The following is a 288,358-nucleotide window of genomic DNA, read 5'->3' as shown; positions in this document are numbered from 1 at the left end:
ACATAAACCCTCATCTGGACCCCGAATCATATGCCAAGTGTGTGGTGCATGTGTGGAGTCGACTGGGTGTGGTGAATCAAGTGCATCATCCTTGTCCAAAAGGTGCAAAACAAGCAATCAATGAATGGCATTAGGGATCCATGAAATACTCTCTGCTATGGTGGAGAGCCATGGCTCTCAACGCTCACGCTAGGAACCCGTATAGGGAGACTAAGCCCCAAATAGAGAGCCACCTGCAATCCTGCATAAGATCCAATGCATCCCCTTGCCCTCCAATACAACAAATCATTAGAATAATCAAGTAAAAAAGCTTACAAATCATGGAATCAATGGGGCACTTCATGGTGGCATGCCCTTCCATAGCGGGCTTTGGCATGTACAAGTGTCTCCATGCTCAATAAGGGGGTTAACCAAGGATTATATTAGGTGGTTTCATCCTTTAAAGGGGGTGGCATGTCCATGGTACATCCTTCAAGTGGTAGGTGGAAAATGATAAAGTAATGGAACAGAGTGGGGATCAGGGGAATCATCCAGACCACATGTTATGGTACAAGAGTAGCTACAATAATGGAAGCCCACAGCTAGGTATATGAGTGTAGGAGGGAGAAAATAGTGGTACATGAGTTACCTCGCCCTTTATTTGTCCACCCTTCTTCATATGCCTTTTGCCTTTGATTGATTTTTCTTCATAACTGCTCGAGGCTCGAGGGGATGAGAGCATGATGTGTAGTATATAGAAGTGGATACCCCCTTAAGGTGGGGTGGCTCATCGCCCACTAGGGGTTGGGGCAATCATGGGTTCCTTAATGATGTAGGGGGCTCATCTAGGGCCCAGACGAACCAATGTGATGGCCATGGACAAAGGATAGAGCTCATGTTTGGCTTTGTTCCACGTGCTAAATTTGTATGCCTAGCCATCTTTTGCATTTTGTGGTACAATTCCTATTGAGAGTGGCCAAATTATGCTTTTTCTTTTCTTCTTAACTCCATCAACCTTCAGAGCATCATTCCAGAGCCGACCTAAGGTGTGGAGAAGACCAGGGGGTGGCTAACCCTATGTGGACCCAATGGACACATGTGGACCTGCATGGGAAAAGAGATGAATGGGGCTAAAATGAGTGGAAGGGGGGAATGTATGTGGTGTCAGGGAGTGGGTCCACACAAACAAAGTAGGGATTTCCCAATTAGTGCCAACCCTGAAGCTAGGGGCCAATAAAGGATATTCCACAGGACCAGGACACAACACTAACCACAAAATTGGGCATTGAAGACAAGAGAACAAACCTAGCCCACTCTATTCGTTAAATCCCCCCACCAATCCATGCCTAAATTGGCCATGACAAGGAAAATTACTCAACTATACCAATGGAAAGTCATACCTTCGGGGTTGGGAGGCCCACCTTTAAACATACAATCATAACAAGTGGGCAAGGGATCACATGGATGGCTCAGGTTGCGGAGATAATGGCACATCGAGCTATCTGGTGGCTGCAAGGGGTTGATGGTTGCCAACTGAGGACCATCTAAGAGAAAAATAAATTCTCCTATATATACTACCTATAGGTGGTGGGTAACATCTGACTCCAACTGGGACATAAGCTCTTGGGAAAGTGCGCAAAGCTACTCGAATGGGAGGTCATGAGAACACCAGCAATCTCTTGGAACCTCATCCTTGTTACTTGCACATATCAAAGACCAAGTACATGGGGCAACAAGTTTTTGTGGTGTCTTATGATCACCCATGGTTAGGATTGGGCCATAAAGATCAAAAATAATGTAAAAATGCAATTTTAATCTAAATTCAACTAATCTAGTGGGCTCAGGGGTATGTAGCTACGCTATCGGGATCTTGGGGAAGGTATAAGAAAACAAGGCCTTAATCAGTGTCATCATCGGTGTCATAAATGGGGCCTACAATTTCCAATAAACCTTCTTCATGTTAGGGAAAACCACGATCCTCCCTTTCAATGGTGTTAGTAGGGATCTCATTATGAGTAATTTCCTAGAGAAAAGAAGAATCAATTTCAACCTCATTTTCCGTGTCAGTATCGTAAATAGAGTCACTATTAAAATAATGGTTTCCCATATCCCATTTTCCCTCACTAATGCACAAGAAATCAGAGATGTCATCTTCATAGGGAGCTACAATATTCATATCCTCAAGCACTCTTTCTTGAATGAAAGTCTCCACTTCATTGTGTTCATCTCACGAGCTTTAATAGGGCTTTCACTCATGCCATGCACATTCTCAATCCTTAAATTTGCATTCTGAAGGTCCTCATCACTATCTTCTTTAGATTGATTCCACTCTTCCATATATTCCTCACTTTCATGATGATCCTTCACACTTGAATTTTCTTTAAGGTCACCTTGATCATCTAATTGATTAGATTGTGCGAGGCTTTGTGATTGATTATAATATTTTTCATTGATTAAGCCAGTCAGACTATTAAAAGCACAAGTTAATATAACAAAGTCAAAGAGACGACTAGGATCCTCCTCATATGCACACATCATTATGTAGAGTTGTTTTTACTAGTGTTGCAAAAATCGTGATAACAATAAAAAATCGCGAGTTTTTGAAAATGCTGATATTATCGCCCGATTACTACGAATTTTTTTTCCTCAAAAAATCGCGAAATTATCGCGCTAACTTCAAATTATCACGATAAGTTCATAATAATCATTATTCGATCTGATATTATCGTGGGGGTGGCGAACAACGGGTTTTATAAAGCAAAAAATGATTTATTTATTTTTTTCATTTTGAACAGATAGCAACAGCGACGTGGATTGGGAGCTGAAGAGGAGAAAACCCTAGTGGATTGAGACTTGAGGAGGAGAGGAACCTTGGAAGGCGTCTACTAGGGCAGAGGAGGAGGAAACTTGGAGATTTTAGCATCCCAAGCAAGAGAACTTCATATTTGGATCAAATTCTCCGGCAAACCGTGGTTTCTAGGTATGGGCAACAAATTTGGCCATTTTGTTTTGGTTTTTTTCTTGTTTTTGCTTGGGTTTCTATAACCCATTGTTTATCAAAGATTTTTGAGTGGATTTGATGGTGTTTTTTTTTTCATTTTTGTTGTACAGAGTGGAGAGAATTCATTTTGGATTGAGTTGAGGTTTTTTTGTTTGTTAAATTGTCAAAAATTCAATGTGTTGTGTCATGTATGTAATTTTTTATTTTTTTTGTGACTTGCAATTCTTTTTGTGCCATAGGTTCAACTTCAAAGTTCAAACTTCATCTTACATTAAAACTCAAGAGTTCAACCAAGTTACAAACATGCCAAAGAAATTGGACCCTCTGTGGGAATTTGGTGAACCCGGATGGAGGGTTTGATAGATTGAACTTGACTTGCAAATTGTGTGGGCATCATATGTCAAGGGGGGTTATAGATAGAAATATCACCTTGCACAAATCCTTGGATTTGATGTCGGGCCTTACATAAATACAAATGCGGAAATCATCCGAAGAGCCATGAGATCATTGGAAGAATTAGAGCAAGAAAGAGTGGCCAAAGCATAAATGAAGAAGCAACTAGCAGAGTGGGTGTTAGGCTCAGGTGAATATGGAAGTGGCAAAGGTTCGACTTCAGCATCAATATCTACAACAAACCTGGTCGCTGCCTCATCATTTTTTGTTCCCAGAACCATGTTTGGTTCACAAACATCTATCACTTCAATGCTTAAAAAAATGAGAAAGAACAAGATGACAAGTTGTTGGGCAAATTTTTCTTTTGGAGTGATATTCCTTTCATCATTGCAAGGAATAATCCATTTTTCCAGCCTGTTGTTGATGTTATTGCAACTATTGGCCCAGGTACAAAATCTCTTCTTATGTTGACTTTAGAGACTGGATTCTTCAAGATGAAAAGGTTAACTGCACCAAAATATTGGAAGAGTTTAAAGCATCATGGGCACAAACTGGATGCACTGTGATGTCAGATGGTTGGACCAACTAAAAGGGGAGAGCCCTTATAAGCTTCTTGGTTAATTGTCCCAAGGGAACAATGTTTATGAAATCTGTTGATGCATCTTCACATATCAAAGATGCAAAAACTTTATGTGATTTGATGGATGTGTTTATTTTGGAGGTGCGTGCAGATGTTGTCCAAGTCATAACGGACAATGTTGCAAATCATGTTGCCACTGGCAGGATGCTTATGGAGAGGCATCCTACTTTATTTTGGACACTTTGTGTTGCACATTGTATTGATTTGATGTTGGAGGACATAGGAAAAATTCCTTTGTCAAAGATATTGTTGAGTCATCAAAAAGCATTACAAAATTTATATATAATCATGCATCTGTGCTTAGCTTGATGACAAAATTCACCAAGAACAAGGAGTTGGTGCACCCCTCCATTACACGGTTTGCCACCAATTTCATATCTCTTCAATCCCTCTTGAATTCTACATGGGATGTGAAGAGAATGTTTCTTTCAGAGGACTGACGTGCTTTGACAATTAGCTGCAAACCAGAGAGAGAGGCCATACGCAGATTAGTTTCATATCAGGAAGACTTCTGGGATGGAGTTCAAGAGATGTGCACCGTTATTGAACCTTTAGTAAAGGTTCTTCGATTAGTTGATGGTGAGAAGCCCGCAATGGGTTATTTGTATGAGGCCATGTACAGGGCCAAAGAATCCATTCGGGCCTACTATGATGATAAGGCGAAGGAGGGGTTTCAGAAACAATTCCTCCTATGGGAAGTGATTGATGAACGATGGAATAACACACTCCATCGTCCATTCATGCTGTAGGGATCTACCTAAATCCCACATTTTCTTACCCATGTGGGTTCGTATTTGATGCTAAGATCACGGATGGATTCTTAATCTGTGTTAAGAGGATGGTGTGATCTCCAACAGAACGTGCAGAAATCTCCAAAGAAATAGAAATATACAGGATGGCAGGTGGCACATTTGGCTTTGAAATGGTTGTGATTGACAAGATGACTAAAATGCCAGGTATTTTTTAGTTTGTTTCAAATTTCATTCTCTTCAAGTTCATAACTTTATACTTTGCTTCAACTTTCAAATTTCATTTTTTTCTTATGTTTATTTTATTTGTAATTTTGTTGTAGATGCATGGTGGAGAATCTATGGTGGCAAAGTACCCCATCTGCAAAAGTTTGCCATTCGAATCCTCAGCCAAACATGTAGCTCCTTAGGATGCGAGTGCAACTGGAGAGTATTTGAAAAAATACACAACGAGAAGCGCAACAAGTTAAACTTGAAACTTAAAATATTGCAAATTTTCAATTAATTTTTTGAATTCATTAAACAATATTTTTTTTATAATTATTATTTTATGATCTTTGTACAAGTTGGAGTCCCAGCGACTTAATGATATGGTCTACGTCCATTACAATCTTCGATTGTGGGTGAAACAACTTATGAGGATACATGATATTGAGGCCATCTCATTAGATGGGATTGGCACCACTGTTGCATGGAGGGTTGAGGCTGAGAGGCCTCTCGTGGAGTCTGCCAATGATTGGTTAGAGCAGGAGGTAGTGGAAGGCGTAGAGGGGGAGAAGGAGGTGGAGGAGGAGTAACGGGAGGAGGAGGTGATACCACCTTCCCAGGTTACTCCTGCCACCAGTAGAGGACGTGGTTTACCTCCTCTAGCTCCTACTTCAAGTTCTAGAGCACAGAAGAGTCCACTACCATCTCCATCGACATCTACATTTAGAGGGAAAGGAAAAGCTATTGCATTTTCTCGCAAAAGGGGCAAGGAAATCAGTGGTATTAGACTTTAGTTATTTGGTTCATTTCATTGTATATGACATTATGACTCATGATATGAGATACATTATTATATTTTTTGTTGATATTTTGAGGTTGAGTTGGGACTCAGGGTCAGGATTTACTATTCAGGACGTGATTCACTGTTATGTGTGATGTAGCACTAGAAATGATATTACACATCTTATATATTAGTTCTTTTATCATATTTATGTGTCAATGTATTTATTTTATGTTATAGATGCCTTAGATATTAAAAAAATTGAAAAAAAATGAATATTTTTGTATTTGCAGATTTTTTTCCGATTTTTTCCCTTGCCGATATTATTCCGATAACGATTTTCGCAACATTGGTTTCTATGTTGACCCGTGAAACCTAAGCATGAATTCCTTATCCATGTTTTCCAATAAATCTTCATAAAACTCAACATATTTGTCCACATTCTTTTGTAGTTCTTAAAGATCTTGATCATTGAGTTTTGCAAATGGAGTGCCAAGGGTAATTTCTCTTTGACCATCGTCCAATTTTTATGATTTTAAGAAAGAGATAAACTATATGCAAAATTGTTTCATGGGCATGAAAGCAAAAAATGATAAAATTATAAAGGACATGGAAGTTGGTCGAATATCTCTTCAGAATAGATTATTGGCCAAAGAAGAAAAGCAGGTATCATGTGTCATAAATACAGATGGAATACATATCATCAAGAACATATTAAAAATAATGGGAGTTAATCATTCTAATCAGATGTCCATTATTTAGAATCAAATAAAAGTTATGCAATCTAATCATGTCACTCTGCAAGAAAGATTCGTGAAAACTGAACTCAATCAAGCGAAGTTAATAGTAAGACATGCCAGAGGAAATGGGTTCATTACATAAAACGCTGGAAGAGAGGAAATCACAGGTCTCGTCTTGTTGTGAATATCCTGAGAAAGAGGCTAACTCCATTAATGAAGATTTAACTAAGAATGACATGATCGAAGAAGAAATAAAAAAAGGGTCAAGTTAGAACTCATGATACTTGTGCGACTGATCCATCATCGTTAATAGAGCATATGCAAAATGAACAAAGACATGTGTAGTGTCCTATCTAGGGTGCTAGATTAGGCTATATTTATTATCGACCAGGATAAGTAAACTTCGAGGCATGCGTTTACAATCTATAGACATAAAGGATTCCTAACTAAGTGTTCGTGATGGTAGGTTACAGAACTTCTTTACGAAAGGTTGAGGTATGCTCCCTATCACCTAGACACTCAGGTCACTCAATTCATCTACCTATTCTAAAAAACACTGTGTATTGCTTAAACCAAGATTTCAATCCCCTTACGAGGATGTTGTGCATAAAACCCTTGTTTAGTGAACACTCAGTATTCAATGCTTATCATTCATGAAAGATTGAGACATACTGAAATCATAAGCACACTTAAAATTTAAATACATGGGAAACAGGGTTCATGAAGATGCTCTAAAAAGACAACGAAAGATCAGATCCCTTACAGGATACAGTTCAACGATCTCAGCGATGAATCCTTCAAGCCACCATCATAAACATCACTCATATGAATTGCTAATTAAATCAACGAAAGCATAAACCAAACTCTAATCACTGTGCATATAGAAGTTGCTAATAAAATAAAATGACAGTATACCCGTTCCACGCAGGGCCCGTCCGCGTTTCAAAAGTATACTGGACTGCGCTCAAGCAACTATAGAATCAACGCAATAACAAAATCGTGATTGCAACTGAGTTCTGGTATTAAGTTCAAAAGCTCTGTTTTTCAAAACGATACACAGATAACAACTAACCAACTACACATAACTGTGTTTACATATGTCTTTAAAAAAACTAACACCGTTTACATTTTGGAACGAATGTACATTCGTTATGCGGCTGTTGCCGCTTTTGTTATGGAATAGTTTTTTTAAGTTGTTTCCATTCTGAACCGATTTCAAAAAGGAACAAAACTAAATCGGTTTGGAACCCTATGCTGTTGCTGCTTTTGTCGCCAACACGCTGTGCTTTGACCATCATTGACCGCGCATTCAGGAGTGTTGGTTCTGCTGTAGGATAGGTGTTCGTCCATGCTTGTACATTCTATTTTTCGTCCCTACCCTTTGCTTTAGCTTACCTGTCATGCCATATGTCAAACAATAAACCATTTACAGGATGTTGTAACTTCCTGTAGTCTTTTATCAAAAATCCCTAATTCTTTAACATAAAACTCATAAATCAATTCTAATGCATTTAACAACTATAATACTGTTAACTAATCAATTTCAAGGGGATCGAAGAGATTTATGAAGGAGAAAGGTAGGCAAACGATGTGTTTCAGGAGGAAAAATGAGGTCATGGAATGGTACCAACATCTCTCCTCGGCTTAATGAATTAGCATGTCCTCATGCTAACCCTGATGTGCTTCCTCTGAACTCTGTCCCTGCCTGTACCTCTGCTGCCTTCAACAATGTATCAACATTCTTCTTCACTTGGGCATCTTTCTGACCATGGAGCTCATGCTTTAAACTTTTGTACTTTTCCTTGAGGACCTTCTTTTGGTTGTACCATTTAGTGGCCCACTTACAAATATCTGTTTGTTCAGCTTCAAGTTCATTGATTCATTCCCTTAACTTCTCATTTTTCTGTTGAGTTTCTTTACTCTGTGCTCTTAGCAATTCATTTTCTTTCTTGATGACTTTTTCCAGCATATTGGCCTCCATTAGTTCTTCCTTTAACTTCTCAATTTGTTTCTCCAGTTTCCTCTGTTTCTGAATGGCAGGTTGTGAATCTTTTTCTTGCCTGTTGTTGCTTTCAACCTCCATCTCAGCTCCTGGTCCAGGTTGTGAGTGAGCACTACTCTCAATATCTATTGGTATAGGTACATTTGATTCGGGTTGGTCTTCTTGTAGCTGGGCCTTTGATGTTCTCCTGGTTCTTCTTGAATAGGTGGTAAAATTTTTATCTTGCTCTACTTTCTGAGCATCCTCTTTTCTCATTTTCCTCGTCCTTACACTGCTAACAGGTGGAGGCACCTTGCTTGCTTTGTGTATAGGAATCTCTTCATCGATATCATTCATAAATCCTGAGTTCTCCTGTGGTTCTTCCTTGTCCTCTTCATCTTTAATTTGGTTAGCAGCCAAGAATTACTTCCACGTTTTTCCTCTTCTTTGTAACTCATACTCAATAAGAATTTTAACTAGCCCAAAGTGATATAAACTCTTGTCTTCATTACCTTTCTGCTTTTGGATGGTCTTCGACATTTTGGTTAGGCTTTGCAAGAGAATGTATGGCAGACTGATAACACACTGCCCTTTCAAATGTAACAGTAGTTTGATATGGTACAAGTAAACAATACTGTAGCGGCCTTCACAAGTTACAAATGTTTGGATGATATAGACCATCTCGTCCCAGGGATGCACCAGCCAACTCCTTGGGACGCCTTTCTTCCAATTGACGGATGAAACCCTTGATCTGGACATAAATTGAGTCCATGACTTCTCTTTAAATTGCTTTGTCTTGAAGTACTTCTCCCCTTTTGGGCTGATCCCTAGGGACTGAGCTATGGTGTCTTCCAAAACCCTGAATGAAAAATTACCTATCAGAGCTTTCTCTCCGTTGAATGTAAAAGTGAATTGTTTGGTGACCTCCTCATTACTTCCACGAAACTTCTCTAAAAAGGGCAGCCACTGTATTTCTTTGAGAATTGAAATGCAATCTTCGTGATACTGGGAACTGTCGAATATGCTTGGCTCGACCCTATTGGTCATTTTGGCAGAGAGTTTTGCTCTAACTCTTCTTTGTTTATGTTTTGCAAATTCAACAAAGAAGTTTTGATTTGTTACCTTTTGTCTTCCGCCCCAATACTGCTGACCTGGTGGCGCCCTCGGCTCTTTAACACTAGCTCCTTTAGTAACCCAAGCGATGCTCGATTGACTATCTTGTAATTATGGTGGAGGTTGAACCCAATTGACTACATTTTCCTTTCGTGGCGCTTGCTACTTTCAGTCCTTACTGTTGAAGTCACATGAGTCTAATGCTAACATAGAATAACTGAGAATGATAATGAAATAACCGGCTTAACTCAATTCATAAAATATTCATCTTTTGAAACAGAGGAATGGTTGTACTGGTCGTATGGATACCACCATAGAAGAAGCATATATGAAGTACTGGGATATGATTTCAGGTAGTCGTTTGCATCATTTGACTTCGTCGGGTGGTTAAGTCATAATTCGGTCGTTTCAAACACAATGAATAAGCCCGCATAACATTTGGTTTTTAAACAATTCACCACGTGTCCTGCTTCTGTTGGTACCCGGCCAAATAGATATGTTGGAATGGCTGTAGGGTCTAATTGGTGTAACAAAGGTTGAAAAGTTGATATGAGAGGGGATTAACGAAATCATATAAGTATGAGATACGCTGGAGTATTAGGAGATGATAGGAATTAACAATAGGATAAGGGGTGATAGGTATGGGAGTGTCTCTGACATTGATCATAACAGTCATAGTTATTAAATTTAACATTAAAAATTAATCTAAGAATTTAAATGTTAAGAACAAGGAATACATTACACTTTTGTTAGTTGTTCAAGCGTTGCATTGGCATGCTAGGTAGGACTAGTATCTTTTGACTACTCTTTGTTGTTCATGACAGGTCCCCCTGGAATAGATTCGAATGCAACAGGTCCCCCTGAGATCTGGAAAATGTTCATGCAGCTTCTTTAGAATCCGGAAAAGAACTATATGTATACAGGCTCCTTGATCTTTGGTATTTGATGAAGTCTTGGTGACCAGCAACCTGTGGATCCTTATTGAAACTTGATGAAGCTTTGTTGAAGTAATCTTGAAGTAACAATCTCTTAACAAGTCCCTTTTATGTGTCTTGAACAGGTCCCATTACTGTTGGTGTTGGTAACATGGTCTTCTGGATAGAACATATCCCCCTGCATAATGTTTTTAACCAGGTCCCTCTAAGATAAAACAAGGACAAAACAACTTCTTTATTGAAATCTGGAGTGCTAAAACAAACTCTTTGGAAATTTACAGTGAGGAGATGAGATAAGAAATCTTTGAGAATTTACAATGAGGAGATAAGAAAACAAAATGTTCATGCTTCTCCCCCCACTAAAGTTTTGACTTGTCCTCAAGTCATTATTCAGTTGATGAATCAAACAGGAAACAAAAGAAAAGGAATTCTTACCCGCCAACGAATTGGTTTTCAAGTAAGAATTCTGGGTTAGAGTGTGCTAGAGTCTAGTTTTCACATCTAACCCATTTTTATTATTAATTTTTTTTGTTTTTTTGTGTTTTTTTTTTTTTTTTTTTCTTCTTTTGAATTTCTAAATTGAAATGAAATGAACTAAGGCAGAGATACTGCAGCTGAAGGCTGCAATATCTCAACCTCTCTCTGTTGAGATACAGTTTGAAGAAAATTTTGCTTGCTGATGGGCCTATTATATAGTTTCAAGCGATGACCATTGACAGTAAAGGAGTGTCCTTCTCCATCAATAGTGGTGAGCTTGACTGATCCATTGTCATAGACTTAAATGATTTCGTATGGGCCCATCCAATGTGTAGTAAACTTGGCTTTATGATCTCTGAATTTAGAGTCAAAGAGTAAAGCCCAGTCTCCTTCCTTGAACTGTTTCTTCTTGATATGTGCATCATGCCACTGCTTCCTTTGTTTTTGCATGAGGATTGTTGTTTGCTCTGCTTGCTGCCTCATTTCATCCAGCTGGTTCAACTGCTGAATTCTTTCTTGTTGTGCTTGGTTCAAATCAATTTGCAAATCTGCAGCCATTTTAAAAATACGTATTTGAAATTCAATAGGAAGCATTACCTCTTTGCCATACACCAACTGGTATGGTGTAAATCCTGTAGTATTCTTCCACGTAATTCTATAAGCCCAGAGTGCATCTTTGAGCTTCTCTTCCTAATTCTTTCTGTTCATTGCCACAATTTTAGTGATAATCCCTTCCAAAGTTTTGTTTGTGGACTCCACCTGGCCATTGGCCTGTGGATGGTAAGGTGTACTTCTTCTATGCTTGATTTTGTATTTTTCTGTGATGTCCTTCACTAACTTTGAAGTAAATTGAGTACCTTGATCAGTCACTATCTCCCTTGGTACCCCATACCTTACAAAAATCTCTTCAAAAAGGAAGTTTACCACTGTTTGTTCGGTGGCTCTAACTAGTGCTTTTGCTTCAGCCCATTTTGTTACGTAATCAATACATACTAAGATGTACTTCTTACCATTGGAGGTTTGGTTAATGGGTCCTATAAAGTCTAGAGCCCATTTTTCAAATGGCTCTAGGTGTACTTGGGGTTGAAGTGGCATCTCATCTGTAGCTGTTGGCCTGCCCATTCTTTGGCAGCTATCACAACTCTTCACATACTTCTTGGAATCCTTAAAAATGGATGGCCAGTAGTATCCAAGACTAAGAATTTTGTATGCTGTTCGCTTAGCTGCAAAATGCCCACCACACGGTTCATCATGGCAAGATCTTAAAATATCAATTATCTCATCATTTCTTACACATCGTTTAATAATCATATCATAACCAGTGCAAAATAAATCGCCATTAATCCATGAGTATCGAGCACTTTGTTTGACTAGTCTCTTCTTTTCCTTTGGAGTAAAGTATGGAGGTGTCCTCCCTATAGACAAATAATTGGCCAAGTCAGCATACCAAGGATTCACTATGGAAATTGCAAATAAATTTTCATCTGGAAAAGAATCTTCAACCGGAACAGTCTCACCTGGATTTTGCAGTCTAGAAAGAAAATCTGCCATTTGATTCTCTTTACCTGGTCTATCTAACACTGTGATGTTAAATTCCTGTAACAATAATAACCATCTGGTAACTCTGCCACTAGTTATTGGTTTATTCATTAAATGTCTAATGGCAGAATGGTCAGTATGTACAAAGACTTCATAACCAGTTATATAATGTCGGAATTTATTCACAACATATATGATGGCGAGTGTTTCCTTTTCTGTGACTGTGTAGTTTAATTCTGCAGGTGTTAGATTTTTGCTAATGAAATAAATGGATAATTACAAGATTCCTCTTTTTGGCCTAATGAGGCACCTACCGCAGTGTCAGATGCATCTGTAAAGATATGAAATGGTAGGCTCCAGTTAGGCCCTCTTAAGATTGGTGCGGTCGATAACTTCTTTTTGAGTGTTTCGAATGCTTGCTGGCAATTCTCATTCCAGTTGAAAAGTACGTCTTTTGTTAGAAGCTTAAACAAAGGTAAAGCTATTTTACTAAAATGTTCAATAAACCTTCTGTAATAGCTTGCATACCCAAGGAAACTTCTTACCTCTCTTTGATTCTTTGGAATTGGCAAATCAACAATGATCTGGATTTTTGCTGGATCAACTTTAATGCCTTGAAAAGAAATATAGTGGCCTAATACTATCCCCTCGTTTAACATCATAAAGCACTTTTCATTGCTCAGGGATAGATTAGCTTTGACACATCTTTTCAAAACTCTTTCAAGGTTCTCTAATGCATGTTCAAATGAATTGCCGTACCCTAAAAAATCATCCATGTAAACTTCAACACAATCATGAACTAAATCAGCGAAAATAGCTAATACAGCTCTCTGAAATGTAGCTGGAGCATTGCAAAGTCCAAATGGCAAAACATTATAAGCATAAGTGCCCCAAGGACAAGTGAATGTGGTTTTGTCCTGGTCTTCTGAGGCTATCCTGATCTGGTTGTAGCCACTGAAACCATCAAGAAAAGAGAATGATGATTTCCCAGCTAATGTGTCTAACACTTGGTCAATAAATGGTAGTGGGAAATAATCTTTGAGCGTTTCTTTGTTCAATTGTCTGTAATCAACACAAATTCGCCACTTACCATTTTTCTTGGGCACTATTACCGATGGGGATACCCACTGACTGTCAGAAATAGGATATATAAAATTAACTCTCAACAGTTTTTGCAATTCTTCTCTGACAATATCCTGGAGCATGGGGTTCATTCTTCTCTGCGGTTGCCTCACTGGTTTGATAGTACTATCAGTATAAATATGGTGAGTGCATGTGTCGGGGTGAATCCCATGCATATCGGTGTAGTCCCAAGCAAATGCTTTCTGGTATTTTCTCAATAGTTGAATCAATTTCTCTTGCTGAGATGAGTCTAGGTGATTGCCAATGTCCAGAGTTTTCCCTGGACTAATCTCTATGATCTGACTTTGTGTGTTTGTGATGGATTGAACGAGAAAAATATCATGAAATGTTGTTTGCAAAGATTGAATGGTGCATGTTTCTTGAAAATTTTGGGCTAAAAGCACATCTGTAGCATGATATTGGTCGTTTCTCAAATTTTCGAAGATATCAGGTTGAGAAAGGAACAATTCTACCAAATCATTATTATTTTGTTCTTGAAAATCATAGATTTGGTCGACGCTAAAAACATATTGTACTTCTTCTTTATCATTGTATTTATCATCAAGCCATAAATTGTGTGCTACCGCTGGTGATTGTGCCGATGGATAAAGAGTGAGTTGTTTTCTTTCAGTTCCTCGTGAAATGATCATGTTGCCCGAACGACATCCTATGAATGCATCAACAGTCGCTAACCATGGTCTACCAAGGATGATAGGGTGCCCTTCTAAATTGGATTTGGGTTGAAGAACTAAGAAGTCCACTGGATACTCCCAAGAGTCTAGTGAAACAATTATGTCCTCCAAAATCCCTTCAGGAATCACTTTAGACCTATCAGCGAGTTCTAGAACAATCGTTGTGTGTTGCAAATTTATGAGCTAGAGTGTTCTCATGGTTTCAAGAGTCATGACATTTATTGCGGCCCCAAGATCTATTAAAGTGTTTGGAATATGTATGTTGTTAATGATTGTAGTAACTCTGGGGATACCAGGATCAACATACTTTTCCATTGAGATGGTATTTGTCATAAGGCCAGCTAAATGTCCTATAACATGAATGGTTTGTGGATCAATCCTTTTCCTAGTGGGCTTTTTAAGGCACATTTCTTTGATTGCTTTAGTATATATGGGAATGTCTTTTATGGCTTGCAATAGCAGAATTTTTATATAGACATTCTTGAGCTCATCTAAAACATCAAACTGTGGTATAGACATTGGAAGTTTCATTTGGACCAATCGGTCTGGAAAAGGTGGATGCAATGGTTGCATTTGTTTATCTTTGGTGTCATCGTTTAGTTTTCTTTGATTTGTCATTTCGTTTTCATTTTCTGTGTTTTCTTCTTATTTATCAGTTGTTGGAGAATCTTTATGGAGTACCTTACCAGACCTCAAGTTGATATTTTGCAAGGGTAGTGTGGGATATGAGGTTCCCTCTTCTACATTGTAGGCTGGCCTCTCTGTTCTGTTATTTGGATTTGGGACAGTTTGAGCAGGTATTTGAGTAGGTCTGGGAGGTTGTGAGTTAGATGGAAATTGCAATTGTGGTGGATTTATTGGTGGAGGAACAGGCAGTGCTTGTTGAGTAGGTTGAGGTTGAGGTTGGTAAACAACTTGCTGCTGAGGGTACTGCTGATATGATTGAGGGTGTGACAAGTATGGCTGATGATATTGTTGATATGGCTGCGAATATGGTTGGTATGATTGAGCATATGTATGATATGATTGAGAGTATTGTTGAGATGGTCTCCATTGTTGCTGTGGGTGATTTTGGTGCTGCCATGGCATGGGTACATTCCAAGAATTCTGAGCATACATTTGATCATTTACAGGAAATTGCAAATTCTGATTTGGAAACATACCTTGAGGTGCTGGTCTTGGCTGCCATGGTCTCTTTGTGCCCATATAATATACATTTTCCATCTCTGCATTAGCTGCCATATTACAGTTCTGCAAAACCTTAACTTTAGAACAATTAAATATATCATGATTTTCAGTGCAGAAGGCACAAACTTGGATGTTTTCTAATGGGCAGTCTTTTAAGGCATGTTTCTTCCGGCATTTTGGGCAGAATATAGCCATTATCTGATCTGCATCTTCTTGTTTCTTCTTAGCTTTTAGAGTGTCAATTTGGTTTCCTAAGGTGCTTAACAGATCTGTTTTAAATTCTTCTAACAGATTCCCTATTTCAGCCCTTGTGACACTTGCTGAAGCAGATTTTGTGGCTTTGGATGACAATGTTCTTTTTCCAATTTTAGCTTTGCTCCTTGAATACTTTTCGCATAATTCAGCGATTTCTTCAAAAGGTAAGGTAGAAATGTCACCTTTGCCCATCAAATTAAGATCTTCCATGTATTCCTCTCGGATGCCTTTCAAGAATATTGTGCGAATCAAATCAAGAGGCATAGTCCGGTGTTTGGATTTTTGTAAGTTTTGGACAAACCGTTCTAAGTATTCCTCTAAGGTTTCATCCTCTTGTTGGTTCATTCTAAAGATATCATCTTTAGAATCTTTCGATCTACAATAAGGTTGATATTTTTTTAGAAATATTCTTCTCATGCCATCCCAATCAATTATCGCATGTTCACCAAGCCCCATGAACCATCTTAAGGCTGATGCCTTTAATGTTGCTAGGAAGAGTCTAACCCAATGGGCATCATCTGTGTAGCCATATGTTCGACATACAATGTCAAACTCGAACAAGAATGAGTCTGGGTCTTCTGAAGCCATGCCATAAAAGTTTGGTAGCACAGATGGAGGTATGTTTTTCATTTTTATCTCATCATCTTCTTGTGGTTCTTGAATAGGAAACATAAAGGTTGACTCTTCTTCATCTCTTCATCCTTGATTTGGTACTGATCCATCTCCTTCCTCAGCCATTTTAATAGGCTCCTCTGTGTCAGTGTCACTTGTTTCAAAGAGAAGATTAAAGAAAGATTGTTCGGTCACTGTGCTACTTTCTCCTTGTTTAGAGGATCTAGGAAAGTGTTTCTTTTGCGATTTGTGTGCTAATAAAGTTTGCCTCTCGATGAGAGTAAGTCTTTGCCCTGACTTTTGTTTATCCTCTAATGCTTGTATGGTGACTTCCTCAGCTGGTGTTGTATTTCCTAAAGAGTCTGCTCCTGATGATAGGTTAGTTTTTGGATGGGGAGTTTTTATGAATCTACCTTGATTATCTCTAGATCTAGGCATAAGTGAACATGATTTCTAAATCTATGTTTTTGCTCGTTTTTGTTTATAAAATTTTTCAAATCCTTTAACTACGCCTCCCCAGCAACGGTGCCAAAATGTAGTGTTCTATCTAGGGTGCTAGATTAGGCTATATTTATTATCGACCAGGATAAGTAAACTTCGAGGCATGTGTCTACAATCTATAGACATAAAGGATTCCTAACTAAGTGTTCGTGATGGTAAGTTACAAAACTTCTTTACGGAAGGTTGAGGTATGCTCCCTATCACTTGGACACTCAATTCATCTACCTATTCTAAAAAACACTATGTATTACTTAAACCAAGATTTCAATCCCCTTACGAGTGTTAGGATATTCCGACACATAGGAAATAGTTAAGTTCAACTTGGTCTAGTATAGAGTTAGGTAAAGTGTGTTTCTTTACCGTTGTACATTTTGTAACTTACAATCCGACGGTCACGATATGTAGTGATCCGATGGTTCACTCTCACCTCGGTATTACCGACACTTGATCCGTGGCTTGACACCCGATTGGTCCATGAGTTCTATTTAAAGCGCATGGAGGGTCATTGTTCGGGTAATCCGTGCATGAGAGAAGCTTATGTAAATTTTCATTCTTTGATTAATAAATTGCCTGTAGTACCCACGTTGGGACAGGCCGTGGACTGTTTCCCTCTTTGAGGGTTTTAACCACGTCAAAAATACTGGTGTATTGATCTGTGATCTGGTTGTGAGCGGTGTCCTTTTGGTATTCTTTCTGAGGAACTTACCCTGTAAATTCCTACATGGAATCAGAGCTATTTGAGGGCCCCGTCCGTTGGTGATCCAAATCTGAAGCCGGTAGAACTGCATGCGGCTGTCGTTTCCTAGATCTGCTGTTTCTGACTGCTTTCGGGCCGAGAGGACTATTCTGTTGCGTTCGGAGCATCTGTTCCAGTGAGGAACCCCTTTCGTTTCACGCGAAAAGGTTTCCGGTAGCCCTAGCTGCGTCATTTTTCAGATCGGGAGGTATACAGTGTTTTTGCAGTTTACTGTTATTTTCTCTCTGCTTATTTCAGTTTCGGTTTATTTAGCCCTTTTTTTTAAACCGGATCTATACCTTTCATTTCTGCGTATGCTCTTTGCCTTGCGACTCTGTGCGATCTGGGCAAATCAGAAACAGAAAGGAAGGATTTTTCTCATGCGTATGCTCTTTTCCCTGCACCTTAGTGTGATCTCGGAAAATCAGAAACATTGAAAAAAATATTTAGTTTTTCGGCTAAAGCTAACTTTGAGATTTTTTTTAAATATCTAGTTTTTTTTGGCTAAAGCTAACTTCGAGCCGCAAGGTTCGTTTTTCTTTGCATATTCGTGTTGGGTTTTGTGTTTTGTGTTTTGTAGGGAAAAAGAGCTTTCTCAAGGCAAGCACGCAAACCAAGGCCCCCCCCTCTCTCTCTCTCTCTCAAATTTTTTGTATAGATCAATTGGTTCAAAGCTATTTTAAGAGAGTAGAGGTCTTGGGTTCAAGTCTCCATTTTGTGGGGGCGGATTTTTTCATTCCCGCACTTTCGCGCACTTTGCCGGCAACTTCAACAAATTTTTTTCAAAAAGCCATAACTTCTTCATCCGGAAGCCTTTTTCAGAGCCGTTTTTTTTAAAACATCCTAATTTTTCGAGATCTATCCATTGGAACACTTACTTTCAGCATCTTCAGCCTCAATTTTTTTAAAAAAAATGGAAAGTCCATGCCAAGTGATTCTTGACAGCATTAACTACTTCCAATGGGTAGCCTACATGGAAGATTTACTTAGAAGTACAGGTCTCTTCAGAATAGCCACAGACCAAGAGAAGAAACCAAAAGATGAAGACAAGGCTGCAAAATGGGAAAATAGACAAGATCAAGCACGTGGTTTGATAGGGATGTCTATTTCTCCTGATCTTAGATTCCATATTGCGGAACTTGAGACTCCTCATGAAGCATTGGAAAAACTCGCTAAAGTTTTTGGGATTAAAAATGAAATTAGAGCCCATCAACTTGAAAATGAGTTGCTTACTTTGGATCCTAATAATTTTTCTTGCATTGAAGATTTCTTGTCCAAATTCAAGACCCTTAGATATCTCTTGGAAGGTGTTAAAGTTAAGAAAGAAGATGGTAACCTTATTTATTCTATCCTTACTAAGTTGGGACCAGTCTACTCTGTATTTGTTTCCACTTTCCATTCTACAAGGGAAGCTTTCATTTGTCAAGGAAAAGACTACAAGGCCCCTTCCTTTGACTCCTTTTGTGATTCCTTAATAAGAGAACAAGAAAAACTCTTACACCTTGGTCTTCTTAATCTTGGAAACTCTTCCAAGAAAACGTTAGCCGCCCAGCAGCAACCAAATTCAAAGAATCCTAAGAAGTCATATCCTAAAAAGAATGGTCCTAAACCAAACAAGGGTCCTAAGCAAACTCAGCCTCAAAATGAAAGATCATTTCAGCAAAATGATAAGACCAATAAAAACAAATGGAAGAAGACTGATAGACATTGTAACTTTTGTAATCGAGATGGCCACTTAGAATCTAAATGCTTTAAGAAGATGGAAGCCTTGGAAGCCGCAATGAAGAAACATAACATCCATGTGGAGCATACTTCAACTTCAACTTCTGGAATGGCACTTTCTGCATGTCGTTGTCAATCATCTCAGTGTGGTTATGCATTAAATGTATCTTCTTCTTCTCCTTCTCATGAGTGGCTCATTGATTCTGGAGCCTCTTATCACATGGCCAAAAACCAAGCCATGTTTTCTTCTTTAAATGATTGTAACACCAAAAATATATATGTTGGTGATGATAGATCTCTTAATGTTGTAGGGACTGGAACTGTTCATCTAGACAATGGTCAGTTTAATGATGTATTATGTGTTCCAACCTTATCCTGCAACCTTCTATCTGTATATCAGATAACTCATTCAGGTGAAGGTAAAATTGTTGAATTTTCACCTCATGATGTTGTAATCAAGGATCTAAGAGATCCTAAACAGATTCTAGCTACTGGTATTGTTGATGATTCCACAAGGTTGTATAAGTTTCACAACTTTGGGTCATCAAATCTTCCCTCAGTACTTGTTGCTCATAATGATGAAGTGAGCAAACTTTGGCATGAGCGATTTGGTCACTTAAACTATCGCTCCCTTCAGCATCTATGTAAAGAAAATATGGTGACAGGTCTTCCTATGGTATCTTGCAGAGATGGTGTTTGTTCCGGATGTGTACTCGGAAAACATCATCGGGACAGTTTTGACAAACGTGCCTCTTGGCACGCCTCAGCCCCTTTACAGCTTGTGCACAGTGATTTATGTGGTCCACTTCCTGTTGCTTCATTCTCTGGCTGCAAGTATTTCTTAACTTTCATTGATGATTTCTCCAGACGCACTTGGGTATACTTCTTAAAACTCAAGAGCGAAGTATTTAACACATTTTTGGCCTTCAAAGCCTTTGTTGAAAAACAATCTGGACATCAAATTCTTAAAGCTAAGAACTGATAATGGTGGAGAATATGTTAAAAACACATTCATCAACTTTTGCACCGAAAATGGAATTCAAATGCAACATACTGTTCCATACACTCCACAACAAAATGGTGTAGCTGAAAGGAAAAATCGCACCTTAAAGGAAATGGCTAATTGTATGCTGCAATCTAAAGGACTCAGTCTTAGTTTTTGGGCCGAAGCAATTAATTGTGCAAATTATATAATCAATCGCACTCCTACTAAGGTTCTAAAGAATATCACTCCAGAAGAAGCTTGGAGTTCCATTAAACCAGATGTAAGTCACTTTCGTGTTTTTGGAAGTGAAGCATGGGCCCATATTCCAGATGAAAAACATAAAGCTTTAGAACCTAAGAGTGAGAAATGTACTTTTGTTGGATATTCTGAAGATGTAAAAGGTTATAGACTTATTCCATTTAAGTCCAAAAATGTTATCATTAGAAGAGATGTAAAATTTGATGAAAATAAATCGGCCTGCGAGCCTAGTCCGGTAGATGTGCCACCTCTTCCTATCTCTTCTACTTTTGAAAACATTTCTTCTTCAGATGATGAAAGTGAGGATGATAATCCTCCCCCACCTTCTCAGGATCCTCAACTTCCAAGATGGGTCCGTGCTACTCGGGATGCAGCAGGTGATCTTGCCGGTGATCCTACAGATCAGCGACGTACACGTTCTCAGTTTGAAAGAGCCTCTTCTTTACTGGCTCAAGCTCCAGTAAATCATGATCCTGACACTTTTGCAGAAGCTTCAGGCCATCCACATTGGGAAGCAACTATGAATGAAGAATATCATTCATTGATGACAAATGATACATGGGATCTTGTTCCTCTACCAAAGGGACGCAAACTTGTTAGATGTAAATGGGTTTACAGAACCAAGTATGGACCAGATGGGAAAGTTGATAAACATAAAGCTCGTCTTGTTGCTAAGGGTTTTTCACAGGTTGAAGGCATTGACTACACTGAAACCTTCTCCCCTGTTGCCAAAATGAACTCTATCCGCCTTGTTCTTTCCCTTGCTGCCTCTTTAAAATGGGAAGTCCATCAGATGGATGTTAAATCTGCCTTCTTGCATGGGGACTTGCATGAAGAAATCTATATGGAACAACCCATTGGCTTCATCCAAACAGACTCCAGCCTTATTTGTCGACTTAAGAAATCCCTTTATGGTCTCAAGCAAGCTCCTCGGGCTTGGTATGCCAAAATGGATAGCTTTCTTTTAGAATCTGGCTTTTCTAGGTGTCATTCTGACAATACTGTCTACACCAAGAAAGTGGACAACTCTCTTATCATCCTTGTTCTTTATGTTGATGATCTTATCCTTACTGGTAGTGATCCCAACCTTATCAACCATGTGAAGTCCAGCCTTAAAAAGAAATTTGAAATGACAGACTTAGAACACTTACACTATTTTCTCGGTCTTCAAGTCTTGCAATCCAAGGAGGGTATTTCCCTTTCCCAGTCCAAGTATGCTTGTGATATTCTTCGTCATTTTCACATGGAAGACTGTAAGCCAGCCCCTTCTCCCTTTCAGTCTGGAGTCAAACTTTCAGTCTCTTGTACTTCTCCTGAAGTTGATGCTACATTATACCGTCAACTTGTAGGAAAACTCTTGTATTTAACCCATACTCGTCCTGACATTTCCTTTGCTGTTGGCCTTGTTGCTCGGTTCATGCAAAACCCCCGTGAAAGTCATTGGAAAGCAGCTAAAAGAATACTTCGTTATGTTCGAGGTACAGTTCAGTTTGGGATTCATTACAGTGCCAAAGCAGCTCCTCTATTAGTTGGTTTCACTGATTCTGATTGGGCTGGTGACCCTGATGATCGGAAGTCTACTGCCGGTTATGTCTTCACTCTTGGTTCAGGACCTATTACATGGGCTTGTAAGAAACAGGCTGCCATTTCTCTTTCGTCAGCAGAAGCAGAGTATCGTGGTGCCGTGGAAGCTAGTAAGGAAGCCTTGTGGCTTCGTCAGATCCTATCAGAGTTTGGCTTTGAGCAGCAGCATCCAACCACACTTTGGTGTGATAATCAAAGTGCCATTCAGCTATGCAAAGATCCAGTCCAGCATCAGCGCAGTAAGCACATTGAACTACACATGCACTTCATCAGAAAGCTCATTCATGACCATGTTCTTGAAGTGCAATATTGTTCAACAGATGATCAGGTTGCAGACATCTTCACAAAGGCTCTCACAGAGGCAAAGTTCACTAAACTTCGATATATGCTTGGAGTTCAGGAAGTTGTCACTAAGGGGGGATATGCTCTAGTGCCTCCTTCCTTCTCCTATTGTGTCATATTTGTAAATCCTTCAATCCTATCCCAAGTTTTTCTTAAGGGGGGATGTTAGGATATTCCGACACATAGGAAATAGTTAAGTTCAACTTGGTCTAATATAGAGTTAGGTAAAGTGTGTTTCTTTACCGTTGTACATTTTGTAAATTACAATCCGACGGTCACGATATGTAGTGATCCGACGGTTCACTCTCACCTCGGTATTACCGACACTTGATCCGTGGCTTGACACCCGATTGGTCCATGAGTTCTATTTAAAGCGCATGGAGGGTCATTGTTCAGGTAATCCGTGCATGAGAGAAGCTTATGTAAATTTTCATTCTTTGATTAATAAATTGCCTGTAGTACCCACGTTGGGACAGGCCGTGGACTGTTTCCCTCTTTGAGGGTTTTAACCACGTCAAAAATACTGGTGTATTGATCTGTGATCTGGTTGTGAGCGGTGTCCTTTTGGTATTCTTTCTGAGGAACTTACCCTGTAAATTCCTACAACGAGGATGCTGTGCATAAAACCCCTGTTCAGTGAACACTTAGTATTCAATGTTTATCATTCATGAAAGATTGAGACATACTGAAATCATAAGCACACTTAAAATTTAAATACATGGGAAACAGGGTTCATGAAGATGCTCTAAAAAGACAACGAAAGATCAGATCCCTTACAGGATATAGTTCAACGATCTCAGCAATGAATCCTTCAAGCCACCATCATAAACATCACTCATATGAATTGCTAATTAAATCAACGAAAGCATAAACCAAACTCTAATCACTGTGCATACAGAAGTTGCTAATAAAATAAAATGACAGTATACCCGTTCCACGTAGGGCCCGTCCGCGTTTCAAAATTATACTGGACTGCGCTCAAGCAACTATAGAATCAACGCAATAACAAAATCGTGACTGCAACTGAGTTCTGGTATTAAGTTCAAAAGCTCTGTTTTTCAAAACGATACACAGATAACAACTAACCAACTACACATAACTGTGTTTACATATGTCTTTTAAAAAACTAACACCGTTTACATTTTGGAACGAATGTACATTCGTTATGCGGTTGTTGCCACTTTTGTTATGGAATAGTTTTTTTTAAGTTGTTTCCATTCTGAACCGATTTCAAAAAGGAACAAAACTAAATCGGTTTAGAACCCTATGTTGTTGCTGCTTTTGTTGCCAACATGTTGTGCTTTGACTATCATTGACCGCGCATTCAGGAGTGTTGGTTCTGTTGTAGGATAGGTGTTCGTCCATGCTTGTACATTCTATTTTTCGTCCCTACCCTTTGCTTTAGCTTACCTGTCATGCCATATGTCAAACAATAAACCATTTACAGGATGTTGTAACTTCCTGTAGTCTTTTATCAAAAATCCCTAATTCTTTAACATAAAACTCATAAATCAATTCTAATGCATTTAACAACTATAATACTGTTAACTAATCAATTTCAAGGGGATCTAAGAGATTTATGAAGGAAAAAGGTAGGCAAACGATGTGTTTCAGGAGGAAAAAAGAGGTCACGGAATGGTACCAACAACATGTCATGCATATCTTACATACTTCATCTGAGAACTTTGAAGCAAAATGTGCCACATCATCAGTGATACAGCCTGCCACAAAGAAAAAGCGCAAGAGAAAGAGAACGAGAAAGTGATTTGATGCATCAGATGGTCGCAAACAGCTTGACCTTTCGGATAGGGAAAAGTCCTACCGTATGCAGAGTTGGCCATGGCACATCTGAGAAACAACCGACAGATTTGCCTGAAGGCAGGTAAATGCTCAGTATGCATTATATTGAACGCATCTAATGCCATGGGGTATCTTTGTATTGTCTTTCTAAACTTATGCCCTGTTATTTCAGTGTTTCATTTTGTAGTTAGATTTGTGTTTTTCATGTTATTAGACTAGTTAATAAATGAAGAGCTTATATATTTCCTGTGCTTAACGGTATATGATGATTTCTTGGATGGACACTACTTATGTTATATTGTGTGTTGCATGAATGCAGATTCTGGATTCTCACAATCCTCTGTTGTAGCAACGTGTCCCTAAGTAGAGCCAGATGTTGACCACTACGTGTCAACGACCCATAACAGTACACCCCCTTTTTTTGCAAAAGGGGCAGTGCCTGATCGATGTGTTCCTGCCATCCAACTATCATCATCAGCCTGATCATCATGTTATATTGTATACGCTTTCTACATGTGTAAATTGTAAATAATCTCAGCAAATCCCAGTCGTGTATGTAATTGCCTAGGTAAACCTTTTTTTCTGGTGACGATCTACATTCTAAGAGGTTTTCTATCTCACCGATCCATTCTCGGATGGTCGACAGAATTTTCCTTCAGCCTTACCCCAAAGCCGAAGTGGATTTTGTCACTGGGATCTTAGGGGAGTCCTAGTGTTCTAGATTGAGTCTAAGTAAAAGTGATTTGGAAATAATCCTAACTATTTGGTTAGGTTATTTTATTACAAATTGCTTGGTCTGCTGGATTATATTTGTGTCGCAGAATTGGGTAGTATGTGAGGGTCTTTTGCAAATGGGTTTCCCCCTTGAAATATAAAAAATGTAAAAATTATGATGTAAAGTGTCTTAAGGGTTAAAAAAATAATTTATCCCTTCATAGGTTAACTAATTAAATTTTCTAGTCAAAACTAATTAAAATCTTAAGCCAAAAATTTAATTAATTATAGGTCCTAGGTAAATTTAAATTTTCCAAAGGGAAAATTCGTGGGTCTTTTAAAAATTAAATTTTAAGAGGTCCAGGGACTAAAGTAAATTGATTATTTTGCTAAATTTTAAGCCTTTGATCCTTGGGATTAAGTCAAAGTCAAAATTTTGAGGAAATTAATACAAAAATTTAATTTTTAAATTAATTAAAATGCATTTAATTGAAAATTTCGAATTTCTTCAACAATTTAAAATTTCGACAGATGAAATTAAAATAAATTTTAATCATCATCAACAGTCGAGATTATTTTGACAAGGATCACTCGAACTAGCCGTTGGAAAATTTACTTTTAAATAGGAGGTTAATTGTCAGTTGAGATCATCCGATCTCTGGATCGTGTACTAATTTCTCAAGCTCCCTTGTATACTTTTTTGAATTAATGCAAAAGTCTTTGGGGTTTCAACGTGTTGTAGTGTTCCTCTTCATGAATTTATGGTAACATTGTTTTAATTTTTGCTTAATATTATGTGAAAATTATCAATCCATAGCTCTCTTAGAATAATCTGAATACATATATCTTATTCAGTTTGTTGGATCTCAGGTAATATTTTTAATTTTGATTGAAGTAGTAGGTATCTCTATTTCATAATTTTATTGTTCTATTTCTCTACTTGATTTGATGGTTGATCTAGTGTTTGTAAAAGATCTCTCAGGTTCTCATTGAACGTTTGGGGATAGTTCTTGGTTGGACAAGGAAACTCTCAACATATATTTTCTAAAAAGCCTACTTCATATAAGTCTCAAGATTTATCTAACGATAATCTTTTTTCTGCATGGTAATTTTGGGCTAGTACCTCTCTAAAATTTCAAAATCTTTTAAATATTTTGTGGAATTTTGATAAATCTGGTTATTAAGAGCCTTAGATTATCAGATCTGGGAGCGGAGTTGGACTTATACTCCTCACAGATCTGATAGATCTGTAAATTAATTTTATAGATCCATAAATTATTTGTATAGATCTGTTATTTACTTGTGTAGTTCTGAAATTTTGTAACATAATTTTGAATTTTAACACTTGGGTTTTGGGATTTTCTCTATTTTTGTACATATTAGGTATTGGGTTTTTTTCTTTTTTCTTGTGCGAAAATAGATCTAAGAAATCAGCCAAGAAAATCTTCAGATCTGAGCTAAATCTAGACCTTATAGGGCAAAATCTGAGCTCAAAGATTGTTTGTAGGAATAGATCTGAGAAATCAGACAAGTAAATCTTCAGATCTGAGCTAGATCTAGACCATGGAGGGCAAGATTTGGGCTCAAAGATTGTTTGCAGGAATAGATTTGAAAAATCAACTAAGTAAATCTTCAGATCTTGGATTTTTCAAACAAATCTGGGGGTTTTGAGACGAATCTAGGCCCTGGAGGGCAATATCTTATCCCAAATATTTTTACAAGGCCAACCATTGAACATTTTACAATAAATCTTAAGATCTTAAGCAAAATATTTTTTTTCAAAACAAGGGTTTCAAGTTTTGGGGCTCATAATCCCAGATCTGCTTTCTCCTAACCCAACGTTAGTTCTATTGGGCCTAATGCTAGCTCTCATTGGCCCTAGATTCCCTTACTCCATTTCTGATTTGAATATTTGATTTTCTGAAGCTAATCATTGGTGGGTTTTTGCAGAAAATGATCCGGATTTAAACAGGAACGCAATAGATTACAGAGATAACCATAAATACAGAGATGCGATAACCATAAATACAGAGATGCAGCGGAAATAATACTTCATTTCATTACTGTAAAATACTGAAATATGCTTACAAACAGAAATGGAAAGAAGCCAGCTAGGGCGATGGTAGCTTATCTCTGAGAAAAGATGTGGCGGCTACATGCCTTTGAACTGTTCCGAACTGTATTACAATGAGGCTCAAAGGCCTATTTATTGTTGAGAAACAATGGAAAACCCTTCACATCCCGAAACCTAACCCTAGAAGATGAAACGCCAAATTGTGGGCCCCGTTTGGGTAAATTGGTACATCAATTTCCTGGGGTCGTAACTTTGGCATACGATCTCCGTTTGACGCGTACGATAGCTCGTTAGAAAGATCTATCCGAGTACTACCACTTTGGGAGGCAACATTGGTCCATGTACCATGTTGCCCCAGAATCCCAAAAAAACGTCGTTTAGGGCCTCAAAACGGCTCCGGAAGTTCAGGACCCGAAAAAATGCTAAAAATAGTAAACTGTGCTACAATTTAGGAAACTAAAAAGACTGAAAGAGACAGTTGTGGAGGTCCAAATGGGATAGGTGGGTGGCCACCAACATCCACCTGGATCATTCCTCCCCCCTTAGGAAGCAATGGTCCCCATTGCGTTGAGTTCCTCCATCTGCTGAACTTTTCCTGCAATCTCTGATGTGTCCAGTGATGGTGGGAAGCATGGTCGACGATGGTCCACATTGAACATTTGGTGCAGGCGAAGGAATGGAGGAATGATGTGCTCCAAAGCATTGTTCCCCATAGCCTTGGTACTGATGTAAGGACCATGTCGGAGTGATCCGAGCTTCTGATGGGTTCTGGTAAGGCGTTCTTTCTGTCGATGCAACCAGACTTTGTTGCCCACCTGAAACTTGTGTGGTACCCATGTGGGTGAGGAGAAGTTGTTCCTGTGTTTTGTCATGACCGTATCCCTTTGCTGCTGCTGCTGCATGGAGGAACCCTTTACAGGGGTCATGGATGTAGCAACAATCTTCCCCTTATTTTGGGAGTGAACCAGACAGATGAATTTCCTGGTCTGTGATATGAGCTTGCTGCCTTTTTTGGTAGTGATCAAAGATGTGGCGGTAGGTGGGGCTACCTCCGGTATCCTGTATAATGAATCATTCAAAGAAATAATGACAGCACGAGGCCTTGACTCATACACAGCATGTCGCCTCCACAAGTATGGTTGGCCTAATAATACATCGCAAACATCCAGAGGTGTAACATCACACAATACCTCGTCTGTGAAGGGTTTGATGCTGTAGGGAAGGCGGCACTGCTGGCGAACTTTCAGATCTCGTCCTTCGTGAAGCCACCCGATACTGTACGGCTGTGGATGTGGTGTAGTCGGTAGGCCCAACCGCTTCACGACCTCTGCTGAAACGAGGTTCTTTTGGCTGCCACTGTCGACAATGAATTGTAGCGGCGAACCCTTCACCCACATCTGTGAGTGGAAAAGACGCTCCCCTTCCTCTGGATCTGCAAGTTCATTCTTCTGGATCTTGGCAGTGGCAACAGTGGCGCTGGGATCCGCATCAATGATCTGCTTCCCTTTGCCATTCCCCTTGTCGGGTTCTGGCTCAGGGTCGGAACATGCATCTGATTCGGAAGCCTTCAACTCAGCCACCAGCGACTGCTTGGTCCGACACTCACTTGTGTTATGAGTGGGACTCTTGTGGAACTCACACCACTTTCCTGTGTCCTTCTTCGGCTTCGTGGTGTTGTTCTTTTCTTGTGGCTTCGACGGGTTGTCTTGGGTCACCCCGCCCTGGCTTTGTCCTTTGGGCTTCGGATTTGCAGATCCAAAGTCTCGCTTCTTCTGTTTGAACTTTTGCTCGATTTTGACAGCGTATCGGTATGCTGTGCCGAGTGAGGAGATGTTCACGAACCCCATCTCTTCCTGGATGTATCTGTGTAGGCAGCCGCGGTATTTGAGTACCAGATGCAGCTCAGAATCTTTGATACCCAACTGTGTGCGAAGGGTATGAAAAATGTTTGTGAACTCTGGCACATCTTGGTCTCGTCCCTGCCGCAGTGTGGTCCATTTGATGTATTTGTCCTCATAGCTTTCGACAGGGTAGTACTGCTCCTTGATGGCATCCCGAAAGTCATTCCAAGTGGGTGCGGCTGAAAATAGTGAGCCTGTACTTCCATCCTTCTGCTCGCAGTAGGTTTCCCACCAGTCCTTGACGTGGGGGGCTGCTTTGAGAAGAGCGAAAACAATCTTTTACCGACTCGAAAATTCATGAACAGAAAAATAACCCTCTAGCAGATTTAACCATTTATCTACGGCATCTGCGTCTATCTGACCCTCGAATATGGGGATTTCAAAATTAACTTGTACCTTAAAGGGTGTGGCGTTTCCAGAGTAGCTGCTGGAAGCCGATGCGTTGCTTCTGGGTAGCCGCTGAAGGATCTGGGCAAAGCTGTCCATCATCGCGTTCCGTTGTCGCTCGAGGGCTTCTTCGAGCAAGATTTTGACGGGATCTCCTGCCCCCTCGTCTTTCTTCTCGTCCGCCATGGGAGGCCGTCGGGATTTGCGAGGCTGGTCTTGCAAAGGTTCAACCAGTTCAAGCCCTAACTCCTTATATCCCAACCTTGTTGGGGACATGCAAAGAAAAACAGAGAAAAAGCAGACCGCTCTGATACCACTGATTCGGATTTAAACAGGAACGCAATAGATTACAGAGATAACCATAAATACAGAGATGCGATAACCATAAATACAGAGATGCAGCGGAAATAATACTTCATTTCATTACTGTAAAATACTGAAATATGCTTACAAACAGAAATGGAAAGAAGCCAGCTAGGGCGATGGTAGCTTATCTCTGAGAAGAGATGTGGCGGCTATATGCCTCTGAACTGTTCCGAACTGTATTACAATGAGGCTCGAAGGCCTATTTATTGTTGAGAAACAATGGAAAACCCTTCACATCCCAAAACCTAACCCTAGAAGATGAAACGCCAAATTGTGGGCCCCGTTTGGGTAAATTGGTACATCAATTTCCTGGGGTCGTAACTTTGGCATACGATCTCCGTTTGACGCGTACGATAGCTCATTAGAAAGATCTATCCGAGTACTACCACTTTGGGAAGCAACATTGGTCCATGGACCATGTTGCCCCAGAATCCCAAAAAAACGTCGTTTAGGGCCTCAAAACGGCTCCGGAAGTTCAGGACCCGAAAAACTGCTAAAAATAGTAAACTGTGCTACAATTTAGGAAACTAAAAAGACTGAAAGAGACAGTTGTGGGGGTCCAAATGGGATAGGTGGGTGGCCACCAACATCCACCTGGATCAGAAAATTTGGTAAAAATTTGTGTTTCAGATGTTGAATTTTTTTTGGCAACTTGGGCAAGTGATCTTCAAGGCTTAGGGCCTAAGCGTTTGATCTCTAAACCATTTTTTCCTCACTGTTTGCTACAACAATCATATACCTTTCTAATAGTGGTGAAAAACACATCTAAGTGGTTTGAAATTAACTAAAAATTTGCTAAATACATTAATAAGTCATTTATGTTTGATGTGTATCACGAATTTGGCCTAGATCTACATTTTGGGTCACTGTTATCTCTGAATAATTCTGTTTCTGAAGTCTGAAATATAACAGTGGAAAATTTTCATGTGGGTTAGCCTAAAATCAATTCCTAAGTTGTCTAATACATTAAGGAATTAATTTCTTGAGTTGGACATTTATCATTAGGCTTATTTCATGTTTTAATCGCTGCCTGTAATAAGTATACTAGATCTGATATAATTCCGGAAATCACATCACAACAGGTTGAAAATTTTTGATAATTCATGTGGGCAAGTTTGGAAAAATTTCAGTAAATTTTTTGCATAAGGATATCATTGATAGCTTACTGTTTTCATTGTCATATTGTTGTTGTCAAAGTTTTTCTTATTGTTGTCCTAAAAATTAATTTCCGAAAATTAAGTACTCTGTCATGGAATTGCGATAAAATGCATATCCTTTGTTTCATAAATTAAATACTTTTTTGAGCATCTGTTGACATTGATATCGAATTGCAAAGTTGTTTTTGTTCTCTTTGAGCTAAATTGTATCAAGAAGATTTGAAATAAGCTGGTATTTTAACTATAGTATCTTCAAGAGTTTATTTTCTAAGTCTTCATCTAAAAAAAGGCAAGCATTTCATTTGAGTAATTGAGGGCTTTTGCGGCATAAGTGTTTTCCCATTCTCGAGTCTAACTTCATCTCATCTTCCGGTGCATTTGCATCTAAGTTAACTTTGAATAGATAAAAATTTACTTCCAAGCATAAGATTGGTCGATAGACAGATAGATCTCCATCCGTCTTTTCTTGAGAAGCCTGTTTTAATAGTACTTAAAACGGTGACCTTGCAGTCGTCAAAGCCACAGTTCTCTGCAGCACCGGAGGAACCGGGTATGTTAGAATTTCAGGAGAGGTATCCTTAATCACACCTTAGTGTGCTTCTCCTGATCTTCTCTCTGCCAATTATTATGAAATCAGGCTCAACACAGAAAGGATTGAAGGGTTCACATTTAAATAAGCATTTAACTAAAATTAACCAAGATTCTTGCAACTCACATTAGTTTTAGGATCCGCATTTCATATAAAATAGTCATTCATCTAAGCAACAGTTGATAATCGATTATTTGGTCTTAATTTCCCTAGCAAGATCATTCACTCCATAAGGCACTGGTATCAATCGTTAAAATCTAATCAAATCCTAGAAGTCTTGCTAATACTTGATCGCTTCACCGTGTCTCCCGAACTGGTTGGTTCCCAACTAGTTCTTCTTCATTCCACTTTTCCATAGGGTCAACCCCCCTCAGCCTGTTGTAGGGAGACAACTTAAACGAAGAAATTGTGGATCAGGGTGACAGCCCCCGATCTAAGTCGTTGTCGCGGTGCCTAAACATTCTGTGCGACAACAAGATCAAAATGGAGTCACTTGGGTGAATTAAAATGCCTTGATAGATGCTTGTTTTACCCTACAAGCATTAACTTTGAAGTTCAATGAAGAACTAGGGCTTTGTTCTTCCAATGAAGTCGCCAATAATGATATGTCAATATGTCATATGGGGAACAAAACACACGTCTCGTGTCCCCAACAATGACACCAAAATGTTACCTCTCAAACTAGCAGGGGTCCTAGGAGGGGATACTAGAGAAAATATTAGGTCAAGGGGCAACAATGAAGCGCCAACCCAATGTCATCTCAACTAAGACTCCTTGCTCTTTGCAGACCTTCGCCGATGGGAGGAGACCTAATATAAGAGGAATCACAATGATGAATGGATCAATGATTAGATAAGGAGTGATTCCTAAAGCCTATTCACAAGAGAGGCTCAATTAAATAGCTTGTTTGAGAAGAAAGGTGATGGGCTCTCTAAGAAGGGCTATAAGAATACCTTAGCCTCGAGTTAGAGGATATGCCTAGACAAGGGGATTCCTAGACTTAAGGATCCTTATGGAGAGATGGATTTTATGTAGTCCTTGTGGAATTTGAGTTATAAAGTTGTGGGACCACAAAGAACCTAGGAGGACCCAAACTAGGTCAAGGGTATGGAGTTGATCGACCAAAGAGGGGCTTGACTTAATTAGGGAAGATAATAGGATCAAAGAACTATTTTTTTTTTTAATTTGAATGCAATGATCCAAGTGAGGACACTAACCCAAAATCAGCCTAAGGAGAGAAATGATCCTCTAGCTAGGGCTGCGGTATCTCGGGATTCCACCATCGGATTATGCTCAAATTTGGGTCCCTTGAGAAGGCTCCAATGCAGTTGTGGAACAATTTTCAAGGTGTTTGGATGGCTACAAAATATTTTGTGTGATGCTCTAGGAGACCTTCTGGGTTAGGCCTAGAATTGAGAAAAGTGAATAAAAGAGAAAGGAATTTGACCACCAAAGGGATACGAGGATGTAATATTCCTAATTAGCCATGGCTAATTGGAATATTCGATTTTGCTAAATTTTGCGTTCTATAGTTATTTATAAATAAAAAGGTGAGAAAAGGGGACATAGCTCACTTTTAGAATAAAAGTCACTTCCTAGTAGCACAACGTTGTGACTTAAAGGGGGTCCAAAGGGGCACACAGAGATGGAGCTCATGCAGACACTTGGAGGGACTGCGCAGGAGGGAAGAAACACGTGGCAAGAGAGGAATTACGTTGGAGGAGGTAGGCCTTGGGATCGAGAGAGGCAAAGACTATAAAGGAGAGAGAAACCTCCTCATTTTGGTGATTCGATTATGTGCATTTGAGCTAGTCACTTCGATTTAAAGCACACTAGCTGTTTAGCTTGTCTGCAGCACTGTTTAATGCATCGAATGTCTCCGTTTGGAGATCTCACCCTTAGCCCCAGGGGACTTCGAGTGCCTGCTCGGGCAAGGTATTCCATCAGTATTTTTGCAGTGGTCTCATCAGCATTTTCGCAGGAGGATTGAGCATCTTGGATGACTGCACAGTCATGAGAGGGATGACGCAGTTCTTTTTGGCAGGAGTTTCGGATTGGGGTTTTGCAGGAGGATTTGTGTTGGGCGATTGAGCAGGGGACCAGCCCTTGCATATTGGAGGATTTTTGGCAGGATTTCAGGCAAAGTTCTTGGAGGGTTTCTTCAGTGACAACGCAGAGCAGTGAGGGATTGCGCAGATCCCCAAGGGGGTGATTTTAGGGGGTTGGCCATTTCAGAAAAGCTTTCTAGGTTTTTCTGAGTTTCTTGAGTAGAGTCTGATTCCAGAGTTTCAGCCTTTTCTGAGGAGGGAACATCCCCAAATCCCCATTTGATTTCTAGTAGCAGCAGCATTACTACAGATCTCCAGTAGCTTGGACGCAGTTCAGAGAGGAGCCATTTCTTTGCTATTCTGAGTATATTTCTCCACTTGCCTTGAGCAAGTCGAGGTGTCGTCTTTCTGATCACCTCTGTACTCATTCCTTTACTCAGTATAATAAAATGGTTTAGCACTTCTCGCTGCATTTCTTGTGTATTTGTTTATATTTCATATATACATTATTGTTGCTACACTACTGTTATTATATCTCTGTGATTTTCTCGGCCACTATACCACTTGTGCGTTTTTCTGGATGAAATTTTGCTGGGATTTGAGGAATATTCCTGGATAGGGATAATTCAATGGTATTGGAGCATAGATCTAGCTCAGCCTGTGGAGCTAGCAGTCTATGACACCGAGGGAGAAACCCTACCTCTGTTACAGAGGGGAAATACAGAGACAGTGAGCGTAGGTTGGAGAACACCTACGGAGAGGGAGACTGTGTTCGGGTAGAGGACACAGAACAGGAGGAACCTGTGGTGGACGCAGAGCAGAAGGATCAGATGGCAAACGAGGACATGAAGAGATTTGTGGATATGCTCCTTAAATCGGTGCAGGATCTGTCGAGACAAATTGAGGTGATGGGGCAGAGATCACGGTAGTAGAGGCTAGACAGCATGAGAGCCCACAGGTTTTCCAGGTTGGTGAGGGATCGGGTGCATCCCACCATTTGCCAGAGCAGCGTGATACTATGCAACAGGTGGCCTTGCATGCCCCTACACGCTCTACCATGCCCACTTTCTTAGGAGCAGACACGAGGGTCGTAGCCCAGCAGGAGGCAGAGCCTGGTCAAATGGGCGATTATTTTGTAGACTTTGTTCAACTCCAGCGGGATAGTAAACCCCGCGAACATCAAAGAGGATACCGACATTACCATGATGGTGACACCCACCGTGCAGCTAGTAGATTTCACTTGCCTACGTTTGATGGTTCATCAAATAGTTTGGCAAAGTCTTGGGTGGAGAAGCTGGACATTTACTTCTAGCTTAACCAGATGTTAGAGGCAGAGGCCATCAAAGTGGCGACGTTACATTTGGATGGTGAGGCCCAGGATTGGTGGTTTCATGGGATGGTTACACTCGGACACTCCACAGTGACGACATATGCCGAGTTCACTAGGAGATTGATAGAGAGATTTGACCGGAGGGATCCAGAGTAGCATTTTGTTGAGCTGATGAGGCTCAAACAGACCGGGAGCCCAGAGACCTACATTGCAAATTTCTTGAGGGTTTCAGTGATGGTGCCAGATCTATCCACAGCACGGAGGATCTATATGTACGTTGAGGGGTTCGTAGAGCCACTTCGGGGTTTAGTTCGATCCACTAAACCAGCCACACTCCAGGATGCTATTAGCACGACCTGGGACTTACAGGATGTCTTACCCAAGACCCGGACACCTTACCCCTAGAGACAGGCTTTCCAGCCTAAGGGAAGGATGTGAGGATTCCGCCTCCAAAGGGGAATCCAGGACGAGCATAGATTGACGATGATGCCAGGAGGGAGCTGAAGAAGAAGCGGTTGTGCTTTACCTGTCAGGAGCCGTGGGCATCGGGACATAGATGTGTTGCTGGCAAAGCACATTTTATTGAGGTCTTCTTCGAGAGCAGTGGGGCAAAGGATGAGGAGGATGAGGTGGAGGCAGGAGATAGTCATGTCGTACAGGGTCCTTTGCCACCTCCACCGCCAGCAGCAGGTGGTGCAGCTTTTTCACCTACCAGAGGGGCCCTTGCAGAATTGCGAGGAGTTCCCAAGTACTTGACGCTATGTGTACGCAGTACGTGGCCAGCGAGTATCAGTTTTGGTTCACAGTGGGGCAACCCACAACTTCATCGATGCACAGATGGTTGAGTGGAGAGGCATACAGACAGAGAGCTTCGATGGGTTTTCAGTTTTGGTCCCAGGAGATCAGACCATGATGTGTGCTCGTTATGTTCCAGAGTTATTAGTGACGATGGGCACCTACACACTGACGGACCACTTTTTCGTGGTCGATATTCCTGACACCAATGTGATACTGGGTGTTCAGTGGCTTATCACTCTAAGGAAGGTCACGACAGATTGGAAGACCCCAGAGATGGAGTGGGATGATGAGAAGACATGGAGGCATGAGAAGATATGGGGACAGCACACATATCCGCCCCAGACTATTTCGGCTCATCGGATGGAGGCAGTCTGCTGGAAGGGAGACATAGAGTGGGCAGTGGAGCTGCGTGCATCAGAGGCAGGGACTACAAGGCAGACTATACATCCAGAGATGCAGTCCATCCTTGATCAGTATGCCATGGTGTTTGGGGAGATTCCGCCAGGGCAGCCATCGGACCGGGGGTTCGAGCACACCATTGAGCTTGAGCAGGGTATACAAGCAGTGATCATTACCCCCTATAGGCATCCCAAGGCCTATCAGGATGAGATTGAGCGGGCTATTCACGAGTTGCTGGCACTTGGGCACATTCGGCCGAGCACGAGTCCTTTTGCTTCTTTCGTGGTATTGGTGAAGAAGAAGGATGGCACATTGAGAATGTGCATTGACTACAGGGCCTTGAACAAGAAGACACTGAAGAATAGGTACCCCATACCCAGGATCAACAAGTTGATGGATGAGTTGAGAGGAGCGCGGTTCTTCTCAAAGATTGATTTGAGATCTGGGTACCATCAGATTCGCATGAGGGAGCAGGACATTCCCAAGACCGCCTTCTGGTGTCACTATGGGCACTTTGAGTTTTTAGTGATGCCCTTCAGGCTAACCAACGCCCCGGCTACATTCTAGTCCTGTATGAATCACATCTTCCACAGTCACTTGAGGAATTTTGTGTTGGTATTCTTTGACGATATCCTCATTTACAGCAGGACTTGGGAGGAACATCTCCGGTACATTGAGACAGTGTTGCGCATCTTGCAGTAGCAACAGTTCTATGCCAAGTTCTCCAAGTGTGAGTTTGGGTTGACGGAGATGTTGTACCTAGGACACATCATAGGGGTGCACGGAGTGAGAGTCCACGAGGAGAAGATCAGGGCCATCAGAGAATGGCCGGAGCCGAGGAACGTGACAGAACTTCGAGGATTCATTGGCATTTGCACCTACTACCAGAAGTTCATCAAGAGTTTCTCACAACTTGCTGCAACCCTGACGGATTTGACGAGGAAGGGGGCATTCAGTTGGACAGATACAACACAACAAGCCTTTGATAGGCTCAAGGAGGTTATGAGCAGCTGCCCGGTGCTTGCATTGCCAGATTTTACATAGCCATTTGTTTTGGAGTGTGATGCGTCGGGAGAGGGGATCGGCGCAGTATTGATGCAGGGAGGTCACCCTATAGCTTTTGAGAGCCGAAAGCTCCTTCCGCACGAGAGGTTGTATTCTATATACGACAAGGAGATGCTGGCCATCATGCATGCATTGGTAAAGTTCCGGTAGTATTTGGTAGGTAACAAGTTCAAGGTGAGGACTGATCACAACAGCCTCAGGTTCTTTTTGGAGCAAAAGCAGCTATAGGAGAGGCAGCAGAAGTGGATCAGTAAGATCCAAGCATATGACTTTGACATTGAGTATGTCAAGGGTAAGAAGAACGTGGTAGCATATGCCCTTTCACATGGACCAGCCACGTTGTCTCTTATAAGCTTGGATACAGACTGGAGGGCTCGACTTTTAGTAGAGTACTCCAAGGACAGGTTTGCATGTGAGGTCCTGGATGGGCAGATGATAGGTACAGGGTGGTCGATGAGATCATCTACTACAAGGACTGGATCTTCTTCACTGAGGGGTCTCAGCTCAAGAAGAAGATACTACAGGCATCACATGATTCACCATTGGCAGGACATCAGGGGTTTACCAAAACCTACATGGCCATCAGAGAGAGGTTCTCATGGAAGGGCCTCAAGGAAGACGTACTCCAACATATCCGGGAGTGCGACGTTTGCCAGAGAAACAAAGGGGAGATGAGCCATCCCGCACGATTGTTGCAGCCTCTTCCCATTCTAGAGGGGAAGTGGGAAAGTATTTCAATGGACTTCATCACAGGGTTGCCCACGGTACAGAGCAAGGATTGTATCTTTGTTGTCGTTGATCGACTGACAAAGTACGCACATTTTTTTGCCATATCCGCACATTACACAGCAGCACAGGTGGTCGAGCTGTTCTTCAGAGAGGTCTTCAGGCTACATGATCTTCCTAAGACTATCATCTGTGACAGGGACAGCCGTTTCATGGGCGGGTTTTGGCAGGAGCTCTTCCGATCAGTGTTTTTAAAACCGGAACCGGTGACCGAACCGGTCCACCTAATGAACCGGTTTACCGACCGGAACCGGTCTAACCGGGACTGGTTTGGTCTAAACGAACCGGTTTTAGAAAAATACATTAAATAATTATTTTTTAATGAAAAAAACTATTTTTAAGATTTAAAACCATGATTCCAAGCTAATAGAGACAAAATATGCAAAGATTGCTCATTGATATACCATGTAAAGCCTTAAAGGTGAATATATCAAAATGGCACCGAGTGCAATACATATCATCGACAAAATACATAAGCAATGAGGCTCTAAATGGCCACTAGAGTGCAAAAATAAAGCCTACAAACTATGGGGCCAGTGGCCTACTACAAGACTTCAGTCTAGACTCTACATATATGATAATAGTAATACTATAATAGTGATCAACATTATCACTTGAAGTTGAAACTTCTCATGAGTCTCAGTCATCATGATCAAATTCAGTTGGTTGAGTCTCGACTCCCAAACTGTGTAGCCACAAACTTCTCTATTGGTTCAGTGACTTGAGTCTCAAACTTCTGAAGGTATTCTGCCCTAATATGCCCTATTATTTCATTTGGTGCTCCACATGGCTTTACATGGCCTCCTATCCCAGCCAAGTGTTGCTTGAACCTGTTAATACCCCCTCCTTGAATGGATTTTTGGCAATATTTGCAGATCATTTTGTCATCAATCATATCACAATGAGCCCATGCAGTATCTTCGGCTTTTGGAGGCATGATGACTCCCTGGATGGTAGATCATAGAAGTGAGAAGTTTATAACACAAAAAAAAAATTCATGGACAGCAGACTCAAATGAGGAATTATCAAGTGCAAATCCTTACCTGGAAATGCAAACTAGCTCCCTTAGCCTCCTCTTGAAGATGGCAACTCCACTGACAGCTACACACTTTCTCCAAAATAGCTCCAACTCCAACTCCAAGATGACTACTTCAGCATAAACTCCACACTCTCCAAGCTCACAAACAAACTCACAAACACTCACAAACACTCCAAATCAGTTGTGTGAGACAAATGAGAGTGAGAGGGGTCTCTTATAGCTTGGAGAGGGCCTTTTTGGAGGGAAAATACCTTTCCCTCCCCCCCAAAACCCCTAAACCACAAACTGCCTGCGCTTTTTCATAAGTTATGGTGGGCTTGCCATAAACCGGCCGGTTTGCTACAAACCGGCCGGTTCCGTCCTAAACCGGCCGGTTTTGACCGGTTAGGGCTAATTTTCGGTCACAAGGCAGAGTTAACCGGGTTTTTAGGCCGGTTCCGACCGGCAGGCCAGCTAACCGGCCGGTTGGACCGGTAACCGGTTTTTGTGAGCGGTTTTAAAAACTATGCTTTCGGTTGGTGGGGACGAAGTTGACACCGAGTGCTAGTTATCACCCGCAGACGGACGGGCAAACAAATATAGTTAACAAGTGGCTGGAGGGCTACTTAACTATGTTAGTGGGCAGCAGCGAGCTTGGCTGAAGTGGTTGCATCTGGGAGAGCACTGCTACAACACTACACATCACATGTCCATTGGTATGTCACCATTCTATGCCTTATATGGGTATCATCCTTTATCTTTTGCTGACGTGATGTTTGGTGATAGCAAGGCTCCTAGAGCCAAGATTTGGATCCAAGAGAGTCAGGATATCCTCCGAGCTCTCAAGGATAACATGGCTACAGCGCAGAACCAGCAAAAGCTGTATGCCGACAGGGGTCGGGTGGAGAGACAGTTTGAGGTAGGGGACATGGTCTACCTATGATTACAGCCATACCGACAATCGTCACTGAAGTAGAAGGGGGCTGAGAAGCTCAAGCCCCGCTTTTATGGGCCATACAGGGTGATACGCAGGATTGGACAAGTTGCATATGAGTTGGAGCTGCCCCAAGGCAGCAAGATTCATAACGTTTTTCATGTATCATGCCTGAAGAAGGCATTGGGGCAGCAGGTGACAGTGACAGATGAGCTACCACCCATGGATGATGAGGGGCATTTGGTGTTGCAGCCAGAGGCTATTATTGATACCACGGAGAGGCAGCTATGGAGCAAGACAGTCCGGGAATTCTTATTGAGGTGGAAGAATTTGTCGGATGAGGATGCCACTTGGGAGAGTGAGAAAATCTTGCAGCATACATCACTTCAGTTGCTTGAGGACAAGCAACATTTTGTCAGGGGAGACTATAATATTCCTAATTAGCCATGGCTAATTGGAATATTTGATTTTGCTCAATTTTGCCTTCTATAGTTATTTATAAATAAAAAGGCGAGAAAAGGGGACATAACTCACTTTTAGAATAAAAGTCACTTCCTAGTAGCACAACGTTGTGACTTAAAGGGGAGCCAAGGGGGGCCAAAGGGGAAGCCCATGCAGACACTTGGAGGGGTTTCTTGAGTAGAGTCTGATTCCAGAGTTTCAGCGTTTTTTGAGGAGGGGAACAGCCCCAAATCCTCATTTGATTTCTAGTAGTAGCAGCAACACTGCAGATCTCCAGCAGCTTGGACGTAGTTCAGAGAGGAGCCATTTCTTTGCTATTTTGAGTATATTTCTCCACTTGCCTTGAGCAAGTCGAGGTGTCGTCTTTTTGATCACCTCTGTACTCATTCCTTTACTCAGTATAGTAAAATGGCTTAGCACTTCTCATTGCATTTCTTATGTATTTGTTTATATTTCATATATACATTATTGTTGCTGCACTACTGTTATTATATCTCTGTGATTTTCTCAGCCACTATACCACTTGTGCATTTTTCTGGATGAGATTTTGCTGGGATTTGAGGAATATTCCTGGATAGGGATAATACAGAGGATTAGTGCCTTATTGCTTGGGCTTAATGGAGTCAAGATACACATAGATTGAGAATTTTGTGTGCTAAGGAGCCCTAATTGATCTTTGCTAACCTCTCCAAGAGCAGCGACTAGGTCAATAGGGATTTATAATTCAAATTTGTCAAAGAGATGAAGTTTCCAAGTTTTTTCAACCTAAGAGATGTCTCTAGGAACATTCACCAACTGTCTTCAAGTACAATAGATGCATTAAATCACCTTATTCAAGGTTCCGAGAAGAATTTCGCATTTACTTCAACTCATACAAGAATAATGACAATCATAACATGCAGTAAACTAGTAAAATAACAAGAATAGAATCAAAATTCGACGTACATGAGAGAGAGAGTATATCCATTCATCAACTTTGCATTAGAAAGAAGCTTCAAAGACAATAGCGAAAATCCAAACATCATAGTGCATAAAGAAAGCTCCAAAAGTTCACCCAACAAAAATTCTAAAATTTTCTCAAGGGATACTAAGCCAATCCAAGTGATGATGATCAAATGAATCATCTCACTTCTATTTATACAAACACTAAGGCGTTCAATTTGCCTAATTTGGCCTAATTTAGCTCTAATTAATAAAATAATGTGCAATATTAGCATCCCTTGGTGACAAGCCGACCAAGATAGCTCAATAACACAATAATAAGCCTCGCAAGAGGGTCAAATGATCAATAAAGTGGGTCGTTGGGCCTTTCAAGAGGCCTAGTGAAGTTCAGAGTGTGTCGTGATGTGAGAATGGACCTCAAAAATAGTGAACAAGGGATTGGCCCCTTTTTATCTTATCCAAGCAAATCCATGTGGTGCCCCCAAGTGGGTGTGGAGGGCACAAGGACATCCTCATGGGTCTCCAAGTGGATCGAAAGTGCCTGTAAACCCTCCATAAGGGCTTGGATAATGACATAAGCCCTCATCTGGACCTCGGATCATATGCCAAGTGTGTGGTGCATGTATGGAGTCGGCTGGGTATGGTGAATCATCCTTGTTCAAAACGTGGAACACGAGAAATCAATGACTGGTACTAGGGATCCATGAAGTACTCTCTGCTATGGTGGAGGCCCATGGCTCTCAACACTCACCCTACGAGTGTCAATGTGGCCCTCTAGAGGGCTAGGACTCCATATAGGGAGACCAAGCACCAAATAGAGACCCACCTGCAATCCTGCATAAGATCTAATGTGTCCCCTTACCCTCCAATACAACAAATCATTAGAATAATCAAGTAAAAGAGCTTACAAGTCATGGAATCAACCGAGCACTTCATGGTGGCATGCCCTTCCATAGTGGGATTTGGCATGTACAAGTGTCTCCAAGCTCAATAAGGGGGTTAACCAAGGACCTTATTAAGTGGCTTAATCCTTTAAAGGGGGTGACATGTCCATGGTACATCCCTCAAGTGGTAGGTGATGAAGTTTCTAAGTTTACTTAATTAGAAACCCTCCATGCACTTTATCTGATTTATTCCTACCTACTTGTTATTTTCCTTAACAAGTTATTTACAATGTAAATACTGAAAATAAACAGTAGTGCATGCTCAACATATTACAGATCAACAACTAAAGGAAACAGAAACAATCACACCATATGACACCATTATTTTTGGACTAATGTCCCTGGAAAAACCCAATGTGGTAAAACCAGTGCAACTATCTAAGTGTTTTCTTCTTAAGCAAAATCAGAGTACAATCTAGGTGTCGAAACTAGCCTACCCAACAAAGAATTTCCTTGGTAGTAATACCTCTCAGTTTCTGACAAATCTCCTGGTTGAAACCCCGGATAAACCTTCCAACAGCTACTCAGCACAAATCTGCCCCAAAAACCCCAACGCCAGCCTCTCTCTAGACTACATCAGCCCCTCTCTGCCTAGCGTTAGCCCTGCGTCAACCCTCTAGCCCTCTACGTCAGCAACGCTTGCCTCTCTAAGGCACTATGTGGCCCTACATGAGCCCTGGATGGCTCTGCGTCACTCTCCCCGGCTACTGCGCTGCTCCCTCGGCACTATCTGTGCCTCTCTGTCTCTCTGTACTCAAATGCCCCTCAGCTGCATCTCTCGATCACTAATTCTATCTCTCTTAGCAAACCCCGATCTAGAGAATAGAATGACTAATCACTCTAGTGTATTCTCCAAGTGACCCTCAAGCCTCCTCTTATACTTTTCCATCTGACGTATCAACGGCCGAGATTAAGTCCCTAATCAACGGCTAAGATTATATCTTGCTTGATCCATGTCTTTTGAACCATCCTAACTCAGTTTCATATTAATACACATTAATATTTTATTTTCCATAAGTTTAGACTTAGGGACTCCATTAAAAATATTAATTATTTTAATATCTCCTGAATTGTTTAGAATCTGCCCAAACCTTTTCTGGCTATTGGAGTTCTCATGTGCCCCAACCTCTCCACCAAATTTCGTGGCTAAAGCACATCTGATGCTACCCCAAATCAACACTCCCTCTTAGCGAGGATTGTGCTCTAGCAATACTCCTCATTGAGTATTACTCTGATCATCCAGCATTGGTACCTATGTTGATGCTAGGACTACTACCCACCATCCTCTGCACTGTTGTATCATGTACTGCTGCCCATGGTTCTGCCACTGCCACTGTTGCATCTGTACGATAGCTCCCTCTGCATCTGTGTTTCTGCTGGTCCTTTCTCCCAGCATTGTATCCGCACTACACCTCCTCCCATCATGTTGCATCGTGCTACCCACTGTTGCACTGCAACTCAGTTATTGAGAAGTAATTAACTGATCTCCCAACCTGACCTACCTATTGGGCTAGAGACACCCACTGATGTTGAAGCTCCCTCTACCGCTGACAAGTGCTCCCTCTCTGACCTCTACGCTGCTGCAACAACTCCCTGCATCTCGCACTATTGCAAACCTCTTTGTGCCATCCTGCATTGGTGCAACACTCTCATGCCTCTCGCACTGTTGTAGCCTGCTAACCTCGCGTTGTCTCAGGACTGTTGTACTATAGCTCTCTTTGTCACTCCATCCACATCCATCTCTACCCACACAGCCAATCCCGCTACTCCTCTTTGGGGCTCCTGTAGCAAGGTCTAATCCAAGATGTTGGATACCTCGAGGATCCTTCCACTCATCGCCTGTAGTCCACCTGACTACAGCTCGATGTCTCCCAACTTCCGCTCAAATGGTGTGTGTGAACTCATGGCACAGTCATCCCTTCTATGCCCATGCTGGCGCTGCCTTAGTCTTGGAAGACTCTTCCTTACTCTTCTTCCTTGGACACTGGGTCGCATAATGACCCAACTCCCCATAGTGGAAGCACTTAATTTTGGAGAGATCTTTCTTCTTCTGCTTCCCCTACTTTCCCTCAAATGCTAAGGCCACATCTTCCTCCTCCTACTTGACTTTGATCCCCTTGCTGCTACTACCTGTCTTCAACTTCCTTCTGATCTCTTCTTGGCGAAGAGCTGCTCACATCTTGTCCCAAGGTGGGAGAGTCCCTCTGCCCAGTATACTCTGGACAAATACCTCCTAGTCTTCTGAGACAACATTCAGGGTTGTCTTCACCATCAGCTCCTAAACCGGTGTCGCCTCTATAGAAATCAACTGATCTCGGATCTCATTCAGTGCTCAGAGGAAGGTGTCAATCAATTCTCCCTTCTTCATCTTATACGACCTCAACTAATTCTCAAGCATCATTCTTCTCTGCACAGAAGTATGCTGGTACAACTTCTTAAGAGCCTCCCACATCTCAAATTTCATTTCCTTCTCGGCTATGTGTGGTATTACATGATCCTTGACCCCGTCAAGGATAATTCTCTTGGCCCTCGCCATCGCCTCCTCGTACTTGTCATTATTATTGGGGTCGACTGGGATAGCTATTACCTTCAAGGCGAAGTTCTCGACACGATTCCTGTCAAGTACGGATAAGATTCTGGCCTTCCAGACTACAAAGTTCGACGCTCCGTCCAGTTTATCCTGGTCTCTTACTCTGTGTAGTGCCATGATGCTCCTCTACTTCCCTCTTGGAAGTTCTACATTCGACTCCTCTAAGTCTCCACTTCTCGTCTGGAAATTCTCTTATGGACTCCCTCTGAGTCCTGATTTCCCTCCTGGAAATCCTTATGCCGCTGTCGAGATGCCCCCTACTCTAATCGTCTTGTGCAACTGCACCACTAATCTGGGTTCTTCAGTTAGAAACCCTTGGTAGCAACTCCTCTGGCTTTGCTCTGTCAGGTACTATTCTAACTACAATAACTCACCAGCTCCACTTTGCAATATTCCCGTAGCCTTCTAAACCCCAGCAACCTGAAGGTGAGAGCTCCTAGGTTCTGCGCAATCCCAACGCCAGCAACCCGGCCTCCTCAACGAACTGTGTTAGCCCTCCCAGCTACTGTGTGGCTCTACGTGAGGCTTCTTTTGCCTTCCTTAGCCTCTGCGCTGCCTCTTCCCAGCTCACCCTTGATGACACAGACACCGCGTCACCCTTCCTTGTTGTTGCTCTAATAGAAACAACTTCTATCCCCTCGAGACAACTGTTTTCTGTTGTTATTGCTTCGCTCGACTGATGTCCTTTAGTCCTCCTGTGATCTGCAATCACGCTCTGATACCATGTTGAAGTTTCTAAGTTTACTTAGTTAGAAGCCCTCCATGCACTTTATCTAATTTATTCCTACCTACTTGTTATTTTACTTAACAAGTTATTTACAATGTAAATACTGAAAATAAACATTAGTGCATGCTCAACATATTACAAATCGGCAACTAAAGGAAACAGAAACAAGCACATCATATGACACCATTATTTTTGGACTAACGTCCCCGGAAAACCCAATGTGGAAAAACCGGTGTAGCTATTTGAGGTTTTTCTTATTAAGTAATATCATAGTACAATCTGGGTGTCGGAACTGGCCTACCCAACAGAGAATTTCCTTGGCAGTAATACCTCAGTTTCTGACAAATCTCCTGGCTGAAACCGCGAATAAACCTTTCGACAGCTACTCAGCACAAATTTGCCCCATAAACCCCAGCGTCAGCCCCTCTCTGCCTAGCGTTGGCCCTGCGTCACCCCAAATGGGTTTGTGTCAGCCTTAGGAGGCCCTACATCAGCCCTCTGGCCCTCCGCGTCAGCAACGCTAGCCTCTCTGATGATCTGCACAGCTCCCAACTGTCTCTGCATGGCCCTGCGTGAGCCCTGGCTAGCTTTGCGTCACTCTCCCCGGCTACTGCGCTGCTCTCTCGACACTATCTCTGCCTCTTTGTCTCTATGTACTCAAATGCCCCTTAGTTGCATCTCTCGATCACTAATTCTATCTCTCTTAGCAAACCCCACTCTAGAGAATAGAATGACTGATCACTCTGGTGTATTCTCCAAGTGACCCTCAAGCCTCTTATACTCTTCCTGTTGACATATCAACGGCCGAGATTAAGTCCCTAATCAATGACTAAGATATCTGGCTTGATCCATGTCTTTTGGACCATTCTAACACAGTTTCATATTAATACACATTAATATTTTATTTTCCATGAGTTTAGACTTACGGATTTCATTAAAAATATTAATTATTTTAATATCTCATGAACTATTTAGAATCTGCCCAAACCCTTTTTGGGTATTGGAGATCTCATGTGCCCCAACCTCTCCACCAAATTTCGTGGCTAGAGCACATCCGATGCTACCCCAAATCAACAGTAGGTGGAGAATGATAAAATAATGGAATGGAGTGGAGATCAGGGGATTCATCCAGACCACATGTTATGGTACATGGGTAGCTATAGTAAAGGAAGCCCACACCTAGGTATTTGAGTGTAGGAAGGAGCAAATCGTGGTACATGAGTTACCCCAGCCTTTATTTTTCCACCCTTCTTCATATGCCTTTTGCCTTTGATTGATTTTTTTCATAATTGCTCGGGGCTCTAGGGGATGAGAGCATGATGTGTAGTATATAACAGTGGATACCCACTTAAGGTGGGGCAGCTCATCGCCCACCAGAGGTTGGGGCAATCATGGGTTCCTTAATGATGGAGGGGGCTCACCTAGGGCCCATAGGAACCAAGGTGATGGCCATGGATAAGGGGTAGAGCTCATGTTTGGCTTTTTCCCACATGCTAAATTTGTATGTCCCAGCCATTTTTTGCATTTTATGGTACATTTCCTATTGAGAGTGGCCAAAATATGCTTTTTCTTTTTCTTTTTAGTTGCATCAACCTCTGGGGAATCGTTCCAGGCCCAACCCAAGGTGTGGAGAAGAGCGGGAGGCTAACCCATATGTGGACCCAATGGACACATGTGTACTCGGATGGGAAAAAGTGGGGCTAAAATGAGTGGAAGGGGGGAATGTATGTGGTGTCGGGGAGCGGGATCACGCAACCAAAGTCGGGATTTCCCTAGTGCCAACCCTGAAGCTAGGGGCTAGTAAAGGAGACCCCACGAGATTAGGATACAAAGCTAACCATGGAATCGGGCATTGGAGACAAGAGTACAGACCTAGCCCACTCTTTCTGCCAAATCCCCCCACCAATCCATGCCTAAAGTGCCCATGACAAATAAGGAAAATTACTCAACTATACCAATGGAAAGTCATACCTTCAGGGTTGGGAGGCCCACCTTCAAACATACGATCATAACAAGTGGGCGAAGGACCACATGGCTGGCTCAGGTGGCAGAGATAATGGCATATCGAGCTATCTAGTGGCTGCAAGGGGTTGCTAGCTGCAAGCTGAGGACCATCTAAGAGAAAAAAAAATTCTCTATATATACTACCCATAGGTGGTGGGTAACATGCACCACTCATAAATTATTGTTTTTCCATAATAGTTTTCATTCAGCCCGCAAACACCACACAAGCATGTTGTACCGCCCCACATGTGCCATACAGAATGCTAAAACGTGATGTACAGACGCTGAAATATGGGGTATGGGTCTGGAATGTGTTTCAAAAAAGTGAAACATGTTTCAGCCTGGATGAAACATGTTTCAGGTTTTACATACCGAAACGCAGCTGATACCATGGGGGTATCCCATGTTTCCTGCAACTCAGCCTCCAAATGATCAGGGTTATCTGGGTCACTTTCATCAAATTGACAGAAGAAAGATTAGCATTGTAGAATACCATATGATGGAGCATTATTTGAAGATAAAGCATATCCTCGACTGATACAAGGAGTTCATGGTACAAAAAAATATAAAGCACATACAGCCAATTGGATTTGGATCTATACATTTTTCTTCCATTTATATTATGCACAAATGAAATTAATAATAGGAAAGAAGATCATCTTCACATGCACTGCATTTTCAGTGCACTCTGGAGATTTAATTACATGAAAGAAAAGGTTATGCTGACATGATAAAATCATATACTTCAAATAAACAATTTATTAGGCATCATCGTCATCACTACTTACTACATCCCACCAAAAGCTGACTGAAAAGCTTATACTAAGAGACTTCACATAATGCCACCATTTAGGCGGTATATACAACATCTCTCCTTCATCTAAGATACAATCCATGAAAGAGAGTTGTTCTGCTCTTGGAAACTTTGCACTGTCCAGATTGTCCAGATCCACCTACATAATTGTCAAAAACCCATTATTAAGATTTGGATAAATGAAGTTCATCACCACTGCAAGACACATTACTACACTCAGGACAAAAATAAATTCCAAAATTCAAACATATTCATGGATGCCAAAAGTAATGATGAGATTATGAAAGCCATGTATCTACAGGGTGTTACAAAAATATAACAAAAAAGCACACAGCTGAAAGCATCCCCCTTTATCATATACTGGTTAGTCCTTCATAAAGGCTATGATAACCAGAAACAGACCAAACTAACAATATAAAGTAACTGAATTTGTCTCAATCTTCAAACAAAATTGTGCAGACTAAATTGTCTTATTATTTGTCTGTTTTGAGGTGTTGCTGATTTTCAATTGTGTTGAATTGTGTTTTATTTTAGCTGGGCATACCTCAATACCTAGAAGAAATGTGATTCCCTAAAACTATACTCTCATTCATGAGCATGCAGTACTTGTCAATTCTTTAGGATAGGTTTATTTCCTGGCATCCTTTTAGCACATTTTCCAGATTTATTAGGGCTTCCTAGAACGTGTTTCCATAGGCAGTGAAGTCATCCATGTGGATTATTATGCTGTCATGAATTAGGTCTGCAAATACACTTAAGACAGAACATTACATCTGATAAACCATGTGTTCATATATCTGAAAGAATGACAGAAATCAAAGAATTGTATTTAATAATATAATTCCTCTCCTATAGGTTTCAACATGCTTCATCAGCTTATTCAATCGCATGGCATAACTTATAAGTACATCCTTTTGTACAATGCATCAACCTTTAATTGCATTTTCACAAAAAATAATTACTGAAATGGAGGAAATAAAACAAGCATCTAAATCATTCATTTATATGCGAGCCCCTGTTCAATTATCTTATAAAAATTTACCAAATTGCCACGTATTTAAAACATATTTATCAATGTGGAAAAAGTCGAAGTCGGGATTAATTCGGCAAGGGTCAAAAAGTTGAAAAACTCGTTAAAGTCTGGAGTTTTTTGAAAAAGACAGCAAAATTAAAAAAACAAAAATATTCATTTTATTTTTTTATTTTTTTTAACATCTAGAGTACCCACAACATCAAATAAATGCATTTCCACATAAACATGTAAAGAAAGTTAATATATAATATGTATATGAAGCCTAATGCTACATCACATCAAAATAGTGAATCAACTCCTGAATCTTGAGTCCTGTCTGAGTCTCAACTTTCAAGAGTCAAAATATCAACAAAAAATATAATAAATGTATATCATGAGTCATCTAAAAGTCATAAAGTAATCAGTCACTAAGATCCTCTTCCCCTTTTACAGGAATAGGGAATGGCTTTACCTTTTCCTCTAGAGGAAGAAGGCCCAGACCCTAGAAATACAAATGAAGTCATCCTCTAGAAGCCGATGGAAGAGGTGGCCTCTATCCTATGTTGTTGCTGCCCATCCTAGATGGTGTCACCTCCTCCTCATCATCCTCAGCCAACTCCACCTCCTGACCCTGATGTTGCTCCTCCTCCTCTACCTCTGGCTCTCCCTCCCCTGCAATTGCTACATCCTCTAGATCCACACCTAACCAATCCGGGATCGAGTCCATGATCGACCTCTCAGCGTCGACCCTCCATGCAGCGGTGGTATCAATATTGTCCAATGAGATGGCTTCCACATTAGTAGGTGTTTGAAGTTGTCTCACCCACAATCGAAGATTGTAGTAGAGGTAGACCATGTCATTGAGGCGTTGGGTCTCCAATCTGTATTAGGCTCATAGATTGTAATCTATGTTGCAGGAAACGTGGTGTAGAGGTCCGTTTCCCTATGGAAATGGGTACGAAACGCGGAAACGCGTTTGGTACGGCCGTGAAATGCGTTTCCGGCCGTACTGCCACGTTTCCCGAAACGGAAATGTGGCCAGTACGACCGGAAACGCGTTTCAGGGCCGTACGACCCATGTTTCCTCATTAACTTGTGTTTTTTTAAATTTTTTAATTTACTTTTAGGGTATGTTAGTGACTTCTTGTTGCTTCTAGATGCGTGTCTAAAGTTATAAAAGTGAATTTTTGCCCTAGTGTTGATATGCAGTTCATCAGAAAGTTTGAGGGATATGCAGTTCATGGTAATGTTAAATTCTTAAAGTAAAAGTGATATTCTCCTTTATTTTTCATTTTCATCCTTTTACTTAAATTTTTAACATTACCATGAAATGACTCAGGATGTTTGAGAGTGGTTTCGCCCTCATTGGATTTCATATGGAGAAAGTAGAATTTTAGATCTCACTCAAAATCTAGCAGACTTATTTGTTTTTCAGGATTTCAGGATTGGAGGGATTGCAATGTTTCCATTGGATTTTATCATGTACTAGGGTATGGAACTTGTATTTAATCAAGAGAACCAAGCCCTCTATGCAAGGGAAACTCCCAATAATCAAGATCATGTAGGGTACTAGGGTATGAAACGTGTATTTAATCAAGAGCACTAAGGTCGTTCAATTATGTAGGAGGAGACTTCCAATACAACAGTGGTCCTTCTAAAGAATGGGATGTGGATGCAGAAAATCCTGATTTGGATCTCTCTCTTGCAGCCTTATAGTCTTTATTGTACTTGCAGCCGCATATATTAATATAAATAAAGGTTGATTTTGAGATTTGGATATATAATAAAGGTTGTTTTTGGATATTCTGATATTTTTATTTTCATTATGTGATCATTCATGAGTAAATGTGATGTAAATTAAATCTTAATGTTTAAGTGTAATAAATTATAATGTATCATTTATGCTTTATGATTGCACATATATATATATTTAAATATTTTCAATATATATATATATATATATATATCGCGTTTCCCCGTTTCCAAAATTTGGGGAGGTCGCGTTTCGTATCGCTTCCCGTTTCGGAAACTCGTACCCGTTTCCCCGTTTCCTGCAACTTAGATTGTAATTTAGTACTTAAAAAATTTAAATATTAAAAATAATCAAATGAATTCAAAAAATTTAATTTGAAATTTTTTTACCCGTTGCGCTTTTTGCTGTGTATTTTGTCAAATACACTCCAGTTGCGCTCACACCCAGAGAAGCTGCATGTTTGGCTGAGCACTCGAATGGCAAGCTTTTGGAGATGGGGTACTCTGGCACCATAGCTTGTCCACCAAGCATCTACAAGTTAAAAGAAAAATGAGAAACATAAAAAAACATTGAAATTCTAAACTTGAAAGTTTGAAACAAATTGAAGCTTACTTGGCATTTTGGTCGTCCTATTCTTAATAGCCATGGTAAAACCAAATATGCCACCTCCCATCCTATAGACCTCCATTTCTTTAGAAATATCTTCATGTTCTTGCTCACATGACACCATCCTCTCGACACAAGTGAAGAATCCATTCATCACCTTGGCATCAAATCTGAAACCACAGGCGTAAGCAAATGCGGGGTTGAGGTAGATACCCGTAGCATGAATGGGGCGATGGAGGGTATTGTTCCATCACTCATCAATCACTCTCCATATGACCTATTGTTTCTCTAAGCCCTTGTCTCCCTTATCTTCATAATAAGCACGAATAGCTTCTTTGGCCCTATCCATGGCCTCATACAAGTAGCCCATTGCGGGCTTGTCCCCATCAACCAACCGAAAAACCCTTACCAAATGTTTTGAAATGGCACACACCTCCTCTACTCTTGCCCAAAAGCTCTGATCATATGAAACTAGTCTGCATGTGTCCTCTCCCTCTGGTTTGCGGCTAATAGATAAAGCACGCCAATCCGCTGAAAGAAACATGCTCTTCACATCCCACATACAATTCAATAGAGACTGAAGAGATATGAAAGTAGTGGCAAATCGTGTAATGGAAAGACGCACCAACTCTTTGTTTTTGGTGTATTTTCTCATCAAGCTAAGTACAGATGCATGATTATATATAAATTTTGTTATGCTCCTGGATGATTCAACAATATCCTTCACAATAGGAATCTTACCTATATCCTCCAACATCAAGTCAATGCAATGAGCAGCACAAGGTGTCCAAAACAAGTTAGGATACCTCTCCATAAGCAACTTGCCAGCTGCAACATAATTTGCAGCGTTGTCCATTATGACTTGGACAACATTGCTTGGGCCTACTTCCTGAATGAAGAGGTCCAACAACTCACATAATGTACGTGCATCTTTAATGTGTGCAGATGCATCAACAGATTTCATAAACATTGTCCCCTTGGGACAACTAACCAAGAAGTTAAAAAGGGTCCTACCCTTCTGGTCAGTCCAACCATCTGACATGACTATGCATCCAGTTTGTTCCCATGATGCCCTAAACTCCTCCAATCTAGAATTGCAATCAGTGTTTTCATCTTGAAGAAGAGGCCCTTTCAACTCTGCAAAGGTGGGGACTTTGTACCTCGGGCCAACGACAACAACAACATCAAACATAGGCTGGTAGAATGGGTTTGTCTTGACAATGTTGAAAGGAACATCACTCCATAGAAGACACTTATTGACCAACCTATCAGCTTCTACCTTTTCCTTTTTTTTAATTGATAATTTGATACCAGGTTGTGCACCCGCTGTGGTTCTAGGAACAAAAAAAGATGAGATAGATGAGAGGTTGGGACATATGGGTGAGGAAGGTGATGTTGAAGAAGCACTGCCACTCTCAATTCCCCCCACCCTTGAGGCCCCTGGAATTTTAGTGCTGCCCAGTGTCTTTTCCCTCCTATTTATCCATCAATGATTGAATGGCCTGTCGGATGATTTCTGGAGTTGTATTTGGGCAAAGGTCAACATTTTGCCCTGGAATTTGCCCCAAATGGAATTTTAATCTGTTGATACCCCCTGACATATGCTTGCCACACAACTTGCAAGTCAAATACATTCTATTGATCCCCCCAAATTCGTGTATAGTATTAAGTTCACCATATTCCCACATAGCGTCCAAAGCCTTGGCATTTTGTTTTAAACTTTGAACATGAATTTAAACCTGGGCACAAAAAAAATTGAAACAAATTAAAAATTTCCCATCACATAAGAAGCAAACACAAATGCAATAGTTGATTTTAGATTTTAAATGCCTCTTCTCAGTCACTTGAAAACACTCAGATTCAGTAAACAAGGGTTTGAATTTTTGTCATTTTATTCTTGAAAGTTGAAGTTTTGCTTCAATCTAGATTCTAAACAATGTTTCCCTTTCAAAATTCTAGGCAAAAATAAGATATAAACAAACTAATAGAATTTTAGAGAAGTATAGAAAGATTTAAGAAATCATTTGTGTAAAAAAAACTAAGAGAGAAATTAAAATACATACCTGGCAGCAGCAATTCGGCACTTTGAATCTCCCACGTTGAGCAGTGGACAAATCTCCAAATCCCCACCACAAAACTCACAAATATTCTCCTCTAGGGCAATGGCAAACAGCTATGAATCTCCACAGCACCAAATGGGAGAAAAAACAGAGGAAAATGATATCATTTTCGGCCTTTTTGGCCTCTTTATATGCGGTCTGGGAGGGCGGCCGACTTTTTGGGTCAACTCCCAATTAAATCGGGCATATAACGATTAAATCACGATTTTTTTGTTTCTGAAAAAGTCTGCAAAAAATCGGAGGAATAAATCGTTTTGTTGAAAAAATTGCAATTTTAGGATTAAATCGCGATTTTTTGCAGACTTTTTCCATATATAAATATTTATTAGCAACGTCCATATATTTTTAAGTTTTAATAGACATAAGTTGTAAGCCTAGACAATCAGAAATTCAACAAAGGCTGCTGATCCCCCATCCAGACAAGCATATTCACTAGATAGCCGTTTCATAATTCAATCTGACACAAGGGCACCAGCAACCTCCTGTTTCCTAGCAAGTCTATGGACCAAATGGAAAAGATAAGTACTGTCTAAAATTGATCATGCCCACAACTGTTCAATACATTCACATGATGTCCACATGTGGCCAAACAGCACCAACGGAAAATATGATATAAATAACTGCAACAAAGAGCATTTAAATAATATGTCTAACCTAAAACAATCAGAAGAAATGCAAACTCATTTCATGTTATAGACAAACAGTGAGTTACCTACATATTAATTAGAGAGGTAACATACGGGTTGGAGAACCCTGCATGTAGGTAATCACAGACACTATCATGTACACAGTAATATCCAAAGAAAGATACTTCATAAAAAGAACAGCCAATACATCATCAGCACTTAGTAAGATAATGCAAAAACTGCCAAGGAAACTATTCTAAGAATGGGCATGCTCTGGAGGTAGCAGTACAAGAAATTTAAACCAATTATATAATGAGATGTTATTGGTGCCAACTAACCAATTAATCGTCAATTAAAACCTCAGATACGCTTGGCATGATATTATGGCATTAACAGAGTACTGGAATACTCTTATAGCACTATTACCAGGAAATGTCAAGAATCTCTCCTGGTCCATGTGGGATTCTCACCCTCAATAATTGTCACTAGTTTTTGTCTTTCCTGTCAAATTCCTCTTTAAATGAACTGTATTTTCACTTTGAGAGATTGTGTATCTAAAATGCAGTTTTTATCAATGTCCTTGCCTTATCATACCGTCTATAAGAGTGCCACCCATATCCACACACATTTCATGGTTCCACCCATGTCCCTGGCCCACAGGCTACAAGAGCTAAGGCATTCTAGCTCAGTTTGTGGTCCTACCTTTTTGCCTTCAGCCAGTTCACTGACTATATTTTAGTGGTACCAATGTCAATCCATTATCGCTCTGGTTCAGTTTAATTTCAAATTTTCAATGCATACTACTCCTTTCTTTGACTTCTAAACCACAAATTTCTGCCTAGGTTGTTCCACAACACACACACACTACAATAAAATTATAAATCCTCTCCAAAAAATAAAAATAAAAATTCCTTAAATTTAAACACCAGACACCATTTCACACTCTCTATGACTATCATAACTGCTCAATACAAATTAAAACACACACTAACATATAACATTAAACAGCCTGCTTCCTTCATTGGTTATATGATTATAAATAGCTCTTGTTTAGCACAAATTAGAGTAGGTAGGTAGGATTGTGTGCCTTGCATTCTTGATTTTGCATCCTTCTTTGATATCCGCATACTAATTTTCTGGCATAGCTAGATAGATTTCAGATATGTTATTTTAGCTAATAGTTTTATTATTATTCTTATATCGCAAGGGTGATGATCAGCACCCTACTTAGTTGCTATGAACAAGTTACTTTGAGTTTACAGGTAATGAGTCTGCAAGCACCAAGGATTGTTGGAATTCTCATGCACTCTACGGTGAGCACATGTCCCCTCGTTGGAGCCAGATGTTACCCACCAAAGTGGGTAACTCCTAGGGGAAATTTCTTTCTCCAATTTGATCAGCTTGCCAGCTAGCATCCCTATAATGATCCATAGATACCTATACCTCAAAACCCTCCACATATGCTTGGATCAGTGTTGTTCTTCCATCTAGCATACTGCTTGAAGGAATTTGGATCATCTATTATAAGGTACACTCACCATTTATGTAATCATGTGCTTTCATTTAATGTTAAGGGAATTATAATATTAATCACGAGATGAGATGGATGATCGACCACACTTGATTGTATCATAGTTCCCACTTGCTGGTAGACATGCATGATTTCATTTTTGGCAGCACCAATGCAAGCCCAAAAGAATCCCAAGTCAAAATCCTTGTAGGCTATATGGAGGCCATGTACTTTGCTGTCCTAGGCCTTATTGATTATGTATTTTGTTGTTGATATGTATTGCACTTAGTGCCACTTTGATATATTCACCCTTACATGGTATATAGATGAACAAACTTTACATATTTTGTCTCTAATGTTTTGGAATCATGGGTTGAAATCTTAAAAATAAATTTTTCATTAAAAATTAATTATTTTATGCATTTTTCAAATCCAGTTCATTGAATCTGGTTCAATCCAATTCGAAGCCTGGTTAGACAGGTGGCTGGCTCAAAGCCTGTTTCCGGTTCTTAAAATTATGGTTCAGCCCCGTTGACCTACTTTTGTGGTCATTCATTGGACATTATCTTGTCTTATCTACCACATTGGGAATCCCTCACGCTAATATCCAAGACAAAGTTCTCACTAGTAGGCACTTGTTCAAGTTTATCATATAAATAAATGTACAATCATTATAAAATTTAAACAAAATAAACAAAATCTGAATGTAAGAGAATAGAGGTGGGCTGCCTTAATTTATGTCTAAATACACCCACAACAGACACAAGAATAACATTAGAAGCAAGTTTAATGTCCTGCAAATGCAAATGGAAGAAGCAAGTATATAAAATGAACCACATAATTTTTACTTGTGAGTTATCGCATATTAATTAAGATTGTGTCTCTAGATATATTTTCAGATACAGAAATTTTGAGGAAAAGATGATGAAAAGCATGACAATGCGTAAATGACATTTTCCACAATAGCATCACTTCAAACCAGTGAAGTTTGCATGACAAGTTCAAGCACTTATTTTCATCCAGTGAAGTCATCATATTCTAAGAATTTAATATTACCTTGCTAGAATTGCTCAGCATCGGTTCACTGTATGGGTACAACTCTTCTGACACTGATGCTGGATATAACCTTACATACTTTTTGCCAACAACCTACAAAATAATATTGGTAAAATTACAACTTCAAAACTTATAATACTAGTTCCCACATCAACGAGAATACCCAATCATTGAAATCAACAGTTATATGAACCAAGGTTGTTAGACACAATCATGAATGCTCAGATAACATATTATGATTTATCACTATGATAGTTGCCTTGAAATACAAAATGCTATACATATCACTGCAAAACGAAAAAACTCCATGCTACTGTATATAGAAACATACAAAATGGTAAATCTGGTTTTCCATATGTTACCGGATCCTTCAGGCCCAGCGGCTGGATCCGCGGATCCCCGGATCAGAGACGGATCCGGATCCGGATCCACGAAGATCCGCCCCGCCCAACATTTGTCTGTCTATAATATGGTTTGACGTCAGCACATATTTCCAAATTATATCTCAGCGCAGAATCTAGAAAGAAAATATCAGTGGATGAATAACCCGATATTGGAAAAATCAGCCGTGCGGGAGTTCATTAATCTGTGCGGGAGTTCATTAATCTGTGTGTAATATGGTTTGACGTCAGCACATATTTTCAAATTATATCTCAACGCAGAATTCCAGAAAGAAAATGTCAGCTGATGAATAACGCTATATTGGAAAAATCAGCCGTGGGAATAATTAACAAGGGAGTTCATTAATTTCAAGATTATAAACCTGCGGTTAACCATTGTATAAACTTTATTTCAAGATTATAAGATACGGATGTTGGGATATTCTAATTAAATTATATGTTTATTTTAGAAGTTTGATGAAGTAAGTTCTATAAAGTAACTTCATTTAATTTAAATATAATAACTATTAAATTATAGGTTTATTTTAAAAGTTTCATAAAGTAAGTTTATTTAATTTAAATATAATAACTAGTAATTAATGTTTCAATATTATGATACATTAATTTTAATATATTAAATTAATAATTATTTTTTCCATATGAAATTAATAATTATTTTAAAAATATTATATAGAAGTTTTATATTTAAAATTTTAAACAGAAATTATAATTTTTTTATTTTATACAAATTTAATTAATATTTATAAATAATATATTAATTCTGATACTATTTATCTAATATATCTAATATTTATTTTTATAGGTACTCTATATAAAAATTATATATTTAAAAATTAATATATGTTTTTATTTTATTTTTATATAAATTTAATTTTTAAAAATTATAAAATATTTTATATTGTTTGTACTTGCCGTATCCGGATCCTGGCTTTTCAAAAAACTAGCGGATCCGTATCCGAATCCGGATCCGGATCCGAACTCCGTATCCGAATCCTGGTAACTTAGATAGTCCCCCATCTGACCTATTCAATGCATACTTTTCTTTATAGTGACAGTCTTTCTGTTGGAAATGATAAATGCTAGTATACTGAAGACAGGCCAGTGGATGTTTCCAATGGATGGAATCTGTGCCTTCCCAGCCGAATGATGCCCAGAGGGATGATTGATAATCATATTGGAAAATTATGATATAGTTTCCAATGAAAACTAATTGCAAATGGAGTACAAATCAGAATTGGCAATATGAATGCATTTGAATTTTGGCTAGTAAAGATTATGGGAATATGTGGTTGCATTGTTGAGAAATTTAACTTGGTTTCATTAATATTTTAAAAAATAAAAATGTTTCTCTTCTTTGTGTTAGTCTCGTTGACTTAGTGTTGAGGGGCACTACGACATGTTTGGCTTCACTAGCTTTTTGAGTATGTTGATCAGTTATGATTCATGTTGGTTAGAATAGGTTTATTTTCAAAAGTATGGTTCATTGCTTTATGTAAAAACAAGAAAACAATATTAGTTCTAGGTTTGAGGTAGTCCTTTAACTTTAGATTTGTTTTCTGAGAAGGTGGTTTTTAATTTGAGTCGAAATAAGTGTCATCAAACACAAGTCGCTAGAATTGATCTTTCATGAGGATCCATCTACATGTCTATGGTTGGTTCATGAGGAAAAGTGCACTCTCTTGATGTATATGGTCAAAGTTTACTTGGGAACAAGGTCAACCTTGGTGATCTATGTTGAGTCTTGAGGTCCAAAGGTTGTCTTAAATTGTGGGAGACTTAACCAAATTTAGGGTCCTTAGGGTCACATCCTTAGGACCATATACTGTCCCAAGTCACACCTATGATGTTCATAGATGATGTCACATCTATGTTCAAGGAACATCATCACTGACAAGTGTCATCATTACTGTCATGTATCATAAGAGCAAGGTCACTGTCATCATAAGAGCATGGTCACTATCATCATATATCTCGCTGCCATGTCTAGGTCATTGTCATATCAAAATCACTGCCATGCACATATAGGTCACTATCATGCTTCAAGGTCACTGATACAAGAACTAGTATCTCTTCCATGTATTATTTCCAATCATCATAAAGATTACTACTATGTCTAATTGTCACAAGAGTAAGGTTATCGCTGTCATCAAGACATATCACTGAATGTCACTCTACTATTAGAGGTCACCGTCATAATGTATCATGAACATTGTTATTGTCATCATGTATGGTCGCTGTCATTATGTATCATGAACATTGTTACTGTCACTAGAATCTCGCATTATCACAGAGATTGTAAACCCTTCGTATCACAGAGATCAAGACATTCACATTACAAGGTTCTTCTATTGTTTTTCCTTGATCATTTTGCCTAGGATAGAATCTTAAATCACTGACGCTACCGAACCAAGAATCACAACGAAGCTACTTTGCACAATGGAATATGAACAACAATAAATCTACTAGTTCACAAAATATACACAGCCTTTTACAAATTTTACAACCCAACTTCGTTATACTAATAAAATTGAATAATACAACAGTCTAAGGCTCCCGTACCAGGGATAATGGCCCTCATACATGTGAAAATTCCTTAAACCCGGGAATACCTACTGCAACACTGATGATATTTCTTCTACTAGTTAGATTTACATGAACAAGTTATTTACAGTTTCCTACGACAAACATCGAAATACATACGCTGCAGCCTACACCATTTAAATAATTTTCCAAAACAAGAAACTGAACAATAGAGAAAGATACACACAAATGACGAAGTTGTTTTTGGAAAAACGTCCCCGAAAAAACCCAATGTGGGAGAACTGGTGTAGCAACTCTAAGTGTTTTATTATTATGCAGTAGTAAGACCTGAATACATCTTTGGAGGTCCTTCCAACAATCCAGTTACAGAGAATAATCCTGACAAAGAGATTTGTGAGATTACCTCACACTATCACTGGGAATCCTAGTTGATCCAGCCCCACAAAGATTGCCCCTGGCTTCTCTAGCTGCCTCTGCGCAGTGTCTGTGTCAGCCCAACGTCAAGCTCACTAGGGACAATGTCAATCCTCTGGTTGGTCGACTTGCTACCCAGGTATTTCGATTTCTGCCTCCCGGTTTCACACGACAAATCCCAGCTTCTGAAACTCGAATTCCCTCTGCAAATTTCGGACTCCCTCTTGGCTTTTGCGCTACCTTTGTGTGCCTCTACGTCAGCCCCTCTAGCACAGCATTGCCACTGTTGGATCTCCCTCTACCTTCTCTACTGAGTATTCTCCGACCAAGAAAGATCCCCTCACTGCAAAATCTCACTTCGAATTTCTCTTTCAGCAGTTGCTCAGCTTCAGAAATTCGATCTTCTCAACTCTGTGTGTGTGTGTGTTCCAATTTCCAAATGACCCTCAAGCCTCCTTAAATAATCTTCTCGTTGACATTCAACGGCCTAGATTAGAAGCTAATCAATGGCTAAGATAATTTCCGCTTGATCCTCGTCTTCTTCTAGAAGTTACACCCACAGTTAGATTAATACCCATTAATTATTTTAATTTCCTAAGTTTAGACTTAGGGACCCATTAAAAATAGTTAATTATTTTAATAAACCTGTCTCTTGCTGGAATTTCCCAAAATGCTTTCTGGGTTCTTTGGAATACATGTGCCCAAGCCTCCCTGCAAAATTTGAGACTTAGAGCACATCTGATGCTACCAGAAATCAACACTCCCTCTTAGCGAGGAATGTGCTCTAGCAATGCCTCCCACTGAAGCATCACCCTGACTTCATGACATCGTCCTCTACATTGTTGATGTCTGACATGTTGTCCACCAGCTACTGAGAAAATGTTGCATATGTACTGTTGCTGACCCTGCCACTATCAACACTGCATCCGTACTACAACTCCCTCTGAATTTTTGCATCCGTGTTCTTGTTGGCACTGCCACTGGCAACTGCCCTTGCACTACAAATTATTGTTGATACTGCATCAACAACGAAAAATCATCCCAAATTACTGAACAAGCGTTCTGCATAGATGCATCTCGATGCTGAAGATCTGACTCCTGCTAGTCCCACACTGTCCCTTTAAAGCCACAATGTTGTTGCTTCTACTACACTATGCCTCCCTGCATTGCTGCTACTCTGCACTACGCTGCTCAGACTTAGCGTTCTAGCCACTGCATTTGTCGCTCCAACACTCCTTTGCACCATCTAACACTTCGTCCATCCTGCTACTCCTGATCTGGGCTCCCGTAGCAAGGAATTGATCCAAGAGACGGGCTCCTCAAGGATCATGCCCATCTGTAGCTCTTTCGAACTACAGTTCCAAATCAGCCCACCTCCCTCTTGGAGGTATCTCAATTGTCATGGAAAACTCATCCTCCTCGATCTTCGCGGGTGCAGCCTTCAGATCGTGCTTCTCATCTTTTTCCTTCTTCTTGAGAGGACACTTTGTTGCGTAGTGACCCATCTCACCACACCTGAAGCATTTTATCTTTGAGACTTCCTTCTTTCGCCTTCACTGACCCTTGGATGCAAGGGCTACATTCTCATCCTCCTCCTTGGGCTTCGACCCACTACAGCTGCTTCCGTCAAGTTTACACTTGACCAAGTCTCTCCTCAGCTCCTCTTGCTTGAGAACTGCCCACATCTTATTCCAATTCAATAAAGTTGCCCTGCCCAAGATACTCTGGACAAAGACTTTGCCACTCATCTGAGACAAAACTGAGGACCAGTCTAACCAACTCAGAATCTTGAGGTGTAGACCCCACAGCTAATAACTCATCTCGAGTCTCCTGAAGCTTCGTGAGGAACATATCTACGTGTTCCCCCTTCTGCATCTATGCAGATCTCAATTTCTGCTCTAAGTATATTTTCCACTGCTTGGAAGATCCCTGATACAATGTAGACAACACATCCCACATCTCCTTAGTAGTCCCTCTCCTAGCGATGTCACAAACTACATGATCCTTTACTCCGTCGAAGATCATTCTCTTTACCTTCGCCATTTCTACTCTGTACTTCTTTAGCGGATCTTGATTTGCAAGCACAACCACCACACTGTCGACATATGTCTTGAGAGCATGCTCATTTAGAAGGAATGAAATTCTAGCTTCCAGATGATGTAGTTGGATGCTCTGTCCAATCTATTATAATTTCTCAGACCACTGGTTTCCATCTCTGCCACGAAAATTGTCGAACTGCTCCTCTTTGCTTCTTACTATTGCTACTCAGCCAATAAGAAAACGAACTTCTTGGCGGGAAGTTCACTGAGGAAAAATTCCCTTACTGTGCTTCTCTTCTCTTATGACGTCTTTCTGCCCAGCAAAATGGCCTGCAGAAAAACTGCGTCCCACTAGCTCTTCCTCACGCTGAGGCTCAGCGTTGCTCCCTCTGCCACGGAAAAATTTCGAACTAGAAGTCCTTCCTCTCTGTCGACTCACTCACAGATAGACTGCCTCGAAATTCAGCCCTCCAGCTAGGACTACGCAAACCCCTCTGGGGATTCGAACTGCTGCCTCCTATAGCTTTTTTGAACTCCTTTTCTGGTTAGCGTTGGGTTCTCTGGCACTGTTCTTCTTGCTTCACATGCACTGCTCTGATACCATGTGAAAATTCCTTAAACCCGAGAATTCCTATTGTAGCACTGATGATATTTCTTCTACTTGTTAGATTTACATGAACAAGTTATTTGCAGTTTCCTACGACAAACATCGAAATATATACATTGCAGCCTGCACCATTTAAATAATTTGCCGAAACAAGAAACTGAACAATAGAGAAAGATACACACAAATGACACAGTTGTTTTTGGAAAAACATCCCTGAAAAAACCCAATGCAAGAAAACCGGTGCAACAGCTCTGAGGGTTTTATTATTATGCAATAGTAAAACTTGAATACATCTCTGGAAGCCCTCTTGACAATCCAGTTACAGAGAATAATCCTGACAGAGAGATTTGCGAGATTACCTCACACTATCACTGAAATCCTAGCTGATCCAACCCCAGAAAGATTGCCCCCAGCTTCTCTGGCTGCCTCTGCGCAGTGTCTGTGTCAGCCCAGTGTCAAGCTCACTTGGGGCAGTGTCAATCCTCTCGCTGGTTGATTTGCTACCAAGGTGATTTGATTTCTGCCTCCCGGTCTCACACCGTGGATCCCGACTTCTGAAACTCGAATTCCCTCTGCAAATTTTGAACTCCCTCTTGGCTTCTGCATTGCCTCTGCGTGGCTCTGCATCAGCCCCTCTGGCACAATGTTGCCACTGCTAGATCTCCCTCTGCCTTCTCCGGTGAGTATTCTCCGATCAGGAAAGATTTCCCTTCGTATACTATCACTACCCCTCACTGCAAAAGCTCACTTCGAATTTCTCTTCTGATAGCTACCCTGCTTCAGAAATTCGATCTTTTGAACACTCTCTGTGTGTGTTCCAAATGACCGTCAAGCCTCTCCTAAAATAATCTTCACGTTGACACTCAACGACCTAGATTAGAAGCTAATCAATGGTTAAGATCATTTATGCTTGATCCTCGTCTTCTTCTAGAAGTTACACCCACAATTAGATTAATACCCATTAATTATTTTAATTTCCTAAGTTTAGACCTAGGGACCCATTAAAATAATTAATTATTTTAATAAAACTGTCTCTGGGTGGAATTTCACAAAAATCTTTCTGAGTTCTTTGGAATACATGTGCCCAGGCCTCCATGCAAAATTTGAGACTTAGAGCACATCTGATGCTACCAAGAATCAACAATACATCCACTAGCACAAGATATACCACAACTAGGGCTTTCTGTCAATCCATCAACAACCAATCTACCCTCAACAAGATACTCTAACCATCTGGTTGATGTAGCATGCAATCATAGCTCCTCTCGGTCATACCCTATACCTGGTCGGTCCTTCGACTCTCGATCTGTAGCATTGCTTCTATCAACGATCCGAGTCCATCTAGCCACTGAACCTCGACTATCCAACATGCTCACTAGTTGTGCGTTTGTCCATCAAGGGAACAACACATCGAGACTCCTATCGAGTTGTTCACAACTGCGTTTGTGAACAACCCTCAACTGCCCATTGCTGCTACTCAGCTACTCGAGGACTTCAGCCCACGATAGTCTTCCTACGCTGCTCCAATGAAGACTAACATAGGGCACAAAAGGATGCTACCTATCACCTTCAAATGTCCCTTCTCCAATAATGAACACAGGCTGCATAAAAATGCTCCTATGGCTAATTAGACCAATGAGCTCCACCAACTGCCTCTCCTAGGCTTACACTTGGTCCACTCTCATGTTGCCCTCCAATAGACCACAAGAGACCAATCCTTGCTATAGCATCTGCTCCTAGTGAGGGCATCCAACACCTATGAAGCCCGTCCTCTTGGCTGCCAACAGACTTCTCTTAGGACACACATTCACCAGCAAATCACATCAACTCAAGACTACAACCATGTTAGAAAATCAGAACAACAAAAAGATTTTCTTAAATAGATAATTACTTGTGATTCTTTTATCTTTTAGTTCGTCAAGCAATTACCAAAATAATAGCACAAAGATCACAGATACAAGATATAGGCGGACTGTTGAGAAATCCAAAGAGTGGCATTATACAATTTCTCTTATTATGATATTATCTTGTGATGTTTTTCATTATTATTATTTGTTCTTTCGAGTTATCTTTTCTTATTATCAAGACTAATGCCAAGCAACAAATAGAAGAGAACACAAGATGTAGGCACGCTGCCAGGGCAAAACCCCAATCTAGGGGGAAACCCAGTGAAAATTCTTCCTTCAGTAGATTCAAGATGAGACGACCAAGACCCTTACAACTTAGACTCGAGACTACCTCCATCCATCAAGTCAACCTTGTCACACTTCAGTTCTATTGCTCCTGTAGCAGTCATTCTTCTTCACATTTTGATCCTTGCAATGGCACCGAACTTGTATCTTGAGATAGCAATGAACTCTGAACCATCCTTGTGTGATAGCACCGAATTTACTTACTGAAAGTTGTCCACTATGATAACATCGAAGTTCATCCATTAGCATCAAAAACTTTATCACTGTGATAGCACAAGCATTGTGATTTCATTACTGTAATAACACAGAGATACTAGAGGACCGAGACTTTCTCACTGTGACAACGCCGATACATTCACTGTGGTAGCACTAAGATAGATCCACCATAATATCACTGAAATGCATACACTGTATTAGCACCGAAACTGTAGTAGCATATGCCTTCTGTGGTAGCTTCGAACTGCAATCCGTATCATTATTCTGAGGCTGACTTTAATTGCACCGAAACTTGATATCATCTGAACTATCTTCTATGTAATAGCACCAGAAACATCTCTCTGAAATCCATAATTGTCGCTGAGATCCACGAGTTCATCTCTCTGATTTCAGTCGAAGGTTTCACTCCTATTTATAGTAGTTTCCCTCTTGTAATGAGCCGATATGATTCCTTGAAGAGATGTGTCTTGTAGGCCGACTTGATGATGAATTATTTGGAGGCCGACTTGAAGGAGACTTGATGGATGGAGGAGCCTTTAAACAAAATTGGCTTTGACAATAACTTAAAGCCTACAATGGAGGCTTGACCTAAGACAATGACCCAAGCATGAAACTCATGCTTTAACAAGTCAATTCAATAATAATAAAAGTCTTTTTGCTTTCTTTTGACAAATATATTACATGTTGAATTCAAGTACAATTATGAAGACCGAACTTAGTTACATTCTTCAACACTCCCTCTTAACTAGGGAGGTATTCATATTTACATATAATCAAAGAGGTACATGGAAGATCTCAAAACACATCATCTATGAAGAAGTTTAGGCACCGCAATGCCATGGACTAGATTCCTGACCAGGGAAATCTATCCAAGGTCTCTCAACAATTTAGGCACTGCAATGCCACGGACTAGACTCCTAACCGAGGAAATCTATCCGGGTGGAACGAAGATGGACTCAAAGCTTTCAGCCTCTCTAAGTACCATCAGGGTTACTTGCTAACCATCAACCCAGGGATCTAAGTGTGTCTCTGAGGTCAGAGCTCTATGACCAACGCCATCCTCCCAACTTTAGGACCTGGACATCAACACAAAGTGTCGACCAAATGTCCTCCGAGCAATGCTTCACTCACAAAGCCTCAACATTCCTTGATCCAGCGAATCAAGGACAACAAATCTCTCCTGATCAATCTGATTGGTAACCAGCATGCTATCAAAACCTTCGAGAGATTTACCTATACAAACACAACCCCAACCAATAATATACTTTTACATGTACATAATCAAATACAAACTTCCAGGGTCTTGATGTTGCTTTTCAACACAATTGGGATATCAACCGAATCTTTGACAGAAGATTCCTCAATCATACACTTTCCTTCACATGTGGCAACATATCTTCCAAATGCATTCTCCAATCAAAACTATGTTATGCCCTTCCTCTCAACCAGGAAGCTTTCCTCTATCCAAGCTCCCTCTTAATCTAAGGGAGATCTATTTTATCTGGGCTCCCTCGTAACCCAAGGAGATCAGCGTCTTCTTTTAGACATCGGAGAATCTTTCGCGACTTCCATTTTTCTCATCAGAGTTATCATTACCATTCACATCATACTTATCACATCAACTTTTCTTTCGATCATCTTCACCATCTTGAAGATTGTGTACCTGCACAACTTAGATAGCAAGTACAACCAAAACTATAGAAGCATGAAGTTAGCCATATCAAAATCTTATAATAACGGAAGCATTAGACTTTACAAACATAATCAGCAAGAGACTATAATACTTCAACTTCTTGCCCAGGTTTTGTTACAAACCCTAAATCACATTCACAACTCATCAAGATATCAAACTCATTATGTCTAGGGTTTCAATATTCTTTCAATGACATGACACGATCTTTCATATAGCAAACCCTAGAAACAAATCAGATTAATGCATCTAACAATTTTCAAATTTCATATGTTAGACTTCCTACTAGGATTTCATGTAAACCCTAGATTTTATACATGAGCTCTAACAATCAAAACCAATCACAACTTAATCAACATCATGACTAGCATTTACTAGGCTTTGATGTAAACCCTAGATTTTCATCTACAAATTCTCAACAATCACTATATAGATTCATAGATTCCAGATTGTCATATCACACATACTAGAGAATTTTAACTACTACTAGGGTTTTGATGCAAAACCCTAGATTTACCAACAACATCATCCTAGAACATTATACTTTGACTATGGCTTGTTTCCAAACCCTACGACTCATGACTATTAACACTTAAGTCAACACATATATCTAGGAATTCATCAGCGTATTATAAGCACATCATATGTCAGGCAATATTAATACATTAGACATATACCTGACCTAGACCAAGCTAGGGTTTCAACCAAATGGACACATACCTAGGGTTTCATTCATAGGATCTTATTATAAGGACATAACAAGGGTTCTACTCATAGGCCCAACCAAACCCTAAGGATCTAGGGTTTCATAACATAGCAAAGCAAACCCTACTATACCAAAACTTCAAAGGTTCGGGATTTCAAACAACACCATTTCAACCCTAACAGGTTAGGGTGTTCATGATCATACCAAAACCCCAAACTTGACATCATTAATATAACAAACATAATAGCAATTTCTTTAGACTCCATCAATAACCCTAAGTAGATTAGGGTTTCATTCATTGTCAACATATCCTTAGGTTAGGGTTTTCTAGAGAACCTATCTAGGGTTCTATAAGAATAATCAAGGATATAGGGAGGGTAGATTCATCAAAAGATGAATCATCCTAAACAAGAATCTTTATGATTCATGACAGCTAAACATAACGATGTTAGTAATGTAATGCAAATTTCAAAATAAGATGAACGTACCTTTTATATTAAGAGAATTTTATAAGATGTATAGTCTAAGACATACCTGAAGATGTTCAAAACTTCAAACCTTGTAAGGATTCCTTGAAGTGTTCTCCTTGTATTCAGTTGTGATCTTTTATACCTGTAATACATACTCTCAAGCAAAACATGTGATACCAAGAACATGATTTAATTCTTCAAGTTAAATCTCCTACATAACCATGGAGGATGGAGTCCTATGAAAATTTATTCCTTCTTTCAATCAAGGACTTTTGCTTGAAATCCTAGATTACTTGAAAATCCTAGAGGAAGAGGATTAAGATTCTAATATGATATTTTAGTATGTTATCTAGGGAGTACAATCATTATCCTAGACTAGCTATAAATAAGGATTATATGAACCAGAAGAAACTTATGAATATACGTACCTTGTGTTTACATACCTTTGATTTTAATAGTCCATTAGACTTGTAGTAGTGACAATACTTAATTGATTTCTTTTTCCATACGATAGACTTCGGATAGTCTTCAAATGAATGCTTTTGTTTTATCAAATCCTACTTTCGCTGCCTGTGATCAAACTATATTCCTCCTTCAAAAGTATACCGAAACTTTTTCACTTAAATCAACCAACCTCTTCTCTGCATTTTCCAGCATAGTTACCTCTCTAATATACTGTAACTTCACTGAACTCATTCTCTGAGATTGATCCAAACTACAATAATGTATCACTGTGACAACCGAGATTTGTTCTTGAGAATTCATTACTGAACTTGATCTGAATAGCTCACTGTAGTATACCGAGATCCTGAAAGCCTTAACTATAATTTGAGCAAGGTTGCATCTTTTCTAGACTGTGGGTACACCAATTTTCCTTCTCTGAATTTAATCCGAACTTGATCACCTGTAGAGTACCGAGGTTTTATCACTTAATTCCACTGAAGTTTTCTCTGCAAAGTACAGCGAAGTCACATCTTTATTGTATTGTGACTACTCCGAGACTTGACTGACCCAATTTCTGAAATGAACCGAACTATATTATTGTGATATATACCGAACTATAATTTGTACTTGCTTCTGAGGTTATACAAATTCATCTCTCTTAAATTTCTGCGACTTAAGTATCTGACCTGTGGAGCGAGGTATACGGTATACCCTCCTTCTTAAGGCTGACTTGATCTTCAATACACACATAACCTTTCTCTGAGAATACTTCAAAGACTGTATAAGTGGTCTTCAAGCTGCCTTTGACCATGACCATAACTCTGATACCATATTGAGAAATCCAAAGAGTGGCAGTTATACGATTTCTCTTATTATGACATTATCTTGTGATGTTTTTCATTATTATTATTTGTTCTTTCGAGTCATCATTTCTTATTATCAAGACTAATGCCAAGCAAAAAATAAAGAGAACACAAGTTGTAAGCACACTGCCAGGGCAAAACTCCAATCTAGGGGAAAACCCAGTCAAAATTCTTCCTTCTGTAGATTCAAGATAAGACGACCAAGACCCTTCCAACTTAGACTCGAGACTAACTCCATCCATCAAGTCAACCTTGTCACACTTTAGTTCTATTGCTCCTGTAGCAATCATTCTTCTTCACATTTTGATCCTTGCAATGGCACCAAACTCGTATCTTGAGATAGCAATGAACTCTGAACCATCCTTGTGTGATAGCACCGAATTTACTTACTGAAAGTTGTCCACTATGATAACATCGAAGTTCATCCATTAGCATCAAAAACTTTATCACTGTGATAGAACAAGCATTGTGACTTCATTATTGTAATAGCACAGAGATACTAGAGGACCGAGACTTGCTCACTGTGATAGCACAAGCATTGTGACTTCATTACTGTAATAGCACAGAGATACTAGAGGACCGAGACTTGCTCACTGTGATAACACCAAGACATTCACTGTGGTAGCATTAAGATAGATCCATTATAATATCACCAAAATGCATACACTGTATTAGCACTGAAACTGTAGTAGGATATGCCTTCAATGGTAGCTCCGAACACAATCCATATCATTATTCTGAGGCGGACTTTAATTGCACCAAAACCTGATATCATTCAAACTGTCTTCTTTGTAATAGCACCGAAAACATCTCTCTGAAATCCGCAATTTTCTCTAAGATCCACGAGTTCATCTCTCTGATTTTTGTTCAAGCATTGCACTCCTATTTATAGTAGTTTCCCTCTTGTAATGAGCCGACATGATACCTTAAAGAGATGTGTCTTGTTGGCTGACTTGATAATGAATTATTTTGAGGCCGACTTGAAGGAGACTTGATGGATGGAGGAGTCTTTAAACAAAATCGACTTTGACAATAACCTAAAGCCTACAAAGGAGGCTTGACCTAAGATAATTGACCCAAGCATGAAACCCATGCTTTAACAAGTCAATTCAATAATAATAAAATTCCTTTTGCTTTCTTTGACAAATATATTACATTTTGACTTCAAATACAATTATGAAGACCGAACCTAGTTACATTCTTCAACATGGGCAACCAAGGCAAAACCCCTATCTAGGGGAAACCCAGTGAACAACTCTTCCTTAATAACTTCTTGAGATAATCCAAGACTCTTGACCTAGACCCAAACTTCCTCCACACCAAGTCATCCCTTTCTTCCTTCTTGCAGATGATAACCCTTCAATAGCAGTTTCGACCTAGCAGCAACAACTTGCAGAAACAACGTCGACCTAGCAAATGACAACAGCAACAACGACAACAACTTCGACTTGACAAGAGAGACTTTGATCTCCTAGAGGAATCCACATGAGAGAGAGAGAGAGAGAGCCCAAAATTTTAATTTTCTCTTTTTCTTCCTCTTTCTCCAACTTCGCACTCCTTTAGCCCTCCATTGCTTCGCACTTTTCCAACTCTTTCTTCTAGATATCGAACTTGTATGTGACAAAGTGAATGCTCCAAATGAAATCGAACTACTCCAATATAAAGGCTTCTAGTGAGGTCGAACTGTGAAAATTCGAGAATCCACCTGAATCACTACTACAACAAATTGATATTACTTCTCCTACTTGTTAATCGATGCAAGTTATTTACTGTGTTCTGCCGTAAATATCGAAGTAAACACAACTGCAGCATTCACAACTTTAAATAATATGCGGAAAAAAGAATCTGAGCAAGAAAGAAATAACACACACAAGTGACACCGTTGTTTTTGGACCAATGTCCCCAAACAAACCCAATGTGTGAAAACTGGTGCAGCAGCTGAGGGTTTGTATTATTAAGCAGTAATTTTTTAATACAATCTTTGGATGCCTTACTGGCTATCCAATATAGAGAATCTAACTGGCAGAGATATGAGCGAGAGATACCTCACACTATCACTGGAGATTCAATACTGAACCAGACTCTGGATGGCAAGCCCCACACTACTTATGTGCTACTGTTGATTTGGGGTAGCATCAGATGTGCTCTAGCCAAGAAAATTAGTGGAGAGGCTAAGGAACATGAGATCTCCAATACCCAGAAAGGGTTTGGGCAGATTCTAAACAGTTGGCAGATATTAAAATAATTAATATTTTTAATGGAGTCCCTAAGTCTAAACTTAGTGAAATTAAAATATTAATGTGAATTAATATAAAATTGTGTTATAATGGTCCAAAAGTCATGGATCAAGCCAGATCTAATCTTAGCCATTGATTAGGGACTTAAACTCGGTCGTTGATTTGTCAGCGAGAAAAGTATAAGAGGAGGCTTGAGGGTCACTTGGAGAACACACCAAGAGATCAAGATTTCGACTTTTTGGCGCTGGGTTTGCTGAGAAAGTTGAGAGAGTGATCAGAGTTGCAGCTGAGGGGCAGTGAATACAGAAGCAGAGAGGCAGAGATAACACCAGGAGGATCAGCACAGTAGCCGGAGAAAGGGACGCAGAAGCAGCCAAGGGTTCACGCAGAGCCAGCCAGGGCTCATGCCGAGGCAGCCAGGAGCTACGCAGTGCCTTAGAGGGCCAGCGTGGGTGAAGCAGAGGGTCAGAGGACTAACACAGTGCCTCCATGGGCTAACGCAGGCCAAGCCAGAGTGACGTTGGGCTAACACTAGGCCATAGAGAGGCTGATGCAGTCCCTAGAGGCTGACGTGGGGTTTCGGGGGGCAGATTGGAGTTGTAGGAGTGCTTATCCAGGGTTTCAGCCAAAATATCTGCTTCCGAGAAGAGAGGTGCTACTACCGAGATTTTTCTCTGTTGGGTGAGACGAATTTGGCACCCAGATTGTATTCTGAAACTACTTAATAAATCAAACCCTCAAATAGATGTACCGGTTTTCCCGCATTGGGTTTTTTCGAGGATATTAGTCCAAAAACAATGGTGTCACTTGTGTGCTTGTTTCTATTTCCTTCAGTTGATGATCTGTAATGTGTTGAGCATGCATTTGTATTTATTTCCAGTATTTACATGGTAAATAACTTGTTAATTAACATAACAAGTAGGTAGGAATAAATTAGTAAAGTGCATGAAGGGTTTCTAACGTGTCAGACTTAGAAATTCCAACATGGTATCAAAGCGTGGTTGCAGATCACAAGAACACTGAGGACATCAGCCAAGCAGAGCAGCAGCAGCAGAAAACAGTTGTCCCGAGTGACAGAAGTTGTTCCTAGCAAAGTAACAACAAGGAAGGGGTGACACAGTGCCTATGTCATCAAGATTGAGCTAGGAAGAAGCAGCGCAGAGGCTGAGGGAGGCAAAGACATGCTCACGCAGAGCCACGCAAAGGCCAGGAGGGCTGACACAGTTGGCTGAGGAAGCTGGTTTGCCGGTGCTGGGATTACGCAGAGCCTAGGAGCTCTAACCTTCAGTTTGCTGGGGTTTAAGAAGTTGTGGGTAAGTTGCAGAGTGGAGCTGGTGGGGTACTGTAGTCAGAACAGTACCTAACAGGGCAAGGCCAAGGAGGAGGGAGTTGCTACCAAGGATTTCTAGCCGAGAAATCCCGATCAATGGTGCAGCTGCACTAGCAATCGGAGTGGGGACATCTTGACATTGGCAGAAGGGTTTCCAGGAGGGAAATCGAGGCTCAGAGAAAGTCACACCGAGAACTTCCAGGAGGGAAGTACAGGAGCAGCAAGATGGCAATGAACGGGGTAAGAGACCAGGACAGACTGGACGGAGCCTCAAAGTTCGTAGTCTGGAAGGCCATAATCCTATCTGTTCTAGACAGGAATCGTGTCAAGCACTTCGCCTTGAGGACAATAGATATCCCAGTTGATGAGGTCAAGGATCATGTAGTACCACATATTGCCGAAAAGGAAACAACAAATGAGATGTGGAAGGCCCTAAAGAAATTGTACCAACATACTTCTGTGTAGAGAAGGATGTTACTAGAAAATTAGTTGCGATCATACCAGATGCAGAAGGGAGAACAGATTGACCCCTTCCTCGGTCGATTGAAGGAGATCCGAGATCAGCTGACTTCCATAGGGGCCACGTCGGATCAAGAATTGATGATGAGAATGGCCCTGAAGGCAGTCTCAGAAGACTGGAAGGTGTTTGTCCAAAGCATACTGGGCAGGGCGACCCTTCCAAATTGGGAGGAAATGTGGGCTGCTCTTCGCCAAGAGGAGATAAGAAGGCTGAGCAAGGCGGGAAGCAGTGGCAAGGGGATCAGAATCAAGAAGAGGAGGAGGTGGATGTTGCCCTAGCATCTGAGAGAAAGCAGGAGAAACGGAAGAAGAAGGACCTCTCCAAGGTCAAATGCTTCCACTGTGGGGAGCTAGGTCATTATGCGACCCAATGTCCAAGGAAGAAGAGCAAAGGAGAGGCCTCCAAGACCAAGGCAGCCAGCAAGGGCAGAGAAGTAAGTGGAGACAAACGATGATTGTGCCATGAGTGCTCATGTGCCACTTCAGAAGAAGTGGGGAGACATCGACCTATAGTCAGGAGGACTACAGGCGGTGAGGGGCAGGATCGTTGAGGTACCCAACCTCTTGGATTATATCTTGCTACGGGATCCGCGAAGAGGAGTAGCAAGACTGGCGGATGTCAGTAGACACGGATGTGGATGGAGCGACAGAAGGAGCTACATTGCAAGATTCCCAGGACAGCGCGAGCCTAGTAGGTTGCAACAGTGCGAGAGGCATGGGGGTGTTGCACCAGTGCAGGATGGCACACAGAGGTGTGCAACGTGCGAGTTGCATGGAGTTGTTGCAGCAGCGCAGAGGTCAGAGAGGGAGCAATTGTCAGTGACAGAGAGAGCTTCAACATCAGGAGTGTTTCTAACCTGACAAAGATGTCAGAGTTGGAAGATCAGTTACTTACTTCTCAGTAACTGAGTTGCAGTGTAGCAGTTAGCAGTGGTAGTGCTATGGGCAACATGATGCAGCATGATGAGGGGTTGCAGTGCAGATGCAGCAGTGGCCGTGGCAAGGCCATGGCAGCAGCACGGATGCAGAGGGAGTTGCAGTACGGATGCAGCAGTGGCAGTGGCAGGGCCATGGGTAGCAGTACAGGATGCAACAATGCAGAGGATGTTGGGTAGTAGGCCTAGCATCAGCATAGGGACCAATGCCAGATGATCAAAGTGATGCTCAGTGAGGACTATTACTAGAGCACAGTCCTCGCTAAGAGTGAGGGTTGATTTGGGGTATCATTAGATGTGCTCTAGCCACGAAAATTAGTGGAGAGGCTAAGGCACATGAGATCTCCAATACACAGAAAGGGTTTGGGCAGATTCTAAACAGTTTGGGAGATATTAAAATAATTAATATTTTTAATGGAGTCCCTTAGTCTAAACTTAGGGAAATTAAAATATTAATATGAATTAATATAAAACTATGTTAGAATGGTCCAAAAGTCATGGATCAAGCCAGATCTAATCTTAGCCGTTGATTAGGGACTTAATCTCGGTCATTGATTTGTCAATGAGAAAAGTATAAGAGAAGGCTTGAGGGTCACTTGGAGAACACACCAAGAGATCAAGATTTCAACTTTCTTAAGCTGGGTTTGCTGAGAAAGTTGAGAGAGTGATCAGAGTTGCAACTGAGGGGCAGTGAATACAGAAGCAGAGAGGCAAAGATAGCACCGGGAGGATCAGCGCAGTAGTCGGACAGAGGGACGCAAAAGCAACCAAGGGTTCATGCAGAGCCAGCCAGGGCTCGTGCAGAGGCAGCCAGGAGCTGCGCAGTGCCTTAGAGGGCCAGCGTGGGTGACGCAGAGGGCCAAAGGATTGACGCAGTGACTCCAGAGGCAGAAGCAGGCCAAGCCAGAGTGACACTAGGCTAACGCTGGGCCAGAGAGAGGCGGACGCAGTCCCTAGAGGCTAACGCTAGGGTTACATGGGGCAGATTGGAGCTATGGAGTTGCCTGACTGTTTATCTGGGGTTTCAGCCAGAATATCTGCTTTTGAGGAGAGAGATGCTACTACTAAGATTTTTCTTTGTTGGGTGAGCCGGATTTGGCACCCAAATTGTATTCTAAAACTACTTAATAAATCAAACCCTCAAATAGCTACACTAATTTTCCCGCATTGGGTTTTTCTGGGGACATTAGTCCAAAAACAACAGTGTCACTTGTGTGCTTGTTTCTATTTCCTTCAGTGGATGATTTGTAATGTGTTGAGCATGCATTTGTATTTATTTCCAGTATTTACATGGTAAATAACTTGTTAATTAACATAACAAGTAGGTAGTAATTAATCAGTAAAGTGCATGAAGGGTTTCTAACGTGTCAGACTTAGAAATTCCAACAGCTACCTCTATGTCACCCTACGCAGCTCAGTGTCACATCTACTAGGCTCTGCATCAGCCTACGCAGCTCAGTGTCACATCTACTAGGCTCTCCATCACCTTTCTTGCTGATCGATTTGCCTCTGGAACTTCGACTTTCTGCCTTTCCGGTCTCACACCCGGCTCATGGCTCTAGAACTTGACCCTCCAACAAAATTTGAATCTCCTCTCAAGCTCTGCGATGCCTCAGCGTGGTTCTACATTGCCCAGCGTGGCTTTGCGCTGCCTCTTCTAGATCTTTCTCTGCCTCCTCTGCAATCTATCCAAGGTCCTCCAACAATTTAGGCACGGCAATGCTATGGACTAGATTCCTGACCAAGGCAATCTATCTAGGTGGGACTAAGATGGAAAAAACTTTCAGCCTCTCTAGGTACCATCAGGCTTACTTACTAACCATCAACCCATGGATCTAGGTGTGTATCCGAGATCAGAGCTCCATGACCAACGCCACACTTCAGGAACTAGACATCAACACAAAGTGCAAAATGTCGGCTAGATGTCCTCCCAAGTAATGTATCTCACACACAAAGCCTCAACACTCCCAATTATCGGTAACAAATCCTCCCCAATCAAACAAATCGACAACATTAAGCATGTAAAAACATGCTATCAAACTTCCGAGATATTTAACTATACAAACACAACCCCAATCAGTAACAAACTTTCAAATGTACATAAATACAAACCTTCGGGGTCTTTGAGACATCTAGATGTTGCTTTTCAACTTTTCACAGTAGGACTTAAAGCTTTCCCAATGAATCTTGACAGAAGATTCCTCACCCATACAACTTCCTCTCCTACTTTTCATGCAGCGAAATATTCTACAAATAGATCCAACTCTACTTATCTCAGTAGCCCTTCAAAATACATTCTCCAATTTCAAGGTGTCCATCATGACTATGATATGACCTCCCTCTCAATTAGGGAGATTCCTTTCATCCAAGCTTCCCTCTTAACTTAGGGGGCTCAACTTATTTTCTACGACATCAGAGAATATTTTATGGCTTCCATCCTTCTTATCGAAGTTATCATGACCATCATTATTCACATCATGCTTATCACATCAACTTTACTTTACGAACATCTCCACCATCTTGAAGATTATGCACCTGCATAGCTTAAATAGCAAGTGCAACCAAATCTATAGAAGCATGAAGTTAACCATATCAAAATCATGGAAGCATTCAACTTGAGACATCAAATACTCATACTTGGTTATACACGCACTTCAATTTATTGCTAGGGTTTTCGTCATAAAACCTAGACTACTATCATCAAGACTTTGAGCATTTCATAACATCCTTCATTATATTTAGGGTTTCAATGTTTCTTCCAGAGGTATTGTTAGTTTTTGTAGCACCAAATATGTTCTACCCACGAAATTTGGTGGAGAGGCTAGAATACATGTATTCTCCAAAACCCAAAAATCGTTGCTGGAAATTCCACCTAGAGATGACATAATTAGAATAATCAATTAGTTTTTAATATTTCCTAAGTCTAAACTTAGGAAATATGATTAATTAAAGGATATTAATTAATTCATGGTGAGAATAATCTTGACAAAGACTTGGATTGAGTTCTAGTTAATCTTATCCATCAATTAAGTTTTAATCATGGTCGTTAATGTCTCAACGAGAGATTATAAGAAGAAACTTGATGGGGTTTGGAGAACACAGACCATCAACTCGATTTCACAGGTTGATTGATTTCATGAGTAGCAGCGTTGAGTTGTCGAGAGAGAGCTAGTGAGCTTGAAGCAATGAGAGGGGCAGGGATAGTAAGGCCAGAGAAAGTTTTTCTAGCTTCGGTGAATGCACTGCAGAGAGGCAGTGAGTTCCACAGAGAAGCAACGTAGAGCCACGCATAGCCAACACAGTGCTTCAAAGGGGATTCTGTATTTTGTTGGGGAGAAGCAGTGATAAAGTGCCAGGAGTCAAAGAGAGAGTCTGGAGGGCAGGAGGATCCATCTTCTACACGACAATTGATCAAATAGCGAGAGGGAAGTCGTTCTGAGTTGTGGGATGCAGTACTGTGTAGGCTGACGTAGTGACTGCGTAGAGGCAACAAAGAGTAGCTCAACTTGAGCCAAGGTCAGTGTTAGATCACCAGTGGGAGTGAGATTTTTCTCACTAGATTTATTATCAGTCATTTCTCTGTATAGATTGCTAGATTTGAGTATCCATAGTCTTGTAATCAGATTTACTATTGCATAATATTAAAACCCTCAATTGCTGCACCAGTGTTCCCAAGTTGGGTTTTTTTGGGGACATTGGTCCAAACATAACTGTGTCATTTTATGTGTGTGTGCTAGTATTTCTTCCAGTGTTTATTTCTTCCGCGGTTTATTTGTGTAGGTTGCAGTGTGATTGATTCACTATTTGTTGTAGTAAACAGTAAATAAATTGTTAAGAATTAATTTAACAATGAGGAGAATTATTTCCAGTTGTTGCAATAGGAATCGGTTTTCCGATTTTTCACATGGTATCAGAGCACAGAGGATCAACCAGAGAGCTCAGTAGTGAAGGAAGAGGGAATTTCGCGGTTCATTGAGGAGCAGTAGTTCGAAACCCTAGAGGCAGCGTAGTCACCTTGGCCAAGAGGTCGAATTCTTGAGGAGAAATCGATTTTTCCGAGAGAGGGACAGAAAAATTCGATCTCTCCAGATCGAGGGTTTGCAGAGGCAGAGGGAGCAGCCAATATTTTTTCGCAGACTAGATCTCTAGCTGGATGCAGCAGTTTGCTGGTGCAAAATAATGTCAGAAGGAAGAAAGAGCACACACTGAGGGAATTCTTTCGTAAGGGAACTTCTAGTTCAAAATTTCGATTTTCACTACAGAGTAGAAGTAGTTGTGAGCAGATTTTCCCACTCCAATAGGAAGTGCGTAGACCCATTCAACAGCTGCGCAGAGGAGAAAAGGAGTTCAAATTTTTGCAGAGATGGCATCAGCAAGGCTAAGAGATCAAGATTGGTTGGACGGAGCCTCCAACTACGTGATCTGGAAGGCAAGAATTTCCTTTCTTCTAAATGAATACGATCTCAAAGTCTACATCGATAGCTTGGTAATTATACCCACAGATGCAGATCAGATGAAGACCTACAAGAAGGAAATGGTGAAAGAAAAGAGGTTGATTCTCGATGGGGTTCGAGATCACGTGGTGTCTCACATAGCAGGCAAAGCTACTGCCCGGAAGATGTGGGAAGCTCTCGCTATGCTATACCAGGGATCTTCCGAGCAGCGGAAGATGTATCTTGAGGAGAAGTTGAGATGTACAAGGATGCAGAAAGGGGAGCGCATAGAACCCTTCCTCACTAGGATTCAGGATGTCCAAGACCAACTGTCTGCAGTAGGGTTAGTTCCACAACCTACAGAACTGGTGCAATTAGCTCTAAACAGCATTTCCGAAGACTGGCAGGCCTTCATCCAAAGTATTCTGGGCAGAGACAAGTTGCCAGATTGGGATCGAATGTGGGTTGATCTGCAACAGGAGGAGATCTATGAAAAGCACCATTAGTGGCAACAGCGGGACGAAGCAAGTGAAAGAAGAGAGAATGTGGCCATCGCATCAAAGGGGCAGCAGTCGCAGCGCACGAGGAAGAAGGACCTCTCAAAGGACAAATGCTTCAAATGTGGTGAGCTTGTCCACTACAGCACCCAATGTCCTCTTAGGAAGAAGGGCAAGGAGGAGAAGCAAGACCAGGCGGCAGCGCATGCAGAGATCGACAAGTTGTCCTCTAGATTGGAGGAAGAGTTTGCCATGATCACCAATATACCTCCAGGATTGAGGTGGGGTGATTTGGTTTTGTAGCCCCAGAGAGCTACAGGATGGGCAGGATTCTTAAGGAGGTCCACTTCTTGAATTAGAACCTTGCCACGAGAGCCCACAATATTGCAGTAGCAGGATGAATCAGTGGCAGATGGTTCAGTGTGATGCCAGAGTGACAGATGTAGTGGCTAGTAGCAGTCAGTACTGGGCAGCGCAATGCAAAGTTGGCAGCAGTGCAGTTGACATAGAGCAGAGCAGCAACAACGCAGAGGCTTCAATGACAGTGCAGAGATTAGCAGCAGTCAGAGACTCGAAAGACAAATGCATCATATTGATCACAGTTGATTCAATATTTTGGATGCTTTTCCGTTGCAATGGTTGCAGTTGCAGCAACAACAAATGAAGAGGGAGTCGCAGTGTTGGCAGCAGTTTAGTAGGGCCAGCAGTAGCATAGATGCATCATATATCAGAGTTGCACAGTAGCAAATTGGAAGCAGCAGCCAGACATCAGCAACATGACAGGAGGTGGTGCAAAGACAAGGTGTTGCTTTAGTGGGTTGCAGCACTAAAACACATTCCTTGCTAAGAGGGAGTGTTAGTTTTTGTAGCATCAAATGTGTTCTAGCCACAAAATTTGGTGGAGAGGCTAGAATACATGTATTCTCCAAAACCCATAAATCGTTTCTAGAAATTCCACCTAGAGATGACTTAATTAAAATAATTAATCAGTTTTTAATATTTCACAAGTCTAAACTTAGGAAATATGATTAATTAAAAGTATTAATTAAGTCATGGTGAGAATCTTCTAAAAAAGACTTGGAACGAGTTCTAGTTAATCTTAGCCATCGATCAAGTTTTAATCATGGTCGTTAATGTCTCAACAAGAGATTATAAGAAGAAACTCGATGGGGCTTGGAGAACACACACCAGCAGTTCGATTTCATTAGCAGATCGATTTCCTGAGCAAAAACGCTGAGTTGTCGAAGAGAGAGCTAGTGAGCTCAAAGCAGTGAGAAAGGGGCAGGGGTACTAAGACCGGAGGAAATTTTTCTAGCTCTGGTGAGTGCACTGCAGAGAGGCAATGAGTTCCACAAAGAAGCAGCGCAGAGCCATGCAGAGGCATCGTAGTGCTTCAGAGAGGATTATGTATTTTGCTGGGGAGAAGCAGTAATTCAGTTCCAGAAGCCGAAGAGGGAGTCTAGAGGCCAGGAGGATCCATCTTCCAAACAGCAGTTGATCGGATAGCAAGAGGGAAGCAGTTCCGAGTTGTAGGGCATAGTATTGTGTAGGCCAACGCAGTGATTGCGCAGAGGCAGCAAAGAGCACCCCAACTTGAGCCAAGGTCAGTGTTGGATCGCCAGTGGGAGTGAGGTTTTTCTCACTAGATTTGTTGTCAGTCATTTCTCTGTATGGATTGCTAGATTTGAGCATCCATAGTCTTGAACTCAAATTTACCACTACATAATATTAAAACCCTTAGTTGTTGCACCGATTTTCCCAAGTTGGGGTTTTTCGGGGACATTGGTCCAAAAATAATTGTCATTTTACGTGTGTGTGCTAGTATTTCTTCCAGTGTTTATTTCTTCCGTAGTTTATTTACGTAGGTTGCAGTGTGATTGATTCAGTGTTTGTTGTAGTAAACAGTAAATAAATTGTTGAGAATTAATTTAACAATTAGGAGAATTATTTCAAGTTGTTGCAATAGGAATCGAGTTTTTGATTTTTCATAGGTATGACATACCCTACTACATCATATTGCAAACCCTAGAATCAATTCAAACAAATATATATCTACAATGTATCTAACAACTTTGGAATTCATATGTTAGACTTCCTACTAGGATTTAGTGTGAAAACCTAGATTTCATACATGAGCTTTTAACAATCAAAACCAATCATAGCTCAATTCAAAGTAACAACATGACTTGCTTCCACTAGGGTTTGTTATAAACCTTAGATTTTACTAATTCTCAATAACCACAATACAAATTCAGATTTTATCAACTTTTCATAAATCTCGAATTATGACATTGTCATCATATATTAGAGATTTTAACTTTTACTAAGGTTTAATTACAAAACCCTAGAATTCACAAATATTATCATCCTAGAGAATCAAACTTTGCCTAGGGCTTAGTTCCAAACCCTAGGACACATGACCATCAACAATTAGGTTAACTCATACATCTAGGATTCCATCATCATGCACAAGCATATCATAACATGTGTTAGTCAAAACTATTGACACAAACATCGATATATTAAAGTTAGACATCAAAAACTTGATCAGACTAGGGTTTCAATCGGACAAACACATATATACCAAGGATTTCATTTCTAGGACATTATAAGGGTCTTGCTTATACACCCTACCAAACCCTAGTAATCTAGGGTTTCAAAACAAAACATAGCAATCCCTAAATTACCAATACTTCAAAGGTTCGAGATTTCAGACATTACCATTCAACCCTAAAAAGTTAGGATTTCCATACTTATACAAAAACCCCAAACATGATATCATCAAAGCATCGGACATTTTCTTTTGACTTCAACAATAACCCTAAGTAGGTTAGGGTTTCACACATTTTCATCGACATATAATTAAGTTAGCGTTTTTCACAAAGAACCTTTCTAGGGTTCCACAAGAGTAATCAAAGATATGAGGACGGTAGATTTATCTAATGATGAATCACCCAATCAAGAATCTTTAAGATTCAAGAAAGCTAGACACAATGAAGTTAGTAAAAGTTTATCAAGAATGAATATGAAGTTAGCAAAAACTTGTAGTTCAAAACATACCTCTTGTTTCTTAACAAACCTTGTAATTCCAATGCTTTGTCTTGTGAGGCATTCTTCATTGAGTCTTCAGCAAGTTTTTCCTAAGCAAGGAAAATATGAGTAGAAATGTGATTAGTATTTAATGCAAATGAAACTAGATAAATAAGGAAAACTAAAAATGAAAAAGGTAATAAGATACTTATCTTTGAAAGTTGGTGAAGGCTCCTTCCAAGCTTGAGGAATACCTATAACCTTAAGAAAAAATAAAAATATTTTTCCAAAATATGTTAAACCTACAAATACTAAAAATCAAAATGAAATATCTAAAGCTTAGATCAAAGGACTTAGTAGTGTAAGCCCTATATATCCAGTTCTTCGAGCTTAGTCTTCTTTGGAGATCTTTCTTCAGCGACATTGGCTTGGTCTTCATTTCTTTTCTTGTTCTTCGGATTGTCAAGACAGTGACTTCTATAGTGACCCATTTTGTGGCATTGGTAGCATATCAACCTTCCTTCTTGGCCCTCTTGACTTCTTGGAGTTTCCTTTCTTGTGAGAAGCGGAGTATGCATTTGAAACCTTTTCTTCTTCGTGGTTAGATACTAATGAGATTCCCATCTCTTCTTGGGTGCAAGCATTCCATAATTGCTCGAAGGTAGGAGCTTCTTTCCAACTGTTGAGACCTCATTAGGGGAATTTTGAGGTCCAAAATGGGCCTCCTAAGGAAATTATAAAATATTAGTGGAAATAATAAAATAAGATTAGATAACATCATCAAATTTTAGAGGGAAAAAGAAAAAAACTATTTTTTCAACTTATCTCCCTATGGGTTTACTCAAATTTCGAGCAAAAACACTCGTTGGATGCTAAATTTGATTCCTCATCCAAGGAGTGCCAATGTTGCATACTTTCTATGGACCCTACTACACGAAAAATGAGGAATACATGAAAAACGCGATTGGAATCATGCTTTTTCACCTATTTTTCATTTTCTATTTAGCAGGGTCCATCAAAAATATGCAACATGGGCACTACTTGGATGAGGAATTAAATTTAGCATCCAACAAGTACTCCCGCTTGAAATTTGAGTAAAATCTTAGGGAGATAAGTTGAAAATACGAGTTGAAAAAGTAGTTTTATTATTTTATTATTTTATTATTTTTTAATCTTTTTACTTTTTTACTCCAAAAATGGTGATTCATCCCCCATGGTTGACATCATCATCTTGAATCCTATTGGCTTTTATAAAGTTTATTTTCATTGTACATTTTTCTTAAGAGGCCCATTTTAGACATCAAAATTCTCCTAATGGAAGCAAAAGAACTCCAAGTAGGTGGTAATCCCAATAGTGCAGTGATTAATAGCTCTTTTTCTGGTACAATTTCATCTATGGCTTGAAGTTCATCTCTAATTCTAGATATCCTTACAAAGAAGGAAGCCACAGTATCATCCTTTGTCATTTTTGTAGTCCTTAACTCATTCTTCAAGCTTGCTACTTTATCGATGTTCTTGATAGTGAATAATTTTGACAAAGCTTCATACATTTCTTGAGCATGGTCTATATTGGAAATGTATGGGACAAGATTGTCCTTTATGCTTTCTACAATCAGTGTCATAGCCAATGTTTCTGACTCTCTATACTTCACTTTGTCTGCATCACTGAATTATTCGGTAGGTTTCTAAACCTTTCCTTTGACCAAATCCAAGGCCTTGTTCTTTTCAAGAATGAGGTCAATTATCTTCTTCCGTGACCTGTAGTTTAATGCTCCTTCCAATTTGTTCTCACTCTTTATTGTGTTAGACATTTTCCTTGAAGATAGTGAGCTTCTTCTCTTACAAGAGCTCTTTATATGATCCCTTGATCAATCCTTTAGGCTCCTAGTACATTCTCAAAATTGCCTTTTTCCTCCTTTCACCTTGGATCTAAAACCATGTTAAAAATCTGTAATGTCCCTACCTAAATTATTTTGGAACAGGATTAATTTCTACATTTTGAAGCCAATTTTGGAGGTGACGGGGCCCATTTCATTTTTGTTATAAGACTTAGGAGTTAGAAGTAAGTTAATTCGGGATTTTGTTAGTAGCATGTGGGGCAACCCACACAAGGAAATACGCACTCCCTAAGCCAATGGTTTGGAATGCATGAGAGGGAAAACCAAACGCTTAGTGAGGGACCTACGAAGGAGGGAAAAAGGCTCCACAAAATCTATAAAAAGGAGGCAACACTCTCCATTTGACATCTTTGGCATATCGAATTTCTTAGTTGCTCGAGCTACTTAGCCGGGTCACTTGTTGTTTAGCACGAGTTTTCAGAGCGGAGAACTCACCCTTTCTTCAAGGGACTTCGAATGCCACCCTAGAGAGGTTCATCCATAATCTTTCGGAGGTGATTTTTAGTGTGATTTCCAACATTTGCATTTAGAGTTTTTCCGGTGGTGCATATTTCTGGAGGACGTAGTGGGGAAATCAAGTTGAGGTCCTTTGCATTCTTCAGAGGTGCTATTTTCAAGAGAAATTCCTGGAGAGAAGATTTGATGATTTGTTGCTTAGTTGGGTGAGTTTTTGGGCTGAAGATGATAGATTTCTTCAGTGAGGATTTCACAGTTCCTGGGGCCAACGCAGAGGGCAGAGATTGGGCACACATGGGTGGTGGAGACTCAACCATTGGTGTTGTTCCTTGCCGGGAGAAATAAGGGAAATATTGGTGGAGGTGATTGCTACTTTTCCAGAGTGTTTGGGGAGGATTTTGCCAGAGTATTGACAGTCAGTGTGTTTCAGCAGTTCTAGAGGGCGTAAGGCTTTTTGGGGGTCGATTTTGGAAGGTCAAAATCTGGCCAAACCATTTCTGGGTTTTTGTGGGTATTCTAAGAGAAGTCTGTGGTTAAAGTTTCAAAAAAATTCGGGCAATATTTGGGCCTGAAATCCTAATTCTTATAACAGGGCGAATTGTTAGTTAACTAGGGAATTTGCACCAATTTGTGGGTTCGACTTTGGCTTGGAGATAGGCCAAACCCTTTCTAGGTTTCTCTGGGTTTTTGGTGGAGAGCTCAAAATTATTTTGGCATAATTTTCTGAGCACTTTTGGAGGCTCAAACAGGGGTTTCTTCCAAACAACAATTGCAGAATTTCTAAGGTCAGCGCAGAACATTGAGGAGAAGTCTTTCCTTTGCATCTGGGCAACACTTTTCTCACCTGGGATTGTCTAGCTTGCTTTGGCAAGCTAGGTGCACACATTCCATGCATTATACTCTCCTTTGATAATAAAATGACTCAGTTCGGTGCAGTTCTGGTGCAATTTTATGGGTGTTTAATTGTTGTCTGAATTTTTCTGTGTCGTATGTGTATTTGCTTGTTTAGCACTGTTATTTATTTTTTGGAACATTACAGTTGTATCAGAGCCATAATATTGGCTCAGCCTATGGGAAACCCTTCGTTCTATGACAAGACCAAAATAAAAGCAAAGAAGTCATGGGATCCAAAGAAAGGTTAGAATCAAACAACATGGCAGTAACCTTGAATGAGGTGATTAAGATGCAACAAATGATGATTGATGTGGAGGAGAGGTTTATTCATTCCGCAATTAGGAATCCGGACATGATTGCAACTAATGTGGAGTTATTGGGAGCAAACTAGAGGGCATACCAATCATTGGGTCATGGCATTCAGGCGTCCCTCTCTTTTTGGGAGTTCTGTGAACTAAGAGGCATGCACAAACCAATGGAGATTCAGTGGAATTTTGTTGGGATGATGAGGAGGATTACGAAAGAAGATGAGAGAGTAGTTCAAGGAGCCATGGTTGGCAAGACGACAGTTGAGCATACACCTATTAATGAGATGCCATCCGTTGTTGAGGTATCCCAGGTTGTGACCGAGTTCTCAGGTGATAGTAGCGCACCACAGGTTGATGAGGTGCCAAGAGACATCCCCATTGTTGATGAGGAGCCAATAAGCACAGGGGCATCCAGATCTATGACAGAGTTGCCGAATGACAGTCACCTACAATTGACTGGTGAGCATGTCTTGCATGTTGGGTTGTCTATGGAGGAGCAGTTGGAGGCTCATGTCGAGCCCATGATGGAGGAGGATGTGCAGCCATCCTTTGGGTTAGTCATTGATGAGGGACAACATAGAGACCACACGTTGGGATTTCAGCACAATTCGCTTCAGAGGCTCAATGACTGGACCTACAGCGTTATCAGCCCATCACTATGCATTGGATTGAGAGAGGAGGACTTGTCTAGGCCTACCAGACGGGATGACCAGGTTAGCAGCACTGTTGGGTCATCTTTGCCCATTGGAGAGAAAGAGGCAGCATTACCTAGTCAGATCTCATGCGTTGACCTACGTAGCGGGATGAGACGATCAAAGTTGCACAAGGTGAAGCGTCCGCATGTTGGGGTTGTTCTATGTGCAAGTGTTCGTGCATTCGATCCCTCTCTTGGGGTTGGATGGCAGGAGATTCTGAGTTGGTACTCTATGTAGTGGGCTATGGAGATGGTGGTGGACCTGGGTGTATCTCAGTGGAAGCTTCCAAGCACTGGGGATACCGGTAGCGTAGACTAGCATTGGGTTCCAGGTGGGACTACCTATCATTTCCCAAGTATGTTCGTTGGCTACAACCTGGATGGTACAATTGACCTAGCAGTTGAGCGTGCACATTCGCTAGGGGAGTCTCAGTTAGCACCAATGGCCAACTAGTTTATGGATAGACTCCTTTGTTTGTCTTGGTATGGCGTCTATACACGGGATCACGGGGTGATCAACATACTTTGGCAGGAGCTTGTCAAAGGAGGTCGCATGGCAAGCCACCAAATGGTACCTTGTATGGATCTGGGGACTCTTCACTTTTGTGTGGGGCATAGAGGACGCAGAGGAGCAACGCGATGGTAGTATCACTGCTGACACATAGGGAGATTCAATTCTCAGATCCCTCAAGGAGGATTTAGAGGGGAGATCCCTTCATCAAAGAGCATGGAGATGCAACGGTGGAGGTGATGATACAGGTCGGGTGTGGGCCAATGCATATGGGCACAACTTTAGGCCATCACATCCAAGGATGGCTAGGAGCATCTAGAGTGGAGCAGTGGTTTGCAGTTGGGCATGGAGACGCATGGGGGTGTGTCGTAGTATGTTGGACTACGTTGTGGAGTGGGAGTGCCTCACATCACATTGAGTACATGTAGGGAGTGACAAGTATAGTGACACAGTTGGGACACAAGATGGTATAGCCATAGTCGGGAGTATCCAGTGGTGTACCGGGACAGGTTGCGGCGTATAGTGGCATGTCGAGGAGTGCGGCGATACTGGGTGGTATGCAGTGGCAAATGATGCAATGCAATGGGCGCTTGGACCATTGCCTCCCAAGAGACTTATGGACAGGAGCACTACATGTACCATTGGATGCAGCCCATCTAGGATCGATGAGGACACTATTGAGCATCTGGGGAAACCATGTTTACTGGAGACAGGGCTTCGAGGGGGTTATCAACAGATCCGAGACAGAGAGGGGGTCGTCTGTAGGATTACTCTTGTGCATTCGAGCGGACTCTTAATCATACCCATCCTCCTTCAATTTTGTTTACAGTTTCAAAGTGTTTGTTTGTTTCCCCTTGACACTCTCCATTCAAGCAACAGGGCCTGGAAGGCTCATCCTAGGCAATTGGATCAGATACCTCCTGTCATGAGCCGGGAGGAGACTCTCCAGTTGAGACACTTGGTAGGTGCACGAGTTGACAAATACAGGCTTAGGGATGGTGTGGTTGATTGTCGAGGTAGCATATGTTCCACCCCTAGGCTCACATTTGGGGAGGCGACCGATAGGGAGTTGCGTGTTGCTTTTTCAGCTGGATAGCTCAAGCCATTGGGGGAGCATGAGGTGCAGGGGATGGTAGTCCTTGTCGGCAGGATGATGCTGAGTCTTCCAACAGGACCCGAGCACATCATCAACAGCTGGAATAACAGATCTTACTGTGTGATTTGGCAAGCGCAAAGCAGTTGGTTATTTGTGACACAGGTTCTTGATGCTCAGTGTCTACCTATTGGATACCTACAAGAGAAAGAGACCGGGCACATAGGGGTCCCAATAGCTAGCCGCATGACACAGCAGCAAGAAGAGAGGATTTGGGGTTGTGAACCTCCAGTATGGTTATGGGATCCAGGGATCCAGTGGATTGGTGGGATACTCCACTCCTTAGTGGGCCTAGTCAGAATAACAGGCAAACTAGATCATTCACAAGCAGACACATGGGTAGTCACCAAAGCCCTCACTATAGGGCGAGGCAGATTGTTGCTCGGGATTGGGGCCATCCATGGGGTGATAGGTGCTGACACTATTGACGTGCTTTGGCAGGTTGGGCCTAACCTCAATCATTGCATAGATTGTGACCAAGAGTTATGCGAGAGGAGGTTATGGTACGAGCATGCTAGACAATTAGTGATGATCAAGGTGTCGCGGGGTCTACAGGATAGTTTCTTGCTACGTTGGGCATGGGGCCCTAGCATCACAGTACTTAGTGGTTCAACTACCCATAGGGGTGAGTTGGTCTCTATAGGAGAGGGTCATCCAGATTTTCCACCATTTTCATGATTCGCTGATGCATGGGAGACTTCATCAACATGGCAGGATGGCCAGCAAATGGATTTCAAGAGGAGATCATGCAAGAGAGGCTTCATTCGTATGGGGATTGAGTTGTATCTTCAAGGGCCCACAATTAGAGTGCATTGGGTAGACTATTCGGTAGAGCAGCTTCATGAGGATTTGGACGAAGTTTTACATCATCAGGATGCTCTACTTATTGGCAGTAAACAGGGGGGTTTTAACGCCCCTATCTGCCAGGATAGTGAGTGGAGCAAGGGGTGCTTCATGTTGATCAAGTTGGCTTGGGATCCTGGTATCGAGGGACTCCTTCACTATAGGATAGTACAACGATCAAGGATGATCCAATGGCATATTTAGGACCCTGGTGAAGTTTGCAGAGACAGTGGAGATCGACAATCGGAGAGGGCACTTGTTCAGGCACTGCTTGAGGACAAGCAATTTTTGGTGCATTGGAGGAGCTTGCCAGATGAGGATGCTACTTGGGAGGGCAAGCACATACTTGAGCATCCAGCACTGAAGTTGCTTGGGGACAAGCAACATTTGGAAGGGGAGGAATGTAATGTCCCTTCCTAAATTATTTTCGAATAGGATTAATTTCTACATTTTGGGGCCAATTTTGGAGGTGACAGGGCCCATTTCATTTTTATTATAAGATTAGGAGTTAGAAGTAAGTTACTTTGGGATTTTGTTAGTAGCATGTGGGGCCACCCACGCAAGGAAATGAGAGGTAAAATCAAAGGCTTAGTGAGGGACCCATGAAGGAAGGAAAAAGGTTCCACAAAATCTGTAAAAAGATGGCAACACTCTTCATTTGACATCTTTGGCATATCGAATTTCTTCTTAGTTGCCAAAGCTGCTTAGCCAGGTCACTTGCTGTTTAGCACGAGTTTTCCAAGCGAAGAACTCACCCTTTCTTTGGGGGACTTCGAGTGCCACCCTAGAGAGGTTCTTCCATAATCTCTCGGAAGTGATTTTCAGTGTGATTTCCAGCGTTTGCATTTAGAGTTTTTCAAGTGATGCGTATTTCTGGAGGACGTAGTGGGGAAATCAAGTTCAGGTCCTTTGCATTCTTCAGAGGTGCTATTGTCGGGAGAAATTCCAAGAGAAAAGCTTTCGTGATTTGCTGCTCACTTGGGTGAGTTTTTGGGTTGAACGTGATAGTTTTCTTCAGTGAGGATTTCGTTGTTCTTGGGGCCAATGCAGAGGGCCTAGATTGGGCACATGTGGATGGTGGAGACTCAACCATTGGAGTTGTTCCTTGCCGGGAGAAATAAGGGAAGTATTGGTGGAGGCAACTGCTACCTTTCCAGAGTGTTTGGGGAGGATTTTGCTGCAGTATTAACAATCAGTGTGTTTCAGCAATTTTGGAGGGCGTAGGGCTTTTTGGGGGTCAATTTTGGAAGTTCAAAATCCGGCCAAACCATTTCTGGGTTTTTGTGCATTTTCTGAGAGGAGTCCGTGGTTAAAATTTCAAAAAATTTCGAGCGATATTCAAGCTTGAAATCCTAATTCTTATAACAAGGTGAATTGTCAGTTAGCTGAAAATTTTGCACCAGTTTGTGGGTTCGACTTTGGCTTAGAGATAGGCCAAACCCTTTCTGGGTCTTTGGTGGAGAGCTCAAGATTAATTTAACAATATTTTCTTAGCACTTTTGGAGGCTCAAATAGGGGTTTTTCTTCTAACCAACAGTTACAAAATTTCTAGGGCCAACGCAGAACATTGAGGAGAAGTCTTTCCTTTGCATCCGGGCAGCATTTTTCTCGCCTGGAATTGTCTAGCTTGCTTTGGCAAGCTAGGTGCACACATTCCATGCATTGTACTCTCCTTTGATAATAAAATGGCTCAGTTTGGGGCAATTCTAGTGTAATTTTATGGGTGTTTAATTGTTGTCTAAATTTTTCTGTGTCGTATGTGTATTTTGCTTGATTAGCACTGTTATTTCCTTTTTGGAACATTACAAAATCGAAAAGGTAGAAAGATTTTGTTATAAAGATAATTACTTGTGATTTGTTTATCTTTATGTTTTTCTTTTATCTTCTAGTTCCTCAAACAATTACCAAAACAATAACACAAGGACAACAAATGTAAGCGGATAGCTAGGGCAAAACCCCTATCTAGGGGAAAACCCAATCAACAATTCTTCCTTCAATAGTTTCTCTAGATAATCCAAGACTCTTTGACCTAGACAAAAACTTCCTCCACACCAAGTCAACCCTCAATCCCTCTTGTAGATGATGACCCTTCAAAAGCAACTTCGACCTAGCAGCATCAACATGCAATAGTAGCTTCGACCCAGTAGCAGCAACTGCAGCGACTTCAACTATACTAGGAAAACTTCGATCTCCCTTGATACACCTCAAAAGTGAGTGAGAGTTGTCCCAAAATTTCGATCTCCCTTGATACACCTCAAAAGTGAGTGAGCGTTGTCCCAAAATTTCGATATTGGAGTCTTCTATCTTCCTCCAAAAAATCGCACTCCTTTTAAGCTCTCCTTCTAGCCCTTTTCCATCTTTCCCAGCTTCCGCTTCAGATATCGAACTGTGTAAGAGAGTGAGACGCTCCAAATGAATTCAATTTGCCTTGTATATATAGCCTTCCAGTGAGGTTGAATTACCCTTCTTGAGGTCGGCTTGATCTTCTTGAGGCCGACTTGGTGTGGAGGTGACGTAATTCATTTTAACTAAAAAAAAAAATTTTACATGATTCGAAAGCCCAAGAAGGTCTCTTTTAATGCACAATGACTCTAATGACTTAGAATAAATCCTAGAAGTCCTCAATGGGGACTTTGACCTAAAACATGATGACCCAACCATGAAACCCATGTTTTAATAAGTCATAATAATAATAATAAAAACATTTTCTTCATTCTTTTGACTTGTACATTTCATTGTGACTCAAATACATTTATGAAGACCGAACCTAGTTATAAATTTCAACATTGTGGGCACACATTGATATGGATCGGTTTTGTTCTTAATGAATTTCTTGTGATAGATCGCAACTTGACTCAAAGCGTTGTGGCTCAAATCATTATGGCTCAATCTATTTACAATGGTTCACATACTTCTTTCTACCTCACTTCTGTGACTACTATCCTCTAGATCGCAACTTGGCTCAAAGCATTATGGCTCAGATCATTATGGCTCAATCTATTTACAATAGTTCGCATACTTCTTTTTGGCTCACTACTGTGACTACTATCCTCCACACATCGATATGATATTACGATGGCATCGAAATTGTTTATGGCTTACAGACTCGACTCCACTACAAATGCATCATACATGATGATGAGAAGTCTATCTTGTGAGAAGCACAAGTATGAGTATCTGCAACATTATCTTCATTTAACATACTTAAACGAAGGACATACCAATGAAACCGACCTACCAATAAAGTTTGACTAAGCAATAAGAATTGCTATGATTAGCAACAGTGACTTCTAAAGCTCACCCTATTCAAAAAAGACAGATCTATGTCAAAAGAAGATCTTTGCAAGAAAGGTCGACTGACTCACATACCTTGTTCTGTGGTTAAAATACTACAATAACTCGTGTCTCGACGTATGGCTTGCTCATATTTTTGGATTTGAAGAAATGATGGAGATATACTTAACCGTAATGACAGTGATTGTTAATGCATAATGTTGACCTAAGTAACTTGACACGTGGATTCGGGATTCGTCAGACACGGGGCTTCGAGTGTTAGATTCGGATACGGTGACCCCCCGGAACAGGACACATTCGGATACATTAAATATTATTTTATTAAATATATATATATATAATAATAATTAGATATTTCTTACTAAATTCTCATTAATGATACAAATTCATTGATTTCAAACATAGATCTTCGTCTAGATGTAAGTTTTACTGTTTACAAAGTAGGTAATATTATAACATGCATAGTACATACAAAATTCAAATACATGTCACATAAATGATAAATCAATGAATCGTAAATTCATAAATCATAAATCATAATACATATTCAATTCATCAATGATCCAATAGGAGAAAGACAAGATAGTAAGAAAAAGATACTGACAGTTGTAGTTTTCTCATCAAGTCATCAAAATCAAAATGTGTTACATAGGTAGTGTAATGCCAATGGAAAATAGAAATAGAAAATACAAAACAACTACAAGTATACAAGCCTCAAGGCAGTAGGTAGCTCATGACACATGAGTCATCAATCCTCATAGTCATCATCAAAATCAGCATCATTGTCCTCATCATCATGGTCACCACTGCTCTCCTCTACTGCATCCTCCATCCATGTACCAAAAATTGCCTCTGCATCTGTTGGTGTGGAGGATGACCCCTCTACAGTATCACCATCATCAAATCTAACAGGCTCTGGCACTAGATCATTGAGATCCATGTTGGCCAATGCCAACTCAACACTATTGTCCAGACCCATATCATCAAGAAAGACATCCCACATCTTTGTCTTTCCCTTCAACCACTCTTCCCTCTACCTGCAAATAAGACAAAAGTTGGTGTGCACATACACCACTGTCTCTGCCTTGGACTGCTCAAGCCTGCTCTTCTTAACACTATACAAATTCCCATATGTGCTCCAATTCCTCTTGCAACAAGAGAATGAAGTCACCTGAGAGAGGAGCCTCATGGCTAACTGTGGTAGAGGAGGGCTTGTTGCCCCATGATTTGCCCACCAAGAATAGGGCTTCTTAGCCCCCTGTCTCTAATCACATCATATCCTGCAAATCGATCAGTGCCAATGGAAAACTCTGCAAAGGCATCCTCTACCTCATCAAGCAATGCTTTATCCTGAAAAACCGGCTTGAATGCTTCTTTCCTCCCCTGTGAAATTTCACCATCCATGTGAGGAGGGAATTTGCAGGAAGGTCCACCATTCAACCGCTCATGGTTGTAGTATTTTGGGTTCAATGAGTGAGCCAAACAATGTAAAGGTGTGCAATTCTTGTCCCATATGCTGACAAGAATATCCTATATAGTACCACATAAGGCCTCTGGTGATGTCTCATACTCGGGGCACTCACTCTATAAAATAAGGCTCCTCACAGACTCAATCATGGAATCCCATCCCTCATAAACCTCTCCTAGGATGGCTTGGTCTATATCTGCAAATCAAAGCAAAGAAATGATTTGAATAACTAGATCTACCCTCTCCCATCAAGCATCATCTAGCACTGTTAACTTCACTATTTTAGAGGCTACTTGATCTGTCTTTCTCAAAAAATACAAAAACTCTGAAATAACCATGGCACCAAGAGCGGTCTTGACCACCCTCAACCTCTTCAACATGATGAATGAAGAGACAAACCGTGTATCTGCAATATTCAACAATTAGATTGTTGTACTCCTTGTAGATAGTGAGGGCATTTGTATGGTTTTGTACAAAGTTATGGATATGTCGTGCATCCTCAATAATGTTACCAATTCAAAGCACATCAAAAGCAATGGATTTCAGTGCTAAGTTCAATGAATGGACAAATGCAAGGTGTCCAAAACACTTGTGGATATTTAGCTTCCACAATCATGCCAGCAGCCTTGCAAACAAGTGCATTATCTGTAATGATTTGCACACAAGAATCAACACCGACATCTTCAATAACTTTAATAAACAACTCACCCATATATTGTGCATCCTTGTATTCTCAAGTGTATCCACTGCTTTCAAGAAAACTGGACCATTCAAGGAAGACACTGTTATGAATATAATTCATAACAAAATAAATAAATATAAATAATGTAAATATTAAATAATCAAATATCGATTAGGTTAAATAGTCATTAAGTTAAGTGAAAAGGCATGTCTAAAAGACATGCCTAGTCATGAAAGGACACGTGCTTAAGTATATATAGGCGAGTCCTCATTGTAAACATTCATCACTTATACATCTTTATATATAATAAATTACTATTATTAAATACATGTTGCGTATTTTTACATTCAAGTCTCCAAGCTATCAGTTTTCTTGCTTCAGTATCAGTGTTTATGCTTTAGTGGTATCAGAGCCATGGCGCACAATATAATCATGCGGGTCTTTGATCGTTGCTCGTCAAACAATGTGCCATTACGTTCACGTCCTGGATGCGTTGAGCAGTTTAGTAAAATTCAAGAAGCATTTCAACGTTTAGAAAAATCATTTGCAGAAGTTAAAGCATGTCAAAAGGAAATGAAAATCATTGATTCTGATAATGGTGGTGAAGAGGAAAATGAAAGGAATGGAGATTTAAGAAGTGGAGGAAATGAATTTAAGGACATAAATAGAGTTGTTGATGATGAAGATGCAAAGACTACTCATTCTAATGGTGAAAAGGAAGTGAAAATGGCTAATTCTGATAATGGAGATGAGTAAGATTTAGATAGCACAAATAGTTACAGTGGAAGTGTTGTGGAAAGGGACTTGCCAAAGCTTCGGTTTTCGCTATTACCTTCCAAAATATCCCAATATCCAAAAAATAGCAGACCTCTCCCCTTTCTCAAAATCTCTCCTATCATATTGTCCTTACCTCGGACTATCTGTGTTAGCAGCTCTAGCACTAGCATTAAAACAGAGCCAGATTCAGCGGAAGCAGAGTCGCATAATTCTCCAAATAATCAGACCAAGTGGAAACCCATTACAAAGAGGAAGGTGGCAATGTGTGTTAGTTATGTTGGGAATAATTACAGAGGTCTGCAAATTCAGCGGGACTCTGCTTCTACAATCGCAATTGAGGATGAACTGGAAAATGCTATTCTCAAAGCAGGAGGGATGCTTGAGAGTAACTATGGAAATCTACATAAAGTCAGATCGAAGAGGAGCAGACGAACTGACAAAGGGGTACATTCTCTGGCTACAGTAATAACAATGAAAATGGAGATCCTTAATGGTGCTTGGGAGGAAGATCCGGATGGTATAGCACTTGCAGATGTTATCAACGGGAATCTTCCATACAAAATAAGGATTTTCAGCATTCTTTCGGTGAATAAGAGATTCGATGCAAGAAATGAATGTAATAGTAAAAAATATGTGTATCTTCTTCCAGCTAAAGTTGTAGGCATTGAAAATTCGAGCAGTCCTAAAGAAATACAAAGTCATGTCAGAGAATTCATAGATACATTACAATTGTTTAAGGGGAGGCATCCTTTTCACAATTACACTATCCGTACTGAGTATAGAAAGCATTCACCCAAGAGTCTTATTAACATATCCAGACCAAATTATTTAGTTCAGAAAGGATCCAGCCTGAAATCAAAGTCTAGTTCAGAAATTGAAGCGCAACATTTAATAGAGCTTCAGGAAAGAGAATGTAGAAGATCTACAAGGCCGTCTCAATACCTCTTTCTCGTGTCTTCTACCCATTCACCCTCCCCGCTTATCACTGTATCTAATGTCAAGGGTTCAAATTCAACAACGTTCTCACCCATAGATCTACATGTGTTTCTATCTGCAGCAACAACTTGGAGCAGTCGGATTTTATGTGGGTACTGTTTAGTTCTTGGCGAAGTGACCTTATCTCCAACGCCAGTTCTGATTCTCTTATGCTTCCGCCACGACATGTCACCGATTTTACGCTACCTCCATTTTCAAACTGTGTGTCTAGTCAAAATGGTCATCCGATGGTTTTATGCTGCCTCCATTAGACCATCATCTTCTCCGCGGTAAATCGATACACTCAAACAACATGAAAGTGGGGAATGAGGCATCTACGTGGGGAGGAACCTTCTGCGGTCGACTGAGCACGCACAAGGTCCAGCCACCAGTGCCATCTACAGGTCTCAGGAGATGACTGGGCAGGTATCCATTGTCGGTTTCTATCTATGTGGGGTAAGTCAGCATACAAAACAGTTGGACGTTTGCGAGTTAACATCCACCTCCGTGGAAGACCAAGCCACTGTGCGTCCTGCAGAAGCCTGACGTCATTCCCGTAGAACAGGCTGAAGTGTCTTCTGAGGTCAGAGCCTGTCAGCAACCGTGGCGTGTTATTGAAGCTCAACGGTCATGATCGATTAAAGGAGTCGTCATTTGAGCTTGGCAATTAAGTTTAAATTAATTAAAACTATATAACTTGGCATTACGTTAATCTAATTAAAATTATATAATATATATTGTATAGTTATAAACTTATATATAATATAACTCATAATTATATATATTATGTAATCATAATTTAATTAATCAATATATTTTAATTAATTAAATTATTTTTAAAAAATAGTATTATTTAAAAAAAATATTATTATTAAAAAAATAAAATAAAATTAGAGTTTAAAAAAATAATCGATAACCCTGGACTCAAATCAAAGTTACTAGCGAATCATAGAAGATGAGCTACCAATGACGCAGTCAAATGAAGAAAGTATTAGCAGTCAATTGAAAAGAAGACATTCGTGGCAGATAAGAGATCAAGTCCTTTCATCAACAAGCTTTGAGGACAAAGCTTCTGAAGGAAGGGGCTATGTTATGAATATAATTCATAACAAAATAAATAAATATAAATAATGTAAATATTAAATAATCAAATACCGATTAGGTTAAATAGTCATTAAGTTAAGTGAAAAGGCATGTCTAAAAGACATGCCTAGTCACGAAAGGACACATGCTTAGGTAGATATAGGCGGTCCTCATTGTAAACATTCATCACTTATACATTTTTATATATAATAAGTTATTATTATTAAATACCTCTTGTGTATTTTTACATTCAAGTCTCCAAACTATTAGTTTTCTTGCTTCAGTATTAGTTTTTATGCTTCAGACACCATGAAGTTGATGAGTGGGTGCCGTGTTGGATCTATCCATCCATCAGAAACAATGCTAACCCCAGATGTTGGCCATGATGCTTTAATAGGCTCAAGCATTTTTTGCACCTCCTTTTTTGCCTTCATCAACAACGTGGTTTTAACCTCCTCTGAACCAGGAGGCACATACCATGATGGAGCCCCTTGAGTTAGAGCTCAGCACATCTCAATAAATAGAGATGAGCATGCACGATTAAAGGATATGAAGTTTTGATAGAAAAAAATGGCAATGGTGAAATCAAGCTCTTCCTGTTTCTCCTTTTGAAAAATTTTGTCCATTGGACCAAGTGAAATTGTCTTTCTTTTTGCTGCTTGTCCCCCAATAGAACTCTCAAATGGGAATTTGTTGCTTCCTTTCCTCAAAAATGGAAGGGGGTCATCATTGTTTCTATTTTTTATTTTTTTTGCAGCCACATTTGCCATACCAACATTGAATTCTCTTTCCATTTCTTTCCTCTTGTGTAAAGGAACTTTTGTACAAGCTCCAACTCCACAACCTGGTAAAGCCAACAAATGGCCTTTCACACGGAAATATGTGCTTGTGAAAGTACTGTGGCAAAAGTTGCATCTCCAATTCACATTGCCTCCTCCCTTCACCTTGCTGCTTGGCCCATCCTCTCTTGTGACATATTTCCACAAGGGATATTTCTCAATGTTACCTTTAGGAGGAAGTCTTCCCTCAACATTACTTGCAATAGAGGGAATACTTGCAGCAGACTCTGATGAAATTGGGGGAGGAGGGGCATCTCCAATGGGGACATTCTTCCCCTTCCTTTGCCCCTTACCTGCTGCCCTTGATTGAGCCATGAATATTGTAAAAAAAATAAACAAGACATGCACAAATTTATAAAAGAAATGCATATGCAAACTGCTGTAATACAAATGCAAAAAAATAGAGAGGAAATGCACTTACCTGTTGCTTGAATCTCCTTGAAAACGCTCCACACCCTTTGCTCCTTGCTCCAAACTCCTCACAGCAAACCCACAGCCCACCTATTGCAAAAAGAGGAGAGTGAAAATGATGCAAAGAAGAGGGATTTTCGCCCTTTTCCGGATTCATGTCCGGAAATCGAGACACGATCCGAATTCGATCGTGTCCCGATTTCCGAACACGAATTGGCACGAATCGTGTCCGATTCACCGGATTTGGGACACGTCGGCCTGTTAGAATGAATCTGGTTTCAAAGATAGTGACTTTGTTGACAACAACATTACTAGCAGTAAAATAGTGATGTATACAACAATAAGAAAGGAACCATGATGATATGACTGTAACCTATGCAACTTTAACTTGAAGATTGTGATAGCACCCTTATTGCAGAAAAAGGCAATATGGAGAACAGGTATGGCAAAGTAACAGAGAATACCTACACTAAGAAGTTGTCCCTTCAAAAGAAGTTGTTACACGTACAGGACAGAATGCTCTATGCCTCTTTGTTGTAGCTTCGGGTAATCAAGAAAGACAAAGGTATGTAGTCCCTGTTTATGAGGTATGTATGTCTAGATTATAAAGGGTCTGCAAAATTACTAGAAAGGGTAATGACATATGCATTAGGGTTTTACAAGCATACTTTGTATGAGAATAATCTAAGGTTTGAAGATCTTATATTTTTTTTTAGGATTCGTAAACCCTGTTACCCACCACCAGTGGGTGACCTTTATAGGAGAATTTTTCTACTAGATTTGTCTTTAGCCAGCATCCAGCAGCCACCATATAGCTCGATGTGCCACCATTGTCCACCACTTGAGCTAGCCATTATGTGCCCTCACCCATCTGTTATGATCGTATGTTTGAAGTTAGGCCTTCCATCCCTGAAGGTATGGTTTTTCATTATGTAATTGGGTGTTTATGCTTGCCTTTCTTGTACACATTTTGACATCGATTAGTGGGGGGATTCGACAGAAAGAATGGGCATGGACTATTCTCTTGTTCCCTAGTCCCAATTTGGTGGTTAATCTTGTATCCTAATTCCATGGGATCTCCTCTATTGGCTACTAGCTTTATGAGTGGCACTACAAGGGATCCAATATCACTTGTGCTAGAGTGATTGGAATCAGCAATGGGAGACTTTACAAGTTTATGTTTCAGCCTATCGGAGCATTAGTGACCAACAACATTGAGTTGTGCAAGATATGGCACAAGGGGATGGCACACTTGCACCATGGAGCATTTAGGATGTTGAGAGAGACGGTTACAGGTTTACTTGAGTTTAGCACTGAGCATCATGATGTGTGTAGGGGTTGTCCTTTAAGTATGTACACCACACCTTTCCCAAGCAATGATAACAGGGTACTAGGTATTTTGAATTTGATACACTCTGATACCAGGTATTCTGAATTTGATACACTCTGATGTGTGTGGTCCTATGTCTCATGTATAATTGAGAGGTTTTGAGTATTATGTTACTTTCTTTGAAGACTACTCCAGGAAGACCTCGATTTTTGTATGAAGACCAAGGATCAGGTCTTCAAGAGGTTCCAAGAGTTTAAGGCTCTTGTGGAGAACCAAGCAGGGAAGAAAATTGAGGTCTTGAGGACAACAAATCGGGGTGAGTATACCTCCAATGATATGAAGGAGTTCTGTAGGAGAGCGGGCATCAAGAGGGTGTACATAGTGCCTTATAACCCTTAGCAGTAGTGCCTTATAACACCTAGCAGAATGGGGTGGCGAAGAGGAAGAAAAGGTCCATAGTGGGTGCAACGAGAGCTACGTTGCATGTTCAGAGGCTACCTTTATCCTTATGTGTCGTGGCTTGTAACACTGCAGTGTATCTACAAAATAGGAATTTGCATCAAGTATTGGGGAGTGAGACTCCTGAGGAGGCTTTTTCTGGGAAGAATCCTGAGATTGGGCACTTGAGGATTTTTGGGTGCCTTGCATATTGACATGTCCCCAAAGAGAAGAGGACAAAGCTAGAACCCACCACAGAGAAGGGTATTCTTATGGGTTACAACAAGACCATTAAGGTATATCGAATATATATTCTTGCCAAGAGGAAAGTTGTCCTGAGGCAAGATATGATGTTTGAGGAGGAGGAGAAGGCCTTGAGATCTCGAGAGGATGATCGAGTAGAGCAACAGGCTTATCAACATGGGGCCACACCACAGGTTTCAGGATATTTAGGAGGTACACCAAGGTTAGGAGGATCACCAACTTTTGGGGTGACAAGTTCACAGGGTATAGGATCACTAGGCACACGATCTCAAGGTACAAGTTCAACACAGACCACAGGGGCATCCTCATCAGGAGGAGAGGCTCTAGAGGAGGAGATTCCCACAACAGTTGAGGAGGCTACTTCAAGGAAGAGGAAGCTAAGATGGCTTCGTGAGAACTAGAAGGAAGCACAGGAGTCAGTAGAGAGACCCAAGTGGTCAATTAGGGAAAGCATACCACCAGAGAGTTTGGGTGGCTATGTGACAGATGTTGTGGAGACTGAACTAGCTAGCTACAAGAAGGTTGCGAGTCAGTAGATCTGGAGGTATGCTATGGTGGAGGATTTTGCCTCCATCATGAATGTTGAAAATTTGATGTTCTATGTTGAAACAATAACTTATAAATAGAACTTTCAGCTGCAATGTCAATTCAGCAATTGTACACAATAAGAAAAATAGAACACAGCGAAGTACACAATGAGACACAAAGAATTTAGGTCCAATGACTAGGGAAAAACCCACAAGGGGAAAACCTAACCAGATTCTTCTTCTATTAGAAATCAATTGTTCAGCAGAGAAACACAATACAATGAGATCAATAGAAAGAAAAAGTTCACCGAAATTTGAACTAGTTGTAGCAAGAAGATTTATGATAGTAGCAGTTGATGCAAATACTGAATCACTTTGGATCATCAAGTTCTGCTCTTACTCTCCAAGTCTCTCTCTCTCAATCCTTCTCTAGACTCTCCAACTCTCTCTTTCACAAGTTTGAATTCTCCTTTCACAATGCACAAGTGAGTAAGGGAGAATATGAGAGACACATATATATAGGACAAGCAAGGAGTTCGAGTCATGAAGGAGGAGTAACTCGCATGCCTTGAGGCAGAGTTACATATGCCATTTAGTGAGGTACCCATGCCTTTGTAACTTATGCCAATAAGGAGGTACGCTTGCCTTTGTAACTTATACCAAAAAGAGCAGTATGCATGCCTTGAAGGAGAGAGTGTAACATATGCATTGAAGAGTGCATAAGAAGAATCTTTTATGACGAGTCTTTAATGCATGTAAGAGGAGTGTTATGATGAGTCTTTAATATGTGTAAGAGAGTGTACAAGGAGTGCAACGAATCCATTAAGAGAGAGGGGTACAAGTGCCATCAAGGAGACAGAGAGGTGTGAAGTGGCATGATTGAGTGCCAAGTAGGAAAGATGACATGTAATTCCCTTTTAATAATAATATCGTAGTATCATAATAATAATAATAATATTAACAATATTAATGAGAATATTGATGATTGAGCAATTAAGATTGATTAAGGACAAGCTATTTTCCATCATATATACTTGATTACCAATGGAAGCATGGTGATTTTCTATTTCTGGAAAGTTGTGCTTGAAATGATAGACATGACTTTCTATTTTTAGAAAGTCACTCTAGAATAGTCAGAAGTGAGATTTTATTCAAGGAAATTCATCCCTCCACTGCCAATTTTCAACACTCCCTCTCAGTTAAGGAGGAATTTCTTTCTGAAACAAGGATCTTTGCTTTGGAACAATGATGTTACAATCTAATGAAGAAGAATCATCATAGGGGAGATTCATTCATCAGCCTATATTCACTTGGGGAGATTACCATGTTAAATTTTCTGATTCTTCTATGCTATATCAGTGACTTTAGCCCAATATATTTTTTCATTAACAATGCATCCAATTAGTAGCAGTATGATCAATCATAAATGTAATTGAAGAAAGAACAATATATGCAGTGACAAAGAAGACAACAGCACAACCATAAGAGACAGTAGATTGGTCCAAGACCAGGGAAAAACCCCACTAGGGGGAAACCCTTTCAAATCTTCTTCTTTAGTAGATCATCATAAAAAGATTTCAACAGAGAGTACAATGAGCCCAATACATGTAATTGCAGCAGATAATAACAAATCAGATAGAAATCTAGATCTACCAGATCACTGAAGTTAAATGAAGCCAAGATGTTAAACCCTAGATCGGAACTGGATTACCCTCATCAACACTATTTGCGAGCGACTGAAACTCTCGGGTCACTCTCTTGGATACTGTATGTGAGCAATTATCACTACAAAGTCACTCTCAGGAGGCCTTCATGCGTGTGACTGTGGCATAATACAGCTGAAACCCAGAGTTGCTCCCTTACTATAGCTGTGTGAGCGACTGAGATGTCCCGGTCGCTCCCAGGACTACTCTGTGCGAGCCACTGGGGACCAGAACCTTCCAATCTGCCTCTGAACCCAAAGTCGCTCTCACTAAACTATCTCCGAGTGACCAGAGAGCCAGAGTCGCTCCCTTGCCTATGCCTGCGACCAGGGATGAAAATGTCCTGATCTGTGCCAGCGACCGAGATCCAGAAAACCCAAACTCAAAGCAAACCTTTCGCCTGTAATTTCGGACCCTGTGCGAACTCCTTCCAACGTACCTGTGCGAGCCAAGACAAAATAGAAGAATAGAAAGATGATGATGTGATCAAATGAACTTGAGCTCGCTTCCTTTTATAGGCTTTCCTGAGGGTTAACTTTGGGTTAAGATTGACCCAAGCAGTTACCCATGTGGTTAGGGCCGACCCGTTCCATAATGTATGTATGAATAAACTATTCAAAACTTAACTTCCATTTGACCAAATTAGGTGATCTTTAGGTCGATTTTGGTCCTCTTGAAAAGAGGATTTTAATGCAAGCATCAACTTGGTCATAGAGTTGTCCAATGTGGAATTTGACACTAGTTGCAAAAATTAACACTCCCTCTCAACTAGGAAGAATTCCACCTTTCAATATCTATTAGTTGATCAACCTGTCAAGATTGTCTCTGCTCAACTCTATCTGCTGAAACTTTCTCAGATCTAGAAGAAGAATCGGGGAGCAATAGCTTCCACCCTTATCTAGCAATAGGATAACTCATCATACAGGGGAGTGAACCCTCAACCCTGGAATTTCATCAGGAACTTACCCTCAACTCAGAATCATATCAAGTTATCTCAACCCATCCTATTGACTATTGATCTTCCCATCGATGACCCTGAATAGTCATGTGGTAGAACACATGCATCATAATTGCCTGGGGTTGTACACCCCAAAGTACACTCTACTCGTTGGCCAGAGGAGGAGCAGTACTCCCAACAAGCTCGGCTTGTGGGTATGATGCCAACTGGGGTATACTCTACAAAGACCAAGATAGGGTGAGCTACAACTCCAACCCTATGGGTAATAGATAGGGATAACACCCTATTGTCTAGAGTTCCCTCAACCCCAAGAGCCCTCCATCTCAATTCCTCACCCTAGAAGCTCAAACAAGGTAGGAAGAGTTGGCTCAGTGTTCTCGACCAGCACCGCCCCTCATCCGACAGGGATACATCCATCAATCCAAGCTGCTCTCTGAAGACCAAGAACTTTCTCTTTGGTAATGCCTTTGTGAGAATATCTGCAATCTTTTCATTTGTCGATATGTGATGGAGCTGACAGCTCCTCTCTGTACCATGTCTCGAACGAAGTGATATCGAATTTGTCATTGAACACAGGATTCTCTACCAAATGGACCACTCTTGTTGTCGCAGTATATCACTGCAGTATCTAGGACCTATTCAAAAATCTCTCCAAAGAGCTTTCTCAACCAAACTGCTTCATAGCTAGGCATGCTAGCGGCAATGTATTATGCTTCGACAGTGCTTAATGCTACAGACTTTTGTTTCCTTCTCATCCAGGATATCATGGCAGATCCAAGACTAAAACAACATCCAGAAGTACTTTTCCTGTCGAGAACATTTTCGACCCAATCAACATTAGTATATCCATGAAGTTTAACATTTCCTGCAAAATATCTCAGACCAAGTGTGATCGACCCATGCAAGTATCTCAATATGTGTTTGGCAGCTATCCAATGTGAGTGGTGGGGCTCGGTCATGAATTGACTCAATGTGTTTACTGCATAGCATATGTCTGGACGGGTGTTTACCAGAAACATTAGAGCCCCAATCAATTGTCTATATTGGGATGGATTTTCTAAGTCTGGTCCTGCAGCATCTCCACATAACTTCTTGAAGTTCATTTCCATCGGTGTAACCATGGATTTACATTCAGTCATTCCAAATCTTTCCAGTAACTTTACAACGTATTTTCCTTGTGAAAGGAAAATCTCACCAGGCTTTTTCCACACCTCAAGACCCAAAAAGTAGTGCATGAGACCAAGGTCTTTCATCTCAAATTCAGATGCTAGCTTCCTCTTACATTCGATCATCAGAGGCTCACTACCTGTCAAGAATAGATCGTCAACATATAAAACTAAAATCAATGGCATACCTTGAACTATCTTGAAGTAGAGGTTGGAATCGGCATTGCTTCTTGTGAATCCTAGCTTCACTAAGTAATTGTCAATACGTGCATACCAAGCTCGGGGAGCTTGCTTCAAACCATACAATGTCTTCTTCAACCTGCAAACATGAGTTCTTTGATCTTCCACTTCGAATCCCTGTGGTTGTTCAACATATACTTCTTCTTGTAACATGCCATGAAGAAATGCAATTTTTACATCCATCTGATGAAGAGTCCATCCCTAACTTGAAGCAAGGGCAACTATAGAACGGATGGTTGTATATCGAGCCACGGGAGCAAATATGTCATCATAATCTTCTCCCTCTTTCTGAGAGAAGCCTCGAGCTACGAACCTTGCTTTATATTTCTCAATGTTGCCATCAATTCCATGTTTGATTTTGAATAGCCATTTTGAAGTCACAACAGATTTCCCTTTCGGCCTAGGTACAACATCCCATACATCATTTTTCATAATTGATTCATATTCTTTAGCCATAGCATCCTTCCAAACTTGTTATTTTACAGCTTCTTTGAATGAGGACGGTTCAGCTTGAATCATAGTACTCATAGCAGCAACACAATCTTATTTGGGAGCGGGAGCGGGAGCGGGAGCGGGAGCGACCATTTTCAGAAGCTCCCGGTTTGGGAGCGAATCCGGGAGCGATTTTTTAAAAATATATATATTTTTTATATTTTTTAATTTTTGATACATATATGTCAACAAAAACATGTAGAATGATGAAATAGACATAAAAAACATAAAAAAACATAAATTGATCATTGAACCATATCACATCAATCATCTAGAAATTATAATTGTCATCAACCATGTCCACAAGTTAGTAAAATACATATTACAACTGCAACATATTGAGTCTTATAAATCATGATTCATCAAATTCAATATTAAAGTTTCAACTTCAAGCTTTCAGAATTGAAAATTCAATAACATTTATCATCATTGATCACCAAAGTTGTACTTGTAAGCTAAGTTTAACCATTACAAGAAGTAATATCGAAGATATTTCTAAGTCCTAACTTCTAACTGTTAACATGATATGAAATGTTAAAAATTTATAAAATGAAACATGAATAATGAGATGAAATGAAACAACTTTAGTCTTTCACAAAGCATCATATTCATAATTCACAATCATTACCAATGAGTTATAATTGCCAAGGCCCAACTTCAAACTTCAAATTTTCATTGTCACAGTGATATAATGTTTACAAAAAATATCATAATGATATGAAAGAGTCAAGAGTCAAGAGTCAAGGACTCAAAACTCAACAGTTATGAAAACTAAAGTCTAATAGAAACTAAAAAAGACAAGTAAACTGTAAATCTACATGTGGCCCTTGCCACGAGAGTCTCCAGGAGTATAAGCAGGTCGTGCTGGTCTTCTAGGAGTCTCTCGCACACACCGACGACCAGAACTAGAACCTCCACGCGAGGGTGTAGATGGAGGTGGCGACAGCAAAGGAACAAGACTCGGACCTCGAGCACTGCTACTGGATGGTGGAGGTGGAGGTGGAGGTGGCATGGCTGCTGCTTCATTTTCATCCCTTACAAGTTCCTCTTCTAGTTCTTCAATATGTACAATGCCATCCTCCAAATTGTCATCCTCTGGGTGATTGTCCCAAATTTTATATGTGGGATCCTCATTAGCCCGATCACAGTAATGACTCAACAACCTCAAGATGTAGTGCACATAAACCAAGCTTTCTGCTCGGTTTTCGTTGAGTCAGTTTCTTTTCACATTATGTATATAACTGTAGGTGCTCCAACACCTCTTTGCAGAAGAAGAATTTACAACCTGTGAAAGAACTTTTTTTGCCAATTTTGGCAAAAGTCCGTGGCCGCCATATGTTTCCCACCATGTGAGAGAATCAAATTTACCTTTGTCGTCCATTGCATGGAAGTTACCATACAAACCAGTGCCACTGAAGTATCTGCCTATTTCAAGGCGCACAGCTGCACATTCCTCCCTGTCAGGCACCAACTTTTCTAATGCTTCCAGATATCCTTTAGTTACCTCTTGATCTAAATGGGGTTTGGTCCTAACCCCACCCCCTGCTGCAGGTTGGCCCAACCAAGATGTAGAGTAGTATTTTGGCGTAAGGATATACGCCAAGCAATGTAGTGGAAGGTTAAGCCTATTCCACCGTTCACACACACAATCATGAATCAGTTTGTACAAGTTGGGATCTCTATTATGAACAATGTCTTTTATTTCCCCCAACATGGTATCCATTTGCTCATACACCTCGCCAATCACTGGTTTGTCTATATCTGCAAACCGAATCATGTGATAAATTGGCTTGGTGAAATCCAATACCTGCCTCACAGTTGTCCAAAACTGCCCATCAAGAGCGGCCTCCTCCACCATTTCAAAACCTGCCATGTCAGCTACATTTGTAGCCCTTTCCTTTAACACTTGCCAATGTGGACTTGATACCATGCAAGCTAATGCCTCTCTTACCTTCAAAAGGGGCCTGAAGGTTACCAAATCTAGTCCTCGCAATCTTCAACAACTCCAATCTCGAGTGACTGCGGAAAAGGCCATGGGTATTGCTATGATTTGTAATAAATTTTATCATTTGTTTTCCTTTCTTGTACAAATTACCAATCCATTGGTATTGTTCATTTTTGTTTTTGACAATATCATGCAACAGAAGGTTCAATGTGTGAACCAAACATCCAGACCAAAATATGTTTGGGTATTTATCCTCAATAATTGCTCCTGCTGCCTTACAATTAGGAGCATTATCAGTTATGACTTGGATGACATTGTATGGGCCAATACGCTCAATTGTTTCAAGTAATGCTTCTGCAATGTTGATGGCGGTCTTGAACTTGTCTGAGTAATCATGTGCAGCTAGAAAGATGGGACCACTAACAGACATAGCAAGAACACTTATCAATGGCTTGCCTTTTACATTTGTCCATCCATCAGATACAATGGACACCCCATTGTCAGTCCAAGAACTTGTCATTTTATTCAAAGAATGTGATATTTTTGCTTTTTCATGATCAAGGCCAACAGTTCTTGCCTCGTCATACCCAGGGCTCTTGTATCCTTTAGGGGCATCATTTATGGCAGAAACCATTTCGTGCCAATAAGGTGAGCGTAGAACATTGAATGGTATCCCACATGCATAGAGGAACCTGTAAACTTTTGAATCCACATCATTCCTACACCCCTCATCAAGGAAATCTGATATGGTTCTACGCCTTAAAGATGATGACCCTGTGCCTCCATGTCCATATCCACTGCCTTGGGAGGATGTTGAAGGAGTTCTTTGTGATTGTGAGCTTGGTTCAAAGAAACCCCTTGATCTTTTTGTTCTGTATTGGGCTTCCTCCTCTTCCTTTATGTATTTGGCTCTATCTGTTGTTGACACCGCTGCACAAGTTTTGATTCCTATTTGTTTCTCTCCATCCCATGGCCTTTTCCCGCAGAGGTGTCTTCTAGCACGGGTGTATGAACCTGTGTAATCAGTGTTGCAATGGGGGCAATGAAATTTAGTGGTTCCACCCCCTCTCCTTGTTTCAGCCCTGTGAACATATTTCCACAATGGAGTTTGGTCTTGTTTAGTTTTTTGAGGGTCATGTTCACCCTCCTCCACCTCCTCCTCACTGGGGTTTTCACCCATTTGACTTTCTCCGGCTTCTTCATCCCCCTCCTCAGTTTGGGGCCCCCTCCGTTTCCTACTCTCCAGCACCATAATAACCATAAAAGGGACCAGGAAGAGGAAAATGTCAATAAATATCGCCAGGTCCATGGTGTTTGATGTTTGTAGGGTTTTGATTCTTGAATCTGCAAATTAATTTAATTTATTGGGATTAATTAATTTAATTTATTAATTTAATTTAAATACATGATTTTTAAACAGTTAAACTCAAACAACTAAATTAAATCAACTAAATTAACTACCTAACCAGCTAAACTAACTAGATTACTAAGTTACTTACCTCTGCAGGCTTGCTCCTCGCTCCTTGGCACTTGCTCCTTGCTCCTCAGCACTTGCTCTTCGCTCCAATGCTCTTGCTCCAGCTCCAAACCTTGCTCAATGAAGTTATAATGAATGTTTTTTGGCCCATTGGGCTTATAAAACAAGAAAAAAATTCTAAATTTTCTTATTTTTTCGGGTCCGGCAGATTTTTTTTCTGCCGAACCGCTCCCGGCCCGGCTCGAATCGCTCCCGGAGCGATTTTTAATGTCCGGGAGCGATCAGGGAGCGATCGCTCCCCGATCGCTCCCAGGCATTAAAAATCGCTCCGGGAGCGATCACTCCCTGTGTCGCTCCCTAACAGACCAAGGAGCGCAAATTTTTTTAAGGGAGCGCGCTCCCGAAAATCGCTCTCGTCCGGGAGCGATTTTGGGAGCGCGCTCCCGAGCCACTCCCGCCCGGAGCGCGCTTCGGGAGCGGGTTCGAAAGGGGGGGGGGGGGCGCTCCCCCGCAACATGGCAGCAACATATCCCTGATACCTGCATGGTTGTTTCCTTTCTCTGAATGATCTACGAATGGGGACATTTCTTTCAGTATCCTATAAAGTATCTCGGAGCCAAAGTGGTCTCTTCTTAGAGGGAGGATCACTTGGAGGAAGATCTAACGGATCCATAAGCTCTATGGGATCATCAATCATATCAAACTCAGGCATAGATGGACCATCCAGAATATCCTAGTCATCATTCTCTTCCTTGGGAGCAGGAGGTGGAGGAAGATATCTTGCTTTTCCAAGAGCTGCATCTTCATCAAATGTTATGTCCCTACTAATCTTGACCTTCCTCTGACTAGGAATATAAATTCTATATGCTTTAGAATTTTCACAATCCTTTCCTTCTTGATTCTGTCTTTCTTGCAAAATGTTATGAATTCTTTTGACATGTATTCGCCTCCATTGTATGAATTGAAGACTTCGATTCTCTTTCCTGGTTGATTTCGATCAAGGCTTTGAATTTCTTCAATGTTTCGAAGGCTTCATCCTTGTGCTTAAGAGAGTATATCCGTGTCTTTCTTGACAAGCCGTCAATAAAGGTGATGCAGTAGAGACGACCACCAACTGAATGTATAGGCATCAGACCACATGTATCAGAATGAATGAGATGGAGGATGTCATTTGTCTTGTTCTTACTAGAAGGAAATGGTCCCCTTGTTCTCTTTCCACTTGCACAACTTGGACAAACTCCATCATGATGAGCTTGAACATCAGGAATACCAGAGACCAATTTCTTCAATTTTGGAAGAGCATCATAGTGAAGATGAGCCAGTCTGCGGTGCCATAATTCACTCAAATGATTGGTATTATGAACCAATGCTAGAAGAGGTCTTCCAGTGATTCTATAGAGTCCTTCAAATCTTGATCCTAATGTGAATGCATCTTTCATAGGTGAATCAGCAGGCCAAGTCAAGACTTTACCTTTGATGAAGGCAACCTTCATCCCTTTATCTTCCAATGTGGATATAGATACCAGATTCTTCATTAAACCTGGTACATACATAACATCATGCAACATAATTGATTCTCTAGAATTCAACTGAAATTTGACAAACCCAAAGCCTTTCACGGGATGAGTGGAGTTGTCTCCAAGAATGACCTTTAGCTTAGTCTCCCTCTCTACCAGATTAGAGAGGACTTCCTTGTAACCAAAGAAATGATGAGTGGCCCCACTATCAACCAACCAACTATCCCACGAATTTGGTGGAGAAGAACTAGTAAGAGCAGAAATAAGAATGTATTCAAATTTATTTACAACATTACTTTCATACCTGGGAGCCTTTGACTTCTTTTGAGAAGGACGATGTTCTTCATGGTCACTTGAGGAGTCCCTTCTTCTTCTTTCAAATCTTCTATCATAGTTCTTCCTTTGATAGTCTTTTCTTCTTTTGTCATTATAGTTGCTTCTAGTGTTGTAGTGATGTCTTTTATTCTTTTCGGGATAGTCACGAGCAAAATGACCTTTCTTATGACAATAGAAGCATTCAACCTGAGATAATGATTTGTCATTTCTTCCTTTTGAGTTTTGAGAAGGAGGCTTCCGTGATGGACCTCCTTTTGTCTTCTTCTTTCTGTCATGAGTGATATATGAAGCGGGCTCTCCCTCTTCATGCTTTTGAATCCTTCCTCTTGCTATCATCCTAGATTCTTCTTGTGTGAGCTTCCCAACAATTTCATCAAATGTCGGAAGGACATTGTTGTTGTTGATTGTAGTAATGAAGGTTTCCCAAATGGGAGGGAGACCTCTAAGAGTCACAACTACTAGCTCCCTGTCCGGCACATTTTCTCCAACTCTCTGCAATTGATCTCTAAGGCGGGAGATTTGAATAATGTAGGATTGAACGGTTTCTCCTTTGTTCATCTTAGTTTCCTTGAGTTGATCTTTCAAGGTGATGATCTCATTCAAATTGTTAATTTCATACATGTCGGCTATCTTGTCATACATATCTTTAGACTTTCTTAAATGTTGATTTGGGGTAGCACTGAATGTGCTCTAGGCCTCAAATTTTGCAGGGAGGCTTGGGCACATGCATTCCAAAGAACCCAGAAACCATTTTGGGAAATTCCACCCAGAGACGATTATATTAAAATAATTAATACTTGTGATGGGGTTCATAAGTCTAAACTTAGGAAAACTAAAATATTAATGGGTGTTAATCTAATTGTGGGTGGATCTTCTAGAAAAAGACGGAGATCAAATCATAACGATTTGAGCCTTTGATTAGGAGTTAATCTAGGCCGTTGGTTGTCCAACAGGAAGATATAAGAAGGGGCTTGAGGGTCATTTGGAAAATACACCAAGAGAGATCAAGAAATCGATTTTCTGAAGTGAGAAGTTCTCAGGAGGACATCCAATTGAGGATATTTCTTGCAACAAAGGGGCAGGGATAGCTTCTGAAGAGAGAGTGATTTTCTCAGCCAGAGAATCATTAGCAGAGAGAGGCAGATAGTAATCCAGTAGTGGCAACGCTGAGCCAAAGGGGCTGACGCAGAGCCACACAGAGGCAGCACAGAAGCGAGTGAGGAGTCTGAAATTTGCAGAGGGAATTCGAGTTTCAGAAGCCGGGAGCTGGGGTGTGAGACCGGGAGGAAGAAATTGTTAATCTAGGTTGTCACTGATGTCAATATAACAGTGTTTGTGATGTTGCCTGTTGATGCCCATTGATCACAATGCTGATAGTGATGAAAGTTTGATATATCATGATATGATAAGATGGAGGAGCCAAATGGATTGAATATATATATATATAAAGATAATAGAAGCAGTAGACCCAAGAAGGAAAGCCATTGAAAGTCAAGAACAAGAGCAGTCAAAGAAGAGCTATCGGAAGAGTTATCGGAGGTCAAAGGAAGATAAGCCACAGGAGCAACAGCTATCGGAAGAGCGGAAGAGTGAAGAGAAGTCACAGGAGCAAGAACCCAAGAATAAAACCATGTAATAACACCACATCAAAGAATTTATATCGGAGGAACTTTATCAGCGGTTCCATTATATTAAGTTATGTAACATTGCTCAAAACCCTCGATTGCGATATGCATTGCGGACCCGATCGCTCAAATACAACACACCTCAATACAATATCACATCCGTTGCATCACAAGTATTGAAGCCTTGTTACACTGAAATCCCCGATTGTGATATAAGTTGCGGACCCGATGGTCCTATTACAACACGCCCTAAAGAAATATCACATCCGCCATACCGCAAGTTTTTAAAGCCTTGTCACGTTGAAATCTCCGATTACGATTTGAGTTGCGAACCTGATTGCTCCATTATAACACGCCCTATTGTAATATCGCATCCGCTGTATCAGAACCTTCGCATTGCAAGTCTTAAAGGAATGTCACACTAAAACTGCGATTGCGATAATAATATGCGGACCCGACAACTCCATTAGAATACACCTTTATGTAGTATCGCGTTCGGGTATCAGAAGTTACGCAAATCATAAAGGGTTGTCACCATCGGACCGCCGATTGCGATAAGACTTGTGGACCCGACAGACCGCCGATTGCGATGGAGCTATGGACCCGACGGATCTATTGACGACTGTTTAATATTATATCGCGTCCGCTTCATCGACAGTATGAATATCGGCTATGTTACATCGGTAATGTTAAAGGTTGCGATTGCGGGACCTCCGAAAGTTGCGATTGCGATTGATGACGTGGATGTGGGACCTCATTGGGTATGGTCTCTCCTATGAAATTTTCCGTAAATAAAACAAGTTTATGAGTAATTGGATGGATATCCATAAGTCAGCCTCTCCTTCCAAATGAACGTGTCTTTTGGGTATTGGGGAAACCCGTATAAATACAAATTATAATACCTCACCTTAAGCATCGATCTCGGCATCGGGCACACAGAAGAATCGACAGTTCACAACTCGTGAACTTGAAGAAACAGAGAGAGCCGAAGGTCGAAGACGGAAGTCGAAAGTCCAGCGAAAGAAGAAGAAAGTTGAAGGTCTAGCGGAAGAAGACTGGGTTATTCATTAAAAGGATCGGACCTATGATGAATTTGTTAAAGCACAACCCACGATCTGTTACAAGGACTGCATAGACAGGATTGTTTCTAATTGAACGCACAACGTGAAGCCGTGACATTCACACCTCTAAAGTACTCCTGAAGCAGTTACCACGACAGTTAGAACAGAGGGTTGAAACAGAGAATTGTTTGCGTACAGAACTTAGTACAATTCATTGTAGACACATTGAAGTTGTGTGAAGACTATTGTAGATCATGATGGCTATTTGAAATCATCATGAGGTAACTTTGCAGACTCTGTTTGGGCAATATGAAGAATTGTGAAGACTCCTTCATATGAAGACAGGTTTTCATTGATGTAGCGGTGAAGTTGTAGATTAACAAAACACAGTGATGAAGATTTTGAGAGCAATGTAATACAATCAAAACATTTCTTGACAAAGCAAAACTATAGGGTCGAAGCCCTTGGGGTTGGTGCCTCAGAATTGGAAGGATTGGTGTCCTTGGAGTTGGTGCTCCTAAATCCAAGGTTGATGCCTTGACAAGATAGGGTTGGAGCCCTTGGGGTTGGTGCCTTGACAAGATAGGGTTGGAGCCCTTGGGGTTGGTGCCTCAGAATTGGAAGGATTGGTGTCCTTGGAGTTGGTGCTCCTAAATCCAAGGTTGGTGCCTTCACAAGATAGGGTCAGAGCCCTTGGGGTTGGTGCCTCAGAATTGGAAGGATTGGTGTCCTTGGAGTTGGTGCTCCTAAACCCAAAGTTGGTGCCTTCACAAGACAGGGTTGGTACCCTAGAGGTTGGAGCCTCACAAAAAGTCCAAGTTGATTCTTGGCAACAGGTTGGAGCCTGGGAGTTTGAAGATCGGTGTCTTCATCTAGGGTTGGAGCCCTATATACATTGTACTTTATTCATTGTAAAGATTATATTAATAAAAGAATTTATTCCTATTGTTCATTTTGTGTTCTAAATATAAGTGATCTAACTGGTAAAAATAACAATTCAAAAGGAATACTAATTCACCCCACCTCAGTATTTCCAACAATTGATATCAGAGCCAGTACCTTCACTTAAAGCCTAATAGCTTGAAGGTTGATCATTAGAACACAAATGGTGAAGCCAAGGAAGAAAGTCTCCAATCCTCCTAAATATGTGTCTCCCTCAACCATCGAAATTGAAGTCAATCAATTTGTGACGACTCCATTGTTCAATGGGAACTTTGATATATGGGAGGCAAGAATGAGGAATTTCTTAAAGACTCAAGGCATTGAAGTATGGGAATCAGTAATTACTGATAACATGATGAATGGAGAATCCAAGGAGTACAATGCAAAAGCGATGAAGGCAATCTTGAATGGGCTACCAAATTCTATAAAGGCCAATTTCGAAAAATGTTCGTCAGCAAAGGGTATATGGGACAAACTTCATGACGTTCACTCAAAAGGAGCATTGACCATGACCACTAGTCAAGAAGATGATGGAAATCAAGAAGGAAATCCAGAACCCATCAAGGAAGCTGAAAATAAGAGTGACGACACCAAGGCTAAAGAAGACCTAGAAGATGAAGAGAATGAAGAAGATTTTGAAGAAGATCTCCTCACTAAACTTATGACTGCCATAGAAGAGATTAACAATTTGAAAAACGAAAATGAGAAACTTAAGAAGAAAGCGCAAGTTGGTGACCAGGACAAGACAAGGAAGGAAGTTGACCTTGTCAAACTTCAAGTACAAGAAAGAGATGAGGAGCTTGCCAAGATTAAGGAAGAATTTCATCAAAACAAAAGAAAGCATCATGAAGAAGTCATATCCATGACAAATCAATTGGATAAGGCAAAGAAACGAGAAGATACATTGTTAAACCACCTTGAACAAAGGCACAAAAGCTTGAACAAACTTGAAGCAGAGATTGGTCAATGCAAGGAAGAGGTCTCCTTCCTTAGATCTCAACCAGAAGAAGCAAGGAAACAAGCATAAGGAGCTAAGAAGGTGATGGAAGCTTTGACATTCATAGAAGGACAAGTTGATGAAGCAAAAAAGGAGAGAAACACCATGATATGCCAACTAGAAGAAAAGGATGATGACATAACCAAGTTAAGATCAGAAATCACTTCTCTTAAGGCCCAATCGTGTGAAGCAACCAAGATGATGGAAGAAATGAAGAAGCAACTAGTTATGAAAGATGAAGATTGTGAAAAGTTGAAAGGAGAAATTGTTTTTCTTAAAAAGGAAGTTGACTTGCTAAATAAGAACTTGAAAAGCTCTCAAACCTTAGATGACATCCTAAGACATCATAGGTCTCCCCTTGATAAATCAAGCCTTGGCTCTGCAAGTGAATCCTAAAACAAGAAGGAAAATGCTTCACACAACAAGGATGTGAGGAAGCTAGAAAGAAATGTTGATGCTCTCAGTTCCAGCAAAGGCAAAGATAAGAGTCAAGGCAACAATGAAGGAAATCCTATTCCAAGAAGAAATGCAGATGATGTCAAGGACGCAAGAAGCAATGCTTATAATCAAAGGATCTCAAGGCAAAAAGACTTCAGAAGTACATCAAGGAAACCTTCTTCTCCTAGGTACCAAAGTATATTTCTTGGTTATTGTTATTCTTGTACAAATTTTGGACACATGGCAAAAGATTGTAGGGCATACCACAAAGATATATACTATGGTCCCCGACAATCTCCGAGAAGCAATTCTGTAGGAAGAAATCATGAATTCTTATTCATGAACAACATAGAATGCTTCAAGTGTCATAACATTGGTCATATGGCACGTGATTGTAACTTAACTTGGGTTCCTACACAAGCTAGAACCATGCCAGAAAAGAAAGTTACACAAGTATGGAGAAGAAAGCAAATACAATCTGAAAATCTCCTGAACTCTCCAGCCAACAACACATGTTGTTGACTTGATGAAGATATTCTTGATATTTCGAGTGTTTGATGATGGGATTCTGCCAAAAAGAGACCATGCATACAGTTAGGGGGAGCTTGTGATTGTTGATCATTATTACAGAAGCTATTCGTGAAAGGGTCCTTATGAAATCCTTGATGAGCTATATTAACAATCACTCTTTGATAAATCATTTCTCAGGAACACTCCTTTGAAAGAACATGATCTCTTATCTATCCAATGGACTGTTGTTAAAAATATTTTCCACTCGATTTCTAAACAGAAATTGGAGCAGCAGAAGCCCATCTAATGCTAATAAGTGAATAACTATTTTGTTGTTATTACGGAAGTTGAATTTAATTTCGACTCAAGGATTTGATATGAAAATAGGTAAATTATGGACACAAATAGAGGCAACCTTCAAACAAACAGATACATCTGAGAATGAAGCTTGAAGCAAGAGCAATTGGCAGCATCTGACAAAACTGAAGCATTGCAAAAAGTTGTCAACCAATAAAAAGAATTCAAAAGACAGTCACAGACCGGATGTCAAATCTGCTAGTAGATATAACTTGCAGAAACTTTACTAGAACACAAAGAAAAATGGCCCATCAAAAGTACTATAGAAAGAAGATGTTGCACAGTCGAATATAAGCTCAGTTTAATGTTGGTCACTTTGGAAAATAACAGTGGGTCACAATCTCTCACCATTTCATCCGAATGCAATATTGTTAAAATATTGAATTGTGGTGACTTAAGGAGAAGCACAGAAATATAGAGGAACTTGGATTTCAAGAAAGATAGCAAGAAAGACAATTTTAGTGGCTTTTTTTTTCTCGTTTCAGACTATGAAGACCTCTTAAATATGACTATGGAAGACAATAGAATACAGACAGCAATCCTTCTATCTTGAGCAATAAGAAGAGCACCATGACAGGGGGAGTAGTTTAATAAAAGGAGCAGTTCGACAAGGGGAGTAGTTTGATAAAAGGAGCAGTTCAACAGAGGGAGTCCTTGTGCGCTCCTTTGCCATTGTCAAAGGGGGAGAGAAGAAGAATATTGCCATCAATGACAAAGAGGGAGATTGTTAATCTAGGTTGCCATTGATGTCAATATAGCAATGTTTGTGATGGCGAATTCTTTAATACATGATGTTGCCTATTGATGCCCACTGATCACAATGCTCATAGTGATGAAAGTTTGATATATCATGATATGATAAGATGGAGGAGCCAAGTGGATTGAATATATATATAGACATAATAGAAGTAGTAGACCCAAGAAGGAAAGCCATTGAAAGTCAAGAACAAGAGCAGTCAAAGAAGAGCTATCGGAAGAGTTCTTCGGAAGAGTTATCGGAGGTCACAGGAAGATAAGCCACAGGAGAAACAGCGACCGGAAGAGCAGAAGAGTGAAGAGAAGTCACAGGAGCAAGAACCCAAGAATAAAACCATGTAATAACACCACATCAGAGAATTTATATCGGAGGAACTTTATCGGTGGTTCCATTATATTAAGTTATGTAACATTGCTCAAAACCCCTGATTGCGATATGCATTGCGGACCCGATCGCTCAAATACAACACACCTCAATACAATATCGCATCTATTGCGTCGCAAGTATTGAAGCCTTGTTACACTAAAATCCCCGATTGCGATATAAGTTGCAGACCCGATGGTCCTATTACAACACGCCCTAAAGAAATATTGCATCCGCCATACTGCAAGTTTTTAAAGCCTTGTCACGTTGAAATCTCCGATTATGATTTGAGTTGCGGACTCGATTGCTCCATTATAACACGCCCTATTGTAATATCGCATCCGCTGTATCAAAACCTTCGCATTGCAAATCTTAAAGGAATGTCACACTAAAACTGCGATTGCAATAATAATATGCGGACCCGACAACTCCATTAGAATACACCTTTACGTAGTATTGCATTCAGGTATCGGAAGTTACGCAAATCATAAAGGGTTATCACCATCGGACTGCCAATTGCGATAAGACTTGTGGACCTGACAATCTACCAATTGCGATGGAGCTATGGACCCGACGGATCTATTGACGACTGTTTAATATTATATCACATCCGCTTCATCAACAGTACGAATATCGGCTCTGTTACATCGGTAATGTTAAAGGTTGCGATTGCGGGACCTTCGAAAGTTGCGATTGCAATTGATGACTTGGATGTGGGACCTCATTGGGTACGGTCTCTCCTATGAAATTTTATGTAAATAAAACAAGTTTATTAGTAATTGGATGGATATCCATAAGTCGGCCTCTCCTTCCAAATGAACATGTCTTTTGGGTGTTGGGGAAACCCGTACAAATACAAATTATAATACCTCACCTTAAGCATCGATCTCGACATCAGGCACACAGAAGAATCGACAGTTCACAACTCGTAAACTTGAAGAAACAGATAGAGCCGAAGGTCGAAGACGGAAGTCGAAAGTCCAGCAGAAGAAGAAGAAAGCCGAAGGTCTAGCAGAAGAAGACTGGGTTATTTATTAAAAGGATCGAACCTATGATGAATCTGTTAAAGCACAACCCATGATCTGTTACAAGGACTGCATAGACAAGATTGTTTCAAATTGAACGCACAACGTGAAGCCGTGACGTTCACACCTCTGAAGTACTCCTGAAGCAATTACCACGACAGTTAGAACAGAGCGTTGAAACAGAGAATTGTTTGCGTACAGAGCTTAGTACAGTTCATTGTAGACACACTGAAGTTGTGTGAAGACTATTGTAGATCATGATGGCTATTTGAAATCATCATGAGGTAACTTTGCATACTCTGTTTGGGCAATATAAAGAATTGTGAAGACTCCTTCATATGAAGATAAGTTGTCATTGATGTAGCAGTGAAGCTGTAGATTCATAGAACGTAGTGAGGAAGATTTTGAGAGCAGTGTAATACAATCAAAACATTTCTTGACAAAGCAAAACTATAGGGTCAGAGCTCTTGGGCTTGGTGCCTTGACAAGATAGGGTTGGTGCCTCAGAATTGGAAGGATTGGTGTCCTTGGAGTTGTTGCTCCTAAATCCAAGGTTGGTGCCTTGACAAGATAAGGTCGGAGCCCTTGGAGTTGGTGCCTCAGAACTGGAAGGATTGGTGTCCTTGGAGTTGGTGCTCCTAAACCCAAGGTTCGTGCCTTGACAAGATAGGGTTGGTGCCCTAGAGGTTGGACCTCACAAAAAGTCCAAGTTGGTGCTTGGCAACAGGATGGAGCCTGGGAGTTTGAAGATCGATGTCTTCATCTAGGGTTGGAGCCCTATATACATTGTACTTAATTCATTGTAAAGATTATATTAATAAAAGCATTTATTCTTATTGTTCATTTTGTGTTCTAAATATAGGTGATCTAACTGGTAAAAGTAATAATTCAAAAGGAATATTGATTCACCCCCCCCTCAGTATTTCCAACAATTGATATCAGAGCCAATACCTTCACTCAAAGCCTAATAGCTTGAAGGTTGATCATTAGAACACAAATGGCGAAGCCAAGGAAGAAAGTCTCCAATCCTCCTAAAGATGTGTCTCCCTCAACCACCAAAATTGAAGTCAATCAATTTGTGACGGCTCCATTGTTCAATGGGAACTTTGATATATGGGAGGCAAGAATAAGGAATTTCTTAAAGACTCAAGACATTGAAGTACGGGAATCAGTAATTACTGATAACATGATGAATGGAGAATCCAAGGAGTACAATGCAAAAGCGATGAAGGCAATCTTCAATGGGCCACCAAATTCTATAAAGGCCAATTTTGAAAAATGTTCGTCAACAAAGGGTATAATGGACAAACTTCATGACGTTCAATCAAAAGGAGCGTTGACCATGACCACTCGGGAGAATGACCAAGGAGGGGAGTAGCGGTAAGGGAGTTCAAATCAAGAAGGAGGAGGAGGAGGATGCAGCTCTCGCATCAACAAGACAGCAGCGGGTTCAAAAGAGGAAGAAGAAAGACATCTCCAAGGTCAAGTGCTTCAACTGTGAGGAGCTGGGACATTATGCATCTCAGTGCCACAGGAAGAAAGGCAAGGGAGAAGCTTTTGACTCAAAGGCTACTCCAACAAAGGCAGAGAAGGATGTTGAGACTGATGACGATTGTGCCATGAGTGCTCATGCACCTCTGGAGAAGAGGTGGGGAGACATAGAGTTGTAGTCAAGAGGACTACAAAAAGAGAGGGCAGGATTCTTGAGGTGCCCAAAATCTTGAATCACATCTGGCTACAGGAGCTCTTAAAGACAGTAGCATGATGACAGGTGTGAGCAAGATGTGATGGAGCAACAAGGCAGTGCTAGAGTGCAGAAGTTTGTAGCAACACAGTGGAGGATGCAGTAGTGCGAGAAGCACATAAGAGGTTGCAGCAGCACAGTGGCAGCAGAGGAAGCACAAGATAGCAATAGAGGAAGCACAGGATGGCAACAGAGGTAGCTTCAGCATCACGAGGCTTCCAGAGTGACCAGGATGTCAGTGTTTGGGTGAAGTCAGTTACTTACCTCTCGGTAACTAAGTTGCAGTGCAATAGTTAGTAGTGGTAGTGTTATGGGCAGCATGAGGCAGCATGTTGAGAGGGAGCTGCAGTACAGATGTAGCAATGGCAATGGCAATGTCATGGGCAACAGTAAAAGAAGCAGCAGTGCAGCGGATGTGCGGCAGCAGACCTAGCATCAGCACAGAGGACCGATGTCGTGGATCAGTGTGATACTTTTGTTCGGAAGTATTGTTAGAGCACATTCCTCGCTAAGAGGGAGTGTTGATTTTGGGTAGCATCGAATGTGCTCTAGCCATGAAATTTGATGGAGAGGCTAAGGCACATGAGATTTTCAAGACCCAAAAATCGTTTGGAAAAATTCCACCCGGATGAATAGATATTAAAATAATTAATATTTTTAATGGGTCCCTAAGTCTAAACTTAGGAAAATAAAAATATTAATGTGTATTAATATAAAATGGGTGAGAAAGTTCTAAGAGACGAGGATCAAGCCAGTTCTAATCTTAGTCGTTGATTAGGGACTTAATCTCAGTCGTTGAATCGTCAACAGGAAAGGTATAAGAGGAGGCTTGAGGATCAGTTGGAGACACACCAAGAGAGATCAAGAATTCGATTTTCTGGGGCTGGGTTTGCTGAGGAAATCGAGTTAGTGATCAGTTGCAGCAAGGGCAGTTCAGCAAGGGATTTTCATCCGAGGCTGAAGAATACATAGCAGAGAGGTAGTGCAGTGCAAGGGAGACAGCGCAGGCCCTAGAAGGGCTGACGCAAAGGCAGCGGGAGCTGACACAGAGGACGCAGAAGCCGTAGAGGCTGATGTTGGGCTTCATAGGCAGCGCTGGGGAGATTCTGTGGGGCAGACTGAGAGCAGATCAGCCAGGAGAGGATGACGCAGCTCCTGAAGGGTGATGCAGTTCCAGAGCAGTGCTTGGAGCAGCTTTCGTTGTTCAGCACAAGGAACAGTCAGAGTCACTGTGGGGTTGATCATCCAGTTGTTGATTTGTCGTAATATTTGTCTTTGGATAGAGGTACTATTGTCGAGGACATTCTCTGTTGGGTGAGCCAATTCTAGCACCCTAGTTGTATTCACGAAATCTGCTTAATAATAAAACCCTCATATATGTTGTACCAGTTTTCCCGAATTGGGTTTTTCCGGGGACGATTGTCCAAAAATAACGGTGTCCCTTGCATTATTGTTTCTGTTTACTTCAGTGCGTGATTTGTATATCTGTGAAGGTTGCATTTGTGTTTACTTTGATGTTTATGCAATTAAATAACTTGTTAAAGTAAAGAACAAGTAGGAGATAGTAAACCAGAAATTGCAGTAGGGGTTTATGATGTGTTAGATTCAAGAATTTTCACAGGTTGTAGTAGGATTCCAAAGATTATTAGATCTAGGAATTTTCACATTAAATTCCCAACATATGAAAGCAAATGATCTTGTAAACCATCAGCTAGGAATTTCTTTGTTTTGGACTCACCTTTCTTGTACTTGTTCTTAAGAGAAGCGGAAGCATTTTCTGGAGGCTTGGGCATCCTTCCTTGAATGTATTCTAGCACATCATTTTTGTCAACTACGATTTCCAATCTGACTTTCCATGCAACAAAGTTTGATGCATCACCCAGCTTTTCATCCTCCCTGAAGTTAGAAGATGACATCTTGACCTTGACCCGGTAATCTACTATTTGAAAGAGAGCACTTCAATGCTTGTCTTCTTTTGGGCTTGTCCTTCATCTCAGCTCTAAAACCATGTTAAATTTTCTGACTGTTCTATGTTGTATCAATTACTTTAGCCCAATATATCTTTTCATTAACAATGCATCCGATTATTAGCAATATGATCAATCATAAATGTAACTAAAGAAGGAACAATATATGCAGCGACAAAGAAGACAACAACACAGCCATAATAGATAGCAGATTGGTCCAAGACCAGAGAAAAACCACACTAGGGGGAAACCCTTTCAAATCTTTTTCTTTAGTAGATTGTCATAAAAAGATTTCAGCATAGAGTACAATGAGCCCAATACATGTAATTGCAGTGGATAATAACAAATTAGATCTACATATCTGTGTAACAGCAGATAGAAATCCCGATCTGCAAGATCACTGAAGTTAACTGAAGCCAAGATGTCAAACTCTAGATCGGAACTAGGTAGCCCTCATCAACATTGTCTGCGAGCGACTGAAACTCCTGGGTCGCTCTCTCGAATACTGTATGCACGTGACTGTGACTGCAGAGTCCTTCTCAGGAGGCCTTCACGTGTGTGACTATGGCATAATACAGTTGAAACCTAGAGTCGTTCCCTTACTATAGCTGTGCGAGGGACCAAGATGTCCCGGTCGCTCCCAGGACTACTTGGTGTGAGCGACCGAGGACCGGAACGTTCCAATCTGCCTCTGAACCCAGAGTCGCTCTCACTAAACTATCTTCGAGCAACCAGAGAGCTAGAGTCACTCCCTTGCCTATTTTGTGCCTGCGACCAAGGACGAAAATGTCCTGATTTGTGCCAGCGATCGAAATCCAGAAAACCCAAACTCAGAGCGAACCTTTCGCCTGTAATTTCGGACATTGTGCGAACTCCTTCCGACGTACCTGTGCGAGCCAAGACAAAATAGAAGAATAGAAAGATGATGATGTGATCAAATGAACTTGGGGTCGCTTCCTTTATAGACTTTCCTGAGGGTTAACTTGGGGTTAAGATTGGCCCATGTAGTTAGGGCCGACCCATTCCATAATGTATGTATGAATAAAGTAATTCAAAACTTAACTTCCGTTTAACCAAATTAGGTGATCTTTAGGTCGATTTTTGTCCTCTCGAAAAGAGGATTTTAATGCAAGCATCAATTTGGTCATCTGAATTGTCCAATGTGGAATTTGACCTAGTTGCAAAAATTAACATACCACTTGCCAACACATGACAAGGATCTCACACAACCAAGTCTAATCTCTGCTTCGGGGGATTACCACTTGTCAAGGATCATGCACAACCAAGTCTCTGCTTAGGGGGATTACTACTTAATAAGGATCACGCGCAACCAAGTCTCATTTTTGCTTGGGTGGATTACCACTTGTCAAAGATCACGCACCACCAAATCTCTGCTTCAGGGATTACCACTTGACAAGGATCACGCAAAACCAAGTCCCATCTTTGTCATCCATGACCGCCCCCTCCAAGAAGGGTCACATCCATCAGTCCAAGTTGCTCTCTGAAAACCAAGAACTTCTGTTTCAGCAAAGGCTTGGTAAGTATGTCAACTATTTGATGATTAGTCGCAATATGATGGAATATCACTGCTCCTCTCTGCACCATATCCTGGATATAGTGATACTTGATCTCAATGTGCTTGGACTTGTCATGGAACACGAGATTTTTAGCAAGTCGAATCCCACTCTTATTGTCACAGTAAATTACTGTCGTATCCAATACATGCTCAAACAACTCTCCAAAGAGCTTCCTTAGCCATATTGCCTCACAGCTAGCCATGCTAGTAGCAATGTATTCGACTTCTGTTGTGCTAAGGGCTACAGACTTTTGTTTTTTGCTCATCCAAGATATCATGGAAAATCCTAGGTTGAAGCAACACTCAAATGTGTTGTTTCTATCAGTAGAGTTACCATCCCAATTAGCATCAGAGTACCCGCGTCGTCTTACATCTCTAGCAATATATCTCAATCCAAGATTGATGGTCCCATGCAGGTATCTCAACACATGCTTTGCAGCAATACAGTGTGCATGTGATGGCTTAATCATATATTGGCTTAAAGTATTGACCGTAAAACATATCTTTGGTCTAGTTTTCACTAAGAACATCAGTGCCTCAATCAGTTGTCGATACTTAGAAGGATTAGCCAAATCAGGGCCTGCAGCTTCACCACATAGCTTCTTAAAATTCATCTCCATTGGAGTATTCATGGACTTACATTCTGTCATGCCAAATCTTTCTAGTATTTTGAAAACATATGTTCGTTGAGAAAGGAAAATCTCACCAGATCTTTGCCATACTTCTAGACCCAGAAAGTAGTGCATCAAATGATCTCTCATTTCAAAGAGGTTCACCACCGGTCAAAAATAAATCATCAACAAATAATACCAATATCAAAGGCATACCTTGGATTGTTTTGAAGTAAATATTTGGATCAACATTGCTTCTAGTAAAACCAAGTTTCATCAATAAGCTATCAATGCGAGCATACCAAGCTCTTGGAGCTTGCTTCAAACCATAGAGGGCTTTCTTTGTTGAGAAATCTAGGGCATCAATAGATAGGTGATTTCTCTACTATGATAATTGCTTGTGAGTGTCTTTTTTCTTCTTGATTATGATCTTCTCTTTCTTATGTTATTATTGTATTCTTTTCATCAAGACAATTACCAATTCATGAACAATAAAGAGACAAGAGACACAGTATATAGGCTGTCAGCCAGGGCCAAAACCTCTCACTCTTTGAGAGGAAAACCCAAACAAATTCTTCTTATAGAACCTTCAATTGACAAATACCAAGACCATGACAAAGACCCTTGACACTAGAGCCCTTCCAAGACCAAGTCACAAGCCTCCTCTTCACCCTTAGATCAACGCTGCTCTTCTTCTTCCTCTTCTTGGCTTCCTTTAGAATTTCGGCCTCTTCTTGTAGGTCTGCAACTCTTTGCTTCATAACAGAAATCCTAGATCAGCTCTTGTATCCTTAAATAGCCTCCTTTTGGAGGGAGACTCCTTTCTCTTCTACTCGGCTTCCTTCAGCAAAGTCTTCACCCAATCTAGATCACTTTTATATGGCTGCAATCTTCGACCTCCCTTTGCCAACTTTGGATCTGCAATCTTTGCATGTGTGAAGGTAGACTAGCTCAAAAAACAGTCCCACAATAATGACACTATCTTCGCTATCCTTTCTTCTTCCTTTGCTGATGTTAAGGCTCCTTCTTAGGGTGATTTTCGCACTTGGTTATCTCAAATTTTCTTGACCGAATTGATGTCCTCCAAATGAGGTCGAGCACTGCTATATATAGTGGTTTTTCCATCACTATTAGGACAACATGATCACTGGAATAGGTCGACTTCATCTTTCTAGAATGAGCTTTGCCATTGTAGGTCGACTTGTGTGAGGACTAGTGACAAACTCTTTGGAGGGTGAATTACAAAAACAAATTTGACTTTTACAATGTGTAACATGCCTTGAATAAATGACAATGACTCATTAGACTTTTATGACTAGATGACAAAATCCCTAAGGGCTCACAATGGGAGCCTTAACTAAAACTAAAAACTCTTGCTCATGAAACCCATGATGCAAGCATTACAATAATTTTATTTTTCCTCTTTACATCTTTTACATAAAATCACAATTACATGTTATTATGAAGACCGAACCTAGTTACACTTTTCAACATTCTTCAATCTACATACATGAGTTTTCTAGTCATGTACTTCAAAACCTTATGGTTACTCCACAAATACTTCTTCCTTGAGGAAACCATGCAGAAAAGAAGTCTTCACATCCATTTGGTGAAGAGTCCATCCCTAGCTAGCAGCTAGAGACACAATAGATCGGATGGTGGTGTATTAGACAACAAGTGCAAAAATCTCATCATTGTCTATTCCGTCTTTTTAAAAGAAACCTCTAGCCACAGATCTAGCTTTATATTTTTCAATACAGCCAATAGCATTATGCTTAATTTTATATAGACATTTAGAACACACAACAGACTTACCTTGGGGTCTTGGAACTACATCCCATACATCATTATGAATGATGGACTCATATTCTTCAGTCATTGCATCTTTCCATACTTGATCTTTCACAACTTCTTCAAAAGTGCATGGTTCAACTTGAATATTGTTTCTCATCGCTACAACATATCCCTGGAACCGGCATGGTTTCTTGCTTTTTTTGAAGGTTTCTCTCGGGGCAGCATGTTTATCAGCATCTTGAAGAATGTCACAGAGCCATAATGTGTTAAAATTATGCAACTGCGGTCAAATTCCACTTTGGACAGCTCATATGATGAATATAATAATTGCAATAGATTCCTCTTTTCGAGAGGACCAAAACTGACCTAAAGATCACCTCATTTGGACAAGCAAAAGTTAGTTTTTGAATTTATTTTATCCACATATATATTGGATCAGGTCGGCCTCAACATCAAGTGGACCCTCATGGAAGCCTATAAATAGAAGAGACCTCAAGCTCATTTGGACACATTGATCAAGCCATCTTCTCTTCTCTTCTATTGTCTTGGTTCGCACAAGTCTAATGGAAGAAGTTCGCACAAGGGTCTGAAACTACAGGGTTGAAGCTCGCACGGATTTAGGGTTTCTGTTTCTTGGTTCACACACACATAACTGAGTATTTTCAACCCCAGACGCACACACAGAGTGGTCAAGGGTACGTCTGGGAAGTCTTAGACGCTCACAAATAAACCTAAAGGGAGTGTCTAGGGTTTCTGAAGCAGAACAGGTAGTTTGGTCAAACACACGCATAGAGTGGTCAAGGGTGTGACTAGGCAGCCTCAGACGCTCGTGCAGTAGCCTGAAGGGTGCGTCTGGGGGTTTGAGGTAGATCCAAGTGTATTTGTCCCAAGTCGCACACATACAGTTCACCAGGGAGCGTCCAGGACTGCATAGTCGCTCACACAACTCCTCCTCCGTGCGACCAGGACTAAAGATGAAATTTCAATATTTCGAAGACTCCGCTCAATGACAACAGTGTTCAGCAATTGACTATAGATGTGACAGTACATCACAGTCTCAAAATCAAGGTTTTGAGTATCAGCATGATTAGGTTCATTTCATGCATGTCATAGTTGTTTTATTGGTTAGTTGCATAAACGAAGTCATGGATCATTGTACTCTCTTTTGTTGAATCATTTGATGACAATCTAAGAAGAATTTGCAAGGGTTTTCCCCGTAGTGGGTTTTGCCCTGGTCTCAGACCAATCATGGTGTCTCTATGTGTGCATGCTTTTCTTCTATTGTTCCTTTATGTTTCGTTGTATTGATGATAATGATGTTGTTCTTTCTACATAGTTGCATATGTTGATGAATAATGATGTAAATCTTAATAATGTTATGATGTAAAGGGTGAACTTAATGTGTTAATGAAGAAATGCAATTATCAAAGCAAAGAACAATATATCCCTAAGAAAAATTAACATATTGGTCTTTTTCAGAATCACGGTCACTATCATCATCTTCATCAGATGAGATATTATTTTCTCTTGAATATAGACTTTCCTTTGTTTCTTTTCTAATATTTATTTTCTTTCTTATAACTTTCTTCTTCATCACTATCTAAGCCTTTTGCAAAAGGACGTTTAAAAGGATAATTACCAATTCTACCACATTCAAAACATAAATGAAAAATAAAAATAATAATAAAAAAATAAAAATCTAAAACATTAACAAACTAATCAGATAATAGCCGACTAAATTTCTTATATTATTCTTTTCATAACCCATATATATACTTTGAAATACAGCTCCTAGATACATCATTAATATCTTAGAATATCTATTGACGCATCCCTTAATGATGGACTCACTTGGTAGTCTGAAACATTGGGTTCATAAAACTCTATAACAGGTCATTCCTCCTCTATCAAAAATTCTTAAGGAAGTTAGCCTTTTATTTCCAGTTCCTCTTTTCAACTTTCTCACAAAGTTGGTTTCTTCTTCATCATTTGAATCATCACTACAACTAGAGCTTGTTTTTTAATTTTGCTTGTCATCCCTTGTCTTCTTGGAGAAATTGAAAGCTTCTTCCGTTTTAGATGGATTTTCCTACTACGTCCTTATTTCATATGCTATAAGAATTTCATGTAGCTCATCCATGCTCAACGTACCTAGATCTTGTCTTCCTTCTAAAGCTAATATTTTAGAATCAAATGTCATTAGGAGAGATCTTAGTATCTTTTGAACGATGACTATATCTACAATCTTCTCTCCTACTCCTCTCATAGTATTCACGATCTCATCAACATGGAGAAAGTAAATTGCAATGTCTTCATCTTCAAGTGTTCAAACTGTCATCTATAAGTTTGAAGCTTGGCCCCTTTGACCATTTCATCTCCATACACATTCTTGAGCTTGTCCCTAATTTGCTTTGTTGATTCACAATGCATAACCTTGAAAAAATTTGAACCTGCAAACCCTCCTAAAATGGCATACATAGCCTTTGAATTACTTTCATATAGTCTTCTTCCAACTAGATTTGTTGGAGTAGAGGCCAGTACCTTGTATTCATTTAGAACAACTTTCCAAACATCAACTCCTTGTGCTTGTAAGAACAATCTCATCCTTATGCTCCAAAAGGCATAATTTTGTCCATCAAACAATCGCAGACCATTTTTGGTGTATTCTGCTTGCTTGTCCATGAGTCTTACTAAGATCTTCCTTCCAGTGGTTAAAACTATTTTTGAAGGAACCCGCTTTGATACCAATTGTTGGAATATTCAAGAATACTAAGAGGGGGGATGAATAAGAATTAACAATTTTCAACTTTAAAAACTTGTAAATGTATCCACGGATATAAAGTAAAGCACATAAATATACAAAGCACAAAGATTTTTATGTGGAAGCCCAAAATGGAAAAAACCACCTAATTCTTTTCTCAATATATATAAACAATACATTCAAATTTACCATCACCAACTGAAAGGAAGCACCAACTCCTTGGTTTATCAACACCAACTAAAAGGAAGCACCAACTCCCTGGTTTATTAGCACCAACTAAAAGGAAACACCAACTCCCTTATTTATTAGCATCAACTCCCGGGTTTATCAGCACCAACTGAAAAGAAGCACCAACTCTTTGATTTATCAGGACTAAAGCTTGTACAAGAGTTAATATTAGTCAAAGAAAGTTTGCCCTCCTAACAATTTCTCCTTTCTCCTTCACACAAGCACTTGGTTTCCCAAACACGGCCTTCGTAGCAGCAGAAGTTCCCTCAATAAATGATCCTTGAACTCGGCCTCCACAAGCCCCAAACAAGACTAAAACCTTCAAAAAGTGTGTCAAACATCCTTCCAAAATAAGCCAAAAGCCCTTCAAAAATGTGTCCAAAATTCTTCCCCACAAAGTCTCTCCAAATCAGTTCCTCTGCACTTTTGGTTCATGAAATATGAACCTTATAATTCCTTCTTTTCTTTGCTTGTTTGAACAGATCCGAATGTGCTTGAGTGAATGATTTGATATGCTCCTTCTCGCACCTATTTATAGTGCATTCCAAATCTAGAATGGGCTAACTTGTCCATTGGCTAGGCCAATTTGTCCACTAGCTAGACTAGCTTGTGCAATTGGTGAAATGTATAGTGAATATTCAAAAAACCATTTCTCCTCAACCGTGAGTAGTTAGAGGGAGTGCCATATACCGTTGGAAAGGTATCGAAATAAGTTTTCCAACCATGTCTGTTATGCTTCCCTTTGAGCTAGGTAAATGAAGTGAAAATTCATTCAAAGAGAGGGTATCCAAATGGGACATCAAAAATATAAAAATCATTTCTCCTCAACTGTGAGAAGTTAGAGGGTGTTCCATGTACCACTGGAAAGGTCTTGGAATAAGCTTTCCAACCATATATGTTATGCTTCCATACGAGCTAGGTAAATGGAGTAAAAATGCACTCACAGACAGGGTATCCAAAATGGGGCATCAAAAATCCAAAAACAATATTTTAGAAATGTGATGTTTGAATATATAACTTTCTCTTTCATTTGCACAGCCTTTAACATCAATGACAACTTTTTTCAACATTCTCAGCCCTCCACAGGCACTCTCGTGTTGGAAAATGTAACTATGTTCGCCGTTTGGTCTTCAATAATTACTTGAGTCACCATGTAATGTACTTGTCAAAAGAATAAAGAAAATAATTTTTATTATTATTATTGTGACTTATTAAAGCATGGGTTTCATGCTTGGGGCACTATGTTTTAGGTCAAAGTCCCCATTGAGGACTTCTAGGATTTATTCTAAGTCTATAGAATTATTATACATTTAAAGAGACCCTTCTTGGGCTTTTGAATCATGTAAAAAGGTTTAGTATTGAGTCAAATATGAATTATCGAACCTCCACACCATGTCGGCCTAAGAGAAGATCAAGTCGGCCTAAGGACTCATTTGACCCCACAAGAAACCTGTAAAAGGAAGCACATCGAATTCATTTGGGGCATCACTTCTCATCAAGTTTGAATTCGCTTTACTGGGCATAAGTGCGAAAATCTCTTGTTGGTAGGTAGAAGTGCGAAGTTCTCTTGTTGTTGGGAAAATTTGTTGCGAGAAAGCCGAAGTGAATGTGAGTTTGGGTGAGTCTAAGGAGAGAAGGAAAATCGAAATTTTGGTGTTGGTCTCTCTCTGTTTCCTGCACTCGATTGGCAGATTGAAGTCTCCCACGTTGGACTGTTGTCAAACGTTGTTAGTCGCTACAAGTTGTTGCATAGTCAAAGTTGTTGAGAAGAGGTCAAACTTATGGAGGTTAACATGGTGTGGAGGGAAGGTCTGGTCTTGCTCTAGGGTGAAGAGTCTCAAAGAATACTATTGAAAGGAAGAATTACTTTGACTGGGTTTTCCCCTCGAGGGGGGTTTTTCCTTAGCATGTGCCTACATCTTGTGTCTATTGTTTCATGTGTCGCTGCTTTTGGTAATTTCTTGATGAACAAAAGAAAGAAGATATAAAGAATCGTAATAATAAGAAACATCACAAGTAATTATCAAGAACAAGAAAATCTTTACTGCCTTTCTGATTTTCTAACATGGAATCAGAGCTTTGGTGAAGAAAGAAGAAAAAGGCAGATACATTCATAGGCACTATCTCAGGGAAAGAGTCTATTTTATTCAAGGAAGATGTCTAACTCAATCAAGGGTGAAAACAAACTTGAAGGAGCATCCAACTTCAGATCCTGGAAGAAGATAATTGACCTAATCCTCGAGAAGAACAAGGTACTGGATTGAGTAAGAGGAAATGTAAAGAAACCTACAGAAGATGCCAATGATGCCGACAAAGTGAAATTCAGGGATTTAGAATTGGTGGCTCTGACTAATGGTAGAAGGGATAAAAGACAATCTTGTCCCATTCATAGCTAACATCAATCATGCTCAGGAGATGTATGAAGCCTTGTCGAAGTTGTTCGCTATTAAGAACATTGGTCAAGTAGCAAGTTTGAAGAATGAGCTGAGGAATACGAAAATGACTAAAGAAGATACTGTGGCAGCCTTCTTTGTGAAGATAGCTAGACTCTGGAATGATCTTTTGGCCATCGATGACATTGTTCAGAACAAAGAATTGGTGATCACTGCTCTATTAGGATTGCCACCCTCTTGGGGTGCTTGCTTCAGGTCTTAACAGTTGGAAGGTAGCTCCCACCTTTGAAGAATTATGGACCGCATGTAGTCAAGAAGAATTAAGGATCTCAATGGTTGCCAATCCTAAAGGAATATCAAATGCTTATGGTGCTCATCATAAAGGGAAGAGATCGAAGGGACCAATGTGGAAAAAGTCCCGAAAAAATCGCGATTTATTCCTAAAATCACAATTTTTTGGGCAAAAGGATTATATCGGGCGACTTTTTGGCGATTTTTTCGTAAACGAAAAAATCGCAATTTTATCGAAATAATCCCGATTTAATCACGAGTCGATGGAAAAAATCGGCATCCATTTTTTATGCGTGGATAAAATGCCGCAAAGGGTGATTTCGGTTTATTTTTTGCTGTGCGTTTTCACTGTTTTGGCTGCTGTGGAGAATTGACTCATCGAGGGTTACGTTCCAAGTCCAACATCCGTTTGCAACTGCCATTGCATGTAGAGGAGCCGGCAAGGTATGTCATAGTTAAACAGTTAATGTTTCAGACTTTCAGTCAAGGACCAAACCCTTAACTCGCTGACAGAAAAACCTGTGTAGCAAAAGTTTTATATCACTATTTTGTCACCGAATTTTCTCTACTACAGCTTTAGCAAGATGTTGTAATACTTCTCTTGATGACAGCGTTTTCACATCACCAATCGTGGCTTCTATACATCATTTAACTGTGGAATAGATACCTTCATTTGGCCTCCTTCTTTCTGCTGTAGCAATGAGACCTTCTACCCAGAGATCTGACCTTCATATAGTCCGAGACTATATAGAGACATATTCGAACTTTCTGTGGGGATAAACCAACATATTTGAGCTTCCTGTGGAGATAAACCAACATATTCAAGCTTCCTTTGGAGATAAATCTTCGTTGTCTCATCTCTCTTGCCCAGATTGTATGCTATAATATAACTTTTAACTACAACAAGTTCACCACAGCAACAACAAAGGCTCCTGACTATGAAATAGCAGTGAATGAAACATTAGATGTATGCCTTCATGCAAAGTTGTAATCCAATTACAATTAAGATAGATATCTGAACCTGATGATCTGCCAAATCTTATCTACATGTGGATATAGGACTTACTACTCATAATTTTACTTCTTAATAAAGTTTTAACATTGAACTTATATGTTACATACAAAAGGATTTTACTTTCTGAATCAGTTGCATTATAAATCTTTAATCATCACCTCCAATCCAGGAAACAAAGTTGTTTTAACAAGGCATATTTAACGTTATGATAACCAATTAATTTTTAATTCAAAAGCAAATTTTCTTTGATGATTATGGCAAATCAACAAAAGTTTATTCAATAAGTTCTGCCATCCATCTTAAGATACCCGAAGGAAGACTTCATTTATTTCATCCACATATTTTAAAGGTAAATAACCAAGTAACCTGTCCCTGTTAAATCCATTGTTTTCTTCAAAAAAAATCTCTTCTTCTTACAGTGACATTTTGTTTTGTCATTAAATTGAAAATTCAATACTGTATATAAAATCAAAATGAACCAGATTCACTTCCTTAATTCCTGCTAACAGCTACAGAGTCTGAGCTTCTTTCTTGGCCTACTGTCAATAGTTTAGAGTAAGTTCCTGCTACAAATCTATAGGGAACAAAGTCCTGCAAAAACCCTACTGTGCTCTATGTCAAATATAGCCAAATAGGATCAGCATACATACATTGTTTGAGTGATCTATTTCAAACTTTCAGGACATCATTTAGGACTATTTTGATGGATCATTGCTACTATTTTGATAGACCATTGCTAATTTAATTTGTTTCCATTTTTTTTGTGCCCAAGTTTAAACTTTAAATTCAAGCTCAAAGTTTAAAACAAAATGCCAAGGATTTTGGACACTATGTGGGAGTTTGGTGACCCTGATACTACACCCGAAACTGGGAGGTCAATAGAATGTATTTGACTTGCAAGTTGTGTGGCAAGCATATGTCAGGAGACATCAACAGATTAAAATTCCATTTGGGGCAAATTCCGGGGCAAAATGTTGACCTTTGCACAAATACAACTCCAGAAATCATCCGACTGGCCATTCAATCATTGATGGATAAAGAGGACAGAAAAGACACCAGGGCAGCTCTAAAAAACCAACTTATAGGGGGCTCAAGAGTGGGGGGAATTGAGAGTGGCAGTGCTTCTACAGCAGCATCACCTTCCTCACCCATGGGTACTCATCCTTCTATCTCATCTTTTTTTGTTCCTAGAACAACAACTGGTTCACAACCTGGGATCAAATCATCAATGAAAAAAAAGGAGAAGGCAGAAGCTAACAGGTTGGTCAGTAAGTGTCTTCTATGGAGTGATGTTCTTTTCAACATTGCCAAGACAAACCCATTCTACCAGCCTATGTTTGATGTCGTTGCTGTCGTTGGCCCGGGGTACAAAGCCCCCACCTTTGCAGAATTGAGAGGGCCTCTTCTTCAAGATGAAAAGACTGATTGCACTGCTAGATTGACAGAGTTTAGGGCATCATGGGAACACATTGGATGCACAGTCATGTCAGATGGTTGGACTGACCAGAAGGGGAGGACCCTTAACTTCTTGGTTAGTTGTCCCAAGGGGACAATGTTTATGAAATTTGTTGATGCATCTGCACACATTAAAGATGCACGTACATTATGTGAGTTGTTGGACATCTTCATTCAGGAAGTAGGCCCAAGCAATGTTGTCCAAGTCATGACGGACAACGCTGCAAATTATGTTGCAGCTGGCAAGATGCTTATGGAGAGGTATCCTAACTTGTTTTGGACACCTTGTGCTGCTCATTGCATTGACTTGGTGTTGGAGGATATAGGTAAGATTCCTACTGTGAGGGATATTGTTGAATCATCCAAGAGAATAACAAAATTTATATATAATCATGCATCTGTGCTTAGTTTGATGAGAAGATTCACCAACAACAAAGAGTTGGTGCAGCCTGCCATTACACAATTTGCCACTACTTTCATACCTCTTCAATCTCTGTTGAATTCTATGTGGGATGTGAAGAGCATGTTTCTCTCAGCGGATTGGCATTCTTTATCTATTAGCCGCAAACCGGAGGGAGAGGGCATATGCAGACTAGTTTCATATGATCAGAGCTTTTGGGCAGGAGTAGAGGAGGTGTGTGCCATTTCAGAACCTTTGGTAAGGGTTCTTCGGTTGGTTGATGGAGACAAGCCCGCAATGGGCTACTTGTATGAGGCCATGGATAGGGCCAAAGAAGCCATTCGTGCTTATTATGCAGATAAGGGAGACGAGGGGTTAGAGAAACAACAGGTCATATGGAGAGTGATTGATCAGCGATGGAACAATACCCTCCATCGCCCCATTCATGTTGCAGGTGTCTACCTCAACCCTGCATTTTCTTACGCTTGTGGTTTCAGATTTGACGCCAAGGTGATGGATGGATTCTTCACTTGTGTCGAGAGGATGGTGTCATCTGAGCAAGAACGTGAGGAGATTTCTAAAGAAATGGAGGTCTATAGGATGGGCGATGGCACATTTGGTTTTACCATGGCTATTAAGAATAGGACGACCAAAATGCCAGGTAAGCTTCAGTTTGTTTCAAACTTTCAAGTTTAAAATTTCAATGGTTTTTTTTATGTTTCTCATTTTTCTTTTAACTTGTAGACGCTTGGTGGACAAGCTATGGTGCCAGAGTACCCCATCTCCAAAAGCTTGCCATTCGAGTGCTCAGCCAAACATGCAGTTCCTCTGGGTGTTGAGCACAATTGGAGTGTATTTGACAAAATACACTCCAAAAAGCACAACACGTAAAAAGATTTCAAATTAAATTTTTTGAATTCATTTGATTAATTTTAATATTTAAATTTTCTAAGTACTAATTTACAATCTATGACCCTAATACAGATTGGAGTCCCAACGCCTCAATGACATGGTCTATGTCTACTACAATCTTCGATTGTGGGTGAGACAGCTTCAGAAACCTACTGATGTGGAAGCCATCTCATTGGACAATATTGATACCACCTCTTCATGGAGAGTTGAGACTGAGAGGCTGATCATGGACTCGATCCCGGATTGGTTAGGTGTGGATCTAGAGGATGTAGCAGTTGCAGAGGAGGGAGAGCCAGAGATAGAGGAGGAGGAGCAACATCAGGGTCAGGAGGCAGTAGCAGAGCTGGATGAGGATGCTGAGGAGGAGGTGACACCATCTAGGATGGGCAGCAGCAGCAGCATAGCACAGAGGCCACCTCTTCCATCGGCTTCTAGAGGATAATTGAGTCCATTTGATTTTGTATCCCCAGGGGTAGGGTCTTCTTCCTCTAGAGGAAAAGGCAAAGCCATTCCCTATTCCCATAAAAGGGGAAGAGGATCTCAGTGACTGATTACTTGATGACTTTTAGATGACTCATGATATACATTTATTATATCTTTTGTTGATATTTTGACTCTTGAGAGTTGAGACTCAGACAGGACTCAAAATTCAGGAGTTGATTCACTGTTTTGATATGTGATGTAGCACTATACTTCATATACATATTATATATTAGCTTTCTTTACATGTTTATGTGGAAATGCATTTATTTGATGTTGTGGATACTCTAGATGTTAAAAAGAAATATAAAAAAATGAATAATTTTGTGTTTTTTTTAATTTTGCTGACTTTTTGTCGACTTTTTCAAAAAACTCCTAACTTTGCCTAGTTTTTCAACTTTTGGACCCTTGCCGAATTAATCTCGACTTCGACTTTTTCCATATTGGAAGGAACCAAGGAAGAAAGTTGACATGTCTAAGATAGAGTGCTATCAATGTCATCAGAAGGATCACTACAAAAGTGACAGTTTGGAGAATCCAAAGAATAAGAATAGAGGAAGAGATCAAGCCAACTTTGCTGAAGAAGGAGACTCAAAGAAAGTCAAGCTCGAAGAACCCGACATTAGGGACTTACACTATTAAGTCCTTTGCTTGCAACTTTACATATCGTGTTTTATATGTTTTAGAATTCATAGGGTTTTAACATATTTTGGAAAAGACATTTTTGTATTGTTTTTAAGTTTGTAGGTTTCACTCAAGCTTTGGAGGGAGCCCCCAACAACTGCTAAGATAAGTATCTCGTGTCTTTTCAGTTTTGGGTTCATGTCCTCATTTAGTTTTGATTATATTAAATACTAATCACTTTTCTCCCTCTGTTGTCTTGGTTAGGGAAAACATCTGCAAGGAGAAGGATCTCTCAAGACAAGGTTAGTCAAGAAACAAAGGTATGCTTTGAATACATTGATTGAAAGGATTATTCATTTTATGATCTATTACTAACTTTGTTATGACTAGTTGTATTGAATCTTAGTGATTCTTGTTTGGGTGATTCATCTCTTGATAAATCTACCCACCCCACTCATATTCTTGATTGACTATGTAGAACCCTAGACAGGTTCTGGAAAACCCTAACCGAAGGGTATGCTAATGTGAATGTTTGAAATCCTAAGCTGCTTAGGGTGATTGTGAAATGCTAGTTGAAGTTTTATTGATGATGTCTTGTTTGGGATTTTGGTGTGATCTGGAAATCCTAACTTGTTAGGATTGAATGATGAGGTCTAAAATCCCGAACCTTTGAAGTTTTGGTAATGTTGGGTTTGCTATGTTTCTACATTGGAACCCTAGCTCATTAGGGTTTGGTGGAATGTGTGATTCTACATTGGAACCCTAACTCATTGGGGTTTGGTGGAATGTGTGAGCAAGACCCTTATATTGTCTTAGAAATGATTTCCTTGGTATGTGTGTTTGTCTGTTCAAACCCTAGTGTAATCAAAATGGTTGTGTCTAACTTTCATTGATATTTGTGAAGTTGGGTTTGACTAACACATGATATGAAATGTATTTGCATTATGATGACATCTAAGCATATATAGATATGTCCTCTTGATTGAAATCCTAGGTTGGTCTACGTCAAGATGTATTGATATTGTTGGACATATGATATGATTATGAATGACTATGATCTCCTAGATATGTGTGTTGACCTAGTCATTGAAGGTCATAAGTCTTAGGATTTAATGGAAGCCCTTGTCTAAAATTCTAGGATGATGATATCTGGAAATTTAGGGTGTTGTAGCTAAACCCTAGTGAAGTTAAAATTGTCTAGTACGTGTGATATAACAATCTGAAATCTATTAGATGATTGTTGAAAATGAAAATCTAGGATTTTGCAATTAAATCCTAATAGTGAAATTGTCTAGTGTGTAATGTAACAATCTGAGATCCATGTGTTTAATGATTGTTGAGATTGTGGAATTCTAAGGTCTTGGAGTTAAACCTTAGTCAAAGTAAAATCTCTTAAATATGATGATTTGAGATCTGTGTAAGATTATTGAATTTGTAAAACTGGAAGTTTAGGGTTTTTGGAGTTAAACCTTAGTCAAAATAGAAATCTCTAATATATGATGACTATATGATAATTTGAGATTTGTGAAGAGATTGTTGAAATTTGAATTTTTGAGTTTGATGACTGCTTGGAAATCTAGGGTTTGCAACTAACCCTAGTGGTAGCTGGTCATATTAATGACTGATTGATGGTTGATTGAAAAATCTAGGGGATAGAACTAACCCTAGTGGAAGCTAGTCAAGTTAAGGACTAAGCTATGATTGGCTTTGATTGATTTGTTTGCATGAAATATAGGATTTTTATAAATCCCTAGTGAGAAGTCTAACATATGTATTTTGAAAGGTTGTTAGATGCTTTGTAGATCTATTTTTGCGTGAATTGTTTCTAGGATTGCTATATGTTGTAGTAAGGTATGTCATACCTTTGGAAGATACATTGAAGCCCTAGATGGAATGAATATTGTTTTGAAGTAGTCTAGGGTGTGTGACAAAAGTCCCTAGCAAGATGTTGAAGAGTATATAACCCTTGTTTGTAATTAATTTTGGGTATCTAATATGCATAAAATTGAAATGCTTCTGTGATATTGATATGGCTAATATCATGCTTCTGTAGATTTGGTTGTACTTGCTATTGAAGTTGTGCAGGTACACAATCTTCAACTTAGTGAAGATGCTTATTGATGTGATAAGCATGATGGGGATGATGATAACTCTAATAAAATGGTTGGAAGCCACGAAAGATTCTCTGATGTCGAAAAGAAGAAGTTGATCTGTCAAAGGAAGCATGAATAGAAGAGATCTCCCTAAAGATTAAGAGGGAGTCTGGATAAAGAGGTGCTTCCTGGTTGAGAGGGAGGGCATAGCTTGGTATTAATTGAAGAATGAATTTCAGAGGATATGTTGTTGCATGAGAAGTAGGAAGGAAAACATATGATTGAGGAATCTTTTGTCAAAGATTCGGTTGATAGTCCTACTATGGAAAGTTGAAAAGCAACATCAAGTTGTCTATAAGACCCCGGAGGTTTGTATTTGATCATGTACATGTGAAAGTATATTATTGATTGGGGTTGTGATTGTAGTATGTACAAGTGAATCTCATGAAGAATTTGATAGCATGTTGGTTACCAATCAGATTGATTGGGAGATATTGGTCATTCTTGATCTGCTGGATCAAGGGGTGTTGAGGCTTTGTGAGTGAAGCATTGCCTCAAAGGACATCTGGCTGGTACATTGTGTTGATGCCTAGAAGTTGGAAAAGTGGTGTTGATCATTGAGCTTTGTTTTGGATACACACCTGAATTTTTGGGTTGATGGTTAGCAAGTAAGCTTGAGGGTACCTAAAGGGGCTGAAAGCTTGAGTCCATATTAGTCCCACCTGGATAGAATGCCTTGGTCAGGAATCTAGTCCATGGCATTGCAGTGCCTAAACGGTTGAGTGATTGGTTGGATAGATTGCCCTGGTCAGGAATCTAGTCCATGGCATTGCGGTGCCTAAAGTTCTTCATAGTTCATATAGTTTGAGATCCTCCATTGTACATTATGAATACCTCCCTAGTTAAGAGGGAGTGTTGGAAAATGTAACTATGTTCGGTCTTCAATAATGTACTTGAGTCATCATGTAATGTACTTGTCAAAAGAATAAAGAAAAGAATTTTTATTATTACTATTGTGACTTATTAAAGCATGGGTTTCATGCTTGGGTCACCATGTTTTAGGTCAAAGTCCCCATTAAGGACTTCTAGGATTTATTTTGAGTCTATAGAATTATTGTACATTTAAAGAGACCCTTCTTGGGCTTTTGAATCATGTAAAAAGGTTTAGTATTGAGTCAAATATGAATTATGGAACCTCCACACCATATCGGCCTAAGAGAAGATCAAGTCGACCTAAGGACCAATTCGACCACACAAGAAGCCTATAAAAGGAAGCACATCGAATTCATTTGGAGCATCACTTCTCATCAAGTTCGAATTCTCCTTACTGGGCAGAAGTGCGAAAATCTCTTGTTGCTAGGCAGAAGTGCGAAGTTCTCTTGTTGCTGGAAAAGTCTATTGTTGTGAAGCCGAAGTGAATGTGAGTTTGGGTGAGTCTAAGGAGAGAAGGAAAATCAAAATTTTGGTGGTGGTCTCTCTCTGTTTCGTGCTCTGGATTGGGAGATCGAAGTCTTCCAAGTTGGACTATTGTCGAAAGTTGTAAGATGTTGCAAGTTGCTATATAGTCTAATTTGCTGAGAAGAGGTCAAACTTCTGGAGGCTGACTTGATGTGGAGGGAAGGTCTGGTCTTGGTCTAGGGTGAAGAGTCTCAAAGAATACTATTGAAAGGAAGAATTACTTTGACTGGGTTTTCCCCTCGAAGGGGGTTTTGCCCTGGCATGTGCCTACATCTTGTGTCTATTGTTTTATGTGTTGCTGCTTTTGGTAATTGCTTGATGAACAAAAGGAAGAAGATATAAAGAATCGTAATAATAAGAAACATCATAAGTAATTATCAAGAACAAGAAAATCTTTACTACCTTTCTAATTTTCTAACATCTCAACCCTCTCCAGACCCTACTACCAAACCACAAGAACGAATCACTCACCCTTATACTTTGCCAAAGGGTGCAGTACCATGGGTTATCTGAATACAATGGGTCAATACCATAGGTCATCATAATACAATGGGTCTATGTGTATAGAGGCCTTATCACTTAGCCCACTTGCCCCAGATGTGAGAATACTATTGATGCTACCCAAAACATCAATACTCCCTCTTAACAAGGGATGTATTCTCACAATACCAACTAGAAGTAGTTCAGGCATCAAACTTGGAACATATTTCCACCCTTGACCTGCTACCATAGCTACTCCATATGACACAGAAGCAATTCCTATTGTATGATAGGGACCCTTCTTAGAAGACATCTTGCTCCTAGAAGCCTCTTGCTCTTGAGCATCCTGTATGGCCATATTGTACCATGACAATCTTGGACGACTACTCACTCCCATTTGCATGGCCATCTCATACCATGACTTCTTGAACCTGAAGGTTGTCTTCCTCTGAGTTGTTGACTCCCTTTGAGGACTGACTCCCTCATGAACTTGCTCACTCCCTCTGGCTCTAGATGGCAAGCCTTCTCAACCCTCACAGTCTCTTCTTGACCTTCACTCCAATTTTCTCACTTTGATCTCTGATGGCTATCTCAACCCTCTCACCATCTCGATCCTGCCTTCTCGGTCTCCTATCATAGGAACAGATTTGCCCCTTACTCGCCCCTTCCAAGCTTAGATGTCTTTAGAAGACCTTCACACCTATATCATAATGAACCTCTCATTATCTTGTGCTAATCTCCTCTTAAGATCCTAGCACATCTAATGAATGAATTTCTCATCCATTTCTCTCTGTCTATGCACCAAGCTGCAACTATCCACAACTCCTCGTGTGAATGATCTACTCCATGTCTCACTAGCCCTATTGATCTTGGCCTTCACGACACATACAAGCAATCTTCCATATTTAGCCAACTCTCTTGGCATGGTTTTTCAAAACATTGTTGCTACCTACAACAGTGCTTATAACTCCCTCTCAGCATCGTCACCTATTCAAATCTCAAATCCAACTGCCCTTCTCAGAGACCATGCTCTGATACCATGTAAGATTTTTGGGCACTGTTACCCACCATTTGTGGGTAATATCCCTAGGAGAAAAAAAAATTGCAAGATGGTCCTCAGTCGGCAGCGAGCAGCCCCTTGCAACCATCAGCTAGCTCATTGTGCCATTTCTCTGCCACCTAAGCCATCCATGTGGTCCCTCGCCCATCTGCCATGATCGTATGTTTGAAGGTGGGCCTCCCAAATCTAAAGGTATGCCTTGTCATTTTGAAATTGAGTGTTGTAGTTTGCTTATCATGGATACTTCTAGGCATGGATTAATGGGGGGATTCGGCAAAAAGAATGGGCTAGGTCTGTGCTTCTGTCCCATAGACCCCTTTTAGGAATTAACCTTGGATTCTAGTCCCGTGGGATCTCTTTTACTGCCCATTTGGTTTCAGGGATGGTATTTTACAGGGAAAACCTTGATTTTGGTTGTGTGGTCCCACTCCCTTATCCGCTTATATTACCCTGTTTCCACTCATTATTACCCTATTCATCATTTTTCCCACCTAGGTACACATTCCTCCATTGGGTCCACATAGGGTTAGCTTGCCTCTTCCCCTTGCCCACACCTTAGGTCATGGCCTGGAATGAAGCCCGGAGGTTGATGCAGCTGAAAAGAAAGTTAAAAGCATATATGGCCACATTCAACAGGAAAAGTACCACAAAATGCAAAAGATGGTCGGGACAAAAACATTTAGCACATGGGAAAAAGCCAACACATGAGCTCTACCCCATCATCATGGCCATCACCCTAGTTCCTACAAGTTCTATGAACCTTCTTCATCATATAGGAACCCATCATTTGTCCCAACCCCTAGTGGGCGATGAACCGCCCCACCTTAAAGGGGAAAATTCACTGCTATATCTTATAAATTATGCTCTTACCCCTTGAGCCTCGAACAGTTAATCAAAGAAAATCATAAAAAGGCAAAAGGCATATAAAGAAGGGTCGAAAAATCAAGGTCGGGGTACCTCATGTACCATGATTGCTTCCTCCTACACATTATAAACCCTAGTGTGGGCTTCCCTCTTATTAACTACCCTTGTACCCCAGCATGTGACCCAAGGCTTCCCCTTCTCATCCCCTACTTCATTCACCTATCTATCACATGCCACCACCTTTTGACAGATGTACCTTGACTATATTATCCCCTTTAGAGGTAAAAACCACCTAATAGGGTGTTTGGTTAACCCATTTGGAGTTTAGGAGACATTGGCACATCCTGAAGCCCATTATGGAAGGGCAAGCCATTATGAAGTCCCCACCTGTGGTCCATGATTAGGTAAACTCATTTACTTGATTTCTCTAATAACTTGTTGTACTAGAAGGCTAGGGGACGCATTGGATCTTATGCAGGATTGCAAATGGTTTCCACTTGGGGTTCGGTCTCCCTATATGGGGTCCTAAGCCTCCAGAAGGCTACATTGGCACATGCAGGGTGAGCGTTGAGAGCCATGGGCCTCCACAGCAACAGATTGCACTCCATGGATCGCCACAGCCATTCAAAGATTGCTCATGGTTCACTTATTGGACGAGGAGGATACACTTGATCCATCATGCCCGGCTGAACGCAGATCTACACCACACTTGGCAAATGATCCAGGACTTTCATGATGATGTGGCATCGCCTACACCATCATCCTAGCCCCTGAGAGCGACCTACAGGCATCTTCGATTTGTTTGGAGACCCATGAGGACACTTGTGTGCCCCTAGATGTCATATGGGGCACCACGGGTTATTACAAGGGGTCACCCCCTTGTCCGCTGCTTTTGAGGGTCATTCTCTTCATTGTGGCACCCATGGACCTCATTAGGCCTCTTAGAGGGCCCTAAGACATGCATAGATTATTATTTGACCTCTTGAGAGGTTTATCTTTTCATTCATGAGCTATTTTTGTGGGCTTGTCACCAAAAGTTGTATTATTAACACATTATTTTATTTTTGGGGCTTATGTAGGCCAAGGAGGCTAATTCGAACTCCTTAGATGCATATAAATACAAGTGAGGTGAGATCATTTGTCATCATCACTTTGGATTGGATCTCTCTCTTCTTTAGAGAACTTCACACTTTTTCCTAAAGGATGAATTGGAGCATTTATGAATGAATTTTGATGTATGGTTATTGCTCTATCTTCTCTTAGAAATTCTCTACTGTCATTTGTAAATGGTTGGATATACTCTATTGCCTCTAAGTACGAAATTTTGATGTTATTCTTGTTATTTTTGTCATATATGCTAGATTCGGATTTTCGTTGTTTTAAATTATTGCTTAATATTTTGGGGTTGTCTCTATTATAGCGTTTCTCTCCATGTATTGGCAATTTAGTATGAGTGAAATCTCCTAGGGGTAAATCTGACCTTGATAAACCATTCCTCTTGTACATTTGAAGTATAAAAGCTACAAGATTGCTTTCACTTGACCTAGAGGGGTTTGTGAAGTAATTTTGAAGCCTCCATGACTAGGAACCAAGAAATCTTACACATAAATCAACATAGACTCCATTCTCCCAAGGATTAAGGCACTGATCTACCAAGGGTGGTCACCAAAACACTTATTCTTTCACCTTCTCCCAAGTCTAGCCACATTGGGGTGCCTAGGGCATCAATTTCCCGACAAGTTAGCCACTGAAAAAGTTCGATCTCCTAGGGTCTCTTGCGCTAACCTTTCCTCTATCCCTCCTCCAAATTTGAAGACATTCTGATGGTGGCGTTGGGAGAAAATCCAAGCCCTAGCTCCAGGACCAAAACTTGCCCTGCCATCCCCAAGGCTAGCACTTCCCAGGGTCAACGCAACATCATTGAGTGAAATGTTTTCTTTGATCCTTCCCACCTTGTCTAGGGTAAGAATATCATTGATTGTTTCACACCTTCCTCATACCCTAGACCAGATCCACTTGGCATCGTGTGGTCCTGCTCCTTCAAAGGACCATTCTTCAAGAACCATCTGGGATACCAATTCTAACAAGGATTTAGGGTGTGGAACTCCTTCCAAAGCCTATTCCCATACATCTAACCCCAAAATCATCTTCCTTTCCCTAGAAGCACATGGTACCTTGCTTAGAAAGCAAGCAAGCTCCATCCTTCGAAACCTTCTCGGAAAGGATTTGGGTCACTCATATCCATTGACTTATCATTCATTAGTGACTCCATACATATTGAGTCTCCTCCCATCGGTGAAAGTCTGTAAATAGAAGGGGACCTTAGCTGAGGTGACAGTGGGCTAAGACACCAGTTGTTGCCCTTGGCCTCGCATTTGCCCTTTAGGGATTCCCCTTAGGTCCCCTACTAGTTTGAGCAGTAACAGGAACTAGACTCAATGCACACACACACACTAGATCTGGTAACAGTCTCAAATTAACTTTAACCAAGCTAATTAACTGAAACACACTAGTGTGCCTAACCAGAAACAATTTTTGCACAACGAAACTTATAAAACCAAGAATCAGATCATGCACAGTAACATATTATACACAATTTTTGCCCAGTCAATAATTTTTCATTAAATTCTTCTCATAACCTACTTGGGCTCCTTTACTAGGATAAGGGCCATCAAGGAAATTACATATACAGCAATTACTTTGGATATGATCAAGTAAATCAAGCCCTAGATCTGTCCTTGATCCAGTTGATTTGGATCTCCTTTGATGCTTTGTGTTCTTTCCTTAAACACGGCACAACTAAGTATCTCACTCACAACAAACCTGCAATATTATTCATGCAGATCTTCTTTGTTGCTCCATGCTCTTTCCTCGAACCTGGCACAACTAAGTATCTCGCTCATCGCAAACCTGCAATATTACTCATGCAAATCTCCTGCTTACTTGAGAGAATCTCTCTCTCAATGTTTTGTGTTCTTACATGTCTTTATGCCCTTCTCAGCCTTCCATAGGCCCTCTCGCCAAGCAACAAGAATGAATCCCTCACCATTGTGCTTTTACTTTTCCAAAGGATGCAATACCATGGGTCATTGTAATGTTCCTTTTTCTAGTGTTCCTTATGACATGGCTAGGATGGACTTTCACAGTTGGGGGCAGACAGGTCACAAGTGCAGGTTGGTGTCATCAACGGGCCCAAGGGCTTTTGGGGGGGTTTCAAGGAGTTTCTATGACGTTCGATGGCATTCATTTGGTATATTCCATCATCCGCACAGTTTGCCTTTCGTTCTGGTGCATTCCGACAACTTTCAAAAAATGGAGTTATTAGTGGGCCTGACTCAATTAATTATGCTTAAGGTAGTATTCCAGGAGGAATACTTGACAAAACACCATAGTGTAATAGCTCATTGGAACCGGAACGAGAAGATCTACAGGATGGGATGGTTAGATGTGAGTTGCAGTGACCTGAGGAGACATGGTGGCCAATTTACCATTTTCCTGCATAAAAAAGAATATTTTAATTGAAATAAAAGAGGGAAAAGTGCTCCATGATTAAAATAATAACAAAATAGGAGTCCAACAGATCTATAAAGGAGGAGGAGGCCATTGGAGGACATCTTGGATTTGATATTTCTTCTTGTATGAGTGGTTGATAACCCGGTTCTCTACTTCATTGGTAGCCCCAGGACGGAAACCCTCGGGTATGTTGTGGAGTGTTGGACGAAAACCCAACTCTCTTTGAGGAGACTTCATCGAGGAGTTTCATAGAGCTTCAGGGGCATTGGAGTGAGCATCATTCAAGTCCTCAAGTGGTGCTTCATTGTCTTTCAATTGATTTAGTGGCAGCTGTTGTGGAGTTTGAGAGATCAGGATCGTCATATCACCAGAATATTTGGAGGTTCACTTAGCTATCATCTTTCTCTTTGGTCTCAAATATTTCTAATTGTACTCTGCATGCCATATTATAATAAATAAAGTTGGGTCATTTCTTCTGCTGCATTTTCTGATGTTATTTGAGTTTTTGGGTTCACTTTTGCAAATTGTCAATGTATTTGTCATGCTTGAATACTTTCTGGGTTGCTATTTGCTGGTGCATTTTGGTACAATTTCATGGTTTTTTGGTGAAAATGTCGGCATAAAATTTATAAAGAGAATTCTCAGAAAAATACCACAAAATTCTCGAAAGGGACAATACAGTCATCACAATAGCATGGGTTACCAGAATATAATGGGTCTATGGGTGCAAAGTCGTATCACTTGACCCACTTGCCCCACACATGAGAATATTATCAATGCTACCCAAAACATCAACATCTATTCCTTTTAGTAGGGCAGAAACCCTAGTCCTACAACAAGACCCATAATAAACATTATCATCTCAAATGCCAAGTTCTTCTCTAGGATTTACATGCATGGCATAAACCCTAGCATCACAAGAGAAAACCCTAGCACCACATAAGAGCTATCTCTCCATGAGCGTCCAAGATATTTCTCTCTCATTGTCTTCTCCTGGGATTTCCTCATGAACTTGCCATCCAACTCCCATGGTTTTCTCATGAACCCTAGCATCATGCTCCCTGAAAGACTTCTCTAAGAAAATACAAAGAATAGAGTTCAATGAATGATAATAAACACAAGATCTCTCTCCTCCCTTATATATACAACAAATGAGAGAGGTCATCATAAAATAAGGACATGTGTCCAAAGAAAAAATCAACAAAGCAACCCCACATGGAGCATGTTGATGTTTTTCACTTGGACAAGAACTTCCACACAGGTTTCATGTCAAATGTGTGTAAAGTCATCTGAAGTCCTTTTATCTTTGAAATTCACCTTATTAAAGTGTTGTAGCAGCTATAACCACCCTCCAAAATTTTGGCTCGCATGCAAATTTCGAAGCCTACCTTGGATCCTCTGATCGATCGTTCCTAAGTCACTTATTGGTACGATGATGATCTCAAGCCCCCTCCTTGATCTTAAGATTTGTTCACGTTCTCATCTTTATACAGTATGTGTTATCTTTGGGCATAGGGATTATTGTTTGTCATGCAAAGGGGATGTTGTTCTGCTTTAAGGGGAATCTTCATGCGTATGGATTTTTCTCATCACATAGACATGTTTCACATTCACTTCACGAACTATTGTAGCGAAGGTTGTTGCATCAAGCATAACATGTTTTATAAGTTCTGAATGATCTACGTTTTATAACTAAGTGTTCGTGTGTGATCATAGTCAAGTTCTATCACTGTTTACATCGGTTTCACTGATCTCACACTTAGCCAGTTTCTCGAGCAACCTAGCCTCACCTAGCTTTCCAGAACTCCAAACTTTGTTTTTGCAACCCTCAAGCTTTTTCCCTTCCCTATTGGAACTGCACAATGTGTAGAGACCCCAACCTCCCTTGGCACCCAAAACTGCGTAGTGGTTTCCTCCAGTGTCCTTTCCCAGCCAGAACCCACTATCATCAAAAATTACGCAATGTTGTCGTTAAGTTGCTCAGTCTGTCTTACAACCTGAAACAACGCAGATGTGTCCTCCCGAGACCAATCCGGTAGCAGTGTCTTGCATCTCAAAACCGCGCAGACGTGTCCTCCCGGGACCAATCCGGTAGCAGTGTTTTGCATCTAAAAACTGCGCAGTGTTGTCCTAGCTGCCTTGCACTCGGAAACTGCGCAACATTGCCTCTCAATTGCCCAAGCTACATTGCACTCAGAAACTGCGCAAAGGTGTCCTCCCAGGACCCATCCTACAATAGTGTCTTGCATCTCAAAACAACACAGTGTTTTCATAGCTGCCTTGCACACGGAAATTGCGCAAAGCAGGCAGCTAGCCTTGCTCTGGAAAACTACGCAGGGCAGGCCAGTAGCCTTGCTCCCAGAAATTGCGCATAGCAAGCAGCCCAGCCTTGCTCTAGAAAAATGCACAGATCATCCCGGCAACAGTCACTATCTGCTGAAATTGTGCAGATCTATCTCTCAGTGATTACAGGAAAAGATGGCATGATAGATCACTCTAAAGGAGTTGAGGAGAAGGAACAAGAAACCATGTTATGATAAAAGATCAGGACCTCATGCAAACTCCATGAGATGTATGATCATCTCAAGGGTAAGTATGGTAAGTAAAGAATATCTTTTGAAGTACATCTCTCAGTGTAGCTTTAAGGACTGCTTGTCATTGTCATATCATTATGTCTTCAATAGCATGCATGTTTGCAAGCATAAAGTCATTTCATGTGTTTCCTCTACATGTCTTGCTTCCTTTTCACTTGTTTGACCAACTGTCTTCTTTGGCATGTTGATTGCTATGTCATGCTTGTGACCTAGTTCTAGTAATGTCGAAGGTTTGTCTTTGTTTGTTTGGGTTATCTTAGGTATACGAACACCCGTCGCACTCACACACAAAGTTGTAAGCACTAGCGTACAAGTGTCATCATGGTTGTTTGAAGATTTATCTCAAGTGTCGCACTTGTCGCTCTTAACCGTTGAGTCAATCTCACTGAGCACATGTTTGTCTTGTTGGTTTGAGGTGTCTTGTCATCGAATCGTGCTAAGTGTGTGATCACAATGTCATGTATGCACAAGTACACTTGCTTCCCTCTTTTCCTGCTTTCCCTGCTTTCTTGCTTTCCCTCAGATGCTAGGGCCACATCCTCTTCAGTCATTTCATTTGTTTCCTCTACATGTCTTGCTTCCTTTTCGTTTGTTTGACCAACTATCTTCTTTGGCATGTTGATTGTTGTGTCATGCTTGTGACCCAGCTCTGGTAATGTCGAAGGTTTGTCTTTGTGTGTTTGGATTATCATAGCTATACGAACACCCATTGCACTCACACACAACGTTGTAATCACTGTCATACAAGTGTCATCATGGTTATTCGAAGATTTGTCTCAAGTGTCGCACTTGTCACTCTTAACCATTGAGTCAGCCTCACTAAGCACATGTTTGTCTTGTCGGTTTGAGGTGTCTTATCGTCGAGTCATGCTAAGTGTGTGATCACAATGTCATGTATGCACAAGTACACTTGCTTTCATACTTAGTCATTTTTCCTGAAAATTTGTCAACCGGACAACCTTCCTTCAACCGGACCCCGATCTCAGTGACCTTGCACTGCTCCCCAGAACTGCGCAAATCTTGAGGTTGTCCTCCGGGCAACCTACACTGCGCAATTCTAGAAATGAGACAGTTGACTGTCTCCCACAACTGCGTAGAAGTTGTCCCAGAACCCAATTCAATCTGTGCTTCCCACAGCATCACTCATCCAACCTTCTTCTAGTCAATCGGAAAAAAACTGACTTGAGTTGTGACCCAGGGCTACACTGATCTCCAAAACTGTGCAGAACTTGTCCAGCTTCCCTGCGTTGCACTGCCTGCAGAAACTCTGCAGATATGTGGGACAGGGCTCTGTTGCCTGTCACTGCACTGTCCCAAGAAATTGCGCAGATCTGACAGGCAAGCCCCCCTGCTGGCCTGCTCTGCTCTCCCTCAGAAAATTGCGCAGTTTTGACTATCACCTGCCCTACTGCCCCGCTCTGCATTCAGCCCAGAAACTACGCATTTATGTCCGGGAGCCCCTGCTTCCTGTCATGGACTGTCCCCCAGAATTACGCAGTTTTGACCAACAACTCCTGTAGCCTGATCATGTCCTCTGGAAAACTGCACAGATTTTCCTCCCAGTGCCTCCTGCTGCCCGCTCCGTCTTCCGCAAAGAAAATGCACAGATCCCAGCTAGATAACCTGCCCAATACTCCCCTTGAAAATTGCGCAAATTGGCCCAGCAGTTCCTCGACACCCTGCCTGGTCTTCCTCCTAGAAACTACGCAATTCTGTCTCCCAGCTAGGTTTTACCCCACGACTATCACTGTTGTCCCGGATTGCGCAAATCTGCCTCCCAGTGACATCTGCGCATTTTTTCCCGATAGTGCTCTGGAGCCTCGCATCCCAGCCTAAGTTGTGCTCTGCGTAGTTTCAGTGCCTTGTCCCTCTCCTGATCACCTGCACCAAAACGGAAAGCAATGGATCATGTTAGACTAGGATATTTCTGGAATTGATGTCGTCTTGTCACGAGTGATTGCACAAACAGGTACATCGATAGAAAATGGTGCGACGACGAACGGGATGAAGAAGGAGCGCATGCTAGAAGACTTGCTCGCAGTTGAACGAACACATGAAGCACATCGAGCAACAAGCGACGATGACACATACACATACACCATCAAGAGAACGCCAAGACCATCGAAGAGGCTGCACACTTTGTCATGCAGAGGTGAAGATATGATACACCAAGAGCACACTCATCACTCAACAGCATAGCAGCTCGACACAGACACCATAGTCAGCCAGTACATGTCAACAGTGTCATGTCGAGTTGTCATGAGTTGTCTCGGCCACATCATCACTATGGACCATACTTGTTGTAATCATGTAATGTAAAGTGGAAGTCCAAGAGACCCACATATGAAGTTGAAGAGTCATGTAAAGTTGAAAAGTCATAGGAAGTCAAACAGTCATGAGGGAAGTCGAAGAGTCACAAGGGTCAGCTTCACCCTTGGCTACATATATCCCCTCATTGTACATGCAAAGGACTTTTCACCTTGGCTCCTCCCACATAGCCTTGCGAGTCTATAGTCTATTCTTTAAGGAGCGAGGAATGGCTCTAATGTCCCACTACTAGGACTAGTGATGTATGGTGTACAGATGTGTCTTAGAACTTTTGCTTAATTCAGAAGCCTGTCTCAGGCAAGCACGTTTTCACACATGTTTTGTATCCATTTGTAAGACTATTCGTTCAACATTTGTAATGCATGTTTGCTTAACCTGTGGTCCTGTACTAAGATAGTTGAACTACTTCGGTTATTTTAGTACTTACATTGTTGAAGATGTGTTGTATTGTTTATCATTGTTGTCCCATCCGTATGGACTACTCCGTCGGACATTAGACAGAGCATCTTTGTGTTTTCTTGGTTTTAACAACCGTTAAACCCGTGTGGACTACTCTGCTAGATGGTGTACGCGTTTTCCCTTGAACTTTGGTTTTCGCGACTGCCGCATCCGCTGTGGAGTATTCCGCAGGATGTTGGGCAGACCCTTATTGTTGTTCGCATGTGTTTCTTCTTGGGTTGGGACTATTCCCTCTCATCAAGAGGCTCAATTCACTTCCCCCTTTTGATAGTAAGAGAACCCGGACACAGAGTTACATTACGCACTCACCAGGCACACTCACCTCGTGTTCTTGATGTTACAAGCATAACATTCTCATGTGTTGAACAGCAAAGCTAAAGCAAATCTCTAAGATAATGGCAACCGGGTCATCGTACCATATGGGACTCCTACACCAAACGGTTTGAGGTCTAGTTGGGACTTCATACCGGGGAGATCCCCTGAATGTTGGCGGGTCCAACACCGTCAACATAAAGTTAATTTTATTAAAGTGAAGAGCCTTTAATTTTAAGTTATGAAAAGTCTAATAAAGTGTAATTTAATTACACTAGCAATTTAGATAAATCTCCATTGTTGATCTCTAGTGAGATTAGGAGCTGATCTCAATTGTTGGTCTTAATGGGAGATTAGTGTTTTGAAGACTTAGACATCAACTTAAAATTATAAAGGTGGCGCAAGATAGAAGGAAAAGGGGCGTGGTAACTCAGTTGCACAAAGAGACAAAGGAGTTCACTCAGTGTACAAACGAAAAAGAAGAAGGAAACACAAGAGAAAAGGGAAATTGACTTCAACTAGATTTGTGGAAGTTGTGTGATTTCAAGGAAGGAGGAGGTTGTACAATCTGGGAGTAGAAGGAGAAGGTCAATCTAGCAAACAGCCAATCGATCTCAACTGATTTTTAGAGTGAAGGTTGAGTTTATCTCAACATCATACAGGGAAGTATAGCTACCAAGAATTTGTTGTAGATTTTCCTTTTCAATAGAAAAAGTTTCCTCAATTGAAAAGCCCTTATAAGTTTTGAGAAAGTAAATGAATAACTGATTTGAAGGGAAGTAAAATTGTTTCTGTACTTGGAAATTTATTTTCCAGCCATTGTGTGATCAATGATCTAAATTTTTCAATTTAAAATTAAAATTCAACAAGTTTTTGTGCTTGAGATCATAAAGAAGTTTTTCACCTAGGGTCTGAAGATATTTTTTGACAGAGCACTCTAGTGTACAAGGATGTTCATGGATTAAACTAGGGTTTATCCAACCCCCAAGGTGAAATACCTTCCAAACATCATTCTCTTGAGGTTCAATGCCCCTCCAAGATGGTATGATTTTGAACAAACTGCTAGTTCAACACTCACCCATTGGTGATTTCCTATCCAAGTGTCCTCACGCAAGGCACTCCTCCTCTAACTAGGTACCACATGTCCTCTCATGTGCCCAATGTTACTCTCATGTATGCTAATGTGTTCATTAAACTCCAATATATGTTAGGTTCCATCACAAACCTTAATGAAGCATGCTCTTCAACCTAAGCATCCTTGATTCAAGTGTCCAACCTCCACGGTATATATCAAATGGTCCCAAGCTCTACAAGCTAAGTGACCTCCTCCAAGTGCCCAACACTCCTCCTCCTAGGTAGGTACCTCTCCTAATTAAGCAACTGACTTCCTCATTTTGTGCACCCAATGGGTTCATCAACATGCACACCAGGGGAACAACTAACAACTTCCAAGAGAAGGGTGCCATCCTAGCACTCTAACCAAGGTCAAGCATCTACCCAAAAAGAGCCATCCCTATATCAATGAAACATTTCCAAGGGTTTATGAGAAATAATGTTCTCCCGGCAAGGTTAAAACACTCTTGGCATAAGCCCAAAAGCTAACATGGTGCTTTGGTATTAATTTAACCATACCCATGTGCCTAGTTTAGGCTTTTTTTGTGATGGAAATAGCCTTTTATATCACATGGTCTCAGGCTCCACAAGTTAAGTGCCCTCAACGAAGTGCCCAACACTACTATTTAGGTACCTCTTCTAATTGAGCAACTAACTCCCTCCTTTTGTGCATGCAATGGATTAGTCATCATGCCAACCAGGGTAACAATCTCCAAGAGAAGGGTGCCATGCTAGCACTCTAACCATGTTAAATTGTGCAACTAGGGCCAAATTTCACTTCGGACAACTCATTTGATGGAGATAATTATTGCATTGAATTCATCTTTTCGACATGACCAAAATTGACCTAAGGTTCACTGAAATCAGAGAAGGAGAAATATGTTTTTGAAGTGAAGCCCACACATGTGCAAGTGGTCAAGGTTGGCTTCGTGTCAAGTTGGACAAATTGACCCTCATCCACCGCATATAAATAGAAGAGACCTTCGTCCTCATTTGGCACATTCATCACACAACATATTCTTCTCTCTCCTTCATTGATTGGGTTGTACAGATTTTAGTGCAGCCTTTCTTCTTCACATGTGCGAGTTTTTGGAGGATAGTTTGACTGGGCGTTGACTTTCTGTTTCAACCAAACTTTGACCAGCATTGACAGAGGGATTTTATGGGTTGTTTGACTGCATTTTGACCAGGGATAGGTCTGTCCAAGCAGGCCGCATTATCTGGCCAAAAAACCGAGGAAAAAGGAGTTGTTTGACCAGGGTTCACCGCAGAGCTGCAAGATTATTTTGATCGCAGGTTGACTACATGATTTGACTAGGTTTGACCATTGATTTGTTCACTGTTGTTGATGTTGTTTGACCAGCAAGGAAGGTCGAGTTTGGTTGCCCTTGACCGAGCTCAAGAATAGATGGTTTGACTGTTGACTAATGATTGTTTAGGGTTGTTTGACTGCTATTGACTGAGAGAATAATTGCAGATTTTGATTGGGTTATTGAATCATCTATTTGACAAGTCAATTTTGACTTTGACTTTGTATTATTGTACTCTCTTTCTCTGCTGAACATTTGATGTTTATAATAAGAAGAATTGATCAAGGGTTTTTCCTTGGCATTAGCCAAATATTGGTGTTCTCTTGTCTTGGCTTGTCTTCTGCATCTTATTGTTTATGTTCTATCTACAGTTACTGTCAATGTGAATGAATAATGTGATTGCTATTAGAAATTATGTGGAAATTATCACTGGGCTAATAAAAGGACATTGAAATAATTGTTGCAAGCATAGAACATACCATTGTTATCCAAAATTAACATGGTATCAAAGCCCAGGTGAGGACAAGCCCAAGCAAGAGAGAAAAGCAATCATTAAGATATTTGTTGGACAAACAGTATTGAACTATGTGCTAGGAAAAGTGGTGAAGCCTCCTTCAAATGCACTTGCTACTGCGAAAACAAAGTAGAGAAAAGGTGAGGTCAAAGCTAAGAAAATTATAATTAACTCCATTCAAAAGCATTTGGTTGCCTATATTTCTGATTTGAGAACTTCTAAGGAAATGTATGATAAGTTGGTTGGGATGTTCAAAGTGAACAATGCCAATCTAATCGTCTTTCTCAAAAACAAGTTGAAGGATATCGAGATGAATAAAGGGGAGTCTATCCTACTTACGAGAATAACTCAAATCAAGAATGACTTGCTATCTATTGGAGAAGTTATTTATGACAAGGAGCTCACTCTCATTGCTCTTGAAGGTCTTCCAAGACCATGGGATGCATTTGTCACCACCATTCTCAACAATGACAAGATACCTCGTTTCAATGAGTTATTGGCTAGATGCACTTCAGATAAGACAAGGGTGATGGAGAGAGATAAATCCAAAAATGGAAATGAACCCACTGCTTTCTCTGCCCATGCAAAGAAGAAGAATGATGTTGGTCCACGGAGACACGGTCAAGGATCTAAGAAGGGATTCAAAGGAAGAGGCAAAGGAAGATGCTACAATTGCAACAGGTTCAGCCACTATGCTAGAGTGCCCTCGCAAGAAGAATCATCCACGGGATGATAATAATAACAACAACAATTACAAAAGCAATGGCAATCAAAGGAACAATAGGTATAACAAAAAATGAAAGAGGAATGCAACAGCTACTCAAGATGGAAATGGTCGACTTCCCAAAAGTACATGAAATGCCAGGTATGATGAAAGTAATGTTGTAGAAAAGCAAGATGGGTTCTATCTTATTTATGCTCTATCTACTACCTCTCCTCCGGATACTTTGGATCATTGGTTAATTGATAGTGGAGCCTCAAGGCATTTCATTGGATACAAGGAGGCCCTCTCAAATTTAGTTAAGAAGAAAACTAATCTAAAGATTATACTTGGAGATAATGCCACCTACCCTGTGAAATGGAAAGGAACTATCACTCTTCACTTGAATCATGGTCAAACCATACATCTACAAAAAGTATTGTATGTCCCCGATTTGAAGAAGAAACTGGTGTCTATTTCTGCGATGGAAGACAAAGGCTTGAAGGTAGCATTCATTGATGGAAAGGTATGTATTTGGCATAGAAACCCTAAAGATGCATTTACTCTTGGATTTAGGGTTGATGGTCTCTATCAAGTTGGTGGAAGTCCTTTGGGAGCTTTAGCAAGTGATACTTCTCTTCAATGTGAGTTATGGCACCAGAGGTTTGCCCACTTACATTACAAAGCCTTACCTGGGGTAAGGAAGATGGTCACAGGGATGCCTGAGTTTCACATGAACCGTGAAGGAGTTTGTCAAGGATGTGCAGCTGGGAAACATACAAAGCAACCATTCCCTTCTAGTGAAAGTATAACAACTGATATTTTTCAATTGGTCCATTCTAACCTGTCTGGTGCCCTGCTCGTAACCTCATTGGGAGGATACACATATTATGCACCTTTTTTGGATGACTTCTCACGCAAAACATGGATCTATTTCTTGAAGAGGAAGGATTAAGTGTTCAAATGGTTCTGTTGTTTCAAAGCATTGGTGGCGAATCAAACAGGGAAGAAGATCAAGATGTTGAGGACTGACAATGGAACAGAATAATAAATATGAATCAAATAGATCCAATGACTTTTGCAGAGAGGTTGGCATTAAGAGGGAGACAATTGTTCCATACACTCCTAAGCAAAATGGTGTTGTTGAAAGGAAGAACCGAACAATCATGGAAGCCACCCGTGCCATGATCTATGATCAAAGTCTACCGAAATTCTTGTGGGGAGACACTGTCAACACTGTTATATATGTTCAAAATAGGAGCCCGCATCAAGCTTTGGATTTCAAGACACCCGACGAAGTCTTCACTGGTAAAAAACCTGATGTTTCTCTGTTAAAATTGGAAACTAGGGCCAAACTCCATGTGGGTCATCTTATTTAGGGCAGCTGATATTTTTCTTGGATCCCTCTCATCGAGAGGTGTAGGATTAATCTAAAGATCATCTGATTTCGATAAGTATACATGGAGTTAAGAATTTATTTGTGTTATAAGACAATTTGTCAAGGTCGGCCAGCAACTAAATAACACCCACATGTGCTCAACGTTTTAGTATAAAAGGAGATGACTTGAGAGTCATTTCACACACACTTCTCTCTTGATTTCTCTCCACTTGTCTTGAGTTTCAGTGTGAAAGAAATCTAGGAGGAAGAAGCCCTAGATGTTCCTAAAGATGCCCTAGACGTCCTAAAGAAGCCCTAGACACTGTCCTAAAGATGCCCTAGACACTGTCCTAAAGAAGCCCTAGACACAGTCCTAAGGAAGCCCTAGACGTTGTCCTAAAGAAGCCCTAGACACAGTCCTAAGGAAGCCCTAGACGCAATCCTAAGGAAGCCCTAGCCGCAATCTTAAGGATGCCCTAGCCACAGTCCATTGTGCAACACAATACATCAGAAAGGAGCTCGTTGAGGAGGATAACTTCCGAGTTAGGCCGCAGCAAAGAAAGGAAATTCCAGTGTGGATTTCAGGACTATCTTAAGGGCAAACAGGGGTCCGAAAGTGTTGGAAGGGAGCTATGATATTCATTGGGATAGCAGCAATAGGATGGTGCTTCTAACACATTGGAACAGCGACAATAAGATTGGGACAGCAAACACATTGTAAACAGCAGGCACAATTGGGACAGCAGCAAGGTACAGCAAGGCTACAGTGGGATAGCAGTGCTAGGAATGTGACAGCAAGGTGACACATGAAGTTTGAATGCATGATAGTGCAGCAAGATACATGGGACAGCAAGGTCACTTAGTGGAGAAAGCAATAGGACAGCAAGCAATGACATGGTACAGCGAGGCTACAATGGGACAGCAACAAGCATGGTGCTGCAAACTCATTAGGACAGCAGCAAGGTACAGCATGCCAAATAGGACAGCTAGGCAAGTGTGCTTAGTACAGCATGGTGCTACTATGGCACATGGGACAACTGTGGTAGCATGGTGCTGCTATGGCACATGGCACAGCAATGGTAGCATGGTGCAGCAATGGTACATGGGACAGTAATGCAGCATAAGGTGTAGCAGTATGATGTATGCAGCATGGTCATGAGGTCCAGCGTAGTGATGATGGGTGCCACATAGTGCAGCACAGTGAGGTGCAACATGATGACGAGATGCAACACAATGATAGGTGAAGGAGTCACCTTGGAGAATCAGTTGAAGCAGCATGTCTTCAACTGAGTTCAGCCATCTCATGTATCATCTTCTTAGAGATGATCTATGCTCTTATTTAGATAAGTCAAAGTGTTGGCTTTTGATGTAAAGAACATATAAGAAGAATTGATCAAGGGTTTCCCCACATTGGGGTTTGTCCCTAGCTAGCGCCACATCTTGTGTCCTCTTGTCTTGGCTTCTCTTTTGTAATCTATGTTTATGTTCTATCTTCAATTTACTTTAATGTTGATGTGATACTGATTACTAATCTGGAAAAGATATTGAGCTAACTGTGAAAATTGAAATAAATTGCTCTAAGCATAGAACATACCTAAAATAAACATTCTCATTTTAGAATCTTTGGTTGTCCTGTATATTTTCATGTGCCTAAAGAGAAAAGGAATAAATTGGAAGCTTCTAGGAAGAAAGTTATATTCGTTGGATATAGTGAAAATTCAAAGGCATATATAATTTATGTACCTGGTCAAAGAAATGTGGAAGTAAGAAGAAATGTTACCTTTGATGAAGACATTGCCCCCAGGAAAGCCAAAGATCTCCCCATTTCAAAGAAGGATGATAATGTTGCTACCAAATCATAAGAAGATCCTCTAATGGATGAGCCTATGCCCGATGTTGATGGCCCAATGGATCCTATTGACCCAACTCCTGGTGATCCCTCTACCTCAAGGAAAAGACCACTATCGCTCAAAGATACTCTCGAAGATGCTAAAAAACATACTGCTCCAAGAGGGACATTTCGCGAAAGTAAGAAGATTAATAGGTATCAAGGGTACTTGGCTACCATGAGTACTATTGTTCAAGCTGAACCTTGCATGTTCAAAGAAGTTGTAAAGCACCAAGTATGGAAAGATGTGATGAGTGAGGAATATGAATCAATTATGAAGAATAATGTTTGGGACATGGTGCCTAGACCCAAGGAAAAGTTTGTGGTCACCTCAAAATGGCTTTACAAAATTAAATATGGAGCTGATGGAAGTGCTAAAAAATATAAGGCCAGGTTCGTAGTTTGTGGCTTCTCTCAAAAGGAAGGAGTGGACTATGATGAAATATTTGCATCGGCTGCTCAATATACCACTATCCGATCTATTATTGCTCTCTCTATCAGTCAATGATGGAGCCTACATCAAATGGATGTCAAGACTTCTTTCTTGCATGGCCCACTTAAGGAGGAAGTCTACTTGGAACAACCTCAAGGGTTTGAAGTACAAGATAGGACACATGTTTACTGGTTGAAGAAAGCCCTCTATGGGTTGAAGCAAGCCCCTAGGGCTTGGTAGGAAAGGATTGATAGCTATCTTATGAAGTTGGGATTTACTAAAAGCTATCTTGATCCAAACCTATACTTCGAGGTTGAAAATGACATGCCTCTTATTTTGGTCCTTTATGTTGATGATCTCTTTCTAACTAGTGCAGACCCTCTCATTTATCAACGAAAGAGGGATGAAGGATCTAGGATTGATGTATTACTTCCTAGCCCTAGAGGTTTGGGAAAAGCCAGGTGAGATTTTCCTTTCTCAAGGAAAATACATTGTGAAGTTGTTAAAAAGATGTGGGATGGTGGAATGCAAGGTTGTGACTACTCCGATGGAACTAAACTTCAAGAAGCTATGTGGAAGTGTTGTTGAGCCCAAATTGGCAAATCCTTCGGAATATAGACAACTTCTGGGGGCCCTAATGTTCTTAGTAAACTCTCGACCGGACATATGCTTCGTTGTAAACAATTTGAGTCAATATATGGTTGAGCCCCATCACATACATTGGGTTGCGACAAAGACTCTCTTAAGATATCTTTGTGCCACTATCAACAAAGGACTGAGATACATTGTTGGGAATTTGAGGCTACATGGATATTCTGATGCTAATTGGGCTAGAAGTGTGGTGGATAGAAAGAGCACATCAAGATGTTGCTTCTCTTTGGGATCCGCTTCAATTTCTTGGATGAGCAAGAAGCAGAAATCGGTTGCTCTAAGCATCGCCAAGGCCAAATATATTGCAGCTAGTATGGCCTATTATGAAGTTGTTTGGTTGAGAAAGCTCTTTACTCAATTATTTGAGCATGTGTTGGATAACACCATTATCTATTGCGACAATCAGAGTGGGATTCGCCTCTCAGAGAATCTCGTGTTCCACAGCCGCTCCAAGCATATTGATATCAGGTACCACTTTATCCAGGATATAGTACAACGGGGAGCAATAAGGCTCCAACACATCAAGATGGAGGAATAGGTTGCGGACATCCTTACAAAGCTCTTGGGGAAATTCAAGTTCTTAGCCTTCTGAGAGAGACTTGGAGTCATGGAAGGACCCTCCCATGAGGATCCTACTTGAGTTAGACATTGAGATTTGGGAGCTCCTAGGGTACTTCTTGGTGCTACGTGCAACCATAGGGTGAGTGGTTCACCTTCCCCTATAGGTACGTTGTGTACAGGGTGAGTGCTTCACCTTCCCCTGCAAGTATATATATAGTGGCGGATCACACATAAGGTGAGTGGTTCACATTCCCCAATGATGATTGACATGTGTGTAGGGTGAGTGGTTTGCCTTCTCCTATGACATATGAGCAAGATGAGTGGTTCACCTTCTCCTACGAATGCCCCAACATACATCCTACCCATGTAGTCTGGGACTCTTGGGAAGTACCTCTCATCTGGCCAATGAGTTGGGAAAAGAGGATAGGTACCATAGCACTACAGATGAACGCATCGTGTTCTATTGTACTCCCTATGAATAGGATGCATAATGTTCAACAACTTGATCGCTCAAGATCAAGTCAGATTGGGGTTCGACCCCTAGTTATGTGGACTGACTTTTGTCAGTGGAGAGTGGCAAGGTCTTGTGACACACTCTTGATTGATTCTTCTTCTTATCTATATCAATCTTCAGCAGAGATGAGGCGAGATGCAGAGATAGTACATGATGACAGGATGGCATGATGATTGATGGTCAAATATTGGCAGGTGGAATTCTCCCTTGTTGAGAGGGAGTGTTAAATTGTGCAACTAGGGCCAAATTCTACTTTGGACAGCTCATTTGATGGAGATAGTTATTGCATTGAATTTCTCTTTTCGAGACGACAAAAATTGACCTAAGGTTCACTGAAATCGGACAAGGTCGGCAATTGGTCAAGGTCGGCTTGGGGTCAAGTTGGGCAAATTGACCCTCCTCCAACGCATATAAATAGAAGAGACCTTCATCTTCATTTGGCACATTTATCACACAATATATTCTTTTCTCCCCTTCATTGATTGATTGCAAGGCAGCCTTTCTGCTTCAAATGTGTGAGTTTTTGGAGGACAATTTGTCTGGGCATTGACTTTCTATTTCAGCCAGACTTTGACCAGCGTTGACCAAGGGATTTTAAGGGCTGTTTGACTGCATTTTGACCAGGGATAGGTCTGTCCAAGCAGTGCGCATTATCTGGCACAGAAACCAAGGAAAAAGGAGCTGTTTGACCAGGTTTGACCGCAGAGTTGCAGGACTGTTTTGACCGCAGGTTGACTACATGAATTGACTGGGTTTGACTGCTGATTTGTTGACTGTAATTGCTGCTGTTTTACCAGCAAGGAAGGCCGAGTTTGACTGCCTTTGACTGAGCTCAAGAAGAGGTGCTTTGACCGTTGACTGCTGACTGTTTAGGGCTGTTTGACTTGACTGAGAGAAGGATTGCAGATTTTGATTGGGCTATTGAATCATCTATTTGGCAAAATCAATTTTGACTTTGACTTTGTATTATTCATTATTGTACTCTCTCTCTCTCTGCTGAACATTTGATATTCATAATAAGAAGAATTGATCAAGGGTTTTCCCCATCTCGGGGATTTTCCCTAGCATTAGCCAAATATTCGTGTTCTCTTGTCTTGGCTTGTCTTCCGCATTTTATTGTTTATGTTCTATCTACAGTTACTGTCAATGTGAATGGTTAATGTGATTGTTAATGGAAATTAATAGAAAATTATCATTGGGCTAATAAAAGGACATTGAAGTAATTGTTGCAAGCATAGAACATACCACTGTTTTCTAAAATTAACAAACCAAGATCAAGCATCCAGCCACACTGAACCATCCATATATTGATGAAGCATTGCGAAGAGGCTAGGAAACATAATGTTCTCCCAGCAAGATGCAAACACTTTTTGCATAAGCCCAAAAGCTCAATTTTCGGAAATGTTCCCAGTTTTTTCAGGACTCTTTTTCTTTCTTACTGCTCCTAGTTTGCAGCATTCCATCATAACTAATACTGCTTCACCCTACCTGCCATGACGCAGGATGCATATCCTTCCCTCTCAAGCTAATTTTGGATTTGCATGTCTGCAACTAGGAACCACTCAAAACTTGTTTGGCCTCACGGGATTGGGTACAATCGATATTTCAGGTGTCCTTTAAGGCATGCTAATCCCAAGATGATTTTAGTGTTGCATCTTCTTTTTCAGTGACATGGTATTACTCTGTTCTGTTCATGTTGATGTTCTGTGAAAGAATACATCAGCATACTTAATTTCATCCACCCCTCTTGTAGGGCATTTTTTGATTGACCATCTTTCCACCAGAATTGTTAAGAATTTCAACTGTAACAAATTGCTTCAAATCAAGAAAACCTAATGTCTCTCACTACTCAATCATGGTATCTCATTCAACGAGGGATTCACTTTACTTAAACACTATAAAAACATCCCCATCTTCTCAAGAACAGCCACCTTTATTCATTGCCATGTTCACACAAATTTTGCAGTTACTGTGGAATAGAACCAATTGCAGACAATGTATGAAGAAAAGCAAAAATAAAGAATCCTTATCTTGAATCCTGAGCACAAAATATGAGATGTAGATTAAAGAATCAACAATATGAACTGTTTAAACTTTGAGTGTTACCTTTTCCGAACCAGACAGTCAGGCTGGTTCTACAGAAATTCCAGGGAGAATCAGTGGTTCTAACCAAAAATGGCCAGTTCCATATGGAACCAACCTTTTTTAGTCTGAACCAGCCGGTTCTTTACAAGGTTGTATAGCTAAGTCACCACCGATTAAATTCAAAGTTCTCCCTGAAAGAATACAATGCTTGGAATCTGAAGTAATTTTCTGTCATTTTCTATTCAATCATACAACAGATATTCAAGAGGCTACGTTACATTTAAGCAAAGAATGAACAACACATGGAATTCACAGGTCTCCATAACTTTTTCCTTAAAGTGTAATGCCAATTTTATACCAACGCCCTACCTTTATAGTTAACAGTAGGATTAAGTCTAGGAATCTTGAGAAATTTAGAGGGAGAAATCCATTTGTCGGTTAGCACATTTTTGGCTAGAGGGTGACATTGATCCTCAACTGTCCATTCTGGGGACAGATTTTGTTTACAACTATGTATACATGTGCTATCTTCGTTTATATGCACCCTTGCTATATACATGAGAGAACGTTGCATATTTGTGTCTAATTGTTTGGATACACATGGATGTGTGTGTAATGTGTATGCATTACTTGGTAGAGCGGTTTCAGTTTCCAGTTTTTTACCAGTTCTGATCTAGTTCCAATTTTGGGGTCCAACTGGTTCAGTCACCAATCTGGTTCTGATAACATCGGAACTTGAGGATATTTAAGAGATCAGACACCCATAAAACAAGCAAAAGATCAAATTTAAACATTAAAAGAAACCCTGTGCATAAGATTATCTGTAACCATATTATGCTTGTCAAAAATAACTAGAGGCTATTTTTTAGCAGTTTCTGCTGCAAACAGAAAACTTTCAATTTTTTCACTTAAACATCACTATGTTACCATACTGATACACCAATGCGCAGACAAGCTTTAGTGTGCAATATGTATGTCAGTATGCATCAATCCATAGGCTACACAAGCTAAGCTAAGTTTCAAAGAAAACAATCCATGAATGCATGTCTACATATCAGTTTAAAGAATGATAGATGTAGGCATTCAGAATAAGCTTTGAATTTACATCCTTTCCAAATGCAATTATCAGGTAGATATGCACACAACTTCGAAGTGAAGATAAACCACTCAGAAGTACGAATGTTTGAATTTGTCAATAAGGAAGCAACAAAATAAGCTTTCCATATAAACTTTCCCAGGTTGCAAGCATCCAACTTAATTACCATTGAAAAACAAATAATAAATTACTTTTAATGGTTAAAAAGACTTTCAATACTTACCTGAGCTAGAAGATTATGAGGTGGATCCTGGTGCAGAGGTGTCACCGTTCCAGCTGGACCAAACCATGCATTAACTGCACGCAGTTTGCCATTACTCGCAGTACAGTAGTCAGGCACAAGGATATCGCCATGTAGTTGTGATATCTAACAGCAGGGAGATGACAAATAAACATATCCTCAAATTTGCATACTATGTATGACTTGTATCCTGAAATCACGTTTGAAACTGGCTTGTCTATTTTAAAATTTTGATTGAATTATACATGATATTCAAAGAAGGAAATTCTGACATTTAGTGCAATAGATGTAACCTGATCAAACAAAGGATGTTGTGCAAGATAAGTGAGTCCTTTAGGCATCTGCTCTTTAGATTGAATCCTTTCAAGAAGTTCTGAAATTGTTATCAGTTCTTGCTTCCATTCAGCATCCAGGTAGTGTTGTCCAACCTGGACAAACATAGAGATTAGATTGTGTGAAACAATGTATATGAAATGCTAAATATATGGTATGTTGGACACACACGTACATAAAGCAGTTTATGAAGCTTCCCCTTACAGAGAAAATAGAGAAAAAAAAAATGATGAGCAAAAAAATGTAATGTTCCTTCCTAGAATCATTTCCCTAAAGACTAAAGTTAATTTCACAATTTTGCATTTTTTACTATTATGGGGGCCAAAGAAATTTTGCAGATAAAACTTAAGAGATGGGGACCGAAATGATTTTGTTAGTGGAAAGTGGGGGCCACACATACGTGTAATACGCACCCCTTGAAGAGGGAAGTCAAAGTTGCCAAGAAAAGAGGTCAAAATGGTGGAGGAGGGACCCACATGAGAAGGCAAGTCAAAATTATAAATAGAAGGGGCATAGCAGCTATTGGGGTCTTTTGTCAACTTAACTATTGTCTTGTTGCTCAAGCTGTTTAGCTGGGTCACAGGTGTTGCTTAGCACAAAGCTTTCCAAGGGGAGAGCTCACCCTTCTTCTGGTGGACCTTGAGTGCCACCCTAGGGACGTAAATTTGTTGTTGCATAATGATATAGAGCTGTAGTTGGGAGGATTGCAGATGGGCAGGATCCTTGAGGGGCCCACCTCTTGGATCAACACCTTGCTACGGGAGCCCATGATTGGTAGTAGCGGGATGGTGGAGTTTCAGTTGGTGCCCTGGAGTGTTGATTCAACAGATGCAGTGGCTAGGAGAGCCAGAGATTGAGCAACGCAGAGCAGAGACGCAATAGTGCAAGGAGGCATAGTGCAGAGCTTCAACAACGCAATGGCTTCAGAGGAAGCAAGGGACAAGCAACAATCAGGATGTCAGCATCGAGGAGTACCCACTAGATACTTGTCCAGTTTTGGGTGTTTTCAGTTGCTTCTCTCAGCATTTGAGTTGCAGTACGGATGCAGTGTTAGCAGTGGCAGTGCTATCAACATAGCAGATGGAATATTTGAGAGGGAGCTGCAGTACAAATGTAGCATTGGCAGTGGCAGTGTCAAAGGCAACAATACAGTGGTAGCAACAACGTAATGGTTGATGGATAGCATGTCAAACATCAGCAGCATAGAGACGATGCTCCAGAGTCAGAGCAATATGCAGAGAGGCAGTGTATTGCTAGAGCGCATTCCTCACTAAGAGGGAGTGTTGATTTGGGGTAGCATCGGATGTGCTCTAAGCCTCAAATTTTGTAGGGAGGCTTGGGCACAGGTATTCCAAAGAACCCATAAAGCATTTTGGTAAATTCCACCCAGAAGTGATTTTATTAAAATAATTAATATTTTTAATGGGGTTCCTAAGTCTAAACTTAGGAAAATTAAAATATTAATGGGTATTAATCTAATCAGGGGTGAAACCTCTAGAAAAAAGCCAAGGATCAAGTCAAAACGATCTGAGCCTTTGATTATGTTTTAAGTTAGGCCGTTGGTTGTCCAACAGGAAGATATAATAAGGGACTTGACAGTCATTTGGAAAACACAGAGAGATAAAGAGAAATCGATTTTCTGAAGTGAGAAGTTCTCAGTAGGAAAAATCAATTGAAGGAATCTCTTGTAGTTGAGGGGCAAGGATAGCATCTTTCGGAGAGAATGATTCTCAGCTGGAGATACATCAGCAGAGAGAGGCAGTAAGTGATCCAAAGGCCTTCATGCAGGGCCATAAGGGCCATGCAGAAGTGACGCGGAGGTGGAGAGAGAGTCGAAAATCAGAGTAGAGGGTTAGTTTCAGCAGCCAAAAGCCGGGGTGTGAGACCGACAGGCTCAGAGAAGTGACTATGGGCTTCTGATCAAATTCCCAGCTGGGTTACGCAGTCCCAGAAAGGGTTGACGCTGAGACATCGTAGAGGCAGTGCAGAGCTAGCGCAATGCTTGCCAAGGGCATCTCATCTAGTAGCCAGAACGGCCGGGACCTTTCTCAGTGATTGTGTGAGGTAAACTCACAAAGCTTCTGCTAGTATTTCTCTCTGTAACTGAATAACCCTATGAGGTATTCAATGATGTATTCAGATTTTGCTACTGCATAATAATAAAACCCTCAAAGCTGCTGCACTGGTTTTCCCACATTAGGTTTTTCTGGGGACTATTTGTCCAAAAATAACTATGTCCTATCTGTTGCATTGTTCCTTCTTGCTCAATATTTTGTTTATGCAAATATATTAATTGAGTGAAGGATACAAATGTATTTACGTTGAAATTTACCATAGAAGACAGTGAATAACTTGTATGATCTAATCAGGTAGGAGAAGTAACATCAGTTTGCTGCAGTAGGGATTCCAGTGTAGGAATTTTCACAAAGACCTCCCTAAAGAACATCTCTGTCACCTGTGAAGCTGAATTTTGTTTCAGAATGGAAAAAAAATGTGCAAACTTGGTCAACTGGTCGACCACCACAAAAATACAATCCTTCCCTTGTACCGAGGGAAGTCCGGTGATGAAGTCCATAGAAATACTCTCCCATTTCCCGTTAGGGATGGGAAGAGGCTACAATAGTCTTGGTGGATGAGTCAACTCCCCTTTGTTCTTGTGACAGGCCTTGCACTCGTGCACATGCTTCAACACGTCCCCCTTGGGGCCCTTCTAGGTGAAGCGCTCTCTCACTTGCCATATAGGTCTTCCTGAACCCCTGGTGTCTAGACAAAGGAGAATCATGAGCTGCACAACAGACGTGCTCCCTCAACTGGGACCCCAAAACCAAAAATATGCACCTTTTGTAGTATATAGCCTTATCCATCACCATGTAGCGCTCATCTGCATAGCTGCCCTCCAAGATCTTGCATGCCTGACGATCCTTAGAGTACTCTACTAATAGCTGTGCCTTCCAATCATGGAAAATGCTCATGAGGGAAAGTCCTGCGGGTCTCCTGAATATTGCATCTGCCTCCACATTGTGCTTTCCTCGCACATACTCAATATTGAAATCATAGGCTTGCACCTTGCTGCCCCATCTCTGCTGTCTATCAGTTGCCCCATGAAGTGGTGAAGGCTGTTGTGATCCATCTTCACCCGAAACCGGTTGCCCACCAAGTATTGTCTAAATTTGGCTAATGCATGCATTATGGCCAACATCTCCTTGTCGTATATGGAATATGACTTCTCATGAGGTAGAAGCTTCCGACTCTCAAAAGCGATGGGGTGCCCTCCTTGGGACAAAACTGCCCCAATCCCCTCACCTGATGCATCACACTCCAATGTGAAAGGCTGTGTGAAATTCAGAAGTGCTAATACTGGGCAACAACTCATCATTTCGTTGAGGCAGTCAAACGCTGCCTGAACCCCATTTGTCCATGCAAAAGCCCCCTTCTTAGTCAGATCAGTAAGGGGTGTTGCCAACTGTGAGAAGCCCTTAACGAACTTCCGATAATAAGTACAGATACCCGAGAATCCTCTCTACGTTGTCACATCTCTAGGCTCTGTCCAATCTCGAATGGCCCTAATCTTCTCCTCGTGCACCTTGGCCCCCTCCGCACCAATGATGTGCCCCAAGTAGAGCATCTTTGTCAGCCCAAACTCGCACTTGGACATCTTGGCGTAGAACTATTGCTCCTCCAAGATACGCAACACGGTCTCTACATGCTGCAAGTGCTCCTCCCACGTCCTGCTGTAGATCAAGATGTCATCAAAGAACACTAGTACAAATCTCCTCAGTTGACCTCTGAACACATGGTTCATGCATGACTGAAAGGTAGCAGGTGTGTTGGTCATCCTAAAAGGCATGACCAAGAACTTGAAATGCCCATAATGACACCTGAAGGTTGTCTTCAGAATATCCTGCTCCCTCACTCGAATTTGATTATACCCCGACCACAAATCTATCTTAGAGAAGTACTTGGCTCCTCTAAGTTTGTCTATCAACTCATCAATATGCAGAATGGGATACCGACTCTTCAGTGTCTTCTTGTTGAGGGCCCTTTAGTCAATGCACATGCAGAGAGTCCCATCCTTCTTCTTCACTAGCACAACTGAAGAAACAAATGGACTAGAACTCGGTCTGATGTGGCCCAATGCCAGTTGTTCCCTGATGGCCCTCTCAATCTCATCCTTATAGGCTTTGGGGTGCCTATAGGGTGTAGTAATGACTACTTGCACACCAGGCTCCAGCTCTATAGTGTGCTCGAACCCCCTGTCTCCAAAAACTACCAAATATCTATTCAATATTTACTATATGTCTGGATGTGGTGCTTCGCCTTCCCCCTAGCCTTTGAAATCCTCTGCTCTACTGTAACGACCCAGCTAAATTGATCCATTATATAAAGTTTTAAACCTTATAATAAAACAAATGTGATGAAATTTAAACAGTAAATGTGTTAAGTTTTATAAATACAATTTAAATTTATAAACATATATAAGTTAAATTTTATAAAATATATAATTAAACTTTATAATATATATATATTAAATTTACAAAATACATAATTGAACTTTATAATATAAATTTTATATACTATATAATGGAACTTTATAATATATATATAATTTAAATGTTATAAGATATATAGCTGAACTTATAAATATACATATGCTAAGCGTAAAACACAACCTATGCTATAGCATACCTAAAAAAAATCATTAAAGGATCCATTAAATGGGGGCGCGTCCAACCTACTGAAAATTTATAACAGAGCACACCTTGCTGGGAAAATATCTGAGGGTTAAATTGCATGGAGGGCGTGTCAAGTGGAGGGAAGGCGGTGGCTGCAGGTAGGAGGGCGGCCACCGCCAGGCCCGTAGATAAAAACCGGCAGCCTGGATCGAGAGAGGGGGAAAAACCAGAGAGGGGCAGAGAGAACCAAAAGCAGAATTTCACCAGGAGAAAACAAGGAGAAGATAATTATCCATTGGAAGAGCTTTAAGCCGTCTGAGGTTCTGGGCACGGAGGGACAGAGAGCTTCTGTTGAGCAGCTTTCTGGATTGAGCAGCTAGGTTTGCTCAGTCTGGTTGGGTGGTATTGGTCTCCCGGAGATTGGATCAAAATAGCCACTGCATCACCAGCAGCAGAATCACCAGTTCAGTAGCAGAATCAACAGCAGTTAAGGTAAGTACAAATTAATTCTTCAGGCTTCTGTATTTCAGATTTTAGTTACTGTGTGTGAATGGTTATTACATCTACTGCCCATGCTATGTCTCCATGCCTCAAATCGGCCTTCATCCTGTGGGCCGAACTGTCTGTGGAGGATACGAATGCATGCCCCGAAGAACCACCTGCTTATCATCCAACCCAGTAAACTCCATCACTAGATGCTTCCAATCGGTGGTAACTCGGCCAAGGAAATACAACCATTGGACACCCATCACCACATTGGTGTCTGGTACATCCACAACAAAGAAGTGGTCTGTCATCAAGTAGTTCCCCATGTTTACTGTCAGAGCGGGAACATATTGAGTGCACTGCATAGTCCTATCTCCTGGTACTAGAACTGAAAACCCCTCAAACTTTGTAGTGGTGATGCCCCTCCTCTGGACCATCGGAGCGTCAATAAAATTGTGGGTGGCCGCATTGTCTACTAAAACTGAGACACGTTGCCCCTGCACTGTACCTCTAATCCTCATGGTTAAAAATTTGGGAATCTTGCACAAAGAAGCTAGGACTCCCCTAGCTAGTGCAAAAGATGCTCCCCCATGTGGTGGTGGTGGTGGTAGTCCCCTTTCTGCTAGATCCTCGTTGTGTCACCCACCAAGCTCCTACTCCACCTCAATCTCCTAATTGCTATTCGAGAAGACCTCGATGTAATGAGCCTTGCCTGCTGTGCACCAATGCCCTGGTGCCCAAAGCTCCCGACATGTAAAACACAACTTCCTGCTCTTGAGGTCTCTCCTGGGCTCATCATCCAACTATCCCCACCCTTGGGCTGCTCTTTGCGCTGTGGGCGCTCTAGTGTCACTTCCCTTTTGAGGGTAGGGAGTGGGTGGAGGAAAGGGTGCCCGGGTCTTGGGGATGGCCCCCTGCAATTCTCTCGTACAAGTCACTACCTCCAAAAGATTAGATGGTCCGCGCGACTTCACCAGTGCCCGTAGTGGCTCTGTCAACCCCTCCACAAATGTGTATACTCTCCTAGCGTTTGACAAATCTGGCACCATGACTGAGACCCTCAAGAACTCTGAAATATAATGCTTGAGATGTCTTGTCTGTCTAAGCTGGGTCAACTCCCTGAAGTGACCCTCTGGATCCTTCCGATCAAAACACTCGACTACTTTCTGTGTGAAGTCCTCATAGAAGGTCACGTTGGCATGCCCCAGAGTGGACAAGCCATGAAGCCACCAGTTGTGCGTCTCCCCCTCCAAATGCAATGTGTCCATTTAAATGGCCTCTACCTCTGTCATCCTATTGAGCTGGATATGTGTCCAACTTCTCCACCCAAGCATGTGTTGTGCACTTGGTAGTGCCATCGTAGGTGGGAAAGTACATCTTCCCAATGGTGTGCTAGAGCTCATAATTCTGCGTACCGTGGACTCCATAGCCCTTCCCCTTCTCATTCTCTTTGAGTTGGCAAAAGTCTCTGAAAGATAGTGCCTCCCTAAAGTTTGCTCCCATGGACTGCCACTCCCTGAAATGCTCCCCTATAGGTGATTGATCCTCAACTCCACCCGATTCACCTTGTGCCAAAGGTAAGAAAGACGGTAGAGTGGCTCGAGTTGGCCCACCCGATGATGGAGGTTGCACAGTGGGTGAAAGATGATCAAACTGTTGAGAGGCCCCCAAAGTCTCTCCAAATAGAAACTCCCGGTGAGTGCTCCACTCCCGGTTCTGCATTTTGATCTCATCCAACATCTCTTTCAGCCCCTTTGCCAAATCGCTCAGTGCCTTCAAGAGACTGTCAAAGGCAATCTCTTCCCTGCTCTTGGGCTCCCTCATGTCTTCTCCTACAACTACTTTCCTACGGTCCTTTGTGTCTGGAGTGATTTCCAACTCCCTCTCCCTGCTCCAATACCTTTGCCTCCTGTAAGTAATGTTTTGTCCGTCCTTCTCACTCATAGGAAAATCCCCACGGCTGAGCCAGGATCTGAGCTCTGGTACCACTGTAATGTTCCAAACTTGGTTACACAGTGATATCTAAAGAAAAATTGATTTACAACACAAAAATTTTAAACATTCAGCAAATACTCATAAAAACTCAGGAAGTAAGAACCAACTAAGCCATTTTATTAATCCAATGGAGCAAGTACAATAGTATGGAGAAAATGCACCTAGGCTTGCCTCAAGGGCAAGCATGACAAAACCTAGGTGATAAGACAATGATCTCAAATGCTGATAATGACTGTTCCTCTAATGCTCTGCTCTGCCCAGAAAACCGCATTGTCGGCTGGAAATGAATTACTAGAAACTCCACCTTCGGTGCTAAGAAAATGTTGCAAAATTAACACCAAGATCCTTGACCAAAACCCACAAAAACCCAAAAAGGGTTTGGTCTGAATCCAACCTCCCAAAATCGACCTCCAAGAGGCCCTACGCCCTCCAAAACTGCTCAAGAACACGGCCTGCAAAGATGTCAACAAATTTTTCCTCCAAGGCTCCATAAATGTAGCAATCTCTTCCACAAGTGCTTCCATTAACTCTCCCGGCAAAGATCAACCTCAATAGCTGCGACTCCACCTCCCATGTGTGCACAATATGCTGCGTCTGCGCTGGCCCAGGGATTGCGAAAGTCACACTGAATAGGAGCTCTTTCCTCCAGCTCCAAAACTCACCAAAATGGCAGCCAAACACCTATGCCTCCTAAACCCACAAAATGGTAAAACCCACGCTCCCAAAATCAAAAATTTGATTAGTTGTTACAAGAAGGAAAAAACCAGTGTTCCACGGGGACTCGCCCCCCCTTAGGGGTCTAGTTTCCTCGCTCCCCCGCGCTCCGGGGACTTGGGGACGAGTAGGGGACGTTTCCCCACGCTCCCAAAATGGAGGAAACTTAGGGGGACGTGCCAGGGAAACGTTTCCCTTCCCTGAGGGGACGTTTCCCCACGCTCCCAAAAAAATGGCCTTGGTTATAGTTTATGATTTAATAGACCTAAAGTGGTACAAAGCTACTCATATTCTGTATGGGGATAACGTCTTGTGCTGTCTTTTGGTTTCAACAAGCGTTATTTTAGAGGGTCAGTATCATGGAAATTTGTTGGACCATATAGCACGTACATGAATTTTCCCTTTTAAAACTTCTCATTTTTTTCTCAAGTGATGGCTGGATTACAGTGGGGAGATAACTGGAGTGACAGGCAAAGAATATGAGACATTCAGTTTGTGTTTTTAATTTGCATGACATTTGACATACAAACTATGGAAGCAGCACCTATGTCATGTGGGAAATAATTGGGTGGACTATAGACTAACATGCGTTTACTGCAAGCATGACAAAATACTATGGGTAGCAAGAAATCTCAGGAACTGTCGTTATATATGAATTTATACAGTTACAAAATTTACACAGACCACAGTTGCTCAGCTTGAATTCTCAGGTCTGAAAATTATTTTCACCACTGAAATACACTGCTAGTTTGAAGTTTGAACTACATGGCATTGCTCTAATAAGGTAGACAAATTATCCATGCCATCGTTGGTCACCCAAGTTGGTTTGCAGATGGTCATCCTGCAATCAATGTCATTTGATAGTAAACTGTCAGAAACTCTTTCATGTGATCTTCTCATCTCTCCTGGAACTAAAACTCTTCTTTCAGCATACGGTGTATTGTCTATATTATATATAATATAACAAACTTTCTAGCTGTTGGATCCAATACAGCTGGACAACCCATTGTAGTTGCCCCTTCTACTGCCAATGCAGTGTTCCTGATCTGTTCATTTACCTTTTCACAGAATTCAGTGGCTACCTTATCAAGCTGAAGCTCTCCCTCTGTCTGACCAAAATCTAAATTAGAATTTGACCAAGCTGAATTAGAATTTTAAATTTATTATTTTATATGATATTATAAATTTGGATAATGTCAAATGATATTCATATCAATGATCATGCTTTGCAGCTTTTCAATTCAAACCAAATTGTCATAGTGGACTCAATTAATAAATTATATTTTATATTTATAAATTTTTAAGACCCTGACGCTCCCCCACGTTTCCTAAAAAATGGTAGGGAGCTTTTGCATAGGCCGCTCCTGCGCCCCCTCGTCCCGGAACCTTGGTGGAACATTGGAAAAAACAATGAAGTCTTCTATAAAATCCAAGGAAAGTCTTAACAATTTGACTTCAAACCATAGACCTTTCCAAGCTGAAAATTTCTGTAGTTTGAGGCCCACAAAGGCTCAACAAAATGCAGATTTTTGTAGAAGGAGAAAAGAAGTTAAATCTCCTCTATGGCCACGACCAAGAGAGAGAAAGAGACGATTGTTGATTTTTGGTAGCATCGGATGTGCTCTAAGTCTCAAATTTGGAGGCTTGGGCACATGTATTCCAAAGAACCGAGAAAGCATGTTGGGAAATTCCAATCGGAGACAGTTTTATTAGAATAATTAATTATTTTTAATGGGTCAGGAAATTAAAATAATTAATGGGTATTAATCTAACTGTGGGTGTAACTTCTAGAAGAAGACAATGATCAAGCAGAAATGATCTTAGTCATTGATTAACTTCTAATCTGGGCCATTGAATGTCAACGAGAAGATTATTTAAGGAGGCTTGAGGGTCATTTGGAAAATACACAGAGAGTTGATCAATCAGATCGAATCGCTAAAGCTAGAGGCAACGCGGTGATTTGTAATGAACACGCAGAGAGGGGTAGAGATAGTTTTGGCTGTAGGATCTTCTCCAGAGTCAAGAATATTCAGTAGAGAGGTAGAGAGACACACAGAGGAGGCAACGCAGAGGCCAAAGAGGGTGACGCAAAGCCAGCAAGGGCTCACGCAGGCCCCACACAAAGCAGCGCAGAGCCTTCACGTAGAAGTCCAAATTTGCTAAGGAGGCTAACGTTTTTGAGCTGGGAGGGCTGGAATCAGCTCTAGAAGGCAAATCGATTCCCAACGGAGGCGACGTAGTGCCTTAGAAGCTAACGCTAGCCCACACAGGGGCAACTCAGAAGTAGCTGGGGTACTCGTTTGTTAAACTGTCGGATTAGCCGGGACTTGTAGTGTAGAGTGAGGTAATCTCACTAATTTCTTCTCCCGAGCGATATTCTCTATACTAGATTGCCAGCAAGGCATCGAGAGATTGTATTCAGAAATAACTTCATCTTAATAATAAAAACCTTCAGATCTGCTGCACCGGTTTTCTCGCATTGGGTTTTTCCGGGGACGTTTGTCCAAAAACAACTGTCATTTGTGTTGTATCTTTTTCTGTTGTTCAGTTTCTTGTTTCGACATATCATTTAATTAGTGTAGGCTGCAGTGTATGCATTTCGATGTTTACCATAGGAAATTGCAAATAACTTGTTCATGTAAATCTAACAAGTAGGAGAAATATCATTAGTTGGTGCAGTAGGGATTCCTGTTTTCAGAATTTTCACATGGTATCAGAGCAACAGGTGAGACAAGAAGAGCAGTGCCAAAAGACCCAACGCTGAAGGAAGAAGGGAATTCGAAATTCCTGCAGAGGCAGCAATTCGAATCCCCAGAGGATTTCATAGTCAGGCCAGGAGGGCAAGATTTTCGCGGTAAATCTCTCTCTGAGTGAGTCGACAGAGAGGAAAGATTGCCAGATCGAGATTTGTCAGCGATAAAGGGAGCAACGCAGCAGAAGCTTCAACGAAGAGGTTTTTCTGGTGGGACGCAGGTTTTTGTAGGCAGTTGCTGGAAAAAAAGACGTCAGAGGGAAGAGAGGGACACGGTTGAGGGAATTCTTCCTCAGAGGACTTCCAGTCAAGAAGTCCGAAGTCTCATCGGCTGAGCAACAACAAGGGGCAACAAATCTACTAACTCCTGCTGGGAGTGTGTAGGCTAGCCCAACGGCAACACAGAGGGGAGGGAGCAATTTGACTTTTTAGCAGAGATGGCCACGGATGGGCATGATCCACGGAAGAGTAGCAAATTAGATCTAGTTGTTGCAGATTTCTCACATGGATCAGTATCCTTGCTACAGGAGCCCAACAGAATCAGTAGCGGGAAGATCACAGTGTCACCAGACGCAACGAGTCATTCAAATGACAGTTGCATAACTAGTTGCATAACAGTTTCCAGAAGACAATTGCAAATCTAGTTGCAGTGACACAGGCAATGTGAATTGCCCTGTTGCAGTATGTAGGTGCAGTTCCAACCAGGAGATTCCCAGCGCAGAGATTCACAGTCCAGTTTCTAGTGCAAGAGGACTGTGTAAGTTGCCAGGAGGGAGTAGAGAGATTTCCCATAGGGAGATCGAGACTCGGAGGGACTCTGGTTTCAAAGGGAGCAACCCTATGAAGGCTAGTACTTCTGGATCTGGGGAGATCAGACTCATTGTTGTAGTAGTTGCAGCAATAGTGCAGAAGCATCAACACAGCAGTAGCAACCGCAGTATGAGTATATCATATTTCACGATGTGGGCAGCCATACCTCCAGGAGGGAGGTGGGGAGATCTAGAGCTGTAGTTCGAAAGGACTGTAGTTGGGCAAGATCCTTGAGGAGTCCACCTCTCAGATCAATTCCTTGCTACGGGAGCCTAGATCAGTAGTAGTAGATGGACCAGTGTCAGTTGGTGCAGAGGAGTGCTGAAGTGACAATTGCAGTGGCTAGGAGCGCTAGAGACTAAGCAGCACAGAGCAGAGTTGGTAGCAGTGCAGATGGCACAGAGCAGAGGTCAGCAATAACGTAGAGGCTTTAGAGGGTCAGTGTAGAGACTAGCAACAGTTAGACTCCAGTAGCGAGATGCATCATACTGAACACCAGTTCAGTAATTTGGGATGCTTTTTTGTCGCTGGTGCAGTAGCAACAAAAGTTTAAAGCGCAGATGTAGTTGGCAGTGGCAGTGCCAACAACAACGTGGATGCAGAATTAAGAGGGAGTTGCAGTACGAATGCAGTGTTGATAGTGACAGGGTCAGCAGTAGTACAGATGCAACCTTTGCGCAAAATTGGTGGACAGTTTTTCAGACATCAACAATGTAGAAAGAGATGTGACAGAACAAAGTGATGCTTCCGCTGTTGAAATATCCAAGTATTACTCATTAGAAATTTTATTTGTATTCTCTGGTTTATTTCGCCTACTTGTTTAATTACTAACAAGTTATGTAACCATATAAACACTGAAATAAACACAATACAGTTTCAACCATCTACATATCAACAATTAAAAGAAATAGACGAACACACAAGAGACACTGTTAGTTTTGGACAATCATCCCCAGAAAAACCCAACTTGGGAAAACCGATGCAACAGTTCTGAGGGGTTTATTATTAAGTAGCTTTTCTTGAGTACACTGGGTGCCAAACTGCCTCACCTGAGAGAGAAAAAATTTGGCAGTAATACCTCTCTTTGGAAGCATATATTTTGAAAGTTTGCCCTATGAAACCCTCTCCAACACAATCGGAAGCACTGCATCAACCTTCCTGGCCTCTGCGTCAGCCTGAAACCTTCTGCGTCAGTGTGATGAGGCTTTGCATAGCCTCTCTGGCCCTCTGCGTCACTTCTGAAGCCTCTGCGTTGATGACGCAGGCCCTTCTGGCCTCTGCGCATTCACTGCTAGCCTCTGCGTGGCTCCCCTTGGCTTTGCGTTTGCTTCTCTGCTTCTACGCTGGTCTTCCGACACTATCTCTGCCTCTTTGTCTTGTACTCATTGCCCCTCGCTGCAACTCTGATCACTGGTTCGATTTCTCTTAGCAAACCCTGCTCTAGAAAATCGAACTGACTGATCACTCTGGTGTATCTCCAACTGACCCTCAAGCCTCCTCTTATACTTTTCCTATTGAGTCTTCAACGGCTGAGATTACATCTCTAATCAATGGCTAAGATTAGATTTGGCTTGATCCATGTCATTTAGAACTTTCTAACCCAGTTTTATATTAATACCCATTAATATTTTTATTTTCCTAAGTTTAGACTTAGGAACCCATTAAAAATATTAATTATTTTAATATCTCCTTCACCGCGCAGAATTTCCCCAAACCATTTCTAGGTCTTGGAGATCTCATGTGCTTTAGCTTCTCCGCCAATTTTCATGGCTAGAGCACATTCGATGCTACCCCAAATCAACACCCTCTTAGCGAGGAATGTGCTCTAGTAATACTCCACCACTGAGCATCACCCTAATTATATGGCACCGGTACCTGTGCTAATGCTAGGCCTTCCTGCCCAACATCCTCTGCAATGCTGCATCCTGTACTGTTGCCCATGGCTTTGCCACTGCCACTGCTACATCTGTACGACAACTCCCTCTGCATCTGTGCTGCTGCTGGTCCTTTCTCCCAACACTGCATTTGCACTGCATTTCTCTCTCGTCATACTACATCATGCTACCCATAGCATTACCACTGCTACTACTGCACTGCAACTCAGTTACTGAAAAGTAAGTAATTGATCCACCCAACTACTGACATCCTTGTCAAGCTAGAAACCCTCCCGATGCTGAAGCTCTCTATACTGCTATTCTATGCTCCCTCTGCTGCCTTTGCGCTGCTGCAGCAACCCTGTGCCTCTCGCACCGCTGCAAACCTCTTTGTGCCATCTTGCACTACTGCAACCTCCTTTGTGCCTCTCGCACTGCTGTAACCCTCTTTGCACTGCCTAGGACTATTGCACTCTAGCACTCTCTGCCGCTCCATCCGCATCCACTTCTACTGACATCTGTCATCCTCCTACTGTCACTTGAGGGCTCTCATAGCCAGGTATGATCCAAGAGTTTGGGTACCTCAAGGATCCTGCCCCTCATCACCTGTAGTGCTCCTGACTATAGCTCGATGTCTCCCCACCTCCTTTTTAGAGGTACATGAGCACTCATGGCACAATCATCATCATCCTCTACCTCCTTTTCCGCCTTCACTGGCTTTGCCTTGGAGTCAGACGCCTCTCGTGATCACTGATTCTATCTCTCTTAGCAAACCCCTCTCTAGAGAATAGAATGACTGATCACTCTGGTGTATTCTCCAAGTGACCCTCAAGCCTCCTCTTATACTTTTCCTGTTGACATATCAACGACCGAGATTAAGTCCCTAATCAATGGCTAAGATTAGATCTGGTTTGATCCATGTCTTTTGGACCATTCTAACACAGATTCATATTAATACACATTAATATTTTATTTTCCCGAAGTTTAGACTTAGGGACTCCAGTAAAAATATTAATTATTTTAATATCTCCTGATCTGTTTAGAATTTGCCCAAACCCTTTTTGGGTATTGGAGATCTCATGTGCCCCAACCTCTCCACCAAATTTCGTGGCTAGAGCACATCCGATGCTACCCCAAATCAACACTCCCTCTTAGCGAGGACTGTGCTCTAGCAATACTCCTCACTAAGTATTACTCTGATCATCCGACATCGGTACCTGTGCTGATGCTAGGCCTTCCTGCCCAACATCCTCTGCACTGCTGCATCCTGTACTGCTGCCCATGGTTCTGCCATTGCCACTGCTGCATCTGTACGACAACTCCCTTTGCATCCGTGCTGCTGCTGGTCCTTTCTCCCAACACTGCATCCGCACTGCACCTCCTCTCATCATGCTGCATTGTGTTGCCCATTGTTGCACTGCAATTCAATTATTTAGAAGTAAGTAACTGATCTCCCAACTGACCTCCCTGTTGGGCTAGAAACACCCACTGATGTTGAAGCTCCCTCTGTCGTTGATAAGTGCTCCCTCTCTGACCTCTGTGCTGCTGCAACAACTCCCTGCATCTCTCACCGTTGCACACCTCTCTATGCCTTCCCGCACTGGTGCAACACTCCTGTGCCTCTCGCACTGCTGCAACCTGCTAGCCTTGCACTGTCTCGGGACTCCTGCACTATAGCTCTCTGCTTCTCCATCCGCATCCGTCTCTACCCACTCATCTAATCCTGCTACTCCTCGATGGGGCTCTCGTAGCAAGGTCTAATCCAAGAGGCTGGGTACCTCGAAGATCCTACCCCTCATCGCCTGTAGTCCATCTAACTACAACGCAATGTCTCCCCACTTTCCCTCATGTGGTGTGTGTGCACTCATGGCACAATCATCGTCTATGAAAACTGCCTTCTCTGCCCGTGCTGGCGTTGCCATAGTCTCGAAAGACTCTCCCTTACTCTTCTTCCTTGGACATTGGGTTGCATAGTGACCCAGTTCTCCACAGTGGAAGCACTTGATCTTGGAGAGATCTTTCTTCTTCCGCTTTTCCTGCTTTCCCTGAAATTCTAGGGCCACATCCTCCTTCTCCTGCTTGACCTTGATCCTTTGCTGCTGCTACCTGTTTTTGACTGCCGTCTGATCTCTTCCTGGCAAAGGACTGCCCACATCTTGTCCCAAGGTGGGAGAGTCCCTCTGCCCAGGATACTCTGGACAAATACCTCCCAATCTTCTGAGACAACATTCAGGGCTGTCCTCACCATAAGCTCCTGATCCGGTGTCGCTCCTATAGCAGTCAACTGGTCTCGGATCTTATTCAATCCTTCGAGGAAGGTGTCAATCGATTGACCCTTCTTCATTTGATACAACCTCATTTGGTTCTCGAGCAACATTCTTCTTTGCACAGAAGTATGTTGGTACAACTTTTTGAGAGCCTCCCACATCTCAAATGCCGTTTCCTTCTCGGCTATATGTGGTACCACATGATCCTTGACCCCATCAAGGATAATGCACTTGGCCCTTGCCATCGCCTCTTCGTACCTGTCATTATCATTGGGGTCGACTGGGACAGCTATTACCTTCAAGGCGAAGTTCTTGACACGATTCCTGTCAAGCACTGATAAGATTCTGGCCTTCCAGACTGCGAAGTTCGATGCTTCGTCTAGTTTATCCTAGTCTCTTACCCCGTGTAGTGCCATGATGCTCCTCTACTTCCCTCCTGGAATTTCTCTGTTCGACTCCTTTGAGTCTCTACTTCCCGTCTGGAAGTTCTCTTCTGGACTCCCTCTGAGTCTTGATTTCCCTCCTAGAAATTCTTCTGCCGCTTGTCGAGATGCCCCCTACTCTGATCGACTTGCGAAACTGCACTTCTAATCCGGGTTCCTCGGCTAGAAACCCAACTCCTCTGGCCCTGCTCTGTCAGGTACTCTTCTGACAATAGTACCTCACCAAATCCACTCTGCAATATTCTTGCAGCCTTCTAGACCCCAGCCACTGCCTCTCTGTGAACTGTGTCAGCTCCTCTCCACCTCACGCTGGCTCTGCGTCACCCCAGATGGGTCTGCGTTAGCCCTAGGATGCCCTACGTTAGCCTCTAGCCCTCTGCGTTAGCAACATTGGCCTTTCTGGGGCTCTACGCAGCTTCCAACTTCCTCTGTGTGGTTGTGGTTGGCTCTGCGTCACACTCCTTGGCTTCTGCGTTGCTAGAAACAACTTCTGTCACCTCGGGACAACTGTTTTCTGCCTCTACTCGACTGATGTTTTTTAGTCCTCCTGTGATCTGCAATCACGCTTTGATACCATTTTGAAGTTTCTAAGTTTACTTAGAAACCCTCCATGCACTTTATCTGATTTATTCCTACCTACTTGTTATCTTCCTTAACAAGTTATTTACAATGTAAATATTGAAAATAAACACTAGTGCATGCTCAACATTTTACAGATCAGCAATTAAAAGAAACAAGAACAAACACACCACATGACACCATTATTTTTGGACTAATGTCCCCGGAAAAAACCAATGTGGGAAAAGCAATGTAGCTATCTGAGGGTTTTCTTACTAAGCAATATCAAAGTACAGTCTAGGTGTTGAAACTGGCCTATCCAACAGAGAATTTCCTTAGCAGTGATACCTCTCGGTTTCTGACAAATCTACTGGCTGAAACCCCGGATAATCCTTCCGGCAGCTACTCAACACCAATATGCCCCAGAAACCCCAACGTTAGCCCAATCTGGAGTGCGTCAACCTCTCATAGCCCAGCGTTGGCACTACGTCAGCTTATCTTGGCCTGTATCAGCTCTCTGAGCCTCTGCGTCAGCTACGCTGGCCCCTCTAGTGCTCTGCGCAACACTTAGCTGCCTCTGCGTCAGCTACGCTGGCCCCTCTGGTGCTCTGCGCAACACTTAGTTGCCTCTGCGTGGCCCTGCGTGAGCATTGTTATAGATTTGATCCAAAAATATATGATAAATAACAAATATACCCAAGAAATAACCAGATCTGAATATAGATAGAAATTTGTCTTTATTGATCAAAACTCTTAAGGTAGGGCAACACCATACATTCACTCCTTAAGGAAGGAGAACATTGCACAAGCCATATGTTTGCCAATACAATAATCCTTGACATCTCTCAATGGGGAGTCTCTAGCCTCTATATAGGCCTCATACATACAATACCATGGGTCATTACCATGGTTCTCTCAATACCATCTATCTAATACCATGGGCTTATTACATTATTGTTAACTACTTGTGGTCCTTTACATGATACGGGTTACCCACTTTATTTATTACTATGGCCCATCCCATTATTACATTATTCCCTTGGGTACCTCCCTCTGTACCCCATACTATCTCCCCCTAGGTATACTACATTCCACCTCCCTTAAACATGTTTCATTCCCAAAACATAAGAAGAACACAAATAATAAGATCTACTCAAAAGAGTAGTCCACTGGTACCATGCACGTGCATCTAGCCATCCCAGAGAAAGGTGAACCCTCGATCTATCTGGTGCCTCGCTCGCTTGAGATGGAAGTTGACCCTGACGGCTCTTCTATGTTGATGTGTAGTAGGTGGATCAATGCCCCCCTCTATCTGTCATGTGGGGGTTGTTGCCCTTGTGGCTAATTTGTTTCCATCTTGTTGGTTGTTTTCTTGCGGGGTGATGTGGGTGGTGATATGCTGAAGTGTTAACCAACGGTGTATATTTCTTTAATTCACCACCTAATGGAGGCTGGCTGGTATTTGGTACACGCTGTGGTGCCTGCTATTGTTTCTTATCTTCCAATATTACTTCAACCACTGAGTCTTCATCTGATGTATTGGTACCTGTAACATTTTTCTGCTTCAGCCTCTTTGGATTCTCCTTGTTTTTTCTCGTACCTGGTTTGATGTTTGTGTTTGGTCGTCGACCATTAAGGGCTCATCATATGATGTGTCAGTGTCATTAGAGCTTTGTGCTTCTGCCTCCATAGTCTTTGCTTGGGTCTTAATAGAAATATCCTGCAATGTAATTTTCTTCTTTTTATACCCGAGTTTCATGAATTTCTTTTGCACATTAATATTGACAGTACCCACAGATTCCATTCAAGGATATCCCAAAACAACATCCATGTTATCTATATCTGAAGTATAAAAATCACAATGCAACACATATTTATCCATAGAAAGCTTCAAATCTTTATAAACTTGAACATCCTCATTATCAACTTGTGTGTTTTCAATGTGTTTTGCTGGAACTTGCGATTTTTTTGCCAAATTAACATTGATAAAATTATGCTTGCAACTAGGATTTATAGATACAATGATATTCTCCTTCTGAATCAATCCATGAACCTGTAATAAGGATATATTAGCAAAAAATAACTCTTCAGGTTTCTTGGTTTCCTTCTTTCCTGTAAAAATAAGATCTTTGTTAGGTTTTGTGCCTGTCTCTCTGAGCTTAGTAAGATGACCCAAAAAATTAGTATCACGGTCAAAGCGGTCACAAATGCATTTTGCTAACATCTGCCAAGTAATTGTCCTTGGATAGCATTTAGAGTGCCCCTGCCACCATTGCCATATTTCTTGGTCCAAGTAAAGGTCTCCCACACGTAGTTTAGTTTCATCATCTACGATATGATTCGGAGTGAAATATTGTTCCATTTGTGCTACCCATATTGCCGGATTAGAGCCATCAAATTTGTACATCTTCATCAAATTCCGATCTAGGCACTGGAATTTCAGATTCACACTGCAGCTGTCTCGCCGTCACAAAAATTTCTGAAAAAGAGCTGATTTTAAATCAGCGATATCTCCCTCATCCATACTCCGATTCGACTGATTTTTTTTGAAATTGGGTATTTTTTCACAAAGAACTCAGATCTACAATTATATTTTGCAAATATTGCCCCAAAACATACAGATCTGATCTGCAAACTCGCTGCCCCGAAAAATGTCTGCAACACAGCTGATTTTTAAATTAGCAATATCTCCCTCATCCGGACTTTGATTTGGCCGATTTGTTTTTTCAAATTGGGTATTTTTTCACAAAAAACTCAGATCTGCAATTAGATTTTGCTGATTTTGCACCAGAACGTACAGATTTGATCTACAAACTCGCTGCCCCGAAAATGGTCTGCAACACAACGGATTTTTAAATCAGAGATATCTCCCTCATCTGGACTCCGATTCAGCCGATTTTTTTTTCAAATTGGGTATTTTTTTGCAAAGAACCCAGATCTACAATGAGATTCTACAAAATTTGCACTAGAACATACAGATCTGATCTGCAAACTAGCCGCCCCAAAAAGTTCTTGCAAAAAATAAAAATAAATTCTCCGCTTTGCCCAAGAAAGTGCTCTGATACCACTTGTTATAGATCAGATCCAAAAATGTATGATAAATAACAAATATACCCAAGAAATAACCAGATCTGAATATAGATAGAAAATTTTCTTTATTGATCAAAACCCTTAAGGTAGGGCAACACCATATATTCACTCCTTAAGGAAGGAGAGCACTCCACAAGCGATATGCTTTCGAATACAATAATCCTTGATATCTCTCAATGGGGAGTCTCTAGCCTCTATATAGGCCTCATACATACAATACCATGGGTCATTACCATGGTTCCCTCAATACCATCTATCTAATACCATAGGCTTATTACATTATTGCTAACTACTTGTGGTCCTTTACATGATATGGGTTAACCACCTTATTTATTACTATGGTCCATCCCATTATTACATTATTCCCTTGGGTACCTCCCTTTGTACCCCATACTATCCCCCCTAGGTATTCTATATCTCGGTTTCTGACAAATATACTGGCTGAAACCTCGGATAATCCTTCCTGCAGCTACTCAACACCAATCTGCGCCAGAAACCCCAACATCTGCCCAATCTGGACTGCATCAGCCTCTCCTAGCCCAGCGTTGGCACTGCGTCAACCTATCTTGGCCTGTATCAGCTCTTTGAGCCTCTGCGTCAGCGACACTGGCCCCTCTGGTGCTCTGCGCAGCACTTAGCTGCCTTTGCATGGCCCTGCATGAGCACTGGCTGCTCCTGCGTCTCTCTCTTTGGCTGCTCTGCTGCTATCCCGACACTATCTCTGCCTCTCTATCTCTCTGTACTCAATGCCCCTCAGCGTCTCTCCCGATCACTGATTCTATCTCTCTTAGCAAACCCTGTTCTAGAGAATAGAATGACTGATCACTCTGGTGTATTCTCCAAGTGACCCTCAAGCCTCTTCTTATATTTTTCCGGTTGACATATCAACGGTCGAGATTAAGTCCCTAATCAACTACTAAGATTAGATCTAGCTTGATCCATGTCTTTTGGACCATTCTAACAGAGATTCATATTAATATACATTAATATTTTATTTTCCCTAAGTTTAGACTTAGAGACTCCATTGAAAATATTAATTATTTTAATATCTCCTGATCTGTTTAAAATCTGCCCAAACTCTTTCTGGGTATTGGAGATCTCATGTGCCCCAACCTCTCCACCAAATTTCATGGCTAGAGCACATCCGATGCTACCCCAAATTAACATGCTTCACTTCACTGAAAATCTGTGTTCTGAAATTAGGCCGAGCTGCCTATTTATAGTGGTTTTCCAGGATAATAAGGCGACTTGACAGTGAGCTAGGCCGACATGTCATTTGAGGAGATTTCATTATTCTTCTTGAAGCCGACATGTTTGCAGATTCTTGTGCTTGTCTTGGAGGGTCTTTCTTACTATTTAATGACTCTTACAAAAATGTAACATGCCCAAGAAGGGTCCTTCATACATGACATTGACTCTCTTTGACTTTTATGACTAGATGACAAATTCTAAAGGCTTACAATGGGAGCCATCACTAAAAATAAAATCCGTTGTTTATGAAACTCATGAGACAAGCATTACAATAATAATTTTATTTTTCTTCTTTACATTAATTCATAAAAATCACAATTACACATGTCATTATGAAGGCCGAACCTAGTTACACTTTTCAACACTCCCACTTAACTAAGGAGGTATTCATAATGGTACTTGGTCTTTCTCAATTTGAAGAATTCTCATAAGAAGAGTCGGATTGGTAACCCATCTATATAGCATCACATCAACCATCATTGTCACATAGCAAGGCCTTGACTAACAACTCTATCTCTCCATGAGGTCTGAGCGCAATGCTGACAAGACCAATGATATATAAACACCTTCTTCATTGTCTCTCTGGGAACATACCACACCTGTGTTCTCAGGGTGTGTTCCACCAGGACTATTCTTATCTTGGATTCCTTGTCCTCAAAGAATATCTGTTCTCAACAACTACTCTTATCTTGGATGCCCTAATTCATCCTCAAAGAGCTTTAGATGCTAGATGTTTACCCTATCCTCCATTTTATCTTCCTAAGTGAAGACAAGAATTATGTGTCTATCTCTCCCTCTTAATTAGGGAGGACATATCTATTCCAATAAAGGAATGTATGTAATGACCCACTTATAGTAATGTAATATTTATAAAATTTAATAAAATTAAAAATAAAAATAAAAAATAAATAAATTAAATTAATAAATAAACTTTAATTCAAAATTAAGATATGCAGATAAAATCAAATCAGATTTGATTTATAAAAATTGACACGTATCATAATTGAGACATGATGATGGAGGATGTCGGTAATGGAAATCTATAAGAAGGAAGCGACGGTTGGAGGCAAAGGAGAAAAGGAAGCAGGAGAAAAACTGATACACAGAGTCTGTGGATGATCAGGAAGTTTATGATCAGGAAGACCTAACTTGTTCTGAGGTTTCTGGGCACGGGGGAAACAGTGGGCTTCGCTTGAGAAGTTTACTGGACTGAGTAGCAAGGTTCTGCTCAGTTTGGCTGGGTGGTTTCGGTCTTTTGGTAACTGAAGCAGGAGCAGTTGAGGCTTCATCGACCGTAAGACTACAGGTAAGTACTTTCATTGATTCTGTTCTGTTAATTAAATTTGTAAAATTTAGGAAATTTTATTACAGGATCATGATCTGTAATTTCGAAAACTTTACTGTCTCTGCATCTATTCTTTTCTTATTCTGTTCATAAGGAAAAGTTATTAAAATAGTTCACAGTTTTTACATCTGGTATCAGAGCCAGTTTCAAACTCTCGATTCTGTTACGTTTGTTAAGATAAGATTGCCTGTAATCAAAATAACAGTCACATTTTTCTCTAAAGTCAACTCATTGCTTCAATTATGAATGACTGCGCTAAACTGCTTATCATAGACACAAAAGATGTAGTGTTTAATATCTAGATAAAAGTAATGAAGAGAAACTCTCTACCAATAGCACAAATGAACTCAAGAAAATTCCCAACGAACTCTCTGTGGACTCAGAATATCAGTACAGGAAATCTCTGACTTCGTCCAGTCATTCACTCAAATCTGGATGTCTTTGTAGGGTCATTTACAGCAAAATATCCGTAAATAGACAAGTTTAAAAAAAATAAAATTCCAAAACATTGTTAACAGGGCATAAAATGGGCAGCAAACTTCATTTTATGAAAGCAGCAGAGATCAAAAGTAGAGAAAAAGGAGCTAGTTATGAAGAAGGTGCTCCTGTCAAGAAGTAATTTATTGCGTATTTAGTGAAGGACGGCTTGCATATTCAGTGAAGGAAGGCTACAGAGAAAGAGATTATTCCCTTCATCTCAAAGAGAACGCCGAGATTTAAAAAAAAAACGCACCTCAGTAAATTATGAAGTCCATTAAAAGACTCGAACTCCTGTCAAGAAGTAATTTATTGCGTATTTAGTGAAGGACGGCTTGCATATTCAGTGAAGGAAGGCTACAGAGAAAGAGATTATTCCCTTCATCTCAAAGAGAACGCCGAGATTTAAAAAAAAAACGCACCTCAGTAAATTATGAAGTCCATTAAAAGACTCGAACTCCTGTCAAGAAGTAATTTATTGCGTATTTAGTGAAGGACGGCTTGCATATTCAGTGAAGGAAGGCTACAGAGAAAGAGATTATTCCCTTCATCTCAAAGAGAACGCCGAGATTTAAAAAAAAAAAATGCACCTCAGTAAATTATGAAGTCCATTAAAAGACTCGAACTCACGGCCGATCAATTAAATTTACAAATTCCATAGAGGGACATAATTCTGCGCTTTCACTTGCCGTGGGTGGGTTACTCTGTAGTTTTACTTTACTGTTTGTTCGGATTCGTTCGCGAGACATCAACCCCAACCCCTGCACCCTATAAAAAAAACACTCGAATATCACAGTCTTAGGGTTAACTAAATAATACATCCAACATCAGAGCCCATGTGAGCATCTTCGATGCTGGACCGTGTTGGAGAGAGACAAAAACCATTCATGCATAATTTTGTGGTCACTGGGAAATGAATCTGGATATGGGCCTAATCACTCCGCTTCAGCAGGTTGGCTGCGTGAAAGGGATTCCACCAGACCACTACATTATGAAGGCGGTGGGGCTAGAACCACAGTAACGGATATTGTATGCCCCATGTATATGCGTGTCTGGAACATAGTGGAGATTGCAAAAGATCCTACTGAGAGCAGACCTCTCATTCTTTGCGAAAATTCATATACAATGGGAAACATTAATGGGAACATTCATAAATATTTGGAAGCCATTGATAGCACACCAGGTCTGCAGGGAGGCTTTATATGGGAGTGGTTGGATCAGGGCTTATTAAACGCTCAATGATATAGTAAGATCACACGTTAGCTTCAATTACTCGCACCATTTTCCAAGCAATGAAGCATAATAGTGAAGGTGGATGCGTTATGTCTCTACAGCAACACGGGCCACCGAAAATTTATAAATGTTTTGCGTACCGTGTCAAAGTATCCAGTTAACAAGCTAAGTGATGAGCCACGGGAAAATATCATAAAACAACCAGACGCCAACACCTCCGTAAAATATGCCGATGTGTTATTTTGGAGATGCGCGTACCAAATTTAATTATCGTGGAATCCTGAAAAGGCTTAATTATATTAATTATATTATTCATCAAGCAAATTATACTTGAATTAAATTATTAATAATCAATAATAATCGATATGAATATCATATAATATATATTAAACTATCTCTTAAGCCATTTTATATATATATTGATATTTTCAGAATTACATCCAATCGAACTCAATATTGACCACTAAATTGCATAAATGTCTTTTAATATTATAACAGTATCGGTGGCTCAAAGATAGAGATTGAAAATACCAACTATCTTAGTAACTATAAGGTCAATAAAATGGATATTATTTTAGTTTTAAATCAGAATATGGAGAGCCGCAACATTGAATAGGCTTCCGGGTTATAATAACTTCCCATAAATTTATATCTGTGTCATCAAAGTTTTTTCATAAACTATAAAAAAATATTACTAATCTAAATATGGATAAAATTACATGATGTGTCTCCCACAAATTTGATGATGAGCATCGTGTAAGCTCAGGTATTAACGGAATGAGTAATCATAGAGTAAATATGACTGTGATGTTAAAAGGCTAAAGATGTGTTACTAACAGAGTTCAGATATTTGTAATTGCACCGCATTGCGGAAGTTAGGTTCCAATTTAAGAGTTTGGATGGTTTCGATAGGTATATACACTAGTAGATAGTTTATATTATGTTGAAAAAGGTTGAGATTGGTGATAACCAATTAGATTAATAAAGATAAAGATATTTTCAATATTAAAAAAAAATTTGTATGTATATAATAATATTTGCCTAAAAGAAGTAAATTCGGCCCTATTTTATGTAGAGGCTTTTAATTTAGACATTCAAATAATTTCAAAAAAAAAAAAAAAAAAATTCCAAGACCCATGCGTTAAAATAAGTATTGTTATGCATTAGGATAGAATACCTTGCATTAGGACAAGGAGGTCGCGAGACCACCCTCCTTGACCTCGGTACCAGTAAGATCTGCCTAGCAGATAAAAATAGCAAAAACTATACCCATTTATAAATGTGAAATTGCAAAAATGATATGTTAAATCCGAATGTATACCTCAAATTTTTATAAAATTTTATTATGTATACAGGAAACATTACAATGGTAAAGACATATGAGCGACGACGACGTGATCGGGCAGCATCACCATTATTAATGCCACCACCGTCGTCATCACCATCTCCGTCACCATCATCATCGTCTCCATCGATACCATCATCAACACCAATCGCTCCAGCACCGGAGTTGACCGTGATAATGAACTCATTGGAAGCCTTATTGGAAACATTAAGAGGGTCAACCATGGCTAAGACCAAAGAAGAATTTCAACCCTTAGCAACCAATTCAGCTGAACCAAAGAAATTTAAGTATAAAAGATCAAAGGATGATATTTCTAGGGAGCTTCAGAAAATTAAACTCCCAGAATTTTCAGGAGGTCGAGCCGGAGAACGTGCTAAGGCATGGTTGGAAGGAATGAACAGATGTTTTAAATTAAGAGAATACTCTTCTTCTGCAAAAACAAAAATTGTTGTATTTCAATTAAAAGAAAGTGCTTTGATTTGGTGGGGAAATCTGGAAAAACAACTACACCTCACGATGGATAATGTCCCTTGGGAATTATTTGAGGAAAAATTTCGCGCGAAGTATTTACCTCCATATTTTCAACAACAAGAAGCCGCAGCCTTTCATACATTAGTTCAAGGTAATAAAACAGTGGAGGAATACGAGATAAGGTTTATGGAGCTTGTAAAATACATTCACTACTTAGATTCTGATGAACGTCAGGTTGAACGCTTCATATTTGGGTTAAATCCTCGCATCAGGGCCTTGGTGAGCATGTGGAAACCCTCATCAGTAGCTGAGGCGGTAGAATGTGGCCGTTATGCAGAAGAACATCTAGGAAGCAAAAAGGATGTAGGGCTAGCAGAACTTGTACAATCAGGATTTCCAGGAAACACTCCCCGAAATTTCTTCAGGGGAGGTAACTCAAGGCCACCTTATGGTAATAGATTTGCCTCAAGAAATGTAGGAACAAGAGCTCCCATGGCAGTTAATACTATAGCCACTGAATCATCAAACACCAGTCCATGGAGATCTCGTGGCACTGCTAATAGAGGAAGAAATTCGAGAGGAAGCAACATGAGAGGACGAAGCTCTTTATCTAGAAATTCACGTCCTGATTCAAGAGGACCAACACAGGTTATATGTTGGGGATGTGGAGGACCACATTTTCAACGTGATTGTCCAGAAGCTTCATCAAGTATAGTGCATAGGACTGGAAAGGAACCAATATCAAATAACCAAGGCAATCATAGAATTCATGCGCTAGTCAACAACGATCAAGCAGCACATCAATCCACTGTAGTGGAATCTTCAGGTATTATTAATGGTATAAAACTCAAAATCTTATTTGATACTGGTGCCACAGATAGTTTCATTTCGTCATATGCATTAAACAAATGTGGGTTGGCAGCTCGCAGACAAAATGATTTCAGACAAGTAGAAATGGCCTCAGGAGACCTCCAATCCGTAGACTTAAGTGTGGACCAATGCAAAATTGACCTAGGGGTCTATTCGACTAAATTGAGAGTTTATGTCACAGCCTTAGGAACTTATGATCTTGTCATAGGTATGGATTGGCTAGAAACTCATCAAGCTTGGGTAGACTGTTATGGGAAAAGAATTCTAGGTATAAATGATGAAGGAGAAGCGATTCAAATTGAAGGAATCAAGAGAAAAGTATCTTTACGCTACATATCAGCAATGAAAATGAAGCGTTGCTTAAGAAAAGGTTGTCAGGCATATGTAATTTAAGAAGTGAGTAAAGAAAAAGGACCATCCTTAGAACAATATCCGGTGTTAGCTGAATTTCCGGATGTATTTCCAAAGGAACTACTAAGATTACCCCCTGTAAGAGAACTAGATCTCACTATTGAATTGAAACCTGGTACTCAACCAATCTCTAAAACACCTTATAGAATGACAGCTCCAGAACTTCAAGAATTACAAATTCAATTGAAGGAACTATTGGATATAGGACATATTCGACCCAGTATATCACCTTGGGGTGCTCCTGTAATTTTTGTCAAAAAGAAAGATGGATCCTTAAGATTATGCATAGATTATCGAGACTTGAATCGAGCTACAGTAAAGAATCAATATCCTATGCCTCGAATTGATGATCTTTTCGATCAAATGAAAGGAGTTGTTGTCTTTTCAAAAATTGATCTTCGATCAGGCTATCATCAGCTAAGGATTTCTGAAAGCGATATTTCTAAGACTGCATTTCGGACACGTTTTGGACATTATGAATTTACTGTGGTACCATTTGGATTAACAAATGCACCAGCAATATTCATGAATCTTATGAACAATGTTTTCCACAAATATCTTGATCAATTTGTACAAGTCTTTTTAGATGATATACTCATCTATTCCAAGAATGAGAAAGAGCATGAAGATCATTTATGGATAGTGTTATCCTACCTTAGAAAACATGAGTTATATGGAAAATTATCCAAATGTTCTTTTTTTCAGGAAAAGATTCATTACTTAGGTCATGTTATATCAGGTGAAGGGATTTCAGTAGACCCTGAGAAGGTAAAAGCAATCATGGAATGGCCAATACCAAAAAACGCACATAAAGTACGAAGCTTTATGGGTTTAGCCGGTTACTACCGAAGATTTGTGGAGGGATTCTCCAAAATTGCAAAGCCGATTACAACCCTTCAGCGTAAAGGTGTTAAGTATGAATGGATTGAGGAATGTAATAAAACATTCTCTGAACTCAAAAGACTATTGACCAGTGCACCAATCTTAAGAGTCCCTGATATGGACAAAGATTTTACAGTATGTACTGATGCATCCAAACAAGGGCTGGGTGCAGTATTGATGCAGGATAGAGGAGTAATAGCATATGCCTCTCGGAAGTTAAAACCTCATGAAGAACTCTATGCTACTCACGATTTAGAGTTAGCCGCTGTAGTACTAGCTCTAAAGATCTGGAGACATTATCTGGTGGGGCGAAGTTTTACACTTAAAAGCGACCATCAAAGTCTACAATATTTGTTCACCCAAAGAGACTTAAATGCTAGACAAAGACGATGGAGTGAATTCCTAAGTGAATATGACTTTGGGATATCATATATTAAGGGAAAGGAAAATGTAGTAGCAGATGCTTTAAGCAGAAGACCTCGGATATTCTCTCTCATACCTATCAAAGTAGACTTAAGGCAACAAGTACTAGAATATCTCATAAAAGATAGCTGGTATTTAAAGGTAAGATCTAGTCTTGAGAGTAAAAAGCCAAAAGAATCTAAATTTGAAGGATATGAACTAGAAGATGATGGAATCTTACGATTCCATGGAAGGATGTATATTCCTGATAATAGGGATCTTCGAGACACTATCCTTAAAGAAGCCCACAGAGCAGTGTATTGTGCACATCCTGGGGTAAAGAAAATGTATGCGGATACCAAGAAACTCTTCTTCTGGCCAGGCATGAAACGTGATATCATTCAATTCGTTGCAAGATGTTTAGAATGTCAGCAAGTAAAAGCAGATCATTGTCATCCAGCGGGTCTTTTACAACCTCACGACATTCCTATGACCAAATGGGAGATCATTTCTATGGATTTCATCACTGGACTACCTCTTACTTCTCAAAGACACAATGCCATTCTGGTAGTAGTGGATAAATTAACGAAAAGAGCACATTTCATTCCCATAAGAGATACTTATGAAGTTGCTGACGTAGCTCGAGTATTCATAAATGAAATTATCAGATTTCATGGAGTACCTAAGAAGATTAGATCCGATAGAGATTCATGATTCACTTCAAGATTCTGGACTTGCATGCAGTCAACCTTAGGAACTCAACTAAATTTGAGCACAGCTTATCGCCCTCAGACCGATGGGCAAACAGAAAGGGTAAATCAAGTACTTGAAGAAATGTTGAGAATGTATGTTATGGATCAACAATCACACTGGAAAAAATACTTATCCTTAGTCGATTTCGCATACAATAACAATTACCACAGTTCGATTGGAATGCCTCCATTTGAAGCATTATACGACAGACCTTGCAGAACACCGTTAAGTTGGATCAGGTTTGAAGATCGAGTGATAATAGGACCAGAATTAATCCAAGAAATGGAAGAGTAGGTAAGACAAATTAGGCAACGATTAAAAGAAGCATAGGATAGACAAAAGAGTTATGCTGATGCTCACAGAACTGATAGGAAGTATGATGTAGAGGATCAGATTTTCATCCGCATCAGACCAAATAAGAGTTCTATTCGATTCGGAAAAGGGACAAAGTTGTCACCCCGATTTATTGGACCATTTAAAGTCATGGAAAGAGTTGGACCTATCGCCTATCGTCTTGCACTGCCACCTCACTTGCATAAAATTCATAATGTATTTCATGTATCTGTATTAAGACACTATATAGCTGATCAATCTCATAACCTTCAATGGAAGGAACTGCAGGTTTCGGACGAAGGAATAATATCGGTCGAACCATTACATATACTGGAACGTAGAGTTCGACAACTCAGAAATTGTTTAGTAGACCAAGTTAAGGTCCAGTGGGACAAGTATAGCCCTGGATCAGCTACTTGGGAAGATACGGAGAACATATGTCAAAGATACCCTAATCTGTGTCAATTTTGAAGAACTTTAAACTATGTTTTGTATATATTTACTTTACTGTAAATCAGAGGTTCAGAACCATTTTGAATGATCATATATAAACGTAAATTTTTATGACATAATATCTGTTTAAATTCCGCTGGTACATGGATACCAAGACGGAATATGATATTGATTTTACTAAATTATAGTTGTCATAGTAAAGTTTAAAATATTTAAGTGATTTTGCTTCTGATGGGAATTAAGATATGATAATTCTGTTTTATTTATGCGTATCAATATGATTGATGAGATAGAAATCAAAGAATAATTACTTTTGAATATGAAAGTCAATGACATGAATAGAATATGGCAAAGTATGTTATACTGTAGTTGACATGTGTAAATTATACATAAGCTATTTGTTTTTGAATATGTTAATGCACATTTTATAAATGCATGGACAAGTGTTTATGATTGCAGATAATATCCGTTACCAAAATGACCACGTGATGACAGAAACCTCAGAACAATTAAGGCTCAAAGAGATTCCATGATAGGGTGTTAACCCTGATTCTACTGGGAGGGGTGGAGGTGTTGCCCACTGTTTATCCTCCGAATCCTGGAGTCATGGGAGGACTGTGCGAGTCATGCTCCCCTAGACGTGTGATGATGACTGCCGGATGCCTACTAAGGATCAGGTTGGTATAGCCGACGCTGTCATCCTTGGAGTTTATGAATGGTTAGGTCAGTATAACTGACGCCATGACATACTCCGGTAGAGGACGGATAGGATGGGAGCGGAAGAGATTAGGAAGGATAGGATGATTATAGAATAGTTGAAAATCAACTGAGACAGAACATGGATATTATAGTTGTAAAATATTAAAAATAATAAAGAAAACAAATTCAACTTGTACTATAAAGACCTATATACTCATAATAATCATTAATATATTTTATAAACCCTAACTTCGGGACGAAGTTTTCGGAAGGAGGGATGTATGTAATGACCCACTTATAGTAAAGTAATATTTATGAAATTTAATTAAATTAAAAATTAAAATTAATAAATAAATTTTAATTCAAAATTAAGATATGTAGATAAAATCAAATCAGATTTGATTTATAAAAATCGACACGTATCATAATTGAGACACGATGAAGGATGTCGGTAATGGAAATCTATAAGAAGGAAGTGACTGTTGGAGGCAAAGGAGAAAATGAAGGAGGAGAAAAACTGATACACAGAGTCTGTGGATGATCAGGAAGTTTATGATCAGAAAGACCTAACTTGTTCTGAAGTTTCTGGGCACGGGGGAAACAGTGGGCTTTGCTTGAGAAGTTTATTGGACTGAGTAGCAAGGTTCTGCTCAGTTTGGCTGGGTGGTTTCAGTCTTTTGGTAACTGAAGCAGGGGCAGTTGAGGCTTCATCGACCGTAAGACTACAGGTAAGTACTTTCATTGAATCTGTTCTATTAATTAAATTTGTAAAATTTAGGAAATTTTATTACAGGATCATGATCTGTAATTTCGAAAACTTTAATGTCTTTGCATCTATTCTTTTCTTATTCTGTTCACAAGGAAAAGTTATTAAAATAGTTCACAGTTCTTACAATGTACTCATTCCTACGAAAGGAATGTACCTAAGCTCCCTCTTGGCTTAGGAATTTCCAAGTTTCTTCCAAGTAAGAAACTTGTTTCTAGGTTCCCTCTTAATTAGGGACCTACAACAACTTCTCAGGTGGAGATGATGGGACAACCAACTGCTTGAAGAACTCCTCTTCACAATGTCATGAATTTCTTTTTGTTATCTAGGAGTTTTCATGTTTGGGACTTCTACAAGGGCACCGGCCATCCATCACTTTCATCCATGAATTAGCCATGTCATTATCAGAAAGTGATCTATCAGTCCATATCTGGCCTTCCTTCATGCCATGTTGCTTTCTTCATGCCATGTTTACTTAAGGATCTTTCATCCTACTACATGTGCATCGGTGGTGGAAGACATCCATAGATCTTCCCTCAACAACCCTGCATAAACCTATCCAGATATTTCTTAAAAAAAGGAATGAACATTAAAATCAACATTACCTTTGTGATGGTCTTTCATCATGACATCTTCTACTTTGCATCAACATCCTACATACATATTAACACATTCCCAAAGATATATATATTGTTAAGGGTCTCTTTCTTTTTCAAACTCCATCAGAGTCTTCATATCTTCCATGGAGATATCCTAGTCAAATTTTCTTGGTTTATCGGATGTTGATTGCCTTTACCATGGTTGCATATTCCACGATCTCTTCCTTCCTTTCTTCACACATTTCATTCCCAGGAGCTTCCAATCAGAGTTCCTCAATTGTAGTCAACCACCTCATACTTAATAAGAGGGCATATTATCTTGATTTCATCTAGTGAATGTGTGACCCATGCATTTTTGCATCCCTTTGAGGGAGGAGATCCTTTCTTTCAATCATGCTCTTAGGATAGAGCATGATATTTGCAACCATATGACATGACTTACACAATATCAAAAATAAGCACACATACCTCATTTTTCATTTGGGTCATCTGGACTTCCTGCAACAGCTTCCTTGATTGAAGGAGCTTCAATCCCTAGATCTACTTCACTTTGATGTGATCATACCATCATCCCATGGATTCCACAAGTTTGGAATTCTTGATGAAACACTTGCTTCCCTTCATAATCAGTGAACCTTTCAATGAAGATTCCATCAGAGAATCTTGAGGATTTAACATATCCCCATCAGCATATGTTTTCATTTGACAGATGTATGATGAACCTTGTACTAGATGACCTTGCCACTTATGTTTTCAATGAGATTCCCAATAGCTATATCCTTGATTTCCATAGATTCTAACCATCTTTCATTCTTCTCTATGATGTCTTGAGCTCTTGCTTTCAATGCTTTGATGATGCCTTGATGCATCCCATTATTTTACTTAGTGAATCATGATAGCCATATCTTACAACAGAAGACTTAGGAACTTGAAAAGAATTTATGTGAGGAAGACTATCTCAATAGTGGAGATCTATTACTTCCTCCTTCTTGGACTTCTTCCTTTCAGCTTCCTCCACTTCCTCGGTGATGTGGGCTCTTCTCTTCCTCTTTTGTTATTGTCCTTCTTGAGCTTAGGACAATCTCTTTTGTAGTGTCCATATTCTTGACACCTATAGCATTGGATCTTAGCCATGTTCCTTTTCTTTTTCTGAGAACCAGACTTCCCAAATTTTCCTTTTCTTTTTATTATTGCAACATAAGCTTGATTTTGCTCACCTACTCCCACATCAGATTTGGCCTTTAGTCTAGATTCTTCAATTTTGCATAGTGACCATAGATCTTGGAATGGAGTAGCTTCTTTCTTCCCATAAATACTTGAAGTAAAGTTACCCTGTTCCTTTGGTAGTGCATTTAATACAACTATAGTCATTTCTCTATCTGACATTACTTCTCCCACATCTTGTAGTTGATCCCAGATCTCAGATATCCTCATAAAGTATGAAGCTATTCCATCTTCGCTTGACATCTTCAACTTGTAGAGTTCTTGCCTTAATGAGATGACTTCTTCAGTAGTGCCTACAGAATACAACTCTACCAGTTTGTCATAGATTTCTTTTGAAGTTTAGAGTTTAGATACATATGGGATGAGGGGATCCTTTATGGATTCTGTGAGAATCCTTTGAGCCCTAACTTCGCCTTTCATATACTTGGCAAGAGCTTGAGCATCTTCCTTTCTTGGTTTAGTGATAGAACCTTTGACATGTTCCATAACCTCATTTTCAATGAGATTCATATCTGTCCTTTTCTTCCATGCAAAATAGTTCGAAACCCCAACCAATTTGTTGCTTTCCTTGAAAAAAGACATTTTGACAGATTCAAATGTGGACATAAATATACTTACTTGATAGGATGCTCCTTCTTGCTGCTTCCTTGATGTTGATGATGATATAGAGGATAGAAAACTTCTCCTTGATGAAAGTAGTTTTCTTCAAGAATGATCCTTGATCCCACATAGAGTGAGATGACACCACCTTTTGATCTAGCTTCCGTTGGATGAATAGTCTTCAAAACACTTTAACTTGAGTAGATATAGGGTTTTGGCCTTCTCCCTCTCGATGATGATCCCAATACTACTTTGTAGACTTCTTTGATCTAGGATTATGATGCTCCCTTTAACTTCAAGATGATCTTCGCTTTGGTGCCTTCCTTGTGATTTGATCCTTGAGTGTCCCTTGATAAGATGCCCTTCCTTGACTTAGTCACCTTAGCTCTGATACCATGTTGAGATATCTAGGGCATAGAGATTAAGTGATTTTTCTTCTATTAGTAACTACTTGTGAATGATTTTTACTTCTTTATTTAAGGATCTTCTTTTACTTAGGTTATTAGTGTTCTTCTTCATCAAACAACTACCAATGCATAAACCATAAAGAGACAAGAGACATAGAATATAGGCTATCAGCGAGGGCCAAAACCTCTCACTCTTTGAGAGGAACACCCGAACAAATTTTTCTTCTTATAGAGATTCCAATTGACGAATACCAAGACCAAGACCAAGACCCTTGACCTAGTTGCCACTCCAAGACCAAGACACAACCTTTTTCCTCTTCCTTAAGTAAACGATAGTCAGACCCTTTGCTTTTTCTTCTCGTTGGATTTCCTTCAGAATTTCAACCGCTTGATTTAGGTCTGCAACTTCTGGTTTCAAATCAAAAACCCTAGTTTATATAGTTGACCAACTTTGGCTCTTAACTAGCCTTTTTTTAGTAGGAGACTGCTTCCCTTTAATTCGGCGTCCTCTTGACTAGTCCTTCACCCAACTTGGTTACCTTTTGATGACTGTAACCTTCTCGGCCTCCTTGCTGCGATTGATAGGTATGCAACTTCGCACGTGTGGAGATTACCTAGCCCAAAACAGTCCCAAAACAGTGCTGAAATACTTTTCTCCTTCTTCCTCTCTCTTCATTGGTTATACAACTCCTTGATCACCTTCATATTGTTTCACTTTAGACTTTGCTTCATCGAAAATCTGTGTTCTTAAATTAGGCCGAGCTGCCTATTTATAGTGGTTGCCCAGGATAATATGCTGACTTGACAGTGAGGTAGGCCGATGTGTCTTTTGAGGAGTTTTCATTATTCTTCTTGAAGCCGACATGTTTGGAGATGCTTGTGCTTGTCTTAGAGGGTCTTTCTTACTTATTAATGACTCGTACAAAAATGTAACATGCCCAAGAAGGGTCCTTCATACATGACATTGACTCTCTTTGACTTTTATGACGAGATGACAAATCCTGAAGGCTCACAATGGGAGCCATCACTAAAAATAAAATCCCTTGCTCATGAAACCCATGAGACAAGCATTACAAGAATAATTTTATTTTTCTTTTTTACATCAATTCATAAAAATCACAATTACACATGTCATTATGAAGACTGAACCTAGTTACACTTTTCAATAGGTTCATGGTTCTTGGATAGTGGTGCTTCTTGTCAGATGACGTGATTATGGGAGTTATTCGCCAACATTTCAAAGGGAGACCTAGAACTACATGTGGAGCTTGGTAAAAATGCTAGGTGTGCTGTAGAGGGTGTTGGGACTATTTAGTTTCATCTAGAGTCAGGATGTCCTTTAGAGGTGATAAATGTGTTATATGTACCAGGGCTAACTAAGGACCTATTCACACCCTCAACCATGGAGGATAAAGGGCATGAGGTTTATTGTTGGGATGTTTAGGTACTTGTCAGGTCAAGAGCTTCCAGTCCAAGCTTAGGATTAGTAATTGGAAGTAGATAGGGTAACTTGTACATGTTGAAGGCTCGACCTGTACGTGCCTTAGTTCATGATAGTGACAACTTGTGTGAGTTATGGCACTGGAGGATGGGTCACTTGCATCACAAAGATTTTCCAATATTGAGGGAGATTGTGACTAGTATTCTAGAGTTCAATATAGAGCAACAGGGTGTGTGCAAGGGATGTGTAGTTTGTTAATTTTTAGGCCTAGATTGTTCTCTGTTGTAGATAATTACATTTTAAAACTTTTTCAAGGTTTTCACATTACATTCACCTCATAAAAGAACCTACCAGATGAGGATACCACTTGGAAGGGAGAGCAGATACTTTAGCATCCTTCATTACAGTTGCTTGAGGACAAGCAACGTTTTGGCAGGCATGACTGTGATATTCCCACTTAGCAATATTGCTACGGGGAAATATCAATTTTGCCCCATTTTGTATTAATTCCTACGTTGCAAGAAACTTCTAGGAACCTGGAGTTTCGGGCCGTACTCGTACCCAAAACTCCGAAACTTTGCCGAAACTCAACCATCATGTAATCATCTATGAGAGTTAATATGGACTTCGTTTTTCTTCTAAATTGTCATCTATACGTCTTATTCTCTTTTTTCTTGCAAGATAGTGTTATTCACTGTATATATATATATATATATATATATATATATATATATATATATATATATAGATACATATATACATATAGATGCATATATACATATAGATATACATATATATATAGATGCATATATACATATATCTATACATATATACATATATATATATGTATGTATATATACATATATATATGTATACATATGTATATATGTATGTGTATATGTATATATATGTATATGTATATATATATAGATACATAATATCAACCCACCTCCTTCCTGGAGGTATCTCGGCTATCATGGCGAACTCCTCGTTAATCTTCATGACCGCAACTTCCGGATCATGCTTCTCATCCTTGTCCTTTTTCTTCAATGGGCATTGGGATGCATAGTGGCCCATCTCACCTCATCTAAAGCACTTCAACTTGGAGACGTCCTTCTTTGGTCTTTGTTGCCCCTATTGTCCCTTCGATGCAAGGGTTGTGTTATCCTCTTCCTTGCACTATTGCGTCTCTGCTCTGCGTTGCTCAATATCTGGCTCTCCTAGCCACTACATCTGTTGAATCAACACTCCAGGGCACCAACTGAAACTCCACCATCCCGCTACTACCAATCATGGGCTCCCGTAGCAAGGTGTTGATCCAAGAGGTGGGCCCCTCAAGGATCCTGCCCATCTGCAGTCCTCCCAACTACAGCTCTATATCAACCCACCTCCTTCCTAGAGGTATCTCAGCTATCATGGCGAACTCCTCATCAATCTTCATGACCGCAACTTCCGGATCATGCTTCTCATCCTTGTCCTTTTTCTTCAATGGGCATTGGGATGCATAGTGACCCATCTCACCTCATCTAAAGCACTTCAACTTGGAGACGTCCCTCTTTCGTCTTTGTTGCCCCCGTTGTCCCTTCAATGCAAGGGTTACGTTATCCTCTTCCTCCACTTTGGGCTTCGACCCACTGCTGTTGCTGCTCCCGTCAAGTTTTACCTTGATCAGGTCTCTCCTCAGCTCTTCTTGTTTCAGAGCTGCCTACATCTCATCCCAATTTGGCAACGTTGCACTGCCCAAGATACTCTAGACAAATATCTGTCAATCATCTGAGACGAAGTTTAGAGCCAATCTCACTAACTCCGAGTCTTGAGGAGTGTGTCCCGCAACTGACAGCTCATCACGGGTCTCCTTCAATTTCGTAAGGAATGGATCCACTCGCTCCCCCTTCTGCATCTGAGCAGATCTTAGCTTCTACTCTAAGTAAATCTTCTGCTACTCAGAAGTTCCCTGATATAATGTGGCCAAGGCATCCCACATTTCCTTAGCGGTCCCTTTGCTTGCAACGTGGCACACCACGTGATCCTTGACTCCATCCAAGATCATCCTCTTTGCCTTAGCCATCTCAGCCTTGTACTTTTTCAGCGGATCTGCATCTGCAGGTTCAACCACCACATTATCAACGTACATCTTGAGGGCATGTTCATTGAGCAGGAAGGTCATCCTAGCCTTCCAGATGGCATAGTTGGAAGCCCCGTCCAACCTGTTCTGATCCCTCAAGCCACTGGTTGCCATCTCCTCTGACAATTGTCAAATAGCTCCCTCTTTCTCCCTACTGCGTAGCTCCTGGGCTGACTTACGCACTCCCTGATGGAGCTGGTAAGCTGATGCTCCTCTGTTACTCAGCAATCGAGAATGTTGATTTCCTCAGCAAGAAATCATTGAGGAAGTATTCCCTCACTATGCATTGTTGCTTCTTTCTTCTGACGTCTTTTCAGCCCAACTAAGTTGCCTACTGAAAAATCTGCATCCACCAGTTGTTCCTCGCGCTGAGGCTCAGCATTGCTCCCTCTGCCACTGCGAAAATCAAACTGGAAGCTCTTTCTCTTCATCAACTCACTCGGAGAGAGACTCCCTTGGATTTTCGACCCTCTGGCAGGAACTGCGCAAACCCTCTAGGGTTTCAACTTGTTGCCTCCTGCAGCTTTTCGATTTCCCCTTCTGCTCAGCGCTGGGGTTTCTAGTTCTGCTCTTCTTGTCTCACCTGCACTAGCTCTAATACCATGTGAAAATTCCTACACTGGAATCCCTACTGCAGCAAACTGATGTTACTTCTCCTACTTGATTAAATCATACAAGTTATTTATTGTCTTCTACGGTAAATTTCGAAGTAAATACATCTGCAGCCTTCACTTAATTAATATATTTGCGGAAACAAAACACTGAGCAAGAAGGAACAATGCAACACATAGGACACAGTTATTTTTGGACAAATAGTCCCCGGAAAAACCCAATGTGGGAAAATCGATGCAGCAGCTCTGAGTGTTTTATTATTATGCAGTAGCAAAATCTGAATACATCACTGAATACCTCACAGGGTTATTCGGATACAGAGAGAAATACTGGCAGAAGCTTTGTGAGTTTACCTCACACAATCACTGAGAAAAGTCTCGGTTTGTTCCGGCTACTGGATGAAATGCCCTTGGCGGCACTGCGCTAGCTCTGCGCTGCCTGTACGTTGTCCCAGCGTCAACCCTTTTTGGCACTGCGTCACCCAGCTGGGAATTCGATCAGAAGCCCAAAGTCACTTCTCTCAGCCTGTCGATCTCACACCCCGACTATTGTCTACTGAAACTGACCCTCTGCTCTGATTTTCGACTTTCTCTCTCTGCCTCTGCGTCACTTCTGCGTGGCCCTTCTGTGTGGCCCTTCTGGCCCTGCATCAAGGCCTCTGGATCACTTACTGCTTCTCTCTACTAATGTATCTCCGACTGAGAATCACTCTCTCCGAAAGCTGCTATCCCTGCCACTCAACTGCAAGAGATTCCTTCAATCGATTTTTCCTTCTGAGAACTTCTCACTTCAAAAAATCAATTTCTCTCTATCTCTCTGTGTGTTTTCCAAATGACCCTCAAGTCCCTTCTTATATCTTCCTGTTGGACAACCAATGGCCTAGATTAAAACATAATCAAAGGCTCAGATCGCTTTGACGTGATCCATGGATTTTTTGTCGAAGCTTCACCCCTGATTTGATTAATACCAATTAATATTTTAATTTTCCTATGTTTAGACTTAAGAACCCCATTAAAAATATTAATTATTATAATAAAATAACTTCTGCGTGGAATTTCCCAAAATGTTTTCTGGGTTCTTTGGAATACTTGTGTGCAAGCCTCCCTGCAAAATTTGAGGCTTAGAGCACATTCGATGCTACCCCAAATAAACAATCTTTCGCTTGCACAAACTCCCTAAGACTATAGTCAATGACCGAGATAGCCGATTCATGGGGGGATTTTGGCAAGAGATTTTCAGGCTAGTTGGCACCGAGCTCACCCCGATCACCAGTTATCATCCACAAATCGGCGACCAGACAGAGAGGGTGAACCAGTGGCTAGAGGGCTATCTCAAGAACTATGTGACAAGGCAGTAGAGGGCTTGGATTCGATGGTTGCATTTGGGAGAGTATTGTTACAACATGACACATCATATGTCCATTGGTATGACTCCTTTCCATGCTTTATATGGTTATGATGCTTTGTCTTTTGCTGACATTGTTTTTGGAGACAGTCGGGCCCCAAAGGCCAAAGATTGGATCCTAGAGAGCCAAGATATCCTCAAGGCTCTTAAGGATAACTTGCAGACAACTTAGAATCAGCAGAAGATGTATGCTGACAGGCATCGAGTGGAGAGGCATTTCGAGGAAGGGGACTTGGTGTACCTTCGATTGCAGCCATACCGGCAATCCACTCTGAAGCAGAAGGGGGCCGAAAAGCTGCAACCGAGATTTTTTGGACCTTACAGGGTGATCAAGAGGGTTGGAGAGGTGGCTTACAAGTTGGAGCTACCACCAAGGAGCAAGATCCACAACATTTTCCATGTGTCATGCCTCGAGAGGGTGTTGAGGCAACAAATTACAGCAGCTATGGATTTGCCTCCACTTGATGATGAGGGGCACCTAGTTTTAGAACCAGAGGCCATCTTGGAGACCAGGGAAAGGAAGCTCAAAAGCAGGATAACCAGAGAATACATACCAAATGAGGATGCTACTTGGGAGGGTGAGCACATACTTGAGCATCCAACATTGAAGTTGCTTGGGGAAAAGCAACATTTGGGAGGGGAGGACTGTAATGTCCCTTCCTAAATTAATTTGGAACATAATTAATGACTACATTTTGCGGCCAAATTTGGAGGTGATGAGGCCCATTCAATTTTATTAGGAGGCTTAGACTTTAATAGAAGTTATTTTTGGTGTGATTAAGTTATACATAGGGGCCACACACACTAGGAGAATATGCACTCCCTAGTTCGATTTGCATGAGGGGAAGTCGATAGTTAAGTGAGGGGCCCGCGATGGAGGGAAAATGGAGGGAAAAGTGCTCCACAAAATCTATAAAAGGAAGGCAGCTCTCCTCATTTCATCATCTTTGGCATATCGAATTTCTCTTTGGTTGCTCGAGTTGTTTCACCAAGGCACTTGTTGTTTAGCAAGAGTTCTCCAAGCGAAGATCTCACCTTCTCTTCGGGGGACTTCGAGTGCCACCCTAGAGAGGTTCATCTACATTCTTTTGGAGGAGGATTTCATTGTGATTTCCAGTAGTTGCATTCATTATCTTCAGGTGGTGAGTATTTCTGGAGGACGCAAAGAAGGGAGGCCAAGTTGTGATTGTGACATCTTCTAGAGGAGCTTTGGCTGGGAGAAATTCTGGACAGGAAGCATAGGTGTTTGGATGCCATTTTGGTGAGTTTTGGAGCTGGAGGAGAGCTATTCAGTCTGACTTTTGCACTCCCGGGTCCAGCGCAGAAGCAGCATATTGTGCACACATGGGAGGTGGAGTCTCGGCGATTGAAGCTGATCTTTGCCGAGAGAGTTAAGGGAAGCACTTGTGGAGGAGATTGCTACTTTTTCGGAGCCTTGGAGGAGGCTTTTGTTGACATCTTTGCAAGCCGTGTTCTTGAGCAATTTTGGAGGGCATAGGGCCTCCTGAAGGTTGATTTTGGGAGGTTAGATTCAAACTAAACCCTTTATGGATTTTTGTGGGTTTTGGCCAAGGAGCTTGGGGTTAATTTTCTAGCATTTTCTGAGCACCAGAGGTGGAGTTTCTAGCAGCTCCTTTCTAGCCGACAGTGTCGTTTTCTGGGCAACACAAAGCATTAGAGGAGCAGTCATTATTAGCATTTGAGATCATTATCTTATCCCCTGGGTTCTGTCACGCTTGCCATTGAGACAAGCCCAGGTGCATTTTCTCCATACTATTGTACTTTCTCCATTGGATTAATAAAATGGCTCAGCTGGTTCTTACTTCTAAAGTTTTTATGAGTATTTGCTGAATGTTTAAAATTTATGTGTTGTAAATCGATTTTGCTTTAGATATCACTGTTTATCCAAGTTTGGAACATTACAACTCCACTGTAATGACACACAGCCCAGCCAACAGGTAATATCGGCCACAATGCCCTCAGCTAGCAGATAATGAGATTGCAGTGCCACTAGAGCAAGCTCTAGCAAAGAATTTGACTTGAAATACCCCTACTCTAAGCACCAATAATGTCTTCTAAGGGGAAATTCGACTCCACTCCAATGGACTCAATCCCTTAATAGACCAAGAGAAAAAACTACTATAGTATTGAAGTGACAGATCTGCTAAACACAATATTGTGGCCCAATAAATCTTTGATTCTGGGACAGATTACAAGCAACGACCCTTCAATCCTTGTGCTCCACTTTCTCGGCCCTTTTCAAAAATTCCTCCTTGGCTCATGCATTTGGTCTGTTGAAGGATAATAATTTGACTAGAATTATTATGCTCCCAAAATGATGTTCACGACCCTTGGAAATTACACTGATTTTGGCTTTGGCCTTTACAAGGATGCCCTCGATCCTGCAAATTGGTTAGGCCCCAAAATTAAATCGCCTTACAACATAGTAATTCCTTACCCAAAGGTTGCTCCTCATAATATTTATGGCCTTCAAAGATAATATCTCACGGCTCCTTTCAATAATGATTTGGCTTTCACCAAATAAAAGTCGATTCTCTTGATATTCCATGCCAAAAATTAAAACATAATCGGCCCCTCTTTAAAATAATGTCCCATGGCTCATAAAAATTTTAATATAAATTTGGCTTCAGCCCTAAATTTTCAATATATGCTCACGGCCATACAATTTTAAGTGGGCCAATATTCACAGCTTCATAAAATAAAAAATTTGTTGTGGCCCCAAATATTATTTGGTCCTTTTAATTCACATTGGCTCATAAAAAATTATTTGAAATAAGCTACAACCCCACCAAAATTTGTTATAATTTGATTGACCCCCCTTATAATTTGGCTCTCAGATTTGTTGAATGATTATTAAGATGTCAAGAAACTCAACAGGAATTTGTAGAATAGTTAGTGTCCAACAATTTTTTCTGAAACAGAATGATGATGTTGGAACCTTCCAAAATAGACCTTCAACAATTTGCAATTAAAACCCTCAAGCTGGCAGGAACACCAACTCTGATACCACTGTAATATCCTGAATGGGAAATTATGGGTATTTTCCCGAAATGCACCTTAAACAAAATCTTCACAACCTAATTCTCATAAATTTAACAGAAAATTGCCATGTAAAATAAAGCAATCAGCATGCGGCAAACAAGTACACAATAAATTGGAAAACAATCTCAGCTTTAGTATTATACAAAACAAGATTACATGCAGATAAGTTGAGAATAGCTGAAACTAAAAGTTGGCCTCCAAGATTATATGCTACACTACACCGCCCCCCGCCCCCAAAAAAAAACTAACATGAACTGCACTGCTAAGCTCTCCTATAAATTTTAGATGAATTCACCAAGGGGAGATGGGTACTCATCCAATCCCAGTAAGTCACCTGAGGGTTTCCATCTTGGGGCTACCAATGGAGTAGAGAACCAAGTTCTCCAAACTCTCACACAAGAAGAAAGATCAAATCGAAGATGTCATCTAATGGCCTCCTCCTCCTCCTTTTATAGATCTGATGAACCCATCTAGAAGCTCCTATTTTATTATTATTTTGATCATTTGACACGTTTCCCTCAATTAAAATATCATTTTAATGTGAGAAAATGGTAAATTGGCCACCATGCCTCCTCATGGAACTAAAAATCCCCACTAACCATCTCATCTTGTAGATCTTCTCGTTCCAGTTCCAACGAGCTATTACACTAAGGTGTTCCATCAAGTATTCCTCTTGGAATGCCACCTTAAGCGTAATTAGTTGAGTTAGGCACAACAATTACCCCGTTTTATGGGAATTATCAAAATGCAATGGAATGAGAGGTGAGTTGTACAGAATCAATCCTAATGATGGAAGATGGCAAGTGAACTCCTCCTAACCCCATAAAACATTTCCAAAAGCCCCTGGGCCTGCTGATGACGTAAACCTGCACCTATGATCTATCTAGCTCCAACCCTGAAAGTTCATCCTAACCATGGCATAAGAAACACCAGAAAAAGGAACATCACAGCACCTCATAAGGACCTTGACAAGACCACTATTTTGGATGCAACAAGACCTCCCCCGTCTCATCCCAACTCCGGAACCTGCAAATGATGGTTGGGGGCCTGCTCCTAAAGACAATGATGATCCACCTTCTAATGTGGGTTTAATCCCAGTAGCTGCTTAAATGGAAGTCTATGAAATAATCTTTTTTGTGCCTTTAAAGGCCATCCCATTTTTTGCTTGTATAAATGCCAATTTTGTACACATTTGATTATAGTAATGGTTAATGAAAGCATATTTTTCAGACAAACAATTTCAACAGTGAAACATGGTTGAAGGCATTAACACACAACATGTCAAAGCACCATACGTTCCAGTTCTTAATAGACTTTAAATCGAAGTTGTATGAAACGGGGGAACGGGTACGAGTTTCCGAAATGGGAACGGGTACGAAACATGACCCCCCCAGATTTTGGAAACGGGGAAACGCAATATATATATATATATATATATATATGGACATTTAAGAAATATGTGCAATTATAAAGCATATATGATAATGATACATTCTAATTTATTACATTATGATTAAATTGTCAATTGTCAATGCATAAACTATAAGTCTCTAAATTTACATCACATTCACTCATGAATGATCACATAATGAAAACAGCAATATCCAAAATCAGCCACGAGAAATTTCTAATTTCTTGTCTTGTGCTTGATGGGGAGTCTCCTCCTACATAGTCGAACAACCTTAGTTCTCTTGATTAAATACAAGTTCCATACCCTTGTACCCTACGTGTGAATATTGGGAGTCTCCCCTGCATAGAGGGCTTGGTTCTCTTGATTAAATACAAGTTCCATACCCTAGTACATGACAAAATCCAATGGAAACATTGCAATCGCCCCAATCCTGAAATCCTGAAAAACAGATAAGTCTGTTGGATTTTGAGTGAGACCTAAAATTTTACTTTCTCCATATGAAATTCAATGAGGGCGAAACCACTCTCAAACATCCTGAGTCATTTCATGGTAATATTAAAAATTTAAGTAAACGGATGGTGACATTCTTCTTTATTTTTCAATTTCATGACATTCTCCTTTATTTTTCATTTTCATCCTAAATGTCATGAAAATGAAAAATAAAGGAGAATGTCACCATCCTTTTACTTTAAGAATTTAACGTTACCATGAATTACATATCAACACTAGGGCCATAGGCTTGAACATTAGGCTGCCCCACTCAAAAAACCCTCTTTTTTATAGCTTGAGAGGCATCTAGAAGCATCCATAAGATATTTTAGTCAACCAATAAAAAATTAGAAGCAAAAAAATTTTTAAAAAAATACAAGAAAAAGTCAAGTTAGAAGAGAAAACTCCACCGTATGGCCTAGAAACGCATTTCCAGCCGTACTGGCCACGTTTCCTCCTCAAGAAACAGGGCAGTACGGCCGAAAACAAGTTTCCAGGCCGTACGGTACGAGTTTCCTCATTTCCGTTTCTTTTCCGGCCGGAAACAGACCCTTCTCCAACGTTTTCTACAACTTAGCTTTAAATGAAAGAAACAATGAATATTTGCATCCTTAGCAGTAAATAGTATAGCTTGCATGGACAGAGATGGTAAGCCAATCACCTCAACTGGAACAGTGCGGTCGCCAACAGTGCGCTTCAAATAGTCCATGTCTTTCCATTTCTCCATTGCAGGCCAATGTGACATGGCACCACTAATTATCACTGGAAAACCTGGTAAAAAGAAATTGCAGAGAAAATCCTCCAAGGACAGCAGATGCCTCTTTTCGATAAATTTAAAGCAGAATGACCGATGTGGTAGGCCCCAAAGCACCTGCATAAGAATCATGAATCTATTTCATTGTAAATTCATAAACCACGCTCAAAACTAAAGAGAGTACTTAGCAGCTTTGTATATGAGTAGATGACAATTATTGCCCTGAAATGTCACATCACCAAAACAGACATAAGAGAAAGATACAAAAATAGATTGTTATGATATTTAAAAATTATAATAGAAAAAGCATCCCTTCTAGCACAAATATGAAACCTCTCTTACCAATGGCATAAGATCTTAAATTACATAAGAATGATACAACTGCCTAAATACAGAAATCTACATCCTCACTTCATCTGTCATTTGAATGTGATAATCATAAAACTAAGATCTCTGATCCTTATGTCCATCCATAATTTTGTAAAGTTGGTCCTGATGTTAAATAAACTAAACACTTAACAAGCACCATAACTCACCTTTGAAAAGCAAGAATCTGTATGCATTTCAGATGGTCTTCCCTGTTGATTAGACATGTCCAAATCTGTAAGTTTGTGTTTCTCTCTATTTGAAGAAAGTTTTTTTAAGGATGTTGCCCCTTCTTTCAGCCGAAATCCAATACGCTTATGGGGTAGAGGACCACGTGAAACATGGCTATGTTTTGAGCAATGACTTAGGTCTGATATGTTCTCTAAATCAGTTTCCTCAACCTTGACTGCCTCTTGGATGCCTGAATCATCACTCTCTGCACCTACAAACACATCTGCTCCTTCAGAATCATTGTTTGTTGAATTTCTCTCTCCTTGGATGAAGGCTATTGCCGAATTCAGATCAGGACGGAGAAGTGGACCACCCATTATCAGCCCCATATCCAGGACCCGCAAAGCATCCTCCTCCTTTCCAGCATGGTGGTGAAAAGATGCCATGTGAAGACATGAAAGAGAATAGGCATCTCGCCAAACAGGCTCAACTGAATGCCATGGTGCTGAATGCAGTTGTTCCCAAGCCATATCATGGGCTGCCTCCGCAGAATGAACATCCCCTGTTGCTGCAAGCATGATTAAAGCAGCATATGCAAAGCCTCCTTCTTGACATACTTTATTCAACAGTTCATCTCTTTGGGCATCCAAAGGTAGCACAAGTAAAGGCCTTTCCATTGTCAGCAGTAGCACCACTGGAGAAATGCTTGAATCTGTAAGTCAGTTTAAAACAAATAACTGTGCAAAGTGCAGACTGATACAGATAAATAGCTCAGCCCATCAGAGGTTATTGCATTAATATTTCAATAACAAAAGACTGCATAAAATAGCATCACAGTGGCTCTGATTGCCAGATTGTAGCAAAACTTACTGTTGAATCTTGAGGGTGGAACTTGTATCTAATTATTTGTCAATTTGTAAATGGTTCGCAATTTTTGTAGTGACGTAACATTCATTTTCTTTGTGTCTCTCCATCCAGTCATCTACTTTCACTTTTCAGAGACATTTCTGACTGTAAACCAAAGATCTGGTGAAGTATAGCTACCATAATATCCTTAAAAAAAAATATTAAGCTGAACCTTGTGTCACTTGCCATTGAATAAATACCCAGAGACCAACTAAAGAGAACATCTGATGTCCACCAGTGACAAGTTTACCCTGTACAGTACACCATGGTGCTTAAATCAATAGAAACAATAGTAACTTAATGCATGCCAAAACAAGGTATGTAAATTGTAAAAGCATTTTCCATTTAATCGGTGGTGAATGATATCAGTACAGTTATAGCAATCCAAAAACTCGCATATACACAAGAAATTAAGAATGCAGGTACAAAGGAGAATGCAGCAACTGTACATGTTGTGCATTCTATATTGTGTTAGCCATATATGTTAAAAAATTGGTGGAGTGATCATCTTTGACCACATCTCCTAGATGTACAAATATAAAATACATAAATTAGGCAAGAGATAGTTTTTACAAAGTAACCTATGAAAGACCAAATATAAAATACAGAAGGAGAAAATAAAAATATAATACATATTTGGACTCATCATTTTCCCCCTTGCTTAGAAGAAACTATCCCCAGTTTCTGTTGTAGATGGGGAAATGGTTGCTCAAACACCGACTAGAACAGCCACTTGGTTTGGGTTCACAGAATGCCTTTGTGGCCCAGCAGGTAAGAGGTAATTTGGCATTGTCATGTAGATTTGGTTCAAACATCAAGGAATATATATTCAAGCAAGAAAGGTTGAAAATCAGATGGCTACTTCCATATGTATGACTGAGACTAGTTTCTCCGAGTGAGGAAGCTTGTACAGTGTGAGCTGATTGACATTCACCCCATCATGGATACCTAGTCGAGGTGGAAGATCCAATTTGAACGCACTGGAACACCCGCTTCGTGATGGTATATGACCCATATCACATTAGCTTGAGCTTATGATGCGGCTGATTTTTGAACCTGTGTTTGTCCAAATGAAGCCAAATCATATCCCTTACATGAAAATATTAGGTACTATGATGTTCCTACTTAGCAATTATGCTAAGTAATTACCAGTTTTGCCATCATAGACTTGGGAAGAGTGGGTTAGGAGGACCCCACTTGACATTTTTGACTTGAGGAGGCTCCAACGTAGGAGAAAGGAAGACAAATCGATTTCTTGATGGGAAGTGGGGGTCACCCGAAGAGAAATACGCACCCCTTGGAGAAAAGCGTATTTGTGGAGAGGGAAAGAGGGGTCGATGTATGGGGCCCACTTGGAGAGGGGAAGCTCAATGATATATAGGAGGAGAATACTTCATTTTTGGGCTTTTGAACCTTTAACAAACACACTCATCTTGTACACTTGAGTTGTTGAGCCAAGTCTACAGGTGTTGTTCAGCACAAGAGATTTCTGAGGGGAAATCTCAACTACTTCTTCGGTGGACATCAGTGCCACCCTAGGGGAGCTTTTACTACATTGTGGAGTTGTTCTGAAAGAGATTCTACAAGGAGATCCGAGCCATTCTAGAGCAGACAAGGCGCAGAAAGGGACCACGCACTCTTGTGGGGAGTGAGCTATAGGACAAAGTCGATTCCGGGAATTAACAAGCATAGGTCCACATAAATCAGAATGTATGAGTTGAAGTACCTGACTAGCTTTTGTTCTGCTTGAAGTGAATGGTCCCTTCATATGCTTTCCACTTGCACATCCTAGGCAAACTCCTTCATGATCCATTATGATCTCAGGCATTCTGGAAACCATCTTTCTTACATGAGGTAAGACTTTGTAGTGTAGGTGAGCAAATATTTTGTGCCATAGCTCACACTGAAAATCGGTATCATGGACCAGTGCATGAATGGGTTTACCATTGACTTTGTAAAGCCCTTCACATCTTGATCCAAGAGTGAAGGCTTCTCTCATACTTGAGTTCAAAGGTCAGGTTAGAACCTTTCCATTAATAAAAGCAACTTTCATTCATTTATCTTCTAGAGCAGATATGGATACAAGATTCTTTTTCAAACCAGGTATATACACAACTTCTTGCAGAAAAATAAATTTGCCATCATCTAACTGAAATGAAATTGAACCATAACCTTTAACTTGGTGAGTAGAATTATCTCCAAGGATAACATTTAAATTAGTCTCCCTCTCAACTAGATTAGAGAGTGCTTCTTTGTAACTAGTAAAATGTTTGGAAGCACCACTATCAACTAACCAACTATCAAATGAATCTACAGAAGAAGAACTGGAAAGAGCAAAAACAAAAAAATATTCTAATTGAATTTATGTTGCATTATTTCTATATCTTGGATTTCTTGTTTTCTTAGGATGCCCTTTACTTTGATTTTCAGAAGAGTTTTTCTATAATCAAATTTTTTTTTTTAATCTAGGTGTTCTTCTTCTTTCTTTACAGTCACGAGCAAAGTGACCATGCTTTTGACAGTTAAAGCATCTAATTTTTGACATGTCTAGATTCTCTTTATTTGAGTTGAAAGCAAATTTATTTTTATTACCCGTCTTTCTCTTGTCATAGGCTGTAAAAGCAGTAGGTTCTCCTTCATGATGTGAAATTCTCCCTCTGGAAATCATTCTGGTCTCCTCACGGATACATTTTCCCAAGAGCTCATCAAATGTGGGAATAGTGTTGATGTTGCTAACGGTGGTGATAAAAGTCTCCCAAACAGGAGAAAGGCCTCCAAGCGCAATCAACACCATTTCTTAGTCGGGTATAACTTCACCAACGGTTGATAGTTGATTCCTAATTTTAGTCATTCTCGGGAAGTATGCTTGAATCGTAGTCTCTTCTCCAAGTGACCCTCAAGCCTCCTCTTATACTTTTCTCGTTGACAAATCAACGGTCGAGATTAAGTCCCTAATCAACGGCTAAGATTAGATCTGGCTTGATCCATGACTTTTGGACCATTCTAACACAGTTTTATATTAATACACATTAATATTTTATTTTCCCTAAGTTTAAACTTAGGAACTCCATTAAAAATATTAATTATTTTAATATCTCCCAAACTATTTAGAATCTGCCCAAACCCTTTCTGGGTATTGGAGATCTCATGTACCTTAGCCTCTCCACCAATTTTCATGGCTAGAGCACATCCGATGCTACCCCAAATCAACACTCCCTCTTAGCGAGGACTGTGCTCTAGTAATACTCCTCACTGAGTATCACCCTAATCATCCGACATCGGTCCTTGTGCTGATGCTAAGCCTCCCTGCCCAACATCCTCTGCACTGCTGCATCCTGTACTGCTGCCCATGGCTCTGCTACTGCCTGTTGATTTGGGGTAACATCGAATATGCTCTAGCCACGAAAATTAGTGGAGAGGCTAAAGCACATGAGATCTCCAATACCTAGAAATGGTTTGGGCAGATTCTAAACAATTTGGGAGATATTAACATAATTAATATTTTTAATGGAGTCCCTAAGTCTAAAATAAAATATTAATGTGAATTAATATAAAACTGTGTTAGAAAGGTCCAAAAGTCGTGGATCAAGCTAAATCTATTCTTAGCCGTTGATTAGGGACTTAATCTCGGTCATTGAATTGTCAACGAGAAAAGTATAAGAGGAGGCTTGAGAGTCACTTGGAGAACACACCAAGAGATCAAGATTTCGACTTTCTGGAGCTAGGTTCGCTGAGAGTTGAGAGAGTGATCTGGAGTTGCAGCTGAGAGGCAGTGAATACAGAAGCAGAAAGGCAGAGATAGTGCCGGGAGGATCAGCGCAACAGCAGGGAAATCTAATGCAAAGGGCAAAAGCTGGAACTGCCGGGAACTGTCAGAACTGTCGGAAAGTTGACGCAGAGGGCAGAAGCCGGAACTGCCAGGAAAGTTGACACAGAGGGCAGAAGTCGAAACTGTCGGGAACAGTCGAAACTATCGGGAACAACCGAAACTGCCGAGAATAGCTGAAACTGTCGGGAACAGCCGGAACTGCCAAGAACAGCCAGAACTGCCGAGAACAGCGGGAACTGTCGGGAACTACCGAAACTACCGAGAAAGCTGACGCAGAGGACAGAATAGGCTGACGCTGGGGTTTTTCGTGGGACAGATTGGAGCTGAGGAGCTGTCAGAGTGTTCATCTGGGGTTTCAGCCGGAGCATCTGTCTCCGAAGGAGAGGTACTACTGCCGAGATTTTCTCTGTTGAGTGAGCCCGATTTGGCACCCAAATTGTATACTGAAACTGCTTAATAAATCAAACCCTCAAATAGGTGCACCGGTTTTCCCGCAATGGGTTTCTTCGGGGACATTAGTCCAAAAATAATGGTGTCATTTGTGTGCTTGTTTTTGTTTCCTTCAGTTGATGATCTGTAATGTGTTGAGCATGTACTTGTGTTTATTTTCAGTATTTACATGGTAAATAACTTGTTAATTAATCAGAACAAGTAGGAAGGAATAAATCAGAAAGTACATGGAGGGTTTTTAACTATAAGACTTAGAAACTTCAACATGGTATCAGAGCGTGGTTGCAGATCACAGGGGAACTGAAGACATTAGCCGCGCAGAGCAGCAGCAGCAGAAAACAGTTGTCCCGAGTGACAAAAGTTGTTCCCAGCAGCAAAACAGCAAGGAAGGGGTGACGCAGTGACTGCGTCATCAAGTTTGGGCCAAGAAGAGGCTGCGCAGAGGCTAAGGGAGGCAAAGACAGGCTCACGCAGAGCCACGTAGAGGCCAGGAGGGTTGACACAGTTGGCTTAGGGAGTTAGTTTGTCGATGTTGGGACTGCACAAAGCCTAGGAGCTCTCACCTTCAGGTTGCTGGGGTTTAGGAGGTTGTAGATAAGTTGCAGAGTGGAGCTGGTGGGGTATTGTTGTCAGAACAGTACCTAACAGGGCAAGGCCAAGGAGGAGGGAGTTGCTACCGATGGTTTCTAGCCGAGAAATCTGGATTAGTGGTGCGATTGCACAGACGATCAGAGTAGGGGGCATCTCGACATCGGTAGAAAGATTTCCAGGAGGGAAATCGAAGCTCAGAGGGAGTCACATCGAGAACTTCCAGGAGGGAAGTAGAAGAGCAGCGGAATGGCACTACATGAAGTAAGAGACCACGACAGACTGGACGGAGCCTCAAACTTCGTATTCTGGAAGGCCAGAATCTTATCGGTACTAGACAGGAATCATGTCAAGCACTTCACCTTGAGGACGATAACTATCCCAGGTGATCTGGCTTATAACAACAAGTACGAGGATGCAATGGCGAGGGCTAAGAGTATCATCCTTGACGGGGTCAAGGATCATATGGTACCACATATTGCCGAGAAGAACACGGCACAAGAGATGTTGGAGGCCCTGACCAAGTTGTATCAGCATACTTCCGTGCAGAGGAACATGTTACTCGAAAATCAGCTGTGATCATACCAGATGAAGAAGGGAGAATTGATCAACACCTTCCTTAGTCGATTGAAGGAGATCCGGGATCAACTAACTTCCATAGGGGCCACACCAGATCAAGAATTGATGGTGAAAACAGCCTTGAACGCAATCTTATAAGAGTTGGAGGTATTTGTCCAGAGCATATTGGGTAGGGCGACCCTTCCAGATTGGGAGGAAATGTGGGCGGCTCTTCGCCAAGAAGAGATCAGAAGGCGAAGCAAGGCAGGAAGCACCGACAAGGGGATCAGAATCAAGGAGAAGGAAGAGGAGGATGCTGCCCTAGCATCTAAGGGAAAGTAGGAGAAACGGAAGAAGAAGGACCTCTCCAAGGTCAAATGCTTCAACTGTGGGGAACTGGGTCACTATGTGAGCCAGTGTCCGAGGAAGAAAAGTAAAGGAGAGGCTTCCGAGACCAATGCAATGCCAGCAAGGGCAGAGAAGGAAGTGGAGGCAGATGATGGCTATGCCATGAGTGCTCACACGCCACTTGATTGGAAGTGGGGAGATATCGAGCTGTAGCCAGACAAACTACAGGGGATGAGGGGCAGAATCCTTGAGGTACCCAACCTCTTGGATTATACCTGGATACGGGAGCCCCGAAGAGGAGTAGCAATACTAGCGAATGTCGGTAGAGACGGATGGGGATGGAGCGACAGAGGGAGCTACAGTGCAAGAGTCCCAAGACAGTGTGACGCAGCAGTGCGAGATGCACAGAGTTGATGCAGCAGCGTAGAGGTCAAAGAGGGAGCTTCAGCATCGGGAGTGTTTCTAGCCTGACAGAGATGTCAGAGTTGGGAGATCAGTTACTTACTTCTCATTAACTGAGTTGCAGTGCAACAGTTAGCAATGGCAGTGCTATGGGCAGCACGATACAGCATGATGAGAGGGGTTGCAGTGCAGATGTAGCGGTGGAAGTAGTAGTGCCATGGGCAGCAGCACAGATGCAGAGGAAGCTGTCGTACAGATGCGGCAGTAGCAGTGGTAGGGCCATGGGCAGCAGTACATGATGCAGCAGTGCAGAGGATGTTGGGCAGCAGGCCTAGCATCAGCACAGGAGCCGATGTCGGATGATCAGGGTGATGCTCAGTGAGGAGTATTATTAGGGCACAGTCCTCGCTAAGAGTGATTGTTGATTTGGGGTAGCATTGGATGTGCTCTAGCCACGAAAATTAGTGGAGGCTAAAACACATGAGATCTCCAATACCCAGTAATGGTTTGGGCAAATTCTAAAGAGTTTGGGAAATATTAAAATAATTAATATTTTTAATGGACTCCCTAAGTCTAAACTTAGGGAAAATAAAATGTTAATGTGAATTAATATAAAACTGTGTTAGAAGGGTCCAAAATTCATGTATCAAGCCAGATCTAATCTTTGATTAGAGACTTAATCTCAGCCATTGAATTATCAACGAGAAAAGTATAAGAGGAAGCTTGAGGGTCACTTGGAGAACACACCAAGAGATCAAGATTTCAACTTTCTGGGGCTAGGTTTGCTGCGAAAGTTGAGAGAGTGATCTGGAGTTGCAGCTGAGGGGCAGTGAATACAGAAGCAGAGAGGCAGAGATAGTGTCGGGACGATCAGCGCAGCAGCCGGGAAAGCTAATGTAGAGGGCAAAAGCCGGAACTACCAGGAAAGCTGACGCAGATGTAGAAGCCGAACTACCGGGAACAGTCAGAATTGCCGGGAAAGATGACGCAGAGGGCAAAAGCCAGAACTACCGGGAACAGCTGGAACTGTCGGGAATTGTCGAAACTACCAGGAACGCGAACGCAGAGGGAAGAAGCCGAAACTGCCGAGAACAGCTGGAACTGCCGAGAAAGCTAACGCAGAGGGCAGAAGAGGTTGATGCTGGGGTTTTTCGTGGGACAGATTGGAGCTGAGGAGCTGCAGGAGTGTTTATCCGAGGTTTCAGCCAGAGCATCTGCCTCCGAAGGAGAGGTACTACTGCCGAGATTTTTCTCTGTTGGGTGAGGTGGATTTGGCACCCAGATTGTATTCTGAAACTGCTTAATAAATCAAACCCTCAAATAGTTGCACCAGTTTTCCTGCATTGGCTTTTTCTGGGGACATTAGTCCAAAAATAACAGTGTCATTTGTGTGCTTGTTTCTGTTTCCTTCAGTTGAGGATCTATAATTTGTTGAGCATGTACTTGTGTTTATTTTCAGTATTTACATGGTAAATAACTTGTTAATTAATCATAACAAATAGGAAGGAATAAATCATAAAGTACATGGAAGGTTCCTAACTGTTAGACTTAGAAACTTCAACGCTGCCACTGTTGCATCTATACGACAACTTCCTCTGCATCCATGTTGTTGTTGGTCCTTTCTCCCAACACTGCATCCTTGCAGTTATCACTCTCATTTCTGCTACTGAAACGGGTTCTTTACCATCCCCATCTTTTCCCTGAAGTAGTCAAATTTTGTCCTTCCAAGGGCCTTGGTGAGGATATCCACCACCTGTTCTCCTGTAGGAGTGTAGCTCAATTGTACAGCTCCTCATTGGACACAGTCCCTGACAAAGTGACACCGGATATCAATATGCTTCGACCTATCATGAAACACTGGATTCTCAGAGAGCTTGATGCAACTCTGATTATCACACATGATCCTAGTCACCTCCATATTCCTTCTGAATAGGTTCACAAGCAGTTTTCTAAGCCATATGGCCTCACACGAAGTTGTGCTTGCCGCCATATATTCTACCTCAGATGAGCTCAGAGCCACGGACTTCTGTTTCCTACTGCACCAGGAGGTCATTCCTGATCCAATGTTGAAACAGTACCCAGAGGTACTTTTCCGATCCATTGAACTTCCTGCCCAATCTGCATCAGTAAATCCACTCAATCTGATATCCTTACTCCTGGTGTACAAGAGTCCATAATCGATTGTTCCCTGTAAATACCTAAGAACATGTTTGGCTATTGCCCAGTGCACCCTCTTCGGTTCCACCATGAACTAACTGAGGGTGTTGACAGAGTAGCAAATGTCTGGCCTGGTATTGACCAAATACATCAGGGACCCTATGAGCTGCCTGTATAGGGTGGGATCAACATCCTTGTCTTCTGATGCATCAATCTTCTTCCAGTTGGTGATCATTGGCGTAGCCATAGGTCTACAGTCCTCCATCCCGAATCTTTTCAGGATTTCTCTAGCATACCTCCCTTGCCCTGGAAGATTTCTCCCTTCTGCTGCCAAACTTCCAACCCTAGGAATTTTGTGGCTAGATTCTTCTTGCAGTCCCCAATGAGTCTGGATGATCTTGTCAGAAAGAGATCATCCACATACAATACTAAGATTAGCGGCTCGTTCTCTACAACCAGATAGTAGAGATTCGAATCTGCGTCACTCTTGACAAACCCCATCTTCTGCAAGTAGCCATCTATTCGACCATACCATGCTCTCAGTGCATGTTTCATCCCATACAAGGCTTTCTTCAATCTGCATACATGAGACTTCTTCTCATGAGTTTCAAAGCCCTCTGGTTGTTCAATGTATGCCTCCTCTTCTATTACTTCGTTCAAAAATGTCGTTTTGACATCCATCTGATGGATCTCCCATCCCATCTGGGCTGCAAGTGATATCACAGTCCTAATAGATGTATACCTGGCTATCGGGGCGAAGGTCTCCTCATAGTCAATCCCTTCCTTTTGAGCATACCCCTTAGCCACAAACTTGGCCTTATATTTCTCAACACTGTCGTCTGCAGCATATTTGATCTTGTAGATCCATCTTGAACCTACCACTGATCTGTCTTGAGGTCTTGGCACCACCTCCCAGACATCATTTACCATTATGGAGTTGTATTCCTCTACCATCACATCTAGCCAAACCTGATGTTGAGCTGCCTCCTTGAAACTGGCAGGCTCTCCATCCTAAGCTACTAATGCCTGATTTCTATCTGGTTGTTTTCCCTCCCTCTTATTGTTTCTTGGCGCATCGATGAAGTCCTTTGCATCTCGCAGAATCTGACAAAGTTCCCTGCTACTTCTTCCTCTGCCAGCAGGTGCTTCTGTTTGATCCTCCTCATCCTGAGAATCTTCCTGTCCTGAGGAAGAATTCTTTACTTATGTTGGTTGAAGAGGCTTAACCAATGGCTCCTCTTTCGACTGCGTCTCGAAAGGCATCTCGGGAGATCTTATGAAAGCCCTGTCCTCCATGAACTTTACATCTCGTCGTACTACTACCTTCTTGCTCCCTAGAAGATAGATTTTGTATGCCTTAGTGTTCTCGCTATATCCTACCAAATATCCCTTTTCCGCAGTCTGATCCAGCTTCTTCCTCTTTTCTTCAGGTATGCGGCAATATGCTAGACTCCCAAATATCCTGAAATGACTGACTTCAGGTGTCTTCCCTGTGAAGACTTTCTCTGGAGTAATCTTGCCCACTGCCCGATGAGGAGTCATGTTCTGAACATAGACTGTTGTGTTGCATGCTTCTTCCCACAGGAATTTTGGCATATCCTGATCATACATCATGGCCCTAGTTGCTTCTACAATAGTCCTGTTCTTTCTTTCTGCTACCCCATTCTGCTCCGGATTATATGGAGTTGTCCACTCTCTTCTGATGCCCTCCTTAGCGCAAAAATCAGTGAAGTCCTTATCGACATATTCTCCACCATTATCTGAGTGCAAAACTTTTATTTTCTTCCCAGTCAGATTCTCCACTAGAGCCTTGAACTCCTTGAATCGACAGAAAACCTCATCCTTGGTTTTCAGAAAATAAATCCAAGTTTTCCTTGAGTGGTCATCAATGAAGGTAAGGAAATACTCAGCACCACTGAGAGCTTTGACAGACATAGGTCCGCAGATATCAGAGTGTATCAATCCTTGTACACTCTTGGCCCTATGTTTGCTCTTAGGAAATGTTGCCTTGGCATACTTTCCTAGAAGACATCCCCTGCATACATCATCTCGTTCTGTACTCAGATCCAGAATTCCTGTTACAGTGCTCCTAAGAATTCTCAAAGCTCCATGGTGCAAGTGACCCATTCTTCTGTGCCATAGTTCGTTCAAGTCCTTGTCTCCACGACTGCCTATTAGTTCCATTAGTGATTCTAGTTGCAATCTATACAACCGATTACTTTTGATCTCGATTTGCACTTTCTTTTTCCAGCTCGGGCGTTTGACGTATACCTTCTCCTTGATGAAGTAGACATCATAGCCCTTACCTTGTAGTTGTGACACAGAGAGTATGTTCATCCCCAATCCTGGTACATGCAGTACATTTGTAGCACAGAACCATTCTCCCGATTCTATTTGAAAAACTATGGTACCCTTCCCTACTAGAGTACACTTTGCCTTGTTCCCCATGGTGATCTGAAAGTTCATCTTCTCTTCTCGATATTCTGAGAAACACTCCTAGATTCCCGTCATATGCATCACTTCTGATGATGCAGCACTAGTCATACACATTTCTTCTTCCAGCCTGGAAGCCAACATAGAGAAATCAAAATCTCTTTCTCTTGTGCAATATTTTAAAAAATTGTGTGCGTCCCCTGCACATTGATAGGCCACGTTCGCATCCTTCTCGCCCTCTCTTTTCTTGGGGAAAAAGAAATAGGAAATCACTCTCATTATATATGTCATTCTCATAAGCCAGCCTATGTTGCGGTAGTTTTCCAGAGGCATGCATCGAGAGCCCCGTGGAATATCGTCTGAAAGGATGCGTAAGCAGGCTCGACATGGATGCCTCTGCATCATGGTCTCGATCAATAACTCATTTTACCTTTCTGTCTCTGATTACTTGCTCTGATACCAAGTGAAAATTCTATCACTGTAGCAACTGATTTATTTTTCCTACTTATTCCACAATAAGTTATTTATGAAATTACTTCAATAAACATTAAAATAAATATTGTTGCAAATATCACACTGTAATATAGAAACAAACATATGCACAAGCATTAACACATTGATACAGATATTTTGGACAACAGTCCCCGGAAAAACCCAATGTGGGAAAACCGGTGCAGCAAGGGAGGATTTTATTATTCAGCAATTTTTCTATACAATAGGGTGCCAAACTAGCTTACCCACAGAGAGAAATAATTCTCCAGCACTTCTCCCAATCCTAGCATCAGCCCAGCTAACCTTTGTGTGGCTCTCAAACCCTCTGTGTCAGCCCCTGCTTGACTGCGTCAGCCCTGGGCCTCTCTGCGTCACTCATGCAGGCCCAGCAAATGACTGCGCAGTCTTCTGCTGCCTCTGCGTCTGCCTAAAAAGCCTTGTGTTTGCCTCTCTTGCCTCAACACTGATCTCCAGTGGCTGATCCCGCCTCCCTGCTCTGTACTTGCTGCTTCCTGACTGCTCACCAAACCACTGGTTCAATTTCTCAGCTAACCCTGCTCTAGAAATTGAATTGACTGGTCTCCCTCAGTCTCTTCTCCAAGTGACCCTCAAGCCTCCTCTTATACTTCTCTCGTTGACAAATCAACGGCCGAGATTAAGTCCCTAATCAACGACTAAAATTAAATCTGGCTTGATCCATGACTTTTGGACCATTCTAACACAGTTTTATATTAATACACATTAATATTTTATTTTCCCTAAGTTTAGACTTAGGGACTCCATTAAAAATATTAATTATTTTAATATCTCCCAAACTATTTAGAATCTACCCAAACCCTTTATGGGTATTGGAGAACTCATGTGCCTTAGCCTCTCCACCAATTTTCGTGGCTAGAGCACATCCGATGCTACCCCAAATCAACAAAGCCTCCTCTTATACTTTTCATGTTGATGAATCAACGGCCGAAATTAAGTCCCTAATCAACGACTAAGATTAAAACAGACTTGATCCTCGTCTCTTAGGAGCTTCTCAGCCATATTTGTATTAATAACCATTAATACTTTTATTTTCCTAAGTTTAGACTTAAGAACCCCATTAAAAATATTATTTATTTTAATAACTCACAATCCAGGTGGAATTTCTCCAAACGATTTCTGCTTCTTGGAGATCTTATGTATTCTAGCCCCTCCACAAAATTTCGGAGCTAGAGTACATCCGATGCTACCCAAAATCAACAGGTATTAATCTAAATTGTAGGTGAAACTTCTAGAAGAAGGCGAAGATCAAGTCAATATGATCCTAGCCATTGATTAGAATCTAATCTGGGTCGTTGATTGGTCAACGAGAGGATTATAAGTGAAGGCTTGATGGGCTCTCGGAGGACACAGTGAGAGTTTAGAAGATCGAATTTCTGAAGCAAAGCAGCTGTCGGTGAGAAATTCGAAGTGAGCTTTTGCAGTGAGGGGCAGAGATAGTATCCGGAAGAGGGAAGTTTTCCTGGGTCGGAGAGTACAAGGTAGAGAGGGCAGAACGACGTCTAGAGAGGTTGGCGCTGGCCCATGCAAAGCTGACGCAATGGCAGCGCAAAACCTAGAGGGAGATCGAATTCCTACTGAAGAAATCAAGTTTCAAAAGCCGGGAGCCAGGGTGTGAGACCGAGAGGCAAAAAATCGAAGTTTCTGGGTAGCAGAGGATCTGGAAGAGGAGCAGAGTAGTCCCCAGTAGAGGTGACGCAGAGGCTGACACAGAAGGGACACAGAGCCTTCTTTCAGCGAGATCAGGACCAAATTCTTCCAATGATAAGGTGAGATCATCTCATTATTTATTTGTCCAGTTTCTCTTTGTATCAGATAGCCAGCCGGTCTTCCAACAAATTGTACTCAAATTTACTACTACATAATAATAAAACCCTAAGAGTTGTTGCACCAGTTTTCCCGCATTGGGTTTTTCCGGGGACTTTTGTCCAAAAATAACTGTCATTGTGTTGTATCTTTTTCCTATTCAGTTTCTTGTTTCGGCATATTATTTTAAATAGTGAGTGTTGCAGTTGTATTTACTTTGATATTTACCGCAGAACACAGTAAATAACTTGTATGGATTAACAAGTAGGAGAAGTAACATCAGTTTCCTGTAGTAGAGATTTCGGGTTTAGGAATTTTCACAAGAATATTCATCGAAAGTGACATCATGACTTATTTCCACTTCCCTTTGACCAAGCACATAGATTCTATATGCCTTCGAAGTTTCACTGTAACCCACAAACGTTCCTTTCTTCCCATATGCATCTAGTTTGTTTCTTTTCTCTTTCGGCACATGAAAATATACGGGACAACCAAAATTTCTTACCGGTGAATATTTCTTCTAGTGTCTTGAAGTCCAAGGCTTGATGCAGGCATCTATTTTGAACATACAAAGCGGTCTTGGCAGCTTCTCCCCATAAGAACTTCGGTAGACCTTGGTCATGAAGCATGGCACGAGTAGCTTCTATGATAGTTCGATTCTTCCTTTCAACAACTCCATTTTGCTCAAGAGTATATATAGTAGTGGTCTCCCTCTTAATCCCAGCTTCTCTACAATAGTCAATGAATTCATTTGACTCGTATTCGGTCCCATTATCGGTCCTTAATATTTTGATCTTCTTCCCAGTTTGATTCTCGATCAAGGCTTTGAAAGAGCGAAACCATTTGAACACCTCATCCTTCTCTTTAAGAAATAGATCCATTTTTGTGAGAGAATTCATCCACAAAAATTGCATAGTACAAATATCCACCCAAAGATGTCATGGGTAATATACCTGATAGATTAGAATGGACAAATTGAGAAATATCAGTAGTTTGACTTTCACTTGAGGGGAATGGTGCCCTTGTATGTTTTCCAACTACAGAACCCTGACACACACCTTCATGATCTAAGTTGAATTCGGGCATACCTGTGACCATCTTCCTTACATCAGGCAAGGCTTCGTAAAGAAGGTGAGCAAATCTCTGGTGTCATAATTCGGAATGAAGAGAAGTATTACAAGTCATTGCTCCCAACAAACTTCCTCCAACCTGATAAAGACCTTCAACCCTGAATCCAAGATGAATGCATCTCTTGGGTTCCTTTGCCAAACACGAACCTTCCCATCAATGAATGTTAGCTTGAAACCTTTATCTTCCATTGCAAAAATAGACACCAGATTCTTTTGCAGATCAGGTACATACAACACTTCTTGTAAATGAAGGGTTTGACCTTGATTTAAGTGAAGAGTAACAGTCCCAATTCTTTTCACGGGACAAGTGGCATTATCCCCAAGTATAATCTCCATATTCGTTTTCTTTTCAATCAAGTTTGAGAGAGCCTCTTTGAACCTAGTGAAGTGCCTTGAGGCACCACTATCAATCAACCAATTATCTAATGTAAACGGAGGAGAGGCGGTGGTGAGGGCAGAAATAAGATAAAATTCTTTTTGCTTTTCACCAACATTAACTTCTTCATACCAGAGTTTCTCGACTTCTTGGGAGGACGACCATTTCCATTTTGAGCAGCGAGAGCAATCCTCTTTCCTTTGTTGAACCAGTTGTTCCTTTGATTGTCATTGCCCTTGTAGTTGTTATGGTTGTCATCATCTCTCGGAGTATCCTTCTTGTGAGGACAATAGCAAAATGTCCAAACCTGTTGCAATTGAAGCATCTTCCTTTTCTTCCTTCTTTGAATCCCGGCTTGAACCCTTGACCTTTTCTTGGACCAGCATTGTTCTTTCTCTTAGCATGAGCGGAGAAGGCAGTAGGATTATTTCCATTTAAGGGCTTGTCTCTTTCCATCATCCTTTTTTCTTCTTGAGTGCATCTAGCCAATAATTCGTCAAATCCTGCAATCCTGTCATTGTTGAGGATAAACACATCCCATTCTCTTGTAAGGCCTCCAAGTGCAATAAGAGTAGCTCTTTGTCACCAATGACTTCTCCAAAAGATAGGAGATCATTCTTGATCTCGGTAATCCTCATGAAGTAGGATTAAATGAATTTTCCTCTATCCATCTTGATGTCTTTTAACTTTTCTTGAGAAAGAGGACTTGATTTGCATTATTTACTTTGAACATCCCAACCAACTTGTCATACATCTCCTTAGATGTTTCCAAATCAGAAATATAGGCAACCAAAGGCTTGTAAATAGAATCAACAATAATTTTCTTAGCTTTAACCTCACCTTTCTTGTACTTTGTTTATGCAGCTGCGGATGCATTTGAAGGAGGCTCCACTACTCTTCCTTTGACATAGTTCATGGCATCATTTTCTTCCAAAGTCAAATCTAGAGACATCTTCCATGCATGGTAGTAAGATTTGTCCTTAAGCTTGTCCTTGGATTTGAAGTAAGATGTAGTCGTCATTGGGACTAGATCCAAGTTCTTGTCCACAGCTTCCTTTAGTGATTGATTTTCTTCACTCTTGCTTGGCCTTTGTCTTCACATATGCTTTGATACCATGTTAATTTAGATAACAATGGTATTTTCTATGCTTTAGCACATTTTACTTCAATGTTCCTTATCAACCCAATGACAATTTTCAATTATTTCCAGTAGCAATCACATTAACTTAAACACGTTGATAGTAAATGCATATAGAACATAAAAACATGTGCAGAGGACAAGCCAAGACGAGGGCACAAGATTTGGCGGATGCCAGGGAAAAACCCCAATGCGGAGAAAACCCCTTCATCAAATCTTATTATTATTATTCAATAGTTCAGCACAGAGAGAGTACAAATATCAAATTTACTTGCCCAAAACAGCCTTGACAAAAATCAGCAATCAGCAACAATCAACTGCAGCACTAACCAAAAAGTCAATGTTGGTCAAATCAGCATCAAAATGTCCTCCAAGCAGCTCAATCAACAGCAGTCCAATTCGGCCTTCTAGGAGAGTCAAAATCAGCCCAAAACAATTCAGTCAAACCTAGTCAAAGGAGAGAAACATTGCTGTAATTTCTGCGATTAAATTTGAAGTCAATGCTGAAGTCAATCTGCCCAAAACACCTTGGAATATGTGCCCAACAACTCCGCCTAGAGAAATTGGAATTCTGCCCAAAAGATCGAAGTCAAACTTGGTCAAATCAGCCCTGGTCAATGCTGGTCTGTTTCTCTGAAATTCAGCTTGTTTTGTCCCAGAAAAATTTGGGCCCCCTACCACACATGCGAAGAAGAGAGAGGTTGTCCCCAAGTTATACGAACCAATCAAGAGAGAATAGAGAGATCTGTGATGTGATGAGTGATGTCCAAATGAGGAGAGAGGTCACTCCTATTTATACAATTCGTTGAGGGTGTGGAGACGCATCTATTGGGCTTCTTGAGCCTACATTTCACTGAAGCCAACCTTGACAAATTGTGCATGAGAGAGAATAAATTCAAAATTCCACTTCTACTTGTTAGAATGAGATGATCTCTATATCAAAACTGGACCTCTCGAAAAGAGGAATCCAATGCAATAACCATCTCCATCATATGAGTTGTCCTAAGGTAGAATTTGGCCCTAGTTTCCAATTTTAACATTTCCGCTGTAAATAATTTTCAGACTTAGTTATTTGTGTTTATGTTTATAAATAGTTGTTGGATGTGTTGGAATTTCAGAAATCAAAGTTTAGCTAAGTGTTTGACGAATTGCCTATGAGGGGTTATTAGCTTGTAGGTGGTTTTTCTACATGGTATCAGAGCCAAGCAGCTGTGAAGTGTTCAACACCAAGCATAACCAGCCTATATACCCAAACATTTGGTGGTTGAGAGGGAGTTGGTGTTTACTCTTGGGAATATTTTGACACAATGGTATTGCAGGAATTGCAAGGGGTTGTGTTAGGAAAAAAGAAGAGAAAAGTTACTATTGGTCAGTTTGGTAAACATGTCAATGGCAATAGAGTTGAGGGTGGAAGATAGACTGAGTGAGGCTGAAAACTTTAGCTCATGGAAGGAGAAATTTGTATTGGTGCTTCAGGAGTTTGAGTTGTAGGTCATTATCGAGAGGACAGTTACTGTACCCACTAATCCAATACAATTGGATGATTTTAACAAGAGGAATGTTAAAGCCAAGAGGCTTCTTCTTGATGCTACTAAAGACCACCTTATTCCCCATGTTTTTTGGGAAGATTTATGCCTTAGAGATGTGGGCAGCCTTGATTAAGCTTTTCCAAAGCACTAATGAGAACAAGAAGATGGTGTTGTGGGAAAAACTAAGGGAAACTAAGATGACCAAAGCTAACACGGTTTCCTCATACCTCACCAAGATCACTCAAGTAAGAGATGAGTGGGCAATTGTGGGTGAAACCATCTTTGGTGAGCAGTTGGTTAGATCAGCGATAAGCGGTTTTTCCAAGGAGTGGAATGCCTTCATTGATGGGATAGTGGCTCGTGAGCATCTTCCAAATTGGGGAAGAATGTAGGATGATTTCCATTAATAGGAGATAAGGCATAATGCCAAGAGAAGCGTGCAATATGGTGGGGAGGATGATCAAAATGTTGTTCTTGCTGCAAAGGGCAAAGGTAAAGGCAAGGGGAGTGGGGGATCCACTTCTAAAAAGGACATGAACAAAGTCAAGTGCTTTGCATGTCGCAAATTTTGGCACTATGCGGCCAATGTCCAAGTAAGAGGAAACATAAGGAGGACAAGGGACATGTAGCTACATCAGCCAAGGTTGATGAGTTTTTGGAAAAGTTCGAGTAGGAATTCTCCTTAGTATCTTATCTTTCGAGGAGCGGTCTTGTTGAGAGTGAGGACATCGGTGCATGGTTTGTGGACAGCAAGGCATCACACCACATGACTGGGACTAGATTTATGTTCCTGAATCTTACAGATATCGACTCAGACATGCATGTTGATAGTGAGGTTAATACCACACATGCATTGAGGGGGACTGAATACGTGAGGTTCCAATTGGAGTTAGGAGGGTATCTAGAGGGGATCAATGTGATATGGGTACCAGATCAAAGGAAAAACATCATCGTTGTGTCAAATCTAGAGGATGATGGGTATGCAATCTTGTTCTGCAATGGACAGGCAGTGATCTATCTGATGGGAGAGAGTAGGGATGTAGCACGAGTTTTTGGTGAGCATGAGGGCAGGATGTAAAAGATATGAGGACATCCTATGGATGGTGAATCCAGTTGGATTTCTGTTAAAATTGGCAACTAGGGCCAAAATCCATGTGGGTCATCTTATTTATGGCAACTGATATTTTTCTCGGATTCCTCTCGTTGAGAGGTGTAGGATTGATTTAACGATCATCCGATTCCAACATGTATTTATGGAGATATGAATTTATTTATATTTACTTGAGAATTTGTCAAGGTCGGCCAGCGACAAAATGTGTGGCACACAACCTCAACGATTCATATAAATACAAGTCACCTTGTGGCATTATTCACTCATCTCATCTCATCTTACATTCTTCTCTCTCTCCTTATTTGATTGGGTACACACAAGGAGCAGCATCTCTCTCACGTGGGAAGAAGGAGGACGCAGGACTATTTAACTGCGTTGACCGAGTTTGACCAGGGCTGCAGAAAGTCTCTTTGACCAGCGTGGACCTTTCTTGGACTGCAATTTTGGTGTGGCTGTCTCTCCTAGGCAAGCCGCAGATTTTGGCACACAAACCGAGGCAATCTGACCTCAAGTTTGACCAGCATTGACTGCCCTAATTGCTGGCTGCAGGTTGACTTCTGTTGACCTTCATTTGACTGAGTTTTTCGGACTGTTTTTGGGCTACCTCTTCTTGCTGTTGGAGGCCGAGTTGACTGGGATATTGACCAAGCTTATTGGAGGTCAATTCTGACTTGTTTGACTAGCTTTAACTTTGATGGTTACGGTTCTACCGCTGCTGTCATAAAATTACAGAATTGTATATTTGTACTATTTCTCTCTCTGCTGAGTTATTGAAGATTATAGAAGAATTGACCAAAGGGTTTCCCCACATTGGGGTTTGTCCCTAGCTAGCCACCACATGTGGTGTCTCTTGTCTTGGCTTGTCTTCTGTCGATTTATTTATGTTCTATCAGCATTTTACTTTATGTTAAAGTGATTGCTAAACAGTGAAATTGACATTGGGCTAATAAGAAGAAACCATGTTGCGGGGGAGCGCCCCCCCCCCTTCGAACCCGCTCCCGAAGCGCGCTCCAGGCGGGAGCGCGCTCCCTTAAAAAAATTTGCGCTCCCTGGTCTGTTAGGGAGCGACACAGGGAGCGATCGCTCCCAGAGCGATTTTTAATGCCCGGGAGCGATCGGGGAGCGATCGCTCCCTGATCGCTCCCGGGCATTAAAAATCGCCCGGGAGCGATCGGGGAGCGATCGCTCCCTGATCGCTCCCGGGCATTAAAAATCGCTCCGGGAGCGATTCGGCGGAAAAAAAAATCCGCCGGACCCGAAAAAATAAAAAAATTTAGAATTTTTTTTTTGTTTTATAAGCCCAATGGGCCAAAAAACATTCATTATAACTTCATTGAGCAAAGTTTGGAGCTGGAGCAAGAGCATTGGAGCGAAGAGCAAGTGCTGAGGAGCGAGGAGCAAGTGCCAAGGAGCGAGGAGCAAGCCTGCAGAGGTAAGTAGCTTAGTAATCTAGTTAGTTTAGCTGGTTAGGTAGTTAATTTAGTTGATTTAATTTAGTTGTTTGAGTTTAACTGTTTAAAAATCATGTATTTAAATTAAATTAATAAATTAAATTAATTAATCCCAATAAATTAAATTAATTTGCAGATTCAAGAATCAAAACCCTACAAACATCAAACACCATGGACCTGGCGATATTTATTGGCATTTTCCTCTTCCTGGTCCCTTTTATGGTTATTATGGTGTTGGAGAGTAGGAAACGGAGGGGGCCCCAAACTGAAGAGGGGGATGAAGAAGCCGGAGAAAGTCAAATGGGTGAAAACCCCAGTGAGGAGGAGGTGGAGGAGGGTGAACATGACCCTCAAAAAACTAAACAAGACCAAACTCCATTGTGGAAATATGTTCACAGGGCTGAAACAGGGAGAGGGGGTGGAACCACTAAATTTCATTGCCCCCATTGCAACACTGATTACACAGGTTCATACACCCGTGCTAGAAGACACCTCTGCGGGAAAAGGCCATGGGATGGAGAGAAACAAATAGGAATCAAAACTTGTGCAGCGGTGTCAACAGCAGATAGAGCCAAATACATAAAGGAAGAGGAGGAAGCCCAATACAGAACAAAAAGATCAAGGGGTTTCTTTAAACCAAGCTCACAATCACAAAGAACTCCTTCAGCATCCTCCCAAGGCAGTGGATATGGACATGGAGGCACAGGGTCATCATCTTTAAAGCGTAGAACCATATCAGATTTCCTTGATGAGGGGTGTAGGGGTGTAGGAATGATGTGGATTCAAAAGTTTACAGGTTCCTCTATGCATGTAGGATACCATTCAATGTTCTACGCTCACCTTATTGGCACGAAATGGTTTCTGCCATAAATGATGCCCCTAAAGGATACAAGAGCCCTGGGTATGACAAGGCAAGAACTGTTGGCCTTGATATCACATTCTTTGAATAAAATGACAAGTTCTTGGACTGACAATGGGGTGTCCATTGTATCTGATGGATGGACAAATGTAAAAGGCAAGCCATTGATAAGTGTTCTTGTTGTGTCTATTAGTGGTCCCATCTTTCTAGCTGCACATGATTACTCAGACAAGTTCAAGACCGCCATCAACATTGCAGAAGCATTACTTGAAACAATTGAGCGTATTGGCCCATACAATGTCATCCAAGTCATCACTGATAATGCTCCTAATTGTAAGGCAGCGGGAGCAATTATTGAGGATAAATACCCGAACATATTTTGGTCTGGATGTTTGGTTCACACATTGAACCTTCTGTTGCATGATATTGTCAAAAACAAAAATGAACAATACCAATGGATTGGTAATTTGTACAAGAAAGGAAAACAAATGATAAAATTTATTACAAATCATAGCAATACCCATGGCCTTTTCCGCAGTCACTCGAGATTGGAGTTGCTGAAGATTGCGAGGACTAGATTTGGTAGCTATTACCTCACCTTCAGGCGCCTTTTGAAGGTAAGAGAGGCATTAGCTAGCATGGTATCAAGTCCACATTGGCAGGTGTTAAAGGAAAGGGCTACAAATGTAGCTGACATGGCAGGTTTTGAAATGGTGGAGGAGGCCGCTCTTGATGGGCAGTTTTGGACAACTGTGAGGCAGGTATTGGATTTCACCAAGCCAATTTATCACATGATTCGGTTTGCAGATACAGACAAACCAGTGATTGGCGAGGTGTATGAGCAAATGGATACCATGTTGGGGGAAATAAAAGACATTGTTCATAATAGAGATCCCAACTTGTACAAACTGATTCATGATTGTGTGTGTGAACGGTGGAATAGGCTTAACCTTCCACTACATTGCTTGGCGTATATCCTTACGCCAAAATACTACTCTACATCTTGGTTGGGCCAACCTGCAGCAGGGGGTGGGGTTAGGACCAAACCCCATTTAGATCAAGAGGTAACTAAAGGATATCTGGAAGCATTAGAAAAGTTGGTGCCTGACAGGGAGGAATGTGCAGTTGTGCGCCTTGAAATAGGCAGATACTTCAGTGGCACTGGTTTGTATGGTAACTTCCATGCAAATGACGACAAAGATAAATTTGATTCTCTCACATGGTGGGAAACATATGGCGGCCACGGACTTTTGCCAAAATTGGCAAAAAAAGTTCTTTCACAGGTTGTAAATTCTTCTTTTGCAGAGAGGTGTTGGAGCACCTACAGTTATATACATAATGTGAAAAGAAACAGACTCAACGAAAACCGAGCAGAAAGCTTGGTTTATGTGCACTACAACTTGAGGTTGTTGAGTCATTACTGTGATCGGGCTAATGAGGATCCCACATATAAAATTTGGGACAATCACCCAGAGGATGACAATTTGGAGGATGGCATTGTACATATTGAAGAATTAGAAGAGGAACTTGTAAGGGATGAAAATGAAGCAGCAGCCATGCCACCTCCACCTCCACCTCCACCATCCAGTAGCAGTGCTCGAGGTCCGAGTCTTGTTCCTTTGCTGTCGCCACCTCCATCTACACCCTCGCGTGGAGGTTCTAGTTCTGGTCGTCGGTCTGTGCGGGAGACTCCTAGAAGACCACCACGACCTGCTTATACTCCTGGAGACTCTCGTGGCAAGGGCCACATGTAGATTTACAGTTTACTTGTCTTTTTTAGTTTCTATTAGACTTTAGTTTTCATAACTGTTGAGTTTTGAGTCCTTGACTCTTGACTCTTGACTCTTTGATATCATTATGATATTTTTTGTAAACATTATATCACTGTGACAATGAAAATTTGAAGTTTGAAGTTGGGCCTTGGCAATTATAACTCATTGGTAATGATTGTGAATTATGAATATGATGCTTTGTGAAAGACTAAAGTTGTTTCATTTCATCTCATTATTCATGTTTCATTTTATAAATTTTTAACATTTCATATCATGTTAACAGTTAGAAGTTAGGACTTAGAAATATCTTCGATATTACTTCTTGTAATGGTTAAACTTAGCTTACAAGTACAACTTTGGTGATCAATGATGATAAATGTTATTGAATTTTCAATTCTGAAAGCTTGAAGTTGAAACTTTAATATTGAATTTGATGAATCATGATTTATAAGACTCAATATGTTGCAGTTGTAATATGTATTTTACTAACTTGTGAACATGGTTGATGACGATTATAATTTCTAGATGATTGATGTGATATGGTTCAATGATCAATTTATGTTTTTTTATGTTTTTTATGTCTATTTCATCATTCTACATGTTTTTGTTGACATATATGTATCAAAAATTAAAAAATATAAAAAATATATATATTTTTAAAAAATCGCTCCCGGATTCGCTCCCAAACCGGGAGCTTCTGGAAATGGTCGCACCCGCTCCCGCTCCCAAGTAACATTGAGAAGAAATTTAAGTAAATTACACTAAGCATAAAACATACCATAACTTAATAATTTCACACTCAATGGCAGTGTCAGAAGCGACTGGAGAAGAGGCTTCTTCTAGCTTGGTCAAGAGGTCTTCGTGGTATGATATGACACTGGAGGATGTTGCGGATGGGAAAGAGGAATCTCCTCGGAGCATAGGTTACAAGCACAGATCTTCAAGTCAAGTTTCATAAGAAGTAGCAATACAGATTCCTGAGTTAGAGGAAGTTGCTACAACGAACAGAGTTATAGACTTGAAGTCAGATCCTGGAGGTGGTGGACATGCTAGAAGTAACTCCCTCACTAAGAAGAAATTTAAGTAAATTACACTAAGCATAAAACATACCATAACTTAACAATTTCACACTCAATGGCAGTGTCAGAAGCGGCTGGAGAAGAGGCTTCTTCTAGCTTGGTCATGAGGCCTTCGTGGTATGATATGACACTGGAGGATGTTGTGGATGGGAAGGAGGAATCTCCTCGGAGCACAGGTTACAAGCACAGGTCTTCAAGTCAAGTTCAATATGAAGTAGCAATACAGATTCCTGAGTTAGAGGAAGTTGCTACAACGAACAGAGTTATAGACTTGAAGTCAGATCCTGGAGGTGGTAGACATGCTAGAAGTAACTCCCTCACTAAGAGGGAGTGTTAGAAACTGTGGCTCGGGGGTACTTTTGCAATGGCAGTGCCTAGCCTGCTAAAGTGACTGAGCAAATGTCACTTCCTAAACACTTTATTTATGAAGTGGCTATTTATATTTGATGACTAAAAGTGACTTGAGTGATTTTATAAAGTTAGAAAGTGTTTTTTTTCTAAAAGTGACTTCATAAGTTTGAGTGACTTAAGTAATTTTATAAAGTTAGACAGTGACTTTTTCTAAAAGTGACTTAATCTCAATGAGAAATTAAGTCACAACCATTGATCTTTGAATGGCAAGATTTAATCTTGGCCATTGAGATCAAGGGAGAGGGGTTTTAGTAATTAATGAGTTTATAAAAGGAGATGGGGGAAGTGAAGAGGCACACATTGACTCATTAATGACCATTTTAATGAAGAGAGAGGGAAAAAGGAGAACTGAAGAAAATTGTGAAGGAGAGATTGGGTGAAAGGGTACAAATTCCAAGGCATCTTACCAACATTTAGTGCAATTGAAAGAGGGCTCGAATTCCAAGGAATTGGCATGCATGTCAAGGAGGAAGTACAACAGTAAAGAAGGCTATACAAAACAGATCCATACAGATTTGTTGCAAGTCTGTACAGCATTTAATGGGCACAAAAATCAAGGTGTGACACAGATTTCGAGGTGTTGGTTTTTGTTGTGTGAAGGATGTATAGCATTGTACAGCTGCTACTTATAAATTTGCATAGAATTCGAGAAAAGGGGTTGCATGCAGTACAGCTATTTGGCACATTTTTCGAGGATGAAAAGGTGCACAAATGTAAGAATCGCTATAATTTTCTATGAGCTCATTAATCAGATTTCCCTCTTGTGACTACTTTTCCCTTCAGGATTTTCTAGGGGCATTGCCCAAAAATATTGTGCCAAATGGTGTCATTGTTTGCTGTTCATTTCCACTGCATATAATTTTCAGACTTAATTATTTGTATTTCTACTTATAAATAGAAGTTCATTGTGTCGGATTTTAATACATTACTGTTGAATATTTATTGGAGTCAGAAATCAGAGTTTAGCTAAGTGTTTGACAAATTGCCTACAAGGGCTTATTAGCTTGTAGGAGATTTTTCTACAAAATCTACTTTAGGAGTCCAGTTGAGAGTTTTCTGATTGCTGAACTAATTAAATGGACAAGTAATGTGGGTGCTATGGCAGATGAATTTATTGTATAAATTATTGCCTCCTCGAAAACTCTTGAGAATTGGTGTTGTAGAGAGTAGGCTACTTCTTCAAAACCCTAACCTTCTATATGAACTCTTGCTCCATCAATAATGAAGTCCAGATATTGGACATATCATCACCTGAAAATACCCTTGAACCAAAGAACCCAAAGGTGTACAGATAACTATCAAGGAAAGTTCCACTGTCACCTCATAGTCTCCCTCTCTCTTCGGGTTAGCGCTTGGCAACTTGAGAGGGGTTTTCCCAACTTATTTAAGGATTTAGTTATGAAAACTTGGGGGGAAATGGAGTATCAAATCTGCAATAGAACTTGCTGATCTGCAATAAAATATTAAAAAATATGCACTTTATTCTTCAACACCAATGGTTAACTTCAGATTTATGATTCTATATGTCAAAACAACTCAGTTTCTTCATAAAATTGCGTTAACCTCCCCCTTTCCAACCAAGTTGGACTCAAGTCGACAAACTGAAGGATCCTAGGGGATAGAAGCAATCACACCAAGACTCTTACAATCTCTTCACCTCTCAACATTCAACTATGGCAGGAAACTCAACTGGGACAATAGCAACAAGTGCTTGCTCAAAATCTAAGTCTCTAAAAGGAATGGAAGCAACAAGACAAAAGGATGAAGACATTGATCATTATCTCCTATGCTTGTACTCTTTCCTATTGCCAAGAGGAAATATTTTCCTAGAATAAAAGCATCCCTAGAGTTCAAATCACCCTGGAAAAAGCTTTGATGGAGTACAAGTCAACCCAAATTGTACTTTACAGTAAACATGGAAAAACCTTTACTTGTAGAACAAGTCAACCTAGAAAAACTTTGCATAATCCCATCTTTCTAAAGCATGCCAAATATATCACCCATGGATTGATCCCCTTGCTCTTCCAAGTCAAGGTAACCTACATATAAACATAACTCAATACTCCATGTATACCTCATTTCACTTGTTGCTGCCATTAATAGGCCTCGAGTGGAAAACACTCCCGGCTCAAAATAGATGAGATACGATCCCGAAAAAATGTATTGGATAAAACTTCAACAAGCATAATGGAAAAGCATCTCAAAAAAATGCATGCCAAAGATAGACTAGAGAACTCCTCTCCATTCATAAAATTCATTGCATCAAGACATATGAAAGTGTTTGGAATATTTCTAACAATGAAACCCATCTCCACTACTAAAAGGGAAATTCCAAGGTACTTACTTTTTTTAGAATTAGCATAAAAGTGTATCCAAAAAATGACCAATTGCTTAAATGCAAAAACCCTAATTTGAACTAATTTATCATCACCAAAAATGATCCACGAGATGTCCTCCATGAAGGGTATCCAAAAATATAATTGGTTTCCAAAATAGAAACACTAATTTTCCCCTAATTTTTGCTTTCTCCAATTGTCACCAAAATTCAAACATTTGCACATCTCCATAAAGTGTATCCACAATTATTAACTTTCTTAAAAGAGAAAATTCTCAAGATAGCAAATCTTGGAAATTTGGAATTACCCTTTTGAAGCTCTCACCTACCCGATCTAACTAGAAAAAGTACAACAAGTAAGCATTAGGAGATTAAGGCATCTCTGTATGAACAAAGAAGATATGGAAGAGTACAAGGACAATGTCGAAATATGTATCCATGAACCTTGGCAATATCAAAAGAACAAAATAGCTAATGGTTTGACAAGAAACAAGGTAAAAACACAAAACTAGTGACACAATCAACCATCAACTCTTCTAGCATCCAAGGTTGAGAAGAAGTGTGTAGTGAGACTCTAGTTGTTCACCAATTGTGAGACTTGATTCTTGAAGCCTATGCTACCTAATAGGCCTAGTACTAGAGTATTGGTCATGATGCTTTTTGTCATTGCAACCATCAAGAGAATAGAAGAGGCGATGAGACTTGAGTTAGTAATTTGGGTAAAAGTGTCTCTGAGAGTTTTCTACCAAAAGTGAAGCATCTAACAAAGGAGCAAGGAAATATAGCTATGGTCCTCATACTATATAAAATCCTTCAAGAAACCATAGGATTCTCTAATCAAACCATGAAAACAACCATTGATCTCATAATAGGTACGGCAACTAAAGATGTAAGCCCTTCAACGTTCGGAGATTTATTGGTTTGTAACTTCCAAACCAAATTGGGGATGAATAAAATGGCAGGATGTAGGTCGTTGTTTGTATCTAATGGAATCCTATTTTGGATATCGTATGAGGATACATAAGAGCACTAGATGTCTAGACTTGTAATGTGACAAGTTCTTCTCTTAGGCTAAAATTTTCTCCAAAAAGTTATAGGTGATTCCCCTAAGTGCACAAATGAGCTTTGAGAAAGGAATTTGTGGGTTTTTGTCTCAATGAGGAAGGAGAACTCTTTGCATGTTTGCTTAGCTTGGGTTGAATAGTGAGCCATATCAGATTTGAGTTTCTTGTATAGGAGTTTACAACCTTGGCCAAACCATATATTCCCAAGTTAAGTTGTAGGAAACAACTAGTCTGGTCACATCCCACCCAAAATGATTGAAAACATCGAAACAGGCATGAAACGCCTTGTAGACACCATCGACTACCATATGGTGTTTCTAAATTTCCAAAGCCAAAAACATCATACTTTATAGGTAGCACATTTCCAAGTCATGTTGGATAGTTCCATTGATGTTTCAAGCACTTTTTTGGAAGTTTCCAAACCAACCTAAGTGTAATGTTCATTTTTCTAGTGTTCCTTATGACATGGTTAGGATGGACTTTCAAAGTTTGGGACAGAGAGATCATAGGTGCAGGATGGTGTCATCAGCAGGCACAAGGGCTTTTGGAGGGGTTTTGAGGAGTTTCTATGAGGTCCGATGGCATTTGTTTGGTATATTCCATCATCCGCATAGTTTGCCTTTCGTTCTGGACCCTGGTGCATTCCAACAACTTTCAAAAAACAAAGTTATTAATGGGCCTAACTGTTAAATTTGGACAACTAGGTCCAAACTCCATGTTCTGATGCTCAGATTAAGAGGCTAATATTTTTGTTGGATTCCTCTTACTGAGAGGTGTAAAATCCATATACAAATAGTCTTAATCCGATGAGCAGAACTTATATTGTGAATTTATTATTCTTAGTAAATTATATGTGCAAGGTCAGCCAGTTTTGTAATGTAGGCTCACATGCCCAACAGATGTGTCACACACCCTCATTGATGGATATATATACAGGAAAAGTTGGAGAGAATTTCAAGACAACTCAACTCACATCTTCCTCTCTCATCTTAGAGAGTACGCTACCTAGAGGACGAATTTCAGCCACACGTGGGAAGGACGAAGAGGACAGACCGTACGGATTTTCTGCTGCTAGGGTTTCGCAGAAAGTTTGACCAGCGTTGACTTTGGTCAACGCTTGGTCCAATCAAGCTGAAAATTGGTGGAAAGTTCGATTTTTGAAGGCCGTACTATCTGGCACAAAAATCGAGGTCAAAGGGTTGACCGTTTTGCTGCTGCGTTGACTTTTAGCTTGCTGCCCCTGCATTGACTTTTCAGGACAGCGTTGACTTTTGTAGAATTGACTTGGGTTGACTCATCTACTAGTTGGAGGGATCTTGTGACACATCTGGGCTGGCTGACCAAAGGAGACTTTGCTGGTTGAAGCATCCTGTTGACCGCCGAAACGAACACACATTTTTCTTGTTTCTGATTTGTCTTCTGTAAGATCTGCTTATATGTTCTATCTGCATTTTGCTTAACTACTTGTATGATTGCTGTGAGGAAAGTGAAATTGCTCTTAGCATAGAACATCTACAAAACTTAACATGGTATCAGAGCTTGAGGTGAAGACAAACTCTATCTATAGCAATCATCATCGATGTCAATGGATGCCTTTGTGTCGCTGTACATAAAGGATTATATACGCTATCAATGATATACACGTTGTAACGGAAAGATATACAACGCAGTACTGTAGAGGATATGTTTAGGCAGTAAAGGAAGCCGCAGTCATAAGGACATGAGGCTGCAGTCATGAAGAGTCAAGTCGTAGTGATGGAGAGGTATCCGCAGGCTTAAGAGCTCTGGCCAAAGTGCGAAGAGGAGTATTTATGTGTCTTTTGTTTATGATCTGATTGGCCGAGTAAGGAAGGAGGCTAGCCGAGCTTGTAAAGAGGAGTTCTGGGCATAAAGACAAGGGTTATTCTCTATGCACAGGCCGCTGAGTGATTTTGAGTTTTACAATGGGACAAAAGTCTGTTTTGAGAGGGCCGAGAGGCCCAACAAGGAGCAGGAAGAAGGCCGCAGTACCCTTGACCATCAACGCAGTAATTAAAGAAGTTTGAAGGCTGTATAGTAGGGCTGTCGTAGCAGCCACAGAAAGCCCTAACCAGGGCCGAAATTTCAGGGTCTGTGCATTGGTCGAAATGTATTTGTGGACAGAAATATGACGTCTATCACAGGTATGTGCTTGTCTTTTATAATGATGAATTTGCCAGATATTATGGTCCAGATTAGACAGTTTGCAATTCTGGTATAATGGGCTGTAAGTAGCTCCAAGTATAGTCCCTTGAGAGGGACAACAAGGGCTGTTACAAGGCAGATGCTTTGGAGTCTTAAAAATGGATATATGGAAGAGCTTAAGGGTGGTCAAGTGGGCTTATTATCAGACCCCATCTTCTGTAGTGAAACATGACAATATGACATAGTTTTCTGACAGTGATCTTCTGCACTTATTGTAGTGTCACTTACTCTCATGACAGTTATGCCTAGCAGTGATATTTCAATTTTCACAAGTCCTCCATCTACAAAGATGTACTCTATGTACCCAAATTGAAGAAGAACCTTGTGTCTGTATCTGCCATGGAAGACAAAGGATTCAATGTAACTTTCTCTGATGGAAAGGTACTCATGTGGAAGAAGAGCTTCAAGGAAGCTATCTCAATTGGTTTTAGAGTTGGTACACTCTACCAGGTTGGAGGGAGTCCGTTGGGAGCTATGACTTGTGATACTATCCGTCAAACCGAACTATGGCACCGAAGATTTGGACACCCTCATTACAAGGCTCTTCCCGAAGCAAGGAAGGTGGTGACAGGGATGCCTGATTTTGGAAATAATCATGAAGGTGTATGTAAGGGCTGTGCTGAAGGAAAACATTCAAGGGGACCTTTCCCCTCAAGTGTCACAAAGACATCTGAGATATTGCAACTGGTCCATTCTGATCTTTCCGGTATGTTGCCTGTAACATCCCTAGGGGGATGTTCTTACTATATGACATTTACTGATGACTTCTCTCGCAAAACCTGGATATACTTCTTGAAGAAGAAGGATGAGGCTTTCATGTGGTTTCGTACCTTTAAAGCCTTGGTGGAAAATATGACCGGAAAGAAGATCAAGATTTTGAGGACTGACAATGGCACTGAATATGAGTCAAATGAGTTCAAAGACTTTTGCAGAGAAGCTGGCATTAAGAGGGAGACTACCACTGCATATACTCCTGAGCAGAATGGTGTTGCTGAACGCAAGAATAGGACTATTGTGGAAGCTGCCCGTGCCATGCTATGTGACCAGGGTCTTCCAAAGTTTCTGCGGGGAGAAGCTGCAAATACTGCTGTGTACATTCAAAACTGATGCCCTCATTCCGCTTTGGACTCCAAAACTCCCGAAGAGGTTTTCTCTGGTAAGAAACCTGATGTCTCACATTTTAGAATTTTTGGATGTCCTGTCTATTTTCATGTGCCGAAAGAAAAGGGAAGTAAGCTGGATGCTACTGGAAAGAAAGGAATGTTTGTGGGCTACAGTGAGACTTCTAAGGCATAGAGAGTCTATGTACCTGGTCAAAGGGAAGTAGAGATAAGCCATGATGTCACTTTTTGACGAAGATGCTTCCCGGAAGAAAGTAGTAGATCTTCCTAGATCTGAAGAAAATCATGAAGAAAGACCTGGAAATCTGGAAGAACCCCAGGATGAGACTATGCCTGATGTTGAAGGGCCAATGGACCCTATTGATCCTTCCCCTTCTCTAGGAAAGAGGCCATCATGGCTCAGGGACACCCTCGAAGATGCTAAGGGTCATGCTGCCCCAAGGGGGACATTCCGAGAAAGCAAGAAGCCGTGTAGATACCAAGGGTATCTAGCTGCCATGAGTTCTATTATACAATCTGAACCTGGATCTTTTGAGGAAGCCATCAAGCATCAAGTCTGGAAGGATGCTATGCATGAAGAATATGAGGCTATTATGAAGAATGATGTCTGGGATGTGGTCCCGAGACCAAAGGACAAATCTGTTGTCACCTCTAAATGGCTCTACAAGATTAAACATGGACCTGATGGGAGTGCTGAAAAGTTTAAGGCAAGATTTGTTGCCCGTGGCTTCTCTCAAAAGGAATTGACTATGACGATATATTTGCACCTGTGGCACGATATACCACCATCCGATCCATCATAGCCCTTGCTGCTACGCAAGGATGGAGTCTTCATCAGATGGATGTCAAGACCGCTTTTCTGCATGGTGCAATAAAGGAAGAGGTGTATGTAGAACAACCTCTGGGATTTGAAGTTCAAGATCGAGACACTTATGTCTGCAGGTTGAAGAAAGCCCTCTATGGGTTAAAGCAAGCACCCAGAGCTTGGTATGAGAGGATGGATAGTTACTTGATGAAGCTGGGCTTCACTCGAAGCAATGCTGATCCAAACCTTTACTTTAAGGTTGTGGAAGGAAAGCCTCTCATTCTAGTGCTGTATGTGGACGACCTCTTCCTGACAGGTGATGACCCTCTCATTCATCAATGTAAGAGGGAGCTTGCTGCTGAGTTCGAAATGAAAGACCTAGGACTGATGCACTATTTCCTAGGCCTGGAGGTCTGGCAGAGACCTGGAGAGATTTTCCTTTCTCAAGGAAAATATATTGTGAAGCTTCTGGAAAGATTTGGGATGGTGGACTGTAAGTCCGTGTCGACACCAATGGAACTCAACTTTAAGAAGTTGAGTGGCAGCGCTGCAGGGCCTATCTTGGCCAAATCCTACTGAGTATCGTCAACTCATAGGAGCTTTGATGTTCTTAGTGAACACCCGTCCGGACATATGTTTTGCAGTGAATACTTTGAGTCAACAGATGGTTGAGCCTCATCATTTTCACTGGGTTGGTGCCAAGAATCTTTTGAGATATCTTCGGGGCACGATAAACCATGGGCTGAGATACACTGCCGGGAGTGTGATACTCCGGGGATATACTGATGCCGATTGGGCTGGCAGTGTGGTGGATCGTAAGAGCACATCTGGATGCTGTTTCAATCTTGGTTCTGCTTCGATCTCATGGATGAGCAGGAAGCAGAAGTCGGTGGCTTTGAGCACCGCGGAGGCCGAATACATTTCTGCTAGTATGGCCTGTTGTGAAGCAGTTTGGTTGAGGAAGCTCTTTAGTGAGCTGTTCCAACATGTGCTAGATACCACTGTAATACTCTGTGATAATCAGAGTGGGATTCGTATGACTGAGAATCCTGTGTTCCACGACCGATCCAAGCATATTGATATCAGGTACCACTTTATCCGGGATATGGTACAGCGAGGCGCCGTAAGGCTCGATCATATAGGAACTGATGAGCAGGTCGCAGATATTCTCACTAAGCCCCTGGGGAAGGTCAAGTTCCTAACCTTCCGTGAGAGTCTTGGTGTCGTGGAAAGACCCTATGATGTGGGTCCTGTTGGACGATGAGCTCTGGGAGCTCTGGGGGGCTTTGGGGATAGCTTCTCGGAGCTATAAGCACTCATAATGCTTTTGCCCCACCCTTGTGATTATTGAGCTGGTTCGCCACTCATTTATCTGTGCCCCGTATGCATCCTACCCATTGAGTTCAGGGCTCATGGGAAGTACCTCTCATTTGGCCAATGAGGTGTGGAAAAGCTAGAGACTATTAGCAAAGACTGATGGACGCATCAGAGATTGCCGTACTCTCTATCTAGGATGGCATGGTCCAACCACTTGATCTGGGATCAAGATTTGTGAGGTCTGGGACCTCTGGACTGACTATGTCAGTCGGGGAATGATGTCTTTGTGACTGACCCACTTCTGTTCTGAAATAAAGAAGCCAGCAAAGCAAGTTTCGGCGGGATGACTCACGATGTTGATTGCACTAATAAATGGAGTTCTCCCTAGTTGAGAGGGAGTGTTAAATTTGGACAACTAGGTCCAAACTCCATGTTCTGATGCTCAGATTAAGAGGCTAATATTTTTGTTGGATTCCTCTTACTGAGAGGTGTAAAATCCATATAAAAATAGTCTTAATCCGATGAGCAGAACTTATATTGTGAATTTATTATTCTTAATAAATTATATGTGCAAGGTCAGCCAGTTTTGTAATGTAGGCTCACATGCCCAACAGATGTGTCACACACCCTCATTGATGGATATATATACAGGAAAAGTTGGAGAGAATTTCAAGACAACTCAACTCACATCTTCCTCTCTCATCTTAGAGAGTACGCTACCTAGAGGACGAATTTCAGCCACACGTGGGAAGGACGAAGAGGACAGACCGTACGGATTTTCTACTGCTAGGGTTTCTGCTGCTAGGGTTTCGCAGAAAGTTTGACCAGCGTTGACTTTGGTCAACGCTTGGTCCAATCAAGCTGAAAATTGGTGGAAAGTTCAATTTTTGAAGGCCGTACTATCTGGCACAAAAATCGAGGTCAAAGGGTTGACCGTTTTGCTGCTGCGTTGACTTTTAGCTTGCTGCCCCTGCATTGACTTTTCAGGACAGCGTTGACTTTTGTAGAATTGACTTGGGTTGACTCATCTACTAGTTGGAGGGATCTTGTGACACATCTGGGCTGGCTGACCAAAGGAGACTTTGCTGGTTGAAGCATCCTGTTGACCGCCGAAACGAACACACATTTTTCTTGTTTCTGATTTGTCTTCTGTAAGATCTGCTTATATGTTCTATCTGCATTTTGCTTAACTACTTGTATGATTGCTGTGAGGAAAGTGAAATTGCTCTTAGCATAGAACATCTACAAAACTTAACACTAACTCAATTTATTACACTTAAGGTGGCATTTCGAGAGGAATACTTGACAGAACACCTTAGTGTAATAGCTCGTTGGAACTAGAATGAGAAGATCTACCGGATGGGATGGTTAGATGTGAGTTGCAGCGACCTGAGAAGACATGGTGGCCAATTTACCCTTTTCCCGCATTAAAAAATAGATTTTAATTGAAATAAAAAAGGGAAAAGTGCTCAATGATTTAAATAATAATAAAATAGGAGTCCATCGGATCTATAAAGGGGGAGGAGGAAGCTATTGGAGAACATCTTGGATTTGACATTTCTTCTTGTATGAGAGGTTGACAACCCGGTTCTCTACTTCATTGGTAGCCCCAGGACGGAAATCCTCGGGTATGTTGTGGAGTGTTGGACGAAAACCCAACTCTCTTTGAGGAGACTTCAACCAGGAGTTTCATAGAGCTTAAAGGATATTGAAGTGAGGATCATCCAGGTCCTCGATTGGTGCTTCATCATCTTTCTGTTGATACGTTGGCAGTTGTTGTTGGAGGGAGAGTGCAACAATTGTGGAGTTTTGAGAGATCAGGATCAGCATATTAGCAGAATATTTGGAGGTCCACTTAGCTATCATCTTTCCTATTTTGTCTCACATATTTCAAGTTGTACTCGACATGCTATATTATAATAAATGAAGTTGGGTCATTTCTTGTGTTGCCTTTTTTGATGTTATTTGAGTTTTTGAGTTTACTTATGCAAACTATCAATGTATTTTCCGCACTTGTATAGTTTTTGGGTTGCTATTTACTGGTGCATTTTGGGGCAATTTCATGGGTTTTTGGCGAAAATGCCAGCATAAAAAATTTATAGAGAAAATTCTCAGGAAAATACCACAAAATTCCCAAAAGGGACACATTACACTAAGGGCCCAAGAAGGGCATGGAAACCAGAGGAAAAATATAGCCCTGTCCGTGCCAACAACTCTTTAAGACAAAACAAAGATAGGGGATCGAGCTTTGAGGAGTTTGTCACCTTGGTAATTAACAGTAATATTAAATCTCAAAGTAAAAGAATAGCAAAGGTAAGACAACTTCATCTTACCTTTTCTATCCTTTTACTTAAATTTTTAACATTATCAATAATTGTCTCGGGATGTTTGACAATAACCTCATTAGACTTCATATGCAGAAAGCAGAATTCATAGCCCATTTAAAATTCAATAGACTAAACAATTTTAAGGATTTCAAGGTTGGCAAGATTGTAGCGTTTCCATTAGATTCTATCATGTATGAGGGTATGGGATTGACATCAGTTAAGACCACAAAGCGTTGGGATTTTGCATCATGTAAGTTAATATAGACATGGGTCTCCCTTCTAAATGTCATTTATGTGTATCAATCTTATTTTCTTGCAAGATAATGTGTCATTTAATACTTTTGTATTTTTTATATACCATGCTTCCCATGTACCCATCCTGGGGGGTTCACATTTCCCAATGTGGGAACACAACTCTTCTTGAGTAGCAATGTATCCCACCAAATAAGCATCTACGTTACAGAAAATGCCCACCCCCTTATTATGAGTTGTGTTTCCCTATCAAAAAATTGAAACATGACTAAAACATGCTTGAAACACGTTACAATATGTATGAAATGCATTTCGCATGTGGGAAACACATTTCAATGTCCATACAGTGCATTTCCAAAAACAATTTGTTCAATCTTGCTTTGATTTGATGATTAGAACCCACATTTTTTTTAATGTCTAATTAGAGGTTAATCATGAATTAATGAGACTTCTTAAAGCCTCTAATATTGGAATTTTTTCTTCAAAAAAGGGTTTCATTCTCAATTTGCACCAAAAATATTGGCAGTTAATGATAATGTTAATTGTTCAAGCATGTTTGCAAGCAGTTCCAACCTAATAAAACTTCATATACAGAAAGTAGAATTTCATATCAAAATTCAGCAAACTTAACAGTTTTCAAGATTTCAAGATTGATATGACTGCAGCATTTTCATTAAATTTGATGAGGATATGGGATTGGCATTTATGGACCTTGATGTTCCTGGAGGATTGAGGTAGAGGAAACGGGCGATACTAATGATAAGGATCCCAACATAAGTGATGGTGGAATCTTACTTGTCATTTATGTTTGCGATTTAGATGTTCTTGCTCATTATTCATAATGTTGTCTTTCCAAGTTTCATTATAGTCTGTTATTTATAAAATAACACATTATAATTATATAGAGAGAGAGAGGGGTGGGAGGGCACGTTTGCTCATTTCGAAATTTGTGGGGGTGTAATATTCCAAATTGAAATTTACAGCAAAATAACAGATGCATGAACTAAAATACAATAATAAATATCTGAACAAGAGCAAAAATCAAAAAACCCCAAAATCTAGGCAATAGTCTTGAGCCATTTTATTAATTATGCATGGAAAATCAAGTATAAGAGGATGAAATCCATAGAATCTGAGTTTGCTACAGCAAGCAACGCAAACCCCAGGTTAGAACGTGTAGGATCAGGTGTTGGAATTGGCCCAAATCTATAGCTCGAACTTGCCCAGAAACTCCTTTGCAAATTGTTGAATTGAACTGATCGTCCTGCTCAAAATAGTACCCGGAACGCTCTAAAATTGCAGCCACAAGCTCCTCTCGTCAAACCCAAAAATACCCAGAAAAGGTTTGGCCTATCTCCAAGCCAAAGTCAAACCCACAAAATGGTGCAAATTCCCCAGCTAACAAGCAATTCGCCCTACTATAAGAATTAGGATTTCAAGCCCGAATATTATCCGGAAAATTTTGTAAAATTAGTCAGAGACTCCTCTCAATAAACCCAAAAAAAACCCAGAAAGGGTTTGGGTGAAATCCACCGACCCTCGGTGACCCCCAACAAGTGCAAATTGCCAATTTGGCCATAAAACGCCCCACAAAACTGATACTACTGAATTAAGCCCAAATCCACCACTACAAAACTCTCCTAACTTCGACTAAATTCTCCCATGAGGAATACCTCCAATCTCTGACCCTTATCTCTCCTCAACCTCTATTCTTCCAGCACTATGCACTTCCAGAAATGTAGAATTTTGGCCCCAAGAATTCTCTCAACTCAACCCTGCTAATCACCACAAAATATTCAACTAAATTAGGGGGGAAAACCTTTGCAAATCCTCCAATGTTCTGCTCCTCCGTAATTGATCTCCCCACAAGCAATTTTAACCACTTTTGCGCCTTGGCAAAAAAAACGTACCAACTGAAATAACTTGCAAATATGCCTAATGGAAACTCTGAATTGAGCTCCCCAAATTGCCTCACTAGGGAGACACTCGAAGTTCTCCGAAATGAGGGTGGAATTTCCGCTCAGAAATTCCTTGTGCTGAACAACACAGTGGTCTTGGCTAAGCAGCTCAAGAGAACTAATGTTAAATTGTCAAATGATCAAAGATGCCAAATGAAGGCCTCCAAGTTCTATTTATAATTGTTGGCCCTCTCTCCCTTGGTGGTCCCCACCTTCCACTAATTTGCACCCCTTCCTTTTTCTCTCTCTTCTCACTAGTGCGAATTGCTCCATTAGGTCGAATTTCCTTCTCTTGTGGCCCCCACATTCCACTAGAGCTATAATTTTCCATTTCTCCTAAGTCCCATACGCCAAAAATGTCTCCAATGCCCAAATGAAAAAATTGTGCTATGCTTAGCACCTCCCCAATAAACTCCATTAATCCCCTCAAATGAAAAATCAAAATTGGGGATATTACAGTCCTCCCTGACAAAAATTGTTTGCCCTCAAGCAATGCCTGAACAAGCACCCTCTCTGACTATGGATCCCCACTATCACTGCAAACTATACCAAGGTCCCAAATGTGCCACTGGATCGTCCCTGATCTCTGCATTGTCCTGTAGTGAAGGAGTCCCTCGATGCCAGGATCCCAAGCCAACCTGATCAACGTGAAGCACCCCTTGCTCCACTCACTATCCTGCCAAATATAGGCGTTAGAAGCGCTCTGCCTATTGCCAATAAGTAGAGCATCCTGATAATGTAAAACTTTGTCCAAATACTCATAAAGCTACCCTACCAAGTAGTCCATCTCATGCACTCTGATGGTGGCCCCCTGAAGATACAACCCAATCCCTATGCGAATGAAGTCTCTCCCGCATGAGATCCTCCTAACATCCTCCTGCTGGCCAACATGCTATGTTGATGAAGTCCCCCACGCCATCAGCGAGTCACTAAAGCCCAACGGAAGATTTGAGTGACCTCCCCCTGTAGGAGCCAGCTCATCCCTAAAGGTCGTTGAGCTGTCAAGTACTATGATGCTTGGGTCCCATGCTAGTCTCAGAAGGAAACTGTCTTGCCGACCCTACAACACTCTGGTCATGACTGACCACCTAATATACTCGTACCAAAACCTCCTCTCCTATAACTCTCGACCATAATATGTGTGATGATTGAGGCTATGCCCATCCTGCCAAGGTGACTCAGCAATGCCCGCACCTATCACTCCATGGTTGGCCCCAATCCTGAACAACCACCTACCTCGCCATATAATGAAGACCTCGGTGATCCTCCATATGTCAACCTGATAATGAACTAGATCACCTACTATCTTGACCGTACTCACTAAGTGGTGGAGTGTCCCACCAATCAACTGGATCCCTGGATCCCATACCCATACTAGAGGTCCACGATTCCCCATCCTCACTGCCTGTTGTTGTGGCATGCTCCTAGCTATTGGGACCCCCCTGTGCCTCGTCCTTGACCCTTGTATGTATCCAATGGATGGGCACCCAACATCAAGGATTTGTCCCGCATATGACAAACTTCTCTACTCCTACCAGACCACACAGAGAAATCTGTTATCCCAGCTCTTGATGATGTATTCGAATACTGCCTGGAGCCTAGGCATCCTCCTGCTTACGAGGACTACCATCTCCTGTACCTCATGCTCACATAACACCTTGGGTTGTCCTACCGATAGTGCACCCTGCAGCTCACTCACGGTCACCTCCCTAACCTTGGCCCCATCAGCTCATGCCCTGACCAAATACCACCATTGAGAAGTCTCCCAAGCCTCTCATGTCCTGCTGCTAAGAGACAACACCCAACTCCTATGCGCCTGCCAACAGTGTAGAAGTGAGAGAGGCACGCGAGTCCCCATGGATATCATCAAATGATGCTCATTTGCGTCCTCATCGATCCTAGATGTCCGATACCCAGTGGCATGCATGTCGCCTCTATTAGGCAGTCTCCCTGGCAATAATGCTCCAAAATCCCAATTGGAAGCATCACACATCACTACATACGGCCAAGCATCCCTGCTCCCCTGCATAAGAACATGTATCTTTGTGTGCCCCTTGGCACATGAATGCACCCAGTTGCATACCTTTGTGCACTGCTGGACACCACTACCAGTCGCTATATCATCTTGAGTATCCCTCTTGTGACAAAGTAGCTATGTAGGGAACAAGCTCTCCATGCTGCATTGTGCCATACTCAACTGAAGCTATCGGCCCCTGCTGACCTTGTCATCCCCTATGATCTGTCTAGACAACTTCACCTCTCTCCATACAATGCATAAGGGTGAGATAATAACGTTGTGGACCCCGTCAACGTGCCTCTGAAGCGAACTGTGTTGGAATCCCCACCTTCCACTAATTCGTACCCATTCCTTTCTCTCTCTCTTCTCACTAGTGCTAATTGCTCCATTGGGTCGAATTTCCTTCTCTTGTGACCCCCACATTCAAATAGAGCTATAATTTTCCATTTCTCCTAAGTCCCATATGCCAGAAGTCTCCAATGCCCAAATAACAAAATTGTGTTATGCTTAGCACCTCCCCAATAAACTCCATTAATCCCCTCACATGAAAAGTCAAAATTGGGGATATTCCAGGGGGATCATATTTCTAGTGTGTTTCCATTTCGAAAACACATACATGTTTCCTAGTATCGTGCACTTAGAAAAGCATCTATGGTTTCAAGTTGGTTCTGGCTCTAGCAGGACTTAAACTAGATCATTATTTTTATGATTCAAAGCATTCGACCACAGAAAAGGGTAAATTCAGTTACGAGGTGTTAGTTCATTGGTAAGGTCCATACAACAGAGTTCCACTTTCACTGTCATTGATCCCGTGAGTTTCCGGGTGGTCTGACGAAAACACGTAACTCTCAGACTTGGTACCTAAGCCAAAGGCAGTGCAACTTTTCAGGGATGAAGCACTTCAAAAATTAATTCGAATAAAAAGAAGGAAGGAAGAGGGACTTGGCTCCTAAAGCGAAGGCAGTGCAACCTTTCAGGCGAGAAGCACTTTCAAAAAACTAATTAAAATAAAAAGAAGAAGGAATTGGGGTAAATTCAAAAAGGATCAAAGCACACATGGCCCTCCCCAAAGACAAATTCAAAAAGGGATAAACGCACACATCGCCCTCCCCAAAGGCAAATTCAAAAAGAACAGTGTAGAAAATCCAAAAAAGAGAAAAAGGAGATGTTGAACAATAGAAAAAAGAATTCCCTGCGGCATAACAGGAAGACAGAATTTTAAAATGACATTGAACAAGGCCCAATATAGCAAACAATGTCAAGAAAAATTTAGCCAAAAATATCATGTACTTTATTTTACTCGTTATAATTCATTTTAAATCTTCCAAACCCCATCATCCTGGCAAGAGCGGATGAATTTAAGCCAATTCAAAACTTAAGAAAATTCAAATTCGGGGGCACGTTCTTACCTGCATACATATAGAATGCGAGCAGATTAATCATCTCGAATTGGAGATTTTATCATTCGTGTGTGTTTTTTTTTCAGACGTAATTTGTGCTTCAAACGTGTCACTCAGACTCGTCTTCAGTTGAAGGAAGATGACGATTTGGGGCCACTCGCCTCTGGCCCTGTCCTAATTTTGGTAAGTTGGATATTGACGTCGATATTTCTCTAGCTCGGTACTGTGTTGTGGTACAAATATAACCAGTGCCCTGGTTAACTCGCCGAGGCCCTTGGTTTGGTATTTCAGTTAAATTTGAGACGGAATGGAAGTTGCGAAGATACATGACGTGTTGTTTTATCGGTCCATCGATTCAAAGAATTATTCCATTTCTCATGGAAGCCGCAGAACATATAGTACGAATTTTATTGGTCAATCGATCCAAAGAAATATGGTTTTTGAATTGCATTTAAATTGGTGATTTGTTGTATTATAATAGTAATATATTTTAAGTTTATAGTTTTGTAGCTATTAAGTACATACACATTTTCATTTATTTGTGGAATAAAGTAGTTTTTTAATTATTTAATATATATTTAGTTTAATTAAAATGAAATGGTTTTTTTGCTTTTTTATAATTAATTTTGGGTAATTTTGTCTAAAATTTGGTATAGATTTTTATGAGTTAGAAGTTTAAGTTGTTTAATTTGCAAAGTTCTAATATTTTATAGTTTTTTAAGGTGTTGAATTTATTAATGCATTTTAAATAACAAAATTGTATTGCGGATTCTGATCAAAAAAGTTGTTCATCTTGTGCCTTTTGTATATTGAGATGTATATACTTTTATTTTATTTTAAATTTAAATTTGTGATTATAGAGAGGAAATATATATTTTTGAAATAATATTTAATATTAAATAATAATAATCTATTTTCAAGGTTATGGTAAGTCAAATATTAAATTGGTGTATGAGACCTCTTGTTTGTAGGACAAGGAATCCAACTCCATGTAGTGATTTGATTGTTAAAGTCTACGAAGATGTACATAATCTACCCCCTCTAGATTTGAATCTGTGACCTCCTACAAAGGAAACATATGTTCTTAACCATTAGGCCCACTCAAGCACAAAGAAACACATGTTCTTAGCCATTATGATGGATCTTTGTCATTTGGACTTCTAGTGTCTTTACATTGTTAAATATTATTGTCACAAACATATAAAAATTAATAACATAAAGTATTTTTTCGAATATTTTGATTTAGACTTTTGATTAAGGTTTCAAGATAGAAAGGTTGAGATGCATAACAAGAAGTAAGTTAATGTTGTGAATTGGGTTTAGCTAAGGTGGTCAAGAGGAGTGATGGTTATCCTCCCCACCTAGATTCAATTCCTACAAGTGACATGTTGATGTCTTAATAAGTATATTATTGTAATGACTTTGAGTCATGTTGTTGACCAGCCGTACGTCCTAAAAACTCTAAGATTTATCCTAGGTACCATTTACTTGAGATTTTACCCAAATATATAATCTAGAAAGGAAAAAAAGAAAAATATATTTAAAATATATTAGCTTTGTAAATGTTAAGATTTAATTGTAACTGAATTAATATTATAGTTAATTTTTCATTTTAAATGTATATACGATTTTAAATTTATATATTTCAAATGAAAACCCATAGGGCGTAGAGCAGATTTTGTTAAGGCACTTTGTGGTGTAAAGGTCACTGGTTTGAAACTCTATGGACAAAAAGTTAGTCATGCTAAGGGCTTGTGTGGTCCAAGTCAAGTACGATCTTCGGCTGATTTTGACGACTTAGATGCCCATGGGTCGCGGCTACTCAAGCTATAGGTTAAGTGTGTCAGTCATCTCAGGACTCACATAACCTAGCAAACCAAAAAAAATATATATATTACACACTCATTATATAATATTAATCAAAATCATAAATGTAAAAAGAATGTATACAAAGAGAGTTTGAAAAAAAAGGCGTACACACACAACACAAGTTACATCATGAAAAGGAAGTGTAAATAAAATCCAAAATAAATAAAGATAAGTTTTGGAGGTATTTTTGTCTTTTAAATAAGATTGGATTTCCCAATTATTCTAAGGTGATTTTGTGGAATACCTTATTATTATTATTATCATTATCATCTTAATTTGTCAAATCTTCATGTTGTAGTTTAATGAGATGACTTTTTGACTTTTTTGTCGGATTTTGGTGACAAGGTTTTTGGTGAGACCTTAATGTTTTGTTGTTTAAATTGTTATTTTGAATGCAAAAAGGATTTAGTGCTTTCAAAAACCCTTGGGACACTTGAAATATGTAGATTCAACAACTTAAAACTATAATTTCCCTAATTTATAACTAGATTTTAGGTAAAATTGATTGAAAAATATGTCTAAAAAAAGGCCAAAAAATCACCTCATTAGACTACTATTTTACCATTAACTTGCCATTACTTAAATTGGACTTGTACAATTTTCTTTTTTTCCAAAGAAAAAAGTGTAACTTTTCATTATAAGGTATAAAAGTTACAAAAAGTAGATGCCCCTTAGACATTCACAAAAAATTGACCTATAGTGCCACCAAAAAAGAAAAAGTACGTAGTCATAAAAGTGTTCGGCCTATATCAAAAAATATGTCAGTCCATAACACATAAAAAAAAAGATAGTGTTTATAGTCTATGTTGGTAATGTTTAACATAATATGTAAAAAATATATGATTATGAAGCTGAAAAATAAGGCAAAACATTAAGATCATTTGCATATAAATAAATGTTGTTGAAGCTCATTTTGTTATGAAAGTTGGGTGCATATATTCTTGTGCCTCGTCATCTACTTGCTCCAAAACCTACGAGGATCCAATTTTTGTCTAGAGCCCTCCTTAGACAGGACATTTTCTTTAGTATTTCGCTCCCTATAGATGTGATAGCAAGATACATTGTCAAAAAGTTAATCTGACTGCAAAATCTCTTCAAGTATAGGATAAAATGTGTGATTGTGACAATGTCACGTAGCATTGAACCAATTGATGACATTTCGTGAATCCCTAAATATCTGAAGGGACTGACTACCATGTTCTCTAGCCCAACAAAGAAGGAGTTTTAGATATAATAAATTTGCATAGTTGTGTATGCCCTAATCAAGGCCGATTTTAGATTTCATAAAATGTTGTTCATTTAAATATAGGATTAGTCCTCCTCCACACAATCCATCATCATTTGAGGCCCCATCAAAATATGACTAAGGGATTTGTTTGTTTATAGTTTCTTCATTGATAATTCTATGAGTTGTGTTAGATTCTTTGGAGGGGATAAGTGCATAAATTGCCCCAATTTCAGAAGCTATAAGAACAAGGGTCGAGTCTTGGTCCCTAAAATTTGCTTTATTTATAGCAAACCAAACCCCTAGAAAAACAGTGGGGGAATGTTTCGCCAGTATTTATTATAGGATGCATCCCAACAAGATTTCCATGTTTAAAAAAAAAATGCCTTGCCAAGCCACATTGCAACCCAAAAGTTATTTTGTCTTTTCTAGTATGCTTAGAGCGAAAGGACACTACATGAAAAGATGGAACATCGATTCTTCATCATTTTTGCACAGGATGCCCAAGTTTGGGCCTTCTTTTTTCCTCTTCTGCAATTTGTCCCATGTGGGTATTTTATTTCTAATTATGCACCATAAAAATAGGCGAGCTTTGGCTGGGCAGTTTAGCTTCCAAATTTTTTTCCACCACCATTCTTGATTTCCCTCGACTCTGTCAGCAATCTAAAAATTGTGTCCTACCTTTAGAGAGTAAATACCTATGGGCAAGTGGACCTAAATAAACTCATCCTCCCTATCCTTGATTCTGACATGAGCTTGTTTTAAATTATTTATGTAGTTTGTCGAGAGATTTGCGAAATTGCCATCAAGATTTAACTGAACCACATATTTCCAACCCTTAGACCAAATGGAAGTTTTGGCTTAATCCACGATCTGATTTAAAAAAGTGAATCCTTGGGTGTTCAAGTGTTGGATCAGGTCATGTGGGAAATTTTGTCACAGCCTGCCCAAGGATCCAACCCAATTATGAAGTGTTCATCGTTTCCCACGTTCCATGCAAGACCACTTCCAATCACTTCAAATGATGCGATGATCACTTTCCATATGATTGGTGGATTGGTCAAGCCATTGTTTGGAAGTCTTATCCATTCATCCATAAAATTGGGCAAGATATAGTTTATGTGTACAACATTAGTCCACACGTTGTCTGTGGATAACAAACGCCATCCAACATTTGCAGCAAGGGCTCTTGCAAAAATATTGAGGTCTTTCAATCCCCATCCCTCGGGCCTTTGGCAAGGCGATGTTATATATATATATATATATATATATATATATATATATATATATCTATATATATATATATATATATATATATATATATATATATATATATATGAGTTATGTATTGAGGTGATTTTTCGGACTACCAGGCCGAGAGAGAAACAATGAAAAACGGAGATAGGGTTTTTCTGCACAGCAATGAGGTATGGAGCGTCGCCGCCATATTCCATCCCTTGGACAGCTCATGGGGATGCAGGGACATTAATGCATAGGGATGATGGCGGCACCAATCATCTGGAAGGGGATTATCCGAGGAACCATTTCAATGGGAAAAAGTAGGGATAATTTGTTGGGCAGGGCTTCGTTATCCCTCTGAGCCCACAGAGGTCGGACCCTTCAGAATGATTTGGCTACCACGGCTGTGTCGGATGGATTTATGGTCCGCAAAGACTGTATATTCCTTTGGGCAAAAATCTTTCTTTTACTGCTGGATTGGTGAAACGCATCCCAGTTGGGGCCTGTCTATGACTGAGGGCGCTGTAAGGGCGAATGGATCATCCAGGGGTGCGATCTGGCAGATGGATCACTGGGATCGAGGCGATATGGTGGAGGTTGGACCATCCAGCTGGTCTACAATAATCGGCTACAATGATAGCCCTCCCCATCTACGATTCATGTACCAGGGTATACATGTGCCTTGGCCAGTTCCGTGTCATGGACCATACGTGGGGGCACAAATAATGTTCCCCTCTAGCTCATGATCACTTGGATCCTCAGCATTGTCCTGGATACCCGATCTTGGGAGGTCTACAGAATATAAAAGCAAGACCAGCCAATGGAAACAGGGCATTAGAACCCTGAAGCAAATCACAGAGACCTCAATGCGGTGTGGCGTATCTATCACTGCTTGGCTAAGCTACCTTCAGATGGAAACAGAACCTAGACCTCTAGTAAATTCTCTTTGTTTTCAAGTTTTTATTAAAACCCCTTTCGAGATGTCACATTTGGTTTGGGTACATGCAACCGACTGTGTGTTGCATTTGAAGAATCTCATCTCCCATCAGGTTGGATATCCTACCGGATTACAACATCTGATTTATGGGGGCAGAGCCCTCCAGGACTCTAGGCCCCTTATGGACTACAATATCTTACCTGTGTCTACCATAACACTCAATCTGAGGCTGAGAGGTGGCGCGACAGACCAACGTAAAACAAATTATTCAGGAGGAGGCATTGGGAGTAGCTCAACAAAAAACACAAAAACACATTAGAAGCATAAAAATGGAGGACTATCTTTCAAGAACATCCTCCAGGGGAAAAATACACCTACAACAACACCAAAGCAAGCTGGAACCAAACCCAATCCATATATTGTGGAGAAATTGAATTATACCCTAGAATTAAACATATTTATACCAGAAGCAGATGAGTATTGTATTACATTTGAAAAACAAGCTATAATTTGTAGATTCAATTATTTTTGGCACAAACCTTGTTGAGCTATTTCATTGGATTTTTACAAACTGGACTACTCAATGTGAAATTCACCTTTGTTCCAAGGGTTTCTTCATTGTAAATTTACCTTCAACAGAGGCTAGAGATATTATATTAAGGGAAGGACCACGGTTCTAGGGATCCACGGGTCTCTTCATCACACCATGGTTCCCAGATTTTGATGTAAATATAATGGTTGTTTCTAGGATGCTAGTTTGGGTTCACTTACACAATTTCCCATTACATCTTTGGAACCAACAAGTCCTTGCAGGTATCGGTAACACCATTGGGCATTATATTAAAATGGACACACAAAGACTGGAGGAAAGAATTTTCACATTCGCACGAATTTGTGTGGAAGTAGATCTCAGCAAAGGCTTGCCAGACCAAATACAATTGAAGCATAAACAAAGGTGTTGGACACAGATTCTAGATTATGAAAATACAACATTCAGATGCAGAATTTGTCGACAAACAGGACATCTACAAAATACGTGCCCATAAGCCAAAAAAGATATTCTTAGAAAGAAGAAAATAGGGAAACAACCCAAGGGATGGCAATTTCCCCCACTAGTCTTCGATGAGGAGGAGGAAGATGATGTGGAACATGCCATACCCAATGAGAACAATCAGATGAACAAAGAACCAGAAATAGAGGAATTAAATCCACAAGATCTGATGGATTCACAGTCGGTAAAGATACCAGAAACAATGGATACTGGCAGATCCAAACGACAACATCTATCAGACAACTCAAATTCTAATAAAGACAACCCTCAACCTGAGGCTAACACTTCACTTGCACTTGTATCTTTGATGCCGACTCAAGGGGAGTGGCACAAGGTTGAGAAGAAAAAAGGGAGAAAAGCATGATTTTTCTCCCCATTTGTACATTATTTTTTGCTTTCATGAACACTGATCAACAATCAATGATTGCAGATGGAATGCAGCACAACATCTGCAACATGTAATTTTGTTTTCATTAATAAAATTACGATTTTTATATGGGGAAAAAAATATATATGAGTTATCTTAGGTGGTTGGGTGGAATGGTTGTTATATTCATCACGGAGGTTCAAATCCTGTTAGTGACATGATGAGCATTGTTGTAATGGCTTTGTGCCTATGAATATTTTTGTATTGGCGTCTTGTCTTGTGAATTCTTAAATGAGTATACTAGTGGCTAACCTGGTACTAGCAACCTCGCTCTATCCCTTGGGCTAAGAGGGAGGTTGATTATTTCTTTCCTAAGATATATATATATATATATATATATATAGATATATATATAACATTCGAAAATTGTAGCCTTAAATGGATTTATATTAGCAAGTCATGTAATATCACACATCTTTTGCTTATGGATGATATTCTAATTTTCTATGAATGTACTAAAAGGATAGCTTTAAAGTTTTTAAAAAAATGGACTTATTTTGTAAATCAATATATATGTAAATAAATCTCAATATATCCACTATGCCCATGTGGGACATACTAATGTATGAGTAGGTATATTTCTCCCACTTATTTCCATACTAGGTGACAAAATTGTATTAAGGATTAAAGTACTTGGGCTTCTAACTATAAAGCTAGACAACAAAGTGACTAACAATAATTGATAACGAAAGTAGAAAAGAAAATAAATCATTGGTTCAATTGGTGGCTCTCTATTAAGTCCTAGTCAAAGAGCATGTTAAGCATAAAGCACCATGTATATCCCTAGATATTGAGTTATTATATTTTTGTTGTTATATTAGTGTTGTCAACTAGACCCTTACTAAAGACACCCAATTTTAGAATCATCTCAACTTGTACATTTATTCTACTATAAAAGGAGATTGCTCTCTTAAAGAGGTTTATTTTTCATTCTTATATCTATTTATCAAGGTGTGGAACCACTTCACTCTCTATTTTCAAGCTATTTTGGTGTTTTTTGTTTAACATTTGGTATAAGAGATTAAGATCCAAAGTTTTACTCCTTCAATCAAGATAACTTGGCATTCTTGATATAGATTTTTTTTTTGGAATTTTTGGAGAGCTCAATTTTGGGGACATTAAGGAGAAGCCTATAGGTACATGTGATCAAAATTTTATGTTCCAGATCATTAACTTTATAAGACATAGTATATGGAAGTTAGGGTTTCTAACTAGTCCTTAACTCAATTTTAAAAATTTGAACCTGAAATTTTCACTGTAACTCTTTTCATGAAAGTGTCAGACTATGAAATTTTCAAAACGCTAAGGACACATAGCAAAGTATTTGTAGTAAAAATTACCGGATTTTAATCTCTATATTTCTTGAGATATTGTCTGTGGAAGTTAGGGTTTTTTTTACTATAAGTTTAGGAATTTTAGGCGTCATTTAGGAATTTTCACTATAACTTTTTTCAATGAATTTTCATATTGTGAAATTTCCAAGATTATAACGAGACATATCAAAGTACATATGGTAGAAATCTTGGGTTCTAAGGCACAATAATTTTAAAATACATGTTATGGAAGTTAGGGTTTCTGACTAGTCCAAAAACTAGTTTTTAAAAAGTGTTCTTAGTAGAAATATCATTTTTAAGCTTAGAAAGTCCAAATTGAATGCTACTAGTGCATTTAGAAAGAAGACAGAGTGTAGTATTTTTTATTAAAAAAATTATTAGATATGGAAAACATAGCATTCCATACAAGTTTATTATCTGGAAAGGGCCCCTAAACGAGAGCTTCCCCTCAATGAAATATCAAGACATAAGAAAATCATGAAAATGTGGAGGAAATGAAGATTGAGTCCCATAATCATGATTATTCATCACATCCATGTATGCATCCTCAGGGGATCAACTCGGCATCGAGGAACTATTTAATTCTCAATATTGATATGAGAAAATTTGATGGTAAAGACCCTATAACATGGATATTCCAGGTGGAGCAATTCTTTGTTCTACACCAAGTTCCAACTTTACAAAAGGTAACTCTTATAGCCATGTACTTACAACCCGACTAATTTGTAGGGTACCAATGCTTTTGTGAATGAAAAAAGGAATATTATTTGTTGGTCCATTTTTTGCAAATTAATTGATAACACTTTATGGGAATATTAAGAGCAATACATTCTTTAGTCAATTAATAAATCTTTGGCAAAGAGATCCAATCGCAAAGTACATTTTTCAATTCCAAAAACTATGTCTCAAGGTAAAGAACATTCCAAAGGATAATTTATTAGATCTCTTTATGGGCACTTTAAAGGAGAGCATTCAATATGAGGCATGTCTCTTCAAACCTAAATCACTAGATCATAGTTTTAGAGTGGCAAGGAAAGTTGAAAGTAGAAGTATGGCTGTTAGAGGAATGGTCATTGACACTTATAGAGAACACAATGCTCCCTCTCCTAACCACATTCAACCTACAAAGTTGACACATCAAAGAATGGATGAACAAAATGCAAAGGGACTAAGTTTCAATTGTGACAACAAGTATGGTAAGAGGCATAAATGTAGTGAGGATAAACTATTTTATATCGATTATTAAGAGGAAGAAAATCAAGAATCAGTACCAACGTTAGATCTTAAACTAGAAGAGGCTACTCCAACCATATCTTGTGATGCATTGGTTTCCATTAGTACTCCACATATATAATGATATTTTTTCCTAGGAAAAATCCTATAATTTTCCATTGATGAGAATGAGAATATTACATTTTGTAGATGCACTCTGAAATTGCATTTAGGGAGAGGAAAAAATTGATAAGAAATGAAAATATTACATTATGAACACTCACTCAAAAAGTGCATTTAGGGAAAGGATAAAATTGAAAGGAAAGGGGGCCATAACACTTCACCAATCCAGAAAGTATTTAATATATAATAGCCAAAAACACATTGTGTTCCATAGTTATCCGAAAAATAAATAAATAAATAAAATGATGCTTGAAGAACAATTGTGTACTACCTGGAGTGAAGGAAAGATGAAAGAGAATAAAAAATGTAGCGAGTCATATGTGCCTTGTAGAGTAAACATAAAAGAGCTTAAACAATCCATGTACCAGGTGTGTGCAACAAAACAAAAACAACCATATGCAAACTGAAGGGAACATAAGATGAAGAAAAATTATAACCATTTGAATACAACGTGAAGGGATTCAGAGAAGAGCACAATCATTCCATATACCAAGTGTATCAACAAAAAAAACTACAATATTAGTGACTTGTTGCCTTGATAAAGATATCTGTGTATGGCATATTATAGAAGGTTGAAGAGGAAGAACCATCCCGATGTTTGACAATCTCCCATGTGCCCTCTACCATTTGCAATCCATATTTTGAGACGTGATTAGCATCTAAATTCATTTCCCTATAGATATGGGAACATGAGAAGAAGTTAAAAGACTGTTTTAAACAAATTACTTCCTCCATAATGGATTGTAAGGTGATGTTATTGCATACTTGAGTGGAATTTAGTCAATTGATGAAATCACTGAGTCCTCGAATACTTGTATTTGTGTGCATCCCTTTGCTAGTGCAAATAACAATAGATTTTTGCAAACCAAGATTTTGGCTTTGCTATTTGTCCATGATTTAAACCCCATTTTTACGTGGAAAGAATGATATTTTGAAAGGAAAAGGATGAAACCCCCGCCACACATCTACCCTGAATTGTCGGATGCTCCATCGAAAAAATCCCCAAGGAAGAGAAGGATCATGATTTTCCAGGATAACCAGCCTCGGAGGGGCGATGTGATTTTCCTAAGGAAAGTGTTCCAAAATTGCAAGAGCTTCTACAACTATTTGATAAAGAGCTAAAAGATTCTCTTGAAAAATGCCTTTATTTTGAGCCAACCATACCCCTCAATTTATGATCATAGGCAAAGCTTTGAAGGCTCGGCTAGATGGATCAGAGAGCTAAGCCATCCATGCCTTCTCTAAATTCTCTGCCACCCATTACCCTATGTGGATCACTACCTGTTTTCAAGCCATCCAAACTTGTTGATAAAAATGATAAGACTTAAAGAGGTGATTTACCAATTCTTCCTCATTTTTGCCTAGAACACGCCATCCAGGCCCCACCACAAATATTTTATGGAGAATGTCCCAAGTGGGACCTTGTTCTCCAACATACACCAAATGAGGAGTTTGGATTTAGCTAGGCACTTTGCTTTCCACAGTGCCTTCCACCACCACTTGATGTCATAATCTTCTCTAGCAACTATTAGAGTAGTGTATCCCATTTTGGGGTATAAAATCCAAAAGGATAAATGCTCCATACTAGTTCGTCCTCTCTATTTGTCAACCTGGTATGACTCATTTAAAGAGCATTTAAATAACCATTTCTAACTCCTTGCAATCCATTGCCAAACCCAAATAATCCACTGATAGCCAACTCTGACTCCATAATGAAGTGATTGTTGGGTTGGCAACGTCACAGAGTTTGGAGTAGTCGTTATCTCTCAGAAAATCAATTAGGGAGTCTCACCTTGACCACTGCTTGGCCAAGAATCATGATCAATCCTCACGTGATCCCCCTTACCCACTTTCCATGCTAAACCATTGACAATAAAATCAAAGGAATTTATAACATCCCTCTAAAAAACATAAATGTTTGTTCGTGACTTGCTTACCCTCCTAATCCGATCTTCCAACAAACTCGAGGCAATGTATTTTTGGATGACTATAGAAGTCCATAAACTTTGAGAAGAGACCAATCTCCAACCACACTTTGTTGCTAAGGCCTTGGAGAAAAATAAGATATTCTTCAAACCCCAACCTCCTAGAAGCTTTGGCTTAGATAAGATGCTTCATTTGACCCAAGGAAGAACACCCTGATCCTGCTTACCCGACCATAGAAGATTGAAGCAGATTCTCTTGATTTTTTCCAAGATCCCTTTCGGAATCTAAGCAAGGGAAATTTAGTAAATGGGTATAGCTTCTAGAACTGATTTGATTAGTACTAACCAGCCCACACGAGAAAGCCATCTAAAATACCATTTCTTCAACCTTTTCTCAGTCTTGGAAATGAGCCAAAACTAGTCCTCCTTACGTAACAGTTTGGCTTGAGCATAAAGACCAAATATTTCAAACCATCTTCTGATACTCTAAACTCAAAGGGCAAAATCTAGTTGAGGTGATAGATTTCTCCTTTGTCCAGATTTTACACAGAAATGGTGGATTTGCAACCGTGTATTGACAAACTCATAGCTTTTTTATACAACATGAGAATATTCGACAACAAACTCACTTCACGAGGGGATTCATTGCAAAAAAATAGGATATAATCGACAAAAAGGAGATGGGTTGAGGACAAAGACAAAGCAATAAGAGTACCATCAAAATCTCCCCTTCATTTTGACTCAGCCAAAAGACAACTTAGACCTTCCATAACCAATAAAAATAGGAGGGGGGAGAGGGGACAACCTTGGCGAATACCTCTTTGCGTGTGGAAGAAGGGAGAGGCCGAACCATTAATTAACACATCAAGGGAGACTGTCCTAATGTAGCTCTATTTTCTTCATTTTTGTTCATTTTTTCTTCAATTTCCCTCTCATGCAAATTTATGTCTATTCACCTTCCATTTCTCCTATTTTCCTTTATTTTCATAAATAAATGCCAATTATTGCCACTTTTCATTTTCCAATTTCCATAGCCATAAATAAACTAAAAGTGACACCCAATAGGATGTTTGCCCACCATTCATCTTGGAATATGTGTCCCGTGACCTTGGTCTTATATTTTTTTACATGGAAAATCAACCAGGGGTTGTTACAAACCCCTTCCCCTTGGGGGAACACCGTCCTTGATGTTCTATGACACTTATGACCAACAACCAGTTAAAAACAAAACATACTCCCCATGGAGCTTTATAACCCAACTCGCTGCAATATTTACAATGACTTTTGTTGAAAACAAAACAAGCATACCATTTACTGGAGCTTTATAACACAACTCATTATGGTATTTACAATAAAAACCACATATACTTAGGCACATTTGCTTCAATCAACAAACAAACATACTGTTTATGGAGTTTTATAAATTCAGCTCGATATAATATTTACAATAACATACACATATACATATGCACATTTTCTCTAATCAACAAATAAAATGATACAATGGCCACATCAGTCAACAAGGGAATCCAGATGCTCACACCTCCACCCTCAAAAGTAGTACCAGGATTCACCTCCTTCCCAGGAATTCCAAGATCCACTGCTAAATTCAAACCTGCATCCAATGTCCAACACTATGATCCTTACTCTACATGCCCTCTCAGTGAACAGTTACCGACTCATTGTCCTAGGTCACACTCCTAATGTGCTTCTAATTCCATCTAGCAATGCTAATGACAAAAAAAAAATCATTCCCCGACCTTCCCTTCTCTGTTACACAGTCCCTTGGGAAATCAAGTCACCCCTTCTGTGTAGTCACACACTTTCCAAGTTCTACTAGCATCCCCTTCCCTGCTACACATTCCCTTGGGTGATCCATCTCTTAGCAAGGTTTCCTCGCATCGGAAGGTCCAAAAACCAAGGCATATCCTTGCCTAAAAACCATCATATCAGTCATAACATGCTCATGGTAATCAATGGACACTATTGGATACTAGTGTCCCACAATGGCCCTGCTCCTGAAGTGCTTTACCAACATACTATTGCATGTTCCAATTCCTTTTATTGTTGCTGCTAATATTCTTGCAGTTAATTTCAACAAACCAAACCAGGCATTTTCAACCACCCAAACAGGGCATTTTCCATGCTTTCCTGCACCAAGCACATAATTCCCATTAGATTCAAAAGAAATTGAAATAAATTCAAATCATACCTTATTGGTGGCCCGTCAATAAGGTACACTTGCAATTTTGTTTACTTCCTGTCACAGTAAGTCAAACTAGCTCTTTGATCAAACCATCATGTATAATCATATCACGTCTGGTTAGCTCAAAATGCAACCATCATAAATTAGAATCATAGATCACATGCATAATTAAAATTGAAATAAAATACTGATACTTATCCTTCAAATAATTCTTTGCTTCTGCCTTTGTTCTTTGTCTTTCCATACACACATCGAATCGATTGCCAAAACCAACAAGCACGCAGTACTTCTCTTCTCTTCAATCACATACACATACACATGACATACAACACCACACAATACATACACCTACACCCAGTGTACAACACAATACATATACGTACAGAGAGTACAACACAATGAATACACATGTCACGATACAACGACTACACAATACACATAACACAATACCACATGTACACAACACAACATGTACGACATGTACACAATACCACATGTAAAACAACACCACATTTATAACCTGTATACAACACCACATGTATAACATGTATACAACACCACATGTACAACATGTACACAACACCACCTACACAACATGTACACAACACCACCTGCACAACGCAACACCACATGTACACAACACCACTTGCAAAACATGTACACAACACCAAATAAACAACGTGTACACCGCACCACATGTACACAACACCACATATACAACATGTACACAACACCATATGTACACAACACCGCATATACAACTGTTACACATCATTTTGTTGATTAGGAAGACCATCGGTTTGGATCTCTCGCTATCACAAATGTGTCCCGGAGCATTCGCCAACAAAGTTTGAATCTAAATTATCCCAAAGAAAGTGAAATTCCTGGATCCCATGGTACAAAACCTTATTTTTGGCTACCTGCGCAATTCCCTAGTTGATTTATGTGCATACACAGAGAAGACCATTAATATTTGAGCATAAGTATGCACTGTCTACCACTACGACCTGCGAACATGACTTGAAGTACGTAAAATATAAAGTAAAGTCTAGAAGCATTATTGGTAGCATCTATCCCAACCAACAAGCTTTGAATGGGTGCCTATTCAGTACTGATCCCTCCCATCATGGAGTAACTCCCCTTCCTTTGTGGAACCTCTATTCCACTAATAATGGATCTCATCCCTTGGAGAATGGATCCAAAAATTCCCATTCTTGGCCTATAAAGCTACTACAGGTCTGAGGATTGGAAGAGGATTATTGGAAGTAGGTTTATTTTGTTGATATTAGGTTGGAAGGATTTTATTGCAAGGGAGAGGATTGGAGATTGTAGAAGGGACTTGCAACATCAAGGTTATATGGTTGTAAGGCTTTTCTCCAGTTTTATGAATATAAAAGCAATTTTTCTTTCTCAATTACATCTTCATTGATTTAATTTGTAGGATTCCTTGATCACCTACATGGATTTTGGTTGCATATTGATTAGTTTATGATATATAATTGGTTAATTAGTTCATTTATCTCTTTGATTATATGTTTTATGCTTTGATCTCTTGTTTGTCTCTGCCTTTGCAGATATATTTCAAGATAGTATGGAGAAGTTCTCAGGAGTGACAAAAGGACATCTAGAGCATCGAGGAGTGAATGGTTGAAATCTTTAAGGGACTTCGTCAATCATTTCATTAAATTAGTAAGAGGCCTCTTTCTTTCTATTTGCTTTCAGTCAATCAAAGTCTAGAGAAAAGTAGCACTTCCTATTTGCTTGTTACTAGTGTTCTTTGAAGTCTAGGGAGATCACTCTTGTTCGCAAGAGGGATAAGTCCACATAACAAATTGGCGACTCTACTGGGGAATCTTTTCAATCTCCATAGTTTTCCTTGTTTGACCTTTTCAACTTGCTGCACAAGCCTTCTTAGAGTGTTTGGAAATTTTAGAAATTGGATTTCATTTATTTTTATTTTTTCTTGAATTTCCCTAGTGTGCACACTTTTACTTTAGGCACAGTGCGCACTTCTACGCATTTTCAATTTAGCAACAGAACGCATTCGCACTAGTTTACTCTAGAGCCTGTGCACATGCCTGAACATTTGAAAAACTCAATTTTATCCTCTTTAAATCCAAATTTTTGGTTTTTTCCTGTTGTTTTACACTTGTTTGAACCTCTTGTGAGTGATTGTCAGTTTGGCTGAGTGTTATGAAGAGTTTTGCTTGTGATTATCTTCTTTTTGAAAATTAGGGTAAGGTCTTATCCAGTCAATGGTCGATTTATCAAAAGAGAGGTCTATTAGTCTTGTTTTCTTAACTGTCTATCTTTCTTCTATCGATTACATCAGGTTTTGAGTCCAGTTTTCTCTTTTGTGAAAGTTTGATTTGTGTGTCAAAATCAATGATTTGCAAGATTAGGTATTGTTTGTGAAAAATACTTCTTGTACTAGTTTTGAAATGAAAATCATTTTTCTTTCTGCTGCTAAAGTGTTCATGAACCGTACTTTTGCTGCAAGTGAATTCGTAACATTCCATTAAAGAAAATTCACTTTTACACATTATTGGTTTCTTGTTGCATTTTTTTTTAATTTCTAAGTGATTGTATGAAAAGAGAGATTTCTTGTTTGCTTGTGTTATTGGGCAAAGTGAAAATTTGAAATTGTTTTCAATATTCAGGTGATTTGAAATTGGATATTTACAGTTTAGGAAAAAGTTTATAGTGGAGTTTAGAGTTTTTATTTACATTTCAGTTGAAAAAAGTGAAAGACTCTTTCCTTGCTCTAGATAGATTTTCATTGAAACAAAAGATTATATCATCATTTTCGATTGCATTAGGATTGCGTCAAGTCATAATTATATCAAGTTTCGCATCCATTACCTTTGTGTAACAACTATTAAAGTCAATCTAGAAAGTTTTATTCCTAGTGCTCTTTTCCACCTACAGTAGAATAAGTTGTAGGGCTTTGGAATAGGGAAGTGAGTAAACTTTCCAAAGCTGCAAACAAACACTAGAATCTTGTGATAGGGATATAAATCAAATTATTTCAATTTTGCTTTGGGAAGCTCCCCTTACAAAGGAGTCAAGCACGATATCATATCAGACTTCGTGAAGTGATCATACCCACTTCATTGGCTATGGTACAATGATTTACATGTATTACAACGGTGCCGAAAGGTACTTGGGGTCACTTGAAAGTAAACCTCCAATTAACCATGTTGAGGAGCTTTCAAGGGGATTGAGATTTGTTACTCTGCCCTTGCGTGTACGCCCAATCTGTGACTTCCCCCCTAGGTAGAATTATTGTAGTTGGTAACCTTAGTGACCATAATCCTAGGGCTATTACCCGAGGTGATGACAGAGGGAAGGTCCTGTTGTACCTGAAGCATACATTGACTAGACTCACTTGGACTTTTAGGAGGGTAATTTTCGCTCGAGATGGCATAAATGAAGTTACTTGCACCAGATTGTTTCATTAAGCAAGTTGTCAGTGTAATTGGTTCCACTCGCTCTATCTATAACCACTTTTCACTTTGATTTTTGCAACGTTGGATTTCATTACAAACTAGTGATTTTGTTGTGAAAAGCTTGTTTTCATGTGTGACTTTCCCCGTACTCAAACTGAAAACAGGGCAGAGGATTCTCTTGTAGACGAATCTCTCTTCCTAATCAGTACTTTAGATCCATGGTATGGAGATATCATCATTTATCTTCAGACGCAGATGTTTCGACCAGAACTGAGTTGAACTGATCGTCGTTGTATCCGGTATCAATCCCAACAATACAATATTGTTGGCGATATACTTTATCGTCGTGGTATCGATTCTATTTTTCGACAATGTTTAACCCACAAGGAAGCCAAAAAGTCATTAAATGACTGTCATTTAGGAGCTTGTGGTGGTCATATGTAAGGGTTTGCCACTACTCAAAAGATCATATGTGCACGGTATTTTTGGCCTTTTACGTTCAAATATTGTATAACTACAGTCCGAAAATGCCATAATTGTCAAATATATAATCGAAAAATGTGTGCACATCCATCTCCTCTTCATACAATCATTGTTGTCGGTCCTTTCACTAAATGGGGCATTGATTTTCTTACATGTAACCATCACTCAGCCGGGGGTCATGAGTACATTATCCTTGCAGTAGGTTAATTTATGAAATGGGCCGAGGCGATGCCTACATACAAGGATGACTGTGAAACAACATCCATTTCCATGTTCAATCATGTAATTGCTCAGTTTGGAGTTCCACAAGCTATCATCACAGACCATGGTAGCCATTTTCGAAACTATATGATCATCAATCTTACCACGAAGCTAGTCCTGCATCATGAAAATTCTACTCATATTACCCACATGAAAATGGCCAAGTGGAAGTTGTTAACAAATTTTTAACCACAATTATTAAACGAATTATCAGGACTCATAAACGAGATTAGCATCTAATGCTTTATCCAACCTTGTGGGCATATCGTAACACAACAAAAACTTTAACTAGTTTTACTCCTTTCCATCTTGTCTACAACATGGAAGTAGTTCTACTGATTGAATGTGAGATACCGTCTTTGAAACTGGAAATTGAATTATTACCAACTACTTCTGCTGAAGAGGAACGTTTCCTGTACTTAGCACATCTTGATGAGACTCGTCGTGATGTTGCATTAGCTAGCGAGGCCCAAAAGAAACGAGTTAAAGCACAATATGATCAGAATGTCAAACCTCATTCATATGCAAAAGGTGATTTAGTCTTGGTCTATGATCAAGAGCACGATAAGTTAGGTGTTGGTAAATTCGAGCCTATGTGGCATGGCCCTTATATTGTAAAACGTGCATTGGAAAAAGGGGCCTATGAACTAGTTGATTATGACGAAATTCCTTTGGGAAAGCCCAGAAATGGTCTTTACCTAAAGAGATATTATGCTTAGATTGTTCGGTGAAACATTTGTATATTATTGTACCATAGTTTATGTGTGACAATTTTTAGTAGTTTTTGTGATTTTCTGCTACTTCTCCTGCTCATCTTGTGTTACACTTGATTTGCAAATATCGACATTCCCTAAAACTTACATTGGCTTCATTGATGTAGCTAGTTGTAGTACTCAGAATTTGTCTTCTGCAGCCTGGGTCATTTATTCGCCCACAAACGAGTTAGTTTCTATTCATGGGATATGCCTCAGTCAAACAACGAAAAATATTGCAAATTATAACACAATGATTGAGCTATCATCTGATGCCATTTCGTTTGGAATTCATCAGTTGGTTGTTAGGTTAGATTCGCAACTCGTGGTATTACATTTGAATGGCGTTTATTAAGTTAGAAGTGCCTCCACGTTAAGGATGTTTTTGCGGGTTCGTCTCTTGGAAAGAGAATTTGATTATATTGAGTATCAACATATTCCAAGAAATTTAAACACATTAACAGATGCATTAGGTAATTATGTGTTAAATTTTCACTTGTAAAACATTTGTAAACAAATTAATGCAATATTTATTCATATATTGTACGAAATAGACAGAAATAGTAGTAGCTTTCATTAGATAAAAGTTTGTAAATAGTGTGGCTTTTTACAAAAAATGTCATCCAAGGACATGAGGTCCCATGGTCTTTATTTTCCAAACATGTCGATACATCATCGAAAATAAAAAATCTAGCCCTCAGACTAGTCACTACACATGATGATGATCATAGTAGCATAAAATATCACGTGCTACTCATCATAGAAAATGGCTAATAGGACCAGGAACGCTTGTAGTATGCCTTTGGTAGCGGAGAGGAAAATCAACTATACCGGCATATGGGATGCCCAAAGTCAACCTATCATGGTTGTGCTTTATCTTTGTCAGTGCCTCTATCGCCTCCCGGTTCTGTACTATTGGAGTTGTTGGTTGCTCACCACACCAATCATAATGATATGGTTTTCCAACCACTCAAAGAAGTCAGGAGTAAATTTTATTGTTGGTCCTTCACCACCTCCATGGCGTGTCATAAGTGTAACCCATTTCAACATGTGAGTGTCATAGGGCCCTCATCTCTCTACATCTACCTACAGAGCCAGAAGAGGAATCCACTTAAAATCAAACAAAATAACGAAGGCACCATACCCAAAGTTTTTGAGTTTACTCGTTCTGACCCTGGTTAGTTACCCCTTCAGATTGGAAACTACAACCTCACTCCAGTTAAATATGGTACCTTGAAAGAAATCCATAATGGTTTGCATCTGAGGCTTCGTGAGCAAATGCAAAGTTTCACTAACACATAGCCATGCAACAGTGAACCCGATGGATTTCAAAGGAATTTGTGCTATGGTCTTGATGTCAATTCGACCATCTTTGAAAGCGGCTCCATCAGTACAATGTTGTATCAAATAGGTAGCATTGGTTTCACCACCTTACCTATGGCCATATAGTTTGATTTCTACCCCACGATGTGGAAGTCCACTCAGGAAGTACAATTCATCAACATCAATGACAAGTCTATGGTATCCAACTATGAAACATTCTTCTTGAACGTTCCACTTTTCTACCATCCATTCTAGCAAGTCCAATTAGGCCCTCATGCCCTGGATGAAAAACTTATACAAGGCACAATTTTTCCAGGGATGTATGGTTGTTGGATCATTTAGAGAAGCTATATCTTGCTCTTCGTGCTCACGTTCTCTCCATTCCATGTTTGCGGTTCAAAAGGCCACAATTAAACATAAAATATCATTAGAATGAATTTTGGAGATAATTAGCAAAAAAATTGGGCGTTTTCTATATTATTTTTCTTGCCCTTGGTGTTGTGTGTAGCCAACTTGAGTAAACAATGCGCATGTGAGTAGTTTCTTTCCTAGAAACTGCACACATAGTGTTATAAAATAAGTCGATGTGCACAAGCTTGATAAGGGCAACCTATGCACATTGAAGGTGATAATCATTTTGGAAATCCTCCCCCCAAAAACCTAAATATACGGTGAAAAGCTAAATAAATGGCATAAAAATGAAGAGCTCAGATAGAAAATTTACCTAGAGAAGATGGCTTGTGATTTCATCCAACGATTTGCCCAGAATCAACTTCGGAAGTTTCTTGTAAAAAATGACTTCTATCACTCTCAAAAGGATAAAAACCCAAATGGTGAATTTTTTTTTTTCTTTTTTTTTTTTTCTTTTTATTACGTTTTGGGATTTTTACAAGTTTTTAGGGCTAATTAAATAATATTTTTTGCCTATTGACTTTTTAAAATCCAATTTTATAAATGTTTTCATTTTTTTTTTGGGCAGAGATAATTGTTTTGAGTTTAAGTGTGCAGGTTACAGGTTAATTATGGAAATAGATCATTTCAGTATTGAGTACATTTTTATCACTCTTTCGAATTCGTTAAAATTTACGAAAAAGCGAAACCATGGAGTTCTCTTTATGCCCTTTTCAGACTCCTTAAAAATGAAAATATCATCGAGTACTTTATTGTTCAAACTCGTAAAAGTAAATGAACAACCATATATTAGTATAAGTTTACCCCTTTTACGGATTGAACATATTCATGATTGTAAACATAGATCCATTGATGGATGTGTCCTGACCGTGTCATCTATTGACATGGATATTCAGATGTATTTTAGTATTGTGCTTTGAGACATTTATGTTCTGAGTATGGGAATGCCTACCTTAGCGATGATATTATATATTGCATTGTAATGTTTGTTTGATTGTTTCAAGTCTCTGACTACAGTCTCTAACCCAAACCTTCGCATGATAAAGCACTTCAATTATCAAAATATTTATTCTGACTTTGTGCTTTAAGGGGCAATTTGTTACACGTCATTTTGTCGCATTAGGTAAATGACCATCGTTTTGGATTTCTCGCTATCCACAAATGTGTCTCTGAGCATTCCCCTACAAATTTTGAATCTAAATAATCCCAAATAAAGTGGAATTCATAGATCCCATGGTAAAAAACCTTATTTTTGGCTACCTACACAATTCCCTAGTTTATTTTTGTGCATACGCAGAGAAGACCATTAATATCTACAAATAAGTACGCATTGTCTTCCACTATGACTTGCGAACATGACTTGAAGTACATAAAAATAAATAGTAAAATCTAGAAACGTTGTTGGTAGCATATATCCCAACCAATAAGCTTTGAATGGGTGCTTATTCAGTACTGATCCATCCCATCATGGAGTAACTCCCCTTCCTTTATGGAACCTCTATCCCATTAATAGTGAATCTCATCCCTTGGATAATGGATCCAAAACTTCCCATTCTTGGACTATAAAGCTGCTACAGGTATGAGGATTGGAAGAGGACTGTTAGAAGTAGGTTTATGTTGTTGAGATTAGGTTGGAAGGATTTTCTTGCAAGGGAGAGGGTTGGAGATTGTAGAAGGGACTTGCAACATCAAGGCTATATGGTTGTAAGGCTTTTCTCCAATTTTATGAATATAAAAGCAATTTTTCTTTCTCAATTACATCTTCATTGATTTAATTTGTAGGATTCCTTGATCACCTACATGGATTTTGGTTTCATATTGATTAGTTTATGATATATAATTGGTTAATTAGTCCATTTATCTCTTTGATTATATGTTGTATGCTTTGATCTCTTGTTTGTCTTTGTCTTTGCAAATCTCTTTCAAGATAGTATGGAGAAGCTGTCAGGAGTGACAAGAGGACATCTAGAGCATTGAGGAGCGAATGGTCGAAAGCTTTGAGGGACTTCATCAATCATTTTGTTAAATCGGTAAGAGGCCTCTATCATTATATTTGCTTTTAGTCAATCAAAGTCTAGAGAAAGGTAGCAATTCCTGTTTGTTTGTTACTAGGGTTCTTTGAATTCTAGGGAGATCGCTCTTGTCCGCAAGAGGGATAAGTCCACATAACAACAACATGTACACATCACCATCTATACACAACACAACATATAAAACATATACACAACACCAGTACCGCACATCCAAAGACCACACTGTCTCTACCAGGCAACCTTGCTTCTAGTGTCTTCCCACTATCCATGCTTGTCCCAACATGTCACAGATCATGCTGCTTTCATTAAATTGATGTATTATCTGGAAATAGCTATCTGTAACATAAACAAAGTCATAATATAAGCTCATAATATCAATTCATATCTACATTATTCTAACCTCATAGATCTATCAGGGCTACTCTTCCCACTTGATTCCTTATAATAACACCAGGAACCTCTTTATTTCATTCACCTGCATAAGCAATCATTCCTCTACAAGCATAATCCCTAATGAACCTATTAAACAACGACATACATATATACATATAGAATTTAACATAAAACAATCATGATCCTTGAGGATCGCATCAGACAACGACATACATACATACATGTATATATATATAGACATCAACATAATCACGATCACAACAAAATTACCAGATATCATAAGGTCAAGGTTACTACAACTTCCTTTTTTCATGCACAACATTAAGAACAACAGTTCCCAACATAGCCAAGGCATCTAACGCCTCAAATCCATTTACTTTACCTTTCATGTTACCTTTCTCATGACTATCCTACCACCATCCATTTATCCAAATGGACCCAACCAATCCAACTGGCTTTTATATTCTTGTCTTCAATTACCCTTATACATACACTGACTTCATCCGAGTCTTACATTACCTGTTGAGTTTCATTCATCTCTCCCCGAGCTCCATTAAGTTTCCTCCTTCCCTAACCAATTCCCAAGACCCTCAAAACATAAAAGGCAAGAACAAGAAACAAACAAGAAGAAAACCATGAAAACCCAATAGCATTATGACACCATAAATAAAGTGACATGGCCACGCACCATACATAAACAAAACTTCAAATCGAGTGCCAAAAAATCACAAAGACAAAAAGCACAAAAATAACAACATACACCATGACTCAACCCCCATGGGTTCCCAATGCTTCCAAGAGAAAGCTCAACTCGAGCCTTCTTCAAGATTTCATGGAAGTCTCTTTTTCCAGGCAATCCCCTGCATCATACTTCCATACACACACAAATGTCAGTGCATAAATAAATGTAACAATATACCGGTTACCTTACCTTGTTGTGTCAAGCACGCTGCCTTGTAAGTGAATACATACACATATCATTTCTCAAGGGATTCCAATTCTCTTGACGAATCTAGCTATAACTAGAAATCATCTGTTATACCTGTCAAATACATGTTCATGGATATAGCACATATCCGCATAATGTTAGAAAAATCAAGGTTAAGAAGACTTCTTTTATTCATGCAAAGCATTCATTTGTTTGGAATTTTGGTTTCCAAACATAGCCAAAGGAATTTTCACCCAATTCCTTTCTTTTAAATTTTCCTTGTTGCAATTGAGTCTTATTAGGTGCTATCACATCACCCAACTGTTAGTTATATAAACAAATAAACCGTTACCTTGTCATGTTAATACCAAGCATGTTCTCTTGCAACTGTTCACACATGTCAATCACATGTTCCAAATATCAAGACATCATATTTATTAATTTGAAATCATCCTTTACCAAGACTTACATCCATGTCATAATCAACTCAAAATCATTATTCATAATACTACAATTAGCACCCACTTGCACTCAAGTGTGTATCAGTTGTATCAACACATATTTTGTTAGTACAATTGTCTTAAAACAAGATCATTCCTTCTTGTAATCTTATAGACACATATTCATATCATGCAACTAATCAAATATTCAGACAACATGTAAACATACCATGTCAGATAAACCAAATAGACGACATAGTCAAACTCACACCTTAATGTATCTTAGGGGAGGCTATCACATCTGCACAAGTCAATCCAGATTAGTATGACACAATATCACAAATATATTAACTTGTACTTGAATATCATAATTGTATCCATCTGAACAGGCCAATCTAGATTAGCATGATACATATAACATCAAGATATTATCTGCAATAACCATAATCATCATGTGTACGATGACAATGCATATCATAACTATCTGATGCATGTGCATATGACCACACTAATCAACTAAAATATATCATGCATGTAACCACAATAGAAATAGAAAGACATGCATGCATATAACCACAATGCATATTAAACCATTAACACTCATACCTGTATGTCAAGAATATCAAACTATACGATGATTTGTTGTTACCTTGAGGTCTAGTGCTGCAACCTCGCTTTAATAATCTGCATCTCTTGCTCCATCTTAGCCAACATATTAACATCATAACATACCAACAACATCATGATGACATAAACTGCACAATGACCACCATGATACATGTCTGACCTTTTATGCATGAATAACCATATACATTTAGATGGATGGGCTAAAAGGGCTAACCATAACCATATCTAGTCCAAGTGCTTTATCCTAGAAGCTCTGATACCACCCTGTGGTATCAAATATCACCCAAAGAGATCATAAACCCGCTCTGATACTAACCTATAAACACCCCTCCAAAATTTACCCAATTTCACTAGCTTGCCAGGGTAAACATGAGACGAGGAGTTACTATGACATGACCGAACTTCCAAGTTCCAGTTATGGAATTGGGGCCTACAAATTGACACACTGACAACTCACAGATCCCTTAGGGCTACAGGACACTTAGGGGCTAAAGAACCACCCCAAGTGACCAAACCCTGAGCTAGGGCTCTTTTTCACTGACCTGGGCTCCCAACCACACCCTTGACATTGTCTACATGCAGTTGAAGGCCTCCAACCACACTCACAAGCCTTGCTCCATGCGGTTGTGACCAAAATTGCTTAGTTCAGTGCCCACAGTCCCAATATCTGAGCCACAATTCCAGGCCAGCCTCCAGACCCCTACCTAGAACTACCTGAGACTTCTGAAAATTAGAAATGACATAAGGACGATGCTAAAAATACAAAACTTGAACAAAAACTTGACCTAAACAGGCCCAACCATGACAACCATTTTGTAAAAAATATGGTGAACATGTAAGCTACAGGTCATGAATGCATATATGATCATAATAGTCTGAGATTCATCTGAGAATCACTAAGAAGGCTCTATGTCCTCTCCACATAACTGCAAAAACACTTATTAGTCCATAAATTGATCAACCAATCAATAACTAAACCATTCATAAAATGAGCCTTAAATAACATACACCATGTAACCAACATAGGAACCATGGCAACTCAACTATAATATTGCTAACATAATCACTACAAATATACATGAATCACAATAAGGAAATGTCTCATAGTAACATATGGAAATACCAACCAAGTCGGGGACTTCCATGTACCACCCGACCATAGATTGGGCTTAACCAAATCTCTCGTTTAGCCAATCACCCCTGTGCCATATTCCAAGCATGAACATGGGATCTCATGGAATAAACCAAACCAAGATTCTAGAGTCCAAACCATCTCAACCCTCAACCAGTGATTCCACCTCATGGTCAAACATCACTAACACCAACCAGATCGGTCTCTACCCAAGTTGTCCAGGGCTCCAGGAACTAGTATCTTAACCCACAACCTTCAAGGGCTCCAGAGCACTTGTCCAACCCGACTCCAGGGACTAGTAACTCAACCCACCAAGCACTACAAAGTGTTTGTCACATCCTAGTCTCGAGGACTAGTAACTCCAAGTTGTTCTAGGGTTTCCAAAGCATTTGTTCCAACCCATAGACATAAGGAATTATGAGCACCAACAAGAAAACAATTAAGTGGAAAGACCCGAAAATGTAGGTTTTAACCCTATACAGAAATTATCTGCATGTGAATTCTAAAAACAGAAAATAAACAATGTGAGAGCATAAAACATAAAACAAATATACACATATTTTCCCCCAGATCCCAAAACCGGGACTACTAGATTGATTTTTCATTATGTTCCTTTCAATGTTACAATACATATATATACATGTCAAAGCATCTATAAACCCCAATCCATTAACCCTAGATTAGAACATAATTGTAGTTCCCTTGACTGAATCTACAAGATACCATGGACAGAAAACCATCATGCCCAAAACCATGTGCGAAATCCATGTAAAAAACCATAGGCAGGTCCGCCCACCTAATATAAGGTCTAATTTATTTATTTATTTTTGGGGGCACCACCCCGAACCCTGTGCAGGGTGGGTAGCCGCCCCCCTATGACCCCCCAGCACTACATATGCGGGGGGGGGCGTGGGGTAGTTGTGGAAAGAATATAACACAACCCAACAACAACACCATGCCTGTCCAAGTAATGGCAAGGCAAGGCTAAAACCACTATCAATCTAGGAAATCCTCCATGCCAATGACATCACATAACCATAAAATCACATGCATATACCATGCATCCATAAATCAACAAGGATGTTGTAAGTGTGCAAGAGTATGAGAGAATGAGTGAATAGAAGAGAGCTCCAAAGCTGAAATGACAAAAAGCTATGAACTGATCCTCATAAGCCTTTTTATCATTGAGAACTATATTTTCTTCACTTTCCTTCATGTTTTATTCAATTTCCCTCTCATGCAAATTTGTGTCTCTTCACCTTCCTTTCTCCTATTTTCCTTTATTTTCATAAATTATTGCCACTTGGCCTTTGAATGCATTTGTCCATAAATAAAATGAAAGTGACACCTACTAGGATGTTTTCCCACCATTAAGCTTCGAATACATGTCCCATGACCTTGGTCTTATATTTTTTTACATGGAAAATCAACCAAGGCTTGTTACAGTGAGTGTGCATGATAACCAGGAGAAAATTCAAGCAAGGTGAAGGAACACTTATTGAAGGCAATCTAGAAATTGGATCAAGAAGCTTTACTCAAAGAAAAAATAGGTCGTCACATGAGGGAGAGTTGAATCCTTTTGGGTTCTTGAGAAAGAGTTTCGTGAAGCTTTCATGGCGATGAAGATCATAGTCGATGAAATGTATCGGGAATGGAAAGAGTTTAGAGAAGGAAGCTCGTCAAAGAAATAAATTAAAGGCAAAGGAAATTATGGCGATTCGAAAAAGACTCCTCCTCCTTCTCCTCCTTCTTCTCTTCCTTCAAGTCCTCCTTGCTCTCCTCCTCCATCTGCTCATGGAAAAGCCGAATCAAAGAAGTCGTTGTTGAAGTTGGATATTAAATTCGACTTGGAAGTCTATGATGGAGAACTTAATGCTGAAAATATTGACAACTGGATTCACCAGATGGAAGTCTATTACCGTGTGAAACAAATTGTTGATGAAGAGGTAAAAAATTTGTTGGCCTCTCTTCGATTGGAAGGTACTACGTTAATATGGTGGGAGACTAGACTTTGTGAAGGTAAAACTCTTTCCACATGGTTTGATTTTACATCAACATGAAAAAGAAATTTTATCCTTTTACGAGTGAGTAGAAGGAAATAATAGAATGGCAAGCTATGCGACAACGTAAAGGCCAAAGTGTGAAAATATTTACAAAGGAGTTTAGGAAAAAGGCACTGGCTTTGAATATTCCACTTAATACACAAGAGACTATTTTGAAATATATTGGTACTTTGCATGGTTATATCCACAATAATATTGTGTACAGGAAACCTACATTGAAGCAAGTAAACAAGGTAGTGGAGTCTCCATTGAAGACATCCGGTGGAAAGAAGACAAATGCAAAGGAAATGGGAAGTCGAAGAGAATAACTTCTATGAAGAAAATCGAAGAGAAAAGTTCGTGTACCCATTGCAAGAAAGAGGGATGCGATGATGATCATTGTTGGAAGCTAAATACAGAACTAAGGCTTAAGTGGTTCTGAGATAGGAATGACAAGCATAAGGTGGTAATGAAAGTCCAACAAGATTTGCGATCAGACCCTGGTGATGAGGCACAAATCACAACTATGGGTTTGAAAGGTACATGATCTTCAGATGTTGGTTCTATTTCATCTTCTATTCCTGTAAGAAAGAGAAATGGACTCTTTTACATCAGGGTGGTAAATAAGCATGTTAAAGTAGATACTTTGGTCAACACTATTTCTCAAGCCAATCTGATATCTGAGGAAGTTGTTATTTGGTAACAACACCAGATCCTAAACCTTATTTGCTTGGATGGGTCTGTAACAACACTAGCTGCAAGTGACTGAGAAGTGTAAGCTTAGGTTTGTTATTACATCTAGATTTGTGGATGGGGTTGAACTAGATGTGGTTCTATTGGATATTTTAGGAATTATGCTTTGAAGTCCTTATTTTTTCAGTAAGAAAGCTATCTACTATAGGAAGGTAAACATGTATCACCTTTTCAAGGATGACATAGAGTACATCATCTAAGCTCATCAAATGAAGGATGATTCTTTGTTGGTAACCACAGGGAAATTGAAGAGGCTCATGAACAGGAGAAATAATTTTTTCGCTCATATCTGCAAAGGTGGATAAAGTAGGTATTCCTAGAGCATTAGAATTTGTCATGGGAACCCATCAAAAGAGCGAAACATGTTAATATGTTGTACATGGATAGTGGCTCAAGTAACATATGCAGAAGAACGTGGGACTGTGCAAATGTCTAAAAATATGGTTTCAGTTGTCATAGTTATTATGCAACTTTTTGTGATGAGCTAAATATATATAACATGGTTGATAGACACTCGAAAAGTGGGGAGGCAATTCCCACACTTAGTTTTTTATTAATAACCTTTTGGAGGTCCAAAAGCCTCTTAGTGGGGAGGATTGATCCTGGAGGATCCTAAATAGGCCTAAAATTAAAATTCTCCAAAATTTGATGGAAATAGTGTCATGTCGAAGAGCTCGATGAGGCGATTCTAACACAATTTGAATCGTGTCAAACAGATCTCGTATTTGGAAGATATCATTGCTTGAAGAATTTTGACTATTTAACAAAAAGTCAAAGTGAATGTGGCATCAAGACACATGTCATGACGTGTAGTAGTGTTTTTGTAGCAATGGGGTACCAAAAGACACCTCCTTAGTAGTTGGTTGTTCCCTGCAAGGAAATACAAATAGGTTGGTTGTTGTTAGTGGATGAGCATGAAGAAACAAAGCATTGAAAATGGTGAAAACAATGCATATACAAACATAAAATAAAACAAAGATATAAACACATAAATAATGCTTAATGAAGCAAACAATTCAACAAAATTATGGAAAATGGCTCCCTTTATTGACTGTTGGTGGTAGAATATGAATACAATAGATGAATACTAAACACTTGAAGATAATTCTTTGAGCTATGGTGCTAAAAAATCCTTAGCAAGGAGGTTCCTTTCGTCAATCTCTTTTCAAACCTCTCCTCTCTATCAAAGAAGTATGAAGACTCTTCCCATGGTTGACTCTTCTTGCATTAGAATGATGGATTTCTAAGAAGCAATTTGGCCAACATACTAATGCTCTACTTCTTTTGCTTCAACAATGAAATGTAGGATTGCTCTGATAGCAATTTTGCCAGCATACCATTGTCTTCTCCTTGGTTCTCCATGGCCTATTTATATAGATTTTTTGAATCCGTCTTCCCTCTCTTGGTTCATGAATGAAATTGAATTATGAGCAAGACAAGAGGAGTCCTTTGAGGGTTTCATGTCTTCAGGGCAACTCGAATTCGACTGTCCTTGACTGGAACATGTCAGGGAATCATCTTCCAAATGTGGGAAGTTGTCCTGAATTTGTTGAGTCAAAATTTTCTTCGACCGCACGACTTTCGAAGGAAAAGTCATGCAGTTGTAATTTATTCATGAGGATAAGCTTCATAATCCAATTTTACACATAAGACCTTAGGAGAAATTAATTTTTTTGAACTTCATAATGTCTTCAGTTGGAAAATCTTCACTTGTACGTTTTGCTGGATGACTTTGGGTGTCTTTTGGATTGTACAAATATGTGTATGATTTTTTGGTGTTAACAGTTGCCCCCTGATGTATGAGGTTAGGAGCAAACGTATAGCCGAAATACATCATGTTTTATTTTCTGACTGAGAATCTAATCAACTTCTTGATAGAGAGAATAACTTGTTGCAAAGATGAGTAGGGAAAAACCTTAACTGAGGATAAAAGATAACCATGCTCTAAAAAAAGTGCTTGTATGAGGCAGGAACGTCCCATGTTCGTTATGATGACTGATGACTATTTATTAAAATTAGACAAGAATTATTCCTGTCAAGTTAGTGTTGGAGTGGTTGACGTGTTGATGGTTGATGATGATAACTGTTAACACCCGCAGGGGTGCTTCTTTGACAAATAGACCGAACTAGGTGCCTCCATGCATCAGAAAAGGTGAAATATTGTTTGAATGAGGTGCTTGTGTATGCATGGGTCTTTGACTGTGGGTACCTCCCACACATCAAAATGTAAGCATTGCTGAGTGAGGTGCTAAGAAATGCATGGGTCTTTGACTAAATGAAAGCTTATGTTGGTGTCGAATGACAGGGGGACCGATGACATCAATGGGAAATAGTGATTCCCACTATGCCACCCGAGGATGTCCCTTAAGGGGGGGAAGCACCCAAGGTACTGCCTCGATCCTAGAAGATGGGTGTTGAAGTCGACAGGAAAGAAGCATCAACCACCTGAGATGCTGATTCAGGAAATCAAGATGTGGAGTGAAACAGATTGTAATAAGGTGGGTCAACAAGGCATGATAATGAAAGATGACGATATGAATGGATATGGACAACTTGCCCGAGGTCGGAGCTGTAATGTGAGTGGTAGCAGTCAAAACAATTCTTTTGAGAGGAGTGGCCCTAGGGTCGATAGGACATCCAGGCCCAGGTGTGAGTATGTTCTGACTAGCGTGAAGAGGGTAAATGAACGTGGGTTATGTGTGAGCTCCGACCTAGGGAGACTAGGGACTGCCACTTGGTACAAGGCATGAAAATATGGGTGGGAACTATTTTCCTAAAAAAAAATTGTACACTTGCCAAAAGAATGTAATGGTGGTTTGGGATGTATATACATGAAGATGAGTGCTCCTTGAAAACGGTGACTTGCATGATGATGGAGGGTGGGGGCCCCATTGGTTGGTCTCGGTGTTGGTTTAATGAGGCGGATGATAGGCCCAATCTAGAATTTCGAGGTGCATTCGTCTTGATCCGTCGCAAATGAATGAGGTGGCCCGGGAGTAGGGTTGGTTAGCAATAAGTGAAGAAGAGAAGAATGAGGCTAATCTTCAAGGCATGCAAGTGAGATGGCTCCCAGGTTGGAGTAGATGGTCATGGATTCCAATAGAATGTGGGGGTCTATAACATGAGGTGATCCATGAGTAGGGAGGTTATATCAACTAGCATAGACATTTACCACATGCAAGGGGAGGTGGTGGTAAACGTGGTTGAGATGATGGACCCTATGGTGCATTTCAGAGAAATGATGTCAGGATATGCAAAGCTTTTTAGGAAGCCTATCATGTTGAGTGACGAATGATACCTACACTATCAATGGCCACTGGGGTGCTAATTCTGGCGGGAAGTTGTTGATGTACCTGCAACCTCAACGACCAATACCCCAAGTGAAAACATCTTGATGAAAACATATATAAGCTGAAATCAATTGAACAAGATGAGTCAAAAAACAAGAGAAGGCGCACCTAAAGTGGTACTCTAAGCATGTTGCGAGCCCAAAAATGAGTTTGGAGTTGAAATGGAACAGAGGGTACCTTTATGAAGATGATGTGGTCCTGATGCATGTGTCTCTATTGGGAGATCAATGATGAACTCGACAAGGATAAGGCCTTCTTGCTCTCGAGGGAGGCAAACTGAAGATCGAATTCTTGCAGAATAATGACCCATCGAGTGTATTTGTGGTTCATCATACAACAAGTGAGCAAGTACCACATAGGGTTGATATTTGCTACTACGGTGGTGGTCTGTAAGATTATGTAATGGCGAAGCTTCTATATGGATTGTATGAGGTCTAATGTTGTCTTTTCGACTAGATCATACTTCAACACATGCCCATATAGGTCCTTGCTAATGTAATAAATTACATGCTCTCTATTTACAAGTCCTTCTTGGACCAATACCCCAACGATGGCTAGGTTAGACGCTGAGAGGTACAGGGTGTTGGGTCAAGAAAAATGTATATTTTCTCCTCAGTAATTGCTTTATTTTGTATTTATCTTTACACGATTATCTCTGTTTATGACCAGAAATAAAGGAAATTACAATTAAAGTTGGATGAAAGCACTTGGTAACAATTTAGATAAATCTGGCACTAGAAACTAACTTTTTACTATCCTTGTGTGCAGAAGACGTGGATTGGTCAATTGCCATTCAGTTGACAAAGCAGCACCAAGCCGTAAAAGGGAAAGACAACATTTGACGCAGGCAAGGAAGTGAGAGACCAGGCAGACCAATACTATTTCATGACAAATTCAGATTATGTATTGCGAAATCCTCAGGGTCTCATAATCCCAAGGATTTGCTTTTATCTAGTTTTCTCTCTTACTGTTATATAAGGCCGAAAGGCAAACGAAGTTCAGTTCAGACTTATGTAATGTATAATCATTCTTTTTGAGACATATTCGACTGTTATTTCAGTGATGTTGTAATCTAGTTACTCATATTAATGAAAGACTGCGTTTGATCTTCACTTATATTCTGAGTATTCTTTAGTGGAGGCTTCTGGCGACTTTGGGCCCGGTCAAGAGAAGTTCTACTGCTTCTTTGTGTTATAATCTTTCCATTTGAATGTTTATTGATTGTTAATATTCAGTTAATATTATTTTGCTTATTGTGAGGATTGACGATTCCCATTTATATTGTTGTTCATCTCGATTTATATTTAGCCATGTGACGTATCTGAATAATGCTTTGATTCGATTGGTTACATTAGTTTCAGAATAGATTGTTGTTCCTTCTGAATTACAATACCATAGATCTTAAAGGTAGTGTTAATTCATTTCCATGATTTGCTGATAGAAGCAGTTGTTGTTTGGAAGTCATTTATCGTATTTGCTTGATTGTCATTCAATCGAGATTGCTGTTCAATTGAGAATTGTCGTTCAATCGAGATTGTTGTTCAATTAGGATTTGCTATTCAATTCTGATTTGCGATAGATTAACATTGTTGTTTAGTTGTTACAGTTATCTTTCTTAATCAAAGGAGTTAGCTTTAATTCCATTTGAAGATTTCCAAGCGTGATTCTTTGTATTCGCATTCAGATTCATTTAGTTTTGGAATAAGTAGACGAGATTGCAGAGTGTGTTAAGAGTTCTTTCAAAGTTATTTTTCCCTCAGTTATTTCTTTAAGAGTTGTGTGACTTAAGTTGAAAAGATAGTTATGAGTGATTGCAACGATTTACCTTTAGCTAACCTTTGAATTCACTACATAGATTATGCTGACACTCTTGAGATAAAAATATGTACCTCGGGTAGACAATTAATGTAGGAATTAAGATTGCTTAAAAAAGAGACATCTTAATGAGCCAACATAGGGTATAGTCCTTGTTGTGGTTAGTAGGGATAATATTAGGTGACTGAGATAATGTGTCTTTTGGGGTTTCAAATGAGTTTTGTGCCTCCTAATCCTAGTGGAAAGGGATATCCTGATGAAGTAGATGAAAGAAGCCTTGTGAACAAGTAGCATAGTCAGGAACAAAGCAACGTAAGAAGTTGGCCTTACCCTGCAAGCTTTGGAGCTACTTTAAAGTTTTTGGAGGTGATATTTCCTTGATGGCCTGGACTTTGAGAAGGTCAACTCTAATACCTTGCTAGGAAACAATGAATCCCAATATTTTTCTTGCGTTGATGTAGAAGACACACTTGAGAGGGTTCAAGCATAGGTTATATTGTTGACATCTTTGAAACACCAGGCGAAGGTCCTCCAAATGGTCATCACATTTTTTGGATCGTACAATAAGGTCATCCTAATAGGCTATAATGAGATGATCCAAATCATGGAATATATAATACATGGCTCTCTAGAAGGTGGCACCAACATTTTTAAGGCCAAAGGGCATCACTCGGTATGAAAATGTGCCCCATGGGGTTGTGAAGGTTGTTTTATACTAATATGTGTGGCAAATTTGAATCTGATTATACCCAGAGAACTCGTCCATGAAGGATAGGACCTCATGACCTACATAAGCATCGATGAATGGTCGATGAATGGCATAGGGTAATTATTCTTGGACATGCTCGGTTCAAATCTTGAAAATTGGTACCAACGTGAATGGTGCCCTGTTTTTTCACGACGGGTACAAGGTTAGAAAGCCAAGAAACGTAAGCGATAGGATAGATGAAACCAACTTTGTGGAGTTTCTCAATTTCCTGCTTGATCACTTCTGCCTTAGAGTGATGTAGTTTGTTATCACTCCTCCAGATCTCCAAGGCTGAGGAAGAGTCCAGCTGAGGTAACCACATACCAACCTTTTGACTTGGTATCTAGCCCTACCAAGCCGGAGAGGGCTCTCTCCACAAAATCACAGCCAAGAGGGCTGGATGGATTAGGGTTTTAGGATAGGTATAAAGTGCATAGGGTTTTGTTTGTTTGATTGGGTGGGGTTATTGATGGATGAGGGTATTAGGTCAAAGAGGCTAG

At 40.3% G+C, this 288,358-nt stretch overlaps 2 protein-coding genes across 4 annotated transcripts; one reads left to right on the top strand and one right to left on the bottom strand.

Moving 5' to 3' along the window:
* Positions 1-48,151: 48,151 nt before the first annotated feature.
* Positions 48,152-253,698, bottom strand: JMJD5 (2-oxoglutarate (2OG) and Fe(II)-dependent oxygenase superfamily protein). 3 transcript variants are annotated; one of them, XR_016262679.1, is made up of 9 exons: positions 253,320-253,698; positions 212,501-212,787; positions 211,630-212,324; positions 211,001-211,210; positions 165,572-165,706; positions 165,261-165,404; positions 163,963-164,132; positions 57,065-57,157; positions 48,373-48,520 (listed from the first exon to the last, which is right to left on the bottom strand). XR_016262679.1 is itself a non-coding variant. In XM_089440085.1 (8 exons), coding segments are annotated over exons 2-8 (1,470 nt in total). In that variant the 5' UTR covers positions 212,502-212,787; positions 253,320-253,698; the 3' UTR covers positions 48,152-48,328. The 3 variants fall into 3 exon arrangements, 2 of the variants coding, with proteins under 2 accessions (XP_089296211.1, XP_089296212.1); XM_089440085.1 differs by lacking the exon at positions 163,963-164,132 and having other exon boundaries at positions 48,152-48,520; XM_089440086.1 differs by lacking the exon at positions 163,963-164,132 and having other exon boundaries at positions 48,152-48,520; positions 211,630-212,342; positions 253,320-253,697.
* LOC149153494 (putative tRNA pseudouridine synthase) lies at positions 86,352-164,065 on the top strand. The gene is made up of 3 exons (XM_089439312.1): positions 86,352-86,643; positions 95,593-96,222; positions 163,977-164,065. The coding sequence occupies exons 1-3, from the start codon at positions 86,352-86,354 to the stop codon at positions 164,063-164,065; spliced, it is 1,011 nt and encodes a 336-aa protein (XP_089295438.1).
* Positions 253,699-288,358: the final 34,660 nt, after the last annotated feature.

The sequence above is a fragment of the Pinus tabuliformis genome, chromosome 9, assembly GCF_031772625.1.
Source record: "Pinus tabuliformis cultivar Carrire ecotype Pingquan chromosome 9, CPIR1, whole genome shotgun sequence".
Taxonomy (NCBI): domain Eukaryota; kingdom Viridiplantae; phylum Streptophyta; class Pinopsida; order Pinales; family Pinaceae; genus Pinus; species Pinus tabuliformis.
This window is presented reverse-complemented; position numbering and strand designations above follow the sequence as displayed.

Bases quoted from the DNA above. Each gene is read 5' to 3' on its own strand.
- LOC149153494 (XM_089439312.1), top strand. From the start codon at position 86,352: ATGGAGATTCAGTGGAATTTTGTTGGGATGATGAGGAGGATTACGAAA. The intron at 86,644-95,592 runs GTGAGCATGTCT...AGTAAGATTTAG, and splicing joins CAGTCACCTACAATTGACTG to ATAGCACAAATAGTTACAGT. The intron at 96,223-163,976 runs GTAATAGTAAAA...TTTCCGAACCAG, and splicing joins ATTCGATGCAAGAAATGAAT to ACAGTCAGGCTGGTTCTACA.
- JMJD5 (XM_089440085.1), bottom strand. The intron at 57,158-165,260 runs GTAAGTATTGAA...ATTATTTTGTAG, and splicing joins CTCATAATCTTCTAGCTCAG to GTTGTTGGCAAAAAGTATGT. The intron at 48,521-57,064 runs GTAATATTAAAT...ACAATTATGTAG, and splicing joins TGCTGAGCAATTCTAGCAAG to GTGGATCTGGACAATCTGGA.